Here is a 276,904-nt window from a genome sequence, read left to right on the forward strand (position 1 = left end):
ATCTCACGAACCGTGATAGCTAGACAGTTGAAATTTTCACAGATGATGTATTTCTGTTGCCGCTATAACAACAAATACTAAAAACAGAATAAAATAAAGATTTAAGTGGGGCTCCCATACAACAAACGTGATTTTTGACCGAAGTTAAGCAACGTCGGGCGGGGTCAGTACTTGGATGGGTGACCGTTTTTTTGCTTTTTTTTGCTTGCTCTATTTTTTGTTGATGGTGCGGAACCCTCCGTGCGCGAGTCCGACTCGCACTTGGTCGGTTTTTTTTAATACGAGTAACTATCCCAATCCCACTCGAAGAATTTATCTCCAAAGTTTTGCAATCATATTAATATTTTGACATCAGATAATACCTACTCAGTATAAGGTTCTACAAGAAAGAAGGGTACCTACAGGTTTTCAAAAGGTTGGCAACGCGCATGTATCACTCCTCGAGTTGCAGTTGCCGTATGCTTGTTTGCCACCGACGTGTTATAAATTCTAGATTTTGTAAATAATTTTACAGACATATTTGCTGAAATGGAAACCGCATGTTTCTTAGTCATGAAGGTTATTTGTACAGGTGATTGCTTGGCGGCTTGCCGATTATATTACGAATGCATTGCGAAAATGAGAATAATACATATTTTTCATACTTTTGTCCCCATTTCTGTTGGCTACTGACAAAAGGTAAATATTTTTGCATAGATAGGTACAACATTCGACGCTTGAGATACTTTTTACTGGACAACTCGTTATATTCAATAATTACGTTATTTGATTTTTAGGGTTCCGCACCTCAAAAGGAAAAAAACGGAATCCTTATAGGATCACTCGTGTAAAAAAAACCCTCTGTGTACAGTTCTATAAATACACCCACAGACTTATTTTTAACTCTGAATGACTTCAATAGTGCATTCGTTTAATCATTTAATCAAAGTGTCAATCACACTTATTTTTATCTTACTTTTATAATGTAATAGCTGCTAAACGTACTCATGTAAGTACAATAATCAATGCGCAACCTACGTAAACTGTACTAAGCGTTTAACGGTAGGTACTTTCTATCCCACTAAACTATGCGTAACATGTCACATACACTTTTCTACGCGTTGCGACCTTTTTACTTTTAATCGTGGTTGGCACTTAGGTGATTATCAGACAATGCTGGCAGCCTACACAGTGCATTTCTTTTAATAACAAGTTTTTTTAACTAAGTCGCGTACAATGCATTCCATGCTGTTATAACCTTGTCGCTTTTAAGCGTTTCAAAGACTTGTTTGTCTGTAGTTACTTTTTTAGAATGACAGGGTACCTACTAGAACGTTGATATGCTTTTTTGGAGTGTTAGTTTTGTAATGTAACCTCCGGGTTTTGGTGAGATAAGTTCAAAACACTTGTTACTCCTACTCGAATACTGTTTACTGACTTTAGTTATTTCGGGCTATTCATATTTCTTATCTTTTTGTTTACCAATACCACAATGGTAGAAAATAAGTGTGCAGCACGGTTCATTTTATTTCTTTTGGGGTCGCCTATGAAAGTTTTCAATTTTGTTACTATTCCTCAGTAAGATGAACCTTGATAAATTTGATTACTTATACAAAAACTCTTCATTCGAACGTAAAAAATCTGCTATTAATTTATTATATTATTATTACTTACACCGCATTGCATGAGATGCACGAGTGAGTCAAAATGCATGAGATCAAATCCTATTTGTTAGTTCGCATTGGCCAGACTTTGCATATTATCTAACTGAAAATTAACATTAGAGTTCGATATTCTGTTCATAATAGACGCTAAAAACGTCTGCATCTCGCAAGGCTGGCGATTATCATAAAAATAAGTGTAAGTCCCGATTTAATTTTTCATGATTTTTAGTCCGAAATGTCCGAGGTAAACTTGAATTATACTCACCCTTTTGCTTTCTTTTCTTAGCAAACTAGACCATTATGAAACTTATAACCAATGATTTGTATCCTCGTTAGTCCCCGCGTACTTGTACAAGTACAAATTGAATTCGAGTTTTGAAATAAAAGTAAGTATGTTCCAAATTCAAAAGCACAATAATTGCCTTTGGTCTTACGAGGGTATTGGCTGATTTAGACGGCGCGCGAACTAGCATGCGATTTTAGTTAATACATTGCGGACTGTTAACTACGTCTAATTCAACCGACCGATCAAAACCCGCAATGTAATGAAACTCGCGTGCGAGCATTGAGAATTTCAATGTTATTTCTCAAAAGTCTGGCAAAATTTGCATACTATTAATACTCTACGACTAGTTATAAAACTATAGGATGTGTAAAAATGTATCTATCTAGGTAATTCAAGTGTATTGTTGCCAACGACGAAATTACCTAATGTTACATCCCAATTTCTCACGACCTTCACACGCACGTCACTAATTTAGTGCATAGTCGAGTACGTCCGGTATTTTATAAAACGGCTTAACTTTATGTAATATATACGGCAGTTACTTCATTTTTCTCTTGTTAATATGTCTGGAGCAGCGGTCACCTATTCGACCGTTCCGCCGTGCAAGTATCGAAATAAGTATATGTGTTTATACATAGATTTTAATATTTTTCGTCACTTTGGAAGTAAAGTATGTCAACCTGGATATGTCAGTAGCAATGTAAAGCCAACTAAAGTAACTATGGTATCCCTAGGAAACGAACAAAAAGCAGCAATGTACATCGAACAACGATGACATGTAAACAAAACAGTTCCACAGATAAGATATAATTACTCGCGATTTTCGAACAATTCAAATGTAGTGTTGCTAACCCGCGATTTTTCAAATTTGCCGCCTTTTTCTAATCTAAATCTAAATCTTAATTTTTTTAACAATAGTTACAGTGACCATTAAAAAAGAAAAGTATCTGCCGTCCAGGAATACTTTTCCAAGTAGGTATAGAATATAGATAATTATAATTATCTCTGCAGTTGGCGTCCAAAAGTATTTTTTCTACATAAATATACCATATTATACTTTTATCGTTTTATCAAACTAGTAGAGAATGGAAGATACTTTTGAGGCGTATTCCGATCCGATACTTTTTATAGGTACTGATTGTACCATCACGCTCCGCGATTGTTGCACTATTTAAGGATCCTAGCTAAACTGGTTGCTTACTACTTACGCCATAGAATTCCCAATTTACTGTGTATAGAGTATAAGATGTTGTTGATTCATACAAATTGAATCAATTGAATTTACATTTCTGTTCATACAGCATGTAGAATAGATAATGAAATATTCATTTTTATATTATACGAATACGTTACTATGCTGATCAGTTGTCTATTGAATTGTAAATCGGCATTCGATTCATTCATACCTTATTGTAATTTGTATACATCCGGTCATTGGATGAAATACCTACATATAATAATAATTCAGCCTTTATACGTCCCACTGCTGGGCACAGGCCTCCTCTCATGCGCGACAGGGCTTGGGCTATAGTCCCCACGCTAGCCCAATGCGGATTGGGGACTTCACATACACCTTTGAATTTCTTCGCAGATGTATGCAGGTTTCCTCACGATGTTTTCCTTCACCGAAAAGCTAGTGGTAAATATCAAATGATATTTCGTACATAAGTTCCGAAAAACTCATTGGTACGAGCCAGGATTTGAACCCGCGACCTCCGGATTGAAAGTCGGGCGTCATATCCACTCGGCCACCACCGCATTCGGCCATCGCCTACATATAATAAGTATATATATCTACTTTATATTATTTGTGCGTACGTACTTGTGTATAATATATGTGCGACGTGTGTTAACCGAATTTTTTAGACAAACATTGTTGTAAGTAATATAGGGTAATTCGCCAGTAACTGGCCACCTGTTAGTAACTGGCCACCCTAAACTAAAAATGATTATATTCACCTATAAACAGAATTTATTTTATTATAAGCAGCCTTCAATGACTAGCCACTTTATACTAAAATGAATTCTGTTTATAGGTGAATATAATCATTTTTAGTTTAGGGTGGCCAGTTACTAACAGGTGGCCAGTTACTGGCGAATTACCTTACTTAGTGGAATCTCGATAAGGCGGATCCTTGTTAACACGAGATAAAATGCTATTCCCTTTCCTTCAAAGCCCAAAACCTCCATAACTCAAAATATTTAACCTCATTAAGACGAAGTAACCAACAATTCCCTGCACGGTTATCCAGTACAGCTTTTATCTACAGAACTCGACAAGTGAAATTTGAACTTTATAATACTCTACATTTTTAGTAGAATATTAACAAAAATCTATTTCATATGTATAAGTATCGTAGCACTTAAATCTGACATTAAAAAATCACATTTATAAAATAAAACAACATAAATCTTGTTACTTATTTTAATAAATTATGATTAACCAACTAATTAACTATTTACAAGGAAGTGGAGAGGGATCTCTTTTCACCTTAATCTTAAAACTTAACTAAGTACTAACCAAATAATAATATCAAAAATTTACAACAATCTTCTTACAATTTTCTTACTCTCACAAAAATACTTAATGTGTGTGTTAATAATTAATATCTACAAATCATAGCCATCGCAATACTAAAAACAGTAACGTACAAGGATGGGGTAGCCATCAGCGCGTGGTTTCTCAAACTGCCCAAGATGTCTTGCTTGTGGTTGTCGGCCCATTTTGTGGTTGCCCTGGCCTGGTCTAGGGCGGTTTTAGCGCCGGTCAGCGCCTGGGCGCCGCATTGGCAGCTAGACAGCCAGGATTCAAACTGAAAAAAAGATACAATTTGAATTTAGAATCAGAGGGCGTACCGCGAAAAGCGAATTTCGTAAATTGGGGGGTCTTTCTCGTGACAGATAAAGATGCCCGCAATTTTCGAAATTCGACCGACGATCAAAATTGACCTGAAAAGGACCAATTATGTGAACTTTTGGGATCAAGGTTTATTATTTAACCTTTATTGCACAAAACAAAACGCAATCGTACAAAAGGCGGATTTAATGCTATAAGACAGTCTCCATCAGTCAACCTTTGGGTAAATTATGTATAAGGTTAATGAAGGGATACATAAATTAAAATACTAAACATAAAATGAAATGATATGACGTACCAGAAAAGGGCGAAAAGACGCAAGGACATATTATTTTGCGGTAATTGGAATAATTGGTACATTTTTGTTGACAAATTAATTCATGCTCATGTCCAAGCTAATTGATAATACAAATGAGTTAATTGCCAATGATGAACTGACCTACTGTACATTCAATGTCAAAAGTAGTTTTATGTTAATATGTATGATAGTAAAAGTAGCAATTGACGTTACTCGCCAACATGTGTTAGAAGGTATTTTCATATCACTGTTATTGTGATGTCACTGTTAATGTTTACTTAAAGTTTTTTGTCAAAAATATTATTATCAATAACAACCTACAACTTTTCACTGTCTGACACTGGCTATACTTTTCTATCTACAGACAACTAATACTCATCGAGATAATTCTAACAAACCCATTCATAATTGCATTGTTTTATCACAGAGTTCCTATGGCCACTTCCTGTGTCTATCATCATCATCAGCTCCATGGTATCAATGCACTGTCAGCCAACCTACATAATTATGTACATGAAGTTGCAGCTCAATCAAATAAGGCAGTGGGTCTAATTTAGCTTGCAAGATTTTCCCGGACATACATACTATACATTGCAACGTTAATAAAAGCTAAAAAATAGGAACTCGTGAGTCATTGTTTTGTTCAAGAAAAAGAAAATATGATTTAATTTGTTATTATTTTTGTTATTGCAAAAACCGTAAATCCCAATGACATTGAAATTCTAGTTTCTGGCATGCGTCCAGTTTGCAAAACCGTTCTTGACATTGAGAAAGCCATCAATATAGCTGCAGTTTTAATTACAACACTACCGTGAGACACAGACACAGACATATTATATCAAATATAAAACGAGTCACTCACGTATTTTTAAGGCAAAGAAAAAGTGACCAAGTTCCCGCCTCGGCCACCGGTGGACTTGATCACTTTTTCTTTGGTGTATGATATCAATTTCAGTTTATAATCCTTTTCACATTCATAATTTAGAATCTTTCATTTGCCGCAAGTTTTTACACTCATTCCGTGCTGACAAAAACTTTGGATTAAAACAAAGTACTTACGTAACAAACTTGTTAAGACAGAAGTTGTCAATATCAGACAAGGTGATTAGATGGCCTGTTGATTCGGGATATACAAATAGTCGTGACCCAGTAAAAGGGTTAGAGGGTGGTTTCCGACGATTAGCGAGCGTGTAGTGCTAATGAATGTTTGCGGACGTCGTTCGAGTATTGTTTGACGACCATTTGGGACAAATTAGGAAAAGATGACACGGGAGGACAACCATGCCGCGTGGAAAGCTCATGGTTTAGCCGTGCCCGCATTACAAGGCAAGGGTTATCCTTGGCATTTGAAACGTGGCGTGAGATTGGTAGTACAATTATTATTGTTCTGGTTCTTCTCTATTTATTGTGTGTGTGTTTTTTACAACATTGGCTGAGGAGGTTACGGGAACTCTACAATTTTACGTTGAGCCCCTGATGTGTTACAGTTTGGATTTTTGAAAGAAAGCAACAGATTGTATGAGTAGAATTATACATACCTCTTTAAATTCTGCTTCTGTATGGAGGGCGGAAGGAACTGTTGCAAGAATGGTGTCCATTGAAGGATATCTGTTTAACAACAAAAAAGTTTGTGGTCAAATTGAATACTTACCGTAAAAAGAAAGTGTATCTGTAATCTGTAACTGTTTTTATGTAATTTAAGTAATCTGGCAGTGCCCCCGCGAAGTCGAGCAAAACAAAGAGGCACGGCCGTACCATCCTTTTCTCGAAGCGATTCAGGCCATTTTCGACGTCCTGTAATTTTGTGCTGGCTGAAGCTAGAACCCTGAATTTTCAGTAATATATTGGGCTTAACATGCTTAAGACTTATTCTCAAAAACATTCAATTTGAACTAGTAGTTTAAGAATTATTGTATGTCAAAGTTCCTTATTTTCGACACTGACACACTCACTCACTCACCAGTCACCTACGATCATCACCAGGCCTCGGAGTATTTTTAGCACGGTAAGACTAAGGAGAGCTATGGAGTCTTTGTTAACATTAAAATTAAATTCATACTCATACTCATCCTCATTAATTAAGTTCGTCCGAATCGTTTTATAAATACTTAGACTACTTATATGTAATTAATTCTGTTTACATATATTTAATTAAATGTTATATTATAAAAAAGTAATAATATGTATATGTGTATGTTAATATTATTATATTACCCATATTGCAGTGTCATCGCTCCAATATTTTATTTAAGTACTTAACGTACCTACATACTATAATTACTGTTAAGATAAGGAACTATACGTTGTCACTGGCCGCTTTAGATAATGCACTTAATGACATCATATGTCATGTATCAACATATTAAGACGTATGATTTGTTACTTCAATATATTCATTTAAGGCAAATTTCGGAATAAATTGCTGATTTCATTATGACGGATCCACAAATATCTGAAATTTTGCACTGGATTGAACCGTACAAAGATCTTATATACGATCACGAAAAATGTGTAGTAATGTGTGTGTCTTGTGACGTACATCTCACGCAATTAAGACACACTTTTATATTAAAGCATGTCAACAGCATTCTACACAATACAAAATCTCGCCAACGTTCTTCGTTTATACAGCGCTGGATAGAACCCTATGAAGAGTTAGAGTATAATACCGATCAAGCAGTTATATACTGCACTGTGTGTGAAAGTTCTAAATATGTGTATGAGTAAATCAGATGTCACATTATGTCATGAATATATAGTTACGTATTTCGTTATTGTGATGATCGCTGATATTTATTAGGTCTAGAGCTGTACATAATTTACTTGTACTTAATTAATGAGGATGAGTATGAGTGTGAACTTAATTTTAATGTTAACAAAGACTCCATAGCTCTCCTTAGTCTTACCGTGCTAAAAAAACTCCGAGGCCTGATCATCACAATTCTAAGTTACTTCTAGTATACCCACAAGCTTCAAATTTTAAACATAAGTAGTTTTCAGCTAATGAAGTCATATAAAACCTAAAAATATTGCAATATCAGTCACGTTTTTAAAGATCTAAGAACTGCATAAGTAAGTTTGTAATCCCATATAAATATATGCTATTACAAAGTTACTGTTGCAGTTCCTACAAATAGTAGGTAAAGTAAAGGTACACTACGATGTACGATGTGAGTATGAATGAAGATGTGTTTCTTTATGATATGTGTATACATAGTATGGGTATGAGTACCCGAAAAGAAGGACTGCCTACGAAAAGAGATGATATCCCATCAAAAACATTACATGTAAAAAGGTGCAAGTCTCGCAACGCTTCTACTACAAAAAAGTTTTGAGATGTAATGCGAAACCAAGTCGGTTATTCTAATCAGTGCCAGGGGCTACATAATGCTTTACTCGTACCGTACTCGTAAATATGTGTAATGCTCGAACTGCAATTAGCGCTAGCGTTATGTTCAATTAGAAATATTTTTAATAGGTGACGATGATCCTTATGTCATTATGCAGCCGTGCGATGGCCAAGTCATTATACGTATTACAAATTAAAGATATATATTTGATACAGTTTTAACACCCCCTGGCACTGATTAAAATAACCGACTTGGTTTTACATTACATCTCAAAACTTTTTTGTAGTAGAAGCGTTGCGAGACTCGCACTTTTTTACATGTAATGTTTTTGATGGGATTTCGCTTTTACTGAACTGTGACGCGGTGGGAAAATTTACGTTAAATGGGCAAAGTTTTATACCCTTATATTTTGTCATAAAATTCGCGTTTCTATACGGGACAACGTTCAACACTAGGCAATTACGTAGAATGCTCCTCAAGTCCATAATACTTACTAAAGTGTGGCAAAGCGGTGAAGGAATCTAAATAAAATCGTGCTGGTATTTATTTTTATACCAACCTACCTGATTGATTAAGCTATTAGCGTTTTAGTGAAGTGGTATTTCGGTCGTAAATCCAAGGCATTAAGAGTTAAACTTTTATGTTGCATAAAAGTTAATCATGATGGATCAGGAAATGGAATAACAGTTATTTTTGCCCAATTTTATTATAGACACTTTTTTGCTAGAGCTTTACGTTTTCCTTTAGATGAAGCCTAGACTAAATAAATATACATATACTTTTTTATTTATACTTACATGGTAGTCCAAAGCGTATAGTTCTGTTTTAACTCATCTAGAACAACGTGGACATGTTCGTAGTTGCTTAAAATGCTGACCAACGGCATTGTTATGTCCTGCGTTCTGATCGGACTGTTTTCTTCCAACATGGACACTAGATAGCTGTAATAATACACATTTTTCCTCAATCTAAAAAATTGTGGTATCGTTTACAGACGTATAGGTAGATCTGTTTGATAAAAACCGGCCAAGTGCGAGTCGGCCTCGCGCACGGAGGGTTCCGCACCATCAACAAAAAATAGAGCAAAACAAGCAAAAAAACGGTCACCCATCCAAGTACTGACCCCGCCCGACGTTGCTTAACTTCGGTCAAAAATCACGTTTGTTGTATGGGAGCCCCACTTAAATCTTTATTTTATTCTATTGTTAGTATTTGTTGTTTTAGCGGCAACAGAAATACATCATCTGTGAAAATTTCAACTGTCTAGCTATCACGGTTCGTGAGATACAGCCTGGTGACAGACGGACGGACGGGCGGACGGACAGCGGAGTCTTAGTAATAGGGTCCCGTTTTTACCCTTTGGGTACGGAACCCTAATAAAAAGTACATCTACTACTGGCCCCGTAGACAACATAATTATGCCAATCGCTAACGCTTCGTAGCGACGAAACGCAGCTGTCACTGTCATTTGAAAGAGGGATAGAGAGACACAAAGCGATTCGATAGCGAAACGCAAGCGATTGTCACCTTGGCTAGGCCGGCTGTATTTCAATGAGAACTCTAAAATAATAACTATAGGTGGGATTTTTAAGTCACAGCTACTGACAACTTATCATAACTTATCAGCGCTGGAAGTCGCCAGCAACATGCTGAGGTGAGACCATTTCGTGGCACTTTATGTTCCTTTTATGTTTATCTGTTATGTACTTATGTATAATTTTCCATTTTGTGTTTGTGCTCATGAATAAAATTATTTCTATTTTATTATATACCTCCTCAGCTTATTCTCATCATTGGAGCATCCTAGAGCGTCTCCAATGACCCAGGCCTCATTAGCAACGTTCGTGGTCTTCATACGTTGGTACAGGAAATCGTAGTCGTCGCCGTCGCCGTGACGGAGGCCGTTGCAGTACGTCACTGGTCGCAAGCTGGGCGGAACTCTGGTGAGGAAGGACAGTGTTGTATTAACCTCTTCTGTATGATATCCTGTGTTGTCTGACCCTATTTTTCAACTTTAGTAAGCAGTAGTTGTCTTTTTTTCTTTGACAACGATATATTTGCTCAGCTACAGCACAACACACTTTTTTGTGATATACAAAAATCGTGGATTCAAATCTCAGTTTAGATGAAACTTTAAGGTTGCCTAAAATTTAATGTAAAGAGATGAAGTGGAATGAGTTACATACATAATTCCTACGTAGTTACAAATTTTATTTGCCGGTTTCATAAAGCGATGAACCATTAAACTGCTCTTCAAAATCAACAATAATATATTTTTTGTTGTTGATTTGTTTTTGTACTACAAAATCGGCTGGGACTTCACTGAGTATTTCTACCTTATCAATATCAATTTTGTCACCTTTGGAGTTCCAAGCATCTATAGGTTAAGGTTGTATACCTATTTGTTTGCCACCGATGTAGTATAACGAAAATAGTTATTTGTACAACAAGAGATCAAAGTTTGATATTTCTTCGAGTGCTTATTTTGAGTCCCGTGCAAGCGTAGTAAGGGACTCAAAAGCGCACGAGATGTAAATAACTTTGATCTCGTGTAGTTCACAAAACTTTTCACCTCAGCAGTGAGAATATATTAGAGAACCCGAAAAATGTATTCCTTCTTCATCACTTACCTCTATTCACTCATGTTTTCTTAAGATATGCCAACAATTAAATTTTCACCTCAGCAACTCGAACAAGGGTACTTTGCTACTTAAAAACAGTGAGCAAAATCTAATTTTGCTCACTGTTTTTAAGTAGCAAAGTACCCTTGTTCGAGCTGCTGAGGTGAAAAAACTTTATTTATTTAAGTGTTGTTAGTTTACTCACTCAACGCCATTTTCCTTGAAATTCTCAAAGAGTTCCACAGTCTTATCGATGCAACCTTGGTGGCCTAACTTGCATGCGAATTCTAAGACTTGCATGCGGTTCCTAAGAGTGACGAAACTGTCTGTGGTTATGACGTCATAACCCAGCTTGTTGATGATCCCGTCTAGTAGTTTGAGCGCATATTTCTAGAAATTAAACGAAAATTAGGATGACTAGATGCAGTAGTGCAATCTTATAGATGTATATTATTGTTACTGACGTTCTCAAATAATTTGGTGCTTTGGAAATAGAAATTGAATTCCTTGACTATACTTTTACAGATGATAATACTTACGGCCTAATTTGAACAATGCTTATAAGAAGTCACAGCGGTACGATACTGATCTATTAGTGTCAAAAGTGACGTTTTTTGGTTGAAGAAATGTCATTGTTCGAATCGGGCCGTTAGTCGCGCATGTCGACAATTAAATTAATATTACTTGAATAACGCTAGGTATGTATTCGCTGTTTGTTAGCACAAATCATGCTTGAGCAGCTTGTTTGTGTAATAAATAGCTAATCAAATAATATCCTTATTTAAAAGTTTAAGTGTGTGAAATATGAAGGTCATAATTTTAAATATACAAACCTCGATATCTGCTTGAGCATCTGAACCCAAGTAAGATGTTCTCAATTTGTTCAAGCCTCGTATAGCAGCATACCAAACTGAATAGTCGGTTTCATCAAACAAAAACTCCAATACATGGAACAGCCGTTCAAACTTCACTTCGTCGGCGTACACAAAGGCGAATAAATCATTCACGATCTGAAAAATAGCGAGTTTTCTAAGCCAAGGTCAGTAAAAGGAGGAAGTATAAATAAATGGATGCAGCTCAGATGCTCGTTTAAAAATAGATGACGCTTGTTGTATTTAACGAGATCTGACAGATCCAAGATAGAGAAACATTGTTAGCCAAACTCGTATTTCACGATAATGAGTTAATTCATTTCACGGCAACTATTTATAATGAAATGTTTTAAAAATGGTGTACTGTATAGATTAAGACCACTATTTTATCATTACATAGTATAAAACAAAGTCGCTTCCCGCTGTCTGTCTGTATGTATGCTTAGATCTTTAAAACTACGCAACGGATTTTGATGCGGTTTTTTTAATCGATAGAGGAAGGTTTATGTATAATTTGTTACCCGTGCGAAGCCGGGGCGGGTCACTAGTTTAAAATATAACGGACTATTTCACGCCCTAAAAAATGTTCATACGGATAGCATTTTCTGCTACAGCTCGGAAAACGTGTATTTACATAATTAAGTATATAAACGTAAACTATGAGGAATCAAATAAAAATTCTTAGAGAAAAAATTCATTTAAAGTATAATGGCGTTATTTATAAACGGCTACGGTTTTTGTTTGACACATACCGAATTTAACAGTTTTATATCTAACTATCTATCTAGTAATTATTACTTACCTTTGCTCGATTAAGATGATGAATCTGTTCTCTTTCGTTTCCTTTTAAAGCATTTGCAATCAGTTGCCACGAATGTTCATCGTAATTGACTCTATAAAAACCTTTATGAAACAAAATTAATCCATAATTATTAACTTGTATGAAGTTTACGTCTTTTTTAAGAAGAAAGCAGAAAGAAAGCTGAATCATAGTCTGGCAAACCAATTTCGTCAGTCTAACAAAAGCGACATATTAAAAAAAAATTGGTGCAATGGGTCGATCTCCGACACGAATTTTGAACTTCGCGCCTTTTTCTACAAATTGGTTTGCCTGACTCTTTCCAAAATCTTACCAGTTTCTTGCACATTGAAGATGACCCAAGGATGGGATTCACTAATTCCGGTCAGATTTAAATCCTGCGTTTCCTCATTCATAATGAAAGCGGGTTTGGTGTTGGTGAAATCCTTCACAAGTTCTGTGGTGTATGTTATGGGGATGGGGTAGGTTTCGTTCGATTGGTGGGATGAGTCTATGTAGAAACGTTTCTGAAAAGTAGAATTTTAATAGATACCTATTTAACTTTCATTGAAGTTCATCGACATGATAAAGGTAGTTAAAGTTAACACTTAACAACCGGCATGCTTTTCGTTTTTCAATATTTTAAATGGCAGAGCCTTTTTTTGTCTGTGACATATTTTGAACAGATTAATTTTGGTACCCATTACAAAACTGTAGATTAAAATTTATTCTTAACTACGAGTATGACAGCAGACAATAAAAGATATGTCCAGCACCTCTGCCGTATATCTGAGCCCCTACCGCGAAGAATGAAGTTAGAAATGTATTTATCTGCCTTTTTATAACTCGAATATCCAAGAGCAATATTGTAGAGGCAGATATTTTTTTTTCGATATTGGCGGTAGGCCCTCTGATCCGAGGACCTTTATGTGTAAAACCATTTTGCCAGATTGATATACTATTTTCCTACCTGAGTTAACGTTGCTGTTTCATTTTCATAGTCAATGTTGACAGTCAAGATAGGGTGACCAGCCTTTGCTATCCATTGTCCCATTACATCCACAATGTTAAATCCAGAGTAATCCGTAAAAGCGCTAGCGTTGCTGACTTCTTGATGTAGAGCGGAGTAAAGGTTCTCAGGGTAGCCAACCTCAAATTGACTGAAAACAAAATAAAAGTTTTTAATTAATTGTGCAATAAGGAAAATGTGACTAAAATTCAAACTATGAAATATTAAACTGATTAAAAATATGAGTACCTATCTGAAATTGAGTTTGAAATAAATTGAGTGAAGGGTTTCAATAGCAAAAAAATATTCAATGTCAAGTCCTTTCACACAAGAGGCAACCTAATAATGCAACTGCAATAAAAAAGGAAATACACGCGCCGAACGTGTTTGGTCGTACATCGTACAGCAGTTGACAATTAGTTTTTTTTAGGTTGCCCGTGTGTGAAAGGCCTAAAAGATTTTTAATGAAATCGAAATATTAGCCAAAAATCAAAATGAACTCACTTAGCCTTTAAATAACTCTGCAGCCCCAATTTAAACACATCATCCCCAACTAAATGGTGCACCATCCTAATGATAGAGCCCGCCTTCTGATAGGTTATCTTTCCAAAATGGAGGCTGATCTCCGCGGGCGAGTTGACGTTGTTGTTGGTGATGGCGGGGGAGGTCGGGGATTCGTCGGCGGTGTAGCCGTCGTAGACTGAGCCTGTGACCAGCTGGTCGGCTGATCCTACGTCTGGTTCAATCTGAAAATGGTTTTGAACAGTCATTAGCATTTATACGTCCCGTTGGCTCACTAGGACATAGATCTCCCCTCGTTGCAGTCAATCCGTAAACAATCAAGTTCCTCAGGGTATCATGTCTGAAGATTCTGAAGGGGCGCTAAAATTTCTGAGGGATCAAAGAAATGGGGGTACTATGGTCTAGAAATGCTTAGGGCAACAAAATGTCGTGTATCTGGGCCGCAAAGTTTCTGAAGTATGTAGATGTAGCTTACAAGGGCAGTGATGTAATGCTGGAAGTAATCGGCGAAGCCCTCGTTGAGCCAAGTGTTGCTCCACCAGTGGCAGGTGACCAGGTCCCCGAACCACATGTGTGTGGTTTCGTGAGCCATGATCTGTGCCACTCGGTATTTGAAGTACGGTGTTGATTCTTCAGGCACGTATAAGAGGAGGGATTCGCTGTGAAAGAATTGTGATATTAGAATAAATAGTTATAAAGCGCAAAAAAAACACGATAATATTGAGTTCAAGCATTCACGGTTAATGGTTCTGGTTAGGAAAAAAAAATAAAAAAGAAGGTAGGTACCTATCTAAAATAGACCTATACGGAGGATTAGGGTGGAAAAATTTGCACCAACATGAGGCTAAGAATAAGCAGGTTAACGACAGATCAACGATTCTCGTCAATGCATCATCATTTTTAACTAAATATTTACTTCATCATCATATCAGCCAAATTGCGTCCACAGACTCGGAGCTTACATGGGTTTTCACAGAATGTGGTCGTGAACTAGCACTACCTTCATCCAAATTATTCATGTACCTAGTGGTTCAACTCATTGCTTACCGGTACTTAACCAACCCCCAGTTCTCCATAGCGCCAGCTCTGAAATCCGGCAAACCCACATGGTCCAACTTCAAATAAGCGTTCGTAGAATAGTAGTCAATGCCGAAGTAGTCACTCAAAGCTTTGACTACTCTCAGGCCGAAGTCAAAGGCGTAGTCAGTTTGGTTCATGGCTTCTGGTCTCACGTAGACACCAAATTGTGTGTCATTTGTTAATCTCCCCTCGAATTCTGATACCATGAATGCTACTAAGTAGGAGGACATTTTTGGTGATGGGTGGAAGATTTCTCTTGTGTAACCGTTGGCTCTGTAAATAATGATACATTATTATTATATTATCTATTTATTACGATTTATTTGATTCAATTTCTTCATCATAGGAATATATACATCTAAAGATGTATCGGTTTATATTGAATAAGTTACAGTCATGATCCCATTATGAAACATTTCTCTTTTCTGACTTAGGATAAATCAGGTGATGTCATGATGCCCTGCATGTGCGGCTACCGACATCTACCGAGATGATTGCACTTCTTAAAATGAAGAACATGTTAAAAATATTCGCTGTCAACTGGTAAGTCTCGGTGGCTCAGCTGTAAGAGCGGCGGGCTGGTATCCCGTATTCGCGAGTTTGAGTCTCGCCCGAGACTGAATTTTTCCACTTTTCCTTTATTTCTAAACATTAATATTAGAACTTACAACGGAACCGTATCTGCCAAATGTGTGTTAGCCACCGAAGGCTTGTAAGAATCAGGCCGGTCGATCACTAGTGTGAAGATGGCTTTATATTCCGGCTCGTCGAAACAAGGGAACACCTTCCTTGCGTGTGTAGGCTCCATTTGTGTTGCTCCCAGCCATCTGGAATATGGTGGATTGTTTGTTTACTTATTAGAGTTATTAGTTAGGTGCATATAGTCACAGATATGTGATGATGGCTTTTTATAAGATACTATAGATAGCCAAAAAGTTTTAGGCCGCTTAGTTGAAACAATAACTTATAAACTAACAATGTTATGAAGTTCTATTAGTAAATATATGATTAAAATTTTAACTTTTTAAATTATACTTATATTATTGTCCTCGTCACTAGGTGATTACAGTGTTTTGGATTTTTAGCAACGTTACTGCCTACCCGAAACCGGGTTCTATGGACCCCTTGAACCACTTTTGTAGCCTTAGCCTGCTTTTTGTATAGTTAACAAATTTTAACTGCCGAAAACCGACCAAAATGTAGGCTAGTATGATCCAAAGTATCCAAACTGTGATATGTGGTTAAGGTTGTAAGTAGGATCTTAAGCACGGTGCCTAGTTTACACGGACTTAATATCGAGCCGAAAATAAAGTAACCTTATTTATAATACTGGCACCAGTGATAAATAATTAACAGCAATGTTATCAAAAGCTGAGTTGAGAGATCGCGAGCCAGTAAATCGTAAGGGCATAGGAATCTATAATTATGAAAATGAGTGAGAAGATTAGTGACTTTTTATAGATATTAGACTGTCTTACTGTGGTTTTTTAAATTTTGAACGGAACTCTGATACGCGTTATGTCAGTCAGTCAGTCGCTCTTGGGCTATCATGTTTTTGTTTGTTCCTTCATAATTAAGGTTTTCAGTGCAAAAATAATGTATTGCGTTTTGCGTTGAACTTAATTTCCTAGAAAAGCCACGTACAGTCAAGTGTAAAAATATTGGTGATGCACGAAAATCTCAAAAATAATTTGTCCCATAGCTCTAATACCAGCGAATTAAGTATTATTTTTGAGTAAGTTGTCTACACCTATATTTTTACACTTGAATGTACAAGTACCTACGTAAATGTAGAAAACTCATGGGAGGAGCTCGGAATTTAAAATTATGGTCGTTCGGTTTTAAGTGGCACGCTTCGCCGTATATGCCTTACCACTTGTCTACCAGTACTACAAGCAAGTACTAGATTCGTGTAAACTCGGCATAATACGGATTGTTACGCGAAAGAAATTAACGATATCGTCTCATGTGATGTGATAGATACGATTCGAGAAGAATGACCTAACATTGAATGCTAGGCTGATAAATAGGTACCGTTATGTCCGTTATTTTCGTATATGCGTAGTCGTGCGACAACGCACGTTTTTGCAAATAAAATATTTTATTATTTACAAGTTACCTAAGTTAGTAAGATTACGAATAGGTAGTTTAAGTCTTTAGACGAGCATTTGAAATTTAATCACGTAACAGCATTGCAAACCGCAAAAGTTAAATGTCAGAAAAGATACAAAACATTACACCTGGGTTTCATAACGTATAAACATCTGAAAATAACTAATAAAAGCGGTCAGGCAAATTGCAATTAAGTAAGAAGCAAATACAACTACTCCAAAAAAAAAAAGTAAGCTAGTAAAGTGTTCCATGACTACAAGTGGCTCTAGCTCTGGACTCATTTGTATTTGTAGAGTAGTTGCTTTTACCCTGTACATAGTTGTAAATGTTCTGGTTGACTTTATCAAAAACTTACGGACAAAAGAGTTTTCGCAAGAAAAGATACTCTTCGAATTATTTATCTCAAGAGATTGTGTTGTTCTCTGTGAGTTATCTGGTCATCAAAACATCTACTTGTTTATCAAAATTTGGTGTCAAGTGCACGTTTTGCAACATGATCTTTTGCAATCATATTTTCGATAAGTTAGTTCTTTTATAGAGTTTTGGTGTTATTCATAGACGCATTACAAGCATAAATTAGCTATGAAAGAAAATTAGAATGAATGTCTTTTACTGAAATTTTAACTTATGTATTTGTAAGAAAGGGATAAAACGTAATTTAACTAATTCTGTCTCGTAAAGTTTAATTAATAATGGTGTAAGTATTTTCTTTTCATTACGTTACAGATTTGAATTTTTTGTTATAATAATTATTAGTTAGGACAACAAAACCATACTTTGTTCCACAATGTCAATATTAAAGTTATAGAGGTAAAAAGTCACATAAAAGTTAAGAATTGGAAATTATTTACTAATTTCGAAAGGATAAAATACCTGTTACATATATAATAATAAAGTAAACAGAATACTTACTTTTTAACTCCATTTTCGATGTAATAGTTTCTGTAAAACCCATTCAGATCTGTTCTTATTGGCCCCGTGTATACAATCTTCAGCTTGTAATCTACTGCCGCTTGCAGCTCATTTTGCATGTTTATATATGCAAAAGTGTAGTTAGTATCAAACTCTAAAGGGTTAGCTTCATCTAATGGCAAAACAAATTGTCCACTAGTAACTGTAATGTTATTAGCAGTAAAGATAAGATCTTCTGAATGTAGTTTGATTTGTTTAGTATTGGTGTCTGTTGATACCATTATGCTAATTTCAGCGTCAAATGTGAAGGCTCTTTCATCATTGGTATCGAAGTAGGGGGTGATGGCTATAATGTATGAGGAAGGCTTGACGGGTGAGTTGAGTCTGTAGTTCGTATCGCTAACTGCTGTGACAGTTAGGACAGCTAGGAATGATAAGTAGCAACGGAGCATGGCTAAAAAGATGGAAGACTTTTACAATTACGTATTGATGATATTAAAATAACAACAATGTAATTAAGGCTAAGGCAACCTAAATGCGTAAATAGTGTAAATATAATGTACCATTTAAAATGGTTCTTATAAGGTGAATAACGACAACGGGACAATTTTGAAAATCGCTAATATTATAGTTAGCATTTAAAAAAAAAATTGGCGCTAAGAGTCGGTTTGCCATAGGAAATTCAAATTTATCGCCCTTTTGTACTGACAAAACTAGTATAATAATATATCTACTAAACTAGAAGCACTTCATACTCTTAATTTGGCAACACTCACGTTACTGCAACGCTTATCATGGCATCTTTTTGACTATATTCCAACAGTAGACAGTGCTTCATTTTCAAAATTACCCAGCTTTCGAAGTTTGTCCAAAGCGCCTTATTATTTATCTTATTATCTCAAAATGTCAAAAAAATCATACAATATTGAAAACCTAACGTGGAATTTTGAATGCAAAAGGTAAATAAATTAGGAGTTTTCTTAGCTTCATAGGGCCTGGTTCAGATTTTTTTTTTATTGTTTGTTATTTGAGTACTGTTTTAGTGTCAGTAATGCATTATTCACTATTTTAATAGTTTAATCACACTTACCTGCCTTCAGCACTTCAGCCAAATAGAAACTGTAACGCCGATGTCTGTTTTAAGCATTTCGTCGAATGATAAGACATCTCGAGTGTTGTTATCACTATCTGAATAGAAGATAAACTAATACATCCAGACTAAAGTATTAACTCTAGTCATTATTGACTTTGTCTGTCACGTTATCTATTTAAAAGGAGTTTGAAACTGTTAGAAAACTTTAATTGCTAAAGTGTGACGTTTGATATCTTCAAACAAAATTACTATAGGTATGTTTACATATAAGTGCATAAACTCATCAGTGTATATTTGACTAGCGACGCGCTCCGACTTTCCTCAAGAAACCATCAGTCATAAATAAAACAATTATTATTTATCTAATATTTTATTGCACAGCAAATTAAATACTTTTATTAATTTTCAAAAAGTTTGTAGTGCAATCGTATAAATATTACAAAAATACAAAAGTCAAGTAAAGTACCTAAAAGTGATTTAATTTGAATTATCCTGTGCATGTCCAATAGTCTTCATAACATTGAAATCTTGACATGTGAAAGATATTCTATTAATCAACGAGTAACAAATTATGAATCTAATAACCTGAATTCCTCATCAAAGTCACTAGAGAAGCAACCCCATAAATTATGAACCTAAAGGCACATTTAGACGGTGCGGTTACTAACGTGCAACAAACTCAATCGATCGATCAAATTTAATGATGTAATTTATCGAAAGTCGCATGCGGTTACACCGTATATGCTAACCTCTTAAGCCTAATAGCGGTATCTCAATAACAAATGATTTTGTAAATTTAATTTTCAGATAAATAATTTAAGGTAGGTTGCTGCCTAATTTTCATTTCAGATACCGCTATTGAATCGGTAGAATTGACTTAGCAGGTATCTACAGGGAGCTTAATAGCTTCAATTTCTCAATATAGTTAACAGAGAAGCGACCATCAACAAGAAGCTGGGGACAGCGATGGCTGCGGAGCCCCTGACGGCACTTATGATGTTGTCGGCGCGGTCACTGCCCCACTGCATGCTGGCGCGGGCCGAGGCGATGGAGCTGATACCTACGCTGTATTCAGGGATGGATGCCTCTTGAGAGTGTAGCCATTCTTCCATCTGAAAAAAGTGTAACATTGGCTATGTGTGAAGTTGGTGGTGGGGAAAATACAAGCGACGCCAACGCACGTCTTGGGGAAAATATGAAGTTTTGTGAGACGATATTGGCAGCTGCCAACTGTCAAATAAGCAATATATCGCATATCCACTAGGGCGGCGCCACAATTATGCATGAAGCTATTTGTTTGCTAATTTGACTTCCTTTAATCTTAATTTCTGGCAATAAAGGTGACAATGGTGACATTGCTCTCTAGCATGAGCAGGAATTAGCTCTTCAAACTTATGAACTTTGATCTTTGTTTTCTGTCAAACCAGCAAGATTGATAGCCGTGTACTGTATACTTCACGACAAACTTTAAAGTGGTTTTTCACTTGAAAATACTTTCTTTTGATTTTCCCTATTTTATATACTCGTATAATCGGAATTCTCAGAAAATCAAAGTAAAGTACCGTACTCAAGGTGACGCTAAAGTATCTCAAGAGGGTTATTGTACTCACCTCGTTGAGGCCTTCTTCATTCAAGTAGCCAGCAAGATTGGAAAGTATGGTGTTGAACCATGCCGGGAGTATCGTTCTGTAAAATAAATAACATTTATAAAAATGTATTTTTTTCAATCAATCACCCTCTATAAAAAACCGGGCAAGTGCTAGTCGGACTCGCGTTCCAAGGGTTCCGTATTCCAATTTTAGACACAGTAGTTTTGGAGATAAAGAGGGAATGGTAATTTTTGGCTATTTTCTTAAATAACTTCTAACCTACATATTAACCTAATATTTATTTTATTTTAAAACTATAAAAAAATATTTGAAATTCTGAAAATGAGCTCTTTCATTCGATCTATAATACGATATAGTTTGAGAAACTTTATTTTTTAACTTCTTATTTGTTATGTTTAAAATTCATTTGTTTACGTTACATGTCCGTCTTTGGGTCACTAATTTACATAATAAAATGTACCAAATTTCAACTTAATTGGTCCAGTAGTTTCAGAGAAAATAGGCTGTGACAGACGTCAGACAGACAGACGCACGAGTGATACTATAAGGGTTCCGTTTTTTTCTTTTTGAGGTACGGAACCCTAAAAACGGCATATGACTACGATCCTCAACAGTGACTAAACGAGGCCTTCCTCGTTCAGTATGCCTGTTCAATTTTGCTCAACTATTGTGAGAAGGTACTTACGCTCTTCTGACGTCATCAATCCTTTCCTTGAGGAACTCCAGGGCGATATTGGCGTTCTCTCGGTTGCCCATGTACAGGAAAGTGAAGGCGTTCACTCGGTCCTGGGCCTTGACGTCGTCGGTGAGGATCTTCTCCAGCATTCTGAAAAGAAATAAGTATTATAGGCACCTAGAAATAGAAATATCGTTTATTTGCCAGAAATGTGGTACATAACTTAGGTGGTAACATTCATCTTAAACCGAACATCACATCTATTGACACTTATTTATGAAATATTTCATCAGCCTTTCAACTTTTGATAAATATGTATTATTTTTTATTATGATTTATTTTATGCACAACAACTAGAACGATCGTCTATTTTTAAATAGGCAATTTCTTTCTCGAGAAACGTGTATTTGAGGTGCTGCTGGCTTTCAATCCTCTACTAGAGGGAGACATTCTTTGCTAGTGTTAAATCTTACTCCTTGCATCATAATTATTAATAATATAGGTATCAGACAAAATACCTCCATCGCTAGATGCAGGCACCTCTATCAGTTCCCTGTGATATTAACCCGAACGTCGGCCTGTACGGATATGATGGTCGTTCTTGTCTACGTGACAGCGTGATAAAACGGTGTCCGTCACTTTCTTTCCCACGGTGTTAAACAGTGACAGTTATTTTATCACGTGGATAAAGATGGATAAAGCTATCCATAATAGGCTGGCTGGTCTTCTCTTCCTGTGCCTCATACTTACTTGATAGAAAGATAGATCCGCTTACACTTTAATAGCCCTCTCATCCTTAGTTCATCCGAGAGCGTTTGTCGCCCTGATTATTGGATTCGAGGCGTCGCTGGTACAAGAACTCCCAGTCATTACGACCCCCTATGGTATTAAGTCCTTACTCTTTAACAGCCGTCTCGTCCTTAGTGCACCCAAGAGCTCGCAGCATGGCGACACTGTCGCCCTGGTTGTTAGAGCTGAGACGTCGCTGGTACAGGAAGTTCCAGTCCTGGTAGTCACCAGCGCGGAGACCCTCGCAGAACACGTGACGACGCAGGTTCGGGTTCACGCTGTAAGGGAAAGTAGGTTGTGTAATTGTTTGGGTAACTGGCCGAAGATTATCACCATAATGAAAGAAAGAGAGAAATCGTTTATTCCTTAAAGCACACATACACAGGAAAAGAAGATGAATGAAACATTATCGGCTATAAAGTGTTTATCCTCCTCCTAGCCCTGATTGTTATCAGGAGAATCCGTAGCTAACAAGCCACGAATTTCAGACTCATTAACCGACTTCACAAATAATAAAGAAGAGGTTTTAGATTGTTTTTATACATTTTTTTACCATAGACCCATATTGTATGGTTTTTTTTTTCAGATTCGTCCCAATTTTGACTAAAACTCAGTTGTGCTAATGGTGTTTGTGAAAGTGAAATTATTTACAGTATCGTCTATACCTACTCTATTTATTATGGACTAGCTGAGGTAGGTAGGCTTCGCTCAGAGAGTTGACATGTGATTGTGTGGTAGTTGTAAAAAAATCAAATGGCCCCCAACATTCCAGCATGTTCCACAACATTCGAGTTCCATAATGATCTGGGATCCTGGATTCTAGAATATTCGACAACATTCTAGAATATTCTGGGTCGTTCTCGAATATTTCAACCAGCACGGCGGATCTTGCTTTATAGACGGAATGCCCTCGAATCCTCCCGAATGTTCTAGACTGTTCTAGAAATGCCTAGCCTCCGAGACCCGAGACACCACACCAGGTACACATTTTTGTAGGTACTTAAATATTTCACAATCTATTCTGAACTTTCGTGTATTAATTAAGTTAGGGTTCAATATTCAATAACAATACGACTGCTTCTGGGTCGGGGTTTGGGCGAAACTTTCAGCCCTTATATCTTCAAAAGCACACGCTTCAGGTAAAAACTGGAAAATTCTTCATGGACGGGGGATAGAGGGCTACCTCACCATATAACTTCCTTGTTCGTATCGGGGCTCATTTCTGAGTTTTAGCGGCACGCACATTGTACACTTCCTTTTATTATATATATTGATTAGCTACATTAATTTATCATTTTTACCAGTCAAATTAGACCCCCTTGACACCGTTGACTTTTCCTGAACTCTTTAAATTACCAATACTAGTACAAATTCATCATGACTAAATTGTGGAATCGTTAATTGATATGATATCATCGTTTTATTGAATAATAGGTGCTATTATTACGGCGGTATTTTACCTGCACTAAAAGACTACAAAAATTACAAATGTAACCCTTCTGTCTATAAAAATAAGGATGATAAATGGTAGTTACGCTCTTATGAAACGGTGAATATTTTTGTTTCAAGTGGGCTGAGTTGAGTGTTACTTACACAAGTCGGGTTTTCAATTAGTTAAAATAATACAATTATTGAGTGTTTAAAAGCGTGGCTACAATGATTCAGATCCAATTATCATGGGATGGTATACTTAATACATAAAGTTATTAGCAATGAAAACTTTTCCTTTTATTTTAATATAGAAAGCTTATATTTAAGTATGACGTATATACGTGTTACTTTTACATACTTACTCACTTCTTAGGTCTTTAAGATTAACGTAACCTACCTAACTTCTACTTCTACTGCAATGCTAAGAAATAATAAGGATTTTTATGAACGTTTTTAAATGCATAATTAGCGAATAATCATAAATTTTAGGTTAGTTTAATGTGTAGTTAAATCCCTTCACCTAGATTAATGTTCCTCATCCTTTTCACTCAATTTCCCGGCCGATATTGAGTCATTACCCCTGATTGGTATTACTGCCGCCATTTTGTAAATAGCCCGCGGTCACGCGAACCGACCGCTTGAATTTATTAGGGGTAATGTGTGAATATATTTATTTATTGATCGTGAGTAAGCCTAACTGCAATAATTATTATTACGCCTAGTTTGAACCTTTATGACAATGGTTTTATAATAGTGGCCTAAGAATCAAATTGGTTGACTGTACAAACTAGATGTTAACAAATGTAAATTATGATCAGCTTCTAGGGCTTAAGGTATGTAGTTTCTAGGAAAGAGGTTTTCACACAATTACATATTCTATTTGTGTAGTATAAAATGCCAAACCATTTACAAGTGCCAAATTGGCACTTGTAAATGCCAATGTCTTGGTTTTTGAACGCCTGTGATATTTGTACGAGCAATGTCTCAGTGTGGTATAGTACAAACAAAGAAAATGTTATACTGTTATATTAGGCGCATCGGCATACTATTTGCACATTCGAATACCTATCCGTGTTGTTGTAAGTGTTGTAACCTTATTTAACAATTTAACATAAATAAGGTAATGCACATTGTATACATTTATTTTTAAATAAATAGGTAAATAAAAATATTCTTTAATTATGTGTCACAGTTACACAAAATAAATGATTTGATTTGTAGCTTTCAAATATGGTCAAGTTCTTAAAATTTCCTTGGATGTCTTTCCAAAATAAAAATAAAAAGTACATATTTTATTATTGTAAAATCTTTACTATCTTCACTATATTACTCACGTGACACCGTTATTTCTGAACGCGTTCCACTTCTCCTGAGCGTTGCTGACGCAGCCCTCGTGTCCAATGGAGCAGGCAAAGGATAAGACGAAGAACCGGTTGAGGGTTCTGGTGAGGGACTCGTTGGCCAGCACATCGTAGCCCAGGTCGGTGATCACGGAGTCCAGGAAGATGTACATGAGTTGCTATTGGTGGGAATGATTTTGGTATAAATTATTACGGCCTAATTCGAAAAATGCTTACAAGTTGCGATACCGATCTGTCTGTGTCAAAAGTAACGTTTTTGGCTGAAGAAATGTCAGTTTTGACACTGACAGATCGGTATCGTATCGCTGTGAGATCTTATAAGCATTGTTAGAATTGGGCGTTAATTTGACGTGGAGGGAGACGTGGTAAAATTTTTACATACATATAATAATATGCATTTATGACCGTTTTACAAGGTTTAATTAAATTTGCAATGTTTGTATGTATGTATAAAACAACGCAATCTAATTGTCTCGATGAGTATTAGTTGCCTGTTAAAAAAACATTCAAAGAAGCCGGTGCTGGCCATAAGTAATAGTTTGTCTCCTTCTTCATTAACTCCAATATTTGAAACCAAACCGCGTAATAATAAGTGGTAGAAAGGGGAAGAACTGGTAGAATACGTATATAGGTAGCAGGCAGATGCAACAGTCTATTCCTCAGCCAACGGAAGCCAGTAATGGCCGGGTACCACACGTAGTAGTTAGTCTCTTCCTTCAAGAAGTCTAGCACTTGCAAGCCGAGGGCATAGTTTATAGTACTTAACTAAGGGAGTGAGCTGTTAGAATACGTACGTCATAGGTCTCCCTTATAGCAGGCAGATACAACAGTCTGTTCCTCAGCCAACTGAAGCCAGTGATGGCGGGGTACTACACGTAGTAGTTGGTCTCTTCCTTCAAGAAGTCCAGCACTTGCAAGGCGAGGGCATAGTTTATAGTAATAAGGGAGGAACGGGTAGAGATACGTACGTCATAGGTCTCCCTCATAGCAGGCAGATGCAACAGTCTGTTCCTCAGCCAACTAAAGCCAGTGATGGCCGGGTACCACACGTAGTAGTTGGTCTCTTCCTTCAAGAAGTCCAGCACTTGCAAGCCGAGAGCGTAGGTCATGCGCTCGGAGCGCATCAGACTGAACACGTCGTCGACAATCTAAAATAAATAACGATTGTTTTAAAGATATATTTGAGATATGTGAAATCGTTTAACAAAGTAACTTTTAAAATTCTGAACTGTTCACATAGCTAAATAGTAAAGCATTCCATCCAATATGTCGCTTAGTTAGAAAATAGATTTTGTAATCAATACCTTAAAAGAAGACATTTAATATTGCGAACTAAGTGGTTATGAGCGGAAAAAATATAATCATACAAGCAAAGGTAAACGCAAACATATACATTACAAATTACTATTAAATAACAATGTTCTCATAACATGTATTTCTTGCTTTGTTTACACAGTCATTATTCATTACGACCTGTTTCGAGCTTTATGATATGTCAAAAATTTGGATATGGATCGGATATATGCCAGTGTCAAAAGTATCATTAGCAAATTTTTGACGTATCTTTTAAAATACGAATCATGCCGTAAGTAAACAATGATACTTAGGGTAGCTTATTAATTTAAGGAACCTACTTGTGCTCTATTCAGATAGTGGATGGAGTTGATATCAGCCTTCAAAGCGGCTGCCAGCAACTGCCAGTTGTTCGTGTCATAGTTCACTCTGTAGAGCCCAGCTGAAAACATAGGTATTCATCACACATAAGTTACAGAAAAATCTATGCAGCAGTAAAAATGATTTGCCAACGTACGTACTTTTGGGCCAGCCTGTACGATAAGTACCAACATGTGAAACAGAAGATAATATACCTATCTTTCGCAGTAGAAAGAAATCTTTAGCACTTCGCGAGCACCAAAGTCATTAAAAATTACTCGACGAACCTTTCTGCTGAACATTGAATATGACCCATTCTTCAACCCCGGCTGTTTTCTGGACGGTGTCGGTTTTGCCCGACATGATGCGCGAGGGTCGTAAGTTCTCGAAGTCAGGATTGCTTTCGGTGGTCCACGTCAAAGGCAGGGGCCAGACTTGCTCGGTTTGGGTGGCTGTGGCGCTGACGAAGAAGCGTTCCTGTAATAGATGAAAATTTGGAAATTATTGACTTGTTTATAGAAGGGAGGCCTATGCTCAGCAGTGAGCGATAAAGGGCTGATAATATATGATGATAATGATTATTGATTTAAGTGTTTTGAAATATCTGGAAAATCTGACACAATAAAATAAAAGGTCACTTGGCCGAGACTAGTTTGTGTATATTGACGTCAATGTCGAGCACTGGGTACTCCGACTTTGCACACAATGTTATTAGTATGATGAATGTTATTACAAGAAACATACCTGGCTTAAACTGATGACGCCGGTGTTAGTATTGACTTCAACGTCAAGCACGGGGTATCCTGGCTCGTTGACCCAATACTTCATGAAATCCTCAACGTTCACGCTGCTCACGCTGGTGTTATCTTCTTGAACGGCGCGAGTGAAGGCTTCATAGAGGTGTTCGGGGAAGGCGTGTTCGTAAGACCTGAACAAATTCAAATTACTTAACATTGATTGGTCCTTTTTACTTCCAAATAAAGTTGTAGTTTGTAGTTAAAAGATTTTTGTTACAAGATCTTTTGTTTTATGAACTTATTCCCCATATTCCCCTTTAAAGGTATCCAATCTTGGCAAACTTTAAGATCCCCGTCTAACCTTTCATGTAGACAAACAAGACAGATTTTTTTTGTAATAAATGTCACTAAAAATTCTCACCGATCTTCCAAGTAATAGTTCAATCCCTTCTTGAAAGTCTCCTCAGTGAACAAATACTTCAGCATCAACAGGAACGTGGCACCCTTAGAGTAGCTGATGCCAGAGAAGTGGCCGGTCACTTCAGCGGGGCTGTTAACGGTGTGCTGCAGGGCAGGAGTGGCAGCAGAAGCGTCAGCAGCCAGGGCTGACTGCACGTACATGATTTGGAACTGGTCAGCGAGCTCCATGGACGGGTCAACCTGAACAAATTTGGATTGGAAGTTAGTCAGTCGACTCTCCAAAAAATACTTTGATTTATTTAATAACCCATATGACAGTAAACAGCCAAAAAAGATGGGAATGTTGGTTGGAATACATCTTATTTTAATTTTATATTGTTCAATCAAAGCCAAGATGTTTCAACTTACACCATCCATAGCAAAATACTCGAAGTAACTGGCGAAACCTTCGTTGATCCACACGTTGTCCCACCACCTGCAGGTGACCAGGTTGCCGAACCATTTGTGAGCCAGCTCGTGCGCTGTGATCGTTCCAATATACATCTTATCCAAAGCGTTGGTCTCACCCTCTTCATACAAAAGACGCAGCTCCCTAGAAAATACAAAAGGAGTATTTACAAGGGTGGCTTTTTTATTTTTGTTAATGGATATTAAGAATACTTTCACCCGTCGTGAACGCTGCTCGCACTGTTAGTGCTTGAGAAAGGAGACCTAGGCTCTCCGAAACATGTCGCACGAGTGACTAAAAACCTCTAAGTCTAAACCTTAAAATTATTCAAGAATACTTTATTACCTTTGTTATTAAATACCCAACGATTCTTACATTCAATAATTTAAAAATGTTTGCGGCCACATCGTGCCACATTCTGCATTTAGCACATTTTACTAGAAACCATAGGTTTCAGTGTTCATGGGTAAGGTTGATTAAACTATGATATAACTTTCGAAACTTTAAAAATAAGCGCAGCTTAGGATATATTCCGAACCTGTAACTCACGAATCCCCAATTTTCAGTAGCACCAGAAGCCCAGTCAGGTACAGCAATCTGGTCATTCTTCATGTCTTCTCCCATTCCATAGTACTCGATTCCCAAATAATCTTCCAGCCATTTAGTTATCGGCGGTCCGACTTCTAACGCATACTCTCCTTGGCCGACGGCGTTTGGTCTGCCGAGGATTCGGTACGGTCTTTCCCTATCGTTGTTGTCAGCCAGGACGGTGAATTCTTCGCTCACGTGGAAGGAGACTAGGTAAGCTGGCATTCTGGGAGTTACGTGGAACACTTCTCTGATACGGTTTCCGAGACTGCAAGATAAATAAAAGTGAGAAGGTGGTCAAATGCACATCATGCACGTATTGCGGTGGTTCTAGGCTGAAGCAAAACCGTTTACTAAATTTACTTAGACGCAGCTCATTTTGATAGAGTCCGTTTGACCTAACTTTGACGTGCCATAATGTGAAACTGCCACAATTTTCATAGAAAGTTGACGTTGATGGTGATACGTTAGTTAGGTCCGACTCTATAATCTCCACTTCTCTTCTTCTTCTTCAACCCTAATAAAAAAAAATATTCTTAAAAACCGCCCTGCCAATATATAACAAAAGTATCCACTTACACCACGGTGGAAGCAATCCTCATGTTGGAGTAGGTTTCACCGAAGTGCATAGGCCTTGTGATCGCCATCCGGAAAGTAGACTTGAAGCCAGGCTCGTCGAAGGATGGGAACACCTGCCTTGAGTTCACAGGCTGCAAGTGAGTAGCAGCATACCAGCTGTAATGGAGAATGATTGGTGTGAACAAATCATTGTCTAACTAATTGAGAGTTGTCTTACAAATTTCACAATATTCATTTGGTGTTACATCTCTCGATATCTGTCTTTGAATTTGATTCATTTAGCAGTACTTTGACAGTAATCAATGTTTTAATATTGCAGAATTAAAACAAAAGACTTATTTAGTTATGTTCAAAACTCACTGAAGTCTTCCATCGCTGCCTGTGTAACTGCCTCTAAAAACGCCTCGAGACAGAGGAGTTTCGTTAATATTACCCACGTAAACGATTTTGACAACATAGGTATCTCCATTGACCAAGGTCGCATTATCTCTGAGATTAATCTTCAGGAAGTGGTATTCCCTGATTCTCTCAAAAGGGAGTACTTGGTCCAACTCTACAGGGGATCCGGTACTGTCGAAGAGGTCTACTGAAATAATCGACCGTACATTTTCTTGCAGAGTGATGGAATTCAGTCCATCTCGGATTGGCTGTAAAAAAGTAACGGCTACAGAATCATGATGACTCGTCAAAGTTCTTTTCTGGAGTCTAAAGACATTGAATTGATTAATCGTACATAACCTAATCACTTTGTTCGCAAATTTTGAATTTGGTAATAACTATTATTATCTTATTTAGTATCACATCATACCCTAAGCTCCAGGCTCATTTCTCCATCAAAACTAAACGCTTCTTTATCTCCTTCATCTTCAAAGTAAGGAATAATTTCCACGTCGTAATGCACAGGGTCAAAATCCTCTGGAATACGGTAAATAGTTGGATCCACGTCATCATTCCTGTAGAGGGTTTCTTGAAGCTCGAGCACGTCAATAGGCAGCTCCGCGATGGCGAACGCGAAGAGCGCTGGCAGGATAACCAGTTTGAGGGCCGACATGATGCTGGAGTGGATGTTGTAAATCACGATATAGAACAATGAAAATAGATGACTTCGAGATGCAAAGTCAATTCTTTAGCATCAATTGATCTTTTAAGTACTTAATATATATGTATGAGTAAGAAATAGGCTAAAGGTGGAATTTGATATTGAGGCAGTTCAGGACCATCGATTATACCAACGCATGAATTCTGATTATTGCAGCTTTTCCTTCGATATCTTCTTCATTAGATCTTTACTAATTGGTCTGTGGTGGTCTACACCTCACAACATTTAATTCAGAAGCAGATTTTGTTGACATGAAACTACTTATTTAAAAAAAAGGAGACTTACACGTTTCACCATTCGCCCGACAAATAATGGAATCAATTCAGCAAAACGTACTTAATGACTTGAATATGATAAAAGTTATTATCATTATCGGATTACGTAGATAGTCGGTTTACCTACCTATATACCTACCTAAATATTGATAGTGCTTTGTTATCTAGATAAATTGAGGTTTTTTTATTAGTTATATTACAGGACAGATAAATAGCAGGTACTAACAACGTAGTGGTTATATTCTCTTTGGTACTATAGTAAACTGACTCTACCTGCATAGGAATTGGTTTCAGGGGGGGCAACTCTCCCTGCAGCTGACTGTACACACAGTGCTTCCACTGCCTATAAAACCAGTTTTTAACAAAGGAAGATAATTTTCGTTGCTTTTCCCACGTGTTTAGTCTGACTTTGTATTTTTTGTTTATTTATTACCTATTTGGCACAAATACCACGTCACACACTTGATTTGCTTCTTCTATTTTCTTATAGGTAGCAGTCTGTCTACTAGCAGATGTGTTATGGTTAGGTGTTCGGATATCGATTAAAATCATATTATATGTATGTAAAGTAGAATTTATTAAAAAAATATTTAACATTCCAAACATACCAATTGTTTCAAGTTCACTCAAATTCTATTAAATTAAATAAATGTCTTTATGCGACAACGGCTATAAGAGCCATAGCACCAAGCATGAAAACTGAAGTGACGACCCTAGTGGCATCGTCTCTGACGGCGCCTAGAATGTTGTCGACATTGTTGGTACCCCACGCCATGTTGTTCCTTGCTGATGTGATTGCAGATAAAGCGGTGTTGTATTGAAGAGTTCCAATTTGGCTGGATCGCAGCCATTCTTCATACTGCAAAGGAAATTATAAACATTTTTATTATTTTATTTATTTCATTATTTACTTTTAACCTTTCGTTTGTGTGTAGTGGTTATAAGTGGGTTCAAACCTCGGTGGTGCCGTATAGAGCAGTGACAAATTGTTTAGGAAAAAAACTAAAAAGTTATCTTGTAATTCGGTCACCATGATCCTTTTTATTACACAGATGAGAGGTTAAACAAACAAAAAAATATATTGCAGTCAGAATCCTTGCAAAACTGTTTTAACAGTGTGTCTGAAGGAAACATTACAACTAAATAAACTAATAATTTGAAGAATTAGATGGTACCTTGATTAAAAACTGATGACAGACACTTAAATCTAGGACTTGCTTCCGTGTCGATATCATAGTTACATATTTATCTGTTTATCCGGCTTTGTGAAGCGATAGGCTAGATAGGCTAGACTCCAGCGCAGTAAAACTTCATCCACACACGTAGTAATTATTATGCATAATGACAAATTTGTAACAGAAGTTACTTTGCCCTTCCTAGTTTAGATAGTGTTACTTAGATGTATTGGAACAAGCTTCGTGATAATCTGGAAGTACATAATAATATACTGATTATTGTACCTCAACTAGCTCAGGTTCTTCCAGATAAGCAGCCAAGTTGGAGAGGCATGTGTGTACCGGGTTGGGTGGGGCATCCTCTACGTAGCTGTGAAATATAAAATAGATTATATTAGCTAGTTAATGGCTTGAATATTGTCTACAGTATTTTAACACAAATCAAAATACTGAGTAAGAAAAATTGCAGTTTAAATCTGTCCAAATATGTCAAATTTAAATAGAAGGTGTACAAGTAGCACCTATCATTTAAATACCTATGTGTATTAACAAATTTTGATACCTTCTCCGTGCAAAGCCGATGCATGAGATGCAATACAATATATGGGTATAAAAGATATTATACGAGGAAAAAGAAGTAGTCGTCTATATATCAGCAGAAAAAAATATTTACATATGTTAAAAATTAGACAATTACTAGAATTCCATATCATATACTTGTAAATACAAATACAAATGTTTTATTTCGGAAATAAAGTAAACAGTATTACATTTATGCTGGCCCCCACACTAGGCATAGCCTGTCCTGTGGTGGACATAAAGCGGTTTACAAATAAAAACAATACTATTGTACAATGATATTTGAATAAATGAAACAATTATTTAAAGTGAAACGGTCAAGAATAAAATTTACAGTGATACATGTAGTTTACAGAGATGTCAAAGAATTAAAAGAAAAGACAAGATGGAGAAACGTAATATTAAAACAAACATAACTTAGGTGGCGTCTTTAACCTACTCTTCCCCAGTTGAGTGTTAGGAGTATGGCTTATTCTCTCTCTTCAATTCAGCATTTGTCTAACAGTGAGTTAATGACTAAAACTTGTAGTTACTAGACAATTGTGTTGACACTTACGCGATCCTCATAGCATCGATGTTGTTCTTCACAAATTCTAGTATTACGGGTGCGTTATCCTTGTTGCCTAGAAGAGCGTAGCTGAAGGAAGTTGCCTTGTCGTGAGACCTCACTTCATCGGTCAACGTCAGCTCCAAGTATCTGTGGTCGATTTTTATTTTTAAATCATTTACATTTCTGCAGAATTTTTTTTATTTATTTGTTTGCACCCTCAATTATGGATTAATTAATTATCTTAACATATAATATGGAGACTTCTGGTTAACCCATGTAACGTCAATTGGGTAAGTAACTGGGGACTGAAGGGGTACGTATCTATAAATATTTTTTTACTAGGTATACTATAATCTAACTATTTATAAAATTGACTGGGTAAATCCAGATTCAAAAATTGTTAAAAGTACTCTGCTGTCAACCACGTTCATATATAAATATTGGTGTACGGTCTATATGCCACATTAGTGCATATGGCACTAGCAGCCCATACAATTAGTCTTCCGCCAGCTGTTATCCCACCGGTAATCTATTAGATTGTGATGCTGATACCATAAATTGGCAAGCTCAATCAACATAATAATCATTACCTAGTTAATAATGCTGGATTCTTAGCAGCACCCATAGCCCTCAGCATCTCGAGCTGGTCATGGGCAAGATTTGACGAGCGGAAGCGAGAGAGCATGAAGTTGAAGTCTTGTTCGTCTCCCTCTCGCACACCAACTACGTACACGTTACGACGGATTCCTCCATGCACCCTAAAACAAAATATAAGGAGCTATTAACATTTATTAGAAGATTGATTTGTATGGGAAGAATACCTACGATCAATGTCAACCAAAATAACAGAAGAATCTTAATTGCGTTTTTAGGGGTTAGGGGAAATTCTTGGGCTTTCCAAGCATTCAATATTTCTTTGGCTTGTATGATCATGACGGTTACCAAAAAAATTGGAACGCTAAAGATTCGCAATGAAACATTGCTGTAGTGATTCTTTATCTTCCACGCGTTATTCCGTCATTTATACACCACTCATGGGAGCCTGGAGCCCGCTTGACAACTAATCCCAAGAATTGACGTAGGCACTTGTTTTTACGAAAGCGACTCCCATCTGACCTCCCAACACGGAGGGAAAACTAGGTCTTATATTGGGATTAGTCCGGTTTCCTCACGATGTTTTCTTTGGATGGATGGATGCTGCAGTTAATCGGAAAGATTCGAAGCCTTTGCCCAGCAGTGGGACTCTTTATAGGCTCGTTAAAAAAAACTTTATTTTGAACTCACCAAACATTATGGTCTTTTAACCTAACAAAACGTTCCCTGGATTCCTCCACACATCGCTCATGCCCGAGCAAGCAAGCAAAGTGCAGAGCGGCTTGTCGGTTCATGATGTCCGTGGGGGTGTCGGTGCTGAGGACGTTGAAGCCGACGTGCTCGATGAGGCGCGACATGGTGTCTAGTACGAACTCCTGTACATTGAAAAGGCTTGGTATTTAGACTTTCTTATGTTACAATTTATCACCTTAATTGCCCTATTCCAATGTTAAATTAGTTTTCATATTACAGGATACAGGAGCAACCTAAAAACATTTCTGAGGCTGCATGGAGGAGCTGGGGTGGTTATAGAGTAGCGCTACCTCGTTTCACGCAAAAATAACTAGGCACAACGGTTGTCGATTTGCGGAAAATGCCCAGAAGCACTACATAACTAACTAGTTTTCATATAATTTATGTGTATTGTTTTTCTTGTCTCCTTATATTTTCTTTCATTTTGTAGTTACTTATTTGATCTATTTGATCAATTTCAAATTGCATTAATATTAAAATTATTAGTCCGTATAGCCCTCATCTTAGACTTCCGGTAAGAGTTGGCACTATGTGAAGAAACTGTCATTTTTAGGGTTCCGTAGCCAAATGGCAAAAAACGGAACCCTTATAGATTCGTCATGTCTGTCTGTCTGTCTGTCTGTCCGTCTGTCTGTCCGTCTGTCTGTCCGTCTGTCTGTCCGTCCGTATGTCACAGCCACTTTTCTCCGAAACTATAATAACTATACTGTTGAAACTTGGTAAGTAGATGTATTCTGTGAACCGCATTAAGATTTTCACACAAAAATAGAAAAAAAACAATAAATTTTTGGGGTTCCCCATACTTCGAACTGAAACTCAAAAATTTTTTTTTCATCAAACCCATACGTGTGGGGTATCTATGGATAGGTCTTCAAAAATGATATTGAGGTTTCTAATATCATTTTTTTCTAAACTGAATAGTTTGCGCGAGAGACACTTCCAAAGTGGTAAAATGTGTGTGTCCCCCCCTGTAACTTCTAAAATAAGAGAATGATAAAACTAAAAAAAATATATGATGTACATTACCATGTAAACTTCCACCGAAAATTGGTTTGAACGAGATCTAGTAAGTAGTTTTTTTTATACGTCATAAATCGCCTAAATACGGAACCCTTCATGGGCGAGTCCGACTCGCACTTGGCCGCTTTTATTACATTTTTTTAGCAAATTCCATAGAGAGTTACCTTGGACTCTGTACATACTTTGCATTGATAGAGTGCGAAAGTGCTACCATTCACTGCTTCAGATTCCTATGAAAATGTGATGTCGATAGTGACATTTACTCATTCGTCTTCGTTCCACTTCAAAGTGTGTATAATGTATGTATGTAAGATTTAACTTAGACGGACGGGATGGATCGGACGGATCTTAATCAGCATTTAAAAACAATAATACCTACATTCTTTTGATAAACATAATTATTTTACAACGATAAGAAATCTGTTTGATAATAGTTTAATCAAACTTAGAAAGAAGCATCCTGAATCCTGAATATCCTGATCCAGTGACTCAAGTAAAGTTGACTCATAGAAAAAACATTTGACTCATGTCCAACCATACAAAATACATAATTATACTAGTATTGTAATAAAATGTAGAGCTAAAATTCAGTTTTGATAATATAAGAAACCGGACTCAATGATAACATATTATTAATTATCAAATGCAAACAAACACAGATCAAGTAACTACCTACTTTTAAGATTTCCAAGAAGGATGGACCTCCTTCTTGGAAATTTTAAATTTAATTTTGTATTAAGCAGAAACGATGCTATTAAGCTTCGAAATAAATTAAAAGTGGAAAAATTTACTGTCTTGGGTGGGACTTGAACCCACGACCACTGGATCACTAGTACAGTGCTCTTCCATCTGAGCTACCAAGACCGTACCCAATTCAGCGAATATTTCCACCATATCGACATCTACCGCAAGAGTAATACACTTCTTAAACGGCTACCAGAGTATAACACTTTAAACTCTCGCGTTTTGTAAACATATTTAATTACACAAACGGGTCTAACGCTGTTGCTGACAACAGGAATGAACAATGATCGGAATAGGTAGTGCCATTTGGGGTCAATGACCTCAAACATTGTACTTAACATGGATAAGACACGGGATTCCTAGACTCTTATTTTTTCACGAAAATATTTCTTGGCGTGTCTTTAATAGGCTACATGACAAATTTGTATTTATGGTATCAAACGATCGGGGTTGTTTTCAGGATCAAATGTCTATATATTATGGGACCCATTGCATTAAAGCAATACAAAAGTCAGAAATTATAGTCAAAGTTCGACAGTCGCAAAACAAGGAAATTGCGATTTTGTCCGTGAAATATTGCGTTTATGTATATAGTTGCTATACAATATTTTTTTGGATAAAATGTAAGGAATCGAACGGTACCCTTACTTTTATCGTTTTTGGAAGTTAAAAAAAAAACTTAAATTTTGAAACTTTCAGGTCCTGTATTTTTGTAACATTTCCGTATTTTATTTTAATATCCACATTATTATGATAAATTGCTCATTTGCTATCTATTTTACTAGATTTTATTATAAAATTCCACACGTGTCATCATCCCTATTGAAGTAGGTAATATGAAAACCCGGAGTGAAAAGGTATATCCATACTAAGCTTACGCACCGAAGTCCCGTGAAATGGCACTACCAATTCCGATCACTGGGAATGAATCACTGGATTGAGCTACATAAACCCAAAGTCCTCTCCAACGAGCGACACTATTATCCGCGGATCGTGAGAGAGGCGATTGAAATTAAAAAACACCCTAAAAATTTCAATCGAGAGGACGGGTACAAATTATCGTCTACTTGGGGACCAGTGATTCAAATGTTGAAATCAGCGGATTTATCTTCGGACCATTGTGCGGATACTGTGAGTGTTGTGTGTCGTGCCGTGGACAATAAACATTAAACTTTGACGGTTAGCTGCAATTTCTTTGTCTACCCCGAACATTTTTATTAACTAATTTCGGGTAGTTTAGTGGTGTTTTATTAATATCTCCGTTGACATTTGTTGAGACGTCAGTCTATCCGTGACCACAGCTGGTGCAACTCAGCTGAAACGTCGGAATTAAAGGTAAAAACAATGAAATTATATCGCGTTAGACCCGTTTGTGTAATTAAATATGGCTACCAGAGTTCCAAATCATATTGGAAATTCACCAGTAATGATGCGCTATCCCATACTAAATTAATTTTGTATTAAGCAGAAACGTCTGCGAACGATGATATTAAGCTTCAAAATAAATTAAATGTGTTTTTTTTTTAATTTATCTAAAATCTCAGATTTAACCGTATGATGAACATGAACACCATAAAAATGGTGGAATAAATTGAAATATTTGTGATGTGAGCTGATGTCAGTTGTTTTTATGGTACTTACATCGAATTCTTCCTGGCTCTCAGGCAAATGCCTTAGCCTGTTCCTGAGCCAGTTAAAGCCGGTGATGGCGGCATCCCAAACATGCATGTTGTGCTCGTTGCGAAGGAACCTCAGAATGTTGAAACCGAAACTGTAGGTCATTCTTGTTGACCTCATCAGAGCAAAGACGTCATCGACCACCTGGACGCCAAAGTGGATATCAAAATATAACAATATTTATAAATGAATAAAATGTAAATATTTGTTATTGCTATTTGGTACAACCCAAACTAAAACTAATTAAAAAAGTTTTTGATCTGGGGCATAGTGTCAAAGATACTGGCAGCATTTCCTCGCTGAATAGTTGTTATTGATGTAGAAAATTAAATTGTTGACACGGAAAAATTATAGAACTATAATCTTCATGTAATACTTACTTGGGCTCGGTTCAAATAGTGAATGCTTTCAGGTTCATTCAGCAATGCTTCGGCGATCAAACTCCATGATTTCTCATCGTAGTCTACTCTGTAGTGTCCTAAAATATTACAACATTAAAAATTCATTTCGTAAATAGTTCAGAACTTGATAACGGAGGAAGGTTCTCAATTCATCGTCATCTATGTTTTATTCATTTATAAATCACGTCAAGATTGAATGCTAGAGGAATCGAGGGAACTCTTCAAATATGGACACATCAGATTCGAGCACCTATTATTTTCATAAAGTCATTCTTTCGGAAAATCACATTCGACAACAGAATATTTATGTTATGAAGAACATTAAAACTGATTAGTCATTGTCAACTCGTCGAAAGTGAAAAACTTATACCCAATAGGTACTCACCATGTTGGAAGTTATTGAAAATAACCCATTCTTCACCAGCTGCCTTATTCAATTCCAAAGTCGCGCCTGACATCATTTGAATGGGCTTAATACTTTCAAATCCTGGATTACTCTTGGTGGAGTAGGTTATAGGAATCGGATAAATTTGACCAGTAGGCGTTGCGGTGGCACTTAAAAAGAATCGCTCCTAAAAAAAGTATTACGTTACATGAACTCAAAATGCATCAACACAAATATAATAAATATGTTTACATTTTGTGTTAAAAATATTTAAAATTCTTACTTGTTTCAAAGAAATAGCTCCAGTCTCATGATTAATCTCAACCAACAGAATAGGCGTACCAGGTTCATTGACCCAGATACGGTAGAATTCTTCAAAATTAAAACCTTGATATTCACTTAAAGTACCGTCTTCTTGAATAGCTTCTTCAAAAGCTCTATATAAGTCGTACTGGTCGGTTGCTTCAAAAGAACTAAAAAAAGTAGATTTCAATTCATGCAAAACTTATACCATAGTTATTTTTATCGTTAGCATAAATGTAGTTTATATTTAACTTTGGCCCTAAAATTAAAATAAACGAAACATAAGTCAATAGTAATTTCTTAAGCGACTTACTTGCTAGTCAAGAAGATACGACAAGCCTTCCTAAAGGTCTCAGGAGTGATCATGTCATGGATCATTCGGAGAAAAGCAGCGCCTTTGGAGTAACTGACGGTTCCAAAGTGGCCAGTGACTTGGGCGGGCGTGTTGACCTCGTGGTTGAGGGCGACAGTGGACCCGGAATCGAAAGCGAGGGAGTTTTGGAGATAGCGGGAGTTGAAGTGGTCCTCGTATTCGTATTCTGGGAACATCTAAAAAGGGTACATGTTGACTTAGAGACATACTGTTAGAGTCTAATGACACTAGGCGGATCATATCTGCGACATGACACTGCGGCAGGTTTGCTTAATAGGAAGAAGATATCGCAAGATAGGCAGGCCCAGATGATCATAGTGAGACAATTTAAACAATAACTCCTTTTTGCAAAGGCCAGAAAAGTACAAAATCGGAAGATGTAGATACATATCAAAGGGAAAATCGTTTACCCTACATTAAAGCACTAAATAAAAAGTAATGCTGGAATATTATGCTTACCATCGATCGACCTTAAAAATCTTATTAATGAAATTTTCAAATTGAGTTAAAAATTGAAAAGCTCTGATACACATTGTAAACTAAACTTGCCTGATTAGTAGCAATATAGCCGAAATAGCTGGCGAAGCCCTCGTTGATCCAAGTGTTGCTCCACCAGAAGCAGGTGATCAGGTTTCCAAACCACTTGTGAGCCAGCTCATGAGAGACCAGAGTGCCTGCGTAGTGCTCGTTACTCATGATTGATTCACTGGAGTTCAGGGTAAGGTACAACTCTCTGGAAAATCGTAATAGTTGAAATAGTTTCCTATCTTTAAAATTATATAATCTAGGTTACCTGCATGATCAATTTGTGTTATAATATCTTATAACGTTTATTTAATTATGTCCGAGGCACAAAATGTTTTAGCCAAATTATTTACAAAGTAATTTCGACTCAATTTCAATATCAAATTTTCTAAACATAAATTCGTTAAATATTTACCTATAGCTAACCATTCCCCAATTTTCAGTGCCAGCAGAAGCCCAATCAGGAGACGAAATATGATCGTTAAGCAAATTGGGATGCATAGTCTCGTACGGGATTTCAAAGTAGTCATTAAAGAATGTGGTCATCTTGACAGCCAGATCCAAGGCATGATCACCAAGGCCGACGGTGTTGGATCTGCCGATGATTCTGATAGAGGGAGTGAAGGAGGTGTCCTCAGCGATGACTGTGAAAGTCTCACTGACGAGGAAAGTCGCGAGGTACGACGACATTTTAGGGGTCTCTAAGAAGTTTGTACGAATCCGGTTATCGGAAAGGCTGAAAAGAAAAAAATATGATTTATTTATCTTGAACTACAACAATATACGTTCAAAGTTGTGTTTACAGGTACAACTACTAAACTGTGAATAAATACTTACGATTCAGTGCTTCCAATTCTGGTATTGGAGAAAACAGAATTATAATTAGCTGGACTGGATAGATGAACTTTGAAAGTAGCCTTAAAAAGAGGCTCGTCCCAGCAGGGAAAGGCTTGCCGTGCGTTGTACGGTTGAAAGTGAGTGGTGGCATAAATTCTGAAACATATTTATGAACAATTTTATTTTATGCTTTTGTCGCATACAGAGTAGGTAAGTATATCGACTATATAATATTACAATTCTAACAAACTTCTACAGCTTCCTTCATCAGATCAACTTGGCGACGGCCTTAACTATGATGATGGTAAATTAGCTGTATCGCAAAACCAACCTTTCAACGCCATCGTCATCGGTATAGTATCCTCTCCAGATACCTCTTTTCATCGGCCCTTCATTCATGGTGTTTGAATACGCAATATTGAGAGTATATCTGCTTCCGTTGACCAGAGTCTCATCTAAGTTAATGATGAGGAAGTGGTATTGTGGTTGGATAGTAAAGGGTTCCGATGGGTTTAAAAAAACTGGAACGCCATTTGAATTTAAAACACTGATTTCGTTTATTCGCTCAACGTTGGCATGTAACACAATGTTGGAAACGTTGTCTTCAACTGCCTGTAAAATAAAATCATTATCACTGGCCGTCAAGTCTATACCAGACTATACTTACAAGTTACAAACAGTGTCAGGTGGGGCGACAACCTTTTTCATGGCTGTGACAGCTAATACGAGAGCGGCAAACACGACCACAAGTCAAGCAGGTGTAGTGTTCCCGTGGCGACCAGATGTTGCGATAATGATGCTTAATATAAATGATATAGATGGTAATAGGGTGTCACAGTGTATGTTTTTGTAATTAACTAAATTTGACTAATTTTGATTAAGATATGAGAGTTCATTGGTAACTTAATTGACCGGTGAATTGCAAAACATGATTGGAATCATTTCGTTTTGAGTTTTATTAAATTTTATTTACAAGCAATATTTAAAAATAAGCACACGTACCTGAATAATAATATTTTCTCTGCCATCAAAACTGAATGGTCTATCCGTGCGTTCAGCAAAATACAGATCTATGAATATTTCATACTCCAATGGAATAACGCTCTCAGGTAACCGGTATACTTGTTCATCATTTCTGTTTACGTCTGATGTGAGATCTATAGAGTCAAGTTCCCTTTGCAAGGAGACAGGATGATCACCCTTGACTAATGTAATTAGCGCCAAAATCAGGCCGATAAAAGAAAAGGACATTTCTGTAAAAGAAATCCGATATTATGTAACTATATTAAATTGCTTGGTAAAAAACACGACTCTTGTTTTTGCTAACTAATACAAAACTCTTCGAATCTAAACTAACCTGATAACATAAATGTCCCTCGCGGAGGAATCGACACAGAAGAAATGGCAATTAAGGTTATAATTTGATTATTGTCATAAAACTTTACGATATCACCGATATCAGATAAAAAAATCGTTTATCATAACTTAAGTCGCATTTATCATAAATTATTGCTTATGACTAAAGTTAGGTATGTATGCACTTAATTTATGATAAGATTTTTAATCATAATATGTATTAAATTCTATCATCTAGAATAGGTATTATTCTGTATTGTAATTTTTTTCCCGAATTGCATTATTATTATGGTTAATATTATATTGCAAATTACTCTTAATGGTGATACTTTTTTGTTCTTCTTACTTTCCAACTGTTTCGGTTTTAATAATTCATTATTAACTTTATGTTGTGAGTGGGAATTAACTTTAACCATTAACAAGAAAAACTATTATAAATCACTAAATAATGTTGATATTTTTGCTCTACAATGTTTGATTACTACTTAAGCCAAGATTGGTCATCATTCCATTTTCAACGACACGAAAAATAAAACAGAAAACTTGTAAAAATATATAAATATAATTTATTTATAATAACATCAGTAATTGTTCTTACATCCATAAAGTTTCAAGCTATTGGAATATTGTCAGTTACAAATTGTTCAACAATTACATTTTCAGTTAACTTCACAAAGTAGATGAGGCTAACTAGCGTCATTTTTATTGTAAGATTCAGAATAGTTAAGCAATATAATATTTTATGCTATTAAACTTAAAGTATTCTTAAACTTATTTTAAATTATCGGACTAAGTGAGCCATGATGGCTGCCAACAACAAGGCAACAAAGGTCGGGGCAGTGACGGCGCCGGCCGCATTTCTCCCCCGAAGGAAAGAGTAGATATCTCTGACGACGCTGTTGCCCCACTGGATGTTGGTGATGGCTGATTCAACCACCCACTTGGCGTTGGCGAAGGAATCTTCAAGTTCCAATTGGTTTTCGTACGCCCAGGCTTGGAACTGTAATGTAAATCACGGATAAATTTTTACGGTATTTGTTTTTATTTTAAACGTTTGATGTTTCAGCTTCACATAACAGGTCTGCTATGAATTGTAAAGATTTTTATTTTCTAACGATATCGTTCGTAACGGATTCACGGACAAAAATTAGTAAATTAAAGATGGCTTTTTGAAAATAATTTTGCTTTAGCTTTTTGGAAAGAATTAATAATGTATTGTGTTGTTTATATTCATAGCCCAATGTTGATGTTATACTTACGTTAGTAATATCTTCAAAGTCGGTCAAGTAAGTAGCAAGTGCGTTTATGGCCGCATTCAATCTGGCCACACCACCATACCTAAAAGCAAATGAAATAGTATGGTTAAGGACTACACAAATAATTATTAGTTTAAACAACAAACACAGTTTTTGTTACACTAAATAAAAACCAGTAGCTAAATAATATGACTTCAATGAATACAAAAAACTCACAACATGTTAAGGTTGCTGTAAGTCACTATCGATTTTTTATATACTCACCATGACATAGATTAAGTACATATAAGTACAGCGTAAACTCTATAAAGCGACACTCAAGGGACTGGACGTTTTTGACGCTATAGAAAGTTTTCGAGACATAAATTAATATGAAAGGAAAGCAACTATAGCCAACAATTGTCGACGTTATAGGGAGTGAATCGCTATACATAATAACATCGAGTGACGTTTTATGGAGGGTTACACTGAATGTATAAAACGTGATATCATAAAATTATAAATCCAAAGGATTTGCAACTTACTGCTCTCTGATAGCAGCTAAATTATTCTGCAAAAATGTGATGACAGTGTTCAAGTTTTCCTTGTTTCCTATAAGAGCGTAGGAGAAGGCATTGGTCCTGTCGTGGTAGCGGATCTTGTCGTTGGTCAAGGACTGCTGCAAGTAGCTGCAAAAGACATCAGAATTAGGGAAGAATTTAAGAATCAACAGAAATTGGCGGGACCATTACTAAGACAAAATTTGTTGCACACACTTAAGTGTGTTACACAAAGATAGAACATAATAAATACAATAGAACATTGCATAGTATAAGTGCAATTTGAATATGCTCATTACAAATATTACCAGTAAAGTTTTTAACTAAAATTACTAATTACATCCAGCCCATCCTAACATCATGATGCGACGAGAAAAAACAAAGATAAAAGAATCGACACTATACTCTTTAGAATATAGGTGATGTAAGATATTATTGCTGTAATTTGTTTTGCATTAGCCAGCGTGAAATTCAAAGTTAATACATATAGGAAGGTGCAAGATGACGTAATTAATATTATAAATGTCTTACTGCTGAAGCCTGTCCTCATCCTTGGTGCAGCCGAGAGCTCTGAGGATGACGATCATGTCGGCGGCGTTCTCGGAGGTCTCGTACAGGTTGAAGAGGAAGTTGTAGTCAGTAGCGTCGCCGTGCCTGAGCCCGACGCAGTAGACGTAGCGGCGAGCGTTCACGGGGACTCTGTAAGATGTTTATTTTGTAAATTGAAAAATGTATTTTTTTCCGCAATGTACGAAAATATTTAAGACTAGCTGTGCCCGCGGCTCCGCCCGCGTGGAATTCGGTCTGTGTCAGTAAGCTAATTCATCCCTAATTTCTCTTTCTCTCCCCTGGAGGCGGAACTTGAAGTAAAGTTGACAGATGGATACGATTAGCGGACTGAAGTCCAGATAAAATATTTTACAATTAGGTAGGTACTTACCACTAAACAAAACTACACTCCAAAACCAATAGTTTTTTTCGCCCTTATTCCAATATTAGACGTGATTTAAACGACACAGAGTTATAGTAGGTGTATAACGGACCCCTGCGTGGGCGGGCGCGATGTGTAGCCAACGCGCCCAATGAGGTGAAGGGGTGATTTCCCCAAGAGTCGGGTCCGAGTCCGGACGGCCGCTGGTGAGGTTGCGGAAGAGTACTTCGGCGTTCCTGGGACCTCGCCTTATAGCAGCGAGGCGGCAACAGAGGGGTTTTAGTGGGTAAACCTGGGGTCTCATTAGCTCACAACAGGGAGTCCCACATAACCATCCCGGCCCGTCCCCGCGCCGGGTGGTATGCTTAAAGCATTTCCCCTCTTAAAAAAAAAAAAAAAAGGTGTATAACGGACAATACAGTACTACTTTTGTATTTTTACGTTCTTGAGTGTACCTATCCAAAACATGTCCATAGCAAATATCATCCAATTCTGTCCTCCAGTCAAATCATTCTGAGCATGAAAAATTAAGATTTATACACATAGAAATCCATACTTCCTAACAAACTTTCGAATTTAGGTCTAATATTATATTAGTTAGAAGTAAGATTACAGGAAAGGAGAATATTATAAATATCAAAAACTTGAGGCCGAGTATTTACACTTTATTTACAGTTATGTTTATGTATGCACAACTAAATATCTACATATATGTATGTACCGGGGATTACTTTTAACAGTGTAAAAAAATGTAATTATAAATTGGCCTAAGTCGTAGTCGCTTGGTAGGGTGCCCAGAATGCCATCTTTATTAAAGTAGGGCTTAACCCTTAAAATCGTATTAAAAACGCGAGCGCAGCGAGCGCGAATTTTTTTTTATAGAAAAAAAATTGAGAGATGGGAGTAATGTTGTCAGGGACACAGCCGCAATGGTTTACGTGAAACGTTGGTGTGGATATCTAATGCGAAAGCCGAAGGCCGAGCTCCATGTAGGGCCGAAGGCCCGAAGCGTCCAGGCTGTCAGTACTTAAGCACAGAACAATAGTATCAGTGTCTAAATGCGAAGGCCGAAGGCCGAGCTCCACGTAGGGCCAAAGGCCCGAAGCGTCCAGGATGTAAGTGTTTAAGTCGTAGTAGTAGTCGCTCGATAGGGTGCCCAGAATGCCACCTTTATCAAATTAGGCTTAACCTTTAAAATCGTATTAAAAACGCGAGCGTAGCGAGCGCGAATTTTTTTTGATAGAAAAAAAATTAGAGAGGCTATGTCAGGGACATAGCCGCAGTGGTTTACGTGAAATTTTGGTGTGGATATCTAATGCGAAAGCCGAAGGCCGAGCTCCGCGTAGGGCCAAAGGCCCGAAGCGTCCAGGATGTCAGTGCTTAAGTCGTAGTAGTAGTCGCTCGGTAGGGTGCCCAGAATGCCATCTTTATCAGATTAGGCTTAACCTTTAAAATTGTATTAAAAACGCGAGCGAAGCGAGCGCGAATTTTTTTTGATAGAAAAAAAATTAGAGAGGCTATGTCAGGGACATAGTCGCAGTGGTTTACGTGAAATTTTGGTGTGGATATCTAATGCGAAAGCCGAAGGCCGAGCTCCATGTAGGGCCGAAGGCCCGAAGCGTCCAGGATGTCAGTGCTTAATCACAGAACAATGGTATCAGTGTCTAAATGCGAAAGCCGAAGGCCGAGCTCCGCTTAGAGCCGAAGGCCCGAAGTGTCCGTCGTAGTAGTAGTCGCTCGGTAGGATGCCCAGAATGCCACCTTTATCAAAGTAGGCTTAACCTTAAAAGTTAAAAACGCGAGCGTAGCGAGCGCGAATTTTTTTGATGGAAAAAATTGAGAGAGGCTATGTCAGGGACACCGCCGCAATGGTTGAATTTTGGTGTGGATATCTAATGCGAAAGCCGAAGGCCGAGCTCCGCGTAGGGCCGAAGGCCCGAAGCGTCCTGGATGTCAGTGCTTAATCACAGAACAATAGTATAACTGTCTAAGTGCGAAGGCCGAAGGCCGAGCTCCGCGTAGGGAGGAAGGCCCGAAGCGTCCAGGCTGTCAGTGCTTAAACACAGAACAATAGTATTAATGTAGGTTAATGTGTGTGCTGGACTCTCCAGTACCCGCTGATGCACCGCAGTACTTACCGTCGAGCGCGTCTGTCGTGCGAATCCGCTGAGCGGTCAACCGTTCTTCGCACTGCGTGAACGTCTCCGATTCTTCCTCAGATTCCTGAGACCGTGCTACCTTGTAACCTCAATACGTTGCGAGAATTTCGCGAAAAATTCGTTTTTTTCGGATAGGTATGGTAACGCGTTTAAAATGCAAGTCCCAAATTGTTTGACATTTACAATTACTTAATACCTATTTAAAAACTTTCGCGTTTCGAACACATATTAACTCACATTTATAGACGGGCCTATCTCGAAATTTATTTTATTACCTTTATTTACCGACGTTTCGACACAGGTTTCACTGGTCATGGTCGCGGCTAACTGATGTCCCAACAAAATTTCAAAACAGAGATTTGTGCAACTACCCGACGAAAAGTGTATGAAAAAGTTTGGGGTAGACATCATATTTTCAAACCACCCACTTCACATAATGTTAATTATTGTCAATAAACCCGCGATAGACCCGTCTATAAATGTGATTTAATATGTATTTGCAAAGACGTCTGACATTGACTAAGAAAAATGTTGTTTTTTTTACAAAGTACATTCACAAAAAAAAAGTGTGCACCACTTTCTTAAGTTAGCGCCATAAGATTCAGGTGCAAACATAACTTAATTGAGTGTAGTGGCCACCCCCCCTTTTAGGGGTTGAATTTTTCTAGCCTAAAATAGGGCCAGGCAGTTTCTTGACAGATTAGTAAAGTTTGCATCAAAATCCGTTCAGCCGTTTTCACGTGATGCGCGGTCAAATAAACAGACAAACAGATAAACAGATAAACAGACAAACAGACAAACAGACAAAAATTCTAAAAACTGTTAGAACGTGTTCTGTTATCGATTCTAAGTATCCCCAACCAACTTTTTTTCGAATATCTTCCATGTACAGACTTTCGACCCTCTTCAGCTTTATTATATGTATAGATATGGCTGTCCATATCTGTACAAATTAGCAATAAATTATGTTCACATTATTCTGAACTTACAGACTGCTGGTGGGGTTAGCCTTGAAAGCGTTCCACTTTTCCAAGCTGTCTGCAACGCAGCCCTCATGGCCAAGGTTGCAGACGTAGTTCAGGATCATCATGCGGTTCAGGATTCTGGTGGTGGAGTCGGAAGCCGCTTCTTCGTAGCCCAGGGACTCGATGGCGTGCTCCATCAGCTCAAGGAGGTATTCCTAAATGAAGAATATAATTTTATTGTTTGATGGCAGAAAATTTAAAAACATTGTACTTACTATTTTCAAGCCAAAATAAGGCAAACTTCAATTGTAACTATACAGACTTGGCAACCTAATAAACATGCAGTGAAATTTATTGACCGAAGCGTAGCGAAGGTCTACGTTTTGACTCGGGCATTTTGCTTTTGTATGTCCGGATGTTCTCCTCTACAGGTCACAATTCTCAACCGATTCTTGTGAAATTTTGTGACCAGATTCTATGAGTAAATATTTTTTTTTTGTCGATCCCGTTTTTGGAAATTTTAAAAAATGGAGGAGTTGTGATACCTCGCGCTTAAACAAATAGTCGTATCGATATCATAAGAGTATTTTCTTTTTGAGACATATTTACATAGTAAATGGCAAAACATGCAGAAAAATTGTATTGCTGGTTTAGGCGATATTTAGTTTGTACTCGAGAATGAGTAGCCGAATTTCGTTTCGTTTAAGAACTATCATGGCGCATTTTGTAAACAATCGCTTTTTTGTTTGCACACAGAAAGTCTGGGGTCGATCCCCAGTAAGACATAATTTTTGTATATTTTTTTTCACTTAGACTTCGTATTTTTTTCAATAATTTAAAATCTTTGTATTGTTGATTGATCAAACCGCTGTGTGGCGCTGTCATCGTGCACGGTCCCAATAAGCTATGCTCGCGAGGTCTACAGCTCACAGAGCCACTAGTTTTTATTCTAGTAGGTAGTACATTCTGAACTGAATTGAAGGTAAAAAGGTACGTAAGCCACGTCAATACGTGGCCTACGTACCTTTTTACCTTCAATTCAGTTCAGAATGTACTTACGTACAATTACTTAAGTACAATTACTTACTTAATTTATAATATTTATATCGTATCGTCCGAAGACATCGTGTCTTTGGCTAAAAAAAATGTGTGAACTAGACACCGGGAAGGAATGAAAGTGATTAAAGAGTACAATACAATACAAATACTCTTTATTGCACACCTCAATATAAGAAGACAATACAAATAAAACAGAAATACAAACAGAGGTAAACAACAGGCGGCAGACAACATGGTTTAAGCGAAATAAGCTAACAAAGTACTAAGGTGATTTTGCTGAAACATTACGTCGATGATACTCACATCGAACTGCTCATGAGCAGCAGGAATATGCTCCAAACGACGCCTGATCAGGTCTAGCTGACCTAGAGCTCCGGCCCACACGAGGTAATCATCTTCATTCTCCAAGAAGGAGAGAACGTCGAAGGCGCGTGAGATGCTGATGTACGATTCACCAGCGCGCACGAAGTGAAGGACATCGTTGACGAACTAGAAACGAATAAGAATAATATTAAACTGGAGTTTATTTACTATATCTACAATAAAATTGATGTTACTAATTAAAATAAAAAAAAGCTTGCGTTTAGTTCATGCACACAAAATAAAAAATAAAGGTGGATAAAGTGAAGAGTTTGATTATTAAATAGTTACCTGAGCTCTATTTTGTCTGGGGAATTGGTCTTTGTTATTGCGAAGTGCCGCAGCAAGCATCTCCCAGTTGTGGTCATCGTAGTTGACACGGTATAATCCTGTTAAAAAAGATAGAAAGCTACTTAAATTAAAACCTTTTATGCTTGTGACGGAAAATACATGTAGGTAGGTATAATATCTGATGTTTTTTTTTTCTTCATATAAAACTATTTGAATTTGATAGACAAGAACACGCTTCATCACACTAAACATAGTCTGTAAATAGGCGATAGTCTCAATGGGGTTGGCCGGTCGAAGTATTTAGCAGATGGCACCATCAGAGCTTGCCCTGTTTATCCCTAGAATTGTGTAAAATTTTTGTTTTTATAATGCCCTGGATGCCAGGCCTTTAAGCCAAATATCATAGAAAAAGGGACAAGCTATGATGGCGCCATCTATGCAAACCTTTGACAGTTGCCAACCCCATTGAAGTTTTACTTACCAGACTGTTGGATGTTAAACACCACCCAGTTATGTCCAGCTGGCATGTTTTCAGTGGTAGATGCCGTGGTCAAGACCTTCTCTGGTTTAGTGGTGGTGAAATCGGGGTCAGCACTGTGGGTCCAGGTGTAAGGGACTAGCCATTGGTGATTGTAAACAGCGTCTCCAATGACGAAACGGCTCTGTAAGATAAACATGGAGGTATTGTAAAAAACATTGCAGATAACTAAATGCTAAATTCATATAATAAGTACTCATGTGAGAAGAAAGTTGATTCTGATACAATTTTTATGATTCTAATGGCCATATATGTTACTAACCGATTTAAAAAACTTTAAATATGTACAAAATAACCTCATAATAATACATCATAATACCTCAATTAAACAATAACTGAATGCTGTTGTTCAATTTAGAATGAGAATGTTACTTAAAATATCTACGATTTGATTATAGTATTTATCTACACACATGTCATTATTCCTCTATAATGCGTTCAGAAACCGTAGGAAATGACCAGCTTTATTACAGCCAATTTTACTATGAGAACTTTCTTATCTGTGGTAGTAGGAAAATTTGTACTGTAATGTTATAACGTTACAATTTTTTTGTATCGTTATGAGTTTAAATTTGGAACAGCAGTCAAAACTCAAGTGGGTCTCTATTCTAGTATCCATAGATATTAAAACAGTTATCGATACGAAACGTCAATTTAGTATGTTTTTTAATATATACCTCACGATATTTTATCTCAAGTGACATGTGAATAGGGACTTCATTCTTTTGTCTAGGAATTTAAAAAACTATGGATGCGTGACACGCGTGAAAAAAGTTTTCATTCACCGCCATTTGACGTACAGTTTAGCTTTTAATTAGTTTTAAGTATGTGTTTAGATAAAGTAGTGTATGTAACTGTACATGATTAGGCATTAAAACACTCGTGTGATCCTATTCGTAATTCGTAGTGTGATCGTAAACCCACACTCGTTTTTTAATGCCTCTCATTATGTAGCAGTCACATAAACTACTATTACCTATTTTCAAAATCGTCATTACGTTTACGGACAATCTCAACATTTGTATATATACAAAAAATTTAATTCTCTTTAAGAAATATAGTTTTAAAATAATTTATTAATCGTCAGTAAGTGGCGCCTCGAGTCAGTACCTGAGTAACAGTGATTTCTCCGCTGTTCATGTTAACGTCTACGTGCAAAACGGGAGAGCCAGGGTTCTGAACCCAACTGTCGAAGACCTCGCCCACATCCAGGGTTCCGTATGTTGCTGCGTAGGTTGGGTCCGCGGCCACCGCAGACCTGAACGCGTCGTACATGTCCTCAGGTGTGCCTAGGCCGTACGCGCTGAAAATTAAAGAGTTAAGTATTCAGACAAGACAAACTCAAACAAGGTAGGTACTTAAGGCCATCGAAATAAGAAAAAATAAATACTGGGATTAAACAGTTGGCGTCGGATAGTCGCTGCAGAAGTTTAGGGTAAAGTTAACAGTATCACTTACTTATCGGCGAGATAAGTCCTCAAGGCATTACGGAAAATGGTCGGTCCTACAAAGTGCTCCATCATTCTCAAGACCGAGGCCCCCTTAGCGTAGCTGGTGGTCGAGAAGTGGGCGCTGATGGAGGCGTTATGCGTGACGGTGCTTAAGTTCATGGGAGTGGCGCTTGCGAAAGCGTCCCAGTTCAGAGCACTGTGGACGTAGTCGACGACGAACTGGTCGGCTAGCTCGAGAGACGGGTCGGCCTGGAATATATCGTTAATAATGTAGTTTAGAAATGCTGAACAAAAGGAAACTGCTAATGTTATTGCATCATGGCCAAGGACCATCGTTCACATTGTTAACCAACATTTTGTTAACCTTATTGCATGGTCCAAACAACAATTAACAGTGTTTTGCTATAGTGCCATAATCAAAAACAAATAATACTTAATGTAGTTATATAAAAAATCTGTGGTACTAACTTAAGTAGCTGCCTAATAAAATTATCAACTATTCTACATAAAAATATTTAAATGAACGGTAAACCTAATACTGTATAGGTACATATTTGTAAGGTACAGGTAAGGTCCATATGTGCGAATATTGATTTTTAGCAATAACGTTTAATTGCGGATACATACATTAATAGACGCAGCGTGTGTTATGTTTATGTAGGTATATGTGTGTACACACAGAGACTACAGAGAGAGACAGAGATACATTACAGGTTTATTTGTGACTTACAGCGTGAGCAGCGAAGTATTCAAAGAAGCTAGCGTAAGACTCGTTGAGCCACAAGTTGCTCCACCAGAAGCAAGTGACTAGGTTTCCGAACCACTTGTGGGCCAGCTCATGGGCCATGATAGTGGAGATGAAGATCTTGTTGATGAGGTTAGTTTGAGCCGGGTCGTACAGAAGGTAAGCTTCTCTGAAATAAATCATATAATACTCACATGGTTATTATAAATACAGCTTACAATAATTAAAATTACTTAGTAAAAAATATTATGATGTACCGTATATTCGCTAAGAAAAAGTGACTAAGGCATCTAGTGCAGTGCAGAATGCTCAAGACAGAGGTTTGATTCCTGCCTTGGGTACTGGGCACTTTTAGTTTCGTATATTCCATCTATTTTAGTTTAATTTCTATAGTAATGTTTCTACTTATAAACAAAACAAATCAGAATATTAATTTTTAATTTGAAAAAAAAAAAATAATACTTTTTTTATAGTTAAAAAACAAAACTATGAAGTTTTAAGCGTTTTTTTATAGTAAATTACCTGTAGTTAACCATTCCCCAGTTCTCCATAGCACCAGCTGGGAAATCAGGTATAGCAATGTGATCGTTCTTCATTAGTTCTCCTTCGCCCATGCTATAGTAATCATAATTGAAGTATTCGTTCATCTCATTGGTGATTTTAACTCCGATCTCATGAGCATAATCATGCTGAGCCTCAACTCCTGGGCGAGATACGATGCCGAAAGGCCTATCGGGCTGGCTACCGTCAGTAGTCTCGACGAAGTCACTGACGTGGAATGCAATCAGGTAGACAGAGATGGTGGGTGTAGGCAAGAAAGTTTCTTTAATACGGCCTTCGGAAACACTGCAAAGTGAAAAGGTGAGTAAGATTTCTGTTGTTTGATATTGAAGCCAGTTAGGGGTCTAAAATTCTTATACAAAAACGATTTTAAGGTTTTAAATTTAGAACTGAATTCTAATTATTAATACCTGTATGTTAATACTTACGTCTCGGTTTGATTAATAGCCATATTGGAATAAGAAGGGCTGAGAGTAGCATCACGCGTGATAGAGATGACGAATCTTGATTTGAACTGAGGCTCGTCGAAGCAAGGGAAAGCTTTCCTGGCGTAGTAGGGCTGGAACTGCGTCGTAGCATATTCACTGGAACAAGAAATTTTGGAATCTAATAACATTCTGAAACTGCATTTTCTTGTGAGCTATATCAATTATAATCAACATTACTCTTACAAGAAGTTACAGTAATTTTTGCAGATATTTCGGCAACTCACCGCTTTTCACCATTGAGGAAGTAATAGCCCTTGTAGAATCCTCTTTCGTACTGATTATCATTGATAATTCCTCGGAATCTAATGACGATAGTGTACTCGCCGGCGACGACAGGGGAGGCAGGGTTAATAATCAAGAGTTCGTGAATATTGTCGATCTCGAAGGGCCTCTCAATATTCAAAGCGACAGCGTTGTTGTTGCTGTCCAGGAGGTTGACTGCTGTGATAGCGACGACGTTTTGATGGAGCACGATTTCCTCATGGGGATCTCCTGAAACCTAAAAGAACGACGTTTTGAAGGCTATATTAGCTACCGCTAGTACTTTTAACCTTTTTTTATCGCTTTGAGGATTATCAGGATCGCCTTTTCTAATAAACTGTCTAATATATATTATAATTTTATAAAAGAGAAAAATTAAAGAGTCAATAAAAATGTCTATGTCTACATATATAATCATTAGAACAGTCAGGTCTGGTTAATTCTTGCAAAAGACAAATTATTACTTAATGCACTTCAGATAACTCTCAAAATACATGAGCTTAATATAATATACATAGTCCTTTTCTAAAATATACTACGAGTAGTAAGCCGGTACCGAAGGATACTAACTTAATCATACAAATTTATCTTCCTTATGTCTGAATGGTTTTTGATCAACGCGATAATGATAAAAATGTAATCATTTTTAATAATGATGACTGAAGCAATTTACTTATCATATGTGTGATTAGATGTGTGGTCACACCAATACTCAAACTTTACCCAAATTATCAGTGCAAGTTATTTCAATGCTATGAAAATTTGGCTGTAATCCTAATTTAATTAATGACAGATTTCAAAATTAAGCCGGTGGTTTTCTTTGAATGATAAAAGAACAAAACTTCTAAATAGAAGTACATCTTTTAGCTACTTTCTCTCTTCTTGCACTAAAGACAGTAGACAAATTATCTTTGGCCAGTTCTTTACTACTTCACTTTCACCGATACTCATCATTCGGACCTAGCCTAATGGTATTCTTAGCATGTATCGCGTCGTGTCTTCTATTTTGTGTCGAGCTCTTCGAATAACTACCTACCTCATGTAAAGTCTAATGTTAATCTTATTTTACGTTTAACTGCATAAACCTACCGTGACTTCATGCGTCACAATCCCATCGAACCAGCCCTCAGACAAATAGACGTCGAAGTCAACGTTCACCACACTAGGTTGCACGCTGTCTGTCAGTCTGTAGGAGGTGTCACTGTCCACGTTGCTGTTGTAGATCTCCGTGAAGTCCAGCTCGGACCTGAACTCCATGGATGGAGTGTGCTGGGCGTTGATCAGCCCCACTAGGGCAAGCAGTACCACTATCATCGTGGAACCTGTGGAAATGGTGAAATGATGTCTAGTTTGGGCTGATGTTAAAATTGTGAAATTAATAAATTGATGCCAACAATTTTAAATTGTCGTTTAAAAAAATAGTAATTTGACATTGTCTTATTTCTCCGTAGATCAGTACTATAGGTAGGTACTATTTTTTTAATATTGTTATAAAAATCTTTGTCAATATTTGGGTGTTTTGCAAATTCACAAGGAAGTAAATTAATTATTCAATTTTTATTTTACTTGAAGCAGCCAATTCAGAAAATGTATTGTATAAGGTTGCATTTTATAGTAATACCACGTACTTTACTGGTTTCGTAACAATTAGACAAATTAAAGAAAATCAAAAATGAAAAAAAAAATGCCAACACTTGCATAATAGAACCGCCTGACAAATAGAACTAAGTCAAATCTTAATCATTTTCATAAAACGTGTTTTAACGGAATGTCTTGATTTGGTTATAAAATATAATATGACCTTGATAGGTCATAAAATCTTAGTAAAGTGCCAAAATAATGACGTCACACTGTAGGCACTCATTAAGTACCTGCATTAATGACAATAAAATTAATGATAAAGACTCACCCATTGTGACCACGATGAAACCTCCTCACCGACTAGATGGATTATTAACATTTTCCATATTTATCATAATCACCGACATAATTACAAAGATTAAGGCTGTTAAGCAAGCAAAAGCATTCGAGTATTCAGACCATTATCTAAAATCGCTGATAATATTATTTATCGCTGTGGTTGATTAGATTTATTGATGATGAATGTAAAGCTAGCAAGTACTGTAAATGTGGAAAAGTATTATTACAAGTTTAGTACACTAGTACCCTTGATATAGAATAGTACATACAACTTCCGCCTAGCATATAAGCTTTTGTCTAACTTTTATCATTTTCAAAGCATTTTTTTACGTATATTTAGGTATCATGAGCAGAATATTATGTAAAAACTAGACTAGTTGACGTCATAAAATAGACTATGATATGTAAAAACAGAGCCCGATGTTATAAAGTACATCCGAAAACAATAAGAAATGGGTCACTTTGTAATAATACTTCCAATGATATTCCCCACTATTTGCTTTACTAATATTTGACTGAGCGAGCTTGCTTGAGCTTTACGAGATACGAATAAAGGATGACTCACGTTAGACCGGCCTGACCGGGCCGTGTCCGGGCCGGAGCTTCCGGCTCTTACTTTTCTATGACAGATGATCACGTGATGCTTTCCATAGAAACCGAAGCTCCGGAAGCTCCGGTCCGGTCACGGCCCAGTCTAACGTGAGTCATCCTTTATGCATTCGTGGTCTGGCTTTCTGCCTTTTCTTCTCTACCGTTCGCACAATGTCAACCAATTTTCGGGAACTGTTCATACCTAATTAGGTCATATCAGGATCTAGTTTTTGGAAAATTTTCTAGCTGACGAGGTCTGCAGCTCACAGAGACATCGGTTATTGTTTAGTTATCTAAGTTGTCTGCTTAAAATATTTATTAGAATAGAATAGAATAGAATAGAATAGAATAGATTAGAACAGAACAGAACAGAAACAGAACAGAACAGAACAGAACAGAACAGAACAGAACAGAACAGAATAGAATAGAATAGAAATAATTTATTGTTTACCGTGTACAATAAGGTGGAATACAATGTTATGCACATACAGTCACAACGGCAACCCATATCGGGTATACAATATTATATTTGCTAGGTACTTAACTAATAATTTAACTAAAACTGCATACTTATTTGTTAACATGCTAATTGGTTTCATACATAAAGTATTCATGCAAATCATAAAAAACACGATCAATTAACCATCCCTTTAGCTGTAGCTTGAATTTTTTCCCGCTTAACATTTTTATGCTTGAGGGTAGGTGATTGAAAACTTTAATTGCTGTTATAAATGTGCTCCTACAATAAGCTGCATTTCTGACTGCCGGGAGCAATATGTTGTGTTTGTATTGCGACCTCACATTATCACGTTGTGCTGAGTAAAATGAAAAGTCGCATTTATTATTTGCACACAAATAAGCAAAGCTCGTAGATATACAGCCCAGATAATGTAAGAAATTTGTGTTCTTGAAAGACGTGTCTTAGGGACTCATTGTTATAGAAGCGGTATATAATTCGGATGCATTTCTTTTACAGAATAAAGGTTGTTTCTACATTAACTGAATTGCCCCAATAAATTAAACCATAGCTTAAGGTGACGGTAGAGGTGGGTAAATTTTCAGATTCTGTCAATTTACCCCATTTCACACACAAGCGCACTTCACGCACACTACCTCACTTTACTGGGACAGGTCACTGACCCATCAAGTTTTTTTTTAAGATTGCGTTTTGAGTTTAGTGGCCTCCTTTTAGGAAAAGCGTTCCATTGAAAGAAGAAAGAGAAACAATACATTTAATCTTGCTTTCCTTGTCTGTTCATGTCACACGTGACGTATTTAAATTCTAATAATTCATTTGGTTGTTGACAATTTTCTACATTATGGCTTTGTCGAGATACGCGTTTTCTAAAGTTAAACCGAATAAAACCAGATGTCATTAAGTCAGATGTAAAATTTTATTTACTACTCTATACGACTTTTCATAAGGCTCAAAATCAATTAAATGAGAATTTAAATAAATAAAGTTCCGGCAGGGTGCAAAATTTAATTAAGGCGGACAAAATAAAATTTGAAAATATATGGAAACAGTGTTGGCTAATGTACCCCTAATATCTTTACCGATTTACTTTTATGTGGTATATTCGCCTTTTGTTTCACTATTAAATTAATACAATTAAAATAAAAAATATTATACCGGTATTCCACCGGTATTATTTCAGTGCTGAAGCGATTATCTTCGATCGTAGCCTTGATAATGTAGGTGTTGATAGTTACTTACGGCGGTAGGAGCGGCAATGAACCCCGTGCAGAGTAGAACGTGAGGTGCGTTGGGATAAGTGCATATATCTACTTATAATTCTTTGGCTGGTTGGTAACCCTCTATATTTTATTTTTTGTTTTACTGTTATTAGGTTAAGGGAGTTTTAGTGAGTGAAAAAGAAATGATTTTCGTTTTATGCGCTCGCGTGATTGCCGATGGATTATAATTAGACAAAAGAACTTGTTTTCCACGCATCGAATGTAGATCCGTATGACACTTCCTCCAAGTCTTCTCCAATAATGTTTATACCGTATTTTAATTACCTACCTTAAATGTTACATTTCTAAATATTTTTTTTGTGCTATACATACTTCAAAAAAATCGCTGGAGGCCTAGCGGTAAGAGCGTGCGAATTGCAATTCCGGCTCGTACCAATGAGTTTTACGGAACTTATGTACGAAATATCATTTGATATTTACCAGTCGCTTTTCGGTGAAGGAAAACATCGTGAGAAAACCGGACTAATCCCAATAAGAGCCTAGTTTACCCCCTATGGGTTGGAAGGTCAGATGGCAGTCGCTTTCATAAAAATTTGTGCCCACGCCAATTTATGGGATTAATTGCCAAGCGGACCCCAGGCTCCCATGAGCCGTGTCAAAATGCCGGGACAACGCGAGGAAGATGATGATGATGTGACACATACTTCCAAAAAAATCTACAAATATTTTACGTGACAACTGCTTATAAGTAAATATTATGTAGGTACACTTATAAAGTATAAAGTAGAAAATATCTTATAGGTACATAATATAAAAACCGAGCATGTACGAGTAGGATTCACTATGGGTTCCACAGTTACACATTTTTATTGCATATTTTTTGTTTAAGACCAACTCACCTATTATAGGACATAGGTCTTCCATTAATCTTTTGGCGTTGAACTATTTTTTGTATATGTATTTATGTAATACAATTCTGAGTTAGGTTATGGTACATTTTTGCTCACCTACTTATAATTATGTCTGATATGTCACATGATACCAAAAATCGCCGCAAAGTTAAAAGTTCATTTATTTACGTTACTCATCTTCGGATCACCGACTTACTACTTCCTTACTTGACATATGTGTACTAAATTTCAATTGAACTAGTCCAGTAGTTACGGTGAAAATTGGCTTTAACAAAATGGCAGACACACGAGTGATCTTATAAGGGAGATTATTTTCCTTGAGTGAATGGTATGCATTTACCCCAATGCACCTCACGTTCCATGCGGCGCGGCGTAATCTGGCCCCTATTTCACCACGGTGACAGGTACGTCAAAAACATCACTGTTATTGACGCCATAGGCATCCATGGACTACAGTTACCGCTAACACTGATTTAAACTTTCACGATTTTTACACATTATTAAATTGTACAACGGAACCGCAAAACGTTCAAGCGGATAAACAAGACCAAGTTCGAAAAACTCGCGCGGTTAGAAGATGCTGATGTCAACTTAAGCCAGTCTTCTCCGAGACCACGGGGACAACGCCGTCCTCGAAACGTCGGAGGTAAATCTTAAAACTTAGATACGCGATTAAGTCCCGTTGTACAATTTAATAATACAGTTACCGCTTACCATCGGGCGGGCCGTATTCGTGTTTGCCACCGTCATTGTACCTATTATTAAAAAAAAACTTTATTATATCGGATAAAACAGACATTTCTCTCGCGAAAAAATCTTGTCAATTGTCACAAGATTTTTCAAAGAATTTTCGGTAAGTCTTGACAGGAAATGAGTTCTGTGTCGCAATTTCGATACAGTTGCCGTGTTTCTTGTGACAATTGTCATTAGCTTCGCAAAATAAGAATTTTTTAGTGGCAATATAATGGAGTTTATTTATTTATTAAAATGTTGGTGGCAAACAAGCACATCGCCCGTCCGATGGTAAGCGGTTACCGTAGCCTATGGAGGCCTGTGACGTCAGCAACAGTGATGTCGACAACTGTCGCACCTGTCACCGTGGTCGTGGTGAAATAGGGGCCAGTAAGTACCTAATAATCGCAGTGGTCTTAAGTGTCACAGACCCTACTGGCGCTTAAGTCCTTTATGACAATTTCTGCCTATTTTAAATTGTTAAAAAAAAAAAGAAACCGAATAATTATATCGGACTACCGAATTTTCACGAGAATCAGTTGAGAAATGTGATATGCAAAGGAGAAGAATTCGGACATACGAAAGCATTTTTGCCCAAGTTGAAACGGAGACCTTCGCCAACGCTCGGTCAATGATGGTTTAGGTACAGCTAGCTGCAGAGAAAAGGTACCACCCCTGCATACAATTATCTATCTGGTCGTACCTTTTCTCTGCAGCTGACTGTACACCTATAAATATACACCTACACCTATAAATATAATGCTGTAATTTTATACCGGTACCGTACTTTGTATTTCAACCGGTATAGTTTTACCTTCAAAACGAACAGGTATTGATAAATAATAACGGTACCATACCGCTTATACCGTAAAGAAAGCATGATGCAGTCTCTGCTTTGCACAATTATTGTGTGGAAAAAATTCTTATAATCACCGAAACATACATACCTACGCACATAATGTCATTGAAATAAAACATTGTTATTTTATAGTAAATTTATATAATACTCGATATATACACATAACAATAACCAGACCGCAGCGGTATTAGCCTGTAAGCTTCATCTCTTGTCTCCAAATCTGCAAAAACTAGTTAGTACTAAATGCTGGTCTTGCTGTTATTTTATTCTTGAAGATTATGGCTTGTTTCTTGATTATTGAGAACAGCACGTAATCGCACACATATAGACGGAACGAACGGCAACAAAGTAGGTGTAGACACTAAGACTTTCAGGTATTAAACGAATTACGCTTCGTATTAATAGGTAAGTAATATTTAAATGAATATATAATATTCTCTAACGTAAATACAAGATTACAATTGACATCAAATGTCATTGACGTACAGAAGTCATATACTTTTTTTTAATGACGCAAAATTGATACCAGCATAATGAAAATCAATCCCAATCAGTAAAACGAGTCTTTAAACTTTTTTCATTTTAAGCGGGTTTTGAAGGAACAAGTTACTTAAATTCAATTGTAATCGTATTGTTTTAGGATAGTTTACTGCTGTTTTCGATTGTTACGACCTGTAAATAACAACAAATCAAATTTTAAATAAATTTATTTACCCTATTTTTTGAAATACAATTTATCTACTGGTATACATTTTCGTATGCGTATATGATGAAATGTCTAAATAATGCCAAAAACGAGCTACGACGACGTACACGTCTGCTTCGATCCAAGGCCAGCGGCCATCTGACTCGAAGAAGAATTTTGAGTGATGTCGTCAATGTATGGAAATTGTACGAAAGTTTACATTTGGGATTGAATTTCTGTGTTGTATTTGTGAGTAAAAATATAAGTAGATAATAATTTGCTAGTTTAGTTATCTAGCTTTCAAAATCACACAACAACTCAATTACTGTTAAAGGCAAAACTGTAATGCGTGTTGCTCAAACGGAACTCCATATTTTGATTTTTGGATACTTTTAGTGTCGATTTGTAGAGAATTACAGCAAATAAAAAATATTATGCCGTGAAGAGCCGGTACACGGCTTCTTCGTGAACAAATTTACGTATAATTTAATGCAGTTATTAAACATTTCTTGAACAAATTGATTGTACGTAGTGAGCTCTAAATCGAAAACGTCATATACCGTCCCCTTTTCCATAGTAAGCGTTTTTAACTGTATCTTGTGAACATGTATTTGATAATATATATTCTATATAATTAATTGCTCGCTAGCTCTTTCTTGCTTTTGTCGTCACTGTCGTCAGTACAACAGCATGAGATTTTTCCCAGATTACACAATTCCGAAGAACATTTGTTAAGTTCTTGGACGGAATTGAGATTAAAACAACAATTTCTAATATTTTATTAATTTTATTTTCTCCATAAGTATAGTGAAAATTTATTAAATAACTGCCATGTCTAGACAGACACCAGGTTGGTTAATTAAATTAAAACACATTTCTGTAATATCAATAACTTTATACATATATTTATTTATCTGTCTACATAATTATTATATACAATAAATACAAATTTATGCAACCATATTAACAGCCAAAGTCACAATGAGCGTAACAGCGCTCAACGCAGCAATGTTAGCGGAATCCGGTTCACCTTCTTCTGTTTCTGGAGTTTCTGGTTCCGTTTCCGGTTCTGGTTCTGGTTCAGGATCAACGATGTCATCGATGTTGTCTTCGAGGTAACCAGTTTCGAAAAAAGTTGCGAGCTCTACAGTTCTGGAATTGGACCAAGCGTGGAAGGTTCTAGTGGAAGCGATGCCGCTGATGCCGGTGTTGTAAGCGCCGTCGCCGATGACCGCCCGCTGGGCGTCCAGCCAAGTTTGAACCTGGGAATGTGGTAGGTTTGTTAATAACCATAAATGTGAGCTTCTTCTTCCCTTCCTTCCTTCTGTATTAGAAGTTCCTGGGAGGTCATTTGATATTTACTAGTTTAGAATCTCAATACGGAAATCATCCTAATAATTAATTTAATGACAATAATTCGATAAACCCTGATTTTTCATAGGACAAAACAAAGAATGCGTAAGATGAAGAGAGTGTGCGGGAGCGAAAAACATTCTCACGTTGTCACAAAATAAGTTCAGTTGAAAATGTGAGTCATAATTATATATCGGACCTGATACTTAAGAAATGTTCAGGATTATGTGCATGATTAAAATTCTATCGATGGTTATCTTGGAAAGTTCTGTATTAGTCATTATGTTTTTGTGCATTTACATCCTATTAGTTCCTTTGGTAATATAAATTATATATAGGTACGGCACGGAAAATAACAATCTTTGTATTTACACAAATTAATATTGTAATATTTAACAAATATGAGATTTTACATGTACCATCAGTGTATCATCAATATTACTTAATATAAAAAAATTGGTGTCGAGTTTGTTGACCAGATTTTGAAACTATGGTCAAGTGATTATTTTAATATCTTACCTCAGCAATTTGTTCCTCGTTTAGAAGACGGGCAGCAATGTAGCTAAGTGGTGTAGCAATGCTGCCAAGTCTGCAAAGTAAACGTAACGTCAAGCCAAATCTAGTAATTATTATAACTCTTTATTACGTTACAGCAGTACAACGAAAACCAATGATGATGTATCCTTTAAAGATGATGATGATTAATAAAAACTACCCTATGTTTTTCCGGGGGCCTCAAACTATCTCCAAATAACAAATTTCATCTTCATCGGTTTATATGCGAAAAGGTTGCCATTCAATACAGGATTACATTCGCATTAATAATAGCTATTGGTAGATAAGTAAATTATATAATTATTCTTGAAATATTTAATCTGTCAGCTCCCAGCGGCTCATATTTGAGCCAGAACGCTTATGGGTGACGTCATATCGTGGGAAACGACAGGTTAAATCAGAGTACCTAAGCTGTACAGCATTGATGTTCAAAAAGAGTCAATATTTATATATTAAAATCTATACTCACGCAGCGGTAACTTGAGGCACATTGCTTGTCAGCCACCTGAAAGCCCTCATAGTGTTAACCTCATTGCCGGTAACAGCAGCGTTCAAAGCGATAGTGTAGTCCTGAGGTCGGACCGAGTCATCCATAGCCACAATAGCCGAAAGGTATTTCTGCAAGCTGGCTTCGTCCAAGGTGCATCCAGCTGTTTCCAGCATGACAATCTTGTCGTTGGACAAGTCGTTGGCTAGGTATCTGTCCCAGAAGATGTCGAAGTCAGCAGCGGTTCCTTGGCGGAGACCTTCGCAGAAGACCCATGGGCGCATGTTGGGGGGTATGCTGAAACGAAGTTGTTTTTTGGTAACATTGCAATAAAAGTGATTTCAGTTGACGGAGTATGAGGCATCGCATTGTATGGGACAACATTCAATTATGATTGTGGTAGCTGAGATTCTAAGTAAAAAATATCTTACAAACAGTTAAGAACTTGGAGGATGTAATCAAACGGAGACGCCATGTCTGTAATTTTCTGTACAAAACAGTCTGCCGATTTTTGCGGGGGAGGGGAACGTCAAATGTATGCGTAACGTAAAAATAGCCATGTCAGATAAACGTCAGTCCATACATTGTGTATGACCGTTGGCCGCCTATTTTCGACAGAGGGGAAAGCCTGTTAATGGCTACTCCGTTTAGTTGTATCCTCCAAGGTTAAGAAAGATGAACGCCTGAACGAACACAATGATCGCAAAACTGAAAAAAACATATGGAAGCATTTATTCGGTCAACGGAAGTTCTGTGTTATAATTACATTAATAGTAAGGTAGAATCATATTATGTTTCTTTAATAAGTAATTGATAACGACGACAGGATTGACTCAAGAAAACTCGAGAAGCCCAGCAACACTACGTTCGTCTAATAAGAAATAAAAAGAGAATGTGTATTAGGCTGTTTAAAACACCATGTTACACATTTAAGTTGAACTTACTATCCACCATTCAGCCAGTTATTGAAGTTGGTGACGGCGGCGGCAGAACACCCTTCATGCCCGTTGTTGCAAAGGAAGCTGCCCAAGTACATCCTCATGAGGCCGTCCATGTAGTCCTCATCCTCGATATCGACCCATCCGAGACGGGCAGTAGCAGCCACACTGAGTCCGAGAATTTGCTCCTATAAAACAAGGCCAGTTTGTATCAACTCAAAAACTCGCCTTTGTGAAGTGTCCGGACTATACTTATCTAGGTATAAATTTAATTCTAATACTTAATTGCTTACTCAACACCTCATTACCTGGTCATGCAAACGGGCTCTATTTTCATTTCTAATGTATAATCTTTAAATAGGTAGGTGTAGGTACGTAATATTTTATATTTGTTTTTATTTAATTAATTTTATCGCACGGATTGGATACTATGGGCGAGGAATATATGCGGGACAGGTTTATACAGAACTGCGTTTCTTCTTCGCAAATGAAATAAAGAGCAAAAGCTAGTGTGCAGAAGTCTTTCTAATTTTCCATGCACCAGATGGATACTTACTCTCAGCTTGGCAACGTTTTCCTCGTCATGGGCTAGCCTCCTGATGACCCAGTTGAAGCTAGTGATAGCCGCGAGCCAAGGGGCATATTGATCCTCGAACTCCAGGAACGAGAGGATGTTGAAGGCCCTTTCGTAGCGGAGCACCCCGGCCCTGGCCAGTTGGAAGACGTCGTCGACAATCTGGAATACAGTCAATATCGTTTGAGAATCTGATGTTCAAGATCGTAAAAAAATCTTTGTTATACAGAAGCTTTACGTGGCACGATTCTTCGTTTTTGCGATCATTCGAGACTTAGCAGAATACCATAATGTACATATGCAATTGGTAATAAAACATAAAATTAATAAGGTACATACTACATAACAATATTGTTACCAAAACTTAATTATTATTTTGAAACATGTGTGTGATCGCCACTTAATTATGTGAAAATCTACTTATTTCATAAACTGGGACTAGGATTAGGTACCTACTGAAACTCTCTTACTTATTTTCATTGTGGCTTATGAAAGCAGATCAAGAATCATGAAAAAAATAGCAAAAATATTGTTAAAGAAAACTGACTTAATATTGTCACTGAATTTGACGATACTAACAATCGTTAAATTAAATATTTTAGTACCGACCTGTGCTCTGTTGCGTTCGTGAATGTCAGTTCTCTGGTTACTTCTCAATGCCAGAGTGATAAGAGCCCAATTTGTGGCGTCGTAGTTTACTCTATAGAAACCTGTAAATTAGCTTACTTTATTTATTTATACTGTGAATTTTTGCATGGGCTTCATTAAAACATAAAAAATATTACTATAGGTACAAGCCAATGTTCCAAAAATATATTTACACGCCTCAGGACACTAACAATAATGTCGTGATAATATATTCTTGGAACTTAAGATGTTTGTCGATTTGTAAACTTGACTATTTGTCTGAAGAGTCAAACAAGTCTTACCAGTTTCCTGTTTGTTAAAGATGACCCATTCATTGCCAGTGGTTCCTCTGTCGATCACCGTTGTTTGAGCAGTAAGGACCTGAGATGGCTTGAGGTCTTCGAAGTCAGATTCTCCGGCTCGAGTCCATGTAATTGGCACAATATATAGACTGGGAATTGTGGAAGCGCCAGTGTTACGCTCCCAACGGTGCTAGAAATATAAAAACTCATAACATAGTATAAATCATAAATAAACAATGAAAGTTGGCTTTATTTTGTCATCGATGGGGTTTCTTAAACAAATCTAGTAAAGATCAAAAATTATGTGTTGATGTCGTCTTGTGAATGTTCTCATGGTAAATAACTTTTGCCGAAGACTGTTTAGTGAAGAACATTTCGAATTGGGTGCCTAAAGTCCAAAGCAGTACTTAGTCGAGTATAACAAAGTAAAAGTTACCTGAGTAACAATCATTTGGCCAGTTCTTTGGTTGACAGTGACAGTCAGTAGAGGATGTCCAGCCTGCTCTGACCAAGTTTTGAAGTACTCCTCAATGGTAACGCCGTTGTAATCAGACAATGAACCATCTTCTGCCGCTGCTTCATCCAATGCAGTGAAAAGATGGAGTGGCTCTGCTACATTAAAAGCTCTGCGACATAAAATTACAAAATAATATATTGTAACCAGCGTTATAATCTACATTAAATATGGGCTTTTGAATTCTAGGTGGCTACAGGACAAAGAGAAGAATAAAAGTGAAACTTCGTTTAAAAGTAATGGATAATATATGAAATTTGCAGTTTGTTACAGAATACTTTACAGAATACTTGAGAAACAACTAAATATCAACACTCCCATATATTTTAGAATAAAAAATAAACATACCTCTCTTTAAGATAGTTTTGCATTCCTTTAACAAACGTAGAGTTTCCAAGGAAGTGCTCCGTCATTCTAATCACAGAAGCTCCTCTGGCGTACGTTATAGTAGAGAAATGGGCACTGACACTGACGGGATCGATCACAGTAGGGTCAGTCAAGGGATGTGCGCTATCGATCGAGTCAGAGATCATAGAAGCATGCACTTGCTCGATGACGAAACGGGTCTCAAAACCAAGGTCGGGTCTCACCTGTTAAAATTTAAATTTAATAAATAAAGACATATTTTAACACACTCATGCCTGTGCCAAAAGTGAAGCAGAAATTACGAACCAAGTTAGCTAAGAAGTATGTATAGAATCTGGCGAATCCCTCGTTAAGCCACAACACGTCCCACCAGGCACAAGTGACGAGGTTTCCGATCCACATGTGGGTGATCTCATGAGCAACGATGTTCATCACTCGCTGTTTGTAGAAGTGGTTGGAGTTCAGTGGATCGTATAGGACTAAGGCTTCCCTAAAACGAAACAAAAATAAATAAAGCTGAAAATAAAATAAAATAAAAACTTGAGAGGTGATACTTTTTTTATAGAAGAGACAGAATCTGAAGTTGAGAGATTTGAGACCGTACTTATGGAAGCCAGAGTCAATAATGTGAGGACACTTAGTTTTCTCCTCATTTGCTTTTTACAGAGCTCTAACGGCATTGATACCGCCTTCAATGCTGTCTTCAATCTTCTAAATCTCCGCTAGTTTCGTAAAAAATTGTTATCTCACAATATTACCTGTAAGTCAAAAGTCCCCAATTTTCCATAGCGCCAGCAGAAAAGTCAGGAATCGCGGCTTGTTTCATGTTAATGTTCTGGGCCATTGTATAGTAAGGAATGTCAGTATATATTTCCATCCTTTCTAAAAGCTGTATTCCAGTTTCCTGAGCCCAAGCGCCGGCAGTACCGACATTGTCGCGAGCGTAGAGGGCGAACGGCCTCTCGTTGTCATTGTTATTTTCCACTTGGACGTAATGGGAGACGATGAATGCGAGTAAATAAGTCGAAGTATATGCCGTAGTGTAAAATGATTCAGAGATCCTTCCATTTTCCAAACTGAGGACAAAGTTTTAATGAAACATTTTACTATTAAGGTAAATTCAAAACACCATTATAAACATAAACAATAATGTACTTAATTACTTATACACTTTATTGATGTTTAAAACCAATCACAACATAAAAATTATTTAATATTTGTAAATTGTAGTTTGAGCAAGTTTTGGCATTTAGATATTTTAAAGCTTTGTAAATCAAGAAAGAAAATAATCAGCTTGGTGCTTTCAATAAATTCTTATCACTACCTACATAGTATAAAACAAAGTCACTTTCCGCTGTCTGTCTGTATGTATTCTTAGATCTTTAAAAGTACGCAACGGATTTTGATGCGGTTTTTTAATAGATAGAGTGATTCAAGAGGAAAGTTTATGTATAATTTGGTAACCCGTGCGAAGCCGGGGCGGGTCGCTAATAAAGTATATATTTCTATCTCATGGATCTTAAACTACTTTATACTTACGTCGTAGTCGATCTAATTGGCATATTTCCGATGGTCGGACTAAAGTCTGCTTCTCTATTGATGGTGATGTCGAAGGTGGCCTTGAAGCCAGGTTCATCGTAGCACGGGAATGCCTGGCGTGCGTGGCCAGGCTGGAACTGAGTCGTTCCCATCCATCTATCAACCGAACAATTATTGACTGTAGTTAGTATCTAATATGGCCGGACGATGCTGCTTCCATCATGACTCAACCGGTGACCGCCGGGTGAACGGAGTGTTTGTGTTTTGACAGTGGCAGATTTGCCCTAAGGCCGAGTAGGCCCGGGCAGACCGTATCATGAGCAAATACTTCATTACATTTTCACACTTCAACGAAAAAACTTAATTTGAAATTGGTTCCTGAAGCAGCAGAAAAGCGACATTTCGATGAATAAAATCTGCTTTATATGATATCGGTATGCAATTGCGATGCAGAAAAAGTAGTTTACATACATATATTTTATAATAAAAATTACATCGGAAACCTCAGAATAAATAAGTTATTTATCTCTATTATCTCTTGTATTATACAGTTCTCAAAAGCGGTAATAGATGGCGCTATAGTATTAGTAGTATTTTGTACCGTCTGCGTGAATTGTGAATTACCAAATTCTAAGCGGGCGAAAGCGAAGTCACGGACAAAAGCTAATAAAATAATAAATTACCTCTTATTACCAGTAGAGTCGATGTACCAGCTTCTGTAGAAGCCTCTCATATCGTCATTAATGTTTCCTCTAAACGTAGCAGAGATAACATATTCTTGACCCACCAACAATGTTGTGGAAGTTTGTATATACAGGAAACTGTATGGTGCAACGCATGTGAATTCTTGATTAGGCGCAGTGATGTCCTGAACTGCTCCATTCGCATCGGTATACGACACTGTCAGAGTCTGAATGGTCATGTCATTGCAATGAAGCACGATTTGGCTCACAAAGTTGGCCTGTGGGCTGATGTTAATTGTGACTGTACCGTCGAACGTGAATGGTTCAACTCCCGTCGGAACGGTCTCAAAGTAGGGTGTGAGTGTGACTGCATAGTGCCGTGGGCGAGTGGTCGTGGGCAGACGGTAAGCGGGGTCGTTCAGCGGTATAGCGACGGAGTCCCATTCGCCATCTTCTAGCGGGATGGGACTAGCGGTGAATATGCCCTGGATTAGGGCGATACCCAGGAAAAGTGTCACCCAGCGACTAGTCTAAAATATAAATTATCATTTAAAAAAAAACTTTGGCCCTTGGTATTTGAAGATTTACTTAATTTATTATATTAATTATAATTTATCAAACTTACCATTATGTCGCCAGACTGTCATGCAGTACTGATTGGGTTTCACTGAAATTACCTTCGATTTGCTGATAATTCCTTAATCTCTTTATCTTATCCGATTTACATAAGTAATTATGAGATATACGTATATTTGTTAATGATAAAATACAGTCATATAGATAAAATGTTTTATAGAAATCTACAATCATGTTTTATATCCTTCAGTTATTTTTTTTTGTCCAATAAATCTTGATAATAATCTATTACCTTAATTTTTTTTATAACAGCAACAGTAGGTACACTACAGCAGATGATTATGATTACTGAATTCTGGAATGTTTCAGAATTTTGGGTTTATAATGTATATCCAGTCGTTTTCTTATCAACCCTTTTCAATATGGTTGCCTAATTATGATCTATAATTCTACATTCTCAACTACATCAACAGTAGGTATATACCTAATGTTACTTTGTGGAAGGTTAAACTATATAACGTATTGTTGTTTTTAGTACCAAGGTGTCATAAAATACTTCGTCAGTTAAATAAAGTGTAGTTTTAATCAAATGCTTAAGGTATAATAAGAAACGAAATAGTACCTATCACTATAATTGTTTGAATGAATCAATTATAAAATATTTACAATCATCATAATCTTAATCATAAGGCACTAATTATTGATGTAGGTCAAAATAACCCCCACCGACGTACAGGCTATGGGTAACTTCTTTTTTAACACTTCAGAAAAAAGTCTGTACTTACAAATTACTATTATTAAGCTTGGTAGATTAAATTAAAGAATGTAATTGAAGATGACAACAATAAAAATGACAGACATGGATAAAAATGTGGTGACAGCAGAATCGGGGAGTTCAGGAGTTTCTGGCTCAGTGAGTTCTGGTCTGGGCTCAAGATCCGGCGTAGGAGGTTCCGTGGGCGGTGTCTGGGTGGTGGTGACCACAGGCTGGTAGCCTGTGTTGAGGAAGTTGTTGACGTCAGCGACAATGCCGGCGGTCCATTGGATGGACAGTCTGGCGGACTCGGCTCCGTTCATCACGCTCTGGTACGATGTGCCCAGGAGAGCCTGGTTTTGGGTCGCCCATTGTTGGAACTGATGAAAAACATGATTGGTTAGTGAGGATTGCAGTGCATGTTCCATTTTGACGAATATAAACAGTTTTTGACCAAAAAGTACTCTTCAGATAGCTAGGTTAGGTATCTATTAACTTCAAGTCTGGAATCTTAGTCCATTTATTAGGTGTATAAGTAATTATGTTGATGTAAGAGTAGGTATTAATAATCGATAAAGAAGGTACATTTCATTTTATTTTAAATGAATAACTTCCACGATTAAGGATAAAAGTTACCTATATATTAATAAATGAAATGGCTTAATCAAAGTAAAAGTACCAACCGCAACAATTTCAGCTTCAGATCTCAATCTACTTGACACGTAAGACAAAGGAGTAGCAATATCGGCGAATCTAAAAAAAACATTTAAATACATATTAATAATTAGTTAGTGTTAAAAAAAAACACTTGAAATAAATGAAAGCGAAAAATATAAACAAATTTACGCATTGGCCACTAAATCGTAGTAGTTTTGGATAAAGGTAAACAATATTTGTGTATTGGCTTCGTTTCCGGTAGCAGCGGAGTTCAACGCGGTGGTGTAGTCTTGAAGACGAATCATATAGTTATCAGTGAAGATGTCATTAAGGAACCTGCAAAAAAAAACATTTATTGCAAACTTCCTCCTAATTAAAAGTGGGGTAACAGGGTAAACCAAAACACAAACCAGAATATTTGACAAAATAATTAAATTACATTAATTTTGTTCAAAAGTTGATGCTGAATATTATTAAATATTAATAAATACATGTCCTTATTTAAAGTATACCTATGAATTTTGTATCAACTTATAAACGGTACAATGGAAAAACAAAATACTCACTGGTTAAGAGAATCAGCGTTAGTAGTACAGCCAAGAGTTTGTATAATGAGAATTTTCTCAGTGTACACGTTGTGCTGGATAAAACGATCGCGCAGGAAGTTAAAATGTTCCTCGGTGCCTTCACGAAGAGCGTTACAGTATACATAATCTCGATTGTCGGGATAAACTCTGTAAATATAAGGAACTGTTATTCACTAACTAAACTAAAAACAATCAATTTGTGAAAACCTGGTGACTTAAAATTTAACCAAGCTGTTCAAATTTAGAATCTTATATTATTTTTTCTGTTATAGATATTTTAGACAGACTCAACGACTTACTCAACACCAGACATTAATGCGTTGAACTGTGCGACAGCAGCGGTACGGCAGGCGGGATCCCTGTTGATCTGGCACATGATAGGAGCCAGTTGCCAGCGAAGGTAAGATCTCATAAAGTCTTCGTTGTCTGAAGTTGGGTAGTAGGTAAGGTCTGCCATGACTGTAGTAGTCCATTGAGCGATCAGAGTCTGTAGACAAGATGCATTTAAGACAAATCATACAACTCGACTCTGAGACAAACGTATCTACCTATATACCGGTATATAGTTTAAGTTATGCTTAATCTGTATATCATGTTCTTTGTGATATTGGTGAGCAATAAAGAATATTTGTATTGTATTGTATATACTTAAACAGAGGTTGAGAGCAAGTTGTTACATATACATACGCGCCATTGCCCGATTTCCACCTAAAAAAGGATAATGAGTGAAAACGAAGGCAACGGACTGATTGGACCGGAGTAAAACGGAGGTGCACTTCCACCAAGAGAGAGTTTCAGTTTTTGCCCTCTACTGCCAGCAGACTTTGCGGAGCAAACGAGATCGAGATGGGAAATCTGAGCTGAGGGGCTACCGCAAAAGCCGAATTTCGTAAATTGCGGCGATCTTTCTCTTTTACTCCAATGAAGGCGTAATTAGAGTGACAGAGAAAAATGCCCACAATTTGCGAAATTCGGTTTTCGCGGTAACCCCTCTGAGTCCGTTCCAAATTATGGTGCGTAGCCTGAAAAGTTCAATTCCTTCTATGTAATTACCTCAAGTGGGTCCAGGTAGATGGTGCCAGTTAGCCTGGTCCTGAGCCAGGTGAAGCCAGTCATGGCAGCCACCCAGGGAGCGTAGTCGGTCTCGAATTCCAAGAATGAGAGGATGTTCAGAGCCTTGGTGTAGCTCATGATGCCAGAACGTGCGTATTGGAAGACATCGTTGACGATCTGTGGAAAATAATAAAATAAAATATCTTTGTTATTGTATCGTTTTGTGTCAATTTACCCTTAATATCAGGAGGCCATATGATTTGAATAGTTTTTAATTAGAAAAGAGCCTTTATACGCATAATGCCAAAAACGCAAAACGCCATTTTGTCGTTTCGCGTAATTAAAAAAAAATACGCATAACGCCAAATACGCTTTATGACATAAACGCAGAATGCCAAAAACGCATAATGCCAAAAACGCAGAAAGACAAAAACGCTTACATATAATTATATGTTAACAGGAACTATATATAGTAATTAGGGCAGTATTCGCAATGGGCTTGCATGTTGCGGTAGGTATATGAAAAACATTCGTTATTTATTTTTTAATCGAGGAAGGTGTTATGACCCTGATAATGTGAAAATAATAGAATAACAAAAGTACAAAGTCCTGTATTCGCCTTAGGTAGGTAACTATATGTATTTGTCGAAGGACTGTCTCATTTCAAACATAGACAGAGAGAATCATACTATCTTGTACTAGCACCCAAAAGAAAAGGATGAGTATAGTTTTTAGGTTTCCGTAGCCAAATGGCAAAAAACGGAACCCTCATAGATTCGTCATGTCTGTCTGTCTGTCTGTCTGTCCGTCCGTATGTCACAGCCACTTTTCTCCGAAACTATAAGAACTATACTGTTGAAACTTGGTAAGTAGATGTATTCTGTGAACCGCATTTAGATTTTCATACAAAAATAGAAAAAAAAAAAATTTGGGGGTTCCCCATACTTAGAACTGAAACTCAAAAAAATTTTTTTCATCACACCCATACGTGTCGGATAGGTCTTCAAAATGATATTGAGGTTTCTCATATCATTTTTTTCTAAACTGAATAGTTTGCGCGAGAGACACTTCCAAAGTGGTAAAATGCGTGTCCCCCCCCCCCCCCCCCCTGTAACTTCTAAAATAAGATAATGATAAAACTAAAAAAAATATATGATATACATTACCATGTAAACTTCCACCGAAAATTGGTTTGAACGAGATCTAGTAAGTAGTTTTTTTTATACGTCATAAATCGCCTAAATACGGTCCGACTCGCACTTGGCCGCTTTTTTTGTTCTTAATTACTGACAAGGTTATGGATGATATCAAATAATTTGTTGGGTGTCATTAGATTTTGGCATTATGCGTATTTGGTTTTGTTAAATTTTTGGCATTATGCGTCTAAAGGGAAAAGAGCACTTTTAAGTACCTGAGCCTTGTTGTATTGGTGAATCTGTGTTCTAGCCTCTCCTCTTAAAGCAATAGTAATAAGATCCCAAGTGTAGTCATCATAATTTACGCGGTAGAAACCTGAAATAAAATAAGATGTCAAGGAAAATATATCCTGTATAAATATTACAGATAATTAATGGCATTTCTGTCTGGCATTAATTCTGGATGATTAATTTATTGTCATTTATATTTTAGAGGCCAGTAAAGGCATCTCTAAGTTTTTGCATTTATCACTCTTGTGTCCTATGACTGGTAAGTATTTTCTAGGTGTCCAGTTTTGCGTTATTGCGAGCAATTTTCTCGCATATCCTATATAAACTTTCAAACTTTCGCTGTCTTGATTATGCCAGTATACAATAATATTGTCAACACTATTTTTATACATACCAGTCTGTTGTTTGTTAAACAGAACCCACTCGTCGCCGACGGAGCCGCGGTTGATGACAGTGACCGCCTTGCGGATAATGTGCGTGGGTTTGGTGTTGCTGAAGTCGGGATTGCTGGCGCTGGAGAAACTGATTGGGATGATCCATTCTGAGTTAATGTCGGAATAGCCGGTGTTGAGGTCGAATCGGCGCTAAAACAATGCCAGCAATGATGTATGGAATACACTGTTTTTTTCTTGTGTTAAACACTAACAGATACGTCACGTCAGATAACGCTTGAAGATTAAAGCCTAATAAGACCTATCAGCCGGTGGTGCAAGTCCAGTATACAGATTTATGAAGAAAAAAAAGACACTCACAAAAAATAAATTATCATAGAGCTTTGAAATGGTATTGTAAATATAAATCAACTTATAAACCCACACCCATAGATAAAATTGAATTGGACTCGCAAGAATTCTAAACATGCATAATGTAATGAAGCTAATAATGAAAGAATGAATAAATTCTTACCTGATGAATGGTCATATCGCCAGTTTGATGGTCGACCTGCACGTAAAGTATTGGGTGTCCGGCTTGGTAGGTGAAGGAACGGTAATATTCAACCAAAGAAAAGTCGGGTCCGTACTCTGCAAGAGCACCAGTGGCACGGGCAGCCTCTTCCAAAGCAGTGAAGAGGTCTACCGGGACAGCAGTGTTAAATTGCCTGTGTGGAGAAACACAGTAACAGTAGTACAATGAGACTAAAGTCAAAACTTATTAGTACCTAAGTATTTTTCTCTTATGTCTTTAAATATTTTCCAAATCCAAAACAATCCATAGTAAAAAAAGGTTCGCTTTCATATAAATTATGTACTTACCTATTTATCAGGTAATTTCTCAGGCCGGCTCTATGAACATCATGACCAAGAAGATGCTCAGTCATCCTGATGACTGCGGCACCCTTGTTGTACGACAGAACTGAGAACATGGTCCTGATCTGCACCGGGTCGCCGATGCCAGTTTCGGACAAACGATGAGCGCTGGCCACAGAGTCGCTGAGTAACGCGGTGTGGACTTGCTCTGTTATAAATCTGGTTTCGAAACCCATGTAATCTTCGACCTGGAAAAATGCAGACTTATATAGTCGATATAACGCATCTCTTTTAGTATACCTTTCTTTAAATATTTTAATGCGCAACTTTACTTTTTGAACGCGACGCTGTTCTAGGTTGTAGGTATTATAATCATTTCTAACGAATGTTTCTGCCGTTCAGATAGTAAGGACATGTTTTAATAAGTAGAAGTTTTTATTTAAACTCCCTGACCTATGAACGTCAGGTGGTCTCATAAATTCAGGACATAAAAATGACGCATTTTGAAGGCTCACAGCACAGTGCTCTCAATTCCAAAATTCTTTAGATATGGACTTACCCAGTCAGCTAGAAAATATTGGTAGTATCTGGCAAAGCCCTCGTTCAGCCAAAAATCACCCCACCAGTTGCAAGTGACCAAATTGCCGAACCACATATGAGCGATTTCATGAGATAAGATGTAGGCGATTAGCTGCTTGTAATTGCTGGTGGTGTGTGCAGGATCGTACATAAGGTAGGCCTCCCTGGGAAATATTTTTTTTTTAATCCCGATCTAAGATTATAACCTCCTCTCGTAAAAATATGCGTGAAAATACGACACGAAAATCATATTATTGGCCCTTACCTGTAAACAAGGAGCCCCCAGTTCTCCATAGCTCCAGCGGAGAAGTCAGGGATCGCAGCCTGGGTCATCTTCATATTTTCATTCATGGTGTAGAAGTTATAGTTAGTGTGATTATTCATCTCAGCCAACAACTCCTGTCCCACTTCTAAAGCGTACTGTCCCTGGTCGGTGGAAAGAGCGTTTGGACGGGCAATCACTTCATAGATGAGTTCGCCGTTGTCATTGGTAACAGTTAGGCTGTCATATTCAGCGACAATCATGGCCAGAAGATAGGTAGACATTATAGGTGTTCTGTGGTAGATATCATCTTGGTAGCCGCTGTAGATAAGTCACAATGAAAATAAAAAAATATACCAACTAATTTAATAAAGCGGTCATGACAAGTCACCTTACACAGACCAAATCAGCACTTGTTTACTTTACGGAAGAAAGTACTTACGGAGTCCCAGTGACATCAGAGGTTGAAGCACGACGCATTAACGACCAGCTACCGTACGTGGTTGGCCGTCTAATAGTAATGTCGAATGTAGCCTTCAAGTTGGGCTCATCGTAACAAGGGAATGCTCTGCGAGCTGCCGTCGCCTGGAAATGTGTACTTGCCATCCAGCTGAAACAAAAACAATCATGATTACATGAGAAATAAGATTTGCCGAATTACAGAAATAGTGGCAGTCTTACCTAACTTCATCGTTATAGTTGTTTCTAAACCAACTCTTGTAAATACCGGTCATGTCTTCCCGCATCGCAGCCGTAAAAGTGATGGTCAAAGTGTAAGTGACGGGATTGGTGGCATCATAAGCAAGAGTACCGGTGCTGAGGTTGATCCTAAGGAAATGGAAGGCGGGTTCCTCCTCAAACGTTACAGGGACAGACGTAGTGCCTTGTACTAGAGTTACAAAGCCGATATCCAGGCCATCAGAGTGGATAACGAGCTGGTTAACTCCGGCTTCAGTTGCCTGTAATTGAATGTCAACTATGCCACTGAAAGATTGTGGATCAGCCGCGAAGTTCATGATCCAAAGAAGATTGTAGTGGTTAGGCCTAGTGGTGGTGGGAAGTCTGTATGCCGCCGCTGCTTCATCGTCAAATGCGACTACACCATAATTTTCAAAGATTCCTCCTTGTAGTTGCTCGTCTCCAAAGATTGTGTTTCTTGACTTCGGAGGTTCTTGCGGGAATCCGTTGACGCAGTAACATGCCACAACAAGGATTAGGAGCTTCATGGCCACCAGCTAAGCATAAAATTGAAATAATCAATAATGAGTTTGTTGCTAAGCCACATGTTTTTACTTTTGTTAAAATATATTAATAATAATACGTAGGTACTAGGTACATTCATCAAAGTCGTGTCGAGCACTCATGCACAAATGTAAGACTTGGCGAATACTATAACCAGCGGCTATGCTTCTTATTGCTGATAATTTTTAATTTGAAAGAGTACATGCTCAACTTTTTATTTTTACTAATTAAAAACGCAAAACTTACCATTTTACCGCCGAGCTGTCATGAAACTGATTAGGACCAACGATTGGCATTATCAACGATTTTGCTGATAATTTTATAAACTCGTATACGATTTACATAGGTAATGATTAACATTTATTTGATAATGATTACACAAAATGCATATCAGTATATTTATTTTATTTTTATTGTCGTAATTTTTTCCTTCGCTCACTGGTTCATACTGGTTCATGCAATAAAATCAAGAAAGGTACTAAAGGTATGAAGAAAATCCTAAAACTGAATTATTGATTAAATTTAATATATACGTTCCTTACTTGTACTTGTTTTTGTAATCATATTATGGATTTCAAAATGTACCTATACTGAAACTGTCTGAAACAATAAATAAATCAGTGAACCCATCAGTAGGACACTCAACATATTGTTATCGGTAGTAATTCGATAGGTGTGTTATGTAACCCTAAGTTAAGTTGGGTTCAACCAAAAAAATCCGATACAAATATTTTTTTAGTTTTAAGTAACGCCAGAGACACTATACCTACTTTTGACGTTCCATATGTGAAAGTAACATATGGTGGTTGGCGCTTACACTATGCTTCAATACTATTATTGTGGTGCTACGCGACGTAAGCGCCGATTGCCATTAGGTACCTCCGGTGAAACGACACATTTATTTATTACTATCGTTTGATGACAGACCTATAAAATTAAATATCAATAATGACGGAGACTTCAAAGAGCTTCGTAGATTTGACCCCCTGCATAGGAGTTTCTATGAAGGAAGGGTATGATTTTTATGGAACCGAAAGAACAAAAATAAAGTAATAACTACTTTAGTTATTTAAGTAAAAGTTTTATTCAATAAATTAAATAATATTTACAATCTTAATCATAAGGCACAAGACATAAGTCAGGTAACGCCTGACGTACCTAATTTAACGCTTACAAAGGATTCTGAATGACATAGAATCTTATTTGAAAGTTTTTAAGCAGGGGTTTCATTATACAACATAATGGAATACAGCAGCCATGGCAAGCACGGTCATGGATAAGATTGAGGTGACAGCAGAGTCAGCGAGGTCAGGTGTTTCAGGCTGGGTGAGCTCTGGCCTGGGTTCAAGCTCCGTTGCGGGTGCTTCCGTGGGCGGCTCGGTGGTGGTGACCACAGGCTGGTAGCCTGCGTTGAGGAAATTGTTGACGTCGTTGACAATGCCGGCGGTCCATTGGATGGCCAGTCTGGCGGACTCGGCTCCGTTCATGACGGCCTGGTACGATGTGCCCAGGAGAGCCTGGTTTGCGGTCGCCCATTGTTGGAACTAGTGAAAGAAATATTGACCGTTAGGATTTAAAAAAAATAACATTACCGATGATCGTCTTTGAAAATTGAAACAATTTTTTAACTAAGTTTAACATTTTAATATAAGTAATGAAAATTAAAAGATTTTGTTCGTATTTTGTAAGAAAATTTCAAAGTTGATAAAAATCCTAAGGGATATATATATATACGAAATATATAAGAATTTAAATCATAAATTGCTGAGCAATTTAAATCATAATATATTAAATCATAATATCATCTAACTACAAAATACCATCACATACTAAATTTTCGGATAAGAGTTAGTTTCGATTAAGAGCCTTTGCTTATTATTAATGAGATATTTTAGTCATCAATTGTCACACTATTACACTAGAAATACCAACCGCGTCAATTTCAGCTTCAGTTCTCAGCCTACTCGACACGTAAGACAATGGAGAAGCAATATTGGGGTACCTGAAAATAAAAAGGAACATTTTAATGCAAAATACACACAAAACAATCACATAAAATAAATAAAAAGAGAAGATGAAAGAAACTTACGCCGCGAGGACTAATTGGTAGTTGTTTTGAATAAAGTTAAAGAAAATCTGTGTGTTTTCTTCATTGCCGGCAGCGGCGGAGTTCAAAGCGGTGGCGTAATCCTGATGACGGATCAGTTCGTTTTCGGTGAAGATGTCGGTCAGGAACCTAGAAAGACAATATCAATTAGTTCGTCCTTGATGAAGAATCAGATAAAAAGCTCCACGATGAAGTTACATTTCAGTGTCAGGTATATAGGTATAAAATAAATAAATATTTGGGGGATAATCTTATACAGATCGACCTAGCCCCCAACTTAGCAAAGCTTGTACTATGGGTACTAGGCGACGATATACATATATACGTATATAGATAAATACATACTTATATACATTGAAAACACCCATGACTCAGGAACAAATATCTGTGTTCATCACACATATAAACGGTAGCCTAACAGTTTAGATTATTTTCATAATTTAAAAGTAAATTATAAGATGGTACTGGTCTGGTCCCTTCAATATGGTTTTACAAGCTTTATTTAACTTGCAATGTACCTATGTACTTATGTAAATATGTAGTTAACTATGTTTGTACGGGTCAAATCTTGCAAGCGAAATTTTTCTTTATCAACATGATTTTTAATAGAGTTAATGGGAACAATATAAAAATGTACTCACACGGCGAGAGCATCAGCGGATCGGGTACAACCAAGAGTTTGAAGTAGAAGAATCTTCTCGGTGTAAACGTTGTGCTGGACAAAGCGCGTGCGCAGAACGTAGAAGTCTTCCTCAGTACCTTCGCGAAGAGCGTTGCAGTACACGTATGCGCGATTATCAGGGTACACCCTGTAAATTAGGAAATATGATATAAATAAAAATGTCAGTTAACATTAAAATATACAAAACTTAGGTACCTGGGTTAAAGAACCTAACGAAACTGAAGAGTTTAAAGCTTATCGAATTGTTTGGAGAAATTCGTGGTACTATTTAGAACACGACTACGGTAAAGGACCAATTCAAATGAGTAAAAGTAATGCAATAATGACAGTTGTTATAATGTAGCTTAATCATGTCGATTAATTTACCAAAAAATCGGACTGCTTGGAGAATCATTGTATATGTCTCTAAGCCAAGCCATCATCTCTACTGCCAAGATCTTTAGACCGAGGAGCTACCGCGAAAACCGAAACTCTCTGTCACTCTAATTCCGCTTTCATTGGAGTAAAAGAGAAAGATCCCCGCAATTTGCGAAACTCGGTTTTCGCGGTAGCCCCTCTGTATTAACTTAAGAGATACATAGAAGCACCACGTTAAGAAAATTGTGTGCATATGAGAGTAAAGAAAAAAACCGGCCAAGTGCGAGTCGGACTCGCGCACGGAGGGTTCCGTACCATCAACAAAAAATAGAGCAAAACAAGCAAAAAAACGGTCACCCATCCAAGTACTGACCCCGCCCGACGTTGCTTAACTTCGGTCAAAAATCACGTTTGTTGTATGGGAGCCCCACTTAAATCTTTATTTTATTCTGTTTTTAACAACAGAAATACATCATCTGTGAAAATTTCAACTGTCTAGCTATCACGGTTCGTGAGATACAGCCTGGTGACAGACGGACGGACGGATGGACGAACGGACGGACGGACGGACGGACGGACAGCGGAGTCTTAGTAATAGGGTCCCGTTTTTACCCTTTGGGTACGGAACCCTAAAAAGGGGTTAAATTTTAATAGCTACGGATAATTACACTTACTCAATATTTGAGGTCTTTAAAGCGTTGAACTGATTGACAGCAGCGGTACGGCAGGCGGGATCCCTGTTGAGCTGGCACATGATGGGGGCCAGTTGCCAGCGGAGGTAGGATCTCATGAACTCTTCGGAGTCTGAACTCGGGTAGTAGGTGAGATCGGCCATGACGGTGGTAGACCATTGAGCGATCAAATCCTAAACACAATATATAACTTAACACAAAGAATAACAAAACAGTAGCTGTGACTAAACCCATTGTAATAATTGTACTGATTTACAAGCAAAAGCAGATACTCTTCTGTTCTGCTCAAGACAACTTATATAATATGTATTTGAATTCATAAATGTCAAAAACATGGAATATGTGTCTCGTAAAAAGTTATGGCTAGCAGACCAAACTTAATTTGAAGGATGTGCGCGGTATTGTAGTTTTTGTATATATGGAAAATGTGACTAAACCCATTGTAATAATTGTACTGATTTACAAGTCTTCTGTTCTGCTCAAGACAATGTATATATTTGAATTCATAAATTTAATAAGGTGTAAAAAATTTACAACATGGAATATGTGTCTCGTAACACGATTAACAGATGTAATTTAAGATAATTTATTATCTTTAAGCCAGTAAATCTTGGGTGCATTTTGCGTTGCGTATTCTACAGCCCAGATCAATGGACTATCTGGGTAAAATGGAAATTACCTCAAGAGGTTCCAAGTAGATGGTGCCAGTCAGCCTGGTCCTGAGCCAGGTGAAGCCAGTCATGGCAGCCACCCAGGGAGCGTAGTCGGTCTCAAACTCTAAGAAGGAGAGGATGTTGAGGGCCTTGGTGTAGCTCATGATGCCAGACCGTGCGTATTGGAAGACATCGTTGACGATCTGTGGAAAAATAATTAAATTAGTATAATTGTATCTAAATATTTTTTTTCTATCAACTAGGTCTTCTAAGTACCTAATGACAATATGTGTTACATAAAAATACTATGTTAATTTAGTTGTGTTGGTTACCTGCGCCTTATTGTATTCGTGAATCTGGGTTCTAGCCTCTCCTCTTAGGGCGGCAGTAATGAGATCCCAAGTGTAGTCATCATAGTTCACGCGGTAGTAACCTGAAATCAATGCGAAGCTAAGAAAACTGTTCGCTATTGTAGTCTCAATCTGCCTTAATTTAGATCATCTTGCATTATAATAATGTACAGGATGGTAAATAATATGTTTGCAAACTTACCAGTCTGTTGTTTGTTGAACAGAACCCACTCGTCGCCGACGGAGCCACGGTTGATGACAGTGACCGCCTTGCGGATAATGTGCGTGGGTTTAGTGTTGCTGAAGTCAGGATTGCTGGCGGTGGAGAAACTGATCGGGATGACCCATTGTGTGTTCACGTCCAGATACCCGTTGTTGATATCGAATCGGCGCTGAAAAGCAATAGAAAAGCGACTTTGTTGAAGAAATGTGAGAAAATGTATTACCGGGAAACTATACGTGATTAACAAATACTAAGGGCAAATGCAACGGCCGTGATTTGCTGCAAAACAGAGAGAGAGTTTTAGAGAGTATCGTTTTTGATTAAAACAATCGCCAGTTTTGGTGAACTAACATAGAAAATAATAACAATAATTAGCGTTTTCCTCAAATTTATTTATCCCAAGAGAAACATTTATATAGGTTTATGAAATGGAAAACTGAAACCAAACGAATGTTGTTATACCTACAATTACTATTTGTGTATCAAATGTATCTTAATACAACGAATATTAAATTAAAATACGACAATATTATAATAAATACAACCCAATATTATTATATTAGTATTATACCTGATGAATGGTCATATCGCCTGTTTGGTGGTTGACTTGCACGTAAAGTACAGGGTGTCCGGCTTGGTGGCTAAAAGAGCGGTAATATTCAACCAGAGAGAAGTCAGGACCGTACTCGCTAAGAGTACCAGCGGCTCGGCCAGCCTCTTCCAAAGCAGTGAACAGATCAATTGGGAAAGCAGTCTCGAATTGCCTGTTAAGAACAAAGTCAGTCAATAAACAAATATTTAGACAATACAAAGCATACTATCATAATTAAAAGAAATTAAGATCGTTGTAAACATTTCATATTTCATGACACAATTCCAAAATTTCGATACCTACTAAAATGATCATTTTGGGAAATATTTATTTCTACATGAACCTACAAAGAAACCAAAACATAAATCAGTGAGTTCAAGTAAAAATATAATAAATAACTGCTGGTCTCAAAGCATAAACTTAAATTGCTAAGACATTTATTGCATGGAAGGCGTGGAAGGATCTTGTGGAGCCCTATCCACCTCCGGGGTACCCTAGGACAGACAACAACAACAACAACATTTATTGCATACTTATTCGTCAAGTAATTCCTCAAGCCGGCTCTGTGAACTTCAAAGCCAAGAAGATGTTCAGTCATCCTGATGATTGCAGCTCCCTTGTTGTATGACAGAGTCGTAAACATGCCGCTGACGGACGCCGGGCTTCCAATACCAGTCGTGGATGATAATGGGTGAGCGTTAGCAGTGGAGTCGCTGAGCAAAGCGGTGTGGACTTGCTCGGTTATGAACCTGGTCTCTAAACCCATATAATCCTCGACCTGGAAATGATTGTGCAGATTTAGAGAGCAACTCAAATGTAGAAATTAAAAAAAATATATGTTGGAATTGAACCAACGGAAGGGGAAGAATCCTTGACAAGCGCACGTTGGCCTCACAATGCAGCTGTCGAGGCATGGCTCAATGTTGACGGCAACATTTTAACTGCTTAAAAGCTTTCAGCGAAAATTAATTTAGAATTCAATAGATTTGAACTTACCCAGTGAGTAAGGAAATATTGGTAGTATCTGGCAAAGCCTTCGTTTAGCCACAGATCATCCCACCAGTCGCAAGTGACCAAGTTTCCGAACCACATGTGAGCAATCTCGTGAGACAAGATGTAAGCGATCAGCTGCTTATAGTTGTTGGTGGTGTGAGCGGGGTCGTACATGAGGTAGGCTTCCCTGTTAAGTTATAAATTTGATGACAAGGTACCCAAACAAGTAATTATTATGATTAGTTGGGTAACATTAACTCCGAAAGATTGAATAGTTAAAACGTTCAAGGATACATCTTTATTTTAGAAATTGCTTGATGAGTCACTGATGTAGCTTTCATTATAGCCTTCTACTGGCGATGCATTTATGGTCGGTAAGTCACCCTAAAGATTTTTCTGTTATACTCTCTCGACGGACCGCTAAGTCAGAACCTAATTCAATTAAAATTCAATTCAAAATATTCAAATTTCCCTTACCTGTACGTTAGCAATCCCCAGTTCTCCATAGCACCAGCGGAGAAGTCAGGAATCGCAGCCTGAGTCATCTTAATATGATCAGCCACACTGTAGAAGTCGTAGTCAGTGTGGTTATTCATCTCAGCCAAAAGCTCCTGACCCACTTCCAAAGCGTACTGTCCCTGGCCGGTGGAAATAGCATTGGGACGGGCAATGACTTCATAGATGAGTTCGTTGTTGTCATTGGTAACCTCTAAAGTGCCATATTCAGCAACTATTATAGCCAAGAGGTAAGTTGACATGATAGGAGTTCTGTGATAAATGTCATCCTGGTAGCCACTGTAAGTAAAATTAAATATAATAATTAAATATATATTTGTCTTAAGCGAAATTAATATCGATACCAATATGTATTGACACGTTTTCCTTTATTAAAAAGAGTTAACCAAAGATATTTATAAGGCATAGTCGTAAGTACTAACAAAAAAATGATCCCTGATGGTCCTGTAATAAATGAATTTATTTATTATTTATTTAAAGATATTATGACACTAGAATTGTTATCCCTATTATTAAGATAGTGTAAGCCAAATTGGATAAATCAACCTTACCGAAGGTAAGTATATTATACACTGTCCCAGACTGATACTACCATAGAGTTTTCAATTAAAATACTTACGGATTATTGGTAGATTCTACAGTTGAAGCGATACGGGTAGCCGACCAGCTGCTGTATGCGGTCGGGCGTCTGATGGTGACATCGAAAGTAGCTTTGAAGCTTGGCTCATCGTAGCAAGGGAAAGCCTTGCGGGCCGACGTGGCCTGGAACTGGGTGCTCGCCATCCAGCTGAAATATACAACCAATCGTTATAGCATAACATTTAAGAACTCACAAACCAATTAGAAAAAGAAACCAGGGGCCTTACCATGATTTCCTTATTGCGATTCTTTTTAGGACCTAAAATGAATCGTTAAAGGACGGAGCTATGCGACTTATATAGCTCCGTCCTTTAGCGATTCAGTTTCGGTCCTAAACAGAATCGCAATAAGGACATCGTGGTAAGGCCCCAATAAGTCATACCTGACTTGATCGTTGTAGTTATTCTTAAACCAACTCCTGTAAATGCCGTACATATCATCACGCATAGGAGCCTCAAAAGTGATGGTCAAAGTGTAAATGACAGGATTTGTGGCATCATAGGCAAGAGTTTCAGTGGCGAGGTTGATCCTTAAGAACTGGTAGTCAGGTTCTTCGACGTATGTAACAGGGACGGAAGTAGTGCCTTGAACTAGTGTAACAGTGCCGATAGTTAAGTCTTCAGACTGGATAACGATTTGGTTGACTCCAGTTTGGGTGGCGTGTAAGAGAATTTCAACTGTCCCAGCGAAGGTTTGTGGATCAGTCGTGAAGTCCAAGGCCCAAAGGATGTTGTAATGAGTAGGTCTAGTGGTGGTGGGCAGTCTGTACAAAGCGGCTTCTTCATCGTTAAAGGCAACTGCTACATCATATTTTTCAAAGATTTCGCCTTCTAGTTTTTCATCTCCGAAGATGGTTGTTTTCAGCTTTGTTTGTTTTGGTGGAATGGCGTAGGCGCAGTAACACGCCACGGCGAGGACTAGAAGTTTCATAGCCGCCATCTAAAGGTAAAAAACAATATCACTATAAATAACGTCGTTTTTGTTTCTAAGTTACAGATACAATGTTTAATTAACGTTTCATAATATTATCACCGATGCAAATTTGTAACTTTTGTGCAGGGATGCTTAGTACTGCAAATCTATTTACATTACCGATTCTAGGTATACATTACTCGTAATTTGTAGAAGCTAAAATGATCATTATCATGAGGCATAAATTTCGTATGTTTTATTTATGTTTTAGGATCATCCAGGTTCACTAATTGTCAGTTAAGGGTGTTGCTGCAAGTAGTTTGGCTAGATATGACTAGGTCATTTGTCAGGACTTCCCCTGTCATGTCAGGACTCTTAGTCCTTTGTCTGGATTTTTGTTGGCTTTTCGAGTGTTAGGATTTTTAGAAACCACAACTAACAATTAGCTAGAGGAAAGCAAAGATGAAAATGAGAAGGAGAGAACAGTAAACAAAACTTGTGTGTTTTTATTTGTATTTGTGACATAAACTAACAACGAATAAAGAACTTTTCCTTTTATTTTACTTTACTTTACATATAAAAAAAAATCTAATGAAACTGGAATATCGCTTATGTCACAATTTTTCTAGGCCATTCTTTTTTTTATGCCAACCCTAGTTGTTACGTACTATTGATCGTATAAACTTAGGACATCGATCATTCTAGATGACGTTGTTGCACGTTTTTAGCCTAGCTCTAGTTTTTATGACATTGATATCTTTATTAGTATGATTAAGTGAAAAATTACTAATGATAAGACTGGCTAATCAATAGCATTGACGTTAATGCCAAGAATTATTGTAATTTTGCCTAACGAACCGATATGATCTAATTGATAGCAGTCCAATAAAGGGATTACACAATCAATTACATTTTACTAACAGATCCTGAAGTTTGACATTTCCTGCAGCAATGCAGCATTACTGCCGACAGTATTGTTGCAGTAAGTGACAAAATCGGTATTGATTACCGGGTAATTGTATTTCCTGCAGTAACGCAGTCGGCAGCAATACTCCACAGCACCGCTGCAAGCGAGACTTCACTGGAAGTCTGAATCCGAATAATCTTTAAAATTATTTAACAGCGCTTTTTGTTTCAAAAACATAACGCAAGGAAAGGATAGCTTTCTCATTCCTTAAAATCGACCATCAAAAGATAGAGAATAACCAAGTAAAGATACTTTATTCGAAGACACTTAACCAAAAGCACCCAGTAAAGACACTTCTTCGAAGTTTACGTCAGTTTTGGTGAATGGACCTACATTAGTAGCAACCATGATTGATGACAATTAAGAGACAGTTGCACCATCTACAATTAAGAAACTGATCGTCACACGGCAGAGATCTATAAAAACTTCCCATGCACTAAAAATTTGCGAACGCTTTAACGGTGATAGACGGTTTGGTGCAACCGATTTAATTGACAAATTGTAAGCTCTATTTCAAGGAAATAAAGTCTACCAATGCCTAATTAAGTATGTTGAAGCAAAGTTTAATGAAAATATCATACCTTTCCTCGTAAAGCCGGCACCTTGCAACGTGCCAAGCTAGCGACTGGATTACTTTAATCTCAATTATTAAAATATAGGTAATCATGCCCGATATAATCAGCTTCGATAGTTTATCACCACCATATTTTATCTGCCGCCGGTACAGGTAGGTATAATGGTGTGAAGTCAAAAGCTAATCACTTTGTAATGGAAGAAATCATCGTTTTGCCAATCAGGTTTTCTTTGGAAATAAATTAATAATTTCCAAAATTTGCTAGGTTCTCTTTAAACTTCGGGACTGTTCATGGTTTGCCTTTTATCTCACTTACAATACAAATAATACAATACTCTTTATTGCACACCTCAATAAAAGAAACAAGGGGTTAAATTTAGCTCAGTATTTCTGGGGGCTTAGCCAATCGATATGTCAATCGATATATTTTTTTTGAAGTGAAAACTTCTTTAGCGGCGCTGGGCACTATTTGAGGTGGGGAAAAAATGATAAACTCGAGACAGCGTAAGGCGATCACGTGACCGTAAGGGGCGTAAGGCGATCACGTGGCCGTAAGCCCCGTAAGGTGGCCACTCATAATTTAAATGGCAATTAAATCAATAAAGAAAAACTCAATGCTATTTGACATTTATGTTGCGGACTCCTTTTCAAGACTCTTTACTTACCTATGTTCAAATAATTTGACGTTGTTGTGGCAGTATGTAAATAAACATGTCAATGAAAAAGTGTGATCTTATTTGAGAATGATAATAATATATAATAAATAAATAGAACACCTCCGCTAAACGTATGTATTATGTTACCGGGCGTCGGTAATGTTACTATGTAAGTGTGTAGTGTGTGTTACTATGTAGTGAGGTGAGTTTTCACTTCTATCGGCACTCCCGGAGTGCAACCGTTGTTGCTTGTTTTTAGGGTTCCGTAGCCAAATGGCAAAAAACGGAACCCTTATAGATTCGTCATGTCTGTCTGTCTGTCTGTCTGTCCGTCTGTCCGTGTATGTCACAGTCACTTTTCTCCGAAACTATAAGAACTATACTGTTGAAACTTGGTAAGTAGATGTATTCTGTGAACCGCATTAAGATTTTCACACAAAAATAGAAAAAAAAGAATAAATTTTTGGGGTTCCCTATACTTAGAACTGAAACTCAAAATTTTTTTTTCATCAAACCTATACGTGTGGGGTATCTATGGATAGGTCTTCAAAAATGATATTGAGGTTTCTAATATCATTTTTTTCTAAACTGAATAGTTTGCGCGAGAGACACTTCCAAAGTGGTAAAATGTGTGTCCCCCCCCCCCCCTGTAACTTCTAAAATAACAGAATGATAAAACTAAAAAAAATATATGATGTACATTACCGTGTAAACTTCCACCGAAAATTGGTTTGAACGAGATCTAGTAAGTAGTTTTTTTTTAATACGTCATAAATCGCCTAAATACGGAACCCTTCATGGGCGAGTCCGACTCGCACTTGGCCGCTTTTTTCATTTAGCGTTTGTCATCTTGGTATATAGTTGGTAGGCCCCAGTTTCAGGTAGTCTGTGCGGAAAGAGAAGAGTCGTGGAATGTATGGGGCCCAATACATTCCACGACTCTTCTCTTTCCGAACTGACTCTATCGGTATTTGTTTCCCGACTCTATCGTCTCGCGACTTTTATGCATATTTTCTCTTACACACTGCTACCGTTGTCTAGGTCTAGGTTTTATCTTATGATTTTCGGCGGCCCTTGCGGATACACTTCGACCCATAGGGGTCTTTTGTGCAATTACCCCCTTAGGCTTTAGATCCATGCATCAACTACTCAAGAGCGATCATCTCCTGTGCCGGATGATGGAGCTCATGGGTACGTTTTGAAATTATGGGTTTTATATAAGTATGACGTAGTTGTTTTGGGAGAGGGGAACTGAGGAATTCGGCTTAAGTAATGGAGGATATACATATAAAAATATTTATTAGTTTAAATACTTACTTGAAATAGCACGAAACAAGACTCGTATTTTTGGAATGAATTTATGTTCCTAATCTTTTAGGTTTATTTTTGCCAATATTCTCATAGATTCTGATTTGAATGTAACTCAACTCTAATTATTGTCTATGCTCTAAAACGAAAACGTTTTTCGGGGATTTCCCGAAATACTTGCGAAATACGGGAAGTACCGTTCGTTCGTTCACTTGACATTATTTGTTTGGTGTCATAATTTAATCGCGTCCGAGTCATTAGATTTAACTTGCTTTATGTTATGAACAGGCATCGGAGTTTTTGTCGCATGGTAAGACTAATAGCAAGCTATGGAGTCGACATTTGCCATAAATGTAAACTCTTATTATAACTTATATGAAAGAAATATTTTCTCAAGTGCTATTTCAAATGAGGTTGGGATATAGTTTTAGAGCATAACTACCCAATGGGGAGCAAAGTAGGAACATTTACCCCAATTTTAATTAATTTTACATATGCATTTATTTTTCCTTGCACCCTATTCCATTTTAGAATCTAGCAAAAAACCTGACGGGATACTCAGTCTACTACACTCAACTATACGACACTCAAGGCTTTTCGTAGTCTACACACTCAATAATACGCTGGAGCACTCAATTATTTGGGTGTTGAGTTTATATTTTTACTTTTCTCTGCTATAAATATGTAAGAAATGTTTAGTCGCGCCATGATGATTCACAAATCAAAAACTAAGACCAATGCAATTCAGTTTTCTCAAAATCAAGACTCAAAATTTGATTAAATGTATGGTCTTTTTATAGGACGGCTAGAGGTTAGGTACTTCCATTACCTATAAATCATGAAATTTTAATTAAGGCACTGATGAGATTGTTCCGATAGCCAAATACTCAATCTAGATAAAATGAATGAACTATTACTCATTACGGAATGTACCTATGAACATGAAAATACTCGTGAAGATTCGTTCAACAAGTTTGTGCATATATATGTAATAAGTACATAAAGTAGGACATGCAATGGGGTCGTATCTCGTCGCATAATAATTGATTGTCCTAATTTAATGTTACGCATAAAACTCTTTTCGCATAATTTTTCTCCAGCTGAAACAGAAAGTATTTTCGAAAATATTTTGTATATTAGGTTGTGTAGAACAGCGTAGGTTAGGTTAGGTTTCTTTTATATACTTTTTCAGAAATGTTAGCACAATGACAATTATGCGAACGGGAGTGCAAGTTTTATGCGTAACATTACATTAGGACAATCAATTATTGTGTGTTGTCTATTTTTGTTTGTAGGATTTCGATAATAATTGGTAAAGTTCCGTATTCTTTACAATATAAGCGCAATTTCTCCGTATGTCCTAAAAAATCTTCCACTAAGTTACGAAAACGTATTGTATTTTCGTAACTCAACGGGATATTACCTACATAATATAGGTACCTACATGTTTTTCGGGACAAGTTGTGATTTCGTATTAATTTGGGACAGATTTAGGAGCTCTACAAACCGATCTATATCATGCAGATGTAACGAAAAAAAACAAACAAATAAAAATCGGCCCAAATAACGGTTGTGATCACACTCTCCCTGATTTCCTACCGTTCCCCATTGTTTATCGCGGATAAACCCGATAAACAAAACATTGTATCAATAGGTAGGTACCTAATTATTAAGACATTTTTAAAAGTCCAACTTAGAACACCCGTATCTCGTAATTCCTAAAATCCATTTTCTTCATCGAGTAGGCTGCCTACCAGCAGAAACGTAATTATTAATTATATAATAAAGCTATTTTTCAAACCCTTTCGTATTAAATCCGTGACTGGAGCGCCGCCCATACTTAGCGCCACTTGCACTATTCACTAACCCAGGTTTACCGATTAAACCTGAAGTTACCATGGTTATCAGTACGATTTTACACCGGGGTAGCGGTTTAACTGCTTAACCCCAGGTTAGTGAGGTAGCGCAAGTGGGCCTTAGTGGGAGAGGGACTTATTGCTTATTTGACAGTTGACAAGCCAAATCATAGAGAAATATATAGTAAGACAAGAGTGCTCACTCCATATATCAGTTCAGACTATTAATTTCAGTGTCTACATCTAGCATCGAGTAGCGGAACTATCAGTACTGCTATTTGACAATAGATGTAGCACCGACCGGAAAGTCTTATGCTGTTGAGATAAGACTTTCCGGTCGGTGCTACATCTATTGTCAAGTAGCAGTACTGATAGTTCCGCTACTCGATGCTAGATGCTAAGTCTTTTTGGTACTAAAACTGATGTATGGAGTGAGCACTCTATGTATTTTTTTCTCTATGGCCAAATAGTATGAAGATGTCGTGCCACGAAAGTTCATATTTTCACCACGTTTTTGTTCGTCTGCGTCGCTTGTACTTTTCCCACAATCTTTCGGACAAAAGAACCATCCAGATCTACACACAAAATGAAAGTCATAATTATAAACTTAAATCGTATATTTCGACTAATCCATATAAATATGCAATAGGAAATAGATTGTTACTTTAATTTACAATTCATATTTTATTTACATAGAGCCTAGTATCTAAAAATAAATATAAGGTACAAACAACTGTGAAGGTACTTAAATACGACATTAATTAAAATATTTGTAGATCAATATTTATTTAAAATGTTGCTTAAAGTTTGCTTTACTTATTAATTTTGATTGATGTGCTTAACAGTATTATAAGAATAGAATTTCCTAATTAATTTTCAGAAAGACAATGTCATTTTCAGATCCACAATTAAATAGAATCTATTAGAAAAGTATCTAATGTGACCAATAGTCGCCAGACGACTGCAAAGTGAAAGAATTAGTTTCCGTGTCATTTCGTACCTTGTCACAGTGACAATCAATATGAAAGTCGCTAGGGACTTCGTACTATTATCAATGTGACAAAGGTACGAAATGGTACTGGAATTAAATTCCTTGGCCGTGCGTTCATGCGTATTGCCAATGAAATCAAAAACTCAAAGTCATCGCTATTCAAATTTAATAGATAAGATACGAGTACCTAATAAACCTGATGATATTCTAGATTGGGATGACTAATTTAATTATTAAAAAGCCGGATTTGCAAATGAGACTAAACGTTGTTTTCATATTTTGTTATTATTTTTAATATGACTCACTATAATATTGAGGACTTTAGACTATCAGTTAAAATATTGTTATTATTTCGTTCCATCCCAGTTTTCATATGATATTATTTACTTTCATTCCAATTATTACATTGTTAATAGTTAAGTTGGTACGTAATTCATTAAAAGTACCTAATGTTACTCTTACTGACAGTTGTGATTTATGATAATACTGAGAAAAATACGTTTTGTGAGGTTAAAGATGATTAAAAAATATTATTAAAAAATACTTGGGATCACAACATGAAAGAAAAAAGAACCCAAAATGTGATGGCTTCGGTGTTAAAACTAATTCTATGTACAAAAGATTAGTGTCATTTTACTTAGGTATTTGTGATTGATTTTTGAACACAATAATAATACATATAACTACGTTTAAATTTTAATAGTACTTTACCGTACCTACCTACTATGTTCATATCAATATTTTATTTCTGATTTAAAGGGGCTCACTGATGATCAGTCCGCCGAACGATACCGGCCTGACAGTTGTTCGGAACTGTCACTTTTTAGGGTTCCGTAGCCAAAGGGGACCCTATTACTAAGACTCCGCTGTCCGTCCGTCCGTCCATCCGTCCGTCCGTCCGTCCGTCCATCCGTCCGTCCGTCCGTCCGTCCGTCCGTCTGTCACCAGGCTGTATCTCACGAACCGTGATAGCTAGACAGTTGAAATTTTCACAGATGATGTATTTCTGTTGCCGCTATAACAACAAATACTAAAAACAGAATAAAATAAAGATTTAAGTGGGGCTCCCATACAACAAACGCGATTTTTGACCGAAGTTAAGCAACGTCGGGCGGGGTCAGGACTTGGATAGGTGACCGCGTTTTTGCTTGTTTTTTGTTGATGGTGCGGAACCCTCCGTGCGCGAGTCCGACTCGCACTTGGCCGGTTTTTTGCGTTTAACCGACAGGCCGATATCGTCCGGCGGACTGCTGATCACCAGTGGGCCCCTTAACACAACTTATTTCAATTTCCTACTTGTATAGTGCTTAAATAGACCAATATTAAAATAAAAACATGCTATCATTATTAAACTTAAGTGTATTAAATGTTCGACAAATATAATTTTCACATTTCCTATTTTGCAAAAATGGCGGTTGCGATTCTGAAATTTCATTTTCACCTCAGCAGCTCGAACAAGGGTACTTTGCTACTTAAAAACAGTGAGTTAAATCGCATTTTGCTCACTGAGTGAGACAAAATGAGCAAAATATTTTGCTCACTGTTTTTAAGTAACAAAGTACCCTTGTTCGAGCTGCTGAGGTGAAAATTTAATTGTTGGTATATCTTAAGAAAACATGAGTGAATAGAGGTAAGTGATGAAGAAGGAATACATTTTTCGGGTTCTCTAATATGTTCTCACTGCTGAGGTGAAAAATGTTGTGTACTACACGAGATCAAAGTTATTTACATCTCGTGCGCTTTTGAGTCCCTTACTACGCTCAAGATTCTAAATCTATTCTATTCTATTATAGAATCTTTCGCTTGCACGGGACTCAAAATAAGCACTCGAAGAAATATCAAACTTTGATCTCTTGTTGTACAAATAACTATTTCTCACGCTAAGTAAAGTAGCCTTACTTTCCAATATACTTTATTTTATAGGAAAGTCACCACTTCTATCTAAAAATAAGGTCCTAGGTGCCCGCCGGCGCCGTGATACCATCGCCCACACTGGTAACTGACTGTTCGTAAACCTTATTACTAAAGGCATAAAGTCCACCAATGGACAGTTAAAGAGTGTTGCTGTTTGTACCGACAACATTAAACTTAGGGTATTTTACTCTAGGTTCATCCTAGCATCTTAAAATTATATTTGTCGAACCGTGTATGATTGCGTGCTTCTAAAGTTGAACATTTCGTACTTGGTCCATGAAAATTCAAAATCCATAATATTACATTTATAATGAACTTTGGTATCAATAAGAGAGTCTGTACACCGATGAAATCCTTGACTAGTACAATATTACTAAATTGTGACTGATATAAGTAGAAAATTACTTCTAATTATTTTATTCGTATATCTGACATTTCTAAGACACATTGAGAGAGGCCTTATGCCCGATCACCCATAAAAGTACAACAACAGAGCGGTAGCTGACGTCTACGAGTACCTAATCGCTTGAGATGCGATGATCGACGAAATTTCATAAGTATTATTACCACAACAAATTTAAAATTCAAAGTTTTTTAATGGCTGTTGCAGATTTTTTGAGTGGAAGGGATATTTTGAGAACTTTAATTCTCTCAAAAATGTTGGATCATCCTCCAATGGGATAGTGTGCTTCCTGATGTCATTTTTCAAATCCATCCACTTTTTAGTTCACATTGAGAGCACGTTTTTAGTGCCAAAAAGGCATTTAATTACCTAAAAAGTGGCGATCAAGCCAGAAGAATCTCGTACATTGACAGATTTTTTGTTGTTAAATTTTTTACTAGTACCTAGGTACTAGTCCGCAAATCGGTTTTTATATTACACCTGAATTACACCTGTGGTGCTATGTATTTCTAAAGACAATATAAGTCACAGGGATAGGTCAATATGCGAAATTCTTACAGCTCACCTTCTCTTAAAACTTTTGTAAGCATCAAGTCTATAAACATTTTTACAACGCACTAGAATCCGACCAATCACGCTTTAGCATTCGCTTTGTCCGCGGCTAGCAGCCAATCGACGATGGGCTGGTAGTTCCTCTGCATCCACTGAACGTTGGCCTCTGTTCGCTCTAAGACTTGCTGGACTGGGCGGCCGAGCTCAGCGCAGTATTCTGCTGCGAATCTTTTCAGCTGCAGGAATAAAAAACTATATTAAAATGTATTCGTGTGGTTTGGTATGCTTAGATATCCAATTATTTTCGTTTTAATTGAAAGGAACAAAAAAATTAAAGGAAGGCATGATAGATAGATATAAGGATAGGGCCTGCGTTCGTTTTTATTGCTCGATACTGTCGATAGGGCCCGCCTGTGGGGTTCGGGAGATTTCCATAACGCATGCCGTTATGAGTATCTCTGATCGTTACCAATGAAACTGATGAGCCTTTGGCATGTTTTATCAGATTACCAGAATTCATTATAACTAACCTCTTCGTATTCATGCGGTTGGTTCAATCGTCTAGTCACCACTTTCACGATAGAAGCGAGTGTTGCAGCGGAGCCGACACTGTAAAAGAAAAATGGACTATGAGTCTATCATTGTTATAGTTTAACGCAAAATATTGAACACAAAGTACTTTATGAGAAACCAGGATTGATTATACACTGATAGGTATTTGTTTTCTGGGCATTTTAAGTTATCTGATCTATATCTACACTTTTTTCGGGCCGAAACACTCCAACGCAAGCAACTGTTTCCCTTAACACCCAACGTCACATGGCGACCCTGCCAGGATTAGTACTTTGAATCGTTTAGTGGTGAATGAGTTTATCTGCTTAACACGACTACGTTTAATACGATTTCCGGCGTAATAGATACACCATTTTGCACTTGTCTTTGCACCTTGTTTCATGAATTTTTCAGGGTAAAAAATATGCATGGTTATGCAATGTATCCCTGCCTAAGGTGCTTTTTAAAGAATTTTCTTGAATGGATATTACTGCAGTTTTTATGTTGTACTTACAACTCCTTCAGCCTCTGCCAGTTGGCGCGAACGAAGTTGAAGGCTATGGGCTGGCCGATGGCAGAACTGGCCACGGCGGAGAACACGCGCAGAGTGTCCTGCTTACGGATGCCGCTGTCGTTGCGGAGAGACAGCTCCAGATATCTGAAAATTTTACAATTATAATTACCAGATTATCTAGCCTCTAACGATCTAGATATATGAGTTCGGTCTTAGGCGTGTATTTACCCACTCCAACTGCTCTGCAAATTTAATTTGTAACTCTGGATTCACCTAGAAGGTAACCTTCCTAGTTTAGTATGTTATTTTAATGTTTCTTTCGTATTTAGACTTCCTGGCATAAATTCTACCTAATACAGTCATGTAATTTTTTGAATAATTGTATATTTAAGGTAATCATGATAGCGAAGAGGTTTTAAACGTACCTATACAACAAAATTTGTTGTAATATTATAATATAATATTAATAATATTTAATAATATGGATCTTTTGCGTAGCGGCGGCTCTGACTGGGTCCCTCATCCAATCCTTGTCCGCACATATTACCTGTACTGCCTACTGATAAGGGCCTCTTGTACTACCTAGAACTGACAGGCAGTAGCTCACGCTCTAACTTCACTGAAAGGATCCCACGGACACACTACTAGGACAAAACTACACTCAACTTACCTGTTGGATCGTTGGGTGGACGATATTCGAAAGATTGCGGGTCACTTCTGGATTAGATTGGCTCAGGACCGGGATAACTGGCGTACTCGAAGAAAGGCCTATGTTCAGCAGTGGGCGATAAAAGGCTATGATGATGATGATGAACTTACCTGTATAACAAGTAAGGAGCTCTTGTACAGCCCAGCACTGATAGGAGTAGTTCTCGTTCAGAAGGCGCGCTGGCGGCTCTAAAGCGGTCCCACGCGAAGTCCCACTCCCGGGCGTTGCCGGTTTGTACGCCTACGCAGTACACCGTGCTGCGGATGTCTGCGTGGATGCTGGAAAAACAACATTAATCATCATCATCAGCTGGATTATTTGTGAATGCCTTGGGACATTTTACTAAGTACATACATAGTAGATTGGCTGGACATGAATCACCATCACGCCAAGGTCTTCCACTATTTTATTGTGCAGCTTTAGTAGCATAGCACTCATGATAGCTTAACATCTTGGTGGATAATGTGCACACAGTCGCACTTCTCACTCACTACATACAAAATCCAATCTGTAATAACGACACAAATACATAGAAAATGACACTCGTCAAAGACAAATCTTGCACACCTCGATCTCTTTTTGTGTAAGGATGAGTCACAACACGCACCGCGCTAGTTTTGTGCGTGCCCAAGCAGTTGAGCATGTGTTTCGGCAGAGGGGAAATAGTTCGAATGCCGACTCCCTTCCCGGTGTTGCTCGAAAATTATAACGGTTGATATTTGCCTTTATTTCCATAGATGTTTTCACTTACTCCGATGCACAAGGAGGCCCGACCCCAGATAAACTGGGATAAGAGCAGGAAGAAGATGTTTTCACTTACTCATTCAAAGCATCAGCATTCGGCGTGAGCATCCAATTGGTGTATTTGACGACAGCGGTTCTCAAACACTCGTCGTGCTCCAGATGACAAGCCGTGGACAGCAGATCCACACGCTGCTGTGCCCGGACCACGCTCTCGTTGGCCGCCACGTCCCAGCCTATGTCTTTCACTGCTCCGTCGAGAAGTCTGAGCACGTAACGCTGGAGGACAAGACAATGTTACAATGAATAACATTCTTTATTGTACACAACCATAACAAGATTCAATACAGCATAATTAACATGAAGAGTTGTTGCTTACAACAACAATGCAGCGATGTGTCTAATGCTTTGCAGCAGCGCTAGCAACAACTGATGCCAAGAAGGGAATCCAAATTTCAATGTCTTTGTGTTGGATAATGGACTTTTTGCAGCATTTAATTTAGTTAGCAGCATCGCCGCCCTGCAAGTTCAAACTTGTTACCTTTAGCCTTGTCTCGTTTTTTATAAGTAGTCAGGTTTCAAGAAGTTTACAATCAAAGTAGCTCGACTTCGCTCGCAGTACATATCTGTTAACATCGTGCGACTTGTTTCAACAGCAACGTTTTATTTATTTATGTAATTTATTTAATCGTATGGCTACAAAATCTGGTCGCTTTGATGAAGTTTCACGACTTCGTAAAACATTGAAGTATCTGACAGCTACCTATATTGTGCAACTGTTCTATATACCTAAGTGCAAATTTAAAAATCGAACTGGCTTTGAAACAGGCATCGCCATCTATCGAGAAATTTAAAAACGATTTATCTAAATTGCCTTTTATTATCTCATTAACAGTTAAGATATAAAATATATAATTTAGCTTTATCGTTCTTAACAATCGGTTGATAATAACAACCGGAACGGAGCAATTACTAACTATAGGTACCTATTTTTACTAATCGTCAAATATCGATAGTGAACTCATAATCTATGACCAATTTCCTAGGTTAACCAACTTATATATAATGTGCTTTATGTTGTAGGCCAGAAAGCCATTCTTTTACTTACCTTCCAAGGTAAATAGCTGTTCATGGTCCGTACAAGCTAATCAAACGAGACAAACATTTTAGATAACTAGAACACAATAATACAAGAGTCGGCAAATCATGGTTGGCGAGCAGCATGAGGCTCATTATTTTATTATGGTGCCTTTCCACTGAGACAGAGATGAGAGGAGAGGAGCAGCAAGTAATCAATGCTATTGGTTGTTTCCCGCACGTTTCCTCTCATCTCTTCTCACATGCGCCTCAGTGAAAAGGCAGCCTGATTGCGGCTCTTAAAGACACTTAGAGAACCTAGTCCAGCCAATTCAACTTTTGTGAACCTTTGACATTCCTAAAACTGGTGATTTCTAACTGTGGTTGGCTGTTCTCTTCAAAAATTTGCCGACCCCTGCACCAACATAAAGAAAATTAGGCGAAAACACACCTTGTACTCTAGATAATAAGCTCCTTTAGACAGCATCGTGTCGATGTAACCTAGGGCCACCAGTCCCGCTTTCCAAGGTACATAACTTCTCTCATGAACAAGGTAGCTAGTGATGTCTAAGGCGGTCTTGTAGTCTAGCCTTCCAGCTAGAGCTAGGTTCATGGCATCGTCCACGATCTGAGCCCTGTTGATGGAGTGGATCTCTTGGAATCGTTTAGGGTCGTTGAGGATCTTGATCAGCATCTGCCAGTTGCGTTGGTCGTAGTTGATGCGGTAGAAACCTGTAGGTAGATAATTATAAATTAACAGCGTTATTCATAAACGTCTGCTAAGTTAATCAGCTGATGATCATCGTTTGTCCCTCTCTATGGTATAATTATAAACGACAGATAGGAACAAACGACAATCATCAACTGATTAAGATAGCAGCCGTTTATGAATAACGCCATAAATATTTATTGATTTTAGAGCATTCCACCGGCGTCGCTTGAGAACGCTACGAGTACCGTCGGCCACACTGCTAACAGTACATCAGTGGACCTTATGCCTTTTGTAATAAGGTCCACCGATGTACAGTTAGGCGTGTTGCTTGTACGAGTACTTGTAATTTATCCGAAAATTTTTGGGTTGAATAATCCAGATGCAAAATCCTAAGCCTAAGACATCGTCAAATTATTTTCTATAAGCCTAAGGCCTAAGACATCGTAAAAAATTTGCATCCTAGTATTTTCAAAAGTAATAAATTCATTGTTTAGTCTTAGCGAATAAGTAGGCATTTAGGTATTTTTTGTATTGTAGGAGACAGATTATGAAATTTTCAAAACAACATAATTAATCTTTCTTAAGATAATCGGTGCAAGTGCAGGCTTAGGGCAATATCAGGCTAATATCACTTTACAAATTCAATAATCCCTTAAAAGCAACTCAACATAAGTATAATTAAACAGACTCGTACTTTGATTAGCATGGAACTCAATGATTTCAGCTCCAGCAATCTGAGCAATCAATCTTATTATTCTTGCCTATAAGAACGCTTCATCGCAAACTATACCTTTTAAAACTTTCTTTCTCACCTGTCTGCTGAATATTAGCAATCAGCCAGTCGTCCTTAGCGATAGATATATTCCTGACGACTTTTGACCTCTCCCCGCGCAGCCAGAGCTTCGGCCTCGTGGACTCGAAGTCGGACTCTGTAGCCGTTGTATACGATATGGGGATCCACCATACTGGAGACTCTTTGCTTTCGCCGTTGTTGATCAGGACAAAGCGCTCCTGTAAAGTTGTTACATATATGTATTACTAGCATACTAATAGCAACCAGCCTCGGCTACAGGAAACCTTAAAAAGTGATACCCCTAAACCTTCCTCAAGGATCATTCCATTGATATGTCAAAACCGGATGAAAATTCGTTCAGTCGTTTGAGTTTATAGCGAACATACAGACACACAGACGCGGCGGGGGACTTTGTTTGAAAAGATGTAGTAAAGAAGTAATTTTCTTCAAACACATATCTGACAAATAAGTAAAAGCATATACTCGTATAACTGGCGTGATGATAGTTTCAGGCTATAGAGATGTTTTTTTGTGCAATATTTAACCGTTTCAATGAAACTAATTAGGGACATGGAAAAGTTTGCAGTTCAGAAAATGCTTATCTATCAACTAGAATCTGTGATAAAAAAATATTTAAGCGCTATACGTCATGAATAAAAGTAATATTGGCAGATGATTGGCACAATTTGAGCATTCCATTGAGTATACCAGCAGTTACGGGTAAATTAAGGGGAATTTTCAAATAATAAATGTCTACGTACCTATCATAAAGATAATGTCATTATTTTATTATTATTGCCAAATTAGTTTATCGCCTTAATTATGTTTATCGTTATTATCAGTATAAAACATCAGAAACTTCCTGAGCATTTTGCATTATGCATTGCCTTAAGCCATACGAGCCTCGATGCTCGCTTTTTTAGTCATTGTTGTCAATGAAAATAAACTTGTTACATTAAATTGTGCTATAATTCATCCCTTTACGCAATTATTAAATCTACATATTAACGATCGAATACTAAAATAAAAATGTGTCAACAAGACTATCTCAGCGCAGAGCGGCATGCGTGAAATTTCGGTTGTACAGCTGAACAAATGTCGCTTTGGACTCTCAAGGTTTTACTCGTATACGCGTAGTTTATTTTGCAGCTATTATTACTAAACATCATTTTAATGAATGATATTACCTACTATTTTCATATTCCAGTGAAGGAATTTGAAACCTAAGGTGATGGATACGTCACAAATTCAGTGTAAGATTTATATTACGAAATTTTGAGAGGGTTTATTACGTATTTATGACCTGAGAGATGGAAACGAGTATGTAAAAGTTTTATCCGAACACAAAGATCGTATATTTTTGACATACCCATCGGTGCGATATATTTGAAAACAAGAATTATTGAACAAAATGAATTGACGTGGTTAGGATTCTAAATGCTGTGTGGATAATAAAGTGATAATACAACCTTTTCCCTTATAAAACCTAATTAACAATATTCATACCCAAGAAAGTGAAAAAGTTACCTGTTTAAAAGAAACAACACCACTACTATAATCCCTGGTAATGGTGAGCACTGGGAAGCCAGTCTGTAGCGTCCACGAGTCCATGACCACGGCCACGTCGGCGTCAAAGGCGCCTTTCTTCCTGGCGGCGGCGGTGAGGGCGCTCCAGAGGTCCCGCTGTTCGGCGTCGCCGTACATTTTGGCGTTCAGGTAGTCGGTGATGCCGGCGTTGAAAGCGTCGTCGGTTAGAAAGTGGTTCATCATGCGAAGGATAGCGGAGCCTTGAAGGAGAAAGTAAACACAAATCAAGCATTGCATTCAAAAAGTACCACCTGAAATGGAACTAGGTACTTAATCGTTAAACAGTGTTAATAAAATAATTATGTTAATTTTGGCTTAATCAAAATACTTAGCGGGTCCCTTGTTTTTAGTTTTAAATAACAGAATGTTACCTTTTCCCATTGATGGGTTCTTGTTTGGGTAATATCTACCTTTTCCATACGAAATCTTGTCGAAAATGGCGCCGATTTCCTCAGGGTTGCCCACCTCCACAGAGATCTGGTGGGAGGAGGTCAGGGCGTCAAGCTTGAACACGCTCTGCACTTCGTTCAGGACGAATACTTCCATCAGCTTCCAAGTTTTTTCAACCTGGGAACAATGTACTCGTATTTAACTAGAAAATATCGCTTGTGGAAAGAATGAGTGAAAGAAGATTAACAAAGAGAGTGTATAAGGGAGAAGTAGAAGAGGGAGTTGGAAGGGGCAGACCTCGGCGGGCTTTCTCTGGTCAGATCGGGGAAATCCTGAAGAAAGCTAGGCCAGGTCAAGAGCACCCTAAACCGAATGTTATGAAAGTAACAGAAGCGAGAGAGGTAAGTATGTCAGGATCGTAGCAAATGGAAATCCGTGGTCTCTGCCTGCCCCTCCGGGAAATAGGCGTGACTATATGTATGTATGTATATCGCTTGTATTCAAATTTCTAGCATTACAAACCTCTACTGCCTTCGCAGCAAGTCTAGTAAAACCATGCTGCATCGAGTCGGACTAAGCTAACTCTGCATGCTATTTGCAGTGACTACGTGTGGCAATTTTGCAATGATGAAGTGTGGCAATAATGTCTAATTTCTATGAAAATATGACGATGACGTTCATAATCACTCACTTCACTTTGTTCTATTCAAGCCGGTACAAAATTAGCTTAAACGGAATCTACCTATGCATTTGACGTGTAGTGTTTAGGTCGATCTAATTCTAGACTGCCATATTGTAAATGTAGAAAAAAATCTCAAGTTAGTCCAGCTCTCAAATATGGTGAAATAAAAATCAAAAACAATGAATATGATATATGCACTATTCAGTGTAACCGGAAAAAGAGCAAATAGGTAATAATCACACCATATGTCATGCATGCGTGTTAAATAAACGCCCTCGTACACTATAATGTATTTCGGCTCCCACGCAACTATTCCAGATAGGTCACCTTTGTCTTCCCACCTTTTCTATCCCCATTCAAAATAAAAGGGCGAGCAAATTGTGCATGCGATAAACTGTTGAACAAAAGCGCATCGTTGGGTTAATGGCCATGGCTGACAATGCGCTTTTGTTAGTCCAAAGTGCAGACAGATAAATATCATATATATATAACACTGTAACATATTTATTTCATCAGTGGAATCTTGAAGAATCCATTCCGGTTTTGATGGTTGCACTTTTGGCAGTCACGCCTATCGTGTCACGCGGCATTCTCGCATTATTGACAGCATGACAAACGATAAAAGGGTAACAATCCGTCTACAGGTTGGTTGGTCACGTGGATAACCATGACGGTAACTCGCACCTTCCCTGTCATTGGCGAATAGCGGTCCACTCCCTCAACCAATATACCTTATTTCGTTGCTGTAAGGCTCATAGTAATCAATCAACTGTATTGTCATTGTCAATGGCGAAAGTAACTCACAGCATCAACAGCGACATACTCCACGTAGGACGCGAACCCCTCATTCAGCCAGATGTCGGACCACCACGCCGGCGTCACCAGGTTCCCGAACCACTGGTGGGCGATCTCGTGAGCAACTACTGCGGCGACGCGCGCCTTCGCTGTCGTCGGCGAGTTGCTGCTGTCGTAGAGCATGGCGATTTCTCTGAAAAATAAGTATTGCCATTAGGTGCCTCTTTTATCCATTTTGAAATTAACGCCTTTTGTGCAAGACTCGGCAATTGCTGACTAACCTAACCTAGTCAAGATGACGATCATTGATAAAAAATGAAAATCGAAACTTATAAATGTATGGAAAGAGTCAACTGACTCTTCGTAAAATCTGGCATCTAATTACATGTTTATTGTTTTCTTTTAGCGTTTCGATGTTCGATTCTCAAATCTAGTCAATCGGAATTTTGAATTTTATCTATAGTTCACTACACTACACTAAAGTCTATTTTTTTATTCGGTAGACTGAAATTACAGTTCATAGTATGAACATAAAATGTCATTTCATGCTATGAAATGTCATTTTAGTCTACCGAATAAAAAAATAGACTACACACTATTAAATATTTATATTATCTGGATATAAACCTATTAAAACAAAAGAATGCTTTAGCTATCTACTAGACTTACTAGAGTAAGTCAGAATAAGTAAAAACCCAGTTACATGCTACCAACACTTGTTCAAGTCCTTCGCCCATATGTCCACAAAAAAACATATCCATATCACTCGGAAAAAATCTTCACACCAAATTAACATTAACACGACCAAAGAGACTAACAAAAGTGTTATTAACAGTTGTACACATCGTAAACCATAGATTACAGGGGGTGTGACCGAATGGCGACCGAGCAATATTTGCCGATCGAACACAATATGGGAATAGATTGTGTTGTGGTCTATATTGCATTCTGGGTTTCTTTGTGGTGCAAGCGATGAGCGGAGCTAGGCTTTATCAACCACTAAATTTATTTGCAATAGAACATAATTAAATGAATAAATAGGAACGTTGACTAGTTGTTCCTATTTAGGAATGAACTTATCACTCTACGTCGTCACTTGTCCCACAACACCCCAACAAGAGCACACATCATCGATGGCTCTTCTAATGAAGTGTCGGCCACCCTTTTAATGGCTTTAATAATACTCGCCCAGTTTAACAATCGTTACAGATATAGGGCCTATTCTGTTCGTCAGAGTCGTGGTGTGGTCACCAGCAGCGGTAGCACGGTCGCATTTTATCGCTTGTCACCATGCCTGTCATGTTCTAACAAGTATGTAAGTGCGAAAGTGACGGGCATAGTGACAGGCGATAAAAACGTAACCATGCTGCGCCCGCAGATAAATTTGACTATAAATTATTGTCATAGGTATAAGTTGTTACGCAAAATCCGCTCTATCCTCTCACTTTTAACACTTTTGGTGACTTTTACCCACGTCACCCCAATAAGAGCGGACATGATATATGGCTCTCTTATTGAAATTCGAGCTCAGCTTGACGTACGTTGTATACAGGCCCATTCGACGCGTCAGAGGCATAGTCGTGATGTGGTCACCATATATAACTTTAGCTATAAATTTTATAAAGCCCAGGCAAGCCCAAGCTCAGATGATTGGACGGCGTATACCAGGACATCAGGACCTTAGGAGTAAAAAGTTGTAGAAGGAAGGCCACAAATAGATCGGATTGGAGAGACTTGCTTGACCAGGCTAAGGCCCACCAGCGGCTGTAATGCCTCAGATGATGATGATGATAAATTGTATTGTAGTAGGTATATAAATTGTTACGCAAAATCCGCTCTATCCTCTTACTTGTAACACGTCACCCCAATAAGAGCGGACATGATAGATGGCTCTCTTAATGAAGTGTCGGCCGCCCTTGCAAGGGCTCTGACAATTGGCGCCCAGCTTGACGTTCGTTAGACAGGGGGTCTATTTGATTTGCAAGAGTGACAGTCGTGACGTGCCTACCATATGTCTAGTTTTCACTGACAGCTTCGATAGCAACATGATATTTTTTCTGATTCTGGTAAAAAATACACAGATTCAATGTTTTGATTCGTTTTTCGATTTACGTAGAAAACGTAGTTCAATTAAAAATGATAAAGAAACTTTTTATTAAGTATTTAGGTACTATCTCAGCTAATTATTATTTTTAGTGTAGTAGCTCATTAAGTGAATTGTATGTGGTCAAACAGAAAACTGTGTTCACGTCTTTCCTGTAGACATACACAAGAGTTAAGGGCTATAAAGGTTAATTTTATTATTTAACCCTTATCCGCGTGAAAAGGTTCTCCTTTTATTTAGAGAACTATGATAAAATCATTACTTACATGCCCACAAGCTGTTAACTATTGCCCACAGGAGAGAAAACTAGTGTGTTCGCGCGAACTGTACATTTTTCTCTCCTGAGGGCAAGTTAACAGCTTGTACAGGGCATGTAAGTAATGATTTTATCATAGTTCTCTAAATAAAAGGAGAACCTTTTCACGTGTATAAGAGTTAAATAAGAAAATTAACCTTTATAGCCCTTAACTCTTCTGTATGTCTACAGGAAAGACGTGAACACAGTTTTCTGTTTGACCCTATTAATATTATATCCCTGAATGACAATGTATGACTATTACTGAATAAATGATATAATATGATTGTGGGCGACAGCCGACCCGCTGACCACGACCGTACCTATTATTATTACATAGATGACCCTAAGATATAATTTCAATTCCTTACTTAAGTTGTAATAGCTAAAAATAAAGATCTTGATCAACGTAGGTAGCCTAAGACCTAGGTAGACCATGTATTATGCCTAAGTTGTAATTAGTTAAAACCTAACTGAACCGTTAGTTTTTAAAATGAGTACTAGAACCTTGTCTCTATCCCAGTCATAATAATAATGAGCCCGATTAGGCCTACATTCCATTTATATTTACGTGGTCGCCGATACCACGGCGAAAGCCAGCTTTTTCGCCCTCTAATTGGTCACCAGTAGAGCGAGAGAGTGTGTGAGCTAGACAGGTATAAAAATGGTAATTTTCTCTAATTATTTTGGAGAAACACTTTGATACTCATTCCTACTTCAGGCTTAGAACTATAGCTAGAAGTACGTATGATTATCATTGTAGAAAAAGGTAACGGTGTTGATCTAGGTAAAATCTAGACTCTCACTTCTCTCCTCGAACCGTAGGGCGAGAAAGCGTGCCTAGCATTTGTCATTCTTGGCAGATTTTGGCTCATTAATCTGAACCTTGTAGCTAGACCGTAATCATGCACTTGTTTAAACTATTGCCAGTCTATAGAGCGTAAGTAGACGCATCTAATAACATATAATAGTATAGCTGAACGATTTAGCTCGAAGTAGGAAACCTAGATTCTTACCAAATTGAAAGAGAAAATTCAAGCAAATAAGTCTGAACTTGTGCATTTTTACCGAAATCGCATAAGCCAATCACAGTCGCTAGATCGGACGCGTCCCTTGGTTTGTATGTGTGTGTAAACTATCCTGGTCTCTGTAAGTTACCATGGAGAGAGCCGCGAACTTGCGATTGTCATTGGCTAAAAGTCTACACTCGCAAACGTATAAATACGAGCGGGCCTGTAAAAATGGAGTTAGTTGTGACCAGGACCCAAACCGAACAGTTTAGTTGTTATTCAGGACCCGAACGATTAAAACGCGAATCTAAGTGACCCGATCCTAGGCTAGAACCCAAGCTTAGACCTAAGTTAGTGTTGTCGTGAACCTAAGTTACAGTGATCCTTGTAATTTCCATAAGAACCATTATTATAACAGATACAATCAGATCCCTTTTGATTTTGAACCCTTGAACCTTGAGCTATCGTAGATGTCTCTGTAGGCGACCGTCTCCTACAGTTGTGGTCCTTCGAACCGGATATAAGTTGTGATCCGTTAAATCGCCGGTTAAAATTATTTCATGAACGGTCAGTAGTGCAGTGTAATTTTAAGATCCGTAAATTCAGTGTATTACGAGTAATGTTAAAATGGGCGTAACGATCCGGTCCCCGAGCGGCGACAGACGAGCTGAAATGGAACGCCAGCAGCTAGAACGACAGCGCGAGGCCCAGGCCGCAGCCGCAGCGACACGCGCCGCGGCCGGCGGAGGTGCTCCGCGCTCCGAGCAGACCCGTCCAACCGACGATCGAGAGGACACGCCCCAATCGGTATTGCTAATGCCGAGAACACCGAGGAGGGCACCAGAAAGGTTAGCCCGAGGACAAGAACCTGGCCCGTCGGCCCCGCTCCCTGATCCCGGAGCGGCCTCACTCCCCGGTTCACCAGCGCGCGCGGATGCGATCCTGATCTTGAACCACGAACCCCGCGCAGCGCCGCCGAGTTCTGCTCCAGTGCTAAAAGAACGCCGTCGATCCTCACGAGCATCTGTAGCATCTCGTACGTCTATGGTGGAGCTACGTAGACAGATCGCACAACAAGAATCTCAACGGAAGCTAATTGAGATTTCTCGGCGCGAACTTCAAATTGAACGCGAGCTTTTAGAGCTAGATCATCAAATCGAGCTGAGTCAGCTCGAAATTGAAAAGAAAGAGACTGGATCGAGTTCGTCTAACAAATCGATGGTTAATATCACTATAAATGATTGGCTGGAAGAAAATCATACCAATGTGAACGTGAGTGATAACGACGAAACAAGTCCGGACGCGGACGGCGGGGGGCCCCGCGCGTCTGCTCCGCGCCCACCGCGCCACGCCGTGCCTACGATCGCGCATGCGCCGCGAGCCGAGGCCGAGCGCGCGCGGCCTGCGCAGCCTGCGCGGCCGCCATTCCAGTCAACCCCGGGTACCCGCCGCGTGCGCACGCCGCCCGCGCGGCCGGTAGAGGTACGCGACCGTACGTGCGAACGCCGACAGTACGAAGTATGTAATAATAAAGTGCAATGTGCCGATTACTGCAGATGTAGTTCACGGGAGCAGTCATCGGGTGCGACGGCAAGTCTAGAACAAGTTATGACACAGCTAGTGGCCCTAAACAGCAGACCGACGTCGTCGAAGCAAGTATGGGACTTGCCCATATTTACAGGACTACCCAGTGAGTGGATTACATTTTATACTGCTTATACAGAATCTAGCAGTCGCTATAAATTTACCAATTGGGAGAACCTATCCCGGCTAAGACATTGTCTTAAGGGCGAAGCTAGAGATTGCGTCCTGCATATGTTAGCGTCGTCAGCTGATCCAGAGTTAATATTAAGAGTTTTGAAGAAAAACTTTGGCAGATCCGACCTTTTAATAGATAAAGCGTTGAACGAATTACGTAAATTACCGAACCTAGGGCCCAGTGCGGTGGACCTAAATGACTTTGCCATTAAAGTAGTGAACATTGTGACGACACTTGCAAGTTTAGATCGACGTGCGTACGCAAATAATCCCTTCCTTATACGAGAAATCACGGAACGCCTGTCACCTCACGTGCGATCGCGGTGGTGTGAATATGCAGAAGATAAGCTCGAGGAGGCCGAATCCGAGCTCACGCTTATGGTTAACTTCCTGCTTGACATAAGTGATAAAGAACTACAGTACAGCCATGCGCGCGGAGGCGGCATTCGTCGCGGTGCGCCGGCGCCTTCGCGTGAAGACGCGCGCGGAGGTCGACGACCTCCGGCATCGAATCAGCTGTCAAGTGGTGGAGCGGTCCGCAAGTATAACAATAACTCAAATCGTGTGCAAACATATACAACTGACAAAACAGAACCTTGTCTTTGTTGTGGTGCCGTACACCCGGCCACAGAGTGTAGGCGTGTGTTAAATATGAGTGTCGCGGCTCGATGGGAATGGGCGAAGAATAATAAAATTTGTTTTAAATGTCTTAACAGGAAACACAGGCGTGGCAGCTGCAAGGCAGGTGTGTGCGGAGAGCAAGGATGCCAGCACCCACATCACCGGCTGCTACATGATGAATCTACACTCCTACGAAGGGAACTACAGTCTTCACGGCATGCTGACGAAGCGGCCTCAGCGATGCCTGCCAGCGCGCCCATCGAGCCAGAGCGCGCACAGAGGGAGCACACGTTGATGATGGCGGAACGACTGGAACGAGAGAGGGCGCCACCAGCGCACCACTTCGTGCTGAGCACAGAGCACCAGGAGCAGTCAGACGTTTTACTTAAGGTAATACCTATACTTTTATCTGGACCGACAGGCGAGATCAAATGCTACGCACTTTGTGACGACGGATCGACTATTAGTCTGTGCGAGGAGTCGCTGGCCAACGCTGTGGGTGCAGTGGGTGTCGAAGCGCCACTACACATCAACGGGATTGGTCCGATGACATCAATTGAGCCCAGCCGACGCGTGACGGTACAGATACGCGGGCTGATCGAGGGACATACGCATCTCGTCCAACTTAGAACGGTAAAAGACTTAGGTATTAACTCTCAACAAGTGCCAAGAACTTTGATCGACCGCTACAAGCACCTGAGGGGCCTACGGGAGGCCACGTATGACACCGCCACGCCTCGAGTGCTCATCGGATCGGACAACTGGCACATGATATTACCGCTTGAGACCCGAGTCGGAGCAAGAAATGAACCCGCAGCAGTTAAGATAGATCTTGGCTGGGTAATATATGGACGCGCGCCGCAGACCCCGCGACGAGCTGAACGAGTGCTACACCTCTCACAAGCGAGCGAACGAGACGGTGAGTTGAACAAACAATTGCAGCGATATTTTGAAATTGACTCACTCGGTATAAAGCTGATTGATAAGGTGCGCCCGCAGGACGAGCGAGCCCAAAGGCTGTTCAACGATACTGTAAAGCAAGTGAGTACACCAGAAGGCCCAAGATACGAAGTAGGGCAACTATGGCGTGATGATGACCCTAGACTACCGCCTAGCTACAACATGGCTCTAACGAGACTGCGCGGAATAGAACGGAAGATGGATAGGGACCCGAGCTTCGCCGCGAAATACACCGCCCAAGTGGATAATTTACTGAACAAGGGGTACGCCGAGAGAGTAAGTGAACCAGGCCCAGATCCAGGGTCATACTATCTCCCTCACTTTTCTGTCACTAATCCGAACAAACCAAAGAAGATCCGTCTGGTCTTTGATGCCGCAGCATTAAATCAAGGACAGAGCCTGAACGACTTCATTCTTGAAGGACCGGATATGTTACAATCACTTATCGGTATAATGTTACGCTTCAGGGAAGGTGCATTTGCTGTGACTGCAGATGTAGAAGAGATGTTCCTGAGAGTCCAGATCCGTGAAGAAGACAGAAGCTCGCAGATGTTCCTGTGGCGAGCGGCGCGCCGAAGCGGCGCCCCTGATGTGTACAGAATGAAGTCAATGGTGTTTGGAATCGCGAGCTCACCATTCCTCGCACATTCGGTAAGAAATTACAATGCTTACGCTCAGGAGAACCGCTACCCGAGGGCCCTAGAAGACATAGTAAGGAACCACTATATGGACGATTACGTTTCTAGTTATGAAAACGAAGCAGATGCTATTGCATGCGCCGAAGAGGTCTCCGCTTGCCACCAGCAGGCTGGATTTCATCTCCGTGGGTGGTCTAGTAACTCGGCACTTCTCATAGAACGGATCCCAGAGGAGCTACGAGCCGACACACACACACCCGCGCCGATCGGCGACAAGGAACAGAAGGTATTGGGTCTAACCTGGGATGCAAGAACGGACCATCTCGGCTTCAACACGACCATGATCAGAGTCCCAAGCGAGGTGAAGGAGCTTAAAAGGGCTCCAACGAAAAGAGAGACTCTAAGCGCAGTAATGAGTATTTATGATCCGTTGGGAATAATCTCATATTTCTCAATTACAGTAAAGATCCAACTACAGCGACTCTGGAGCCTGGGTTTGGATTGGAACGCTCCGCTGCCACCAGACGAGTGCGAGGAGTTCCAGACATGGCTGCGAGCGCTGGAACACGTCGGTGGACTGCGCATCCCCCGCCACTACGGACCTATGGAAATGGTGAGACGAACCCTCCATATTTTTGTTGACGCGTCCTCACAAGCATACGCAGCGGTCGCTTATTGGCGTATCGAAAGACGAGGGGAGGTCTACGTCACCCTGATCGCGGCAAAGGCTAAAGTGGGGCCAACACGATCCATTTCGATACCACGAGCGGAGCTACAGTCGGCCTTGATCGGAGCTCGACTGAAGAAGACTATTCTAGAACAACACAGGTACGAGGTAGCGGAAGTCGTCATGTGGTCTGACAGCCGAACGACACTCCACTGGGTAAGAGAAAACGCTCGCCGCTACAGCGCCTATGTCTCGCACCGCCTGGGCGAGATCGCCGAGCTCACGGAACCAGAACAGTGGCGTTGGGTGCCGACACGCCAGAACGTTGCAGATGACGCCACTCGAGCGGACAGTACACGTGAGTTTGACATAACACACAGATGGTTCCAAGGACCCGCCTTCTTACGGCTACCAGCAACAGAATGGCCACAAGAACCATCTTACCAGCCAGAACCAGAGCTAGAAGTACTGGAGGTCAAACAATGCCTTGCGAGCCGCGAGGCTGCCTCGCCACCGCTGCCAGATGTGAGCCGATTTTCAAGTTACGACCGTTTACTGGGAGCCACTGCACGAATGTTGCAATTTATTGACATTCTAAAATCTAAAACTAAGATGAGCTTACAAACCAAACATATACTGGCCGCTGAACGTTTACTATTGCAGAGAGCGCAGAACGAGGACTTCGCCGACGAGCTCCGGAGCCTCCGCCGCGGCGAGCCTCTGACCAAAGGCAGCGCGCTCTTCGAGCTGGACCCCGAGCTCGCAGCCGACAACGTGCTCCGCATGCGGGGGCGCATCGATGCCGCGCCCGTGCCTATCAACAAGAGGCCGGCCATTCTACACGGACGTAACCGGTTGGCTAGACTTATTATATTTAGAATGCATAGAAGAGCGGCGCACGCTAACAATGAACGCGTTGTAAACGATGTTAGACAAGAATATTGGATATTGCGCCTAAGACCGACTGTGCGTGCGATCGCTAGCGCTTGTCAACTCTGCCGAATTAGAAGAGCGAATCCACGCGCCCCGCCTATGGGAGATTTGCCGCTGTCGCGCATAGAGCCATTTTGTAGACCCTTTACGAACACTGGTGTAGATCTATTCGGTCACATTACAGTTACCATCGGGAGGCGACACGAGAAGCGCTGGGTGGCGCTCTACACCTGCCTGACGACCCGGGCGGTGCACCTGGAGCTGGTGCACTCCCTCAGCACTGACTCCGCCATCATGTCACTTCGTCGCATGGCCGCGCGACGAGGCTGGCCCCACACGATGTGGAGCGACAACGGAACCAACTTCCGTGGCGCTACGGCGGAGCTACGGGCTGCCTATGAAGAATGGCTGCCCGCACTGCAGCAGTACGGCCTGCAGTATCGCATGGACTGGCGGTTCATTCCCCCCGGTGCCCCAAACCAAGGCGGCGCCTGGGAGCGGATGGTCCGCTCTGTGAAGACTGCTCTCATGGCCACGCTACACTCGCGAGCGCCCAAGGAAGAGGTGCTTGCGACTTTACTGGCCGAGGCCGAGGCGTGCGTCAACGCTCGGCCTCTCACACATGTCTCGGTTGATCCACGCGATCCCGAGGCGCTGACACCGAACCATTTCCTGCTCAACGGCCCCACGGGGACCCCTCTCACTGGTCCCTGTGGCGAGGTCAACCGACGGGCCTGGAAAGTCAGCCAGGCACTCGCTGACTCCTTCTGGCGTCGCTGGGTGCGCGAGATCCTACCCACCCTCGCCCCGCGACGATCCTCAGCGACGGGCGAGCGGCCACTATCGGTCGGCGACCTAGTCATCGTCGTCGACCCCTCACTACCACGCAACGTATGGCCACGCGGCGTGGTTGAACGAGTCTACCCGGGACCAGACGGCGGCGTTCGCAGCGCGGAGGTGCGGACCAAGGGCGGCGTCTTCCGAAGACCCACTACCAGGCTGGCTGTCTTGCCGGTCGATCCAGAGTCGACATAGCAAGTCGACGAGGGGAGTGTGGGCGACAGCCGACCCGCTGACCACGACCGTACCTATTATTATTACATAGATGACCCTAAGATATAATTTCAATTCCTTACTTAAGTTGTAATAGCTAAAAATAAAGATCTTGATCAACGTAGGTAGCCTAAGACCTAGGTAGACCATGTATTATGCCTAAGTTGTAATTAGTTAAAACCTAACTGAACCGTTAGTTTTTAAAATGAGTACTAGAACCTTGTCTCTATCCCAGTCATAATAATAATGAGCCCGATTAGGCCTACATTCCATTTATATTTACGTGGTCGCCGATACCACGGCGAAAGCCAGCTTTTTCGCCCTCTAATTGGTCACCAGTAGAGCGAGAGAGTGTGTGAGCTAGACAGGTATAAAAATGGTAATTTTCTCTAATTATTTTGGAGAAACACTTTGATACTCATTCCTACTTCAGGCTTAGAACTATAGCTAGAAGTACGTATGATTATCATTGTAGAAAAAGGTAACGGTGTTGATCTAGGTAAAATCTAGACTCTCACTTCTCTCCTCGAACCGTAGGGCGAGAAAGCGTGCCTAGCATTTGTCATTCTTGGCAGATTTTGGCTCATTAATCTGAACCTTGTAGCTAGACCGTAATCATGCACTTGTTTAAACTATTGCCAGTCTATAGAGCGTAAGTAGACGCATCTAATAACATATAATAGTATAGCTGAACGATTTAGCTCGAAGTAGGAAACCTAGATTCTTACCAAATTGAAAGAGAAAATTCAAGCAAATAAGTCTGAACTTGTGCATTTTTACCGAAATCGCATAAGCCAATCACAGTCGCTAGATCGGACGCGTCCCTTGGTTTGTATGTGTGTGTAAACTATCCTGGTCTCTGTAAGTTACCATGGAGAGAGCCGCGAACTTGCGATTGTCATTGGCTAAAAGTCTACACTCGCAAACGTATAAATACGAGCGGGCCTGTAAAAATGGAGTTAGTTGTGACCAGGACCCAAACCGAACAGTTTAGTTGTTATTCAGGACCCGAACGATTAAAACGCGAATCTAAGTGACCCGATCCTAGGCTAGAACCCAAGCTTAGACCTAAGTTAGTGTTGTCGTGAACCTAAGTTACAGTGATCCTTGTAATTTCCATAAGAACCATTATTATAACAGATACAATCAGATCCCTTTTGATTTTGAACCCTTGAACCTTGAGCTATCGTAGATGTCTCTGTAGGCGACCGTCTCCTACAATGATATGATATATGGCATACATAATAATACAAATATTCGAATCTACAGAGAACCAACGTAAAGTAGAAGCATAGAAATACGTGTACGTTTCGTCTCGTACGATATGGTAATGAAATCACGTAAAAGATGAGAAAAGTTCAGGGCGCCGTCCTTGAACTAGATCTTGTTATACGATGGAAAAGTTTGTTTGTAAACCGACTTCAGATGGGGAGGGTTCTGTTAGCTTTACATTTTAGTAAGACCTGCATCTGTTAATCTAGAAGCACTTAGGTAGCCGTAGGGCTGAGCTGGAACGAGGCCAAGACGGTTGTTGAAGACAGGAAGGCGTGGAAGGATCTTGTGGATTTTGGAGGCCCTATGCACATCCGGGGTGCCCTAGGACAGACAACAACTTAGGTACTACTGTAGTGTTTCTACTTTTATAGATATTTGCCATCTTCGAAATTACCCCGCCATTGAAGTTTCCCAATGCAGTGTATAACAATATTTAGGAGAACCACTTTCGTAAGGTACTTTTTATAGCTAGAAATAAATAAATAGGTTCAGGTTCACTACAGAAAAAAGTAAATTCAATCGCTGGATCAAATCTACGTTAACCTGGCAGATAATATTTATCTCATAAAGTTACAAACTATTTCTTTAATTCAAATATCACAATTAGATATTATCTCGTAATTAAATAAACAAACTGTTGATTAATAATCATTAATCTTACTGTAATTCAGAAAATTTGATAATGATAAAAAAACCCCGCAACGAATTATGTCTAAGGGCTGTTTTATTAGTATATTCCTGTTTTAAGTTTAATTTTTAACTTATAGCGGCCGATTTTTATTTTATTGTTAATTTTTTTTTCATCAGATTTTGATAAAATTTACCTACTTTACATTTTTTTTCGGAACAAGGTTTGAACTCGTATTAATCCCACCTTGAACGAGGAACTCTTTAAACCAGCCATATTTTACCAAAATCAAACGAAAATAAAAATTCAACAACAAAGTAAAATTGGCCCATTATACTGACGGGCGTTTTTTTTAATCTGTATTATCAAATGACTAAGATTATGATACCTAATCGAGTATGCACCATTGATAAAGTACTTACATTAAGTACGTATAAATATCACCATAATGCCATTATCTACATAGTCTAGACCCCGGATACATTTTAATTAGTTTTTTGATTGATTCTATTGCAATTTAATTAATCACGGTTGATCAAGATTAATTACCATGCTTGAAACATGTAGGTAAGTAGGTATACCTATTTAAAATAAAAAGGTGCGTATGGAATGTCGGTAGGTATTAGTACCTAGTTACCTACATTCCATAAAAGTTATAGGTGCATTCAGATTTGGCGAACGCACAGCGAACTTGTCACAAACACACCTAAGTAGTTGCGAAAGGCTCGCTAAGGGCTGATACAGACGGACTGCAACTGGGATGCAATTTGTATGTGAACTGCATGTCAAATATACAGCAAATGTAGGTACAGTAAACGATTGATTCGTAAAAGGCAAAAAAATCAAAGTGATATCGTCATCGAATCAGCAGAAAGTCGTCCTATTATTTTCTAAAGCTCCTAATTATATATTCACAATGATCGTTGCAATTTTAACCTTATCGCCGATCGATGGCAATAACATTATTTACATACTTACAATATGTATATTTTACTGTGCATGACATGTCCCGAACGAACGACAATGTTCAAGCTTGGGATCTATTTGTATTGTTTGCAGAATCCCCAATTATAGAAAATATATATGAATTGAAGCATCTACCTTCAGTTTATCCTTTTAATCAAGGACTTACCTGAACGTCAATAGCCCCCAATTCTCCATAGCGCCGGCCTTGAAATCCGGCAACGCAATCATATCTATCTTGGGCAGCGGGAACTTAATCTTATAATAATCTTCCAAGTATCGCAGGATTTTCGGCCCAATCTCCAGGGCGTAAGAGGCAGATTGGAGCGCCTCTTTCCGGGCCCAGACGGTGAAGTTGCTGTCGCTTTTCTTGCCGAAGTCGGTGACGGCGAAGGCGACGAGGTATGTTGACATGGGAAGGGATTCGGCGTAGTGGTCCCAGATGTAATCCTTGAGGGATTCGCTGGAAATAAGACGATAGGTATTCGGTCAGTTTTGGAATGTACGAGTAAGCTAAGTAAATTGAAGAACCTTATATAGTATTATAATCTCAAATAGATGTCATACTAAAGAAAAAGTAACCAAGCCCTGCAGTGGCGGAGGTCAAACCAGCGTCTACTACACTACTACTACTACGCCACAATACTTAATAAAATAATTTTATTTGTTCTCTGAGATTAACCTTATGTACTGGTTGTAAAAGTGTAGCACAAGGATCCGTTTTAGATACCTACTTATACAATTTTGCTATGATACCTAAGTACTTAAGTTAAACGCGTTGCGAAAATGGCAAAGGTAATTTACGAATGAAATAATAATTAAGTTTTGTTACCCCATGGAATCAATGCCATTGAGATCCATTGAATTAAAGAAAAACACAATCATGCTAATTTATTTAACTATGGTAAAAGACTATAGGTAGGACCATGGGCCTTCGGAATAATAAACTATCAGACCTTAATAGAAGACCTAGTAAGGCTACTACGTCTAAATAGGTACAGTCATGAAAGTTATTAGCTTAGCTGTTAAGCTAATGGTTTTGCCGACTGTACATGAAATCAATTTTATAATATTGTTCTTCGTTGAAGAATGAATGAAACAACGAAATAAATGTTTAGTGAAGTAGATCATTTTAATACTATCACAAAACATGCTAGATTTATGTTCGACGTAGGTATGGTACAAATAGGTATTTGTAACATGCAATAAAATATTTTTATCATAAGCCCGTTCGCGGAAGATCGATAGCTCGATTGCACCGTCTGGTTCAAATCAATCAGAATAATCATAGCAAATGCATAACTTTTCCGTTTCAAACTGGAAGATATCCAGCAACTATTACAGTTACATCAAAAATACTATATTTAGAAGTTATGAAGCTAATAAAAACATCAAAGGAAGATACATAGTTTTCATTGATTTCGGTGATAATAAAATCTTAGCTATAAATAACTACGGTAAGTACTGTATATTTATAAGTATCGTTGGTTATAAATTGTTATTCAATAGAGCAAAGGTAAAAATAACTAAATCAAAAAATAAAGCTTTCATTTGGTCACATTAGTGACATCTAGTAGCAATAAGTAGAAGTTATCCTATTACGCTATCAGTACTTTGCGATGATTATTGATTGATAAAATAAATGCAATGTAATCTAATAGCTATCAAGTTTTGATTATTATTGTAGGCACTGATCATTCCATTACAATGCAATGCACGAAATACCTACCTACCTAGTCGATTATATGCATACTTTAAAGTTTACAGACGTACAATTTTCTGTCCTAAAACTTGTTTAAAGTTGGATTTTGTTGGTCCGACATAGTTACAATTTTACTTCAAATGTGGGTACCCCTGGGGACTATACCGGGACCCGTCTTGTTATACCTAAAGGCTGTCAACTCAGGTTAATAGAAGGTTAAGTAATATGTTAACTCAGGTCGACTTTAATGTTTACTTTAGTATAATAAATAGTAGATTGTTAACCAAGGGATGAAAGCCACTCATTTCTGCCGAGGTAGTTGGGCGCTCGAATGCAGTGAGAGCGCCAATAGTCCGAGGCTGAAATGATACCTTTCACCCGAGTTGAACATGAACACTCTACTTTTCATTTGGAATTTAATCAAAGGTCAAAGTGAAAACATAGTCAAGTGTTGTGTCTCTTGAAAATATCGTTATTAACTAATATAAAAAATCTTACTGTGGCTGGTAACATCAGAACAGAAGTCATGTCAAGAGACCGCGCGATGCTGATGGTTAAAGGTGACAGTCCATTTCCAACCGCAGCTGCACTACTGTTCATTTTACTATGGAAATTGACAGTAACAGCGACGCATTCAGTACCAGTAGTGCAGCTGCGGTCAGAAATGGAATGTTACCCTAAGGGTGCCTTTTATAATTAATTCTACGTGAAACTGCTGTTGATAACTCTACACCCGTAAACTGAGATCATGGAATGGAATATACTTTAGATATTGTTTAGACGACAAAGGTTTCACTCACTTGTATTTTTAGTCGGTGTTTCGGGCCCTTCGGGGGTCCTTCTTCAGGTTCGAGTGCTCGCCCCGTTGTTGTCTAAACAACAGTTTAAAATATGTCTCACGAGAGTTTAATATCGATTATACTTTAGATATTTTTATTTACTTACTGCGGCTGTGAACCAACACTGTTCATGTTGGAGACAGATGTCATGTTCCTTGGCCGAGCGATGCTGATGGTGAAGCGAGCCTTGAGGGCCGGCTCGTCCCAGCACGGGAACGCGCGGCGAGCGTCCGTCGCTTGGAACTGCGTTACGGCTATCCATCTGGGGAAAATATCATTCTGATGTCAGGGTACGTTCGAATTGACCTGAAAAATTAATACTTGATTGTGTTAGAGATGACCAAAGATACTACAGATGGTATATGACTTCAAAAACAGCTTATTTCGATTTAGCATACCAAATATAATATGTACATGTTTCCATTTTTTTATTCAGTTGTACTATTTATAGGTACTTAATATTTATTACTGCACAAGGTAATCGTTTTGTTGTAAAGGGAATTTCTTGCTTTTCTTTTCAGTTTGTCTTTACTCTGGTATACGTACATTTACTTACCCTTTCTTGCCATAAAAGGTAATTAAATTTGCTACAATTTTATTCACGCAATATATCTCATAGCATGAACGGTTGTGCCGATATTTGTCCTGAAATATAGGAAAAACTAAAAAAAATCCTCTAAGGAAAAAAATACCCTTTTTAGGGTTCCGTAGCCAAATGGCAAAAAACGGAACCCTTATAGATTCGTCATGTCTGTCTGTCTGTCTGTCTGTCCGTCTGTCTGTCCGTCCGTATGTCACAGCCACTTTTCTCCGAAACTATAAGAACTATACTGTTGAAACTTGGTAAGTAGATGTATTCTGTGAACCGCATTAAGATTTTCACACAAAAATAGAAAAAAAACAATAAATTTTTGGGGTTCCCCATACTTAGAACTGAAACTCAAATTTTTTTTTTCATCAAACCCATACGTGTGGGGTATTTATGGATAGATCTTCAAAAATGATATTGAGGTTTCTAATATCAATTTTTTCTAAACTGAATAGTTTGCGCGAGAGACACTTCCAAAGTGGTAAAATGTGTGTCCCCCCCCCCCCTGTAACTTCTAAAATAAGAGAATGATAAAACTAAAAAAAATATATGATGTACATTACCATGTAAACTTCCACCGAAAATTGGTTTGAACGAGATCTAGTAAGTAGTTTTTTTTTATACGTCATAAATCGCCTAAATACGGAACCCTTCATGGGCGAGTCCGACTCGCACTTGGCCGCTTTTTTAAAGTTCCATATCTCATGAACTATTTGACATACGGCGCTGTAAATGGGCTTAAATCGTTCCAAATTTAATGTTCTTTCAACATTACATAGCAAGCTTTGACCAAAAACCCATAGTTTTATAATAAAAGTGCAAAAACTGAAAAAAGTCCGAGATTTTTGCAGTTTTTTGCAAATTACAAAGGGAGCACAACTTTTTTTTGCTTGCAAAACATAGTTTCACATTCCTCCAAGGACTCCAAACAACATACACAAAAATATAGAACTACATCACGCAATGTTTTTTTATTGTAAGATTTGACTGTTGTACATTGTACATACTTGACTGAAATCTTCCTAAGGACTAGGTACAATAATCCTATATTCGCAAACTACATTAGTATGCACAACGTCTAAAGTTTAAAGTAGTGATTTAGTTCCGTGCATTGATCGCACAGCGTAGTTTATGCGTTCGGAGAGGAGAATACTAATGAGCTTGTAGTGACTGTTGAGATGATTCAACAGGCGTTGGAAACGTTCTCTGAAAACTGTTTTTGGGTTTATTTTTGGTCGTTAACCAAAATAAATCTGGTAGAAAATCGATTTATAAATAAGAAGTATGAAAAATTACAATAAGTTAGGTATATGTGAAGTGGCAGAAGATGTAATGTAATATTTAGTATGATGCAGGTATAAAAGAATACACACTGTAAAAGCTGGCGCGAAACTTATATAAGAATATAAAAAATTTGACAGTTCAGTACAATAATAATATTTTGTGTCTTCAAAAGAAGTTTTAAGAAATCTTAATACATTTGCTCTAAGAAGTTTGTTACCTATAGGGAATATTATAATATCTTAATCAGATAGACAATTAGGCGTACATAATGATTATCTATCTCAGATCTTCTATTGTTTCGATCAAGTCTAAGATAACAGCTGTGATTGAGACTCAATCAATGGCAAGACCAATTAAATTCTCGTCACCTCCGACCGATTAGTTTACCAGGCACTGTAACTAGTTAAGTAGATCCACAGAGATATCTTCGATGTGTGTCCAAGACATGACATGGGACACTCATACACAAATCAAATTAAGCATAAAAAAACTCCTTGTGCTAAAATTTTCAATATTAATACCCGAGCAAGTGAAAGATTCCAAAATTAAACCACGAGGCTAGCAATGGATCCGAAAAGTGAAATCTTGGGTGTTGTGAGCAGTGTTGTGAGGGTCTCAAAGCACGAGGTTTAAACAAACTTTGCTACTTACTGAATGAAACACAACAACAACATACCAACGCGAGGAAAATACTTAATAATGTTGGTAAAACAATACAACTCAAATGCAAATGAATACCATTAAATATTTATTATTCAAGATCATCACTTAAACTTCAATTTCACCAGCCAACATGAAGAAACAACTCACAATATGCGTCTAATTACTTTGCCACTCTTGTGTAAAAAATGAAACTTTCTCATCCGTTTTTGAAGTATCAAGAGGCCTATACGAACTGGTGTGGAGAAAAAATATTTTTATAGGAATACCTATTCAAAAAGGTCGAGGCTTTACACCGGAACAACAGAAAACCACCGTGTCGCCGAAATAATCTTTAGCTTGTAAGATTTTTATTATTGTATGTATGTTAGTTTGTATGGTATATAATGTTTCTATGGGCCTTATTTGCCTGACAATAAATGATATTTATTTAATTCCCAAACGTTTAATTAATCTCTAATCATGGGCATTTAATTAAACTTCGGTCCAAGGCCATTAGAATTGAAACGGAACAAGGCTGCTGCACCCGGTTGCTGAATTTTTGAAGTGACCCGCTTAGTTTTGTGACCCAGTGCGGAAGCAGGTCATGTTTAAGCACTAAATAATTAGCCGGCGTTTTGTTTACATTCCTTTGTTGTGCACTGCGCCGTGTAGTTTTGAGTTTTTTTTAAAGGCACTGGTTTACACTAATAAAAATCTATCGTCATTGTCAAAGAGTACGGTGTTCTAAAATCGGCTATCAATTTTTATCTAATTTAATTATTATTTTTATTTTATTTTTTAATTTTTATCAATTTTTTTTTATTTTTTATTTATTTTTTTATTTTTTTTTTTTATAATTAAAACTATCGATTAAGGAGACGTTCTGGTCGCGACTGGAGCTGCGTTGCTGGTGCAGCATTAGGTACAGCAGCGGGAAATATACCGCAATTAAAATGCTCAATCTGTCACTAATTGTTTCAAGGAGGCTTCAACGCTACAGCAGTAATGCTGCAAGTGCTACCAAAGTGTCTGCAGTCGTCAATAAAATGTTACCTTTATGCAGAGATGTACAAAATGGTTTTAAAAAAGCATTTAAATACAAAATGCAAAATACTTTTCAGATTTACTATTTCAAATGCAAAATACCAAATAGTTTTACGTTTTGTATTTCAAATGCTAAATGCAAAATAGGTATTTTCAAAATACTTTTTCAAAATAAAATACCTTTTGACCAAATCTCAGATATTTTTATTTATTTTAGGTATTTATCATGAGAAATAGAGACACAATGCCGAGCCGAACAAAAACGTCTAATAACAGTAATAACATGGCACCTTATGCATGACATTTTGGTCATATTTATCAGTACGCGTATCAATGGGCTCGCGGCTCGTCTCGTGGCTCGCAAACTCGTCGAGCTAATATAATTTAAACACTAACGGCACGGCATAAGGTTTATAACCGAATGACAAGCCGAACGCGAGTGTGTCGAGGCGAGCCACGAGACGCGCCGCGAGCCGAGCCGCGAGTCTAAACCGGCTATAAGGCGCGCACTCTGACCAAAGAAGAAATAAGTTTTTGTCAAAAATTTCATTTTTGGTAAAAGCTTTTATCGCTGACTGTACTTTTCTTTCGACAGACAACTAATACTCATCGAGACAATTCTAAAAACCCCTAACATAATTAGGTTGCGTTGTTTCATCACAGAGTTCATATGGCCACCTCCTGTCTCCATCATCAGATCAGCTCGATGGTACCATAATATTGCATTGTCATCCGACTTACATGTGTATGCAAAATTTCAGCTCAATCGGAAACCGGGAAGTGGGTCAAACTTAACATGCAAGATTCCATTACATAGTTACATAAAGGTCGACCTAATAAAAGCTTGTTAAAAAGGGCGCGCATGGCTAGCAGGCGCCTCTAACGGTCAAATTCGGCAATACAAGCGTCATTCGTTCATTCCATTTTGTTTGACTGGTAATGTTGGCTAACTTAATCACAAAGTATTTTGCATTTTAAAATGAATATTAAAAATGCAAAATACATCTCGAAAAGTATTTCAAATAAAATACAAAATGTTTTTTACTAAAAGGCATTTAAATGCAAAATACAAAATAGGTATTTTGCATTTTGTATTTGCATTTTAAATAGAAGTATTTCAAATAAATCGCATCTCTGCCTTTATGTTTATAGCACATCTTCAACTAATTGAACAAAACAATGTACCTAATTGAAATATATAAATATATACCAGTTTTAAGAAGTTTGATCCCTCTACACCAGCGGTCGGCAACCCGCGGCCCGCGGGCCGCATGCGGCCCGTGAACCTGTCACTTGCGGCCCGCGAGCCTCCCTGGCTATTTTTTATGTAATATTGACAAACGACAATGTCTAGTCTAGTCATAAATATTAACAAAGTGTGGCCCGCGTCAACTTCGTTAACTACTATGTGGCCCTTGGCTGCTAAAAGGTTGCCGACCGCTGCTCTAAACAGAAGAATATAAATATAACTTTCCAGGACAAAAAGAAAAGGTACTCAGTAAACTTACCTTTTAACATTCTTCTCTTCATATGAACTTCTGTAAAATCCGTGAAGATTATCGTTCAGTATCCCTGTATATGTTATATTCAACACATACTGTTTTCCTACATACAACGTATCATATAATTTCAATATATGGAACTGCCGCGGCACATCTTCTGTCCTTTGGTCAATCTTTATTCGCCTGCCAGTATCTTTCTGATACAAAACAATATCATGGAAAGTTAATTCCACTCCATGAAAAGTCAAAATCCTTGTATTGTTCTTAACATTCAAAGTTATACTAGCAAATCCGTCAAATGTGAAATTGCCTTCATAAATATAAGGAGTTAGCTTTAGGAAATATTTCTCAGGTTTCACATAAGTAGGTAATCTTACATCTTGAACAGTAGTTTCATCTTCTTCAAAAACTTCTGGTGCTGGCGTAGTTTCTAAAGGTATGACGCTTTTAGTATTTTCAGTTGTTAATGGAATTACTAGTAGTTGTTTGGACGTGTCGCAGTGACTAAGTTCGTATTTAGTGACGTTGGCGAGTTGGTCGGTTTGGGGGCAAGCGGCGAAGTTGTAGACTATGAAGGAAGTAGCGACTAGGGCTAGAGCGAAGATGACTAGGATGATGAAAGCGAGGCTCTTGGAGAGGTAGACTCCGCGCTTGGTTTTGGTTGAGAAGTCGACGTTGGGGTTGCCGTCCATGATGCCGAGGGGCTCACGGGCCTGCGTCATCACATCACTGGCTGGTTAACTGTAACAAAAGATTTACAATGTTATTCATTATTGTTACTCGTACGCCTAATCTTTCAATAAAAATATTCAGTTCGTTGGTAGGGTTTATATTAGGTCAATTTCAATTTCAATTTCAATTTCTTTATTCATAACGTAAGTTACATGTCAATTTTATTATCCGTCTTAAAGTCTTGTCGTGGAGTGTTAAAGTAAACAATGATTGTTTAAAATTATAGCCGTAATAAATATTAGATAATGCATTAAGTTGAAAAAGGATACAAAATGAATCAATACAAATATTATGAAAATAAATTGAGTTTAGATTGGTGCCTACACATAAATAAAGAGCAATAAAAAATGTCTTTAGGCAACTTTTCAATGAAACCTGAAGTAAAATATTTCGTATAAATAAAAAAACTTCGCACGCATAATGTTGTGGTTGTGATTTTGATTCATTTGTAAAAAATCTTGTTATCCGGATGAAATAGAGCAAAATATTAATAGTTACGTGTCACCTTTAATGATATGGAAGCTTAATAATAGGAATAATCCAATATTTCCAATACCAAATGACGCTAATGACGTATGATAATTGATCTTTGACTAATTCGTTGACACTTGGATTACTTCATTCCCAAGCTCAAGATCAGTTTCCTCGCAATTAAACAAAAGTCCCAACTCACTAGTAAACTAGAAGAAGTTAGAACCTTGTGCTTGTTAAGGCAAGTCGTTAAGGAAATCGTCACGTCCAATGCCCGAGCACGCGCGAATGATCCTTTGAATTATTCCCGATGTGATTGGGTTCTTGACCTTTGGCTAGTCTGAATGTCTTGTAGAATTTCGGAATGTGTAGGTCATTCTTAAAAAATGTTGCAAGATGTCAGGAAATGGTAAATTAAATTAATATTAGAAATTTAATTAGTGACACAAAGTTATCATTTCATCAACTCGAAAATTGTGTACCTATGGCATCAGAAGAGTCAATATTCCAAGACAATTATGCTGTCGTCTAACGACACAAACTCAAGAAAAGCCAGTACGCTTGGCATGTTTGTGTGCATTAGTACCTAAATATAAGATCACATTAGTTATTGGAGAGAGGGGCGAGTAAGTTAAAAATGTTTTAGGTTAAATTTAAGCAATTTTTTATCAATAATTAATTTCATTAATACCTATATTTATTTATTTTTTAAAGAATATACACATTGATTTATTAAATAAATAAATATTATATAACAATTTTCTACAGATCGCCCTAGTCCCACAGTAAGCTCAATAATTGTGTTATCCAGTACTTGTATTGTGAGTACTCTACCATTATAATTTACCTATATATAATATATAGTACCTACATAGAAAACCGCCATAACTCACGAACAAATATTTGTGATAATGATAATAAAAACTGTATGTACATAAACAATTAAAGATAAACAATTCCCTTACCAGGATTTGAATAATACGCGCGGGACCTCCTAAGGTAGGGTCACTGTCACTACCGGCTACCGACTACACGAGGAGGCACACAAATTTACATTATAATATAAAGTTATTTTTAGTACGTACTCCGTATAATCATTGGGAATACCAAAGTACCTATATGTATGATATTTCAAGTAATTTTGCTTTTCCTGTTTGTCGCTATTTAGTATTTGTGGACATTAAACAGGACTTAAATCGCTTAGTACCTAAATACCTACATCAATAACCAGATTAGGTAGGTACCTGGATAGGTTGGTAAAGTAAATATAAGGAAAAATATGCGGGAAAAGGAATGTTGGCCACAGAAGGCATGGCAGGTTGAAAAACCCGCGCGTCTGGTCCAGTTTTAGCATTCACGACAACATTCAACATAATACAAGGAGTGATACCTACCAAAAAATCTCTAATAAAGTACCTACATAAATAGATATGAAATATGTAGTTGTTAAGTCCGGGAAAGTTTTTCTTTTAATTTATTATATTACTAGCATTTTCAAAACCCGCGATTTCGTCTGCGAAGTGACAGCAGCTAAAGTATAGCGCCTGTCAAATCATTCAATTTGCATGCAATTTGCGCATTGCTAACTGCAATTATTAGACAATTCATTAACTCTTTCAATTCCACCCGCGTTTGCACTCTCTTCAGGCATGATTTCCGACATAAAAACTATTTTATGTCCTTCCCCGGGATTCAAACTACCTCTATGCCAAATTTCAACTAAATTAGTCCAGCGGTTTAAGCGTGAAGAGGTAAGAGACAGACACACTTTCGCATTTATGAATGAATGAATGAATGATGATTTATTCGAAACACACATACACAACAACACTAAAATAGGCTAAAATCTAGGTAAATTAGTAGGTAAGTAACAATGTTGCGAGGGGTTCCAGAAAAGGATAACACTTTATAATATAAGTATGGAATAATAATGTTTATCTCCAGTTTCTTCTATATTAGTAGTTATTATTGTACCTATGCAATAATCGAAAATGATAATCCTATTCTAACCTAGCCCTGAGATCCAATTGGCTAGTGTCGATTGGCGATACCACAAAGAAGCTAACTGCCATTGTGCGAAGTAATATATCCAGTTGGAGGTCACAATACGGTCTTATGTCACAACTGAATGTCACTAGTGTAAAGGAGATAAGTCAAGGTGGGTCATACTGAGTTACTATTTGATCCTAGCCCTAAAAATTGTATAAATACTTTCTAAAATAAACAAGTAATATCGAATTAAGGTCAACATATAAAGGAAGATTTTACCTTTCCTCGCTTTTAACTCTTGCTTTTGTACCGACACATATTCCACTCAGAAGGTCGGTAGAGCAGAGAAACTGAAGCTCTTCCTTTCTGACTGTGTCTGAGCGACGTTCATTACAAATACGAGAGATTGCCCTATGACGGTTTTATCAGCAGTCTTCTCCCCATTGACCTTATTATGCTAATAATTACTTAAACACATTATTAACAAAAAGCAAAAACTTATTTGCAACCGAACATCTTCAAAACACTTTTGATTAAAAATATTTAGTGAGTGTTATAAACTCCATTAGTTTTTCATCCGTTTTCAAACAGTTTTAAAATTATAGTTTTGGGCGAACATAATGTACATTTAAAAGTACTTAAGGTCTTTTATTTTACGTACTGGCTTACGCCAAAGAAGGGTCTTATTACTATTCAATATTGGAAGTAAGAATAAGTTGCATAAATAGCGTAAAAAATAAGCTTATTCCGTATGCGTATTGTTGCGAACGCAACCTTTATATTTGTATAAAATCTCAATACCTATATTCCTAATGCAGTAGCTAAACGTGGCCGTCGGGCTCGGCTAGTATTCATAAGCTTTTTCTTAAGCACCAATAGGGGCGCTCCACATACTTTGTATCGCGGCCAATTAGAGGCACCTAAATTTAAACCACCTTTTGTACTGATCAAATATTGCAAATCACTCTCTCATCATCTCATCTTCATACAATAACTACACCACTTCTACATTTAACCGTTTTGGCAAGAACCCTTTGTAACCAGTATCTTTGGAAGATTACATCAGTTTACTTTAAATCGAAGCTTTTTATTTGAGTCGTCGAGATCCTGACCTGCACGGCGGCTACACGTATCAAACACGTTGACCCTACAAAGCTTTTAAAAGTTAAAATAAAACCCATAAAAATCCTTTCATTCAATGTGTCATCAACTTTAATTTAAATGTATCATTCGAATGAATGAGTGCTTAATTCGTAAGATTGGACAAGATTTTATTTTAACCGGCTGTCACTGCCATATTGAGAATGATGGCGCCTCATCATAACTTGAGATAGGGGCGTTAAGTCACGGCATGCAAAAGTATGGGGAATTTAACAGTTTGGGGCCCGATTTAAGTATGATAGCTTATAACTTGTAGTGTCTTATAACTTTCGATTACAAGCAGTTAACTTGCTGCAAGGTGCTTTTCAGTTTATGAAAATTCTCTCTCTATCTTCCAATTTTTTTTTACATTTTATTGTACGACTTTGTCGGATTTATTGATTTATATATCCATGCCAAATTGCAGCTTTATAGCACGAAGGATCACGGAGCAAAGCCTCGGACAGACCGACAGACAGACATACGGACGGACATGGCGAAACTATAAGGGTTCCTAGTTGACTACGGAACCCTAAAAATGAACCGCCTCTTATATTCTTCCTACTTCCTTGCTTAAGAAAACCCGGGTGGTCTGATCGCGAGTACTCGAAGAACAATACGCCATGAGATACACGTGGCCGCATAATAAACAGCCCGGCAGATGGTTTGGTAAGTGTTTCGATATTCAATAACTTGTTCAATGACATACGGGAGCGGTATATGTAATCCTACGGAGCCCACTGATTAACAGTCCGCCGGACGATATCGGTCTGTCAGTTAGAACAAAAAGTTGACAGCTCCGAACAACTGACAAGCCGATACCGTCCGGCGGACTGGTAATCTGTGGGCTCCTTAAAGAGGCGGATCCTAAAGTTTCTGTGTAATATTTTGATGGTAGTCACATTAAACCAATATAGGCAGGATAGGTTTGTTAGGTTGCTTCAGATGCCCTAAGGGCAAATCGTCCAGAAATAGGAGCCTCCGTCGACTCAGCGAACGACACAATGATTTTCACGATTCACGATATGCCTAGGAATTTCACGATCTACCTGATTTTACGATCGGCCGCCGACTATATTCAAACACCTCCATTCAGACTTAATGAACTTGTTACGGTTTTGAACTGGTTTTGATACGACCTTGACGATCGTCTTGGTGATTGGCGCGCATCTCACGCACGACTTTCACTCCATTTCGCATACACCAATCAGCGTGAGCGATCATTAAGGTCGTATCAATATAAGATCAAAACCGTAACGAGTTTTGCAATCTGAATCGGGCTCTGTGGTTAAGCGGTTGTGAAAAACCGTTGACTTGATTACAATCCTGCACTAAGTACCTACAAGTTTTCTGTTTGACCCAAGGGTTGACTGGTAGAGAATGCCTTAAGACATTAAGTCCCCCATTTGTACCAGTTTTTACCGTGCAATAAAGTTTAAATAACTACATAAATAAATGAGACACAAACAGTGTATAATCTGGAAAAACAAAGGATAACTACTTTTGATACAGGAGGTAATACTGAGGTTAAACCGAGATTTGCAGTTAAAATGGAAGAGCGGTCATGTATAGCAATGTACCATATCGCTTTATGTACCTAAGTTATGCTCCTATGTAAAAGTAAGCAATATATAAAGATATATATTGATTGCTTGATTGATCAATGTGGACAATGTCACGGGTAAAAGCTAGTATTAGCTATCAATTTCATTAAAATAATAGTAGATACTCAAACCGCAATGTCAACCGGCGGGCTCTCATTCCTATAAAAATACTCCAAGCTAAATCTACATAAATCAACACAGTCGCAATCTCAAAGTTAAATGAAATCTCAACAAGCTCGATTTCATTTGCCCTGGCCATTGAGAGTTCCGTTTAAAGTTTGCCCCAGTTTGGCTGGCTGCATTCATATTTGTGGTCAAGAACTAAACACATTCGAGCTTTATAAATCTCACCGTGATTTGATAATCGATCTTAATAATTATCCTAGAAGTACAGGAGCGCTGAAACTGTAATACTTGTCCATCTCACATAACTTACTCGCAGTAAGTAAAACTTGTACTTAAAGGTCCTAAAGTGAATTTTTCGTGTACCAATAATTTTAAATATACATCTTACACAAATTGACCCAGTAAGCTCAATAAGGTAAAAAGGTAAGGTAAGCCGTTGTGGGTAGCTAAATAGATGACGATATACCTACATAAAATATAAAGATAAATATTTAAACATATAGAAAATATCCCCGACTCAGGAACAAATACATATACCTACATTGTATAATATGTGATAGACACACAAATAGGTAAATGCCCGGAACCTCCTGTCATTCACTGTGCTAGAAGACCGTTAAATCAAGTTAAGATTTTTAAAGTTGGAAAAGGCTTCCTGGCACTGAATAGGCAAGCCCGACTTCACACGACCCTGCAAACGTACAAGGCGGAATTCCAGAAAACTTTTTAATTAAACGAATTATGAACGGCGAAGAAATCTTTTTAAAATTTTGCACACTATTTTAGAATCGTAAATGGCGTTCCGGCTAAATAAACATTTGATTACAGATGTGAGTCTATGTTTAACATTGTTTACAAAAACCAACTAATTTAATTTCCCACCCATTTTGTACTTTCATACTTTGTCACAGTGACAATAGTATGAGGTCTCTACTCTCTAGCAACTTTCATATTAATTGCCACTGTGACAAGGTACGAAATGGGCCGGAAAAAAACTATACAATTAATATACTTTGAGAGTTTAGAAATCTCGAATCTATATATGTATACTATACATAGGTATATACCTAACTACTCAAAAATGATTGTTTTATTTAAAACACTTATATCAAACAAGCTCCCACAAGCGATTTCATCCTCATAGGAGTTGTTAAAAATATCAAGCACCCTCTCTAGAGGTAGGAAATCCTAACATCTACTTTACTTTATCTATCAGAGTTACGAAAGTGTTTTACATAGAAGTAGGCCATAGATCGGGCTATTCAAACACACAGTTTTATTTATATCCCTTACTGCTCCTACTAATCAAAATGATGTAACAATAACACCATTGATATATTAATTACTTTACCAGCAACGCGGTAGCTATGAGTCCCCCATTGTCCTAAACGTGGTACAAACATTACTGCCGAACGTACTACGACCACAAATAACTGACTAGGTAATCATCAACCTTAAAGCAATGGTATAAGGTGTACAATGGTTAAGAGTTTTAATACGAATTAGGTCGAAACATATGATACGTTAGATGTTCTGTTGAAATCTTTGATGAACAATATCCATTACTTTAAATACATATTTGATTAAAGACACCGATAAGTGTGAAGTTTATATCTCAGAAATCGCTCTTTGAATTACCGTTCGTTAACTAAGTTTTATAAATAAGTCTAGTTATGTTTTAACAATACCAGGCGTGGCTCACTCCACGATTTCGTCGCTTTGCTATAGGTAGGTAAAAGTACATCCGTTCCACACCAATTTTGGTGGCTACCCATAAGCCGCACGTGGCGCTGTCGCCACCTAGCGGCCATATCTGCCCTGATCGTAACAGACGCGTTTTGTTAGAGAGTGAGTCTTCTGTACCTAGTACTATTATTTATTCTGTGACAATACTAGATATAATAATTCAGTCTTTATACGGTCCACTGTTGGGCACAGGCCTTCCAATCTCTCATGTGAGTTCTTGAGCTTATAGTCCCAATCCCAACTCTGGCCCAGTACGGATTGGGGGACGGTAAGTACACCTTTTAATTTCTTCGGGAATGTAAGAATGTATGCAGGTTTCCTCACAATGTTTTCCTTCACCGAAAAGCTAGAGGTAACTTTAAATACTTAAATTAAAAATACCTATTCAGATGTTTAAGAAGAATGCAGAAGGTTTTAACTTTTATTTTAACATGCCGATTGAGTTAAAATTAGGTCAATAATCTGTTTGTTTTATGATGCCCACAGGAAAGTCGCAGCCTTAGCTAATACAAAAAAAAGTTTAGACCCTATTGCGGTATCTATTAGACGTAATCCAAAACTTGGGGGTCGTTCTCGCATTTCGTGCAAATCGGTGTTTTCGGAAATTTACCAAAAATGTGGTGGCGTTTTCAAATATCTGTTAATGCAAGGTTGTAACATAGGGCCTAAAGTATATGTCTCTCCAATGAACAATTCTAAAAAGGTATGTATTTTCTTTATATGTACAATTAACACCCAATTTTTTCATTCATCTCTACATGTAACGCGTGAAGATATAACTTTGACCTACATTTTAACCTTAAGACACTACAAATAGAAAATTCGTTGTTTGTTCAATAAATGACTTATTTAGTTATGTTTTAAATCGTATAATATTAGAAGCTAGAAATAAATAATAAAAACTATACAGCCTTATAAGTGTATGGTTCAAGTAATTTCTTCATTACCGACGCGAGAAATAGATTAGCTATATTTTGCTATATAGCGAGGGTATATAGCAACTACCGCCGATGCAACACATTGTTCGTTAATCAGTTGGCCACGTGATCTCGTAGCGGACGCCCGTATGCCGCTGTTAGCGAAAATATATACGATCTCTCCTGTCGGGAAGGAGTGTGGTTCTCGTTAGTCTTCATCGCCATCGCGTGATTTATACAGTAAGTAGCAAGTGTACATTATTATAATTATACGTAATGAAGTGTTTTAGTGTCGCCTTTCAGATGGTTTATTCTGCAAAATTAAGGTCTGATGCCAACTGATGTAGGCGACAAAAACTTCCAAAACTTCATTCATATCGGTTTCATTCACTTCTTTTCCTTCCAATTTTACTGGGGAAGGTAATGAATGACTTAAGAAGGTAATGATAATATATTAGAGGCAGTGCATTTAATGGAAAGAGGCTTAGTTATTATAAATATTACGTTGTTATAAACATTTAAAACTGTATATGATAATAGGGGAGCCCAACCGGGGAGCCTTTGTAGTCTAAGATGGTCGACCTTCACCGATATGTCTTCACCTTCACCGGATGAAACTTACATATTATGAAAGAAAATATGTTCCTGAACATAAATAAATAGGGTTGCTTAAAGAAATATGGTCAAGACTATTTTTAATTATTTAAAAAAAAAAATTTTTTTCTTCAAATTTCACCGATTTGTCTGACAAACGAAATAAGTTCCAATGGAAAGTATGCAACTTGTACAATATAAATCAACTAGGTTGCCTATCTTTTTCCGGTCACTATTATGTGGTTATAGGGTTGCTTGCGAAAATCCGGTCACAAATAAGGGTTGCCAGGCTTTTAAATAAAATAAGAAGGGAAGACTTTTAGCGATAACTCATAAACGGCTTAACTTATCAAGTTTGCTTTAATTTTGTTTGAATGAGTTTATTAAGCACTATTTTTATGATTTTTTTTTATATTTTTTGAATCGATTTTTCAAAAGTTAGAAGGAATAACCGTTTTTTGTTCTTTCTAAATTATTATTTCCGAAATGATTCACTTTATCAAAAAATGTTGTTTGCAAACTCCTATTTATTTTTAAAGACCTATCCAACGACACCCCACACTATAGGGTTAAAACGATAAAAAAAAATTTCATAGGTACAAAACGCGAATGATTTAAATATATTTTGTCTATGCTAATTTTTGAAAATTTGAAAACTATGTTTTATGTGATATGGTGCGCAGATGATCAAACCGACTTAACAAACACTTGGGGTTGACAATCTCGACTTATAATGATGATAAGTAAATGGTAAATGTACCATCTAGCTTGAACATTATAAGTTGAGATTGTCAACCCCAAGTGTATGTCAAGTCGGTTCGGTGCTTAAGACACATGTTTTTAATATTGTTGATTTTAATTGGTGTTAATTTTCTTGAAATACAGTATTTTTATGTTTGATTTCATAAAATTGTTTCATTACCGTCCACTGATAAAATTACCATCTCGGCCGAATTCATTACCAGCACGTAGTTCATTACCAGTAGCCTTATTAAATGAAAAGTAATAACGTTACAAAGGTGCCTTTAGCAGAAAAATGTTAATAAATGAATCCACAAATTGACGAAACTCAAAAGTTTACCATTTAAAAGAAAAATTACAAATCGAGAGAATCTCACCGATTTGCACGAAATGAGAGAATGACCCTTTGGGTGTTTTCCTCTGTCCAGAAGACGAGTGGGTGTTTATGTAAAAATGCTTTCAGTGTTATTGTTATTGTATAATCATAGTGGAATCGTTCAGGCTAAATTTAATTTTACGTTCAACGGATTTGATATTTGACCAATAAAATTACGTTTATAAAGTGTTTATGTTAGTTCTAAAAGTAGATAAAGTGTAAGTGAGAATAGTGAGAAAAAGGTCAAGTGCGAAGTCGATGATTTCGTATTTGGGATAGTCAAAAATATTCTCCATAATAAGGTGTTCGCTCTGAATTATAGGTAATATCAAAATGCATTTTTTTTGCTGCGATTCAAAGGAACTCGAGTATAAACAAACGTTGATATCACTTCAGATCACAAGATGGAAACGACAAGGGAAATCCTTTTGATATAGATATTTAAACGAAAATTTTAAAGAATCAGATTCTTAAGGTTATAGCTTAAGAAGAAGCCGTAGGCCGGAGTCAAAAATTAGCTAGGTAGGTACATACGCTCAATGTGGAGAGGACCGTCTATTAGGTAAGACCGTCTACAAACTTTTTCGTCGCTTTTAACTCTTTTACTCGTTTGTACACATACTCCAATTACAGATGGTCGGTAGAGCAGAAGGAGCGAAGCTTTTTCTTTCTGTGTTTGAACGAAGTACCTACCTATGCCGGTAATAGCTAGGATTTTATATGCCGGTCTTTTCCACATCGATCTAACTAAAATCTATAATAATACTCGTACATCTTCTACTCCCAATACATTTATTTCCAATTCAAGAACGTAACGTCCCTTACCAAAATATTACTAAATAAACGTATTCTTGCCTTTAATATTTATTTAACTAGAGGATAAGGGCTGCCATTTTTCGAGTTACAATAACAAGCCCGTTTCTTTCGAATTATTCTACAAATTGACATAAAAAGTTCATAACCAACACGAATTTCGATAGAGATACATTTTGAAAAAAATCTAATTTTAATGATGAAGATATGAAGATTAGATTAGATATATTTATTTCTTAAAGAAAAAGACACAGTATTTTACACATCCAAAGGCTTGCATTAAAAGATCGTCAATTTAACATTAAAAACAGAAAGAAAAAAATATAAAATGAAGTAAACATCCGTATGTTTTTCTTCGAGCTAAGACCTTTCACACGGCACTTTCGCTTCACTCGCTCGACTACAGCCTGTAATTAAATGTTTGTCTCGGTTCAAAGAGCGGCTCGAACAATTGATATTTATATTCTCACCTATACGATGGTTAATATTGCTAGATAAAATGTTGAGCAAGTTAAGAACTGCCGATACGTAGTATTGAAAATACCGTAGTGCAGTCGGCAGCAGAAGTTGCTAAGCGGGTGAGGTGTTCAAAATTACCTTGATACGCTCTTATTCTTTTAAAAATAAAGACGTGTCAAGATCATTTTGAACACCTCGCCCGCTTAGCAACTTCTGCTGCTGACTGTATATACTTATTATAAATCAAATACAAAGTGGATATAAATCGAGGGGAAACACTCGAAAACAACATTGGTATAGATACTTACGTATTGAACTTGTGGACCATTGTTGTAGTATTTAACGATATTTGTGGTTTTCGGTAAATCATTTAGACAAGATTTTATATACGAAGAGATTTTAACAATTCATTGTTAAAGTAGATACTCATGAATCTCATGATACTTATAAAGTTATAAATAGTAGTGATTCATCAGAGTACATGCAGCATATAGGTACAGTTAAGTAGGTATGTAACATGATTAACTTAAAACTTAAATCAATTTATTCTTTAACCAAGCTTATAACATTACGGTCGAAGATTTTAATTAATTTCATACCTTATCACATTGACAATCAATATGAAAGTTGCTAGAGACCTCAGACTATTGTCAGTGTGACAAAGGTACAATATGGGTCCGAAATTAAAATCTTTGACTATACATAACAGATATTTAGTAGTAATAGTAGTAAACTCTTTATTGTACAAAAAGACATATTAAAAATAACATACAAGTAGTGAGAAGTACAAAGGCGAACTTATCCCTATGAGGGATCTCTTCCAGTTAACCTTTGAGTAGATGAGAGTAGAAAGTGAAAAGAGAGTGACGAATGCAGCAAAATGTACAACAAGGTACCAAAAAGATAAAGGATATAAATACATACAAAATTTATAGGAAAAACATACATATATTACACAAAAAGGAATGGGGAAAATACACTAAAAATTGGAAAGAATTAGAAAAATATAAAGCAACTATACAATAGAAATATTTACAAATTAAACAGCAAAATATTTACTTGTTTCCTTGGCCATATATGCCGTGTTCGTACCTAATATCATGTAAAAATGTGGGCGTTGTCTTTATCGCAACCTGGTCTAGTTACAAAAACACGATATTTTGCCATAAAAAATAAAATATAGTCAACATATATGACATATATTTGCTTTAAAAATAGGCCAGTCATAATTTTGTCTGACCTGTCACGTTTTTAGAAGAATACCATGATAAACAGCCATATAATATTACGGAAATTTGTCAGGAGTGAAATGATAATGATTGTAGATATAGTATAACATAATATAAAGACTGCGTTTCAAGTATAAATTTACACGTTGGCAAGTATTTACATATTTGTAGTCTACTGGGTGATTTCAGGGTCGTGATTCCCAATGTCAAAAATGTATTGAGACGGAGATGGTTATACTGAACAAGGTTTCCCAAGGGACCGATATTAAAACCATTAAAAAAATACTCTTGGGCCTATACATTTCGTTTACTTCGGGCCCTCAAGGGACATTAGATTTCTTTTCGCGATTTGTGCTTAGAGTCTGTTCGGAAAGAGAAGAGTCGTGGAATGTATTGGACCCCATACATTCGACGATTCTTCTCTTTTCGCACAGACTCTAGTTCCATGGGGAAATTGACTATCACTACATAGTATAAAACAAATTCGCTTCCCGCTGTCTATCTGTCTGTATGTACCTATGCTTAGATCTTTAAAACTACGCAACGGATTTTGATGGGGTTTTTTTAATAGATAGAGTGATTCAAGAGGAAGGTTTATGTATAATTTGTCAACCCGTGCGAAGCCGGGGCGGGTCGCTAGTGCTTTATAAAACAAAGTCTCCTGCCGCCTCTGTCTGTTTGTGTGTTTGTATGTTCGCGATAAACTCAAAAACTACTGAACGGATTTTCATGCGGTTTTCACCTATCAATGGAGTGATTCTTGAGGAAGGTTTAGATATATAGTTTTGTTAAGGTTTTGTGTATCCCGTGCGAAACCGGGACGGGTCGCTAGTTGTTTATTATAACCATTATAATACATTTATGGCATTCGGGATCACGACCCCAAAATCATTGCTCAACATTGCTCCATCCATTCACCTCATACCTATACCTTTATTATATTTTCACTGCTCAATTTTCCCTCATAAATCGCTTGTTATTGAAATAAGCCGTCAACTCTCAATATAGGTAATAATAACAAAGGTATTATTTCGCCAAAAGGCTTTCCCAAGAATTTCCACATGATCGAAAGTAAACATGTGGAAGGGCGAGTCCTTTTGACCCTTCTGAAATATTTCAAACGTCTTAAGATTCAAGATAAGATTTCAAGTTAATTGGTTTGGTTTAATCTTTGATGTGGTTTTATTATTTTACCCCGTAATACAGGGTGGCTTTGTAAACTGACCATATTTTGGGGCCTACCGCAAAAAACTAAATTTAGCATCGCTCGAAAAAAATATGCTAATGTAACTTAACATTTTAAGGTATTTTTATGCACTGTGAAAAGTTGTGGTTTTTTTGGTAATAATTTATTACGGTCTACTTATTTCATGTCGCACGACCCTAGCCGCTGTCATAAAATCAAAGTCAAAAAAACATCTACTTTTTCCTAATCCTAATCCCAACACGATACCAAATCAATATGCCCTTAAACGGATCCCCACTATTTTTGTTACACCATGTACCTATAATGTTACGAAATTGTTCATGTAATTTTAGCATGTCTTTAAATCGAAACTACGATTGTATGGGACCGGCTTTTTGACGCCAGATTCGTGTGACTTAAGTTATGTAAGTTATGTAAAACTACTCAAAACTAGTCTATCCGGCCGTCCTTGTCCGAGTGACGTTCCCTCGCTAAATTGCTCGCTCCAGACACTCATTGACTTTCAAATTTCTTGCCTCTATGGACTAACCTGCTTTGGAACTCAATGAAGGCTCAAAGGTACACTCGAGAGAAAAGAAAATGGGTCAGTTTTTATAGAAATTTACACACAAAGTGACCTATTTAATTATCTTTGCTCATGAAATGGACTCTGGTGCTAACAGAAAGACTAAGTATATTTTATTTCTTACGATTTGTTTTTACTATCTAAAATGGAATTAAACTGCATGAACTTGTAAGTTTTTCTATCAGGAGGTAAAATATAAAAAATATATAAATACAAACTCACCGTTTTTGGTTGATTATTTGACAAAAATATCTGCGTGAACGTTTTGTTGTACATTAGTATGAGCTTTTTCGATCATTATACGCGGAAAAACTTCCAAAATGTTCATACTCTTTTTTACCGTCACATGTATGTAATGGATCCTTAATTTAAGAAATAAGAAAGGGGGATGGTTTAAGATTAAGAAACTATTTGCGTTATTTCAATAGAACAATCAAAAGAACAAATTGCAAAAATTTTAATGTAATTTTGATCGGAAACAATAATTTTGTTTTAATCACATGTTTTGTGTCATCCTGTAGTATAATGTAGGTACCGTCTACAAAAAACAACAATAAGCGTGGAACCATAATTCAGTGACATTCAGGAAATGTAACAGCGTCAAAGAAAATAATGTGTTGCACAATTAGTTCACACGAGTGTAAATAATGCTACGTATTAAGATGTCAATTCACACTGATGTATTATGTAATTAAACAAAAAAAACTGTAAAAACAGTTGAGTTCGATTCAGATTTCACAACTTGTTACGGTTTCGATCTTGTTTTGACACGACCTTGAAGATCGCTCGCGTGAGACGCTGAGAGATCTGGGAGACCGAGCTTTGCTCGGAAAACATATAAAAATTCAAAACCGGCCAAGTGTGAGTCGGACTCGCGCACGGAGGGTTCCGCACCATCAACAAAAAAACAAGCAAAAAAACGGTCACCCATCCAAGTACTGACCCCGCCCGACGTTGCTTAACTTCGGTCAAAAATCACGTTTGTTGTATGGGAGCCCCACTTAAATCTTTATTTTATTCTGTTTTAAGTATTATAGCGGCAACATAAATACATCATCTGTGAAAATTTCAACTGTCTAGCTATCACGGTTCGTGAGATACAGCCTGGTGACAGACGGACGGACGGACGGACGGACGGACAGCGGCGTCTTAGTAATAGGGTCCCGTTTTTACCCTTTGGGTACGGAACCCTAAAAATGCACGTTTTCCCAGATATAAGACCTAGCTAGATCGATTTTTTGCCCCCGAAAACCCCCATATAGCAAATTTCGTACGTTTCCGAGATCCCCGAAATATATAAATATACAAGAATTGCACGTTTAAAGGTATAAGATTAGAGTTTAGTAGAATGAAATAAATAAATAGATAAAAATGTGTGTTTTTCTAAACCGTATCTTTACTGGACTACAAAGTAACAGACACACCCACAAACGTACATGAAAAACATTACTCTCACTACTCAGTCGGGTAAAAACAGTTTTCCTCATACTTTTGTTCAGCAAACTCGTCACAGAAGTAAAACAAAGGCGCCTGGAGCGATTATCCAATTATGATAATTTGAATGTTGGTTTGACAAATTGTCCCGCCATTGTTATAATTTGCTTGAGGCTGATGTTTCCGTCTTTTTAGTTTTTAATTTATTTAAAATGTAATGAGAAAAGGAATTATTTTTTAAAGAAGCGGATCGCAAGTAAGTACGTACGTAACGTACAGTCACCTGCAAAAAAATTGTAACTCTTTAAAAACCGCAAAAATATGGGACACGCTCTTATGGCTCTACAAATAAGATCGTGTCAGATATTTATGCGGCATTCGTTGTGTAACGTATTATTGCAGGTGACTTTACGTGTACAACCCCAACATTTATTGTATCAATTTAACCATTATGATAGTATTTTATCACGCTTCAACGAGTTTTATAAATAAGTAGAGGTCTCTATAAATAAAAAATATTCTTGACTATTTAACATTTAACACGTAATTTCTATGCTATTTATTATCCTGTGCCTTTTATTACCATACCAGTTCTAAATGACCCCGTAACATAAATTATGCCTCTTCTCTACCAGTACCTTAATACTTTGTTGTATTGCAAATGTCGTTAAATCCCAACTTTTACCATCCGTCCTAATTATCACACCATATTGTCACCCCAAAAATACGTTACTCCTGATCTTGTCACTCCATGTTACCATAATGACGTAAACGCCGTGATAAAGCTGTTAAAGTTAATCCATCAGCCCTAGTAGCACGGTCGCATTTTTATCATTTGTCACCATGCCTGTCACTTTCTAACAAGTATGTAAGTGCGAAAGTGACGGGCATAGTGATAGTCGATAAAAATGGAACCGTCCTGAGCCCGCTGGTTACAAAAAGACGTTACTTCTGATTTTGTTATTACTTATTTCCATAATGACGTAAACGCCTTGATAATGCTATTAAAATAAGTCCATTTGGTTATGTTTCACGTTGTCTACGGCTACCCCTTTGTCATAGTCACGACTCCAAAGGGAAGGGCCCTTGATAACAATAGAATAGAATAGAGCCAACTAAGGGGGCAACTACGAGGGGCACAGATAGCACAGTGTAAGTATTAGTTAAAGCAGTATAGTATCTGCATGTGCAAGATAAGACCTCTTTTGGAAAGCCACGTACAAAAATCTATTTGGCCTTTTTTTAAAACAGGTTTTATTTTTTTATTTGAGTCATGCGTTATTCTCTTAGAATATCTGCGGTCGCGTCTAATTGCCACGACTCTTTTCATACTATTTGTATTGGTCGCGGCAATTGGACTTTCAGAATGGCCCTCACATAGAAGCAAAGTTAGCAACATCCACTATTTTATATGACACAGTTGTTATTACGGCACGTCTCAAAACATTTTGGTCATCACAATCATCTCAGCTTCTTTTTCAATCCCTAAAAAGTTAAATAATTAAGAAGATTGGTATATACCGTAATCATGTTGTTATTTCAATTTCGGACGAGCAAAAGTAATGAATATAAATAAGTAGTTTATTTTTATGAGTATTAGCAGCAACCTGGATACATATTTCATATTCCCAATTCTCTCAGTACCTTTACCTATTTTTTTCAAGTTAAAACCGAAGTTTTTATTCTAACGCAAAAATCGTGGTTAAAATACTGTTTAGTTATAAACTGTTGCTATTAAAAAGCATCTAAAGTTTTGTGCTTTATTGTGTGCCCTAGGGAGAGTTTGATAGAGCGGTTTTATTAGTTGGCTTTCTTATCGTTTGAACCTGATTTGGTCCTGTGGGCCTAACGATTTTTCGTGAGTCACCCGATAATCTTAATAAAATGCCTAGTTAAGATACTGTTTTAACGAATTTATAAACTGTTGCTATTAGAAACCATCTAAATAAAGTATTGTGCTTTGTAGTTTGCCTTGGGGAGACTGATAGAGGTTTTATTGGTTATCTTATTGTTTGAACCTGATTTGGTCCTGTGGGACTAATGAGGTTGCCTTCGTGAGTCACTGGGTAGTGATAGTCATGGTTAATTAACTTGTGCCTAGTTAACTCTTCAAGTGGCAGGAACCGGCTTCCGGACAATTTAAGTCATTTAAATCTGAAATTCGATTAATTGAAATAAAATCGAAATTCCAGCAACTCAAATATGACATATGCCACTTGAAAGGTTAAGATATACTGTATTTATAAACTGTTGCTATTAAAAATTATCAAATGTTTTGTGCTTGTAGTTTGCCTTTGGGAGACTGATAGTGTTTTTATTAGTGGGTTGTCTTATAACGTTTGAGCCTGTTTTGCTCCCGTGGGAGTAATGGGATTGCTTCAGTGACTCATGGATTAGCTAGCGGCTAGCCAATTAACTTAGATCAGTGGCGTATTAGATAAGTAAACAGAGTCTGTAACGAAAACAAATTATATAACAAACATATTTTATTAGTTTTATATAAACAACACACTTGGTAATTTTAACCCCCGACGCAATAAGAGGGTTAAATATTATAAGTTTAACCGCTAAGGTCCACTAGCACTAACCCGGGGTTAACCGGTTAAACCTGGAGTTACCATGGTTACACTACAATTTGACACTGGGTGAACGCTTTAACCGGTTGACCCCGGGTTAGTAGGATGGTACAAGTGCAAAGTGGCGCTAAGTGTGGTGTTTGTCTTTGACACTGCAGCTCTTAAACGGGTAAGCCGTTTGGACGCGGATTTTTTATCAGGGTTTCTAAAGCCTGTTCTTAGCTGGTTTTATTTTAATTGCGTTGTTTTTTATTTTATTTATATGAAGTTATCTAATAAGGGTTACATTTTTACTCACTCACTCACTCAAACTCTTAAGTCTCCTAAAAAACCGTAGAAGAAATGCAATCTCTTTAAAATAAAATTTAATAGCTTATCTGTGTGCCCTTTTATTGATTTTTTTTTACTTATTTGCTGTCTATCAATGTCAATTAGATAGTTTCCACAATGCAATATTATTTTATGAAATGTTTAGATGCACTTACCAGCCGGCATTTGATCGAATGGGGGACACTTTAATGGATCTATTGTGCGATATTCTATTTTATAAATACGTGGGATTACTTTATTTTTTATTAAACTTTTGTGCCTGTGGAGCTGGTTGTGCGTTCCTGTTATACGATGTTGGTAATAGATAACAGAGCTGTTATCTAAGTTTAATAAAATTGTAGCTGGTTGGAAATAATATTTTTAGATAATAAAATTTAACTTGTTTATGCGGGTGATACTCAAGGCTACTGTATATACAGCAGGTGTCCCTTATTTTAGGATTTTAATAATAACCCATAAAGAAATTTAGTCAGACATTGGATAGAATGACAGGTACAGAGTTCTCATATCGACAAACTCAATTATCTACTATTTACAGAAGTTTCCCAAAAACGATGTAGTTTAAATTATCGCCAGGTTAGAAAAAATGAAGATTAGTATAGTTTCCGAAATCATACATATTCAATTATATTTTACAAACAAAATCGGATCACTAGTATACATTTAGAGAATTAAAAATAATTGTGTACATCCATATAAGAATTCCATACCTGTGATTTAATTTTGCCTAGAATATTCCGATGTATGTATACACCGAACTGTCCCGGCTTCGCACGGGTTAACAAATTATATATAAACCTTCCTCTTGAATCACTCTATCTATTAAAAAAAACCCGTTGTGTAGTTTTAAAGATCTAAGCATACATAGGGACAGACAGACAGCGGGAAGCGACTTTGTTTTATACTATGTAGTGATGTAGGTATCAAAGACCGTTAAATCAGTTTAGCACATGAAACGTACATGATACGAGATAGTGTGTGAAATAAACACGGGTTAAAAAAAGCCGCTTCCGACGATAAACAGTGAAACAGTGCGCAAAACACATAAACATTATAAGCCGCGAATGTGGCCGTTCTAGCTAATGTGCGGTTAGTATACAGGTTGATTTTTCAAACGCGACAGTTTATATTTTACATGGCCTCTGGCCACTGATTTTTTATTTACTTATTGATAAAAAGATAGAATATGGTTTAAAAGAAGCCGCATACGACGATAAACAGTGAAGCAGTACCCAAAACACATAAACATTAGAAGCCGCGAATTAGGCGGGGGAAGAAAAAATTTTGCTTGCATTAATTCCTACAGTTTCGAAAGCTTTTTCTAATCAATATTTAGGGTTTACAGATGCCCACGATACGATTATCTCCAGTACCGTAATTGAGCTCTTCATGAAATTAATGACCTAATAATGGTCAATATCTAGAACACTATACAGACTAAGTCATACAGTCGGGATAATGTATCAATTATATGTCTTAAGTTAGTTCATGATTAATAACAAAGAAATCCCGAGAGTTTCCTGTGAGCTGTGTACAGTAAGCTCAATCTATAGTTTTTTTTTAAATAATCGATATAAATGTAACTTAAAAATTCCTACACAATTCGAAAATTTGATGATTAGGTCATAATATTAATCTCAATTGATATGGAAATTTGCACCACTGGGATACCGTGAGATCTATTTATTATGATTTTTTATTTTTTATTTTATGCTTAAAAAATATGTTTATTCATCCTACACTCGAAAATTTTATATTTCTACAATTATCTGTTTATTTAACACGTGTTATCAAAAAAATATTGGAATAATATCAAGTGCTTTGCGAGAAATCAAAATAAATAACAAATAATTTGAGACCAATACTTTTAAAATTGCTACGCTCAAAATAGCTACGTTCAAAAAGCCTAATGACAATACTTTGAAAGTCAATATTTATAAAAAAAAAAGCGGCCAAGTGCGAGTCGGACTCGCCCATGAAGGGTTCCGTATTTAGGCGATTTATGACGTATAAAAAAAAACTACTTACTAGATCTCGTTCAAACCAATTTTCGGTGGAAGTTTACATGGTAATGTACATCATATATTTTTTTTAGTTTTATCATTCTCTTATTTTAGAAGTTACAGGGGGGGGACACACATTTTACCACTTTGGAAGTGTCTCTCGCGCAAACTATTCAGTTCCATAGATACCCCACACGTATGGGTTTGATGAAAAAAAAAATTTGAGTTTCAGTTCGAAGTATGGGGAACCCCAAAAATTTATTGTTTTTTTTTTCTATTTTTGTGGGAAAATCTTAATGCGGTTCACAGAATACATCTACTTACCAAGTTTCAACAGTATAGTTCTTATAGTTTCTTATAGACAGACGGACAGACAGACGGACAGACAGACAGACATGACGAATCTATAAGGGTTCCGTTTTTTGCCATTTGGCTACGGAACCCTAAAAAGTCACCTTTCTCACTTGTTTGACCCTGACATATCCCATCCATACAAGTGTCAAGAGTGACGTTCCTTCAAAAACGTCACTTTTGTCACTTGTTTGACACTGCCATAGACCATCCATACATGTCAAAAGTGTCGTTTCTTCAAAAACGTCACTTTAGTCACTTGTTTGACACTGACATAGCCCATCCATACAAGTGTCAAGAGTGACGTTTCTAAAAAAACGTCACTTTAGTCACTTGTTTGACACTGCCATAGCCCATCCATACATGTCAATAGTGACGTTTCTTAAAAAAAAGTGACATTTCTCACTTGTTTGACCCTGACATATCCCATCCATACAAGTGTCAAGAGTGACGTTTCTTCAAAAACGTCACTCTTGTCACTTGTTTGACACTGACATAGCCCAGCCATATGTCAAAAGTGACGTTTCTTTAAAAAAAAGTCACTTTTGTCACTCTGACATATCCCATCCATACAAGTGCCAAGAGTCACGTTCCTACAAAAACGTCACTTTTGTCACTTGTTTGACACTGACATAGCCCATCCATACAAGTGTCAATAGTGACGTTTCATAAAAAACGTCACTTTTGTCACTTGTTTGACACCGACAAATCCCATCCATACAAGTGTATTAGTGACGTTTCTTAAAAAATTTCAGCTTTCTCACTTGTTTGACCCTGATATATCCCATCCATACAAGTGTCAAGAGTGACGTTTCTTAAAAACGTCACTTTTGTCACTTGTTTGACACTAACATAGCCCATCCATACATGTCAAAAGTGACGTTTCTTTAAAAAAAAAGTCACTTTTGACACTTTTTTGACACTGACATATCCCATCCATACAAGTGTCAAGAGTGACGTTTCTTAAGAAAACGTCACATTTTCACTTGTTTGACCCTGACATATCCCATCCATACAAGTGTCAATAGTGACGTTTCATAAAAAAACGTCAATTTTGTCACTTGTTTGACACCGACATATCCCATCCATACAAGTGTCAAAAGTGACGTTTCTTAAAAAAACGTCACCTTTCTCACTTCTTTGACCCTGACATATCCCATCCATACAAGTGTCAAGTGACGTTTCTTCAAAAACGTCACTTTTGTCACTTGTTTGACACTGACATAGCCCATCCATACATTTCAAAAGTGACGTTTCTTTAATAAAAAGTCACTTTTGTCACTTGTTTGACACTGACATATCCCATCCATACATGTCAAAAGTGACGTTTCTTTAAAAAAAAGTCACTTTTGTCACTTGTTTGACACCGATATATCCCATCCATACAAGTGTCAATAGTGGCGTTTCATAAAAAACGTCACTTTTGTCACTTGTTTGACACTGACATATGCCATCCATACAAGTGTCAAGAGTGACGTTTGTTCAAAAACGCCACTTTTGTCACTTGTTTGACACTGACAGCCCATCCATACAAGTCAAAAGTGACGTTTCTTTAAAAAAAAATCACTTTTGTCACTTGTTTGACACTGACATATCCCATCCATACAACTGTCAAAAGTGACGTTTTTATTTGAAGAAACGTCACTTTTGACAGTTCATGAACGACCAAAAATCGTGATGTTAAATAAAATTATCAGTTTCGTACGGTAGTCTCCACGCTAGCCCAATGCGGATTGGGGACTTCACATACACCTTTGATTTCTTCGCGGTACGGTAGACTTTTTAAACTTAGGTGAGCTAAACGTGGGACACATGTCGTTACAAGTTTCGCAATTTATACATTTTAAACTTAGGTCAACTGGACGTAGGAAAAAAGGTCGTTAGTATTTTCGTGCACTAGCTACGCGTATGCTCGTATAAAACGCTACTCTGTAACCGCCCTAAGATACCTTCATCCTATCCAATCCGTTGCTTTGCGGCCGTGCGGCCTTGAGGTATCGCCATCGCTTCCCCTCCCGCCCCGCGCCGATCATTTAAATAATTTAACGATAGCCAATTTTACAATTGTGACAAAAGCTCATTGTATTAATAGGAGATTCTTTGACGTTGTGATAACATTAATTACAGGCTGTATGGTGCATTAAAAAAATATACTGTAGAATTAATGCGTGTGGGGTAAAATACGTTATAATTGTTTAAAAAATAGTAAAAATAAAATCCCCTGGTTTTTTATTTTATTAGATTGAGTAGAATAATTGGAGTAACAATATAGTGGAAAATCACCAAGTGTTTAATTAATGTTGTATTGTAATTATTTATTTCAAACATTTTTATTGCTCGTGACGTATGCACCACTAAAAAAGTGGTGCATATTTTACTTACAGTGTAAAATATTTAGTTATGCCTTTTGAACAAAAAATCGCTACTGTAGAATTTGATGTTTACATCTTTTTAAAAACTAAATTTTTAAATTTTTTTTTTCCAAAAATCTCAATATATTTTTTAGAGATAACTTTACACATACATTCACAAAATAGTGTTCTATTATATTCCAAACACAAATATACTGTAGGATATAATGTGATGCTCTCGAACAATTTAAAGTTTAGTAACCGGCCTAAATGTGGCCGTTCTAGCTCTAATGTGCGGTTAGTATACAGGATGTTTCTTCAAACGGGGCGATAAAGGAAAAATTGTGACAAAATAAAATATTAACTGCCTACGAAACAGGAGGTCCCGGGTTCGAATCCTGTTAAGGGCATTTTTTGTATGTTTGTCACAAATATTTGTTCCTGAGTTGCTGTTTTCTACGTATACAGGGTGTCCCATAAGTGACACGTCACAGTGACACTGGAGGTAGATCAGGCCAAGAGGACCCAAACCAACTGTACACCGTGTTTTTATTGAATTCCGTTAACTTCGGGGTATGGTTAAGTACGTTTAAGAGAACTAAATGGCATGGTTAATTTTTGCTTTTTTTATAAAAAAAAATGTTTAAAAACTAATTAAATGTAGCATATAGCGTTGTTGTAACACGGGCATTACATTTAACTCAACTAAACAATTGAAATCTGTGACATATCAATGTCATTTCGAACATCGATCGGCCGACATTGTACTTAAGTTTAGTAGCAAATGTATGAATTCATTCTAAACACTCATCAATATGTAAACCGGCCCTAAGGCAAGTGTACACGCTTGTAGAGGCCTTATAGCAAAAAAATAAATTATTGATTATCTCCGAAATGGAGTTAATTAGAATATCGGTGTCTTTGAGAAAGTTACTTTATTTAAGGCAGGAATGCACCCTTGAAATTAACGGAAATAAAAAAAAAAGCGGCCAAGTGCGAGTCGGACTCGCCCATGAAGGGTTCCGTATTTAGGCGATTTATGACGTATAAAAAAAAACTACTTACTAGATCTCGTTCAAACCAATTTTCGGTGGAAGTTTACATGGTAATGTACATCATATATTTTTATTAGTTTTATCATTCTCTTATTTTAGAAGTTACAGGGGGGGGGGGGACACATTTTACCACTTTGGAAGTGTCTCTCGCGCAAACTATTCAGTTTAGAAAAAAATGATATTAGAAACCTCAATATCATTTTTGAAGACCTATCCATAGATACCCCACACGTATGGGTTTGATGAAAAAGTATGGGGAACCCCAACAATTTATTGTTTTTTTTTTCTATTTTTGTGTGAAAATCTTAATGCGGTTCACAGAATACATCTACTTACCAAGTTTCAACAGTATAGTTCTTATAGATTCGGAGAAAAGTGGCTGTGACATACGGACGGACAGACAGACGGACAGACGGATAGACGGACAGACAGACAGACAGACATGACGAATCTATAAGGGTTCCGTTTTTTGCCATTTGGCTACGGAACCCTAAAAACACGGTGTATATGTAAGTGGTAGTAGTAGTAGTAAACTCTTTATTGTACAAAAAGACATATTAAAAATAGCATACAGTTAGTAAGAAGTACAAAGGCGAACTTATCCCTTTGAGGGATCTCTTCCAGTTAACCTTTGAGTAGATGAGAGGAGAAAGTGAAAAGAGGGTGACAAATGCAAGTATTTATGTATAATGTATAAGTACCTATTAATTACATATATCATCGACTAGTATCCACCACGCAAGCCTTATTGAGCTTACTGTGTGGGTCTAGGTCGATCCGTTTTTCCTTTAATATTTATTTATTGTCACTATGACCACCTGGCCTATAACCGCGAAAATCGAAGTAGGACGCAAATTGCGGGCAATTTTCTCTGTCACTCCAATTACCTACGCCTTCATTGGAGTAAAAGAGAAAGATCCCCATGATCGCGGTAGGCCCTATCTGGTCACTGCTTGACAAGTAACAGTTTAGACGCATATTTATTTTGATAGAATAATCAATAAAAGATTAAGATAAAAAGTCAATAAAAATAATGAAGAAACAATGTTCAAAGTTAATAAAGACAGACAAAAGTCGGTCTTATAATTATCCTATCCATTTCTGGTGTGAAACGACTTCCGGTTTTTCACAAGTTTTAATTTCCGGTAGGATATGAAAGTCTTAAGAAAATCTGTTTTTCACAGGTTTTAATTTCCGGTAGGATATGAAAGTCTTAAGAAAATCTTTGTATACCTACCTACTAACACTTATTTTCATTTTAAACACAGCAAGCCATGTCTTATACTGTAGTTTCAAATTTTCCCTCTATGTCCATGGAAAGCGGTACCCGTAGCCTATGGACGCCTGAAATAGCAGGGGTGTCACATGCGGTTTGCCGGTCTTTTTGAAATCTGTACATTCGTTTTAAAATAGGTATCTTTGGGAAAAACTCGTCATTTGAAATAAACACCCTGTATGTTCTATAGGCCTACTCTGTCACGTACAATCAATATCATAAATATTTATACACTTTATATGTAGAAACTCATCGACAAAAACTGTGAATATAAATATAATGTACAAAGAAACGCGCAATAATAGATATTCATATTTTTATGGCTCTACACATAAGACAGATATTTTTGCATTGAGAAAAAAGTTGTTCAAATGTATAATTTCTTATCATGATAACCACACATAGTCTAACCAGTATTTATTTTTACCGGCATATTAGTTACTTACACATTAGACGCAATATTTTCATAATTGATAAGTCATAATATAAAGCGCAATTCCATTTCTAAAAATCACAGTCCATTTTTTCTGGCAAAAAAAAAACACTATTTTTCCATTTCTAAAATTTTCAAGGCAATTGAGCTTATTACTCGCAAATACTAAAAATCTCGCATTCCAACTCTATAGTTACGAGTAGGTATCCCGCATAAACTGAAGGCACTATTTTTCAATTTCAGAAAACGCTACTTTTTTCAAAAACCCGCTGTAAAAACGCTTCACGTTCAAATGCCGATGACATTGAAAATCTCAATCGTACTCACCTCAAGACCAATCCGTGTGTCGTGCAAAAACTACTGACGTGTAACCATTGTTTGCAGTAATTAAGGCGGGTACACGAGGGTCGGGACGGGCGGCGCGCGCGGCGGATGCGACCACACTGACGCCCAGCCTCTAGGCATGGGGGTTCGCGCGGGGAGATTTGGCCGAAAATTTTCTGGAGGAAATTAGAAAGTGTCATGGTTCTGCAAAACATGACATTGTCATTTTATGTAGCTATTCTGCAGCAATAACTAAATATGGGCCCGATTCGGATTTTGTAATAGACATCTATTAGACATCGCCAAGTTACGATAACGATATCTTTAAGATCTAACCTGTCAAATTTGACATTTCCGCGATTCTGGAGATACTCTTGAACGATTTTCACAAGATATTACTTAGAGATCTAATTCGATATCTAACACGATCTATCTTCGATCAACACGGGCTTCCGACAGGTCGGAAGGGATAGGCCCAAGCGATATCTTGACATTCAAATCATTCTGCCATTTTTCGCGGGGGGGAACATGCACACAGTCGCACTTCTCACACACTTGCATACAAAATCCAATCTGTAATGACGACACAAATACATAGAAAATGACACCCTACACAGACAAATCTTGCACACCTCGATCTGTTTTTGTGTACGGACGAGTCACAAGTGTCACAACACGCACACTAACACATTTTTGTCAAGAGATGAGAAGTCGGATTTGTTGCTCGACCGATCTGCAATTTGTACTGGGCGAAAAAAATCGATAAATCCACCAATTACATGAGACTAAAATATAATAATTGTGTTTAAATATAATTAAACGTATGACATGTAAAAAAAATATTACGTGTGAAATGTAACACCTTCTTTTTGTAAATTTGATGTCCCCGACCTCTTTTTACAACAAAAAACCGAGCAATTAGGCATTTTTTCTGCTGCTGTGTTCACTCGCGCGTCTGGACTCGGTCTAGTTAAAAATCCGAGCGCAACTAGTTTTATTACCCGCGCTAGATCAGTTGATCTTGTACCTAGGCAGAGGGGAAATAGTGCGAATGCCGCATCCCTTCCGTGTTGATCGAAGCGATCTATCGTAAAAGTGACATTGGTTGGCCGAATTGCGCTGCAAAAGAGAACTAGTTGAAATCTAAACTATAACGTGTCTAGAATGGAACTAGTCCTCGTCGTCTCTTGTGAATATCTTGAAGTTCGAATACGGCAGATTGTCATTTTATGTAGCAATTTTGCAGCAATAACTAAGTATGTGCGGTCTAAAGGATGACTCGAGCTAGACCGGGCCGGGGCCGGGCCGGAGCTTCCGACGCTTCGTTTTCTATGGAAAGCACCACGTGATCAGCCGTCATAGAAAATGACGTTGCGGACGCCTAGACCCGGTTTAGCGTGAGTCATTCTTTAATCTTAGTGTACCAAAAGCCTCTAGGCATGGAGGTTTGCAAGCGGGGAGATTTAGGCAAAAAAAATGTAAAGGAAAATAATAAGAATCAAAATCAAAATTGCATTTGTAAGATGCAAGCGGGATAAACGCTATGATGAGAGAATGGTTAACTAAAAGAGGTGGAAGTGCCCTTTTGGTCAGACGTTCAGGATTTAATGTACCTAATTTATTGCATCTCTATCACTCTGCCATATGAGTGCGATAGAGAAATAGATAGCGTTTCGTTGTTGTAGCACAAACGATTGTCATCTTGGCTAGGCCCCCAGTGCTTTACCTTAAAGAGCGAAGCGTATCTTGACTCCTATAATTATTAATAATTTAGTAATATTGTGTTTTATTGCAACAACTTATAAGCGTATTAATTCAGGCCCGGATCTAGGGTAGAGCGAGTGGTGCGGCCGCTCTAGGCGCCGGATGGCAAGGGGGGCGCCAAAATTGAAAATGAGAAAAAAAAAGTTATAAAAGACGCGAGTGTGGCGGTGGCCCAAAATACGCTTGAAAACTTCAAGGAAGGGCGCCAAAACCCGATTTCGCTCTACCCTGATCAAGGGCTCGGGCCGGCACTGCGTATTATCTATCTGTATTCTATCTAGTACACTTCAGCAACATTTCTTATTGACTACGAAGTAATGCTTTCTGAAAATATTATAGCATTGCCATCTGGATGCACGAAAATCAATCGCAAGATTTTTTTATTTTAGTAAACATACCTACGATTAAACGTATCCAGGTTTAAATAACATACTTATAAAGCCTAAAATTGCATAACACTAAGTTAAGTTTGGCTTTCAAATAAAAAGTACAATAGGGGTGTATAAAGTTGTTCAACGCACATTGTCACGGGTTTAAAAACGTTTTGTCAAATACTTTATTGAGGGATTACTGGTCGATAAAACGTAATGCTTACGACCCTATTAAAAGGTACGAAATACTATTTTTCTATGGCCTATTGTATAGTTTGAAAGGGTTTTTTGGTAGTTTTAAACTGTCAGCTGCGTACACGCATCGTACGATGACCCCTTGTGTTGATCGCTGGTACCTACGAGGGGTGTTCAAAATATTCTCGATATGAGAATGAAAACAAACAAGTACGAAAAGTTTGATATTTTTATTTTTCAATATACTCCCCCCCTATGTTCATACACTTAAAAGATCGATCAATTATTTTTTTTAATCCCTCGTAAAAATATTTTTTATCTTTCGTGTAAAAATGCTCCTCCACTGCCGCCTTCAATGCTTCATCGTCAGAAAATTTATTTCCACGCAGATCCTTTTTAAGATTGGGGAGCAAAAAGAAGTCGCTGGGGGCTAAGTCCGGACTATACGGTGGGTGAGTAACAGTTTTAAACCCACGTTCAACAATAGCTGCCTTGGCAATATGAGCAGTATGGACGGGGGCGTTGTCATGCAGAAGCAGAATACCTTTGGTTAACTTTCCTCGCCTCTTTTCTTTAATTACATCCTTTAATTGACGTAGAATGTTAGCGTAGTACTGTCCTGTGATATTTACACCTTTTTCTTTATAATCGATTAGTAATACTCCTTCACAATCCCAAAATATCGTGGCCATGACCTTGCCAGCTGAAGGGATGACCTTCAACTTCTTGGGATGAGCTGAACCCTTAATGTGCCACTGCATGGACTCTTGTTTACTCTCTGGGTCATAATGATGAACCCAGGTTTCATCTCCAGTAACTATTCTTTGCAGCACCTCATCAGGATTTTCACCGCACAGGTCAATAAAATCGGAACAACAAGCTACACGCATGTCTTTTTGAAGCCGAGTCAGCATTCGCGGAACCCATCTTGCACTTACTTTTGACATATTAAGATGGTCATGTATAATATCATGTACGGTACCAATAGAGAGATTGGTTACTTGTGCTACAGATTTTACCTTCACTCGACCATCTTCCAATATAAGTTTTTCCACTTTATCAATATTTTCTTGTGAAGTAGCTACTACAGGCCGGCCAGGTCTAGGGTCATCTTCAATACTCTCCCTTCCGCGTTTAAACTCGCTTGACCACTTTTGAATGGTAGATAAAGAAGGAGCAGACTCACGGTAAACACAATCCATTTCCTCTTTTATGGTTTTTTGATTTTTACCCTGTTTTGTCAAGAATTTTATCACGCATCGATGTTCTAATTTAGTTAACATTGTCAATTCGCACAGGATGTTCATGTTTGTTCAGCAATTGCAGAAAAACAAAAGACTATCTCGGTTCGAATTATACTTTTTTTTAATGTCAATGAATAAACCTTAGCGGCCAGTAACGAAAGAAATTTTAGAAGAGGTCGTAAGATATCAATACCGAGAATATTTTGAACGCCCCTCGTATATATTTCTTACACTTTCTCTTTATAAAAATATGACTGTTGAATATGACTGTTGTCGACATAAAATAATTAAAATATACTCTTTTTTTAAATCCCGATGGAATAAGAGGGTTGTTTTAAGTTTGGCGTCAATGTCTGTCTGTTTGTGGCATCGTAGCTCTCTAACAGATGGACCGATTTAATATGCGGTTTTTTTTTTCATCCAGCACCGAAGCTAACTTTGCACCGACTTGAATAGAACAAAGTGAGAGATTATCATAGAAATTTGATATTATTGATGACATTTCCATACTTGGTAATTGCGAATTGGCCGAAGCGCTGGTGGCCTAGCGGTAAGAGCGTGCGACTTTCAATCCGGAGGTCGCGGGTTCAAACCCCGTCTTGTACCAATGAGTTTTTCGGAACTTATGTACGAAATATCATTTGATATTTACCAGTTGCTTTTCGGTGAAGGAAAACATCGTGAGGAAACCGGATTAATCCCAATAAGGCCTAGTTTCCCCTCTGGGTTGGAAGGTCAGATGGCAGTCGCTTTCGTAAAAACTAGTGCCTACGTCACATCATGGGATTAGTTGTCAAGCGGACCCCAGGCTCCCATGAGCCGTGGCAAAAATGCCGGGATAACGCGAGGAAGATGAAGAGATTTAGTTATAAGTCATTCTCCTAATTATTGTCTCTTTTCTGCTACGAGTTGTAAAAAAGGAAAGGGGTGAAAGAAATCTTCGCCGAACTTGTTACGGGGCAACCCTAGCAGCAGATGAAGTTATCGAAACCACAGACTTAGATGGCGTAGATACCGCACGTATTCGCAAGTTGTATGAAAACGCTTCACGGTTGTAATGTGCCAAATATGCAGATTATTGCCGAGATATGACAAGTGTTTGAAACTATTTAAAGGGATAATTTCGCGTTGTAAATTGTAAGTAAGTATTAAAACATGTCCTTTGTACAATTAAGAGTTTACTACTAGGACGTAAAAATACAAAGAATCTAGTATTCGTTTACGAGTAAGATGAGGGTAAGTAGGCATTAAAAAAACTGACAAGTGCGAGTCGGAATCACCTCGGCATACAAATTTAACTTTTTTTACAAATTTATATTTTTCAGATTTTTCCTTGTATTTGTAGTGTAAGATGATATATGTAACTTGCCTTTCGCAGTTGTAGTTCAACGGGAAGTACCCTAATCATTTTGATTCCTTTGAGAGAGTCGAAATATACGTTTTTTTCTGTATAAACAGCCGTATCATGTTTTTACGTTAACTTAGAAGTTTGATTTTTTCATAGTTTTAAAGACTACAGACCTGAGTATATGGTTTTAATTTCATCTCGATACTTCCACCCGTTCTCGCGATAAAGGGTCTTGACTGACAGATAGACAGACGGACGGACGAACGGACAAAAAAGTGATCCTTATAAAGGGTTCCGCTTTTTTTCCTTTTGAGGTATCCGTACCTAAAACTTATAAAAAAAAGCCTTTTACCATGGGTTCTATCGAACAAGTAGTAGAAGTAGTAGTTACGAGGGGCGTTCAAAATATTCTCGGTATTGATATCTTACGACCTCTTCTAAAATTTCTTTCGTTACTGGCCGCTAAGGTTTATTCATTGACATTTAAAAAAAGTATAATTCGAACCGAGATAGTCTTTTGTTTTTCTGCAATTGCTGAACAAACATGAACATCATGTGCGAATTGACAATGTTAACTAAATTAGAACATCGATGCGTGATAAAATTCTTGACAAAACAGGGTAAAAATCAAAAAACCATAAAAGAGGAAATGGATTGTGTTTACCGTGAGTCTGCTCCTTCTTTATCTACCATTCAAAAGTGGTCAAGCGAGTTTAAACGCGGAAGGGAGAGTATTGAAGATGACCCTAGACCTGGCCGGCCTGTAGTAGCTACTTCACAAGAAAATATTGATAAAGTGGAAAAACTTATATTGGAAGATGGTCGAGTGAAGGTAAAATCTATAGCACAAGTAACCAATCTCTCTATTGGTACCGTACATGATATTATACATGACCATCTTAATATGTCAAAAGTAAGTGCAAGATGGGTTCCGCGAATGCTGACTCGGCTTCAAAAAGACATGCGTGTAGCTTGTTGTTCCGATTTTATTGACCTGTGCGGTGAAAATCCTGATGAGGTGCTGCAAATTATAGTTACTGGAGATGAAACCTGGGTTCATCATTATGACCCAGAGAGTAAACAAGAGTCCATGCAGTGGCACATTAAGGGTTCAGCTCATCCCAAGAAGTTCAAGGTCATCCCTTCAGCTGGCAAGGTCATGGCCACGATATTTTGGGATTGTGAAGGAGTATTACTAATCGATTATAAAGAAAAAGGTGTAAATATCACAGGACAGTACTACGCTAACATTCTACGTCAATTAAAGGATGTAATTAAAGAAAAGAGGCGAGGAAAGTTCACCAAAGGTATTCTGCTTCTGCATGACAACGCCCCCGTCCATACTGATCATATTGCCAAGGCAGCTATTGTTGAATGTGGGTTTAAAACTGTTACTCACCCACCGTATAGTCCGGACTTAGCCCCCAGCGACTTCTTTTTGCTCCCCAATCTTAAAAAGGATCTGCGTGGAAATAAATTTTCTGACGATGAAGCATTGAAGGCGGCAGTGGAGGAGCATTTTTACACGAAAGATAAAAAATATTTTTACGAGGGATTAAAAAAAATAATTGATCGATCTTTTAAGTGTATGAACATAGGGGGGGGAGTATATTGAAAAATAAAAATATCAAACTTTTCGTACTTGTTTGTTTTCATTCTCATACCGAGAATATTTTGAACACCCCTCGTACTTTCAGTTCATGTGTTCACGTCACGATTTGTTATTTGTATGAAGTTAAATAAATAATACTTATTATTACTTAATTTAGATTTTTGGTAAATAACTAGGGGAAAGTGGACTAAAACCGGGACCTTAAGAGAAATAATAAGTATATTTAAATAAAGGATAACCGAATATACTACTTGTAATAACCCGTTCACATTGCCAACTCACGTTGTCTAGTCGTCCATAAGTCTGTCAAACGAAACCGTTCGTCAATTGCGCGTTGCCTTCAATTAGCCTTCACGTGGGTTTCCCGCCACCCCTAGAGCCTTGACGGAAATGTACAAGTCGTTACGTTATCGTCACGTTGTCGTCACGTTGTCGTGCCGTTACGTGTGCAAAATTAAGCCTGAGCCCGATTCAGATTTTACAACTTGTTATGGTTTGAACTGGTTTTGATACGAGTTTGTTTTGGGAGTATTACTGCAATGTTTTGCCGCCAGAGCGCAGCACTAGCGCCCGTCGTAAACCATAGAGTAACTTATGCATACTGTGCCTTAAACTGTTTTGTGTCAAGTTTTCAAAGATAATTATAAAATATGACATTGATGCATCCGGCCTACCGGAAAAACCCGAAAATTGAAACTCAGCTATCTGCCTCTTTATCGCTCGAATATGCAAGAGTGATAGAGAGGATAGAGAACGAAATTGTGACATTATAGTTGAAAATGAAAATGAAATGAAAATGAAAATATTTTATTTACATTAATAAATGTTACATAACAAGGTAACAGGTTGGGACTCCCTATTAAGTATATTATACCTGTATCAGGAAGCCCCGCTCCTCCGTAGCAACAAGTTGTAGATTTAAGAAATATTTAACTAGCATACAGAAAGAAAACTTAAGCTAATAGTACAATTTATTCTAACTTTGTGTGTGTGTGTGTGTGTGTGTGTGTGTGTGTGTGTGTGTGTGTGTGTGTGTGTGTGTATCTAGGTATATGACTGTGTGTGAGATCGTGTGAGTGCAAGTGAATATGTTGAACTTTTCGGAACTTCCTATACAATAGGTACTGTAAAGCATAATATCGTATTTTAAGAACTGGTAAGTACTTAAGAATTTAAGTTAATTAAATAATACCAACTTAGTATATCAGAGCCTCTGTCTCGTCATAGTTAAGTATTTTAAGCCATTCAGTTAGTGTTTTTTTACATTTGTACAGTTGCAGATTATATATATTTAATACTTTGTTTATTTTATTGTACACATATGCAGATTGCGCCCCGAATTGTCTCTTAGCAAATACAGATTTTGTAGTTGAAAGGGGAGCAACATTATGTTTTCTTCTACGATTTTGCAGCTCCGGGTTAAATGGTAATGTTTTGTGTAGTCTCGTTGTTAGACTCAACACATACAGCTTCCTCATTGACAGTAAGTCACTTAGGTGGTAGAGGTCTTTCGTTGGGAATCTGTATGGCTTAGAGTACATAACCTTAAGTAGACAACGTTGTCCCCTTTCAACCTCCAGAAACTTGGTTTTTGCTGAACCACCCCACACCGATAGTTAGCGGTATAGCTTTATTTGACGTTCATAAGCGCATTGTAACATGCCTACTTGAATAAACTATCTTTTATCTTATCTTATTTCACCCTCAGATTGTGATAGATTGTGGTAGTGGCGCCCCCTACGCAGAGTTTTGCGTAATATATTCCCTATTGTCTTGATGATTAGCATGGTGTTCAAGTTCATATCGAAATAATATCAAAACCGTAACAAGTCGGAAAATCTGAATCGGAATTCTCCTACGGAATACTCGGTGGAGTAAAATTGACCGTGTCGGATGATTGGCTGTTAGAGACTACTATTTGGCATTATTTTTCACTATTTTTGTCTAAAATATTAGGCGTAAAATGCATGCTGTGTTCACCTGTAATTAGTGGCGCAATTATAATTACAGACAGACAGACGGACAGACAGTGGGTTCTTAGTAATAAGGTCTCGTTTTTACCCTTTGGGTATGGAACCCTAAAAAAGTACCAAAATCTAACCCAATTTTGCAGATAGCGCCATCTATTACAAAATTTACAAACTACTGAAGCGTGCCGCGCGCTTAGCGTAAATTGTAACCTCCGTGGAGTTTATGTTGCTGTTCTAGTTTTTGCCATAAAGTGCAGATGGCGCTGTTTTCAATATCAGTTTTAACAAAATTCGCTCTTCGCTGTTAATAATTCAATCCATTATAGGTATTTTATACCTGAAGGTTTTGGCCTATTATAAAACGTTAATAACTAGAATTTATTATGAACAAAATTGAAATTGTACAACATATTTTATTCCTGATACTTAATATCAGCTTTTAAACCAGCGCTGGTCTTGCGGAAGGAATCCGGCGGCATATATGGCGACTAGGGGAATCAGGATCGTCATAGACAGACAGACCTTATTCTCTTTGGTAGGGATTACACCTACATACAGTTCAGCTTGGTTTAGCTGTTCAACCGTTTAGACTAATGCCCCATTTAGGGGCTAATAGGCAAGATCACGCGAAGAGAGACGGCAGCATATGTCTGTCGCGCTTAGCTTATGCAGCAAATGAGATAAGTGGATCTGTGATGGCGACGGCTATGTCACGAGCAAAAACCCTAAAGGCCTTAAAGGGTGTCGAAAGGCCTAAAGGACGTATCACGATACGTTTTTGCAAGCATTTATTCGGGGCATTATCTATGAAAAGGGACCTTATTGTCGATGGCGCTTACGCCGCACAGCGTCGCGCGGTATTGTATTTATATCGGAGCATCGTTAATAATGGCGTAACCGCCATCGACAATAAGGTCCCTTTTCATAGATAACATCACAATTTTGACTTATGTTTGGCCGCCCCGGGCCGGATTTCCGCATAGGCCTACAAGGCCCGGGCCTAGGGCCCCAGGAAAGCTAGCAATGGTTTCAAGATGGAGAAGGGACCCCCCTAAATTGTAAGTGCCATACAAAGTGCCTAGGGGCCCTAGATCTCTAAATCCGGGCCTGAATATTGAATATCCCTACTAAGCTACAGTAGTTTAGTATATATGTATATACCTAATAATGATTGTTAAAAAATCCATAGGAACTTCCATTACCTCTGATCGAATCGAATTCGCGGAAGCGATTTGAGCATTCAAATTGCGGGGGAAATCAAGGCTAGTAGCCAGGGCAGGGTACATGCAAAATCGATCCTGGTAGATTCGTGCAAAGCGTGGAAGAATGGCAATGAGGTGTTTACTCTAAAGTAAGTTGTAGACCTCGCGAACCCATACCATCTTCATCTTCATCTTCCTCGCGCTGTCCCGGCATTTTGCCACGGCTCATGGGAGCCTGGGGTCCGCTTGACAACTAATCCCAGGAATTTACGTGGGCACTAGTTTTTACGAAAGCGACTGCCATCTGACCTTCCAAACCAGAGGGTAAATTAGGCCTTCTTGGGATTGCAACCCGCGACCTCCGGATTGCAAGTCGCATGCTCTTATCGCTAGGCCACCAGTTTTTTTTTTAAATGACTTCGACAAAATAAAACCTAAGTTGTTTTTCACTGCACTGCATAACTTTTTTTTTGCCGCTGAAGCTAATGCTTGAAAATACATATCATAGGTATATCATAATCAGTGATCATTAATTTTCCAGCAATTTTGGTGAAGCATAGTAAAAATAAAGGATTTTTTTTCTAGGGAGAGGATTGGTTAAGGTTAATATTACTGTTATTAACCCTAATTATCTATTCCACCTAGAGTAGGCAATACAGATGCTTTTTAACCAACAATGCTGCACCAAAATTGCTAGGAAATTAACGATCACTGATCATAATATATGGTTTCCATGTTAAGAATCCATGGCAGTAGCACATTTATCCCAGGATCAAGGATCGTAAGTAATCCAGAGACGCATATGCGGGCGTTCTGCGGCATAGTGCATTGACCCCGGTCAAAGGGTAGCACGCGAGCCTGGCGTGCCTAGCTCTAGGCTTATTATTAATAGAACTGCTAGAAAAACACTGAATAATCTAGATTCTAGACTTTGTATAGGCACTTTAGCTTTACGCTAAAGTGCCTGAAATTAAACATTTAATAGGTTTTCTCTCTTTTTATAAGCTTTTATTTAACTTTCCCTGTTAGTTAGTGTGGGCCAAATCTTGGAGACCTTTGACCCACTTCCCGATTTCCGATTGAGCTGAAATTTTGCATACATATGTAAATCGGAGGACAATGCAATACCTATTATCATGAATCATGACTAATCTTATGATGAAGAAAGGAGGTGGACACGGGAATGATAAAAGAACACAAATCATAATTTATTTTTAAGATATCTTAGACAATGAAACGTTAGTAGTCTTTCCTAGGTCTATCTCAATAGTTGTCTAGAAGAACTTTTTGAAAATAATTCACAGCAAACTAGTCATAAATCAATCAAAAGCCCAATGAACCACGCCGAATCTATTATTTTTAGGAATAGATAATGCAAATAGGATCGTTCCATATTTTTATACTGTAAGCACGACCCCACTGCCGTACAAACCGTTTCATACATTAGTGTGCGGCTGTTTTAACAATCATTAATTTACAGTCTGGCAAAAAAGAGTAGAAATTATAAAGTGGCAATACTGTAGTGTCGTCCCTTTCAAATCACACTAATAAAAACGGGACTACAGTGGTGCCACTTTTTAATTTCTACTCTTTTTTTGTCAGACTATAAGTATAGCGTGAGCCAAAAGACCCGATAAATACTAATTCATGGGACTACTTAAAGTAAAAAAAACCGGCCGAGCACGAGTCGACCTCGCGCACGAAGGGTTCCGTACCATGACGAAAAAACGGCAAACAAATCACGTTTATTGTGTGGTAGCCCCACTAAAATATTTATTATATTTTGTTTTTAGTATTTGTTGTTATAGTGGCACCCGAAATACATCATCTGTAAAAATTTCAACTGTCTAGAACTGAATTAGCTATCACGGTTCATGAGTTACAGCCTAGTGACAGACAGACAGACGGATAGACAGGCGGACAGACAGACAGACAGACAGACAGACAGACAGACTGACAGGCAGGCAGACAGACAGACCGACGGACAGCGGAGTCATAGTAATACGGTCCCGTTTTTACCCTTTGGGTACTTACGGAATCCCAAAAATTACCATTACCTAATTACTAAGTTTGAATAACTTCTGCTGTTCATTTTTTCTTCCCATACAAAAAATGAACCTTGCATGCAGTTGCAGTAGCAGATGAGTCGACCTGAATAAAAAAAAAATATTAAATTTTAGGGACAATTCACATTAAGATTCCAAATTTTGACTGTGCCAAATTTTTTTCTAAAAAAAAGACCCAACAGTTCCTTATAAAGACAGTTTTCCTTTATCTTCAATGGTTTCGGATTGCCCCATAGATAAGTACCTACTGTTCCAATAAAAAAACACTAAGTATCTGTTTTATAGTACCTACCTACCTACATGCAATCGATTTTCCTATTGAAAGCAATAAAATTGCACGTTTATGGCATCAGATCAGCACACCGTTGATTTAGCAATATATATATATCTATATATATAAATGCAAGTGTCCTGACTGACTGACTGACTGACTGACTGATTCATCAACGCAGAGCCGAAACTACAAAAGCTAGAAAGTTGAAATTTGCACACTAGGTTGAATTTATAAAGTGTACAAGAGATAAGAAGCGATTTTGAAAAATTCAACCCCTAAGGGGGTTAAAAAGGGGCTGAAAGGTTGTATGGGGTGCAAGTTTTATTTTAAGCTAGGAATTTGAAACTTTGTAAAAATGTACTATATTAAAAAACAAGAAAACAAATTTCTGCGTTTTCGAAAATTCATCCCCCAAGGTGGTGAAAAAGGGGTTGAACGTTTGTATGGAGATCAAATATTTTTGTGAGTGTTGGACTTGAAACTTTGTATATAGGGATATTATTATAAGACGGGAAAAGTAATTTCAGCGTTTTTGAAAATTCATCCCCTAACAGGGTTAAAAAGGGGTTGAAAGTTTAAATCCATTACAAATGCTTTGAAACTTCTTAGAAAGGCATAATAGCCGATGACAAAAAAAAGTAATTGAGACGTTTTAGGTAATTCAACCCCTAAGGGGGTAAAAAAGGGGATGAAACTTTGTCCTGGGGTGCAAATTTTATTTTAAGCTAGGACCTTGAAACTTCGTAAAAAGGTATTAAATTAAAAAACAAGAAAACTAATTTCAGCGTTTTTAAAAATTCATCCCCCAAGGTGGTAAAAAAGGGGTTGAAAATTTGTACGGAGATCAAATATTTTTGAGAGTGCGGGACTTGAATCTTTGTATTTGGGGATATTATTAAAATACAGGAAAAGTAATTTCAGCGTTTTGTAAAATTCATCCCCTAACAGGGTTAAACAGGGGTTGAAAGTTTGAATCCATTACAAATGCTTTGAAACTTCTTAGAAAGGTTGAATAATTTTACGGTTTAGACTCACTTGTTTTAAGTCACTCGCGCGACATGTTTCGGAGAGCCTAGGTCTCCTTTCTCAAGGAGAAAGGAGACCTAGGCTAGGAGAAGGAGAAGGTCTTTTTCTAGGTTTTCTCGGCGCGCGCGCAGCGTGCGACGCGGCGTGCCGCAGTACGCGATACACGGCCGTCGTGAACGCTGCTCGCACTGTTAGTGCTTGAGAAAGGAGACCTAGGCTCTCCGAAACATGTCGCGCGAGTGACTTAAAACAAGTGAGTCTAAACCGTAAAATTATTCAATGTTAGCATGTCTCACAACAGTTTAAATTCGATTCTTAGAAAGGCATAATAGCCGATTACAAAAAAAGTAATTACAAAAAAAAAAAATGAAAGTTCGTCATAGGGTGCAAATTTTATTTTAAGCTAGGAACTTGAAACTTTGTAAAAAGGTATTAAATTAAGATACAAGAAAACAAATTTCCACGTTTTTAAAAATTCAACCCCCAAGGTGGTAAAACATGGGGTTGAAAATTTGTACGGATATCAAATATTTTTTCGAACGCAGGACTTGAATCTTTGTATTTGGGGATATTATTAAAATACAGGAAAAGTAATTTCAGCGTTTTGTAAAATTCATCCCCTAACAGGGTTAAACAGGGGTTGAAAGTTTGAATCCATTACAAATGCTTTGAAACTTCTTAGAAAGGCATAATAGCCGATTACAAAAAAAAAGTAATTGCAACGTTTTTGGAAATTCAACCCCTAAGGGGGTTAAAAAGGGGATGAATTTTATTTTAAACTAGGAACTTGAAACTTTGCAAAACGGTATTAAATTAAGATACAAGAAAACTAATTTCAGCGTTTTTAAAAATTCATCCCCCAAGGTGGTAAAACATGGGATTGAAAATTTGTACGGATATCAAATATTTTTGAGAGTGCGGGACTTGAATCTTTGTATTTGGGGATATTATTAGAAGACAGGAAAAGTTATTTCAGCGTCTTGTAAAATTCATCCCCTAACAGGGTTAAAAAGGGGTTGAAAATTTGTATGGAGTTCAAATTTTATTTTAAGCGAGGAACTTGAAACTTCGTAAAAATATATGTTATTAAAATACAAGAAAACCAATTTCAGCGTTTTTGAATATTCATCCCCTAAAGTGGTGAAAAAGGAGTTGAAAGTTTGTATGGATATCAAACATTTTTTCCAACGCGGGACTTGAATCTTTGTATTTCGGGATATTATTAAAATACAGGAAAAGTAATATCAGCGTTTTGTAAAATTCATCCCCTAACAGGGTTAAACAGGGGTTGAAAGTTTGAATCCATTACAAATGCTTTGAAACTTTTTAGAAAGGCTTAATAGCCGATTACAAAAAAGTAATTACAACGTTTTTGGAAATTCAACCCCTAAGGGGGTTAAAAAGGGGATGAAAGTTCGTCTTAGGGTACTTCGTAAATAGGTAGTTAGGTAGTAGGTTTTATTAAATAGAGGACATGAAAATCTTATAAGGGGGTTTAGAGGGATTACATCGAGGACAATTTTATTCAGTTAGGGGCTTGAAACTTCGTAGGTTGTGAAAGAAAAGTCTCATGCGTTGTATAATATTAATAATTAAGAAATGATTAAGCGTCCTACCGCAATCTCTTGCTGCATAATGTTCTAAGCTAATGTAGAATATATAACCACCAATATACAAATCCACGCGTACGAAGTCGCGGGCAACAGCTAGTATATATATATATATATATTGTTAATTATATATAATTTTTATTTAACGATATTACCTAGATATAAAATATCGTTGCACTATAATCTCACGAGCGTACCAACCCCGGTTCACAGCGCGGCACTCCACAGTTCGCCGCGCCGCCGCGACCACGACGCCCGTGCGACGTGCGTGCCAGTTACTCGCACCGCTACTCGACTCGCGACACTTATGCCATAAGTGAGTATACAGTGACAAGTTGTCAACCCTAGTGCGAAAAAAGTTGAAAATCGAAGAGGCCGGATTCGAAACAAAAGCGCGTTCCAAATTTAAACCGTTCGATTTGAAATGATTACTCGAGTAACGTAATAGAATTTCCGATTCCAGATAATCAAAATGGAATGCATTAGCGCAAAATACTAATAGGTTCCTCTAAAGTGTTTTCGTCAATCAAGCTTTCCGATAATTGTGTATTTAAATATTATCAAACAGTATTTGGATGACGTCCAGGTACGAAAATACAATACCTAACTGTCTCGGCGCTCGTCTGGGTTAAATAGTTCATCCGGGAGACCTAAGATTAGGATCTGAACAAGCTGGATGTCCTGTTCTCGTAAATATCACTTAAACCTAGGTCATTTATCGCCCTAGTTCTGTCTCGTTCTGGCCAGGTGAGTGTGAGAGGGATAAATTGGGTATAAGTGGGCTGCCAAGTGCTCTGCGAGAAATGTGTGGTATGTGTTCTCATTCTTTCGCATAGTTGCATCCCTCTCGGTCTGAGATTTACTTGTCAAATTCGTAGGCGAACAATATTTGTATGTCTATCTGTAGGCAGGTACCAATGATTGACTGATTTAAGTAAATACAAGTAAATAGATAATAGTTATTTGTACAACAAAAGATCAAAGTTTGATATTTCTTCGAGTGCTTATTTTGAGTCCCGTGCAAGCGAAAGATTCTATTCTAATAAAATCTAATTTAGAATCTTGAGCGTAGTAAGGGACTCAAAAGCGCACGAGATGTAAATAACTTTGATCTCGTGTAGTTCACAAAACTTTTTACCTCAGCAGTGAGAACATATTAGAGAACCCGAAAAATGTATTCCTTCTTCATCACTTACCTATTCACTCATGTTTTCTTAAGATATACCAACAATTAAGTTTTCACCTCAGCGGTCGAACAAGGGTACTTTGCTACTTAAAAACAGTGAGCAAAATCGCATTTTGCTCACTGTTTTTAAGTAGCAAAGTACCCTTGTTCGAACTGCTGAGGTGAAAAAACTATTTAGAACCAGTGTGACCTGAAACAGGAAGAAAAATTTAACTTCCGGCTAATCCCTTACCATCAGGTCATTCGTCTAGTTTTGCCTCCTGCATCACAAAAAAAGTGTAACACTTTTGAGCAAATTACTACCATCTTGTAATGTTTTTAAAGTAAAATAAAAAATTTCAAAACCCAAAACGGAGAATGAACATGATACCTACTTAATCTACAAAACTGAACCTTGACATTTCAATATCGTAAGTAACTTGTTAGATATAAAGTTCACCGGGCACTGATAATTCGATTTTGTGTATTCACGTTTCAAGACGGTACTTATTAAAGTACATATTAACAAACAAGTTTTTGGCAAAAAATAAAAATGTGATAATAATGCTCTACGTGTGACAAACTCACTCGCAAATTAGTGCACTGAGCCAATGTCGGGACGGAAATAATTTACCAACTAACGTATAATAAATAATAATAAACAAAAATGTTTAAAATCCAGTGACACTCTGCCCTTAAAAATAATAACTGTTTATGTAGCTACCTTATACTCGTACATACGTCGCTTACCTACGTTAATTACAGTCTTCAATAAAAAAAATTGCATGTGGCTTGTAATAAAATATTAAAAGCCACACGCTGTATACCTGATTATTAAAGACTTGGCCCAGTTATTAGCGTGCAAATGTAAGATCAAAACACTTCAAACAGTGAGGCACCTAACTGCGGCATGGATTATTAGTAGCAATATTATCATGTATTACAACATTAATTAATATTGTTTACTTTGAGTTTATACTCGTACATACATAACTTTGAAAGTGGTGACTACTCACAATATATACCTATACAAAAATACGCAATGTGGGAGGACTAATTCTGCCAATAAATTTTTGATAGGATAAAGTCCTTCTCTATCTGTAGATCGGTGTCAAAACGTGACATATGTCGTCGTCAAATCGATAACGGGGGATAATACTTAATACGTCATAATTTCATAGCAGTTTGAAATAACACTTGCACTGCGTGTGCTATCAAAAACGTTGCAGACGTATCTTGGTCTAACTCTAATATATGTTGAAAACTTGGCTCTTATTAGTAAAACACTTCAACTATACAATGTGAAGCATCTAGTTAACTACCTACACGGAGGATTATCATTATAGTACGATTTATTACATTATATTATGACGGACAATGATTATTATTGTTTACATGAGTTTGTACATGAATTTGTAAGTGGTGACTGTACATAGGAAGACACAACGAAGACAATGGGTATAGGACAGGATGACTAATTCAACTGCTAGTGATGAAAGAAAGTATTTTCCTATATATAGCGGAGCAATTTCCCAAAATCACTTAGACTGTACTGAATTGTGAAAAAAACAAGACGGATCTGCCAGGAGTAAGAGGAGACTGCAATGTACATTCTCTGTTCCTGTGGACCACTAATGTCAAAAAGAAGTACCTACTTAGGGCGGCACGTATTGCAACACTATGAGGTACAGAACATTACGGCCCAAAGAATCTGGAATTTCCTGGATTCAACGGGCATTAGAAATGAACTTTAAGAGCCAACAGGAGCTGAGATTTAAATATTTCAGGTAAATATACCCGTCTCGCTAACGGAAGCGGCTCCTAAAACTAGTGCGATAAGGACAAGGCGAAAAATCCTGCGTAAAAATCTCAAAAATCGAGGTTTCGTACTCGACTGTTTCCTCCTCCAAAACTTAACCAATCGTAACTAAATTTGGAAATCTAAATGATTATGACATTATCTTGCTTTTTTCGCTAATTGATATCAGTTTTGAATAGCGCGCCTCTCATTGCGGCATAGTCAATTAGACCATTTTGGCCATTTATGAAGGGCTCTAGCGCCTTAAAAAACAAAAATATCAAAAAAAGCAAAACGGTCCGACACAGATATTGACAATATTAATCGGTGTTGAAAAAATCATTGCTCTAGCTTCAAAACCCACGGAGGAAACAGTCGAGTACGTTTGTATGGAGAAATGACCACTCCTGTTGGCTCTTAAAGGGCCGTCACAATAGATCGTCAGAATAGATTGGTCTATGTGGCACTCAAAAGGCCCGCAACATCACAATAATAATAAATAGATAGGTATCTATTCGGAAAACGATGGCTTCAGCATGTATTTTGCTCTCATAATTAAAATGTCAGCAAATTAAAAACCAATTTGTAATTAAAATATGACTTTAATAGAAACCCCACCGGAAGTTCTCCAGAAGCCAAGCCAATATAAACTGAAAGGTTATTCACCTATATCCGTATAATTTGGGCCGTTAATATTTTCTGGCAGCCAAGGCCTTGACTTTGACTGAGACATTGAATTATTTGAGAAGAGGAATGTTATTTCGGTGGCATTTTGATTTGTAGGACGACACGTTTGGCTGGTTTAAGAGCGTTTATGACCCGAAAGTTTTCCAACAGTTTGCCCTGCCTACGAAGCGGCAGGTCTCGGGTACGAATCCCGGTAAGGGCATTTATTTGTTCCCGATTTATGGATGCTATACCTATATATATTATTTATACAAGTACATACCTAGTCGTCTACTTTCCACTGAACAAGCTTTGCTTAGTTTGAGCTTGGTCGCTCTGTGTAAGATTGGCCCTAAATATGTATTATTTATAAACAGATTCATTTCGTCACTCTTAAGTTCTAATGAACCCAAATCACACTTGCGTTGTTTTATGACCTGAATTCCGAGTGTTCCGATGCGCCACTTTTGGTCCCCATCGTCATCGGTTTTTTATTAGGGTTCCGTAGCCAAATGGCAAAAAACGGAACCCTTATGGATTCGTCATGTCTGTCTGTTTGTTTGTCTGTCCGTCTGTCCGTCCGTATGTCACAGACACTTTTTCCGAAACTATAAGAACTATACTGTTGAAACTTGGTAAGTAGATGTATTCTCTGAACCGCATTAAGATTTTCACACAAAAATAGAAAAAAAAAAACAATAAATTTTGGGGGTTCCCCATACTTACAAACGAAATTCAAAAAAATTTTTTTCATCAAACCCATACGAGTAGGGTATCTGTGGATAGGTCTTCAAAAATGATATTGAGATTTCTAATATCATATTTTTCTAAACTGAATAGTTTGCGCGAGAGACACTTCCAAAGTGGTAAAATGTGTCCCCCCCTGTAACTTCTAAAATAAGAGAATGATAAAACTAAAAAATATATATGATGTACATTACCATGCAAACTTCCACCGAAAATTGGTTTGAACGAGATCTAGTAAGTAGTTTTTTTTTTAAATACGTCATAAATCCCCTAAAATCCTTCATGGGCGAGTCCGACTCGCACTTGGCCGCTTTTTATAAGTAAGTACCGAGTTTCAGCCCAATTTAACTTCAAGAAGTGGTTCTAACTTAGCTTCCAAGCTTTCCACGCAAACTAACACAACTACTCGTAAGAACACAGAAAGTAGTAAAAGCTTGTAAACATACTTACTATAGATAGGTAGTTAGAAATGTTTAAGATGTTTTCTAGTTGCAGGAAGAGCTCTTAAGTAACATACGAACACTTAAAAATATCCAAAAAGCACTTTCTTTATTTTACTACCCATCATTAAACACATTAACTGACGGTATCGTCTTGGCGCTGGTAACTAATTATAATGGACCACATTACTTCGGCACAAGGTCGAAATTACAACAACCCTGATTAATAGTTCTCTCAAGCCAATGTTTAATTGTTATGAGCTGACGAACTTTAACAGTTGGCGATATAAAACGTTCCGAGAAGTTAGTTCGTGCGAGTTAAGAGACTTGTTCTTGGTAATTAAACTGTTTACAATATGAACATTATTTGATGATATGACATGCATTAGTAGTACCTATAATACTTAACATTAAGTATATTAAGTAGTGATTATTATATTCTTTCGTTATTGGTATTAAGACATGATTACATAATTCCGTACAAAAAATGCTCCAGTATCGAGAACGCAATAATTATAGTTCGTATCTATCTATCTATCTATGAATCATATACGATTATTATTTTTCTGCTTTTATTAGTAGTAATAGTTCCAGATTTTTAAAAAATATTTTCAATTAAAAGACACGTCAAGATCGCGTAGTCTTTCGAACTATAGCCGAGGTAAAACGAGGTCTTTTAAAAAAAATCTTCTAGTTGAACGGATCAACCGATTGTGATAAATGTCAATATAAATTGATAATTGTTTAGTTTATACCACTCTATTCCATTACTTATTGTTTTAAAATAAATGGTTATCCGTATCCGTAGTATCCACACTACAAATATCTACATAGGTATAATCAAAATTAAGTAACATTGGATATATACAGTGAACGCATATAAACCAGTGGCGGCGCGTCAAACATATCCATAGGCAAGCCGGGGATAATTTGGCTTACATATTTCCTTTACAACTCTGCTACTACAACGTCCAAAACCAGGCAAGTCGGTGGGAATCGGCTTTTATGGACGCGCCGCCACTGATATACTATCTCAATAGATAGCATAGCAATATATGAATTCTCTAAGCTTCCTACGCCACATTCTTAAAAGAATCCGTTTCCGACATTGTTTCGTATGCCTACGCATTATTTTCGGAACTATCATCGTAATATTTCAGCGTGTTTATTTTTTTTTGTGCGGCACATACGGCCGTATTTTCCCAAGAATTCGTGCTACTTACAACTCTTTCGCAAATGAAATGGGGTTGGCCAGTTGAACTATTTTACAAATAGTGCTAACATATTTTTTAACTGACTACCCTACGAATGGTGTTTTTTATTTTATTTTATGTTCTGGGTGCTAGCCCTTTAGCCAAATCTCATAGAACTATTATATACTAGGAACATGTAAAACCTATGTCAGTTGCCAACCCCACTGGTTGACGTAGCCAGAATTAATCTTACGGTTTTAGGTCCATATGCGCGCCATGTTTCAGAGAACATTTAAGGTTAGGTACAGTCCCCATCAGATATATCGGAGCAGCCGAAATGCTCACAAATATCTGAACACGCTTCTATTGTCAAGGCGTTAGAGTGCGTGTTCAGATTTAGTGAACACCTTAGCCGCCCCGATATATCTGCGACTGTGCATATATTCGGATGACGACTGCAACAACGTGATTGCTGCAACGTTACTGCAATAGCGTTAGTCGTTGTGTTATAATGATTTACTATAGAGTGATACGATGATTCGAATTTGATTGACGTAGCCAAGACATCAGCCAAGTATGTTGCGTACGTTGAATGAAAATACTTGAACTCCATTTGTTTCTCAGGTCAATAAACCTCAGCCATGGGGGACATGTTCAGGAGCGAAGAGATGGTGCTATGCCAGCTCTTCGTACAACCCGAGGCCGCATACGTCTCCATGTACGAGCTTGGGGAGGCCGGCATCGCGCAATTTAGAGACGTAAGTACTACTAATATAACAGCTGGTTGATGGTGCTATGCCAGCTCTTCGTACAACCCGAGGCCGCATACGTCTTTGTACAAGCTATTAGGGGAGGCCGGCATCGTGCAGTTTAGAGAAGTAAGTATACCAGAAATACAACAGCTGTTGATGTTCAAGAGCGAAGAGATGGTGCTTTTCTAACTCTTCGTACGGCCCGGTTACCGTGGTTCGGTTGACCGTGCTTCCCTTTTTTTTTGACGGAGTGGTAAAATGCGTTACGCATTCCCCCTGCCTGGGCACCATTGGGGGACTCCCTGCTGCAGCCGTACTCTCCTATTGAGAGGGGGAGAGGAGGTAATATACCCACTAAAAGCCACTCCGGCGTCACCCTTCTTACCGTTTTGAAGGGGCCATGGGATGCCTGTGGGATTCTACCGTGACTCCTTCCGGTGACGCTGGCTTATCTTTCGCCAGATTACTCACACCGATAGGTACCGTGCTTCCCTAGCTCAACTGTTCGAATTTTCGAACCGGATGAATTTCTTGTGCCCTACATCCGACAATAATACTCATGACGTAAGCAACCTAATTGCCAGTTGCTCAAGAATCTTTAATTTAAACTAAACGTCTTCAATGGCTTTCTTCGTAATTTTTTATCTGTCTAAAAATACGCGGGCAGTTGAAAAGTCCACTCATTCGAATATCGACTTAAAGTGAAAGAGTTAAAGTTTATTTTTATTTGTATTGAAAGCGATAGGCCGGTCGAATGGTATCATCAGTAGTGATGACCTTTACTCCCGATAGCAGTTACTGTTTATCTGGATAAATATTAGGTTAAATAGTTATGTAGGTACATGAATTACTGATAGGCATTATACGTGGACTTTAGAAATGGGCTTTAAACACATTTGCATTTCACCTTATTTTTTTAATGAAGTTTTGGCAGTCTGTCGCTCAAAATTCTTATTAGACCGAGCGTTAGGGAAGGTCTCCGTTTCAGCTTGGGCAAAAATGTCGTAATCCTCTACACTTCTACAGGTCACAATTCTTAACCGATTCTCATGAAATTTTCTGAGCAGGTTCGATGATTAAATAGATTTCTTTCGTCGATTCAGTTTTTTTTAATTGATCAAAATGGCTGAGCCATACATTACATTTATACATTACATATGTAAGACATTTATTTAGCTATCCTCGCGGGTCTAAAGCTCACAGAGCCACTGAGTTTAATAAGTTGTATTCAAACGAAAATGGTAAAAGCCAGTTTATAATACAATTAGGCCAGATAGCTCATTAACATGAAACCTAAATGACCTTAACAGCCGTAGTTTAGTGTAAAAGGCCGCTGAAAGTGCCGCAAAGGTCAAAGTGGCATCGTTAGTGTCTTAACTAGGGTACAAAATATGATTTGTAGGTCTGCAGTTGTAGATAGCATAGGTATAGTTGTTACAGAGCTTAGTACGAGGGGCGTTCAAAATATTCTCGGTATTGATATCTTACAACCTCTTCTAAAATTTCTTTCGTTACTGGCCGCTAAGGTTTATTCATTGACATTAAAAAAAAGTATAATTCGAACCGAGATGTTCTTTTGTTTTTCTGCAATTGCTGAACAAACATGAACATCATGTGGGAATTGACAATGTTAACTAAATTAGAACATCGATGCGTGATAAAATTCTTGACAAAACAGGGTAAAAATCAAAAAACCATAAAAGAGGAAATGGATTGTGTTTACCGTGAGTCTGCTCCTTCTTTATCTACCATTCAAAAGTGGTCAAGCGAGTTTAAACGTGGAAGGGAGAGTGTTGAAGACGACCCTAGACCTGGCCGGCCTGTAGTAGCTACTTCACAAGAAAATATTGATAAAGTGGAAAAACTTATATTGGAAGATGGTCGAGTGAAGGTAAAATCTATAGCACAAGTAACCAATCTCTCTATTGGTACCGTACATGATATTATCCATGACCATCTTAATATGTCAAAAGTAAGTGCAAGATGGGTTCCGCGAATGCTGACTCGGCTTCAAAAAGACATGCGTGTAGCTTGTTGTTCCGATTTTATTGACCTGTGCGGTGAAAATCCTGATGAGGTGCTGCAAAGAATAGTTACTGGAGATGAAACCTGGGTTCATCATTATGACCCAGAGAGTAAACAAGAGTCCATGCAGTGGCACATTAAGGGTTCAGCTCATCCCAAGAAGTTCAAGGTCATCCCTTCAGCTGGCAAGGTCATGGCCACGATATTTTGGGATTGTGAAGGAGTATTACTGATCGATTATAAAGAAAAAGGTGTAAATATCACAGGACAGTACTACGCTAACATTCTACGTCAATTAAAGGATGCAATCAAAGAAAAGAGGCGAGGAAAGTTAACCAAAGGTGTTATGCTTCTGCTTGACAACGCCCCCGTCCATACTGCTCATATTGCCAAGGCAGCTATTGATGAATGTGGGTTTGAAACTGTTACTCACCCACCGTATAGTCCGGACTTAGCCCCCAGCGACTTCTTTTTGTTCCCCAATCTTAAAAAGGATCTGCGTGGAAATAAATTTTCCGATGATGAAGCATTGAAGGCGGCAGTGGAGGAGCATTTTTACACCAAAGATAAAAAATATTTTTATGCAGGATTAAAAAAAATAATTGATCGATCTTTTAAGTGTATGAACATAGGGGGGGAGTATATTGAAAAATAAAAATATCAAACTTTTCGTACTTGTTTGTTTTCATTCTCATACCGAGAATATTTTGAATACCCCTCGTAGTTAAGCTTAGAAACAAATTAAAAGTGGAAACAATCACTGTCTTGGGTGGGACTTCAACTTATATTAGGTAACGTCTTGGTAGCTCAGCGGACGCAGCATGGTTCCATTTTTATCGCCTGTCACTATGCCCGTCACTTTCGCACTTGCATACTTGTTAGAACGTGACAGCCATGGTGACAAGCGATAAAAATGCGACCGTGTGTTGGTGTGACCACCGACTAAGCTAAACCTCAGCTTCGCTTTGGTACTTCGCAAAATGTTTACCTTCTTAATTCAAAAGTTACAAGCAATGCAAAAACCACAGACTAACCACAATGAAACATATTCTCAAATCAGAGCAGCGGCCCCAAAATGCGAAATATGCGTCAATCGATATGACAGGTCACGGCATGGACGCTCCCTGCTGCACGCAACCGCGTAATGAGGTCTTGGCCCTTTAGCAGATTGAGATATGACCTGGCTAGAATCTGGCGTGACAATGGCTTTTGAGCCATTGAGGGGGCCTAGCGCGAAGACCGAAATTCGCAAATTGCTCCTGGATGTTTCTCTTTTACTCCAATGAAGGCGTAAATTAGAGTGATAGAGACAGATGCACGCAATTTATGCCCGCAGGTCAGGTTTGCTGTATGGTGATAGGTACTTACTGTTGTGGTGCAACGACCAGAAGTGGATCTTGGCCTGCGACACCAAAGACCGCCATACTACTCTGTCCAAAGCCGTTTCTGTCCAGTCGACGGCGCCGAGTTCGCGAATAAGATCTTTTTGTAAGGTGTATCAATCCCAAGGCTCCCAAAATGTATCCACACCTCCTGGGACGGAGAAAACTCGGATTAAACGCATTTAGGACCAAATAAAGGTATTAAAATGAGTAAATGATGTAGTTACTTATTGGTCACAATCTTTGTTACAAATTAAGAAAGGGTTGGGACCTCCTAGTAAGTATATCAATACTTGTGTCAGGAGGCCCCGCTGTTCCAGCAGCAAGTAAAGGGTTGTAATTTTGGAGGCTAGGTTCCTGTGACTCAAGCTTAACCGAGTCTTTATTGTTTTAGTTTTTGTATGGTAATGTATGAGTCACTCAATTATTTGGACGTTTTGACCATGGTAGCTGATTAACTAGGCAAGTATAATGACGTCACTCGGAACCCCCAATAAATACACAAATCCAATAAACAATTTACATAACGTATCAATACATAGTATAAAACAAAGTCGCTTCCCGCTGTCTGTCTGTCCCTAATGTCCCTATGTATGCTTAGATTTTTAAAACTACGTAACGGATTTTGATGCGATTTTTTTTGATAGTGTGATTCAAGGTAAAGGTTTATGACTTTATGCATAATTTGTTAACCCGCGCGAAGCCGGGGCGTGTCGCTAGTTCTAGAATAAAAGGCAAGTAAAATTAGCATTCGATTCTGCCGGGCACGCACTTGGCCCATTTTTCGTGCGACACGTGCGTGACCAGAAATAGATGGGGAAATGTCACAGCATATGGGTGTTATAGTGCGATGAACTCTGGTGTCATCGAGATTTCAAGGGTCAAAGGTTTGGGTGAAGGAGTGTATTTTTAGACGAAAGGACGACCGCTTCTGCATATATACAAACGTAGTCCCCATATGCCTCTCTGGGCTACGATTGGCTACGAGTATAACCGCGAAAATCGGAGTTCGCAAACTGCGGGCATTTTTCTCTGTCACTCTAATTATATTACGCTTTCATTGGAGTAAAAGAGAAAGATCCCGAGAAGTTGGGCGGACAGAGTGGAGGCATATCTCCGTGAGCTCGGCGTCGGCGAAAGCTGGCGTGATACCGCCTGGACCGAGCAAAGTGGCGTGCTGTTGTTTGGAGGCCAAGACTCATTTTGGGTCATCGTGCCAGCCAAGTAAGTAGTAAATATTACAATAGGTTTATAAACAATTTGAACCATTCAGCTGTGTCATCGAGCGAAGATTACCGAGCTTTTTCATAATTAACGATGCGACGGTGGCAATGCTTCAAGTGTCCTCGTTGAGACTTAGTTAACATGCTATCTTTAAGGTGCCCTTCGGATTTAGGCTACACCAGAATGAATGCTGCAGTATTGAGGCGCATAGGCTGCCGAAAATGTCAAATATCTGGGCATCGTCATCTATTTTAACTGCATTGCTGTCGTTTTCTGCAGCAATGCAGTCGGCACACCATTACTATAGCAGTAATGTCGTGCTGCACTACTGGTGCAGTCTAAAAAGGTACATACCCAAAAAGATAATTTTGGTTTCCATTACTTGTTTATAATAAGATAATAACGTAAAATTACAGTCAGTTTAAACAATTTCAAGCATTCAGCTGTGTCATGTGATGCGTGACGAGCGGAGATTAACCGAGCTTTTTCATAATTAACGACGCGACGGTGGCAATGCTTCAAGTGTCCTCGTTGAGACTTAGTGTAGTTAAAATGCTATATTTAAACATGTTTAAAAAATTTAAAAAAAAAATTAAAATCTTAAACTTAGTGATTGGAACCTCCTTTTAAGCTTTAAAGCCTGTGCCAGTGTAATTGCTCGATTAGGTATCGTTTCAAGTAAAACTCCTAGACACCCAGGGGCGTATTTACCCTAGGGCCATCCGGGCCATGGCCCGGGGCGCCAACCCTCAGGGGCGGCATGGGACGGCATATGCCGCCCCTAGCGGATTGCATTTTGTTTTTCTTCCTTGACTTCTGGGGCGGCGAAACGTATTGGCCCGGGGCGCCAAATTTCAAAATACACCCCTGTACATTTTATAGCTGCCCCAATGTTATCATAAAAAATACAAAACCCTGATTCTCAATCAAAAGTTCAGAACGAGCCCTTGGAGCCATCGATTGGCATTAAAAACCCACGTGCCCTTTCAGAGCCCATTCTGACCGAAACGGTGAATAAAAGATCACCTTGAATCACCTAGGCAGCCTTTAGTTGGTACATGATTAAAATGGAATTAGTGAAATAGGTTTGTTGACAACTTTTGTAACTAGCGTGTAGTGCAATTTTTAGACTGGGGGTAATTGCTGGGGGCAAAATCTCCTGCTAAATAATACTGAACTTATTTTCCACCCTATTTCACCCCTAAGAAAATGGTTTTTGGGGTTAAAGAAGTAGATAACTTTCATCCAGATTAATTAAGTCATTTTGCATTATTGAGTAACAGATAAATTTGTAGTTAAACCTGGAACCAGTACAATTTGAGACTTGGTTAACGGTTTAAGGGGTTAACCCCGGGTTAGTGGGATGGTGCAAGTGGCGCTTAGAAGCAGTAGATAAGTATTCATCATCATCATCAGATAAGTATTATGAAGAGGGTTAATGTATAAACCCATTTAAACCAATTCCCTACAACACGAATGCGAGGGCGCGCCTGCCCAGCCTTCCTCTAATATTATATTCGTACAAATATTTTGCCATATTCTCTGAACCCTTTTAGCGTAGTTGAGGAAGTTTCCTACCTCTCTGGTAATCTGGTGAAGTGACAATGTCATGTTAATGTGTAACATAACACATTTTGAGAATATTTTTAGGCCGGCAACCCATTTAAATAACGGGTGTTTTTCATACTACATCCATCGTTGACTAATTTCGTTTGGCCTAACATATGTAGCTTGGGCAAAGTTGCTTTTGTATTGATATTCCATTCTATCATCAATCAAGTCGCATGTATAATAATAGGTTCTCGTGAAAATTTGTATGCAGAATGGATATATAGGGTGACTGCTATAGTTATGGTTATGGCCACAGCGTAATAGTAATTGGCCACTCCTTACAAATCTGAAAGAAACAAGTGGCCAATAACAATAACAGTCACCCTACAATTTTAGTCGGTTTAGTTTTTTTAAAGTACCCAAGTACTTCGAAAGACATTAAGTCACCGCTAATATCAAAAGAAGTGAACCTACGTCAGTCAGAACATAAGCAATTAAGTTGTCAATATTACACGTTTATAAAACAGGTAACCTAGAACCAGAACAAGACTAGTGCAAACCTAGCCCACACCAGTATATATTAGTTAGTGGTGTAGTTACAGTACGGTGGCTATGGCCTGGCCCCTACATAAGGACAAATGATCACACGACCCGACGTCGTATTTTAATCAATTTAAAACGTCAAGATAATTTATGAAGTGAGCGTTTGCACGTTAGGCGGCAGTTACACTTGCATTATACATTCAGTACGGCTACCATCAGTTTGGCACTGACATAAAGTCATAAACGCCGTCTAGAACGTAATTTACTTTCTATACATCTCGCTCGTACTCGCATATTAGTGCAAACGAGATGTATAGAACGTAAATTACGTTCTCGATAGCGTAAATGTCAGTTTTGACACTGTCAGTGACTCATGGTACGGGCTCTGTTGTTTAAATTTTCAATAACATCAAATAAGTAAAATGTCTAAACCATTTATAATAACTTCGCTTAAGAGTCCCCGGCAAACTCGGGCGAATTTAACCTTTTGGACGCCAATGACCGATATATGCGCACCGTAGGTTCAACGCCAAAGACCGATTAATCGGTCACAAACCACAGAGCAACATAGACCTAATCGAATTTAAACTGTTGTGAGACATACCAACATTGAATAATTTTACGGTTTAGACTCACTTGTGCATATACAAAAACATAGACCTACGTGCATATACATAAAGTTCAACTTCAGTTTTGACACTTCAATGACGTGGCGTCTGAGTGACAGCTTTTCCGTTTGACACGGCGTCGCAAAGGTTAACCTTTACATACAAACGGAGTTTCATTCTCATTTTAAAACTACGCGTTGGATTGTAATTTGTAATGAAACTTTGCACATAAAATGACATGAGGTATATCTAAGTCTGTAATTAGTAGTTTATATAGATCCAGTTCATATTTGGGGATTCTTTATTTGAGAGACAGTTTCAATTTAAAATGTCGGGCGTTCCAAATATGTATGTCAGTCACCTAGTAAGTCAGTAGGTCTATGTCAAGTTACCACGAAGGTAAGAAGCTCCGACACCCCTGTGCCTTCTTCTTCTGCGTTTTCTGACTCGCTGTAGCCTCTCAAAAACTTTTTTGTCCCATCACTTGCTGTCTTAGGGCTCATTTAGGCGGCGCGCGAACTTGTATATGATTTAAGTTACATTGCGGACCATTGAGGTTACATCAATTCAACCGACCGATCAAATGACGCAATGTAATGAAACTCATGCGATTTCTCGCACCGTCTAAATGAGAGCCCTTAAAGAAACGAGCTTCGTATAAAACGCTTGTATCAACATCGCCTTACCGCCTGTTCTCGCCTATGAAAATATTGTTTTAATTGAAATGACAATGGACGGGCCACGTCATCCAGTCACGAGGGCACTCATACACGGGCCATAATAACCTTACTGCTCATTTAAACAGTCACCGAATTTGTTTTGTCTGGGACATGTCGGTAAACCACCCGAAATTAAACTTTAAACTGTTGAAAATAAGACCTTAGTCATCCGCATTTATAATTTGATGCTATGTTAAGTGTTATACAGCTGAGCCATTGGATTTTGGTCCTTAATATGTGTGGGATAAAGTCGTTCTCAAGCGCATTAATAATGTAAATCTAATTTGGTGTCACATATGGTCAGGCTGTTGTAATTTGATCCTTAATCCATGAGTGATAAAGTAATTATTACTGTCGTTGTAATTGTGGTATGATGGTTTAGTTCAAGTGAATGATCATGTTGGTGTAACTGATAGTCTGGAACTAATGAATGGCGAATTCGTCATGTCAAAGGTTAAAATGTTATGTTATTGTTGAGCTGAATGTAATGAGTAACCCCCTTATTTATAAACGCGCTACAAACCTCAATTAGCTAATAATCGTTCATTTTGACTTATGTATTTGTAAGAAAGGGATAAAACATAATAAATCAGGCCCGTAAAGTTTTATGAATAAGGGAGTAAATGTATTGTAAATATACAAAACTGAAGGTATCCGGGGATTCAGGGGTAAAGTAGGTACCGTATGATGTGCCGTCGGTAATCTCCTAAAATGTGATATTTTCAACATGGAAAAATTTCGGAGACTTTTCTTACTTTTGCAGGGGAATCGAAATTATCCATTATTCAGAATGAGTCTATTTTTTCTGTGAAATTTTCCTGAAATATGAGAATTTTTCCAAATTTTTAGAAACTCCGCAACCTGCACATCTGTATACTCTGTGTAGGTACCTACCTAATGCCTCGCTCAATCTGTCACCTTAACTTTGTATATTGTGTTGTATTTCTTCTACTGCTCTCTGTCAATTTAATTTTATTTTATTTATAAAACATAATATTACAGTGATTGCCAATACGGGGAATATGACCGAGCCAAACGGACCTCTCTTCCTAAGCAAGCAGTAGCAAAAAGCTGAATCAGACGACACGACCAAAATATAGCAGATTCGTGTGCTGGTTTTCTACCTACATCATAAAAAAGTGCAAGTCGGACTCGCGCACGGAGGGTTCCGCACCATCAACAAAAAATAGAGCAAAAAAAATCGTGTTTGTTGTATGGGAGCCCCCCTTAAATATTTATTTTATATTATTTTTAGTATTTGTTGTTATAGCGGCAACAGAGATACATCATTTGTGAAAATTTCAACTGTCTATCTATCGCGGTTCATGAGATACAGCCTGGTGACAGACGGACGGACGGACGGACAGCGGAGTCTTAGTACTGGTCCAGTTTTTTGCCCTTTGGGTACGGAACCCTAAAAAACTGTTTCTTAATACTATCTAGAGACTATCTGGAAGTCAGAATATCCCGGTCTTTGACAAACAAGCACTGAAATTTCGCTACCGCATGTCGGTATAGTGACACTTCCTACGAAGTAAGAGGGCCCGGTCTCCAATCCAGGTTAGGGCATGTTTATCACAGATATTTGCGCCTAAATCTATCTATCTATCTGTATATTATCGTCTTGTAACCACAACACAAGCCTTATTGAGCTTACTATGGGACTAGGTCGATTTGTGTACGATTATTCCATTTTTATATCTGATTATGACCCGAATACGACCGACAGAGGAGCAATAAAACCGGAGGAGACTCCATAACGGCGTGACCAATTGATGAGAGCTAATTTTAGACGAGGTGCGGCGTGCAATAAAACATTCCATATTTATCACTTTCCGCGCCTATCTATGGAATAACTTATGATTGTTATGACAGGAGAGTCCCACTTCTTCAAGGACGCCCCAACTAGCAACATCAGTACTTGTAGTATTCTTCAAGTCTACTTTTGTTGTACTTACAAGATACCTGCAAAGCTGGATTTGGGCGCAGACCTATGTTCTATGTTCCTGATTACCTTGATTACCTATAGGTACCTAATGTTCTTGATTTGTTCTATCGACGAAACTTAAAAAAATAGGATTCGAATCGATGAAGTCACTAGAGAAAATCCTCAAGATTGCTAATAAAAATTTTGGCAACCGTATTGTGATCTAAAAAAGCGTTACGTTTTTTTTAAAACTCCGCTCGCTGAACCTGAGGCACCTTAATGGTAAATGCATGTTGTTCGGTATTTTTAGGGTTCCGTACCCAAAGGGTAAAAACGGGACCCTATTACTAAGACTCCGCTGTCCGTCCGTCCGTCCGTCCGTCCGTCTGTCACCAGGCTGTATCTCACGAACCGTGATAGCTAGACAGTTGAAATTTTCACAGATGATGTATTTCTGTTGCCGCTATAACAACAAATACTAAAAACAGAATAAAATAAAGATTTAAGTGGGGCTCCCATACAACAAACGTGATTTTTGACCGAACTTAAGCAACGTCGGGCGGGGTCAGTACTTGGATGGGTGACCGTTTTTTTGCTTGTTTTGCTCTATTTTTTGTTGATGGTGCGGAACCCTCCGTGCGCGAGTCCGACTCGCACTTGGCCGGTTTTTTAAGTACTTACCTGCTGAATATTATTAGTATTTTTCATTTCTCATGCTCTGAAAGAGGGTCATTGTTGTTTCAAGTACAAATCCATTTAATTTTCCAAGTAAGTACTTACGATTTTTTTCATTTTTTAAGATAAACAATTGAGATTTGGTTTTAAATGCATTTGTTATACAAATTCGGATTTTTAACTGCCCATTCCATAAATAACTTACCTTTTACCTAAATTGTTACTTAATTGAAAGTACCTTCGCGAAACAGTATAAAAATGTATACTCAGTCATGTTTTATAAAATCACTTGCATTTTACTTTCCTTGTATTCGAAATGAAAAGTAGTGTTTAACTTGGGTGAAAGGCATCATTTCAGCCTCGGACTATTGGCGCTCTCACTGCGTTCGAGCATCAAACTAATACCTCGGCAGAAATGAGTGCCTATCACCCCTTGGTTAAAAATCTATGCTATAGACTCTTCATTAATCTTATTTCACTGTACCTGTGTTGACGTCGACATAAACGGCCTAGTGCTGCAAAACGGCGTTGCCTCGTCCCTGTTCGTCTCCGTTACAGATGTCAAATTAGCCGCATCCTGGATATGCTGACACGAATACACAATGACTCCAATAAACCACTGCTACACTAATAGACTACGCATGTACTTTTAGATGCCTGTCACAGACAGATAGAATACCTACTTGATATGATTAATTAGGAAGATACCTACATTAATTTGAACTTAGTGTGCCTACTTAGCTTAATTGGCTACTTGTTCTAGAAATTAGAGGCAGGTTGAAATAAGAAAGATCATAGATAACGAATTTAAACTTGGATTATGACACAACTCTTGAACTGTCTTTGTGTTAGGTTTCTTAGATTTAATCTTTATTATTTTCAAGTTGCGTTTAAAATTTGTACTTTAGTAAAATTGTTATAGCTTTAAGTAGGTACGTCTTTAATGCTTCTGCTAGAGATAGAAACCACAAATAACCAACACTCCACATGTAAAAAGTATGAAAATAATCATTCTAAACGTAAAAATAGCGCTGACCGTATTATGTCCATACAAGACGTGTTATCACATGACTGTGTCCTTTCAACACAACAATATCAAATACGCCAATTAACAGTGTTTTGTCCGCAGCTGAACCCCCACGTAAATGACTTCCAACGTCGCTACGTCACAGAAGTACGGCGCTGCAGTGAAATGGAACGCAAGCTGCGATGGGTCGGCTCCCAGCTGCCAGAACCCCCTCCACCTCCTAAACCGGGGCCTAGGAACTTGACTCCGAGGGAGATCAATATTCTTGAGGTAAACGTCCATATAGGGCCAGTTGAATTAGGTGAAAGTCTTCTGGCTACATCATAGAAGTTGGATGCTGCAGTGAAATGGAACGCAAGCTGCGATGGGTCGGCTCCCAGCTGCCAGAACCCACTCCACCACCTAAACCTGGGCCTAGGTATTTGACTCCGAGGGAGATCAACATTCTTGAGGTAAACGTCCATATCGGGCCACTTGAATTAGGTGAAATACTTCTGGCTACATCATAGAAGTTGGACGCTGCAGTGAAATGGAACGCAAGCTGCGATGGGTCGGCTCCCAGCTGCCAGAACCCCCTCCACCACCTTAACTGGGGCGTAGGAACTTGACTCCGAGGGAGTTTAACATACTTGAGGTAACCGTATGGACTGTTCACTACCAACTAGCCTTACGTGAAAGATTTCTGTTTTCGGGTACAAAACCTATTTAGGCGATAATGCCTTACAAATTTCTGAAAATCGTAAAATAAGGGACACCGTACTAAATATGATGCATCTTGACTATAAAAATGTTTCTCTTCCAGGAAAGAATCGACTACATCGAATCAGAAATCCAAGAGATCACCCGCAACGCCCAGAATCTAAAAACCGACTACCTCTCTCTCATAGAGCTGAAAATTCTCATCGAGAAAATGCAGACCTTCTTCCAAGACCACAGCGCCCAGAGGAAGATATCAGCGTCAGTCCAGATATATAATGGAGAGGGGGTGTTGGCACATCTCGGGTTTATAGCGGGGGTGGTCGCGACGCACAGAGTGCACTCGTTCGAGAGGATGCTGTGGAGGATCTCGCATGGAAACATTTTCTTTAAGCAAGCGCATATTGAGCAGCCTCTCAGGGACCAGGTGACGGTGAGTTGAGTTTGTTTTTGTAGTTTGTTTTGTATACTTGACTGTAATGGTTAACCATTTGCAATCTACCGCACATGGCAGCTGAAACGGGAAAGAGAATTAAATTGTTTACAGTTTTCTCGCATAGCTTTTATATAGGTAACTTCTTAATAGCAGTAACACAACTTGGTATTGCTTATGATGTTTATGCTTTTAAGGGTAGCATTCGCGTAACCACAAGGGACAAACACAATGCGACTAATTAAAAAAAAAACACAAATATTATAATGGCTTACGTCGACGACTTATGAAGCTTGAAGCCACAAGACTGTTTGAAAACTGTTTTGACTTGGTTGCCAACATACAAGTAACATTTCATATGACCAAAACAAAAGAAAATAACTCATTTAAAATTTGTCTCGGTTGTGAAACCTTTTAATTACATACCTAAGTGTAGGTTGTAAAGTTTTTTGAATAAAGATAATACTCTTTTTTTTACATTTACTACCATACAATTAATAAATCGTGCTCTACACAAAAAATTGGGGTGCTTCAGAGTATGACTCACTTATGACGTTACTATGAAGGGGTACCTTCTAAAAATCAATACTTTTGTTTGACATGTAATTAACACACACCTCTGCATTTTGGGCCGCGTGGCAATAATGTTGAAAGCAATATGAAATTTCTTGTTTTTTTCGACATCAATGTTCGAGATTGGTATCTGATTCGAAACTCCTGCGATTAAAACGCAATCATTGTCAGAAAACGAAAACGTGGACACGTAAAATGCGTCTAATAGGCCCCCTGATATAGCTATACTTTGGCAAGCCAACTTTGTCAGAAGGATTTGTGAGGTATGTGAGAAACGGACAGGACGTAATCGAAGTGATTTTCTTTTTTACCAGTTTCGCTATAGAACTAATAACAACCTACATACCCATGCAATCTATGGTCATGCACCAACGTTTATAATTGATGACGTAGGTAGTGTAGGTACCACGTAAAACCATCCACATTCGTAAGTAAATTCCTTATTCTATAAGTAAATTCGAACGAATTTAGTTTGTTATAAAAAGCAATTAATCAAAAGAAATGCTACTTTATTTGGTTCATGAAAGGATCAAATTAGATTGCATGATTGTAATGTACATTTAGTCTCAGGAGGATACATAGTCCAAAAGCTCCCAAACTGGAATATCTTTATTCAGGTTTGACTACTACCTATTATTTGAATGTCGCAGTTTTAAGGCACAATGTTTTCATAAATGGAAGAAATAACTCAAACAACACCAAAAAGAAGATTGGTATTGATACTTTATTACAGATTAAACTTGTAGGCTTTGTAACCATAGTTTTGTGGTTATACGGTAAGTTTTAATAACATACTCGTATATCACAAATTGCTGTTCATACACTCTCTAGAATAACCACCATCAGTTATAATGACGTAGAACTCAGGACGTTAACCTGAGCGTTTTTATTGATTTTTTGAGTTATATCGTTAGCTTTACAAGCATTAGAATCTTTTACGCCTTCAACTACTTGTAAATCGTTTCATTGTGCTATGATTCACTGGGTTGTGCTGAAATGGGTTTAAGATGATAATTTGGCGATAAAAAGGAGAGCATTGTTCACTTTGATGTTCTACGAGTAAGTACAGTACAGCTTGTTTTTAATCAGTTGTATGTATAAATGTAGATACCTATAAACAGACCATTATTTTATTGTAGGTATTATGAGTTATGACCATAAACATCAGTAAAATGCTAGGGTCATGATGATGATTGTATTATATTTCTATTAAAATAATTATGAAAGTATTAAAGACCGGGATACTATTGTCACAACAAATTATTGATTATGTACATTAAATGTTTTGTGACCATAAGTTCTTCTAAGTTAGGTACCTACTGAAAGAAAGCCGTCAGAAGTTTTACATGCTCTGCGCTGCGTATCGTTCTTATAAAGTACAAAACTAAGTGCGATAAATGAAGAATGTCGCCTATGAATTTCAAATTATTTATATCCTTTATTGATTTGAAATTCTCATCCCCAGGGTCACGAGCTCCAAAAGACAGTGTTCGTGGTGTTCTTCCACGGCGAGCAGATCAAACTCCGAGTGAAGAAAGTCTGCCACGGCTTCCAAGCTACGCTCTACCCTTGTCCTGCCACGTACAAGGAACAACTGGACATGCTGGCTGGAGTAGCCACGAGGATACAGGATCTGGACTTGGTAAGATAATGATTACTCCAGTTATAGTGAGCCGAAATAAGGAAGGCCGAAGGTCTGCCACGGGTTCCAAATCACGCTCTACCTTTGTCCTACCACGTACAAGGAACAACTGGACATGCTGGCTGGAGTAGCCACGAGGATACAGGACTTAGACTTAGTAAGAAAATGATGATTACTCCAGTAGTGAGCCGAAACAGGTCAGCTCCGAGTGAAGGTCTGTGATGGCTTCCAAGCCACGTTCTACCCTTGTCCTGCCACATACAAGGAGCAACTGGTCATGCTGGCTGGAGTAGCCACGAGGATACAGGATCTAGACTTGGTAAGATAATGATTACTCCAGTATAGTGAGCCGAAACAAGGAAGGCCGAAGGTCTGCCACGGCTTTCAAGTCACCTCTACCCTTGTCCTGCCACGTACAAGGAACAACTGGACATGCTGGCTGGAGTAGCCACGAGGATACAGGATCTGGACTTGGTAAGATAATGATTACTCCAGTTATAGTGAGCCGAAACAAGGAAGGCCGAAGGTCTGCCACGGTTTCCAAGCCACGCTCTACCCTTGTCCTACCACGTACAAGGAACAACTGGACATGCTGGCTGGAGTAGCCACGAGGATACAGGACTTAGACTTAGTAAGAAAATTATGATTACTCCAGTAGTGAGCCGAAACAGGTCAGCTCCGAGTGAAGGTCTGTGATGGCTTCCAAGCCACGTTCTACCCTTGTCCTGCCACGTACAAGGAGCAACTGGTCATGCTGGCTGGAGTAGCCACGAGGATACAGGATCTGGACTTGGTAAGATAATGATTACTCCAGTATAGTGAGCCGAAACAAGGAAGGCCGAAGGTCTGCCACGGCTTTCAAGTCACGCTCTACCCTTGTCCTGCCACGTACAAGGAGCAACTGGACATGCTGGCTGGAGTAGCTACTAGGATACAGGACTTAGACTTGGTAAGAGAACATTTGTGCGTTTCTCCAGAAACTTTCTATCTCGCACAGATAAACTGTAGAATGAACTATCGCCCGTGGTATTTCTGGACCGATATGACCTTCAAACCTTCAAGAAAAGAGGTACGCTCCTCCTTATTATAGAGTTCTTATAGTGGAGGATCACTAGAATATTGGACTTAGATTTGGTAACGTTTTAACCCATAATACTCATCTTAATGTGGGAAACATTAAGCTCGTATCCTATATCAATGCTTGTTTGATAAGATGTTCTATTCTGAACATAAGTTACTTAGAAAAGCTGAAAAGAATCGAGTTCAAAACAGTTTACGAATAGCAACATAAAACATGTTCACTGGTATAGGCTACAGAGTTTGGCAAGTGACCGAAGTAGGTACGTCATACAACTATTACCAACGTATGACTTAATTTAATAGTGCAATAGTCTCGGTCGATTTAGACAAAACAATTCATAATAGCGAATATAATATAACAATTCTGATAATCCGCACACTTATAATGTTGATAAGGAACAAAGGTAACACATGCGCATCATAATATTGCTATAAACAGTTGATTGGGTTAAAATAGTAAACTACGTAAATATTATATCATATGTAGTAGGAATAGGTTGAGGCGCTGGTGGCCTAGCGGTAAGAGCGTGCGACTTTCAATCCGGAGGTCGTGGGTTCAAACACTTCAAACCCCGGCCAACCACCACCAATGAGTTTTTCGGAACTTATGTACGAAATATCATTTGATATTTAAGTACCAGTTGCTTTTCGGTGAAGGAAAACATCGTGAGGAAACCGGACTAATCCCGAGAAGGCCTAGTTTCCCCTCTGGGTTGGAAGGTCAGATGGCAGTCGCTTTCGTAAAAACTAGTGGCTACGTTAATTCTTGGGATTAGTTGTCAAGCGGACCCCAGGATCCCATGAGCAGTGACAAAATGCCGGGATAACGTAAGGAAGAAGTAGTAGGAATAGGTAAACTCCTGGATAAGAGTATTATACGCCATATTATATGGCTATTCTTTTTTGTATAATAAATAGATGCAAGATTTCATAATCTAGAAATAGTCTCATAGTCTATAAATATAGATGCAATTCACATTCGTGAATCCCAATAGCACCCCGCACACATGATAGGCTAATACTAGCTAGTGACATTAAGTTCAACTTATAAACCATTTAATTGAAAATACCGCGAATCAGCTTGGGCATAATGTCGCCTTAATGGGCAAGACATTAATCATTGGCCTAACAACACTCAAGGCATTGTACTCGTCTTTCTCTTATCTAAATGAAGAGTCTCCAATAAGCCTTATCGGCACTTTCGTAATAATACTAATAATCCTTCCATTGCTTCTGAGGAATTGCAATGTGGTTAGTCGTTGTTATTTGAGACATTAAGGCCGATTCTGTCTTAACAATTTGATACGGTTTTCATGTCATTTTGATACGATCTTGATTCATATCATCAACACCCCTAGCACATGATTGGCGCGACAGTATCTCGCAGCGAGATGGACTACCCGTCTTTTTCTAACTATCTAATTAACCTTTTTCTAACTATCTAATTAACTAGCAATTGTTGCATATTTATTTATTTATTTATATATATTATATATTTCGGGGATCTCGGAAACGGCTCTATCTATTTCGATGAAATTTGGTATATGGGGGTTTTCGGGGGCGATAAATCGATCTAGCTAGGTTTTATCTCTGGAAAAACGCTAATTTTTGAGATTTTATGTTTTCCGAGCAAAGCTCGGTCTCCCAGATATTGTTAATATAAGAGGGACGGGTAGTCTATCTCGCCGCGAGATACTGTCGCGCCAATTCATGTGCTAGCCCGGCAGGGATTTCACGCGCACCAATAAGTGCGAGCAAAATGCTTTATGGGACAATATCTGATTGAATTTCGTCAGCAGGGTTATTCCAGACGAGTGTCTGATACGTGATGCTATTATTTAACACTTCTAATATAGATAAGAAGCCAATATTTGTCATAATAATGTTTCATAACTTAGCTTTAAATTTAACGGTACCTATAATATATATAGTGCGGCATAAAATAGTAGAAATGAAATAAAATGGAACTAAAAAAAATACTAGATTGTTGCCATCTTTAAGCATTTTACGTCAAAAATGTGACAGTTACCTACGTAGGAAGTGGCGGCCCTCAATATTTTTCTACAAATTCCTGTCGGACTATAATATAGATTTCTGCAGACTAAATAGCTGCTATACGCGTCAGGTTCCCGACAAAGTATAGACCATTTTGTCGCATGCCGCAGCACCACTCAGCGAGAGTCGCTATCGTATCAAAATAAGAAATGTATATCTTATTTGTAAAACAGAATCAGCCGGTGTGTTGAGAGTTTATCATCGAGTTATCTTGAATGCAGTGTGTCACGACATAACATTTAAATGTCTTTATGATTACCTGGAAATGTAGTGTTGAGATGACGGCATTTAGATTTCGTTTATGTCCCTACACTGTATGCATTCGGCGAATTACGTCTACGGCACCTGGCCTAGCCCAGATGTCAATATTTAGTACAGAATAGACAGACACCGCATTATGAAGCGTTTGCAAAGATCACGATGTCACATGTAGGCGCAGTTTTTTTTGTAAAATGCTATAATTCGAGCAGCATAACTTAGTTGTATAACACTATAACAGCCCAGGTCGTTCGTCATTTAATCGTTGGCGCTCCCATACTAAATTTGTACGGGAGCACTTATGTGTGATGACCTTCAATTGTCTTACCTCTATTTAGGGACAAACGCCAATCGAAAAGCCAATTCGATCTATTTGGATTAGAAATATGAACGAACCGGCACGTCATCACTTCTATACATACATTTAAGTTTCGATTAGCGTTTACCTAAACAATTGTCATTTGGCTAGGCGCCCAGGCACTTGAAAAAGCACATTCGAGCTTGAACGCTATCCATCTACTAATATTATTAGGAATGATTCTGCTTCTCAAATGAAGGATTCAATTTCCTTAGTAACATACGCGACGGATATGTCACCGTAAAATTGTAAACACTCGTCATATTATAATCTCGCTAGTTACATTATAAACTGACGGCAGGGAGATTATAATCTAACCTAACCTAACCTACGTTAGATTATAAACTAACGGGTTCACAATCTTACGGTGTCATATTATACAAACAGATGGAGACACGTGAAATTTAGACTAGTGATGATGACGATCTAGTTAATGATGGATGACCAGGGGCCTTACCATGATGTCTTATTGCGATTCTGTTTAGGTCCTTAATTGAATTGCTAAGGGACGGAGTTATGCGACTTATGTGGCTCCGTCCAACAAAGAAAACTTCTAAAATCAAGTCAACATTGTATATTCTCTAACTTTAATCTTATTTACAGTACATATGGTGCTACTTTCCCGAACTAGTGCGGGAAAGAGAACTTTCCGTGCGTATGTCGAAATTTTAAAGTGCCATATGTACTGTAAAACGTTATACGATACACGTGCGAATAGGCAATTCGCAACTCGTGTCGATTTAAAACACTCCCTTCGGTCGTGTTTTAATTTATCGCCGCTCGTTTCGAATTTCCTCTTTTCGGCACTTTTATCGTAAATAACTATTCACTTAACTTATTAACTTTGACGACCGGTCTGGCCTAGTGGGTAGTGACCCTGCCTGTGAAGCCGCGGTCCTGGGTTCGAATCCCAGTAAGGGCATTTATTTGTGTGATGAGCACAGATATTTGTTCCCGAGTCATGGTTGTTTTCTATGTATTTAAGTATTTGTATATTATATATATCGTTGTCTGAGTACCCACAACACAAGCTTTCTTGAGCTTACCGTGGGGCTTAGTCAATTTGTGTAATAATGTCCTATAATATTTATTTATTTATTTATTTATTTACTTTTTCCAGGTGCTACAACAAACAGAGAACCACCGCCGCCTCGTCCTCCAAAACATCGCGCGTGACATCAGTACATGGATGGTAGCAGTTCGCAAGGAGAAGGCCATATATCACACGCTCAATATGTTCAGTATGGACATCGTCAAGAAATGCCTCATAGCTGAGTGCTGGGTTCCAAGAACCGATCTTGGTATACTACAGAAAGCTTTGGATGATGGAGTAGTGAGTTCATTTTATTTTTGTCATCATCATAATCATCATAATTTAAGAGCATGGCTCTTGTCGGTGGAGTATGCGCTAGTTTTCGCGGTCCTCGGCCAGGTTCTTTAGGTCCCTGTAAGACACGACATTTGCCTTTGCTTTTAGTTGTTGTGTATAGCTTGGTCGTAGTCTTCCTCTTCTTCTTCTTTTTTTTTTGTTTCGACTGGAAAAGTCCTTCTATTACACAGTGCTTCAATAAACTGATACATCAATTTAAGTATTCAACCTATATTTTTTTTTCTCTTTAAAAGAACCCTGAGAGCTGAAACCCATCGTGAGACCACTATTAAAATTGTTGTATTAAATTACTCTAATTTCTTCTTCAGAGAGCCACGGGCAGCCTGATCCCCTCAATCATGCACCACGTGCCCACACTAGAGGTGCCGCCCACATACAACCGCACCAACAAGTTTACTGCCGGCTTCCAGACCCTCATTGATTCCTATGGAATTGCGAGCTACAGAGAAGTCAACCCAGGTAATTTATATTACTAGCCCTTACTTACTTCAACAACGGCCAAAATATTAATTTTGGACATAACCTTTGACCCTCTTTTTGCACATATTTTCCTAACCAAGAAGAATCAACACAATATTTGAGCGCCATTAGGTTTGTACTTACAACGCTGTTTTATTTTGTCAATTTATTAAGGGTTTAAAATTGTTTGTGTCATGACACCGAAAACTACGAAAACTCCAATTATTTGTATTGTTATATCGTACGCTTCCCCGTTGTCTTTTATGCAAATATAGACTTTATTAATGGCTCGCTTTATGGCGTATGAGCGTAGTGAAAATATCGAAAGTTAAGTCACTTTAGTCACTTATATTATATCATACTTTCTGTATAAACGCGGTACACATGCTAAGTTTGTTAAAATTGTAAACAAGTTAGGTACAACTAACTTTTTAGGAATACCAAGTTTAACAGCATCATCTCCTTAAATACGTAGGTTGCAACTCACTTTTCGTTTTCTTTTTAGCTCTATACACGATCATAACATTCCCTTTTCTCTTCGCCGTGATGTTCGGCGACTTCGGCCACGGAATCATCATGACCGCCTTTGCCGCAACCCTCGTCATCATGGAAAAACGCTTCCTCAGAGTCAAGATCGACAACGAAATCTGGAACATCTTCTTCGCTGGCCGCTACATCATCCTCCTAATGGGCATATTCTCCATGTACACTGGCTTAATATACAACGATATGTTCTCCAAGAGTTTGAATATCTTTGGGAGTAGTTGGAAAAATTTGTATGATGAAGAGCAGCTGAATTCGACTCATGCGTTTAATTTGGAGCCGGCGGAAGCGTATGTGCAAGTGCCGTATCCATTTGGGTTGGATCCAGTGTGGCAAGTGAGTTTGTAGATGTATTTGTTTTATTATTTAAGTTACGTATATGTATTATACTCTATTCGATATTAATTCATCAATAGATAGTTAGGTACATTTCATTAAAGTTGAATTGAAGGTTATGTTTTTATTAAGGAACATATTGTATTTGTGATGTTTTGAATAAAATTTAATCTGTTTTTTACTTTCCAGTTTGCAGAGAATAACATAATATTCCTGAACTCATTCAAGATGAAACTATCAATCATATTTGGAGTGATACATATGGCGTTCGGTGTAACAATGAGTGTGGTAAACTTCAAGTAATTACTGTATTCATAGAAAACTAGACCAAATATGCTCGAAATACTCTCAGAAGACCTACATCTTGATAAATTATAAGTTTTAAAGTTGGCATTGAAATTGTTGTTAAAGTTCAACTTATTGTATGTGAAAGTAAAAAATAAAACTGTTTGTATCCTTATGTTGTTTGTAAATCAATAAATGGAAGACATTGTATATTATTGAAAAGCAGATAAAACAATTAATTTGGATATAATTAATGATCTTAATAATGTGATTACTGTTAATATGAAAATGGTATTCAAAGAGCATTTTGAGTGTAGTAAAAATGTAATTAATACTTTGAACATGACAGCAGTAGTAATTGATGGTTTCGTTCAACAGCTTCCTGAGGAAGCAGCAGATGATATACTTGCAGTACATACCGCAGATACTGTTCTTGTTGCTGCTGTTTTGGTATCTTTGTATACTGATGTTTATGAAGTGGATAATGTATTCAGCAATTGCGCCGGGTATGTAAAAACATTTGAATTATAATGTTAAGTTTCGTGAGAAACAAAACGACACCTAAATTCAGAGACCGAAATAAAATAAATGGCATGATTTACGAAAAAAAGATTCATTACCACCATTTCTGTAGTTATTTAAACTACGATGTTAAATTTGGGAATATTCTGAATTTCGACAATAATGTCATGGAATTACGAGTGACTTCCTAAATTATCCGTCATTCTAAATTAACTAAAAGGTAGCATTTGGATTCAGACGGTACCAGAGTTACTGCTTTTGAGGATCTTTGCAATTGCGTCTGCATTGCTGCAGGAAATGTCGAAATCAATGTTGATTCTTCGATTTTTATTATTGGAACCCGAATGCTACCTCAGTAGCACTTTTCCAATTTTTCTAATTTCTGTAACACTGATATTTTCTAGACACCGCCTACAACACGCACTGCGCGCCCTCCGTGCTCATTCTGTTCATCAACATGATGCTCATGACTGAGACGGTGGCCAAGCCGCCGTGTAAAGCATACATATTCCCCGGGCAGGGCGCGCTGCAGTCCGCGTTCATTGCCATTGCGCTGCTATGTGTACCCGTCATGTTGTTCGGGAAGCCGATATACCATGTCATGGCCGAGAGAAAACGAAGGGTGAGTATTCTTGTATTTCTTGGTATTACAATCTCCCATAATTCTATTGTTTTAGAATACATTTTCGGAATTAAGTACTTGAAGTATTCGGAATCACCCGACACCACCACATACCTATTAGTTAGTTAGTTTTACTGGGCAATTTCCGCAAGTCGACAACCAATGTGCCTATTTTGCGTGAAAAAACGATGTAAGCAGCTCTACTGTAGCCACCCCAACTCCTCTATGAAACCTAGCAGTGTCTTCAAGTTGCTAACTGCCTCCTTCAGTGTGCACGGAGTCCCTAGGTATTGGTTCCTGTCTTCTTCTACCTGTTTACAGTGTAGGAGAATAATAATATGTTTTGCTGTTTCCTCTTCTTCCATGCACGCTCTGCACATGGGGCTGTCTGACCACTCACCTATATTTAATCATCTTCTAACTGTCGTAAACGTTTCCAGAAATACCAGCAAGGCGTGGAAAGCGGTGATGCCGCGGAAAAGGACCCCCATGACGGAGGCATGGGCGAGATGCTGATCACACAGGCCATACACACCATCGAGTACGTGCTGGGCACCGTATCCCACACGGCCTCGTATTTGCGGCTGTGGGCGCTCTCACTCGCGCATGCACGTAAGTTTCCAAAGAAGCAGATTCAAATATGTGGATAAGTTTCTCATGTGTAAAAAGTACCTACTACTACAACAGTGCAGTGCAACGACCCGAAGAACACCAGGCCACCAAGCTTCTCTATCCAACACCATTTATGTCCAGTCGATTACAGCGCACACCACCTAGGGTTTGCAAGATCCGTCAATTTTTCGGATCCGGATATTTCGGATATTAAAATTTGACGGATCCGGATATCCGGATAATTCGGATAATACGGATCTGTATCAAGAAAGGTGACGAAATTTACAACTTACATACAAGGAACAGCTAGTAAAATGTAAAATGTTCATATTTTAGTTAATTACAATTATTAATAATTATTATTATTATCTCAAAACGATATAAATAAGTATAATAAGATATTCAGTGTAGTCTTAATTAGGTATTCCTATTAATAATATTATGCATTTTTTTAGAAGGCCGTAGTCGATTTGTAACCGAAAACGCCAAAAATGAAGTAATTAAAGCAAATTTATTTCTATATATCCGCTCAGAAGAATTAATTCTAAAGGTGCCTAAAAACACCGCTTTAACTTCGGCGTTTTTACTTAAATTTGCCATTATAAGCTCACAAAATAGAAAATGGAGAAAAAGTTACATTTATGTACTTTTATTATTTTATACCGGTGTGGTGTGATATAATTTATTCTATTAAAAAACGTACTTCCTTTACCTTGTTAAAATAGCTATACCTTCAGTAGTTCGACTGAGAAAAATGGCTTAGGAAAAGTATCTAACTTATTTATTCAGTCCCCATTACAACAATCTTCCATTATAGGTATATATAGGGTTTGCAATCCGGATCCAAAATGTATTAAATTATCCGGATCTGGATCCGGATCCGCGGATCTTCCCATACATTTTAGATCCGTCGTGCAAACCCTAGGTATATATAAATCCAGTTAATTACTACAAAATAATGTAAAATTACTACAAAAGTTTCGGGAAATTAAGAAATTTGGGCTACAGCTTCTTAATAACGAGAAAAAAATATCAATATTAGTTACTCAGTTAGCAGCACATCAAGCACATGTTATTTATGTTAACAGAAGACTGGGAACCGACACGATAACACAAAAAAGTCACTGATAACAACACGCACAAGCATTAATGATGTTCCAGGTAGACGACTCAAAGGCGACTGAGCGAAAACCTGATAACAATTACTTTAAAACATACAAATATTTACCCTTATTCCAGTCAGGAGGCATGCAGGTAGCTCGTTTTAAGACTGTTACTACTGTTTAGTTTAAGCAATATTTGTATTTATTTTATGACGTTATCGCGTACCAATAACGCGACCAATGCAATATTTAACGGATCCGTGAGATCCGAAATATCCGGATCCTATGAGACGTTGGATCCGGATCTTAGATTTGACGGATATCCAGATATTTCGGATATCCGGATATCCGGATCTCAAACCCTAACACCACCGTTTGCTTAGCTCTTTTTACACTTTGACACTGCAGGCGGTTTTCACAACGAGTGTTTCATTCACCAAATGTATTAATAATATTGTAAAATATAGCAGGCATAGCAGGATGATGAGTAAATCTTTTTATTCAACTTCAAAAGTAAGACTCTTAATTAAACAAGACCCACTTGCACCATTCCACAAACCCGAGGTTAACCGGTTAAACCTGGAGTTACCATGGTTACCAGTACAATTTGACACTAGGTTAACGGTTTAACCCCTTAACCCCGGGTTAGTGGGATGGTGCAAATGGGCCTTATTAAGATAAATAATTAAGACACCAAAACTTTCTTTCGTTTTAAGCTGATGCAAAGACTCGCGATGACTCGCGAGGTGTAACAGCTAGCAGAGGCACTTCAAATATGAATTTGTTTTGCAGAGCTCTCAGCAGTGTTGTGGCAGCGAGTGCTAGTAAACGGGCTGGGAAGCTTCCCCGTGAAGGGCATCGTCATGTATTTCGTGTTCGCCATATGGGCGTTCTTCACGCTCGCGATACTGGTGCTCATGGAGGGGCTTTCGGCGTTTCTGCACACGCTCCGGTTGCATTGGTAAGTATTTATATTTTTGTTTCGACTTACTGATACTGTCACAAACCTCCATGGACATCGAGACACGGAAATAAGTAGTAACTAAAACCAAGGAGCATAATTATATTCGGCAGATATTTATGTCGGAAACTATAAAAATAAGACGGTAGGTAATTAGGTAAATCCATCTAAAGAATGACTCAAGTTAGACCGGGCCGTGTTCGGGCCGGAGGTTCCGGCCCTTCGTTTTCTATATGGAAAGCATCACGTGATCACCTGTCATCTGTCATAGAAAAGTAAGCGCCGGAAGCTCCGACCCGGACACGGCCCGGTCTAACGTGAGTCATCGTGAGTCCAAGTTGTTGCAGAATTATAATGGACACTGCGACTAGAAGTCTTTTTGGGATATTCTAATCAAGGTTGTACAAATTCTGTTCGTTCATTATCATGCTCTAAATTCCTCTTTTTCTCTTTCCAGGGTGGAGTTTATGAGTAAGTTCTACGAAGGGCAGGGCTACCCATTCATGCCGTTTTCCTTCTCCGCCATCTTGGAGAACGAAGACGACGAGATGGGCCAGGCGTCCAGCGCGCCGCCGGAGTCTCCCGTCAGCCATTAGAGGCCTGTGTTATGAGGCCTTATAAGAAATTGGAAGCTGACCGGCTAGTAAGCATATCGCTTGTAAAAGACTTTCTTATATAATAAGTTCTTCAACAACACCGCTATCACACAACGAAGTATTCGCATATTTTGGGTTACTAAAATGCTCGATATCAATTGAAGTTTTCAAAATAATATTTCAAAGAACAATTTGAATAAACGATATTCTTGCTAAAGATGAAAATACTTGAAATAATCGTTAGGATTCTAGTGATATAAGTTAAAGTTAAAATTGTCAATTAAGGTACCTGCGCCGAATAAGGCCATCGTTATGTATTTTTGTTTATTATTGTTCCTATTTTTAATATGAACTTGGTAGTAGCGGACATGGACACAAAATTTGAACCCTTATAAAAGTATGAAACTATGGAAAAACGGGCCTTATTTGGTGAAGGGCCTTTATATGCATTATTATATGAATAATCAGTGATTGAACAAAAACAAATGCTTGCGAGCATATTAGTGTGTATGACAATGTGTGACATGGTCAATAAACTCAAAGACATACAAAATAGATCCGTACACAATTCACTCAAATCCGAAGAACTATTATCATTATCTCTCTTCAGAAAAAGTAAAGGGTCATAACTGAGATCCTCTTCGATTATTCGTCTATTTGCCTCTATGTAAAGTCTATTTTTTTATTCGGTAGACTGAAATGACAGTTAATAGTATGAAATGACATTTCATGTTCATACAATTAGCTGTCATTTCAGTCTACCGAATAAAAAAATAGACTTTATATCGCACGATTAAGTAAGAGGGATAGAGAGGCAAACAGATGAGCGACCGACGAGGTTTTCGTTAGGCCCCAAACATGCAATTTAATGAGCTGTATTAAAATATAAGCAGATATGTTACGCCTGACAAAATTCTATTTGGTCTTGAGATAGTGTCGCTACATGCATGTGGCAATAAAGTGCGTACATCATTTATAGTCAAATAATTATTGGAATACTACGCAATAGTCCTTTTATCGATGTAAATGTTTTATTGTATTCAAATTATTGATAATCTTTATTATCATTGTTGTGGTAAAATCGTTTATAATTGCGAAATATTTTCTTCTTATAGTTCTTATTTACATCGTTCACATTCGATTTCCAACGTCTTTTGTCAAACAGTCTCCTTGCCAGTAAAATAAATAAGTAGGCGCAACTGAAAATCCGCAACATGGCCACAAACTTAGAGGCCACAATTCACAAAGGCCAAATAAAATCTTCTCAGGGTTTAGTACAGTCAAGTGTAAATGGGTGCACCAATCATACTCAAAAATATGTCCCATAGCTCTTATGTCTGCGAATTAACAACTATGGGACATATTTTTGAGTAAGTTGTATGCACCCATATTTTTATACTTCACTGTACAATAATTTGAAAGATTTGTTTGAACGGAAATCATGAAAGGACACCATTAGTTTTAAGCAAAGTCATTGTTGAAAAGACCTTTTTTACTTCTAGACTTAGTGTTTCAACGTTTGAACAAATATTGCGAGTTGATTATATTATATCATTAATATATTTTAGTTTTAAGCTAATCGACGATATAATTAAGAAATATACATATAAGATATATCGTAAGCTAAGAAAGTTTGTTATTTTTGTTCAAATATTTATCCTTTGAAACCAAAGATTTATTGATGATTTTATTTTAATTAAATTCTTATATATTTTAGTGCCTTTCGATAAAAAAATATATCAAATATATTATACTTGTAATGTTGGTCGATAATTCATTTGGATAAGTATTCAGGGGCCTTATATTTTGGATTTCTATGATCTATCTAAGATCAGAAATTATAACATGTTAAAAAACCTAAAGTAGGTACTACAGAGCCTTAAGTACATCAAGCTATCACATCACGTGCCGCTCTATATTTTCCGACTAGGTACAGTCGCCATCAAATATATCGGAGCGGCCGAGGTGCTCGCAAATATCTGAACACGCCTTTATTGTCAAGGCGTTAAGTAGAGTGCGTGTTCAGATATGTTTGACAATCTTGGCCGCACCGATATATTTGGTGGCGACTGTACGCCAAAATAAAAATCTAGCCTTAGTCACAGGAACCCGCCGCCAAAAACGTCCCCATACAATCAAAGTGATTGAAACTGAAATAACATGATATTTGGTATAAACAATCAAACATTAAGTTATATCATCATCAGGTGACAACTAAAACTCACTAATTACTATCACAAGTTAAAAGACATAGTGAACCGTGCTGGTACCAAAATAAGGTAAGTTTTTGTTTATTTTTATTTTTGTAATTAAAAAGTTTTGGTTGTGACCTGACCAGGTATGTATAATATTAGGTATAAGTATAACGATTATGTCTGATTCAGTACACTTGTTGCTAAAATAGTAATACAAAAATGTAATTACTAGGTACATGGCGGCGGCTAGTTTTTTTAATGACTCGTAATATCCTAAACTAGTATTTAAAATTAAAGAGGTTTAAAGAAACGACAGTTAGCAAACTCTATACGACTTTTATTTAAAGTTTACAGTTTAATAGCACATAACGTGACACATCATTACATCAAAGTACCTTTACAGACGATACTACATCACTTATACATTTCACGAATCCATCAATAAACAAAATTTATACATAATCTTCGTTTTATTTATTGACGTCACTTACCTTATAAATAAGGCTTAACTTTTCAGAAACCAGGCATTTACATACAAATAAAGTATATTGTTATAGGTAATCAACTAATCAACTTCATAACGATGCCTATGTGCACCAAATGATTAAACCCTGTTTGGTTAAATAAATAAATTTTCTTTAGCCGCTTCTTGAAACGAGTATTTCAAATGACATGTAAATCATATAATATGAATAAATAAAGAGTAATACTTAATTACATCTAAAAATAGTAGAAATTGACTTCTTGAATGGCGTTCATGGTAGGTACATTCGTGTTTTTTTAATGCACTTATCCTCACCACAGTTTCAACTTTATAAAGGACAAATTATTTTATGTTAATGATCACATCTAGGGTTTGCACGACGGATCCGAAATGTATGGGAAGATCCGCGGACCTGGATGCAGATCCGGATAATTTCATACATTCCGGATCCGGATTGCAAACCCTAATCACATCGAATCGAGTGATACATATTTTAAAAGACAAAATAATAATAATACTCACAGAGTGGTGCAATATATCGGAGGCTTAATTTTGTGAAGACATATGTAGGTGCGTCGTGCGTCTTGGTATGTCATACGGTATGGTGCCATTCAGGATCATCTCGTTTAGAAGTCATGACTCGTTTACATAATTATGCACGATTTGCGCATCTTATTATTTCCTCGCACATGCGACGGCGAATTATATTTATATTTTTCCGCAGTACTGTAAAACAAAAATGTGACTATTTATATGTGACGATTTCTATGCAATTCTGGCTCCAAACCACGTTGCTTTTAGTCTTACTCAAAATTTTCCTCACTAACTCCTAACTTATTTCCTAATTGTCCATTTACACTCAGTCTAGCCTAGGCACCATCTTCGTATATTTACTACAATAAATTATTACCTAAAACAGATTCTGCCCGTAGCCAATATATTGGACCTACGATTAATCCACGGATTATAACAACACAACATATATTACGTGTCTAGTATCAAAATTGCTATTTCTAACGCTTACAGTAAAAAACTCTAATTATCAACAAAACGCTAATCAATTTTACAAAATGTATTTATTTCAACAATTTAATAAACATAACCGATATTTTCTTACAAGATCAACTGCTATTAGTAAGGTAGGAATATTTTATAAAAAATTGACTTTTTGCAACGTTAGTTGCAACATATTTCATTTTGTAAATATTCTAACACCAACTGTATAAAAATTGGAGTCTAAGGGTCACCCCACCACCAAAATAGCGTCGCTGGTCGCTGCGCAGTTGCGCCAATGTTGCGTCGAGCAGCTATCATAAAGTTGACTAAATAGACGCGCTCGGGAGACGCTAGTGAGGGGTGGCTCTAAAACCTAACTGAAAGACAGATGGTGCCTAAGTCCTGAGTTTCAAGAGCAGCGCATGAAGCGCGCCAGCCCTATGCTAGGAGCATCCATGGCGTTGCATCCATCCAGTGTACCTCGCCACGTCGGCCTGTGAGACCGTACGGCGGGTCTTCTCAGTGGCGGCTACTAGGTCTTCTTTGGAGACGGGGGCTTCGAGTTCAGAGCGTTTGAGGTGGCGGATCTGGTCGGGGGACTTGCCGGCGATCTTGCGGCGCATTGTCATCATGGCTGCGTCTCTGGAAATTGTATTGCAGCATAAGTCCCTGTTGGACGGGTTGAGTCTGTCTCACTCTTGACTGCACATTTCTAATAGGTTTTCCTATCATCTACAGGTAAAGAACTATCCCACCAAAAACATTTTCATGTAAAATGTTGCCAAGACGAAACCATAAGGCTCGCACTGACAAAAAGTTATCAGATCTCTTGTAGAGCCAAGCTTCTAGCTCTACGAGTACAAGCCCTAACTTCACAAACTCTACACCTTAGTCAAAATATGTGGCTTGACCGTTTCGCTTTTTTTTTTTCAAAATTTTAGACCCAGTTGTTTCGGAGATAAAGGGGGGTTGGATGGTTGGACAGACAGACAGACAGCCGCACGAGTGATCCTATAAGGATTCCGTTTTTTCCTTTTGAGGTACGGAACCCTAAAAACGGTGGGTTCTCAAAAGCGGGCGTAGGCGGTAATGAGTTAGACCATACCTGCAGAGGTTGCAGATGTCGGATCCGCTGTAGCCCTCCAGCTTGGCAGCTAGTTCCGCGAGATCCACGTTAGGATCCAGCACCACTTCCCGCAAGTTCAGCTTGAGTAGTTTCACACGAGTGCTCTCTGTAACAACCAAAAACCAAAATGTAGGTATAACAGTTCCGTTATGTATTTACTGTCAGTAGAGGTGCGAGCTTGAAATAATATATTCCTCAAATATTGTAATGCCACACTAAAAAGGATTTGTCGAAATTCGATCCCAACTCCCAAGGGGGTGAAAATTGGGTTGACATTTTTAAATAACATACCTACGGTCAGTCTTCCATTTATTTATACTCTAATAAAATTGACACAGTACTTAGTACGGTTACAGTAGTTTGTTCCAGTACAGTTTGAACACAAGGTCTGACGAAGAACAATCAATGTTACCCCGCTTGCTCAGCACGCCATCTCAGGCCATGAAACCATTTTTTTTCTAAATTTCGTGTTCAACTGTACTCTATTGTATTAAATTATTAAAAGAAGTTTGAAATCCATCCATACCATCAGGCAGGCCAATGTAAATCCTCTTCTCGAACCTTCTGCGGAAAGCCTCGTCGATATCCCAGGGATGGTTCGTGGCCGCGAGCACCATGATGATCTTATCTCGGTGGCTGAAACATACCAATTCCTCGTATCCAGCCAGCTACAGGCAACATTGTATAGACCTATCTAATCTACAAACTACATTTATAATTATTTTAGTCTTGGTACTATTGGTACAAGAGTTGAGAAAAGTATGATACTTATAAATAGTAAAGTCAAGTAGGTAGTTTAGAGTTTGTGTCATCAAAGCCAAATTATTATGATGATACTTAATTGTTGTTGTTGTTTCCTTCAAGTGGGTAAAGAAAACGTGCCCCTTCCTAATTATCCAACAGACGAAATTAAATTTTCTCGTAAGTACGAAGAAAGACGTACCCTGCTCAGCTGCCTTCTAATTTAGGGAGTACTCCCAGTACTGGTTTTCTATACAAACACAGTACCAGAACCGGGAATTCCCGGTTCTCGCCATACAAACTCAGTACCGGGAGCATTCCCTATTCGAATTCAGTATGCATGATTTTTATTTGACACCCAGCAGACAGACCAATCAAAAGCTTTCTGTAAACCACACTTACAAGGCAGCAGCGAGTCCATCCATCTGTATCAGCAGTTCAGCTTTGAACCGACGCGAGGCCTCGTGTTCAGAATCAGCGCCCCGCACCGCGCACAGCGAGTCCACTTCGTCAAGGAATATCGTACTTGGGGCGTGGAAAGCAGCCTGTAAAGAATACACAATTTATCAGGTTCAGAATGTATTACAGCTTAAACATTTTCACAGCCAACTCATATTTTTTGTAACAAAGAGCTAGAATATTGTTTTGAACACAAAAAATTGCTTCGATAAACTGGAGTCGAACAGGAATCAGACCAGCTTCTCACATCTCCACGATACTTGGACGTACCTAAGTATACCTATGGCTGAAAAGATACATCGAAGAAGTTGACCTAAAGTTCGGTGCCCGATGACCACCATCCGCGGTAGCACCTTTAATCCCAATCTGAGATTGTGTACGAGTTTCGATTCTACAGTGGTTACTCATATGAGTACGTCTGAATGTCTGTCAAGTTAATCCAGTGACGAGCTCTTCACAACATCCATGCTGACAATACTTACCATATCGAAGAGTAGTCGAACCAGCTTTTCCGAATCTCCACGGTATTTTGAAGTGAGCGTTGCAGACGATACATTGAAGAAGGTAGTTCGGCATTCGGTGGCCACCGCCCTTGCGAGCAGCGTTTTGCCTGTACCCGGTGGTCCAGTCAGCAGCACTCCTTTCCATGGTCTTCGAATACCCTGAAATGATTTCCAAGCTAATGTTGTTGACATATAATAAACAAATGCGATGATCAAAATGTTGGTCTATAAGCAATTACCTTTTTCGTGTGAATGTTGCAAAAGTTAAGTAGCAAAAATGACTGGATATTATTGCAGAGATTATTGAGTTATATAAAAATATAGTTAATATCGACATATTGTACACCCTGCGCAGCAGCGAACTTATTTCCGCTCATCATAATATTGATGGGGAAATGTAGAAATTGCTACTGTCAAGGCTTCTAAAGTATTGTTTTTTTTGGACCAGCATTTTTATTAGAATAAGGCGCATGGTAATAAATATTCACATGAATTAGAGCCTTATAATCATTGTGCCAGGCTCTCTAATAGCCGGCAATTAAGTGACATTGAAAATATTATAGTCACGCAAACAAAACCTAACGGTTTAAAAATTGTATATTCTACATTCAAGTCTGCATCGTCTAACTAATACTTACGTATATAGCAAAACCTGATTTAATATGGGTAGTATTTTACCATCAATTTACTAAAATACATCAACCTTAAAGTTAGATAAAATAATGAATAGGTACCTACTTTAATATTTCCTAAACTAACTGTTTTTAATGTTATTTAGCACTGTAAATCACTTGATGTATCTTATCAGCTCTGACCAATCATGTTTTCTTATTTTCTATTAACAAATACGTCTACTGAGTAAGCGTGAATGGGTAAACCCGAGCCAACCCAGGCACGATACCATCTATCACGCAAATCTCCAATTTACCGGAAAGTAGGCTAAGATTGCTGTTTCTTTGGGTCATTACGTACAATTTCGACTGTGCCACTTTTGTACGACAAATGTGAACCACTGCATCCATCAGAAAATTCTAAATCAGAACTACATACAATATTATACAATTTATATGTATTTACGAAGGGAACGACTAAGTGGTTACCACAGTGAAAGCATATAACTGGAAACCGCCTTTGGGAACATTACCGTTCAAATTCTCGGGCCAAATTAGCACACATACACAATTACGCCTACATTTAAAAAGACGATACGTTTACAAAGCCTGTCTCTATTACACTAACGTACACAGCTAAGTGTAGATGAAATGCATATAATGTCAATAACTACCAATCAGCGACATTAATCCGCTAATAACCTTCTTGCTGTACGTACTGGCCGCTGAGAATTCGCGGTTCATATTTGATTAGAATATGACTTGGACAGGGATAGGTTTATGCCATACATTGAAGAACCAGTCAAATAATTCACGTATAATAATTTAATGCAGATTAAAAGATAACTAGTTAAAATGTTGTTATGAAATTAAATGACAGACAAACTCAACATAATTAAATATTCATTGTTGTATAAATGTATTCCGCTATAATAAGTATTTTGTATATTTTATGATCAATCTGTATGGCAGTGCGAAGTCACGTTCAGAGCCCGTACCATGAGTCACTGACAGTGTCAAAACTGACATTTACGCTCTCGAGTACGTAATTTACTTTCTATACATCTCGTTTGCACTAATATGCGAGTACGAGCGAGATGTATAGGAAGTAAATTACGTTCTCGACGGCGTTTATGTCAGTGCCAAACTGATGGTAGCCGTACTGGTATAGTCTGTCCGTTTTTTCTAAGAACAAGTACGCCATAGTAAATGTATGGCGAACTTGATCAGAAATCGGACAGGCTATACAGCCTGCAAAATTTACATGGGTACACGAATCGGGTCAAAAACATTTGAACAGGCGGAGTCACAATAAATCCCCATTTTCAGTTCCAATGGAAATATTTTATATGTATATAGCCGGTCAAGCAAGTTTGTCAGTAGAAAAAGGCGTATAATTACAATGTTGTATGGGACCATAACCGTTCGTGCGCTTACATTTTCTAAATTCGCCGCTCTTTTCTACTGACGGAAATGGCTTGAGAGAGAACCTACATATATGTGACAGTAGAGGGTGGATTCAAATGATCAACATTTTGAGATAATGTGTGTATTTGTTAAATTAATTCAGTGAAAGCGTGATAGAAAAAAATGTATCTACATATAGGAGACCGGGTATGATTATCTCACGGGTTATCTCATGAATTGTCTGTGGCGTTTAAATTGTTTTAGTTTTTACTCTCGGTGAAAGTTGATAATTGGTATAAGGTTAATAAAACTCATCTCTCACAAAATAGTTTGAGATTAATTTGGAAAAAATAAAATAAAAAGTTTATTAACTATGCTTTATATGACATCCGCTTAGTATGACATGTTTGTTACTTCCCTTCAATATCATTATAAGCGGATTCTACTGTATATAGAAAATACCTAAACCAAACATAAGTTAATAAAATAGTCTACTTCATTTGGCATAAAACCATCCCTCTTATCCTCGCAATTTAAAAAGTCGTATGTTGTTATGAAAGTCGTATGCAGTTGTTACGTTTTAGCTTAGCACGGTAGTATTGAAAAAATGTCGTCATGTTTATTCCAAATTTTACTGAAGTTATCTGTTTACTACAAGTGAAAAGTGATTCCACTGTCCTTGATATGAACTAAAACAACTTCTGCACCACTTCACGACACATGAAGACATTTTTAATTACAAAAAAACGTAGTTTTTATAAACCAATTTAGCCATCCGTCACTGACTGTCATCTCGGCCGCACTGAAGTTGCCAATCGAACAGTCTGTAAGCACCGCCTACAATCGAATACTTTACGTTGGGTCATAATTGAGCGGACAGAATACTTCCATGGTTTATATGCGTTCACTGGGTTACCACCACTAAATCTACCAGAACTTTAATTCAGCTGATAACTTGAAGAAACGTTTTAAATACATGTTACATACAACAAAAATAGAGCTTACTTTTCGTTTTATTTAATAAACGTACCTTAAAGTAATCGGGCATTACAAGTGGCAACACCATTGCCTCCTGCAGAACTGATTTCGCATCATCCAATCCAATGACATCCCTCCAACGCACGTCAGGATTCCTCTGAAGTATGTCCCTTTCCAAGGTTTCTACAAGATGCAGCTCATACCCCGTCGCGTCGAAAACTTTCTCATCCTTCTCTAGAATCGTCACATCCCCCCCTTCATTAGGTACATCGTGCTTTCGGATCATAGGCTTGATGGGTACCAGCTGTCTCACTCTTGAGGTCTTCGGCATTCTTTCAACGGATCGTGTCTTCCGCCCGCTGCTTATAGATGACGCTGTGGATGTTTTTCTAGTAGTAATTATAGATGGTAGTGTTGGTTGAAGGTCTGGGTCCCTTCGGCGTAATGTGCCGGCCCATCTCTCTGTGGTCGGGTCTACCTGTTTGGTCTGATCCATGGGCTGCTCTTGGAACGTTTTGACGTTCGTTGGTCTTACCACTGCAACAAAGTGTCAGATAAGTTGTCGTTAAAGCCAAAGCATGCAACTTATGTTATAAATAGTCAAGGAATTTTTGCATCTTATCAATGTGAGAGTGGTAAGACCGTCAGATTTTTACGAGTCGAAACTTAGGAGTCTAACATAATGAATAAATCAAAATTTTTGGCTGAAAATTTGTCGTGAGCCTCAGACATTATAAAACAATATATTTTAACGGGTCGCTTGAATTATTTAGGTTGAATTTTGCTCACTTTGCTTCAATCCGTTTCGAGGGTTCCTTACACAAGGAGCACCACCTGTAGCATAAACTAGGGGAAAGCACGACAAGAGCATTCTCATAACAGATCGAAACATGTCGAGCGAAATACTACCTATATAAATCATATTATTTATCACCTGTGTAATATTTTAAGAATGAAATTAGCTTGAGAGAAACGTACCACAATCCTCGCTGACTAAAAAAGTTAGGTATTTGAATTAAGATAAATTGTGTACTGTGAGGTAGGAAAGCGATCAGATTGCAGCGATCGAAAAGGAAAATTCAGCAGAAAATAAAAAGAAGAGACTGCGTAATTAGGCAAGCGTTCGTGTCCAATCGAGATTGAAGCGCGAACGAAATGTATCCATGTCAGTTTAGATAAAAATGTCTATCCAGCAGTCCGGCTGGTCTCCTCAACAAATGCAACAGCATTTCCAAACTGTTTCTCAGAAAATTTATGAGCCGGTTCCATATTCCATAATTATTGGTTATTCTCATCGATTCAGTTTTAGGTTTATTTTTCAAAATGGCAGAGCCATGGAACTTGAGCTTGACTTGACATGAACTTGCAAACAGCTGACAGAGCTATTAAATACCTTGTGTTGGCGGATGCCTAGTCCCAGTAGCGACGTGTGTGTCAGGCTGTCCAGCCCGCTGTCTTCGCACATCACTCCTCTCGGTCCTAAGACCGTCTCTAGGGGGTTCCTTGTCGCTCCGAGTGCTCATACGGGCGAAGCCGAAGGGCTGGAGGCTCTCGTGCATCATGCGGTCCATCATTCGGGCCATGTGGTGGAAGCTGGATGACGGACTGGAAGGAAATTACACATTTGTGGATTTGTATGTTTGAATTGGTATAATCTTGCTTGGGGTAGGTGTGGGAATGTGGTCGGTTTATATATTTTTGCGCCCCAGGCGGACAAATCTATCTAGCTCAAAAGTAAATTAACTGTTGATCTTTAGTTTATGGAAAACACAGCCGTCAGTACCTAACATCATAAATCTATTACCTATCTATATCTACTGCAGATGTTACGAACATCGTTAAGAATCCTTAAGTTCGGAGTAAGAGTATTCGGAGTATTATGCAATTTTCTTCGTGCACAGCGCAGGGCACTTAAATCTGCGCTGCAGCATAATAGCCATAAATAAGATTCTCTCTCTCTCTCTCTTAAAATAAATACATACGTGCAGGAGTCCCCCCCTTAACCCCTTACAACACGAAGATCTGTAACTCATTAAGATTGAAGAGAATCAAAATTTGATCAGTGACTCTTTTTATTTTACAAACTAATTCAAAATCCACGTAACGTAAATTTGGCAAATCAGCCTTAGAAAAATGGTTGCCTTACCTAGCTCAAACCCTGTACCCAAGCCTTGTAGTTAGCCGTGTCTAGTAGACATACAAATATAAACTACTGCTTGATTTCGAAATATCGCGACCGGCTTACCGGTTGGACTGTAGCAAAGGGGGGGCTGGGACTTGTGGGAGTGGTGTCATTATGACACTATTTTTAAATGATTGTAATGTGTATATCACGTCAAAATAAGCATCTTTTATTGGAAAAACTTTTCTCTAAAATAAAAAATGGCCGAGTTAGACGCCTCCAAAGATTGATATTTTCAAAGGGAGCTGGGACTTAGAAAATTTTCATTGAGAGTGGTGTCATTATGACATATATTTTAAATGATTTTAGTGTATCAACAACATCGAAATAAGCAACTTTTACTTGGAAAACTTTTTACTAAAACTGAAAATGGCGGAGATAGAGCTTAAGGCAGGCCAGGCTTTTAAGGCAGGTCGGAGTAGGTACGACGACGAGCGAAGCGAGGAGGAGTGTTAGGTGGAACTGCGACCATACAGCGCGCGAGCCGAGCGAGCGAAGCGAGCGTGCCGCGGCAGCGGCCGGCGAAGCGCCAGAACCGACGTTTTTATAATAATACAATTTTACAAGTCCCAGCTCCCTTTAAAAACATCAATCTTTAGTGGCGTCTAACTCGGCCATTTTTTATTTTAGAGAAAAGTTTTTCCAATAAAAGATGCTTATTTTGACGTGATCTACACATTACAATCATTTAAAAATAGTGTCATAATGATACCACTTTGTCAAAAAAAAATCTAAGTCCCAGCCCCCCCTTTCGTACAGTCTGACCGGCTTACCTGTGTGGTTCATGTTCAAAGTACTGCCTCAACCCCCTGACATTGGGGTACAAGAAGTCACCGAAACCAAAATTCATCGCCGTTTTCCAAATCCTGCGGAAACTTGCTAAAACCATCGGAGAGAAGTGAGAGCTACATTCAGTTTTATTGTCATAAAATCATTGCTTTAGTCAACTTTGGTTATTGTACGAAGCTGGGTGTGTTTGACAGTTTTGTTTGACGGCGGTTGCTATGGCAACGGTGTTGCGGAAATGTTCCTTGACGTTGACCGTTGCGTACGGCAATAATCACTTTACCGGCCTTTATGGCTTTTTTTGATGAATTTGTACTTTATTTCTATAGGCATAAGAATGGTAGAAATATTGAGAATTGAGAATGATGGTGGTTTTGTAGTAAGGAGGTCCTTGACTGGGCTAGTTACGGAAAAGTGGGTGAGCATAATTTATTAGATCATCATTAAGTATTATTTGATTTCTTGTTCAGCGTTAGACTTCTACCTGCTTCAAGTATTTTATATAATATTTTTATTAACAACTACTACAACTACCTTCTACCGACGACTTCGTCTGGGTGGGACTTCGAGCAATACCGGCTTCCGACAAAGGGGTGGGATGATTGATAAAAATGATAAAAATTATCTTATGTCCTTTCTCAGGCCGCAAACTTACCTTATACTAAATTTCATCTAAATCGGTTCAACAGTTTAAGAGTGAAGGGGTAACAGACAGACAGTTATAGGTACTTTCACGTTTATAATATTAAGTAGGGAATTATAGGGATTTAATTTAAATCTTTATTGTATTTATAATTGTTTGCAGCTAGTATGCTTGTTAACAGAATTATAAGATGAAAGAGATTAATTGTTAGGCTTTATTATTTATGTAGTGGAAGAAGAATTGTGCAGTTCGAGAACATTCTCCCGGTATGGGAAATGTTCTCGCTCGAGAATATTCTCCACAGTAAATTGAGAACGTTCTCGACAACGGCCCAACTCTAAATGGAAGTGGTAGGTAAGTATTAAGTCCATCGCAATATCACTAACACACTTATAACTAGTCCAGTAGATTCCATCAAATGAATGGTCCCATCACACAGGCAACGTTGCATTAAATGGTCGCAACGATCCATTGTCAACAAAAGCCTAAATTTAAAAAGCTATTGAACACCTAACCTTTGAATCAAATAAAGGGTAAATTCAAGGCTCGCTTCTAGGTCAACTGCCAAGGGACATTCGATCATCCTAATGACCATTCGGTCATTGGAACCCATGTGTGTCAAAGGTTGTCGAAATTTATTCGGGATTCCTTTGATTAACCTTTGCTGACACGGTTCCATAAAAGTAAAGTTTTGAGGTCTGTGAGACCTATGAGTCATTGATGATCGAAAAATTAAGGCTTGAAGTTAATGATTCTGGCTAGTTAAATTATGATAGATAGTGATTAGTACTGCTTACTATAGTTCGTTTTTTTATAGCACGATTTTTATCGCTTATAGCTTATAGCACGATCTTGACGTGTATTTTAATTGAAAAACACGTCACTAAAAAAAAAACGAACTACCTATAAGGGTCGGTTGCACTACCGTCGGAAAACTTCCAAACAATGTGCACTCTCATAAAAATGCACTGGTCACTCAAAATCCATACATCCACCAAAAACCATATGTAACCCTTCATCTCATACGTACATACGACTCTTTTCTTTACAACGTAGGTTCCCATGTCCTTCCTTGAAGCCATCGATTGTATTAGCTATGAATGAACGGTGCAATGAACTCCGTACAACGACCTTTGGCACATATATCGTGTAAACAGCCGGATGAGGTAATGGGCGATCAGTAGGTCTTTAGGGTGTCTAATGGCTATGAGCTTTGGGGGATTCAATCATCGATTCAAATTCTCATTAAGTGTTTAAGTTACTGGACATATTTTTAATCTTTTTTCATTATTCCCTGACTGACAGAGCCTGGAATGAAATTATTGAAAATAATATTTCATTTTTGTTGTGCTGTGCTACTCTTGTGCTGAATATGTATACTCTGCTTACATATTTTATAATAATATATGTTTAAATTAACCCATACATCAATTTTTCAGGAGCATAGACAGCTCTGCCTTTGAGTGTGGCGAGGGGCCATTTTGTCAGTAAGTCAGTAAGGTATAGGCTACGATTCTTAATTGGTAGTATTGCCGTAGGCAAATTGAAAATACCATTAACTATTTCTGTGGAAAATACATGTCGCCAGCCGTTGTGCACGGGCCGATTCGAACTTTGAAATACGTCAATATTAATCGATCTAGAAACGATATGGATGTTAGTGTCAAAAGCGACGTTTCTTCAAACAAAAATGTCACTTTTGACACTAGATCTATTAATTGAACGTAAGTATCTTAAAGTTCGAATCGGGCAGGCGGGCTCGCTTTGTATTTGTGATCTTTGGTCACCGTTTACCTAACGTGTTCCTCCCAGCCTCGAACTTTATCGCACCTAAAAACCTAACAACTCACTTTCAAACACCCACTTCGTCGACATTATCTACAACCTTAGTTTAATAAAACAATTGTCTATTATATTATTTAAGTATATTTATAATAATTATATGTAATCATGCGTATAAGCATATAACTGCTTTAAAAATAACACAGTTACAAAGCAGAAGTGTCAATCCACTAAAACAAGTGAATAACAAGGCAACGCAATTGCCAATGTCCATTAAACTTGACATCCATCCCACGGGACAGTTATGTATTCTTCATCAAAAAGTCGTATGTTATTATCAATACCGTTTAGATATACGACCTTTTGAGACAGCAGACCAGCTTGGCCATCAAAAGACTGAAGATTACAACGTTTTGAACGATGTTCTAATGCAAATGAGACTCAATATAAACGCCTTAAAGTTTATTTTTCTGGAGTCTGTTCCAATTGTCTCAATTATGCAGCAGTGGGCGTAGAGGACGTATGATGCTACGAATTAAAATGTGACCTAACTCCAAGGCGTAAGGCACATATTTCTTTACCAGCCATTTGAAATGTGACTCCAACAAGGAACTTTATAAGAAGCGTTTTTGCCAATTTAATTTACTCATAATATAATTTGCAGTGGAACAAAGGAAAAAAGGATGTGCACTTAACATGATTAAAGTTGATTCCGTGAAATGACGTTTCTATTTTTATTTCCCTTGAGACAACGGGAAATATGAGCATTGTGTTGTTATTTTTCTCTTGTTTATATAATGTAGGTATGTACCAAACTACGCTTTCATAATCCGGTTCGAAAGACCAAAATACTTTTCATAAATATCTCTTTCTAACAAATAGGTACATACCTATATGTCAAAATGACAGAAGAAGGGTTAATGAATAACGCCATACCCCCCTTATTCGTAAACGCGCTACAAACCTCAATTAGCTAATTAAATAATAATCGTTTGTCCTTATCTATCATTTTGACTTATGTATTCGTAAGAAAGGGATAAAACATACATTAAGTAAATCAGGCCCGTAAAGTTTTATGAATTAAGGGGGATAGAATATAAGTCACAACCAAGCAGACTTTAGAGAACTGATCATAGTAAAATTAAATGGATCTAATGATATTAAGTATTTTCGCTATAGATCCAGTGTCTAACTGTGTCAACATACATTTTGGAACTAAGAAGAAAAACTTGTCTCACTAGATCCATTTTGGATCTATCGATAGGATCTATAGAGAATGATTGACTGCTCAATACTGCTGACTGTATTTTACTTATACGGTTAAAACAGAAAAAACAATCTTCACCCGTTAGGTAAAAAATGTTATGGAAATAACCTTAATCATCGGTCATAACATCAAGGCCTTAGCTGTCAAACTCATTTTTTTACTGAACCACGAAACTACCCTCAAGGCTAAACCTTCACGCAACAACCCGTATTATACACCCTATATAATTCAGATCAGATACGATGATATATGGACACCCCTTTACGTTCCCGACATTTCACATGATTGTACTTACGTACAGTCGCCATCAGATATATCGGAGCGGGCGAGGTGATCAAAATATCTGAACATGCACTCTACCGCCTTGACAATAGAGCTGTGTACAGATATTTGTGAGAACCTTAGCCGCTCCAATATATATGATGGGGACTATACAAAAAGTTAGAACCGTTTCGTTCTAGAACAAAAGATACGGTGGTAAGTGAATCACCAATGCTAGTTTGCTATGAAAAAGTTCTAAACATTTCAGTCATTTTAAATGCGGATTATACGTACAAAAAGTTAGAACCATTTCGTTCTAAAACAAAACATTGACGCTAAGGGAATCTACATGTTAGTTTATTGTGAAAGAGTTCTAATCTTTTGTAGGGTATTTAGGTAACATCGACTGGGCGTCTAGACGGCTCACGGTACTAAACAATTTTTTATGGCCGTTGTGGATCAATTATGTATGGTCAAGGAAAACTTGATGCAATTGTGGTTCTTGTGTTTTAGGAAATAAGTTTCAAAATGAGTAAAGGTATGACATGATTGTATGTGAAAGGGTGTGTTAATTTTTTTCAATTTCTGTGAATTTTGGAATTGACTCATAGCTTTTTGTTTACTATTGTTTGTATTGTTTATTTATTAGTTTTAAATCAAAGTTTCTATCAATTTGCCATTTTCAAAATTACCCTGATTCGAATTAAGATACCCCAGTGGAACTTACTGAATTCTGAATATCACAATATCCATATCCATACAAATCTACTGAGAATCGAAAATCTTCATTCAAAAAGAGCTTTTGGTTATGAGCCTGGTGCTTTTCATGGAGATCCTAGGTATCCTAAAAAATATTTGCTCGTGGTCAAAATTAGTTTAGGCGTGGTTTAATAATTACTAGTTTACCTACCTAATTCTAAAACCTTCAGTGAAATCACAAAAATCATTCAACAATCGTTCATATTCAGTTAAAATAAAAGTGTTTTTACGGAATTATCCGCCACTATTTTTATGTTTTTTCTCGTCTGAATACCCCAAATACCTTAAAGACCTTAAAGTCCTCAACCATAGTATTGCGGACTTTATTGTGCAAGACATTAATACTTAGTTGGTGACCGTACAAACTTAACGTAAGAATAGCACAAACATATACATACTTGCATAAGTGGCACCTACAAGTAATTTAGTCCATTTCCGTTTAGAATAATTACTCACAGGGCTTTGCGAACCCTTTGTCCAGTTTTCAGTAAGTTTACAATTTGAAACTTATGCCAAGGAGAAAAGACTGCAAATCGTAAAAGAAACTTTTGTACAATACGCGCCTTACGAGTAATTGGGGAAGGCTCACGCGATGCCCGAAGGAGGTCAAATGGAGACAGGCCCCTATTTCACCACGGTGACAGGTGCGACAATTGTCGACATCACTGTTACTGACGTCACAGGCCTCCATAGACTACGGTAACCGCTTACCATCGGACGGGCGGTGTGCTTGTTTGCCACCAACATATGAATAAAAAATCCATTATATTGCCAATAAATAAGTACTTGTTTTACGAAGCTAATGACAATTGTCACAAGAAACACGACAATTGTCACGAAATTCCGGCACAGAACTCATTTCCTGTCAAGAATTACCGAAAGTTCTATTTAATCGTGTGACAATTGTCATCATCATCATCATAAACTTCGAAAGAGAAATACCTGTTTTTTGCCGATATGATAAATTATTTTTAAATAATACAATGATGGTGGCAAACAGGAATACGGCCGCGCGATGGTAAGCGGTAACCGTAGTCCATGGATGCCTGTGACGTCAGCAACAGTGACATTTGTCGAATTGTCGCACCTGTCGCCGTGGTGAAATAGGGGCCTGTAATCATTAAGTTTTATATTTTACAAGTAAAATGTTTGAAAAATTCTAACCTTGGTGTTTTTTTGGAAACATCTCGTATTTTTGTAAGGGATCACAAATGTTTCACTTTGTAAAATAGCTGTTGTGCGGTTTTGTGGTAATATATTTAAATTGGTTTATTTTATGAGTCACCATTGGTGATCCTGATCCCTATTAGAACGACATAAGGCCTACTTATATAAAAATAAGAATGTTAATGTTAGTAGTATGCTGAACAAAGGACTATTCTTTATGGACGATGTAGTTACGACAAGCCTTGGAGGCATGAGTAGAAAATTGCTTAATTCAAGTCATTCCTTATTTACCAACTCGTACGAGTATTTGGTGGTTTACTTCCAGTTAATCTGACTTATTTTGCAATAAGAAACTAAAGGATGATTGCATTACCTAAGTGTCTGTAAGTATCGCCTTTAATTTGATGACCTTGCGATTTACCAACCTAACTGCGACTTACCAGCCAATATCCCACGCTGAATGGAAGGTCGGGTGCGCCCCAATAGCTCCCAATGGTACCTACTCTATACCCGAACTCAATCTTCACATCTTTAGACTTATCAGACAATGTTCTAAACTGAACGAAACGCCGGGTGCGCTACCATAGCCCCGAGTGGGACTCCAAACTCAAACTCAATCTTAAATCTTCAGATCTCTTGCCATATCCTTGATATTTACCAGCTAATCTGGGACTTACTAGCCAATACCAATAGCCGAAGCCGAACTCAATCTTGACATCTACAGACCTTTAGCTATAACTCTGAGGCTTATCAACTAATCTGAGCCTTACCAATTAATGTCCCAAGCTGAATGGAAAGCCGGGTACGATCCCATTGCTCCCAACGGGACGCCAAATCCGTTCCGCTGTGCACTACTTTTCTAGATTAAGACCATGACCCTGAGACTTGCCATCCAGTGTCCCAAGCTGAATGAAAGGCCGGATGTGCCCCCATAGCTCCTAACAGGACTCCGAACCCGATCTCAATCTTCACATCTTCAGACCTGACCTTTAAGACAAGGCCTTCGCCCACGATCTTTGGAGATTAGACCTTCAGTGACACAATACTTACCAGCCAATGTCCCAGGCTGAATGAAAGGCCGGATGTGCCCTTCGCCCACGATCTTTGGAGATTAGACCTTCAGTGACACAATACTTACCAACCAATGTCCCAAGCTGAATGGAAAGCCGGATGTGCCCCCATAGCTCCCAACGGGACTCCGAACTCGATCTCAAACTTCACATTTTCAGACCTGACCTTTAAGACAAGGCCTTCGCCCACGATCTTTGGAGATTAGACCTTCAGTGACACAATACTTACCAGCCAATGTCCCAAGCTGAATGGAAAGCCGGATGTGCCCCCATAGCTCCCAACGGGACCCCGAATCCGAACTCAATCTTGACATCTTCAGACCTTCTCGGCCACGAGCCTCTCGACTCCTTCGCCTCCGGCCCTTTGTCGTCGTTCGTCATGATGCGCTTTTGTTTTTATGGATTTTTGAGACTAGTCGGTTTTCATTTGTTTATCTTTGTTTGAAGAAGTGCAAGTTTTCGTTTTGTTTTTTTTTATGTTAGATTCTAATGTGTCTAATCGGCACCGGATATTTTTGGAATTTATTTCAAAGTAATTTCACTTACGAATACTCCATAATAATAGAAATAGTCAATAATAGATAAAAAAAACAACTAACTACATTTCAAAACATTTAGATTTTTAAAATAGATTTTGATTTTTTTTAACCAATTTTTACGACAGCATTAGCTAGGATAGTTTTTTGTAAATTTACGTTGCACTATTAAAGCCTTCAACCCGTAGCGTAGCGTGCTACGACTCTACGAGCGTGCTACGAGCTACGCGCGCCGAAACCGACTGACGTTCAGTCAGACTTCAGACCGGACGATGACCGCTCGGCGACGCCGTTGCGGTGCAAGTTGAAATTTATGAGTTTCGCTAGTTTTCTAGACACTTTGATACTATACTCTGGCACACCCACTTTGTCAGAAGAAAAAGAAGTCAAATTTGAAAAAAATTGGGCGCGAAGAGTTGACTTCTCATAGAAAATTTTTGCGCCTTCTACTGACAATATGGGTGTCTGTGTGGGTGTCTGAGAATAACCTATATTTTTTATATTTTCGTGCAAAATTAGTGTTAACCATTTCTTTTCAAATACTGTTTGGATTTTATTTAATGTCAGATCAGTTGATAGCCAAAATGCTAATATGGATGAATAGCTACTTACACACATTTGTGAAAATTTTATGAAAAATTGCGGTTATTAGTTTCGTACAAATTATAAAAATTATGTGCATGGTGGAACTACTTTTTAAACAAATAAATTGCTTATGCTTGGAGACCCGCTGCGTAGAAAGTGCACGTTATAACTTTATTTAACGAATAATGAGAAGTAATAGCAAACAAAAATGTAACATTGTATACAGGTATTATGTATAAATCGATTTTCGTTAGCTGCTATATAGCACACAAATTGATATGGCTCGCTAATAGACCTAATAGTTTCAGAATTGTTACTAGGTACAACTCCAAATTCGAATAGAATTCTGCAAAAAAATACACAAACATTTGAAATCTAGACATTTCAATAAATGTCCCATTCCACTAATTCCAACCACAAGCCCATTACTATTTAACACTCGGCCCAATTTAGACATAACCAAGACACCGCGACAATACGGTGCTAAACCTGGTTACATATTAAATTACTCGCACTAAACATACCAGAATACGTAATTATTGTAACTTGGTTACCTTATTTAAGTGGCAATGGCGTAATTAGGCCTGTTTGAGTAAATTTGTCGTATTACTTAACATTATGTGTTTTCCACAAGACAACATAATTAATTTAAATAAAAATGGGTCACGGAAGTAAACACAATGAATTAAAGTTCGCAAATTCGTAGGTAACGCAATTTTTAGTATCAAAGACGGATTGGCAAAGCTTTGTATATACACTATAGACAGGCTTAGAGGCTGATTCAGATTTGATAACTTGTTACGGTTTTCACCTGATTTTGATACGACCTTGAACATCGCTCACGCTGATTGGTGCATGCGAAATTAAGTGAAAGTCGTACGTGAGATGTGCGTCAATCGCCAAGACGATCGTCAAGGTGGTGTCAAAACCAGTTCAGAACTATGACAAATTGTTAAATTAGAATCAACCTCATGGCAGTCCATGTGTTATTGACCGATTTTAAAATTTTATCAAAAGTTATATGAATAAAACAAATCAAATATGAACACGAGCTTTAAAAAAATATAGCAAATACAAATACAGATTATAAAATAACAAAACTTAAAATCACAATACATCACTAACAAATATAGGTTATTTTCAAGGTTATTAGGTAAGTACACAGCGATTACAGAATTAAACAATTAAAGAATTTTTAGGATTTGAAAAAGTCAACGTACTTTCTGTAAGCGTTAAATGCACCAGGAGCATTCCAGAAAACGGTCTACTTTGTCGGAGACGTGACAAGTATGGAAGGTACCTTTAACCTGCAGAAATCTGTATTATATACCGTTGAATTCAAAGCTAAGCTATCAAACAATATCAAGATGTAATGTTTTGAAAAGATGTGTCCCGGCGGGCGGCAAGTCTCTCGAGACGAGACTCCAATTGAGAGGAGATTTAAATCTTCTCGAGGCAGAGGTGTAGGGTTAGAGCCGGTGTAGCTTTATTTGACGTTCATAAGCGCATTGTAATATGCGTACTTGAATAATAAACTATCTTTATCTTTTAACATTATCGTCCCAACTTCGGCTTCTTTAGATTTGGGCTTAGCGTTATCCGAAGTGTCAAAAAATTGCGTAAGGTACCCAACACTTTTCTGGAATGCCCCTAAATCGATTTCCAGATGTTTATCTTAAACGGTAAGAAGATTGATGGACAAATTACAAACGACACAAATGGAAAGTTAATCAAATTGTAGATTAAGCAATCACATTTGATAGATGGATAGTTGCCCCATAAGGGACACATATTTCTAATTCTTTGAAATGTTGTTCAGGAATATTTTATAAGATTCCAACCTGACCAAAAGTTTTCATGCCAAGTGCTTAGTCGAGATGACCTATGAAATATCTATTTTTATTTCCTTTCGATGACACTTAGCTTCAATCATTATTGTATGTACATAATTATGTTACCGGTATCTATGTGCCTTCGTTGCCTGAAGATTAACAATATTTGATGTGATTTTTGATTTAGCGTGGTTGGGCTCTAGTTCATTTACGTTTACAAACTGTTTGAAACTAAGAACCCTAACACCAAAACTACTGAACTAAGGGTAGTATTTGATGCATCGCTTCGTCTGAAAATGTTTTCATAGCTTTTTAACAATGGTGCGTATTTTGTCAGTATATTCATGATCGGAGCTGTGTCGGGAGTACCGATTTCTTTCAGTTTTTGGGTTTGGGTTAGCTCTTTAGGAAGCTCTTTTTGTGGTCTTGGCTCCTTCTCTCTCTGCTCTGGTTCTGGTGTATCTTTCAATTCTTGGGATGGACGCAAATCCCGACGAACCTAAAATTATTAACTTAGCTAAATCCAAGTAGATTATACTTTGGTATCAATTATCATCTTCACAAACAAATAAAATAGGTGCTCCAGAATTGACAGCTTGAGTGACGGATTACAAATAGTCTAATTTATAGCGTAATGGTGCAATCCCATTGAGGATAGAGCTGGTTTACGAATGAAAACAAAGTCGGTTGCCTGGAAACCTCATACTTTTCGGCATCCGCATTAACACCAGGCCAATTTGAACGTGCACTGACATTAAACCGATATTAATTATTGGAATCATTATCAGTAAAGTTAGCTGTCATTCGTAATTCATAAATATCGTTTTATAGTTTACCTTACTGGAAACTGGCTGAGATGCGAGAGCTTTCTCCATGTTTTCCAGTGCTTCTTCCAGTTCTTTTGCCGTTTCCGCTGGAGAAAAGAAGAAACATTAAATATTTAAACAAACATCTTAGTAACAGTTACCACAGTCACATTTTACTAAAGTATAATAGCAACCACTTTTTAACTTCCAGCTACGTCCCACCAATAAGATGGACCGATCAAGTTAAAGACTCGTCATCCTTTCGCTTTCTACACGGTCGTCAAAGACGCGTTGGACAGAAACAGGTGGAGGCAGACCATCAGCTTCAGATGCAACCCTGATACCGACCACGATCCTCAGACATGAGGGACCGATAAGAGAGAGAGAGAGACATCCCACTGCTGGGCTTAATTTTTTTTGCAAGCATCAACCTTTTTAAATGATTACTTAAAAAGTTCTCCTGTACCTTTCATTAGGTACTTTATCAGCCAAATAAATAGAACTCCGTTTATATTTGCTGTAACATGATTCTTAGTCTTATTAAGGTCATTAACAACAGGCTTCATTTTTTTTACGAATTCCACATTCAAATTATTTTTACTTACGGTCTGACGGATTCTGGTCAGTTTTTTCACTTAAATCTAATAGTCTTTTAAGGATATCATTTTGAACATAGGGAGTCATTGCTTGGACGTCTGCGTCTGGGTAAACGGTGACATTATTTATTTCACTGTCATTTGAATAAGTTGCTTCCGAAATGTATGTTGAAATCATTGGGCTTCTTGATGATATTATAATTTCTGTGACGCGTTCTGTAATTGAAATTTTTGATTTCATTTAATTTGTATTTTGTCAGTTTTATAATATCTGACACTTTATTTTCACTGAAATTATGAGTAATATTAACTGTTTGTTTATCAATATTACATTGTAATATGAAAAAAACATACGGACCGATTACAACTGATGGTATTGCAGTTGTTACGCTGCTTTCAGTCATAGTCGCAATATAATCCCGTTCATTTCTCTCTACAACGGCGCCAAAATCGTAATCATTGTAAATATTATCTTCTTTGATAGGCACTGAATTTGCTGTTCCATCTGCAACAATGGATTTTTCATCAGTATTATTATATTCAATATTTTACAGATACATATGATTTCATTCAACGTGTGACTTACTTTCAGTATCCTTGTTTACTACAATGAGCTCTTCTATGTTATATGATTTCGGTCTTCCAACTGTACTAAATATTTTTTTGGATACTCGTGCTGTAGATGAATCGTTTACTATTTTTGTTGTTACATTATCGTGGTTGTAATCAGTTATTGTACTATCCTCAGTATCATTTATCATGACTTCCTTGTAGTCTGGAATTTCGGCTTCAACTGTATCAAGTTGGTATTGCTGCTCAGTTGGATTATTTATACTTGCTGCCACCATTTTTGTCAAATATATTTGGTCCAAGCTACCATGATAGTTCAAAGAATCATTTTTCTCTATTTCCAGGATTGCATCCAAAACTAACTGTTCCTTTAATACTGTTGTATTACTGGCATTATACGTAAAGGTCGCGTCGTGATCTATAAAAGTATTATTTTATTATAACTTCTACACATGCTGCTCCGCGAGATGCCGCGAGATGTCGCGTCTACATTTGACCTTCTTCAATACTGTATAATTATGTTATGAACATTATTTTGTTTCTACCTATTAAGTATTATCGATTTAGAGATTTGCCTCAGGAAAGATAATGTACATAAACCTTATTTCGCGTAAGCGGAAATTCGTGCAGAATACAGAGCCTTGGTGCACAAAATATCGACATCACGACGACATGAGGTCGCGAGACTCAGTCATGAGGAAACTAGGAAGAAAAAGGGTGGCCGCGCGGATACAAAGAGATGCAGGCGCCGGGTGCCGAGGAGACCTTCACGACTGCGACACTTTCATATTTCTAATGACTCGCGAAAAAGTCGAAAAACCAACAATCAAGGCAAACTGATGAGAGGTTCTCGGAACCATCTCACATCATATGTATAGCTGGACTGAAGGGACTCGCAATAGCACCAGTAGTCTGTACCCTCAAAATCTCGAAGCAGTTTAGTATAACCAGAACTCACGGAAGGTACAAAGTCCAGAAAACACCGGGTCAGGCCCCGAGCGAGCCGGGCAGGCGGAGGCAGGTGCTCCTGGGACCCACATCGGGCCCTCCGGTCCGCGCGGCGCGAAGTTGCACACCAGCCGCGTTACTGTACGGAGACGACCGTTTTGCTCTATCTGCCCTCACAAAAAAAATGGATTAAAATACTATTTCAAATATTGACAAATGAAATATTCATGATTATGTTCTACCTATTTCCTGTGATTTACTTCTGATGATGACATGGAAGTCTGGTAGATCGGGCTGAGGGTTGTCGGAAGACTAATGGGGCACGATCAACTAACAGTATAAAAGTTCAGGAGGTCTACCGCGATCTTCAAATCCCGTGAAATGATAAAGATCGGCTGATACAGTCGCCATCAGATATATTGGAGAGGCCAAGGTGCTCAAAAATATGTGAACAAGCACTTTAATGCCTTGACATAAGAGGCGTGTTCATGAGCGCCTTGGTTGCTCCGATATATCTGATAGCGAATGTACAAAAACACTGTCGAAGATCTCGGTACATCCTCAGTACTCTGAGCTCACTAATTTTAGTAAATCTTACCATAAATCGGCTTCTACCGCAGCCAACTAAGTACGTGTGCGCCCATAACATTTGCGCGAAGTCCATTGGATAGTTTTTGTCATCCCTAATCAAACATAGGATGGTTAGAACATTCTGTGTACCCACAATACAAGGTGTAATGCATGCTTGTATAAAGCTATGAAGGAAAAACTTTTCGCTTAAGTCGTTTTCATTGAGGTCTTTTAATTACATACGTTTGAAACTGATGAAAATCGAAGTTCGCAAATTGCGGGCATTTTTCTCTTTTACTCTAATTACGCCTTTATAGTAAAAGAGAAAGATCCCCGTAATTTGCGAATTTCGGTTTTGGCGGTAACCCCTCAGACGTATTTACGAGCCACCTATTGGGAAATCAGTGTTATCCTCCTGGGTGATTTAACCGTATACTTATTCGCTTCTTGCTGAACTGCCTATATTTAGTAGCTGGTACTCATTACCATGTCCCGTAACGCCCACTACTTCCAGCTTCCTCAGGCCCCGAATCCACAAATATCATGTGCTGTAGTTGACTTACGTAGGGATGGTATTCTGCCGGCCTTGCAAGTACCACATGTCGACCATGGACTCGGGCCGGAGGCCGGGCGCTTCGCCCACCACTGATGCCACGCACTGACCTACTGTTATTGAATCTGGAAAGATTAGAGTCATATTCACATAATATATGAATGTAAGTATGTGTTAGTGAACTATCCCCTCATACAATTTTAAAAACTTATTATCCATCCACCATCCCTGGGTTAACATGGTTACCAGACTTGCCAGTACAATATAATGCTGGGTTAACGGGTTAACCCCGGGCTAGTGCGATGGTGCAAGTAACGCTTAATGTTATTTAGATACATAATTAGTGCGACAATTTATATTTGTCTCCTTTTTTCACTGACTACATAAGGAAGCAAACTTACACAGATCCCTGCACACATCATGTCCCTCGGGATAACTGGGCGGGTTGCATTGATCTGCCCATACCTGCGCTTCTCGCGCTAACTCTTCGACCCAACGCTACAAAAGATAGAATTTAAAGATCAGGGGCCTTACCTACCGGAGCTATTATGCGACTTATATAGCTCCGTCATTTAGCGATTCAGTTTAGGTCCTAAACAGAATCGCAATAAAGACGTCATGCATGGTAAGGCCCCAGTATTGGTAAGTTTTCCCGGGCCAATTTGAAAGTCAAGGTCCATCGTGCCTAAAAATTACCCGTGGAACATTTTTTGACTAACTATAGGTACCTACAGCAAATGCTTAAAAGCAGAAAGCGACCGTGAGTGATCCACCAAGACTTTCACGTTCCAAAAAGTGACATCATATTTTATTAACCTCCACAATATCACAAGTTTACTCCCATACATAGGATTAACCCAGGACTAGACGTTAATCGTCTTGTTGTCAGTGGCGGATTTGCCCTAAGGCCCAGTAGGCCCGGGCCTAGGGCGGTAAGATATTAGGGGCGGCATATAGTGACAAAAAATTCACTGATGATAACAAGAAATAATTCAAAATGTAGCCAAAATGCTGGAAAGGAGCGGCTCCAGGGCCTGGGTCCTAGGCTGCAAATTGCAAATCCGCCACTGCTTGTTGTATTGCTAGTTTGAGCGTGCCATACCAAACCTACCAGTTTAAGCATATTGCTAGCTGCAGGCAGTTGTAATTTGCCCAGGGCTGCCTCATTACGACGACGGTTCATACGGCCAATCAAACGCGTCTTCTCTTCGCCCGAGAGACGGTCGTCTATGTAACCGGTACATTTGGGGCCTGGACCCTCCTGTAAAGGATTATTGATTACATATAATGGATGCTTATTGGTTAATTGTCATCCGGAGCAAGGTGGCTCTGTGGATGCTGGCCCATATTTAGTTACCTATTAATTCAATAATAGTAGGTAAATAATTGGCTCTCTGGTTGGCTGCGCTGGAGACTGAGAACCTACGGCGAACACCGAAGTTCACATGTTGCAGGTACTTATCTTTCTCTTTTACCTCAATTAAGGCGTAATTAGAGTAACAGAGAAAGATGCCTGCAATTTTCGAACTTCGGTGTTCGCGGCAGGCCCTCAGATACCTAATAAACTTAGGTTACTTAGGTATACAGCTATGAGAGGCACAGGAGCCAGTATCGAAGGATATAAATAATTTGTTGACTACTTATTGTAATCGTGATATTTTGATATGATTCTCAAGTCTAGTTTAGTTTAGACAAATCTTTGAAAATATACAGGACAATAGGTATAGTTGGTCAAACCAAATTGTCAGTAAATAGGAACAAAAAAAACGATAAGTACCTATTCATCTTTTTCTTTTGGGTGCTAGTACTAGTGTAAGACAAAGATAGTATGATTCTCTCTGTCTATGTTTGAAATGAGACAGTCCTTTGACACACTATAGGTATGTGGCGAGACGAGAAACGCTTGCCCTCTATAACATAAATATATTTAATACCTACTTAGCCTACACTTAAATTATATGTGTACTGTGTACTTCGTGTGCTGCACTGCAGCTGACGTACAGAAACCTACAGAAGAGAAATGCCATTTCTTTCGCTGATTGCTTAATATTTGGCTTCAGTTGGGATCTTATCACGAGCGAGCGAATACTCACAGTATACTGACAAAACGTGTGAGCATTGGACATTCCACACATTGCAGACCCGCAATAGTTGACCGACGCACCGGAGCAACAGGTGAAAAGAGCAGCCAAAACAGCCGCTAGCCCGATCGCTAACATCTCATTCTAGACATGATGTGCAGAAATTTTAATGTATGTTTGTTTGGTAAGCTGAAATTAGACAAATGTCAGATTGGGCTGGTCATCAGGCAAAGAGTAAAGCATATAGAGGAGTAAAGTAAGTTCTTAGATTGAGGCAAAGCAAAAAGTTCTACTTACAAATGTCGGAGGCAGATCGTAAAATCGGCCATATCGAGATATTCCTAGGCATACCATGAAACGCCGCCATTTCATGATCTGACTAGCGACTACCAGCCATATCGTTCAAACATCAACGTTTGACGATTTGCCTAGCCACGTTTAGGCATATCAAATAAGTAGGGTGTGATATTCCTAGGCATATCATGAAACGCCGGCATTTCATGATCTGCCTTGCGCGACCATCAGCCAAATCGTGCAAACTCAAGGGGTGATATTCCTAGGCAGATCATGAAACGCCGGCATTTCATGATCTGCCTAGCGACGACCAGCCATATCGTGCAAACCTCAAGGGGTGATATTCCTAGGCAGATCATGAAACGCCGGCATTTCATGATCTGCCTAGCGACGACCAGCCATATCGTGCAAACCTCAGGGGGTGATATTCCTAGGCAGATCATGAAACGCCGGCATTTCATGATCTGCCTAGCGCGACCACCAGCCATATCGTGCAAACCTCAATGGATGATATTCCTAGGCAGATCATGAAACGCCGGCATTTCATGATCTGCCTAGCGACCACCAGCCATATCGTGCAAACCTCAAGGGGTGATATTCCTAGGCAGATCATGAAACGCCGGCATTTCATGATCTGCCTAGCGACCACCAGCCATATCGTGCAAACCTCAAGGGGTGATATTTCTAGGCAGATCATGAAACGCCGGCATTTCATGATCTGCCTAGCGACCACCAGCCATATCGAGCAAACCTCAAGGCTCAAAAGGAACGTAAACTTGTATTAAAAGGTACGATCTGGCAACACTGGTCACTCGGACGCAGACGCAGCGCCATATAGAATGCAGCGCCACCAGTGGCAAAAAATGCAATTATTTTACGATGCGATCGGCATGAATGAAGCTAGGAATTCGACGAATACATTGCTCCCATCGATCTGCCGAATTTTTTATAAGACAGATCGTGATATGCCTGAGTTAATTTTAGTCAGATCATGAAATGGCGGCGTTTCATGATATGCCTAGGAATATCTCATCAATTATTTTATGATGCGCCCGGTATGAAGCTAGGAATATCAACGAATACATTGGTCTGACCGATCTGCCGCCTCTTTTATAAGGCAGATCGTGATACGCCTGGGTTAATCTTAGTCAGATCATCAGGGGTCGGACAAAAAGTGCGGATGACGTCAAACCACTTATAGGATGATTTCAAATAGTATTTTTGATTTTCATAAACAATTATCACTTATCATTTATCAACCTCTTTATTAAACGATATCGCCACTTGAAATGAGTAAGTACGTTTTTGACTGACACATTGTCAATCAGATGAACAATAAATTGACTTCGTTATTGTTTAGCTATTGTATCTTCACGATTATATTTAGCTAAAATTTATATTTACTAATGTATAAGAAAACGCTCTATAATGTCATCTTTACTCGAATATTGTGGCAAGTTTCGTGAAATTTATTTTATTCACTACATCACCCTACCACCTGTATTATTAATTCCATGGATTTATTTGCGATTATTTTGTTACTTCATTAATACTACTTTGTTACTACATGTCACACGGAAGTTTAAATACAAACTCAAACATCATCCTGTGTGCAAGATTACGTCATTTTTACGTCATCCGCACTTTTTGTCCGACCCCTGCAGATCATGAAATGGCGGCGTTTCATGATATGCCTAGGAATATCTCGATATGCCCGATTTTACGATTTGCCGCCGACATCAACAATCTGTCCTTCGCTGATGTATTTGATGTCTCAGGTCTCAGCCTAATAAATTGCTATAGCTGGTCATGCAAATCTTGTCAGTAAAAAAGACGCGAAATTCAAATTTTCTATGGGACAATATCCCTTCGCGCCTACATTTTTCAAATTTACCGCCTTTTTCTACTGACAAGACCTGCTTGACCAGCTATAAACGGATTATTGGGCAGAGTATTATCTTGGCTATACAATATCAGTCCTTTGCCAGCTATCATACTGTCAGTATTATCACACGTTACTCGGATATTGACGAAGTATAACATAAATATTGAAGCATAAAGTGGTATCCAGACGGGACTGATCAAATCAGTTGATTTGATCAGGAAAATTCATTCCATTGACACATCTGTATCATGGCTCCTCTACACGATGGGCCAACGCCGGCCACTCCAAGGGACGCAACCATGCGGTATAATGAGATACCAATATCACTTGCTCCCTCTAACGCATAAATGCGTCCCTTGGAGTGGCCGGCGTTGGCCCATCGTGTAGAGGAGCCATCATGAATTACTGATAGTGTGATACGGACCATAGATATTTCCGTCATTGTCAGTGAAACGTCAAAGTCGTCAAACGCGAACTGCCGACCAACGAGCCCATTGGCTCATTACGTTGACGACCAAGCTCCAAGGCCAAGCTCTGTAACGTAACGAAAGTCGAGACTAAAACTAAACAACTAACAAGTTAATCAAGCAAGTTTTGACAAAAATTAATTGAAAAGTACTAGTGCATCGTGTTGATAGTTATATGAAGACGGTTATGTGCTTGTAACAACAGTTATTTTAACATGGCGGGATCACAACGCTTGCAAATTTTGTTTTTGTTAGTGGTGATTGCTCAAGCTCACTGCGTGCCGTATGACGGTAAGGTATTATTTTACGATTCTTCACTTATATTAAAGCTCGGCTTCTGATACTTAAAGACTAGGTTAGATTTAGAGGTTATGTTTTTTATACAAGAAATTCCACATTATTGAATAACATTTTGCAACTTCAAAAAAGTGTTGGCATTTACGGCATAGCATGTTGTATCTGAACATTGTTAGACCTATTTATTCTGTACTTTTATTACAGTGCATTGGCTGAGCGGCTCGCAGACCATAGACCATGATATATCATCTACAAAACAAAATATAGACATTTATTGTTACCGGGGCACATCCAAAAATATCTTGGCCCTGTGGCAAACAGCTAAGGTAAGTTTTTAAAGTAATACAAATACAGAGACATAATGGAACTATCCAAAACAACATTGGACTAACATTTACCTGGTATCTGAATTTTGCGATTTTTTCAATACCATAATATTTGGCCAGAGTTTTTAATCATACCTATTCTGCCCTACTAAGCCAACTAGTGCTATCTCAAAAGAAAATGCATTGCTAACTTATACTTTAGTTTCTATAGCTGAGAATTCCATTTTAAAAATCATTTGTTATTGAGTTAGCGTTATTCGTCTTAGGAGGGCGGTATTAGTATCCAACTATTTTGTATATCATCAATAATTTTGTTATAGTTCCACATAAGGATAAAGAATGACGAATTCAGCCAATACCTCGGCAGCAGCCCGGCCGAGGTACACAAAGAGTATACAGAAGACAGCTACGGCTGGTCCGTGGTCAGCCCGTTCCATAAGAGGACCTACAGGACGGTGGCTATAGATCTGTTCAATACTACATGCATGGCCGTCAATACAAAACATAGACACAGCATAGAGTTGCAGATTATTAGTAAGTGTAACGTGTTTAAAATGTAGATGTTAAATCTAAACTTGTTTTACAAGACTCTTTGTGATTGTCCTTTTGATGGATTATGATAGCATTATTAAGGAACAACATTCATTAAAAATAAAATAAAATGACAGTAAACTAATCAATAAAATTAAAACTTAACTAACACACTTCTACAAACATTTTTGAGTTGTTGATACACATTGAAAGTTCTAACAAAATAAGTGCCACGAAAAACATTGAGTATTAGTCTAGATCATAGACTAGGAATCCTCTAGACTGAGTTTAGAGCAATTATTTCATGAAACCGATGCTGCCAAAAATACGGGGGTGCGGGGGGACGAGGTGAGCGAACCCCGTGCCGTGATTGGTCTGTTCAAAGACACGGACCAATCACGGCACAGGATTGACTCGAAGATGGAGTAAAATTACCGTATGAGTGGCAGAGGGGGTAGCGTTACTATGCTCAGTCTAGAGGATGTCTTGTCTGTGGTCTAGATTGAGTGTTGTGACATTATTCAAGTTCCTAAAGAATATGTAAGTAAAAAAAGCGGCCAAGTGCGAGTCGGACTCGCCCATGAAGGGTTCCGTATTTAGGCGATTTATGACGTATAAAAAAAAACTACTTACTAGATCTCGTTCAAACCAATTTTCGGTGGAAGTTTACATGGTAATGTACATCATATATTTTTTTTAGTTTTATCATTCTCTTATTTTAGAAGTTACGGGGGGGGGGACACACATTTTACCACTTTGGAAGTGTCTCTCGCGCAAACTATTCAGTTTAGAAAAAAATGATATTAGAAACCTCAATATCATTTTTGAAGACCTATCCATAGATACCCCACACGTATGGGTTTGATGAAAAAAAAAATTTGAGTTTCAGTTCGAAGTATGGGGAACCCCAAAAATTTATTGTTTTTTTTCTATTTTTGTGTGAAAATCTTAATGCGGTTCACAGAATACATCTACTTACCAAGTTTCAACAGTATAGTTCTTATAGTTTCGGAGAAAAGTGGCTGTGACATACGGACGGACAGACGGACAGACGGACAGACATGACGAATCTATAAGGGTTCCGTTTTTTGCCATTTGGCTACGGAACCCTAAAAATTGGCTTGTAACAATGTCTAAATAAATGCCTAAATATTTGCAGGGGTGGACATTTGGCGTGTGTTGCTAATGTTCCTAGGCATATGCACTGTGTTCTCATCACGCGCGCTCAGCGGGAACCCGGTGTTCTTCTACTTATGTGGGGTTCTTGTGGGCGTGTCAGCTTCGTTCATGGTGCTGGTGTATTATATCAGCAGACTTCTACCTAGGGTAAGTAACCTGTTAGTAAACAAACAGATCGCCCTATAGATGTGAATATTGGGCGCGTGCTGCTAATGTTCCTAGTAAAAAACAAATGAGAATTGATGAAAGGAACTTGGGCTTCTTTTACCTACAATATGCTACTTTCTTGTTGGCGGCTCGGCATGTCTCAGCCACATAGTCATACGTACATGGTAAAAGTATGCCGTATATTTTTTTGTACACAGCACGAAATGAAAAAATACTTATTACAAATTAAAATATTTAACACGAAACTAATCTATGGACAAGAAAAGTATTGTAGGCAGAGTTCAGTCACATTAACTTAAACTTTTCAACGCCGTGTCTAACGTAAAAGCTGTTACTCAGACGCCACGTCACCGAAGTGTCAAAATGGAAATTGAACTTCTTGCATATGCACATAGGTCTATGTTTCTCTGTGACGGATTAATCCGTCTTTGGCGTTGGACCTACGGTGTGGATATATTTTTTTTATTTTTATTGGAGAAACAACAAAAGTATGCGACAGGATAATAGCTTACATTGTTAGGTACATATATTATTGAGATGAACACTTACTTCCTTAAACGCTCTCACTAAAACATACTTAAAATAAACGGACTTAACTAAAACGAATCTTTACATACAAGTTAACCAAGCGGTCTAGCATGAGATACGTTCCTCCATATATCTTGCGCGACTTCAAGTATGGAGTCGCGCGCGAGAACGTAACTTGTGCTAGCCCGCCAAGTGTTGTAGACCATTCTTATGTGAATTATAATATTTATTATTTAGTTTCTAAAATTTAAATGAGAGAAACAAAACATATAGTAAAGTTGAAAAGCGGCCAAGTGCGAGTCGGACTCGCCCATGAAGGGTTCCGTATTTAGGCGATTTATGACGTATAAAAAAAACTACTTACTAGATCTCGTTCAAACCAATTTTCGGTGGAAGTTTACATGGTAATGTACATCATATATTTTTTTTGGTTTTATCATTCTCTTATTTTAGAAGTTACAGGGGGGGGGACACACATTTTACCACTTTGGAAGTGTCTCTCGAGCAAACTATTCAGTTTAGAAAAAAATGATATTAGAAACCTCAATATCATTTTTGAAGACCTATCCATAGATACCCCACACGTATGGGTTTGATGAAAAAATTTTTTTTGAGTTTCAGTTCGAAGTATGGGGAACCTCAAAAATTTATTGTTTTTTTTCTATTTTTGTGTGAAAATCTTAATGCGGTTTACAGAATACATCTACTTACCAAGTTTCAACGGTATAGTTCTTATAGTTTCGGAGAAAAGTGGCTGTGACATACGGACGGACAGACAGACGGACAGACGGACAGACAGACAGACAGACATGACGAATCTATAAGGGTTCCGTTTTTTGCCATTTGGCTACGGAACCCTAAAAAGGTTAATAGCTATTAGTAACAAAAGTAAACGTGATCGTGAGGCAAAATCGCCAAATATCATCAAAGCTGCCAAAATCTTCATGAACCCATAGTATTTCTTTGCAGAAAACCTTGACATACGGCGTACTGATCGGCGGTTGGACGGTCGGCGTGTACATCTTCCAGCAGATATGGGAGAACATACGTAACATACTACTATCACACCAGACATATATGTTCTGGTACACGCTGGTCGTGGGGTTCGTCAGCTTCCTGGTGTGCTACAGGGTGGGACCGCCGAGGAATCAGCGGAGCAAGAACCTGGTCATGTGGACACTGCAGGTGAAAATTAAATTGAAAATTTTATTTATTTCTTTTAGTAATACACTGTATATATCTTGTTTGTAAATAAATGATTATTCCATTTCGGATTGTAGAAAAAAAAAAATTGAGAAATTGTAGGTTGATTTTCCTACTAAAAGCTACTATACTTGGTCAAGCAGATCTTGACGGTAGAAAAAGGCGGCAAACTTGAAAAATGTAGGCGCGAAGGTATATCGTCCCATAGAAAATTTGAATTTCGCGCCTTTTTTAGGGTTCCGGAGCCAAATGGCAAAAAACGGAACCCTTATAGATTCGTCATGTCTGTCTGTCTGTCTGTCCGTCTGTCCGTCCGTATGTCACAGCCACTTTTCTCCGAAACTATAAGGACTATACTGTTGAAACTTGGTAAGTAGATGTATTCTGTGAACCGCATTAAGATTTTCACACAAAAATAGAAAAAAAAACAATAAATTTTTGGGGTTCCCCATACTTCCCATACCCCAACTGAAACTGTGTGGGGTATCTATGGATAGGTCTTCAAAAATGATATTGAGGTTTCTAATATCATTTTTTTCTAAACTGAATAGTTTGCGCGAGAGACACTTCCAAAGTGGTATAATGTGTGTCCCCCCCCTGTAACTTCTAAAATAAGAGAATGATAAAACTAAAAAAAATATATGATGTACATTACCATGTAAACTTCCACCGAAAATTGGTTTGAACGAGATCTAGTAAGTAGTTTTTTTTTATACGTCATAAATCGCCTAAATACGGAACCCTTCATGGGCGAGTCCGACTCGCACTTGGCCGCTTTTTACTGACAAGATTTGGTTGACCATCTATAAAAGGTATATACATTTTACAAAGCTGACCTGAATAAGAACACAAACTTTTGACCGTTACCGTTACGTAACAGTTACCGGATTATGTACGGAGTTACGGACAGGCGTGGCTCACTCCGCTCACTACGCGATTTCGTCGCCTCGCTACAAGTACAGTCAGCAGCAATAGTTGCTAAGCGGGCCAGGTGTTCAAAATGATCTTAACGCGAGTTATTGTTAAGAGAATAAGAGCGCGTCAAGGTAATTTTGAACACCTCGCCCGCTTAGCAACTTCTGCTAACTGTACCAACAATTACATGCGGACCCACAGACAAGACATCCTCTAGACTGAGCATAGTAACGCTACCCCCTGTGCCACTATATACGGTAGTTTTACTCCATCTTCGAGTCAAAGTGTCAGAATCCCGTGCCGTGATTGGTCCGTGTCTTTGAATGGACCAATCACGGCACGGGATTCGTTCACCTCGTCCCCCCGCACCCCCGTATTTTTGGCAGCATCGGTTTCATGAAATAATTGCTCTAAACTCCGTTTAGAGGATTCCTAGTCTATGTGCGGACCCCATTAGTTATTTACTTAGTACATAGTAGCGTTTATTTATAGCGACAAAACATGAAATAATCTGTCAGAAATAATGAAACTTCCATATTTTGTCAGGGCATTGGCGTGCTAATGATGTTCTTCAGCAGCGATTATCAAGAGGCCTCCACGGCTGTGGTGGCCGTTTGTCTCACCATAAAATACTTCCCGCAGTCCGTGCTTAATTCTATATATGGATATTGGTAAGTGCTTGTTGTATGACCGGAAAAGTTTATATGTATTTACGTATTGCCGCTATTAAAAAGTGAAAACAATCATATAAACATACATCAGACAGTAGGTAGTATTGTAATAACTAGACCCCGGACTTTTGTCGCAATGACGTCACAATAGGGTAGTCTGGGGAGTAAATGGAGCGGTGTTAATTAATACGCTTGTGTTAATCAGGCATCTACGGTATAATTATTACCTATAAGTTAATTGTCAATTCATTAATATACCGATATGGACGTTGTTCTTTCGGTAACTGACTCTCCGTAACAAATAAAAAGTTTGCGGTGAGCCTACGTCTTCTATCAGAATATTATCCTTTTCAAAAAGGAAAATCTTTCCACCTCGATAGATGTTATTGGTAGGTTGGTACATATTTGAAAAGTTTGCTTTTATCAAAGCAGGAGTTGTAACGGTTCCTTGGATTTATTTGTATTAACTTATAGATGATTTATATCGTGATTATTAAATTTTTATTAATACAGCCGTATTAATTAACACCGTTTCATTTACTCCCCAAACTACCCTATTGTGACGTCATTGCGTCAAAAGTCCGGGGTCTAGTAATAACTACTGTATCTAATTGTAAGTACTTATGATGCAGTCATACCTCCAAGTAAAATAGCAGAATCTGTAGCAGAAGTTGCTAAGCGGGCCAGGTGTTCAAAACGATCTTGACGCGACATTATTGATAAGAGAATAAGAGCGTGTCAAGGTAATTTTGAACACCTCGCCCGCTTAGCAACTGCTGTAGGTACTTGGATATTTTAATATTTATTAATTTCTTATGTCCATATTGAGCCTAGCAATTTTACAAGCTTAGTCAGCGAGAAATATGGGGCATTATCTATGAAAAGGCACCTTATTGTCGATGGTGCTTACGCCGCACGTCGCGCGGCATTGTATTTATATCGAAGCATCGTTAATAATGGCGTCCCGCATCTTGGAGGATACAACTAAACGGAGTAGCCATTAACAAGCTTTCCCCTCTGTCGAAAATAGGCGGCCACCGGTCATACACAATGTATGGACTGACGTTTATCTGACATGGCTATTTTTACGTTACGCATACATTTGACGTTCCCCTCCCCCGCAAAAATCGGCAGACTGTTTTGTACAGAAAATTACAGACATGGCGTCTCCGTTTGATTATATCCTCCAAGTCCCGCATTGACAATAAATCACATATAACTTTTCACAATCGATTATGGCCCTCAATAATCAACATTCGACTCTATTCCGTCAACTTACGGTTCATTTTCAGGCGGCGCAAGTTCCCGCCGAAACCGCGACTGCTCACGAGTGAAGAGTACTACGAGGAGGGAGCGAGAGAGACGAAACAAGCTCTCGAGAGTTTGAGGAAGTACTGTTCGAGTCCGGATTGTGCGCAGTGGAGGATCATGCTCAAAATTAACGACTCTAAAAGGTAAAACATTTTTTAGGGTTCCGTACCCAAAGGGTAAAAACGGGACCCTATTACTAAGACTCGTCCGTCCGTCCGTCCGTCTGTCACCAGGCTGTATCTCACGAACCGTGATAGCTAGACAGTTGAAATTTTCACAGATGATGTATTTCTGTTGCCGCTATAACAACAAATACTAAAAACAGAATAAAATAAAGATTTAAGTGGGGCTCCCATACAACAAACGTGATTTTTGACCAAAGTTAAGCAACGTCGGGCGGGGTCAGTACTTGGATGGGTGACCGTTTTTTTGCTTTTTTTTTGTTTTTTTTGTTGATGGTGCGGAACCCTCCGTGCGCGAGTCCGACTCGCACTTGGCCGGTTTTTTTACACCGTATCGGTGGCAAACAGGCATACAGCTCGGTTTATAGCAAGCTGTAGCCATTGCTTATGGACCCTTGGAATTCTAGGGGTAGGTATTAAAAACCACGAAAACTTATTGACTTATTGACCGAAGCGTAGCGAAGGTCTACGTTTTGACTCGGGCATTTTGCTTTTGTATGTCCGGATGTTCTCCTCTACAGGTCGCAATTCTTAACCGATTTTCGTGAAATTTTGTGACCGAATTCTATGACTAAATAATTTTTTTTTGTCGATCCGGTTTTTGGAAATTTTTCAAAATGGCGGAGTCGTGATAGCTCCCGCCTAAACAAATAGTCGTATCGGTATCATAAGAGTTTTTTTCTTTTTGAGATATGTTTATAGATTAAATGGCCAAAAATTCAGAAAATTTGTATCGCTGGTTTTGGCGGTATTTAGATATTTAGTTTTTAGTTGAGAATGAGTAGCTAAATTTCGTCAGCTTTAGTAAGAACTATAATGGCGTATTTTGCAAACGTTCGTTTTTAGGGTTCCGTAGCCAAATGGCAAAAAACGGAACCCTTATAGATTCGTCATGTCTGTCTGTCTGTCCGTCTGTCCGTCTGTCTGTCCGTCCGTATGTTACAGCCACTTTTCTCCGAAACTATAAGAACTATACTGTTGAAACTTGGTAAGTAGATGTATTCTGTGAACCGCATTAAGATTTTCACACAAAAATAGAAAAAAAACAATACATTTTTGGGGTTCCCCATACTTCGAACTGAAATTCAAAATTTTTTTTTTCATCAAACCCATACGTGTGGGGTATCTATAGGGATAGGTCTTCAAAAATGATATTGAGGTTTCTAATATCATTTTTTTCTAAACTGAATAGTTTGCGCGAGAGACACTTCCAAAGTGGTAAAATGTGTCCCCCCCCCTGTAACTTCTAAAATAAGAGAATGATAAAACTAAAAAAAATATATGATGTACATTACCGTGTAAACTTCCACCGAAAATTGGTTTGAACGAGATCTAGTAAGTAGTTTTTTTTTATACGTCATAAATCGCCTAAATACGGAACCCTTCATGGGCGAGTCCGACTCGCACTTGGCCGCTTTTTTTTGTTTGCATCGGCAGGTCCCTGGTTCCATCCCCAGTAACTGTATACTGCTACATAACTTTTTGTATTTTTTTTATACTTAAATTTCGTATAGTTGTTTTTTATTTCATTTTTTATTTTGAAAAAATGAAAACTGTCGTATTTTTTATTTATCAAGTGCGGGTTAAGCGTATTCGTTTAATTTTTGTTTGTAGCTTTATGTAGTTTTTAATTTTTTGTTTATATTACATGTACTATACCCTATACCTATATTTTAATAGATATTTTTGCCATACATTTATTCAGTTTTAAGCTCTGCTCGCGAGGTCTACAGCTCACAGAGCCACTAGTTTTACAATGGTGAATTTTAACAAAAATACATGTCAAGATCGCTTAGTTTCTTTGTAATGCTAAAAAAAGATAGAGATATACGTAATGGTTAGACATATATCTCAGGACTGGCCTTACGAGCAATAAGAATGGGGCATAAATGGGGCCAGTACAGCGGTGTGACAACGCTACAACGCGATTGGTTGATGAGTTCGCATCACGCGCGCGATTGGTCGCAACTAGTTGCGTTAGACTGCACGATTGGCTCGAATTCATGAGTGACACCGCTGAACTAGTACCATTTTTAGGGTTCCGTACCCAAAGGGTAAAAACGGGACCCTATTACTAAGTCCGTCCGTCCGTCTGTCACCAGGCTGTATCTCACTAACCGTGATAGGTAGACAGTTGAAATTTTCACCGATGATGTATTTCTGTTGCCGCTATAACAACAAATACTAAAAACAGAATAAAATAAAGATTTAAGTGGGGCTCCCATACAACAAACGTGATTTTTGACCGAAGTTAAGCAACGTCGGGCGGGGTCAGTACTTGGATGGGTGACCGTTTTTTTGCTTGTTTTGCTCTATTTTTTGTTGATGGTGCGGAACCCTCCGTGCGCGAGTCCGACTCGCACTTGGCCGGTTTTTTTAATGCACGTAAGGCCCGTCCTGAGATATACGTCAAGGAAACGAACAAAAATCTAAAATTTAGTTCTATTATTACAGATTTGCATCATTCGTCGAAGGCGACTCCCACCTAAGCGATGAGGAGATTCTAGACTACGAATCATACGCGTTCTCGACGGACCGACGGAAACCCGTAGCTAACTCCACCAGAATAGCCCCCCTGGACATCTCGGACGATGACGATATCACGGACGATGAAATGTGAACCTTACTGTGTAAGTTATAAGACTGATTGTTTGTTAGCTAGTTGAGTCTAGTCGTATTTGACTTCAGAACTGGTCAAGATTTTAATTTTAAGATAATCTTTGTTTAGGGTTCTGTGAATTGGAACTCTTATAGTTTCATTAATTGTCGGTCTGCCTGTCCGTCCGCATATCTATTTCACAGAAAAGAAACTATAGTCATGAAATTGGGGATGTATGTATTAGTTTGCCAAGGTTCATTACTTAAAAAAAACTATTTCCATTTAACCACACCAGTATATAACCTGTTTGAAAATACCTAACCTTTGATATTTGATTAAAATATTTTCATAGGTGCATATACCTAGAGTTAAAAAACAACTTTTTTTTCTTTTTTTCTGTGATTGACTATTATACTCTTGCGCTTAATGACATAAATAAATATCTTTGTCTCGTTTTTCTAAGTATTTTTGTAATTTTAGCTATGCTAACTAATCTCATAGTCCCATTATTTAAAATGGAAGAATAATACATATAGTGCTTCTGTTCTTGTTCAATTTTACATTATTTATAGTACTGTTAGTAGTGTTCCCGTTTTTATTTTGTAGCTTTGTTGTCTTTTAACACTTTTACGATGAAATCACTAAACCTGCATCAATTCTGAAATATTCGATCAATTAAATATTTTTTGTTCATAGTTAATGTCTTAAATATAATGTTACAAAAATAACCCATGTAAATGTACGACAAACGAATATCTTATCTAAAGAAAGGATGCTTATATACCACAAGTAATTTTGTATATTGGACCCTCCTGTTCCTATCTCTATTGCACGCGCATAATTATATTGCTGTCCCGCACGCACAGTGTCATTGACCCATTGATTCCTTGTACTAGTTTTACAAGTTTTTTTTTCCTTTGTATTTAATTTCATCCTTGTGTTTTGACGATTTAGGTCCATTTTTCTCTGATGGCGTATGAAATCAAACATGTGTTGAAAATAAAAACAAAACACTAGTTAGTAATAATTTAATTGTATAAAATCCTTGTTGATTTGTAAAATAATTGTGTCTTAGGCTAGCACCATTTAATTATAAGAATATTTTTAATAAATTTCTCTTAAAAATATCTCGTCAAGTGCACTTCAATTGATCCTCATTATTAATATTAATAATTATCTTGTGTGACATTGTTCAATTAGTTTTAAGACTTTGTATGTTTCATCCAGATGAAAAAAGTTATATTTATTCAAATAATATTGTTTTAATGACTTACAACACAACCAACCACATATATTTGTTAAAACAGTTAATACTTTTCAGTAATTATAATTAGTAAGATCATTTAGAGGCAGTATTTAAAAACACTTACACTTAAAGAAAACGCAAACATTCATAATTCTTTTCTTTTCTTCTTCAAAAAATCCTGTACTTTCATAGTTTGAGATGTTATGGTATGGCACACAGATTTCTATCTTTTTAATTTTATGCCATGTCCCCACAGTATACGTACAAAAAACATACGTCGAACTTGAAACTCTACTACGCACATCGCACAAGTAGGGACATAGATGTAATGTTTAGGTATTAAAAACAGTTAAGACCTATCGCGACAGCCTTGCTCTTATTCAGCCACTTTAAAAAATAGTCCAGCATATGACTTGACTAATAATTTAGGAATTTGAACCTTTTGTACATTACTTACAATCCATATTTAAGTGTCAGCGCGCCCACGTCCCTGCCATTTTAATATAGAACTTAACTATTGTACATAAAGTTCAAACTCGTGTTAGAAACGTTTTAAGAGGCCGGTATCGATTTTAGCAGCAAAAATGTAAAATTGATAGATTTAGTCGATGAAATTGTACACCTTTTGTTACGTAATAGAAATAACAAGTACTGGTATCTATTAGCACGTCTTCTTATCTTGCACTTGTACATATCATTTTTTTGAAAAGAGACTCACTAAATTAGTATTTTTTTTTTCTGATGGACGTTTAGGTAAACGCTCGCAAAGCACTGATTTAGTCGATCTTATTTGGAAATTTCGTAAAGTTTGGACTGCTAAAAATGGTAATTTTGTATTAGACATATCCTGTACTCCAACTTTCATAGACTACATTTTTGTTATATGATATTGAACAAGAGTAAATGAAAGTTAGACGAAATCAATTTTCACCAGAAATTACTTCAAAACAAGTGATTTTTTTTCGTGAAAATCGACTTAATTTCAACGTAATTTTGATACTTAAACAATCTACAACATTTCCTGAAACTGTTCTGATACATCATTTTGTATAATTTACCATTATAACTTTTTGGTGAATTTTTAAAAACTGCCCCTTCTCTTCATATATTGCCGGTGACGCACGCTCGAGACCTCATTATTAAAAGGCAAGATGAGAAGACGTGTTAATAGAAACCAATACTTGTTATTTAGATATTACGCAACAAAATGAGTACAATTTAAACAACTAAATCTATCAATTTTACATTTTGGCTCTAAAATCGTTAACGGAGCCTTAAGTGTCAGCGCGCCCTCGAGTCACGTCCCTGCCATTTTAATATAGAACTTAACTATTGTACATAGAGTTCAAACTCGTGTTAGAAACGTTTTAAGACCTAGCACGACTAGCCTTCTTGCTCTTATCCAGCGTCTGAGGCGGCGGCGGCGGGCGAGCCGACACGTGCCTGGAGTATAATACACGGTAGGTCTCAGACTTCAGGTAGTCTAGGACGTGGCTGGGACCTAACTTGAGCTGGTCCTCGATTGGTGGCACCCAGAAGTTTCCCTCTAGGCGGAGTACGGACTTGTTGCTGGCTAGGTCCATGCTTCCTGTGGAACAAGATGTTTCTAGTTAGGGTTCCGTACCCAAAGGGTAAAAACGGGACCCTATTACTAAGACTCCGCTGTCCGTCCGTCCGTCCGTCCGTCCGTCCGTCTGTCACCAGGCTGTATCTCACGAACCGTGATAGCTAGACAGTTGAAATTTTCACAGATGATGTATTTCTGTTGCCACTATAACAACAAATACTAAAAACATAATAAAATAAAGATTTAAGTGGGGCTCCCATACAACGAACGTGATTTTTGACCGAAGTTAAGCAACGTCGGGCGGGGTCAGTACTTGGATGGGTGACCGTTTTTTTGCTTGTTTTGCTCTATTTTTTGATGGTGCGGAACCCTCCGTGCGCGAGTCCGACTCGCACTTGGCCGGTTTTTTTTTGAGTTATTTTAGTCTAGTCTAGTCATTTACAGTTTAACTCGAGTCTTCGGCGGTTATCTGGCGCTGTGGTAGGTATCTAGAACCCTTCGGCCGCGTACGATACCGGAGATTCGTAACCAATTGCGACAGAAGAAAGAATCTACTTTTTACGATACTAGTTACAACTCAAGGCTTTTTTTTACTCAAACGAAACCACGTAATTCTTTCGTAACTGGTTTCGAGCGACAATTTTTATGTTTTTTCCGAAACTAGTTTCGAACGAGGGTACGCGGGTAGTAATATGTATAATTGTATATTCTATGTCTCTTAATATCTATGGCGTATTGTGCATTTAACTTGGTTGTTTTTTTTAATAAATAAAATGCCGTTAAACCCGGTAAATGTTATGTATTTGTCTTTACATGTTATTAATTAACAATTCGTCACAATGTAGAGTTCTTTCATATCAATTTATGAATAAAAAAGAAAAGATGAGGCTATACAGTTAATTTTTAGTAACGCTTGTCTCATAAGACGAACTATGTCTTGAGTATGCACTCTATTAAAATCTTCTACAACGTCTGAAGCTTCGATCAACTCCTCCCAGGCACCTGTTTCTAAATGCTCCCGGCACACACGTGTACGCTGAGGAATATAGAAATCGAAATCACATAAAAGTTTTATTCTTATCATGTTTGGTATTTCCTGCAGCGTCAGAATGTTGCATCTTTTAAAAATACATTTTTCAATGTTTTCCGCAGCTCTGATAATTGTCAACGGCTCACCGACTGGGTTCATTTCGAAATTCATAGTATCCAGTTCTCTCTACTTTTATTATCACGATAATTCAGACTTCCTTTTACGAAAATCTAAACTAAATGCTCATTCAACACAGGCAATTGACATCGATAAAGAAATAAACAAGACATTGACAGTATAACCGGCCAACAATCTAGAGAGGGTTTAATGCTATCAATATTTAAAGAGGTTCTGATATCATTTTGAAAGTTTATTTTAGTTCCGTATTAAGAATGTAAAGTACGCTTACGTAATTCATTATTTCAATAGAAATTCCTACTTCGATACTAGTAACGTGTAAGGAAAAAAACTTATTGCTTAGTAACTAGTATCGTAAAAAGTAGATTCTTTCTTCTATCGCAATTGGTTACGAATCTCCGGTATCGTACGCGGCCGAAGGGATCTAGAAGACTGCTTTATATTTTTTTATAGTTCTTTCTGAAGAAGACTCAATAAAAATGCTCATGGGTATGCATTTTCATCGTTATATCAACAAGTGTACTAATAGCAAATTAATTTAAAGTTATCATAACGCTTATAGATAAAACCTTTAAAATGTATAACGGAGCTTTTAACATATGACTGGAGTCAGAATCTAAACATCCCGATAATTAACTCAGGACTGAAAAAACTTTCAAGAGACTGAAGTCTTTTAGCTGACGCGGAGTCTCGTAAACCTAAATCTACTTTTTACGAGAAATTGTTTTAACTGCTGTGTAAAAAAAAACATGTTCGGTAGTCGCCAATCGGGTGCGAATATCTGTTAAGGTAAACTCACCTATTTCGGGCGGCAGTACGACAAGGCGGTTGCCTTGTAGATGCAACTCACGTAGGCGCGTCAGCTGTCCCAACTCGCGAGGCACCTCAATCAAGTCGTTTTCTCGCATTGATAGCTGAAATACGTTGAATACATCATCAATTAGATTAGCAATGGGAGTGCGACATGCGAGACTACTGGTAAACAATTTTTAAAATGGAGAGGCAAACAAATAAATCCTTCTTTATGTTGGTAGGTACCTACAGTTTTAAATGACTATAATTGTACCTACATAAAGAAGGAAAAAAATAGTCACCAAAGTGTCAAAACTGAAATTGAACTTTATGCATATGCACCTAGGTCTATGTTGCTCTGTGGTCTATGACCGATTAATATGTCTTTGGCGTTGGACCTGCGGTGCGTATATATCGGTCATTGGCGTCCAAAAGGTTAAAGTTACAGAAAAATAAAACAACTTACAATCTGTAGATTCTTAAGGTTCCCAATTTCAGCCGGAAGTAGCTCAAAGTCATTATCACCCAAATACAGAGCCCTAAGGCTCTCCATCATGTAGAAATTCCCCGGCAATGTCTTCTCATTCAAGTTATTGTACGTAAGATCCAATATCTCCAGCACTGGAAACGCTCCAAAGCCTCTCGGGAGTGTATACAGCCTGTTAAGCGATACATTGAGGATCCGGAGCTTGGGTAATGAAGATAGGCTGACGGGCAATTCCTCGATCTGGTTGTTGGCGAGGTTCAGGATCTCCAAGTTCATCAAGTTGGCGAGAGCGGCCGGGACGGTTGAAATCTTGTTGTGGCTTAGGGATAGACGAGTGATGTTGGCAAGTGTGACTGAAAATAATATTAATTTTCATTTACCTTGCACTAACGTCAAAAACAATTATACTAAAAATAAAGTGCTCATAGGTAATAGGTACCTAAGCATATGATTCCAGTAACCCTAAATCACAGCAGATATCTGTGCCCTAAATATAAGATGATGAGATGATGACCTAACTAGATGAATGAGAATGAATATTAAATCATGCTAATTAAGTTAAAAGATGTTTAGCATATTTTGTTTTGATTTCTGTACCTATGTAAGATTTAGATTCATTTGTTCCTAACTAATCAGTCTGTTTTAGTATTTAGGTTAGAGTGGGCGAGCTATAGGTGCTAAACACAGACACACCCAAATGTCAAAAATACAGCACAACCAAAACGAACGAAAGCAAAAGTGCCCAAACTGGTTTCATAAAAGGATATATAACTGTACTCACACAACCCAGGTATCTCCTCTAGGTTCGAAATCCCCTTATCCACTAAATCTATCTCGGGATTGTTTATCTCCCGAGCTTCTTCAATGACTTTCTTAGCTTTCGACATCTTCGTAGTGTTTGGAATACAGGAAACTGGAGGATGGTGACTCATTGTAATATTTTCCTCCTACACCATAGAACACGTTCCGGTTGAACTAATTCCACAATTTATTGGCCAACTATAGTTAAAATTTGCTAATGAAATAGAAACCGTAACATGTTGGTATAAAGTTTATTTTACTGTGCAATTTTTTCATGATATAATAGCCATCTGTTAAATTTGCGTGGGCAGATAGTAATCCATTTCACAATTTTATATTCTATCGTCTCTCATTTAAAGGCGAAATTCGATAAAGCAATCGCTTTCAATTCATTTAAGTTTATGTTACGTAGCGTAACTGTCAATGTCAGAATTTCCACATAGTAATATTATTTCTGAACGAATTAAGTTTGTGAGAATTATGAGTATAATAACATTAATAACTTACGATGAAGACAAGAGTTTTATACATTAATCCGTAAATTTAATTAAGTAACTAGAATATTGGTTACGCAACAGTCTTCTTGTAATTTTTCGGAAACTGAAAATAGATTAATTCTGTTCCTGTTTCTCGACGAAAGGAACTTGACGTTGACGTTGATGAGCTAATTTCTCATTAACCCATAGATGTATTATTTTTAAAGATGGAGCGTAAGCCACCTGTCACCGTAGCCTCACACACACAGACACATTTTATGTACGATTTACAATGAGGAACCAGAGGCATGTGGCCACGACGATAAAGTCATATCGATAAACTATACGGCCTTTTTACAATTTAAATTTTACTTGAAAGGATCTAAACTATCTAAAATGAACAGATAACTATTATAACATTAATTTAGAAGTTCTTTACTTATAAGTTGCTCTTAATTATGACCCCGTTATAATTATTTGAATTATTGTCTAAAGGAGGCATGGAACGCCACATATATGTATAAATGTTACATTAAAACCAAATAAAATATGTTTTTCGCAATAATAGAGTTTATTATTATATTATAAAATTTATAAAGTATTCATTATCCATTAGCATTTCCGGTTGTTTATTTTTAGTGAAGATATCGAAGCTTCAATTAATCGCTATTACGTTCCGCTGTGTAGAGAGTATCGATATATAACATGATTAAAATCGACAAATCTACATCCCTAGAAACGTGCAATAAACTCACACATACACATTTTAACGCACACATACACAGCTTGCCCACCACCAAAATGGCTACGGCTTGACAGATAAATTTTGTACTGAGAACCGAGAACGTTGGGGCCTTGCATTAACCAACTGTACGTCATTCGAAGCCTAATAAATGAGAGTAGCAACACTGTTATCCGTGACTATGTTGGTTGAAGTGCCGTTTTTCAGTACTGGTCACCCTACTTTCCCGCCATCTGTTTCCGTTTAAACCCCACCATGGTAGCCATGATGGATTCTCGAGTTCAGATCGAGTTTCATTGGCAATTTTGTTTTCCGACTAGAAGGTTGTTACCAGAAAGCACGCTCGATATTTCTGCGATCTGGTAAAAATAAGTGCCTAATTTTTAATTATTCATATCTATTTATGGTATATATTGAAAATATTTTAAACGGTGTAACCGTTCGTATGATAGATTTTAATTAGTTTTGTTTTTCAGTACGAACTATGGGTGACGACAAAAGTAACTCCTCATTTTCGGATAGCTCGGAAGCGAGCATGGAATCGGTGGGTCCTGTGGATCCGCCAATACCAGGGCCCTCAAAAAGGAAACGGAGAGCGCCCCACAAATCTTCAAAAGTAAAAAGGAAACGTCACGAAAATAGCAATACCATGGTTCATAACCTTGTGAAGGAGGTGAGTGATGTAAAACGCTTTTTATCCTCAATGGTGTACCCACATGCTCCACCGCCCATGCCTGTGCCCTCGTCGAATCTTAGCTCGGACGATGACGACGACGATATCAGTCTGAATGTCAGCGGTGAACTTTGCCCTGACAATGGACCACGTGGCGCGGATAAAACTGAAACGGCAGATTTAAGCATTAATTTACCGTTTAATACTACTGTAAAAGAACCGGCTGTTCCAAAGTCATGTCAAGGTCATATAGATTTTTTAAATACTGTACAGCACTTTGGCGCATCCGATTGGGCTGACGTGCGATATGCGGAGGTTCAGAAGAATTATTCCTCTACCCCAGGTTTCATCGATACCGAATGTAACGATGAATTGAAACCGTACGACAGAAATATCTCGCTTAGTGTCACTGAGAAGGGCTTTGCCGCCATTACTCAGGCTTTAATCAAACAAAAAGAATCGTTGCAATCTGGGTTAGAGTCTTTACTCACGTGGATTTCCGCATCAGATGAAGATGTTACTGTAGCTGTTTTAAGAGAAAAGCTTAATGAAATTTTTATCAATGGTTCTTTTAACAAAATTTCCGTTGATCTTCTTCAAATGGCATGTGGGCATAGAGCAGATTTAATTCAACAGAGGCGCGACGGTATTCTGAAATACGTTAAAGATAAATTCGTTCGCGCGGGTCTTCGTAAGATTCCGCCAACTTGCGAGGGGTTGTTTGATAAACAGCTGTTATCAGCTGAGCTAGAAAAGAACGGCGGGGTTGCGAAAACCCTTTGGCCGTTACCAAGTCAAACTACATCAAAGTCTAACTGGCCGGCTGCGCAAGCCGGACCATCTCGTGCTAGACAGCCCGCGCAGGGCTCAAACAATGGTCCTAATACGGGCTATTTTGGCAAACCCTTACCAACTCCACCAGCGCATGGTTTCCCATACTACCAATATCCTACGCAAGGATACTTGATGAATCCGCCTTCTCAACAGGCGCCTTATTATATGCCACAACGATTTTCGCAAAATCGAGATGGCAAACAAAATAGAAAATTCAATAAGAATCGTAACACCCCGAAAAATGACGAACAAGTGCCAAATTCTAACTATAGAGGCCGCCGAGACAACAAAAAGTTTCGAGGCAAGCGAAGATTCTGACTCTGTCGCGCAGACATTCATAGCGGGCCGCCTTCTAAAATTCATTCATGTTTGGGAGCAAATGAAGGCGCCAGACTCTTTAATAAAAATGAAGTTAGCCGTAAAATCATTAATGAAAATCGGGGCACTGGAACCGGTGTTGCCATCCCCAAGTTATATATCTCCAATGTTTTTGGCTCCCAAATCAGACGGGACAATGCGTCCGATTTTCAATCTGCGCAATTTAAACAAATACCTGATTGTGTCCAAGTTTCGTCTAATAAATATCCAACGAATACCGGATTTTATTCAACCGCACGATTGGTTAGTAAAGATCGACCTATCCAACGCGTACTTTCACCTCCCTGTCGCGGAGTCACATCGAAGATTCTTACGAATAATGTTCAAGGGCAAAGTATATCAGATGACGTCATTACCATTCGGCTTGGCCACGGCACCGAAGGTATTCGCCAGCCTGTCGAATTGGGTCACCCAAAAATTAAGGGAAAGAGGTCTCAGGGTAATAGTATACCTAGACGATTTTTTGTTAGCCCACCAAGACAAGCAGACGTTATCGGTACAAGCAATCGAGGCTGTACACCTCCTAGAAACCTTAGGATGGCAGATCAATTATGCGAAGTCCATACTGACGCCACAAAAAAGTCTGGAATTTTTAGGGATCACATGGGACCCGTGGCACGGGATAAAAAGCCTCCCAGATGCGAAATGCACGGCATTGAAAGAGAAAATACTTCAAGTTCTATGTCGACAGTCTGTTCGACTAAAAGAAATTCAAAGCCTCATAGGTCGCATAAACTTCGCAAGTTTTGTAGTACCACGTGGTCGCTTGAACCATCGCGAGCTAATCCAATTCTCCTTGAGCTTGCCGGCCAACAATTTCTCTCGCCGCTATTGGGTCCCCAAGCAGAGTCTAAAAGAGTTAAAGTGGTGGCTGAGACATCACAACTGGCCGTCTGCCCTCCACAAGCCGCCAATCGAACACTTCCTGGCGACCGATGCATCAGGCTTGGCGTGGGGAGCGCGGCTAGACAAATGGCAACTATCGGGCAGATGGTCACCGCAAGAGACTCTCCTACACTCCAACCAAAAGGAAATGCTCGCTGTGCTCCACGTCTTGCGAGAACGCGGTCCTTACCTAAAGGATTCGTCTGTGATGTTACAATGCGACAACAAGACGACAATAGCGTACTTGAGGAAGGAAGGCGGGACGAAGTCCAGCAGCTTGATGGGCATAACCAGGAAAGTGTTCAAACTGTTGGACCAGTACCACATTCACCTGACGGCTCACCACATACCAGGGAGATTCAATGGGGAAGCGGACCATATATCTCGACTCAGGACCGATCCAGAATGGCACCTTCTTCCCGAGGTAACCCAAGTCATATTTCAAAAATGGGGAGTGCCCCTTGTCGATCTGATGGCATCGAAATCAGCTCATGTGGTACCCCAGTATGTCAGTCTGGACATGTTGGATCAGAAGGCACTCTTTCACGATGCCTTCAGCAGAAATTGGGACTTCCCTCTAGCATGGGTCTTTCCTCCGCCGTTCCTAATTCCGAAAGTACTTTCTCACCTGAATTCTGCCAAAGGGACCTATCTGATTGTAGCTCCCAAATGGGAGAAAGTATTTTGGAAACCAGACATACGGAACAGATCCCTGAGCCCTCCTTTCACAATACACCGCCTGCACCGGGTCCTAGTAGATACGCTTACGGGTCTACCTCCCAAGAAAGTCCACGAAATGACTCTTCAAGTCTGGAGATGTGGGGGTGGACTTGTAAATTAACAGACTGGACTCCAGAACAGAAATTACTGTTACAATCAGGTTGGCGCGAATCATCTCTGAAAACCTATAAAAATGCATGGAATAAATGGTTAAAATGGTGCTCATTTAATAATATATCGTCTCCTTATGATCCTAGTGGGTCACAATTAGCTAGATTTCTTTCTGATTTGTACCAAAAAGATAAGCTATCGTATCGCACTATTTTAGTTTATAAATCGGCAATTGCTACTTTATGTAATCCCGATGTATCAGACAGACTAAGCTCAAATATTTTGGTAAAGAAAATTCTAAAATCAATAGCTATTCAAAAACCACGCGAAACATGTAAACCACCTATTTGGGATTCAGATATTTTGACTAATTATCTCATAAATAATAAATGCGATGAGAATAACTTATTTCAGTGCTCCAAAAGAACGGCAACACTCTTGTTGCTATGTTCAGGGCGTAGGGTTCACGACCTGACATTGCTGTCAATAAATCAAAACCGGTGTGTAATAGAAGAAGATTCTGTGTCCTTGTTTCCAATGTTTGGGTCCAAGACAGACAATGAGAGGGAAAGGCAATCTGGTTGGCGCCTACTGCGCAATAAAAACAACATCACTATTGACCCAGTTCACTGGGTGAAACGGGTCATTACATTGTCGGCAGACCGGCGAAGTGTGTGCAATAAAGACAATTTATTTCTTACTTGCTGTGGACCACCAAAACCCGCATCACGTACAGTAATTGCTGGGTGGGTGAAACGGACGTTAAACGAGGCAGGCATTAAAGCTAGTCCAGGGAGCCTTCGCCCTGCGGTGGCATCCAAAAACTGGGTGCTGCAACTACCTGTAGACGACATCTTGGCGCAAGGTAACTGGCGTAGCCGGGACACATTTACTCGCTTTTACCGCCGTGAAATCCAACCCATAAATTTGCCCCAAACACCTGCGGTGCCCTCGTTTGTGCCTATATAATAGTATAAATTTTATGCTAAAATGTCTGATTAGAAATCTAGGTAACCTCATTTACATACCTACCTATAATGAAAATATCATTAAGTTTTTCTCAACAATAAACAATTAAGCATTGTGTAGATGTATTTGATTAAAAATACCATTTAGTGTTTTAAAAACTTTTAAAATGATGTTCTTGTATGTTTCTGTTCATTTTTCATTTGTGTAAACAGACAGCGACCAAGTCTGAAATGTGTTGTAGCTTAAGATGATCTCTAGATTGCTGTATTAGTATTGTAGCAAACTTATTAAATCACAAAAGATTTAACCCCTAACAAATAGTGATTATAAATAACTGTAAGAAACTAGAATGTGATAATAAATTGATCAAAATGAGCCGAATAATAAATAAAATACATGTATAAATAAAGTACATTATTACTATATTATTTATAATCCTTCAGCTAGCATACTACCATTTTGAGATGCTAGAGTTTATCAATTTATGGTTTTGATTGATTAATTAAACTTTCATATTCCCGCCGGGACACCTGCAGGAGTTGGCCGGACAAAGGGATAATGTGATTATCCTTACAGATAGCTGATGATTACTGTTATACATATAAGGAGATTGGTTTAAGATATGTATGTCTAATATTAGCACTATTGGCAGTGATTGATTTATTTCAGTTAAGTTTTTCTCATAATAATAAAAAGGATGTGATATTATGTGATGTGCTAGCTAAAACTTGATGTTTTATTTAATTTTTGCAAAACTGCATTTTATGGTGTTATGTATGACAATAAATACCATTATTGTACTTGATGTCTGCATTTAATTTCTCACAAGTTGTGCTTTTCCCAGCTTTCCCTAATTAGAAGCCAAGCTAAGAAGCGGTTTTTGCTAAGCTTCAGAGCTCATGATTTTCCCTAGCTTGGTTTCTTTTGTACAAATCATAATAGGGAGTAAGTGTATAGTTATGTATATATAACTATACACTTGTTTATTCAGTTCAATATCAGTCAGTGATACTTCCAGTTATTTTCCTAGTGAAACATAATGATTCTGAAGAATAACATAATGAATCTTGCTTTTCATACATGCAATTGATACCAATAGGCCCAAGGAATAACTTGGGATGTTACCTTCAGAATCATTTTCATCACATTGGCTAGAAATCATAAACAAACCCCACCAGGCGATAACAGACACGTCTCATTTATTAGGCTTCGAATGACGTACAGTTGGTTAATACCAGCGTTTTACCTACCAATAAAACGCTTATTAAACAACTTACTCATTCGAAGCCTATTTCTATCTCTGCCTGGCGTAAATAAGACGCAATGAAACTCGATCTGAACTCGAGAATCCATCATGGCTACCATGGTGGGGTTTAAACGGAAACAGATGGCGGGAAAGTAGGGTGACCAGTACTGAAAAACGGCACTTCAACCAACATAGTCACGGATAACAGTGTTGCTACTCTCATTTATTAGGCTTCGAATGAGTAAGTTGTTTAATAAGCGTTTTATTGGTAGGTAAAACGCTGGTATTAATTTGTACAAACATTGGCTAAGGTAAAAGAAACCGTAACTATTTCAGTTTAGGTCGTAAATATATTTACAACAGCAATTATACAAGGCAAGTAAACAATCTAGCATCTTGCGCACTTCACAAAATTATCATTCGTTTTCCGTTTGTTTATTAATCGACCTTTGTTTCAATTAAAAATACTTCACGTACCTATCTTTGTGTACTTTGCAGTCGTATATATCGTGCTAAGCAAATAGTGATTATCTGAATTATCCGTAATATCATGTAGACGTAGATAAGCAGTTGACAAGAGAACTGATTGAGAGATAGCTGCCCGCCGGGATAATTAGTGATAAGAAATAATTTAAATTAATACAGGTAAGTACGATGAGCCTAGTTGATAATAATTGACATCATAGTCTTAAATGATTTATGTTATAAGAAGGATATAATATTATAATCGGCTTCGCTGGTGGCCACTTAAAAAACACAACTTATAGTTTTACTATTGAGTCTTGAGTTTAAAATAACAGTGTATTAAAGATTCTACATCTACATACATTTAGAAACCTTTTTAGTCAGGTAATCATGTCTTAAAGCAAAAGTATTAAAAGACAAAACATTTTTGAATATAACAAGGCTCGGAGTAATTAGTATTATTCCGAGTAACAAGGTACCTTTCCAACCAAAGTCCAATAACAATTTCATTGTTTTATGCTAGTAGTAACTGTCAGTTCTCATATTTATGACAAGTAGGTATTCATAGTGTCATTAGTCTGCTTTTCTTTCTTGATTTGTTTAATGGTACAAGCCAATACATTATTGTGTTTAATTGTTCTCATTTAAAAAATGATTAGGACAATATTATAAATTGTCATACATCATTTGTAACAAAACTATTTTCTGCTGTGTTACCATACAAAATGTAACTTTTATCTGATCAAGTTGTTAATTTCCATGGTTTAATTGAATACATATGGATCTAATAATGCCAGTGAAAACAAAATGTAAAAAAATCAACATGGTTTTTGAAAAATCGATTTTCTTTGCGTTTGAGTCTAGAGACATGAAATCCTGAAGTTTCTTGATATTACAATTTATGATTTTTTTTCGTGATAGTGTCCCACTGCTGGGCAAAGGCCTACCATACTTTTCTACACCAACCTATTGGTTAACATTTTGGACCAATAGAAAGAAGAATAAAAATGTTTTTTTTAGACATGAGCGAGCGACCGCAGCCACTGAAGGCCATAAACAGGCTGTTTGAGGGCCGGGAGCCATGGCAGATTGTCACCATGACAGCCTCCTCGGTGCTCGCTATAGTGTGGGCACACAGTCTCTACAACGCACAAGAATGTGAGTAATGGAAGCATGTTCTATCTATTAAGCCCTTTTATTCTGAGCAAGAGTATGTTTCTTAACTCAGTGTGCCGCTTGGCAAAGGCCTCCTCCCATTGGGGTCTGTCGTGGGCCACTCTTCTCCAGTTTGGGCCTGCGGTGAGTTTTGAGTTCATCCTCCCCATCTTGTTCGAGGTTTCCTCTGACCCCGTGTGCAATTTTATTATTTATAGGGTATTTTTGTTATTTCAGGCCATACTGAACTTTTACTATGGATCCAACACCAAAACCGCGATAAAAAAGTTTGCTGTTCCATAGAACATTAATACCCTAAAATCCCTAAATACACAAAACAGATCTTTACCTATAGATGACAGCAAAACCTATTAGAAATGTGCAGTCAAACGTGAGCCGGACTTAAGGTCCGTGCCTTAGAATGCGAGTCCGACTCGCACTTGGCTTGTTTTTGTTCATAGGCCACATTCTGATGTATATTAGTAGTCTTACTTCTTCCTATAACCTACCAACTTTAACTTCCAGCGGTCACAAGCAGACTTCGCAAGGAGTTTTTCAGATGGCTGCGCACAGTGCCGTTCGTGCGGCGCAAGATAGACGAGAAGATGGCAGAGATCAACAGGGACTTTCGCGCCGACGTTACCAAGAGGCTGGCAGGTACAGTCACCTGCAATTATATGTTACACAATGAAGGTTGCCAAACACACATGTTTCAAATCGGAAAGAAACAAGATGCGACATGCAGGTTCTGCCAGGAGTCAGAGGAGACTGCTATGCACACACACACACACACACTAATGTCAAAAAGAAGTACCCACCTAGGGCGACACGTGCAACCCTATGAGGTACAAAGCATTACGGCCCAAGAATCTGGAATTTCCTGGATTCAACAGGCATTAGTAGTGAACTTTAAAGGGCCGTCACAATAGATCACTACTTACTACGACATGGCATTCAAAGGCCCAGAACACCCCAATAATAATAAAGGTTGCCAAAATATCTGACACAATCTTATTTATAGAGCCATAAGAGCTTGTCACATATTTTTGCGGCCTTCAAAGAGCAACATATTATTGCAAGTGACTGTACTAACATCATACACTAAAATTCCTAAATATTATCGGAAATGAGGTCCATTGTTGGTCAGCTGTTAGTAAAGGATAAACTTTTAGGGGACCCGAGCGACATCTACCGTAAGAGCCTTACACTTCTTAAACGGTACGGTACGGTAGATCGCTCGGTACGTACGGTTTGACCCATATGGTGGAAAGGTTTGCTGGCTATGGATGAGGTCTTGGTGGCTCAGATGGCAGAGCGCTGGAGTATCGATCCAGAGACTGAGTTCAAGTCTCACCCAAGACAGTAATTTTTCCACTTTTAAATTTATTCTAAACCTAGTTGTATTTGAAGAGTAAATACTTGTTTGTATTTTGCAGGGATGACCATCAGAAGACAACTGCCAGAGAAAGGCCTAACTGCAGAGGAGGTGGCAGAAGAAGTCAGGGACCATCTAACACTGGGTAAGTAAATTTTTTTTCCTACTACTCTAAAATACACAATTTTACCCTTTATAAGGCACTAGCGACCCGCCCCAGCTTCGCACGGGTTAACAAATTATACATAAGTAGTAGTAGTAGTAAAACACTTTATTGTACAAAAATCAGAACAAAACAGGAAAAATAACATTCGTCATTAGTACAAAGGCGAACTTATCCCTTTAAGGGATCTCTTCCAGTTAACCTTTGAGCAATTGAAGGAGAATTGGTGACGGTAGGTAGACATCCGTACTGTACCAACGGCGGCGCAAAAAAGGAATAAGAAAATGAATTAAATAATAAAAAACGAAAAGTTTCTACTTTACTTAAAGTATTATAATATTAGTAGCTTACCTACAACAAATATATATCTACAGTAGAGTCCGGTTATAACGACGCTCAAGGGACCGCTGATATTACGTCGTACTAACCGGACGTCGCACTAAACAAACTGCCAATTTTAATATATTTTTTTAATCAAAATAATGACATCATTTTGTATTTATTAATACTTATGCGACAATCAACGAAAAAAAACCATTATAATTAAAATATTCATTTACGTTAGTATTACAACACTTTGTCTTAAATGCAGAGACTTGTGTGTTTAGAAGAAGGCACTTTTGTAGGTTCGCGTAGGTACTCACTCATCATCCGCAAATTACTCGAATCCCATAAAATAAAAAGTCATAATTTTTAGGGATCTAATCAAGGTGACAATCGTACATCGACAATCAAAAAATTTATAAGTATTTTGTCAAACATTTCAATTTTGACTCAAGCCTTTATCGCGGACTGTTTACTTTTGTTTCAACAAGCAACCTATACTCAATTGAGACAATTCTTACAAACCCAAACTCAATTAGGATGCGTTGTTTTATCAAACAGTTCCTATGGCCACCTCCAGCTCGAAGGTACCAAAATATTGCATTGTCACCCAACTTACATAATTATGTATGTGAAGTTTAAGCTCAATTGAATAATGCGAATTGGGTTTTATTCAGTTTGCAAGATTACGAAAAGTCACAGTTTTTCATCTGGCTGCGTATAGGCAAAGGGGGGAGGGGAGTTGGGTGCGCGGGACGGAGTAAGCTTCCACCAACAATTTATTTGTAAAAATTACGTCGCTCGTCGTTGTAACCGGACTTGACGGACGGATTTTGTGTCAATTTCCGTCGTTAAAAGCGGTTGGTCGTTATAAGCGGAGTCGTAATAAACGGTTGTACTTTCATAGTAGCTCATACTAAAACCAAACAAGTGTTTATACTTACGTCGCTATAAGCGGTTGGTTGTTATATGCGAAGTCGTACTAATCGGACTCTACTGTATATATATACAACTAAATACATATATATTCCATAATACATACCTATATTATATACAAAACTTTCCTCTTGAATCACTCTATCTATCTATCTATTAAAAAAAACCGCATCATAATCCGTTGCGTAGTTTTAAAGATCTAAGCATACAAAGGGACAGACAGTGGGAAGCGACTTTGTTTTATACTACGTAGTGATAGGGTGACAAGAATTGGTGGCGAAATTGAACCCTATCACTATGAAATAAAGTTCTGATTGTATGATGTAGGTATTTTTATCTAATATAATCATACTTGGCATGAACTTTAAAGTAACTTTACATCTTTGTCTGGTATTCGTTTTCTTTGTTAATAATTGTAAAATACTTATACAAAGAAAATATAGTGAGCAGAATTTTGCGTGTATCATTTTGCTCTGATTTCTTTGTATTTATGATGCGTGACTATGTTATTACATAGAACCTTTGACTTTTTTTTTAGATAGGGCTGGCCTATTATTTAATAAATAATTCCTTTTTTATTTGTTGTAGGTGCTTATGTCTGGTATTCGTTTTCTTTGTTAATAATTGTAAAATACTTATACATAGAAAATATAGTGAGCAGAATTTTGCGTGTATCATTTTACTCTGATTTCTTTGTATTTATGATGCGTGACTATGTTATTACATAGAACCTTTGACTTTTTTTTTAGATAGGGCTGGTCTATTATTTAATAAATAATTCCTTTTTTATTTGTTGTAGGTGCTTATGACTGGAAGAGTGGTACAGTCTCTGGTGCTGTATACCACTTAAGTCAAGAAATTGCCAAGGTAAGTCAAGCTAGAGCTCACTTATTGCTACTATATAACTTATATCGTCAGGTGACAAGCAAAAGTCACTAATTACTATAAAATATTTAATCAAAAATTAATCTTCTTTTCTTACTAATATGGTTCACTATGGCTTTGAACTTGTAATGGTACTTAGTGACTTGCTTGTCACCTGACGATATCTAGACAGTAGTAGTAGTAGCTGCTAAGGTGCTAAGCTATTAGTTTTCTTGACAGTACACACATTCAGTGCCGAAAACCCGACTATCGGGTATTTTATGATTTCGTTCCCAGGCCGGACGACCCGATAGTCGGGATCGTGGTACTACAGCTTTATATGACGACATTTTGGTGACCTGGCGCGGATGTCTTGTTCGGCTACTGGCAATGAATGTGTTAAGTTAATTTTTAGGGTTCCGTACCCAAAGGGTAAAAACGGGACCCTATTACTAAGACTCCGCTGTCCGTCCGTCCGTCCGTCCGTCCGTCCGTCCGTCTGTCACCAGGCTGTATCTCACGAACCGTGATAGCTAGACAGTTGAAATTTTCACAGATGATGTATTTCTGTTGCCGCTATAACAACAAATACTAAAAATAGAATAAAATAAAGATTTCAGTAGGGCTCCCATACAACAAACGTGATTTTTGACCGAAGTTAAGCAACGTCGGGCGCGGTCAGTACTTGGATGGGTGACCGGTTTTTTGCTTGTTTTTTTTTGCTTGGGTTGCTCTATTTTTTGTTGATGGTGCGGAACCCTCCGTGCGCGAGTCCGACTCGCACTTGGCCGGTTTTTTTTTAATTGTAGGTGGCAACCGACGCGTACTCCCTAACAGCATACACCAACCCTCTTCACGCCGACGTGTTCCCCGGCATCAACAAGATGGAAGCGGAGGTCGTGCGCATGGCCGCCAACTTGTTCCACGGGGACGATGAATGCTGCGGTACCGTAAGTTAATAAAACGTAAAATTTTTGAAGTGAAAACTTCTTTAGCGGCGCTGTGCACTTTTTGAGGTGGGGAAAAAATGTTAAACTCGTAACAGGTGTCACGTGACCGTAAGACGTAAGACGGACACGTGACCTGATCGAAAAACTGTTACATGTAATGTCATTGAGTTTTTCTTTATTGATTTAAATGCCATCTAGTGAGTTTCGCTCTAACTGGTATTAATATAACTCGAGTACTAACAGTGATGTGCTTAGGGGTTTCAAGTAATTAACGCTAACGCTAGATGGCGTTAACCTCAATTATACATAGTGCATTTTGGACTAGTCATTGAGTTTTTACTTCTGCCGGCACTCCCTGAGTGCAACCCGTTGTTTTTTTATTGTTTTTACACTCACTACGCTCGGTATTTATTAGTATTACATCCCTCGCGTCACTCATTAACATCTAACACTCGTTCATTCTTCATTCAGCAATTCATACATTCATTCAGTATTTCACTTATCCTTCACTCTTTCATTCATCGTTCATTCACTTCTTTCATCCATTCACTCATTCATACTTGTTCCTCCATTCATTCATTTACTCATTCATTACCAATGCATTTAATCACTCATTTATTCGTACATCCACCCGTTAATAAATTCATTAATTTGTCCATTCACTCATTTCTAACGGCCACCTAGTCTAGGCGGTAGTGACCCTGTCTATGAAGCAGGAAGTCCCGGGTTCGAATCCTGGTAAGGGCATTTATTTGTTCCCGAGTTATGGATGTTGTGTGTATTTAACTATTTAAGTATTTATTAAAACTATAGTTGGTCAAACCAATTTGTCAGTAAATAAGAACAAAAAACTTTACTCATCCTTTTCTTTTGGGTGCTAGTGTAAGACAAAGATAGTATGATTATCTCTGTCTATGTTTGAATTGAGACAGTCCTCGTGGCGAGGCGTGTTCAGATATTTGTGAGCGCCTTAGCCGCTCCGATATATCTGATGGCGACAGTACCCACAACACTACCCTTATTGAGCTTACTGTGAAACTAGGTCGAAATTGTTTTATAATCAGAGATCGGACAAATTTGCGATATTGCTCGCAATAATGTGGACATGACTCCAAAATTGATTAAATAATTAATCATTTAATTAATTTCTTACCTGAGGTTTAATTTTGATTCCTAATCAATAAATAACACAAAGAGTTCTTATAATATAAATTTACTTAAAAAAATAATCAGTATGTTTTCCAAATTTTCTGTAGGTACTTATTTTTTTATATCAAAAATATATTTAAGTGCTATTATATTGATTAGGAATCAAAATTAAACCTAAGGTAAGACATTAATTAAATGATTAATTATTTAATCAATTTTGGGGTCATGTCCACATTATTGCGAGCAGTGTCGCAAATTTGTCCGATCTCTGTTTATAATATATATTTTCAGGTAACCACAGGCGGCACAGAATCCATAATAATGGCCTGCAAAGCTTTCCGCGACCTCGCCTATAGTAAAGGCATAACCAACCCTCAAATAGTCGTCCCTTCCACGGCACACTCTGCGTTCGACAAGGCCGCCCAGTACCTGGGCCTGGGCGTGGTGACGGTTAAAGTCGACCAGAAGACTATGACGGTCAATGTGGAGGATGTTAGGAAGGCGATTGGACGACGGACTTGTATGGTAATTATTTAGATTAAACTAATATTTCAAGCCCTCGATTGAGGAGACAGTAAGAGTTACATAAAAAATATAATTATAAATATATTTTGAGGGATCTTCACTCTGCAGTACAGGATTCCTGCTCTGTCTTCGCATTGAAACGCTTTGATACGTCGTCTCGTACTCTTATGGAGATAGCTTATTAGCCCTCGATTTATTTTATTTTAGTATGGAAACAAATACATAAAAAGACACAATGGATGGACTACAGAGAAGACAAACAGTGCAGAAAAATTTACAAGGGATATTGTAAAAACATTATAGGAGTTGATACTGAGTGGTAGAGAGAGATTCATAAGGTTGATTGTTAGAAAATGCTTTACGGCATTAAGTCCGCCTTTTGTTGTCTTATGGCCAAAGGGAGGGGCATGCATTTTGTTAGAAATTTTATTCTGACCCTTAACCCCTCGTATGCTGCCTATCAAATATGATCATTGAAAAAGTGACCTTGACATTTACAACAATAGATTAAAATTCCCACGCACGGATCCGTGTCTAAGCATACGAGGGGTTAACCTTGCATTTCCCGGCATCTTACCAAAGTTTGCTGAAATGAAATGTGGTGCTGGCGAAGGATGGAAGGAATAAAGTGGACGGAAAGAGTGACCAATGAAGCCGTCCTGAACAGAGTGAATGTAAAGAGAAGTTTAATGGACATTATTAAAAATAGAAGAGGAAAAATGATCGGCCACCTGCTACGACACGACCACTTCATCAGAAACATCATAGAAGGGAAAATAAATGGAAGGAGAAGGAGGGGAAGACCAAGAAAAAGTTATATGAGCCAAGTGAAGGAGCATATAGGGGCCGTGTCGTACCAGGACGCTAAAGGGCTGGCTTCGGATCGACCAAGGTGGAGACAACTTCATCACGCTGCACCGACAAGAGCCCAGCTCTTAAATTGAATGATGATGATACCAAAGTTACCACAAAATGCAAACCACATATTGTTCTCGTCGACAGATAGTAGGCTCAGCGCCCAACTTCCCCTACGGCACTATGGACGACATAAACGCCCTCTCCGACCTGGCTCTGGAGCGCGAGCTCCCGCTCCACGTGGACGCGTGCCTGGGGGGCTTCGTGGCCGCCTTCATGCCGGACGCCGGACATCCGGTGCCCGTGTTCGACTTCCGGCTGCCGGGGGTCGCTAGCATGTCCGCTGACACGCACAAAGTAAGTCAGTCAACCGATTGAAATGAAATGAAACGAAAATATTTATTTTCAGGCAAAACTATAGTTCGTTTTTTTAAGCATTAGAAAGAACTTGAAAGAAGATAAGCGATCTTGACACGTCTTTTAATTGAAAAACGCTTTTTAAAAATCAGTAACTATTACTTATGAAAGCAGAAGAATATAAATGATCGTATTAGATTCATAATTGTTACATATTTGCCGTGACTTATTTTTAAAATGTGTTTTTCAATTAAAAGACAATCAAGATTGTTTACCTTATTTCTAATGCAAAAAAAAAACGAACTATAGCATACATATTTTACAACATAGGTATCTATCTTAAAAACTAAAACACACTACGGCTGTAATTGGTCATTCTTTCGTTCATTCACTCGTTCAATTCACTCAGTAATTTATTTACTCATATAATTAATTCATACAATTACTCACTCATGCCCTTATTATTCAATTACTCATTTATTTATTTAACCATTCTTTCATTCCGAGTCATTTCATTTCCGAGTACATGGCATGTGGCACGAACCCCGACCCCATAAAGGTAGGTGATAAGATTGTCGTAGACTTTTAGAATTTTGATACGGGAAATTCCGGGAGCTGGAGCCGATACTGCGAGGCGGTTCTGAAAGGAAATTTATTCTCACAGATGACTTACCCCGTTCGTCCGTAGTCCTTGTCCACTAAATCTTGGCGGTTTCTTGTTACGATTATCAATATGCGGCGGGAGCGATAATTAGCGGGTTATAATTATATTTGTATGCGAAAAGCCATGGACGACATAAACGCCCTCTCCGACCTGGCTCTGGAGCACGAGCTCCCCCTCCACGTGGACGCGTGCCTGGGGGGCTTCGTGGCTGCCTTCATGCCGGACGCCGGACATCCGGTGCCCGTGTTCGACTTCCGGCTGCCGGGGGTCGCTAGCATGTCCGCTGACACGCACAAAGTAAGTCAGTCAACCGGTTGAAATGAAATGAAACGAAAATATTTATTTTCAGGCAAAACTATAGTTCGTTTTTTTAAGCATTAGAAAGAACTTGAAAGAAGATAAGCGATCTTGACACGTCTTTTAATTGAAAAACGCTTTTTAAAAATCAGTAACTATTACTTATGAAAGCAGAAGAATATAAATGATCGTATTAGATTCATAATTGTTACATATTTGCCGTGACTTATTTTTAAAATGTGTTTTTCAATTAAAAGACAATCAAGATTGTTTCTAATGCAAAAAAAAAAACGAACTATAGCATACATATTTTACAACATAGGTATCTATCTTAAAAACTAAAACACACTACGGCTGTAATTGGTCATTCTTTCATTCATTCACTCGTTCAATTCACTCAGTAATTTATTTACTCATATAATTAATTCATACAATTACTCACTCATGCCCTTATTATTCAATTACTCATTTATTTATTTAACCATTCTTTCATTCCGAGTCATTTCATTTCCGAGTACATGGCATGCGGCGGCACGGACCCCGACCCCATAAAGGTACGAGGGGTGTTCAAAATATTCTCGGTATGAGAATGAAAACAAACAAGTACGAAAAGTTTGATATTTTTATTTTTCAATATACTCCCCCCCTATGTTCATACACTTAAAAGATCGATCAATTATTTTTTTTAATCCCTCGTAAAAATATTTTTTATCTTTCGTGTAAAAATGCTCCTCCACTGCCGCCTTCAATGCTTCATCGTCAGAAAATTTATTTCCACGCAGATCCTTTTTAAGATTGGGGAGCAAAAAGAAGTCGCTGGGGGCTAAGTCCGGACTATACGGTGGGTGAGTAACAGTTTTAAACCCACATTCAACAATAGCTGCCTTGGCAATATGAGCAGTATGGACGGGGGCGTTGTCATGCAGAAGCAGAATACCTTTGGTTAACTTTCCTCGCCTCTTTTCTTTAATTACATCCTTTAATTGACGTAGAATGTTAGCGTAGTACTGTCCTGTGATATTTACACCTTTTTCTTTATAATCGATTAGTAATACTCCTTCACAATCCCAAAATATCGTGGCCATGACCTTGCCAGCTGAAGGGATGACCTTGAACTTCTTGGGATGAGCTGAACCCTTAATGTGCCACTGCATGGACTCTTGTTTACTCTCTGGGTCATAATGATTAACCCAGGTTTCATCTCCAGTAACTATTCTTTGCAGCACCTCATCAGGATTTTCACCGCACAGGTCAATAAAATCGGAACAACAAACTACACGCATGTCTTTTTGAAGCCGAGTCAGCATTCGCGGAACCCATCTTGCACTTACTTTTGACATATTAAGATGGTCATGTATAATATCATGTACGGTACCAATAGAGAGATTGGTTACTTGTGCTATAGATTTTACCTTCACTCGACCATCTTCCAATATAAGTTTTTCCACTTTATCAATATTTTCTTGTGAAGTAGCTACTACAGGCCGGCCAGGTCTAGGGTCATCTTCAATACTCTCCCTTCCGCGTTTAAACTCGCTTGACCACTTTTGAATGGTAGATAAAGAAGGAGCAGACTCACGGTAAACACAATCCATTTCCTCTTTTATGGTTTTTTGATTTTTACCCTGTTTTGTCAAGAATTTTATCACGCATCGATGTTCTAATTTAGTTAACATTGTCAATTCGCACATGATGTTCATGTTTGTTCAGCAATTGCAGAAAAACAAAAGACTATCTCGGTTCGAATTATACTTTTTTTTAATGTCAATGAATAAACCTTAGCGGCCAGTAACGAAAGAAATTTTAGAAGAGGTCGTAAGATATCAATACCGAGAATATTTTGAACGCCCCTCGTAGGTGATAAGATTGTCGTAGACTTTTAGAATTTTGATACGGGAAATGCCGGGAGCTGGCGCCGATACTGCGAGGCGGTTCTAAAAGGAAATTTATACTCGCAGATGACTTACCCCGTTCGTCCGTAGTCCTTGTCCACTAAATCTTGGCGGTTTCTTGTTACGATTATCAATATGCGGCGGGAGCGATAATTAGCGGGTTATAATTATATTTATATGCGGAAAGCCATGGACGACATAAACGCCCTCTCCGACCTGGCTCTGCCGGACGCCGGACATCCGGTGCCCGTGTTCGACTTCCGGCTGCCGGGGGTCGCTAGCATGTCCGCTGACACGCACAAAGTAAGTCAGGGCCCGATTCGGATTTTGTAATAGATATCTATTAGACATCGCCAAAATACGATAACGATATGTTTAAGATCTAACCTGTCAAATTTGACATTTCCGCGATTCTGGAGATACTTTTGAACGATTTCCACAAGATATTACTTAGAGATCTAATTCACATCTAATAGATATCTAACACGATCTATCGTAAAAGTGACATTGGTTGCCCGAATTGCGCTGCAAAAGAGAACTAGTTGAAATCTAAACTATAACGTATCTAGAATGGATCTAGTACGTGTCATCTCTTGTGAATATCTTGAAGTTCGAATACGGCAGTCAGTCAACCGATTGAAATTAAATTAAAAGAAAATATTTATTTTCAGACAAAACTAGCATACATATTTTACAACATAGGTATCTTAAAAACTAAAACACACACTATGGCTGTGACTGGTCATTCTTTCATTCATTTACTTATGTATTTCATTAGTTCATTCACTCGTTCAATTCACTCAGTAATTTATTTACTCATATAATAAGTTATACAATCACTCACTTAATCCCTCATTATTCAATCACTCATCTATTTATTTAATCATTCATTCATTCACTTTTCATTCACTCATTCATTCAACCATTCATTAATTGAAGCTTCAAAGCAAGTTGCCCTATACATTCAGTCAAAATTCAGTGAAGATGAAATGTGATTTTTTCGCAAAGCCGAATCAATCATATCGATAAACTTCCTGTCTCGCACAGCTAAACTGTGGAATGAAGTGTCGCCTGCGGTATTATATTAAAGTAGAACTAGATACTGATTTTTTTTCTAAATGTATGGGGCAAAGTGCTTCAATTATTGAATGAGTGAATGAATGAATGAATGAGCGAATGAATGAAGAAAATAACGTTTTGATATTTTAAAACTCGTGCGTTATTTGTTATTTGTTTCAGTACGGGTTCGCGCCGAAAGGAACCTCAGTGGTGTTATACCGTAAACCTGAATACAGGCATTGCCAATACACCGTCACCACAGAATGGCCGGGAGGAGTCTATGGCTCGCCTACTGTCAACGGTAAGTTATACGTGATAATACAGTGAAACCTGGTTAAATGGGACCAGCAAAAAAAAACTTTACTAATGGCAACTGGCCAGTCCCGGTCCCATTGCAGTTTTAATAGGGAATATTACGCGAAACTCTGCGTAGGGGGCGCTACTACTACAATTACTCAATCTGAGGGTTTACCGCAAACGAGAGAGTCGAAAATCTCTTGCGTATTCGAGGCAGATAGCTGAGTTTCGATTTTCGCATTTCTCGGTAGGCTCCTTGTAAACAAACCGCCTCGATGCATCTATGTCATATTTTATAGTCTGTGAAAACTTGTCAAAAAACTGGTTTACGAAGGATGATAGTGCTGCACTCTGGCGGCAGAACATTGCAGTAATACCCCCTATTGTACGTCTATAAGAATCTCATTCTTACAAACTGATGCTAAATATGTACAGGGTGGCCAACTTAGAGGTATACAACTTTTTTTTGCCGCCATTTTATTTTGACGGTAAATATGACAGTTATTGCATGAAAATTAGTTTGTGTAGATACGGCAAATTTATTATGGAGCGTTTTACGACGGAACAACGTGTTTTAATCATTAAAAACAATAGAAACATTAAAAATAACGTTTCCCGGGCGATTAATTTCGAGAAACGGTGACATTGACTGGCCCCCAAGATCGCCTGATTTAACAGCTCCTGACTTTTTTCTGTGGGGCTATCTAAAGGGACGTGTCTATGCTAATAGGCCAACGAACCTTCAGCAATTAAAACAAAATATTCGAAACACTGTCGCTGAGATAACGCCAGAAATGTGTGAAAAAGTGATGAAAAACGCGATGAAAAGGGTTCGCATCTGCCATGCTGCTAGAGGTGGACATTTGTCTGACATTATTTTCCATGTGTAATTGCTGACCCTACATATTATATTTAACAAGGAATACTTAATATTTTTTATGTTTTATAGAATAAAATTTCAAAAATAAAGTGTATACCTCTTATTTGGCCACCCTGTATAATGTATATCTCTTTCTTTTTATAGGCAGTAGAGCAGGAGGGCTGATCGCAGCGTGCTGGGCCACCATGATGTTCGTGGGCCGCGTCCGATACGTCACAATGACGGACGAGATCCTGCGAGTCACTAAATACATCGAGGCTGAGTGAGTAATTTTTGTAAATGTACATACTTAATAGTCATTTTGGCAACTGCTAAATTGAAATTGGTAATTTATCCTGATAGTAAGTACTATAACTATAACTATTTAATTAACTATATCTATATTCATATTTTGACCATTATGAATACCAGAATCTATTAGTAACTTAAAAATCAATATCTAGTCAAAACAATTATGTTGTCAAAGATTAGAACCGATTAGATTCCAAATTGATTAGTTCTAGAAGGTTTGGAAATAATTATAAATCCGCCATCAAGATCACGAAGATCAGGAATATCACGAGCAAATTGCACCTGACTCACAATCTATGCGTAAAGCAATTGTGAGTACTTCCTGCAGGCGCACAAAGTGATTGTGTATTTTCATCACCTGGCACTACTTTTCCCCCAAATAAAATGCCTGGCATTGTTATATTTGAATTAAATACATAATTAGCTATTATATCACACCAAACACAGAGCTCTATAAATTGCACACCTTCAATTGATTTTACAACCACTTTGTTGCCCGTCCACTCCCACACCCACCGCTAGACAGCTGCCAGGCGCCCGGATTAATTAATAATAATAGTATGGCATACTAACTAGTGGGATTTCGTTGCTCTATAAATTGCATACCTATTTCCGTGGCTAGCTCTTAGACCATTATTTCCCTTGGTTTTTTCACGGATACTTAGTTACTTACGATCGTGTCTTGTTATTTCAGTCAAAAAGTACTGACGTTGACTGAAGTAGCATGCCAAATACGAAAGTTTCCGAGAAAATACGATGGAAAACAAGTATGCACTACATCTGTAAATACTTTTTCGTCCAGATTACGCACAGTAGAAGGCATATTCATCTTCGGCAAGCCCGCGACAACGGTGATCGCGTTCGGTTCCGACAAGTTCGACATTTTCAAGATGGCGGAGCTGCTGCACAAAAAGGGGTGGAGTCTCAACGCCCTGCAGTTTCCTTCCGGGTGAGAGTTTAATGAAAAATCCTACTTATTCTATAAAGTATAAGGTATACTTATGTTCGGCTAGCCGGTGACAGTGTTGGTCGCGTTCGGTTCGGACAAGTTCGACATTTTCAAGATGGCGGAGCTGCTGCACAAGAAGGGGTGGAGTCTCAACGCCCTGCAGTTTCCTTCCGGGTGAGAATTTAATGAAAAATCCTACTTATTCTATAAAGTATAAGGTATATTTATGTTCGGCAAGCCGGCAACGACGGTGATCGCGTTCGGCTCGGACAAGTTCGACATTTTCAAGATGGCGGAACTGATGCACAAGAAGGGGTGGGGTCTCAACGCCCTGCAGTTTCCTTCCGGGTGAGAGTTTAATGAAAAATCCTACTTATTCTATAAAGTATAAGGTATACTTATGTTCGGCTAGCCGGTGACAGTGTTGGTCGCGTTCGGTTCGGACAAGTTCGACATTTTCAAGATGGCGGAGCTGCTGCACAAGAAGGGGTGGAGTCTCAACGCCCTGCAGTTTCCTTCCGGGTGAGAATTTAATGAAAAATCCTACTTATTCTATAAAGTATAAGGTATATTTATGTTCGGCTAGCCGGTGACAGCGTTGGTCGCGTTCGGTTCGGACAAGTTCGACATTTTCAAGATGGCGGAGCTGATGCACAAGAAGGGGTGGAGTCTCAACGCCCTGCAGTTTCCTTCCGGGTGAGAGTTTAATGGAAAATCCTACTTATTCTATAAAGTATAAGGTATATTTATGTTCGGCTAGCCGGTGACAGTGTTGGTCGCGTTCGGTTCGGACAAGTTCGACATTTGAAGGGGTGGAGTCTCAACGCCCTGCAGTTTCCTTCCGGGTAAGCCCAATTTAAAGTTACATTTTAATTGCGATAGCATTGCATGCTTTTTAATAAAAACCGGCCAAGTGCGAGTCGGACTCGCGCACGGAGGGTTCCGCACCATCAACAAAAAATAGAGCAAAACAAGCAAAAAACGGTCACCCATCCAAGTACTGACCCCGCCCGACGTTGCTTAACTTCGGTCAAAAATCACGTTTGTTGTATGGGAGCCCCACTTAAATCTTTATTTTATTCTGTTTTTAGTATTTGTTGTTATAGCGGCAACAAAAATACATCATCTGTGAAAATTTCAACTGTCTAGCTATCACGGTTCGTGAGGTACAGCCTGGTGACAGACGGACGGACGGACGGACGGACGGACGGACAGCGGAGTCTTAGTAATAGGGCCCCGTTTTTACCCTTTGGGTACGGAACCCTAAAAACCGGACAAGTGCGAGTCGGACTCGCCCACCGAGGATTTCGTACTTTTTAGTATTTGTTGTTATAGCGGCACAAATATACATCATCTGTGAAAATTTCAACTGTCTAGGTCTAGGCTATCACGGTTCATGAAATATAGCCTGGTGACAGACAGACAGACAGGCGGACGGTGGAGTCTTAGTAATAGGGTCCCATTTTTACCCTTCGGGTACGGAACCCTAAAAATTACGTATAAGACAATTTTACAAGTCTAAAGTGACAACATTGGCCAAAACGCCTTTTATATAGTTGGTCAAACTAATCTGTCAGTCAGTAAGAACCAGGAAAACTATACTCATCCTTTTCTTTTGGGTGCTAGGACTAGTGTAAGACAAAGACAGTATGATTCTCTCTGTCTATGTTTGAAATGACACAGTCCTACTAAATTAGTAGGACAACAGAACCTGTGTGTGTTGCCGCAAATTTCTGTGATTTAACTTAACCCCTCATTTCCCAGGACCTCTCAAATCCATACAATTCCGACTCATATTGGAGCCACTGGGAACTGAGAGGTTAATATAAATCTCCCAACTTAAACTTTAACCTTACGAAATGGAACCTTATCCGTTTACGCTCAGGATCCACATTTGCGTGACGCACGCGCACACGCAGGCCGGGGTGGCGGAGCGTTTCGTAAGCGACGTGCGAGAGACCGCGAACACTTGTCTTCAGACCTCAACCGGCCCCGTCGAAGGAAAGGTAAGACCGACTCTAGGTATTTCTGTCACGTTTCCACGAGACTAACGACCGAGATCTATTAGGTATCTAAGATTTTTTTTTATTTAAATATAAAGCATTTTATTTTCGCGAAAACGCGAGCGTCTTAGTTGCAACCTTATTAAAAAGGATAAAACGACTTCAAACGTCAATATTAAAAAAAAATTTTTAAATAAAGATAAATTACTGACTCTTTTTACAAGGTTTCTTTTTTAACTCTCAATGCATGTATGTGTTTTTGGGTCAAATCTTACAAGCTAAATTAGACCCACTTCCAATTATTCTATTGAGATTAAACTTCATATACATGTAAGTAAGTTGGGTGACAATGCAATATTATGGTACCATCTAGCTGATCTGTCGATGGACACAGGAGGTGGTCATAGGAACTCTGTGATAAAACAACGCAACCTAATTGTGTTTGGGTTTGTTAGAATTGTCTCGATGAGAATTAGTTGCCTGTTGAAAAAAAGTACAGTCAGCGATAAAATCTTCTATACAAAAATGACATTTACAGTACAATTCAGTACATATGGGTCTACTTTTCCGAACTAGTGCGTAAACTTCGTGCGTATGTCGAAACTTTAAAGTGCCATATGTACTGTAAAACGTTGTTCGATACACGTGCGAATAGGTAATTCGCAACTCGTGTCCGTTTAAAACACTCCGGTAGTGTTTTAATTTATCGCCACTCGTTTCGAATTTCCTCTTTTTCGCACTTGTATCGAAAATAACTATTTTAACGAAATACTTATTTGTAAACAGATGGCGATCTACGGCGTGGCGCAGGAAATATCCGATCGCAGCCTCGTCTCCGATATTACAAAGTACTTCATCGACTCCATGTACTATCTACCCAAGCCGGAGGACAAACTGTAACTCGTTTAAACACCAATATCTGGGTGACCGAGCTTCGCTCGGAAAACATATAAAAACTCGAAAATGCGCGTTTTCCCAGAGATAAGACCTAGCTAGATCGATTTTTCGCCCCCGAAAACCCCCGTATAGCAAATTTCATCGAAATCGTTAGAGCCGTTTCCGAGATCCCAGAAATATATATATATATAAATAAATAAATAAACAAGAATTGCTCGTTTAAAGGTATTTTAAACACCATTTTAAAACTGTGGAGTTGCCAATACTAACTTCAAACATTGGGTTATGCGTTGTTTAACCTTTTGACCGCTGGAGACCGACCTGGCGACCTAGCCAAGGTGACAATCGCTTGCGCTTCGCCATCGAATCGCTTTGTGTCTCTCTATCACTCTTCCATATTAGTGTGACAGTGACAGTTGCGTTCCGTTCGCTACGGAGCGTTAGCGATTGGCATGTTATCTACGCGGCCTGGCCCCTATTTCACCACGGTGACAGGTGCGACAATTGTAAAATATCACTGTTGCTGACGTCACAGGCATCCATGGGCTACGGTTACCGCTTACCATTGCGCGGGCCGTATTCCTGTTTGCCACCATCATTGTATTATTTAAAAAAACTTTATTATATCGAAAATAAACAGATATTTCTCTTGCGATGTTTATGACAATTGTCACAAGATTTCTAAGAATTTCGTGTAATTCTTGACAGGAAATGAGTTCTGTGTCGGAATTTCGGGACAATTGTCGTGTTTCTTGTGACAATTGTCATTAGCTTCGCAAAATAAGTACTTATTTATTGGCGATATAATGGAGTTTTATTAAAAATAAAATGTTGGTGGCAAACAAGCACACCGCCCGTCCGATGGTAAGCGGTTACCGTAGCATATGGAGGCCTGTGATGTCAGTAACAGTGATGTCGACAATTGTCGCACCTGTCACCATGGTGAAATAGGGGCCTGGTCTCCGACATTACGAAGTACTTCATAGATTCCATGTTACCATTATACTGACTTCCAAGATTCGAGAGTTCGCTGTATTTATAATCAAACAGATTCCAAACTAAAGTTGGTAGGGCATTTGACTAACGAGTCAAACCAGCTTCGTTCCACCACCACCATTCAAAAGTAAATGCAATTATTTCTTACGGGCGGCATATATTTAAATCTAATACTTTTACGTAGATATCTGATTTTTTTCACAAATATTTTCGCGCAAAAATGCCTTACGGACCTATATTTTATTAAACTGCTGTCGATTGGGGTCTAATGCTGTGTTGCCATATAAAAAGAAAAGACTAAATATTTCGTACTTTACAAGTTGCCTAGAGATAAATTATAAATTCTACTTATAATACGGTTTTTATATAATTGTATTGACTTTTTGTAACATTCTAAATTTTTTGTCAGAGACTATTGAGACCAAGACGCATATAATTTAGTTGGATAAGGCATGATGACTTCTGTTATACATAGATATCACTAATTATTACCTATATGTAGCTTGTACTTAAGTTAATTTTCATTACAAGGTCAATGTCGACCTTTAAACCACTTAATTTTTAACTAAGTTTATTAACCATTTTGATTATAATTCAGACTATGTTATATATATACCTAGATATCATTGTCTATAACAACACCATTAAATCTTGTAATGACATGTCCAGTTAATAGTTAGTACAGCAGCAGTTTAGTACAGTCGCCATCAGATATATCGGAGCGGCCAAGGTGTTCACAATATCTGAACACGCACTCTAACGCCCTGACAATAGAGGCGTGTTCAGATATTTGTGAGCACCTCGGCCGCTCCGATATATCTGACGGCGACTGTACCTTCGTAGGTATACCTTTAAGTGTGACAAGTCAAGGATTGTGCCAAGAATGTCTATGACAATGTGACAAATCACTTAAGTTAGGGAAATCAAATTATATTTTATTTTTTATGAACCTTCGACAGTAAAGGTTTTATATCATTTGATAGATTTATATCACAAACGTGATAAATAATCTCGGTGTCGAACTACGACGTCTAAAGATATGACTTTATTAAGACACTTACTCAATAGGGAATATCACGCGAAACTCTGCGTAGGGGGGCGCCACTTCCACAATCCGTCACAATCTAAGGGTCTACCGCAAACGAGAGAGTCGAAATTTACCTAACCTCTCAGATAGCAGTTTCCATGTTTGCCTCTTTATCGCTCGAATACGCAAGAGTGACAGAGATAACAAGATTTCGACTCTCTCGTTTACGGTAGACCCTTAGATTGTGACGGATTGTGGAAGTGGCACCCCCTGAGCAGAGTTTTGTGTAACATTCCCTACTAGCTGTTGCCCGCGACTTCGTACCCGTGGATTAGTATATTTTCCCCATACAAACTTTGGACCCCCATTTCACCCCTTTAGGGGATGAATTTTGAAAAATCCTTTCTTAGTGGACCCCTAGACCTTATAAGGAACCTACTTGCCAAATTTGGACTTTCTAGTCCCAGCGGTTTGGGCTGTGCGTTGATTTAAGTCAGTCAGGTCTTTCACGTTTATATATATAGATTAATTGGCCATGTACCTAAGGGTTAAACCCTTTAACTCATAATCACAACGAATAACCTATGCGTGTTTTTGTAATCACAATTTTTTGTAACATAATGTAGGTACCTAATTTTTCTTTTATGGCTGTTGTTAGTTGTTATACCTACTTGTATTTATTAAGTATGTGATAAAAATATAGAGAAATGTTGTGTAACAATTGTTTCATTTTATATCATACTACCGACCCGCCCCGGTTTCGCACGGGTTAACAAATTATAGGTACATAAACCTTCCTCTTGAATCACTCTATCTATTAAAACTGCATCAAAATCCGTTGCGTAGTTTTAAAGATCTACATACAGACAAGACAGACAGACAGTTGGGAGGTTTTACGGTACCTATCTATATAGCCTTCTAATTACTAGTGGCTCTGTGAGCTGTAGACCTCGCGAGCATAGCTTATTGGGACCGTGCACGATGACAGCGCCACACAGTGGTTTGATCAATCAACAATACAAAGATTTTAATTTATAAAAAAAAAAATATGAAGTTTAAGTGAAAAAAAAATACAAAAAGTTATGCCTTACTGGGGATCGAACCCAGACTTTCTGTGTGCAAACAAAAAAAGCGATTGTTTACAAAATGCGCCATGACAGTTCTTAGCTAAGCTGACGAAATTCGGCTACTCATTCTCGAGTACAAACTAAATATCTAAATACCGCCTAAACTAGCAATACAATTTTTCTACATTTTTTGCCATTTACTGTGTAAATATGTCTCAAAAAGAAAATACTCTTATGATATCGATACGACTATTTGTTTAAGCGCGAGGTATCACAACTCCTCCATTTTAGAAATTTCCAAAAACGGGATCGACAAAAAAAATTATTTACTCATAGAATCCGGTCACAAAATTTCACAAGAATCGGTTGAGAATTGTGGACCTGTAGAGGAGAACATCCGGACATACAAAAGCAAAATGCCCGAGTCAAAACGTAGACCTTCGCTACGCTTTCGGCCAATAATAATTATTTCCGCCATTATCAGACTCTTAGAACAATGAAATGGTGATGTAATTACTACTTTCCTTCAGTATGTTATTGCTGTTGAAAGTTTTTTGCTGGATGTTCCAGAAACATTCGACGTAAGTAAGTATCTACCATATCTACTAAAATACTGGATACCATAAATATGATTAGATAAACGAGTGATGGAAAGTAAATATGGCTCGGTTAATGAGAAGCGAGTGTTGCCGAGCGTGTAAACGAGACCGGGTAATTGCGAACGGGGTAAAAGGGTGCGGCGAGGTGACCATGATGTTGGAATTGTCAAGACTGCGTTCATCTAAACTAGAAAGTACGATCGAGCGAAAACTTGTAACTCTTAACGCATAGGTACTAAAATTAGTTGCCTAGATATCACGAAAAAATTAAACATCACGCATTTAACCTTTTCGACGCCGTGTCAAACACAAAAGCTGTCACGCTGACGTCACGTCACCGAAGTGTCAAAACTGAAATTGAACTTTATGCATATGCACGTAGGTCTATGTTGCTCTGTAGTCTGTGACCGATTAATCGGTCTTTGGCGTTGAACCTACGGTGCGGATATATCGGTCATTGGCGTCCAAAAGGTTAAAAACAGGTTTACCTAAGTAAAACATTTAGGTACTAAACGCCGAAAGGAGTGTATTGTTTTGTATGAAACCTTTTGCAGCAATAATATTTTGTTATGGCACCCCGTATCTTATCATCGCGCAGAATAATTCATTAAGTATTTCGTAGTTTTATTCTCGGAATAATTGTAATTAAAATCCAAGTAAAATATAAGATAAATTAAGCTTAGAAAAAAAAATCGCTGATTATGACTTAATTGGAATTCTGGTAGTCGTTTAAGAAGTGTAAGACTCATATTATAGGTATTATGTCGCTAGAGCCTCCTTAGGGGCGGCCCCCATGCCCCATATATGGTGGAAATATTCTCTGTATTGGGTACTCGGTAGCTCAGATTTATTTCTAAGCTAAATAGCATCGTTTGCAGACGTGACTGCATGATACAAAATTAATTTAAGATAAATTCTTACCGTGTGGTCACTGCACGATCTAACCACTGAAAGTAAGCATTTTTGCTCAATAAAGAGCAGAGATCGCGGCGTCAGCACTCTGATAAAAACCGGCCAAGTGCGAGTCGGACTCGCGCACGGAGCGTTCCGCACCATCAACAAAAAATAGAGCAAAACAAGCAAAAAAACGGTCACCCATCCAAGTACTGACCCCGCCCGACGTTGCTTAACTTCGGTCAAAAATCACGTTTGTTGTATGGGAGCCCCACTTAAATCTTCACTTTTATTCTGTTTTTAGTATTTGTTGTTATAGCGGCAACAGAAATACATCATCTGTGAAAATTTCAACTGTCCAGCTAGATTATCACGGTTCGTGAGATACAGCCTGGTGACAGACGGACGGACGGACGGACGGACGGACAGCGGAGTCTTAGTAATAGGGTCCCGTTTTTACCCTTTGGGTACGGAACCCTAAAAATCGCTATAAATGCTCAAACACCCTCCAATGGGAAGGGCGGGACTTATTATTTGCATTGCGGCCATTCGGGCAGTTTGAGCGGATTATCGTTGGGTTTGTTTATGATTATAGCGGTTTTTATGAAAAATAACTGTAGATTATACTG

The 276,904-nt window shown here is 38.2% G+C and overlaps 12 protein-coding genes and 2 non-coding genes across 16 annotated transcripts; 5 read left to right on the top strand and 9 right to left on the bottom strand.

Annotated features, from left to right (window-relative positions):
• Positions 1–4,532: 4,532 nt before the first annotated feature.
• Positions 4,533–56,019, bottom strand: LOC134649788 (uncharacterized). Its single transcript, XM_063504615.1, has 60 exons — positions 55,906–56,019; positions 55,086–55,318; positions 53,960–54,234; positions 53,676–53,831; positions 53,209–53,532; positions 52,672–52,855; positions 51,949–52,190; positions 51,601–51,793; positions 50,434–50,614; positions 49,953–50,050; positions 49,605–49,790; positions 48,267–48,457; positions 44,719–44,886; positions 44,173–44,316; positions 43,652–43,730; positions 43,208–43,392; positions 42,039–42,210; positions 41,368–41,648; positions 40,711–40,935; positions 40,224–40,407; positions 39,615–39,850; positions 39,282–39,471; positions 38,999–39,185; positions 38,593–38,690; positions 38,177–38,356; positions 34,709–34,893; positions 34,015–34,182; positions 33,431–33,571; positions 32,581–32,665; positions 31,854–31,979; positions 31,389–31,459; positions 30,555–30,801; positions 30,107–30,393; positions 29,747–29,902; positions 29,118–29,435; positions 28,540–28,723; positions 28,133–28,371; positions 27,719–27,902; positions 27,262–27,451; positions 26,956–27,056; positions 26,290–26,469; positions 25,295–25,479; positions 22,640–22,807; positions 21,750–21,890; positions 21,065–21,140; positions 20,365–20,566; positions 18,362–18,815; positions 16,006–16,164; positions 15,305–15,610; positions 14,733–14,916; positions 14,240–14,481; positions 13,697–13,886; positions 13,061–13,253; positions 12,730–12,830; positions 11,889–12,065; positions 11,261–11,445; positions 10,207–10,374; positions 9,232–9,375; positions 6,623–6,692; positions 4,533–4,742 (listed from the first exon to the last, which is right to left on the bottom strand). Exons 1-60 carry the CDS (start codon positions 55,907–55,909, stop codon positions 4,533–4,535), a joined length of 11,013 nt encoding a protein of 3,670 aa, XP_063360685.1. The 5' UTR covers positions 55,910–56,019.
• Positions 15,885–15,956, top strand: Trnat-ggu (transfer RNA threonine (anticodon GGU)). Its single transcript has one exon. It is a non-coding gene; the product is annotated as a tRNA-Thr (tRNA).
• Trnat-agu (transfer RNA threonine (anticodon AGU)) lies at positions 36,583–36,655 on the bottom strand. Its single transcript has one exon. It is a non-coding gene; the product is annotated as a tRNA-Thr (tRNA).
• A 6,281-nt stretch (positions 56,020–62,300) lies between the features above and the next one.
• Positions 62,301–70,015, bottom strand: LOC134649533 (membrane alanyl aminopeptidase-like). The gene is made up of 14 exons (XM_063504298.1): positions 69,956–70,015; positions 69,331–69,860; positions 68,648–68,803; positions 67,867–68,184; positions 67,415–67,598; positions 67,091–67,332; positions 66,665–66,854; positions 66,229–66,418; positions 65,909–66,009; positions 65,282–65,461; positions 64,732–64,913; positions 63,770–64,084; positions 63,265–63,334; positions 62,301–62,654 (listed from the first exon to the last, which is right to left on the bottom strand). Exons 1-14 carry the CDS (start codon positions 69,956–69,958, stop codon positions 62,343–62,345), a joined length of 2,973 nt encoding a protein of 990 aa, XP_063360368.1. The 5' UTR covers positions 69,959–70,015; the 3' UTR covers positions 62,301–62,342.
• Positions 70,016–70,722: 707 nt separating this feature from the next.
• Positions 70,723–77,989, bottom strand: LOC134649657 (membrane alanyl aminopeptidase-like). The gene is made up of 15 exons (XM_063504496.1): positions 77,961–77,989; positions 77,154–77,707; positions 76,915–77,082; positions 76,476–76,793; positions 76,191–76,374; positions 75,638–75,879; positions 75,291–75,483; positions 74,779–74,968; positions 74,369–74,469; positions 72,958–73,134; positions 72,204–72,391; positions 71,884–72,051; positions 71,507–71,653; positions 71,344–71,413; positions 70,723–71,040 (listed from the first exon to the last, which is right to left on the bottom strand). The coding sequence occupies exons 1-15, from the start codon at positions 77,961–77,963 to the stop codon at positions 70,723–70,725; spliced, it is 3,021 nt and encodes a 1,006-aa protein (XP_063360566.1). The 5' UTR covers positions 77,964–77,989.
• Positions 77,990–78,815: 826 nt separating this feature from the next.
• On the bottom strand, positions 78,816–88,113 carry LOC134649531 (membrane alanyl aminopeptidase-like). The gene is made up of 15 exons (XM_063504296.1): positions 87,979–88,113; positions 85,901–86,457; positions 85,499–85,666; positions 84,841–85,158; positions 84,367–84,550; positions 83,904–84,148; positions 83,350–83,542; positions 82,758–82,947; positions 82,538–82,638; positions 82,232–82,408; positions 81,535–81,725; positions 80,463–80,630; positions 79,804–79,950; positions 79,647–79,716; positions 78,816–79,258 (listed from the first exon to the last, which is right to left on the bottom strand). Exons 2-15 carry the CDS (start codon positions 86,455–86,457, stop codon positions 78,944–78,946), a joined length of 3,024 nt encoding a protein of 1,007 aa, XP_063360366.1. The 5' UTR covers positions 87,979–88,113; the 3' UTR covers positions 78,816–78,943.
• A 7,584-nt stretch (positions 88,114–95,697) lies between these two features.
• LOC134649532 (aminopeptidase N) lies at positions 95,698–151,739 on the bottom strand. Its single transcript, XM_063504297.1, has 14 exons — positions 151,556–151,739; positions 124,717–125,451; positions 119,756–119,911; positions 117,278–117,571; positions 104,213–104,396; positions 102,747–102,903; positions 102,277–102,536; positions 100,769–100,967; positions 99,696–99,976; positions 98,247–98,446; positions 97,537–97,704; positions 96,718–96,861; positions 96,182–96,260; positions 95,698–95,887 (listed from the first exon to the last, which is right to left on the bottom strand). Exons 2-14 carry the CDS (start codon positions 125,430–125,432, stop codon positions 95,732–95,734), a joined length of 2,994 nt encoding a protein of 997 aa, XP_063360367.1. The 5' UTR covers positions 125,433–125,451; positions 151,556–151,739; the 3' UTR covers positions 95,698–95,731.
• A 14,693-nt stretch (positions 151,740–166,432) lies between these two features.
• Positions 166,433–199,200, top strand: LOC134649546 (V-type proton ATPase 116 kDa subunit a 1-like). Its single transcript, XM_063504315.1, has 15 exons — positions 166,433–166,550; positions 172,868–173,001; positions 184,779–184,946; positions 185,479–185,805; positions 187,844–187,915; positions 188,865–188,969; positions 192,892–193,104; positions 193,470–193,620; positions 194,126–194,499; positions 194,689–194,798; positions 195,163–195,290; positions 195,711–195,928; positions 196,369–196,540; positions 198,436–198,604; positions 199,062–199,200. The coding sequence occupies exons 2-15, from the start codon at positions 172,885–172,887 to the stop codon at positions 199,198–199,200; spliced, it is 2,463 nt and encodes an 820-aa protein (XP_063360385.1). The 5' UTR covers positions 166,433–166,550; positions 172,868–172,884.
• Positions 199,201–203,198: 3,998 nt separating this feature from the next.
• Positions 203,199–218,998, bottom strand: LOC134649565 (katanin p60 ATPase-containing subunit A-like 1). Of its 3 annotated transcripts, none has more exons than XM_063504360.1 (8): positions 211,656–212,039; positions 210,094–210,305; positions 208,753–209,075; positions 205,684–205,863; positions 205,145–205,287; positions 204,528–204,637; positions 203,981–204,107; positions 203,199–203,517 (listed from the first exon to the last, which is right to left on the bottom strand). In XM_063504360.1, the coding sequence occupies exons 1-8, from the start codon at positions 211,769–211,771 to the stop codon at positions 203,319–203,321; spliced, it is 1,410 nt and encodes a 469-aa protein (XP_063360430.1). In that variant the 5' UTR covers positions 211,772–212,039; the 3' UTR covers positions 203,199–203,318. The 3 variants fall into 3 exon arrangements, with proteins under 3 accessions (XP_063360430.1, XP_063360428.1, XP_063360429.1); XM_063504358.1 differs by lacking the exon at positions 211,656–212,039 and adding an exon at positions 218,847–218,998 and having other exon boundaries at positions 203,201–203,517; positions 208,753–209,237; XM_063504359.1 differs by having other exon boundaries at positions 203,202–203,517; positions 208,753–209,237; positions 211,656–212,019.
• Positions 218,999–219,402: 404 nt separating this feature from the next.
• On the bottom strand, positions 219,403–227,912 carry LOC134649789 (uncharacterized). The gene is made up of 11 exons (XM_063504616.1): positions 227,707–227,912; positions 226,725–226,874; positions 226,015–226,111; positions 225,624–225,738; positions 225,089–225,173; positions 224,501–224,657; positions 223,559–223,960; positions 223,331–223,477; positions 222,407–222,483; positions 221,940–222,069; positions 219,403–219,506 (listed from the first exon to the last, which is right to left on the bottom strand). The coding sequence occupies exons 1-11, from the start codon at positions 227,830–227,832 to the stop codon at positions 219,403–219,405; spliced, it is 1,590 nt and encodes a 529-aa protein (XP_063360686.1). The 5' UTR covers positions 227,833–227,912.
• Positions 227,913–230,431: 2,519 nt separating this feature from the next.
• Positions 230,432–240,324, top strand: LOC134649520 (nuclear envelope integral membrane protein). Its single transcript, XM_063504280.1, has 8 exons — positions 230,432–230,631; positions 230,842–230,963; positions 231,284–231,497; positions 232,654–232,820; positions 234,339–234,554; positions 236,034–236,158; positions 237,451–237,612; positions 240,106–240,324. Exons 1-8 carry the CDS (start codon positions 230,556–230,558, stop codon positions 240,269–240,271), a joined length of 1,248 nt encoding a protein of 415 aa, XP_063360350.1. The 5' UTR covers positions 230,432–230,555; the 3' UTR covers positions 240,272–240,324.
• A 2,524-nt stretch (positions 240,325–242,848) lies between these two features.
• LOC134649897 (ras suppressor protein 1) lies at positions 242,849–246,471 on the bottom strand. Its single transcript, XM_063504730.1, has 4 exons — positions 246,292–246,471; positions 245,490–245,863; positions 245,031–245,145; positions 242,849–243,084 (listed from the first exon to the last, which is right to left on the bottom strand). The coding sequence occupies exons 1-4, from the start codon at positions 246,440–246,442 to the stop codon at positions 242,864–242,866; spliced, it is 861 nt and encodes a 286-aa protein (XP_063360800.1). The 5' UTR covers positions 246,443–246,471; the 3' UTR covers positions 242,849–242,863.
• A 3,262-nt stretch (positions 246,472–249,733) lies between these two features.
• LOC134649790 (uncharacterized) lies at positions 249,734–251,140 on the top strand. The gene has a single exon (XM_063504618.1). It carries the CDS (start codon positions 249,734–249,736, stop codon positions 251,138–251,140), a length of 1,407 nt encoding a protein of 468 aa, XP_063360688.1.
• A 2,601-nt stretch (positions 251,141–253,741) lies between these two features.
• LOC134649666 (sphingosine-1-phosphate lyase) lies at positions 253,742–271,706 on the top strand. Its single transcript, XM_063504505.1, has 13 exons — positions 253,742–253,990; positions 254,831–254,968; positions 255,491–255,622; positions 256,402–256,485; positions 258,563–258,630; positions 259,437–259,577; positions 261,018–261,251; positions 262,254–262,463; positions 266,556–266,676; positions 267,697–267,814; positions 268,646–268,792; positions 270,678–270,798; positions 271,582–271,706. The coding sequence occupies exons 2-13, from the start codon at positions 254,833–254,835 to the stop codon at positions 271,693–271,695; spliced, it is 1,626 nt and encodes a 541-aa protein (XP_063360575.1). The 5' UTR covers positions 253,742–253,990; positions 254,831–254,832; the 3' UTR covers positions 271,696–271,706.
• Positions 271,707–276,904: the final 5,198 nt, after the last annotated feature.

The sequence above is a fragment of the Cydia amplana genome, chromosome 7 (genome assembly GCF_948474715.1).
Source record: "Cydia amplana chromosome 7, ilCydAmpl1.1, whole genome shotgun sequence".
NCBI lineage: Eukaryota > Metazoa > Arthropoda > Insecta > Lepidoptera > Tortricidae > Cydia > Cydia amplana.

Bases quoted from the DNA above. Each gene is read 5' to 3' on its own strand.
- LOC134649533 (XM_063504298.1), bottom strand. The intron at 68,185-68,647 runs GTAAGTATAAAG...CTTTGTCCTCAG, and splicing joins CCAATTAGATCGACTACGAC to TTTGGAAAATGGAAGGATCT. The intron at 66,010-66,228 runs GTAAGACTTGTT...GCTAATTTACAG, and splicing joins CTTTAACAAACAGGAAACTG to GTTTCTATAGAGTAAACTAC.
- LOC134649788 (XM_063504615.1), bottom strand. The intron at 38,691-38,998 runs GTGAGTACCTAT...GTAATATTTTAG, and splicing joins TTTCAATAACTTCCAACATG to GACACTACAGAGTAGACTAC. The intron at 15,611-16,005 runs GTAAGTTCTAAT...CATTATTTACAG, and splicing joins TTGGCAGATACGGTTCCGTT to AGCCAACGGTTACACAAGAG.
- LOC134649790 (XM_063504618.1), top strand. From the start codon at position 249,734: ATGTTCAAGGGCAAAGTATATCAGATGACGTCATTACCATTCGGCTTG.
- LOC134649531 (XM_063504296.1), bottom strand. From the start codon at position 86,457: ATGGCGGCTATGAAACTTCTAGTCCTCGCCGTGGCGTGTTACTGCGCC. The intron at 85,159-85,498 runs GTAAGTATTTTA...TTTTACTTACAG, and splicing joins GTAGAATCTACCAATAATCC to TGGCTACCAGGATGACATTT. The intron at 83,543-83,903 runs GTATGCAATAAA...TGTTCTTAACAG, and splicing joins AGGAATTACTTGACGAATAA to GCAATTCGAGACTGCTTTCC.
- LOC134649532 (XM_063504297.1), bottom strand. From the start codon at position 125,432: ATGACGCAGGCCCGTGAGCCCCTCGGCATCATGGACGGCAACCCCAAC. The intron at 117,572-119,755 runs GTAAGTAAATAA...TCTTATTTCCAG, and splicing joins AGTGTTGGTTCACAGCCGCA to CGAATCCCTCAAGGATTACA. The intron at 99,977-100,768 runs GTGAGAAAGAAA...ATCTACCTACAG, and splicing joins TGCTAATATTCAGCAGACAG to GTTTCTACCGCATCAACTAC.
- LOC134649897 (XM_063504730.1), bottom strand. From the start codon at position 246,442: ATGAGTCACCATCCTCCAGTTTCCTGTATTCCAAACACTACGAAGATG. The intron at 245,146-245,489 runs GTAAGTTGTTTT...AACGTATTTCAG, and splicing joins ACCTTAAGAATCTACAGATT to CTATCAATGCGAGAAAACGA. The intron at 243,085-245,030 runs GTGAGTTTACCT...CTTGTTCCACAG, and splicing joins CGTACTGCCGCCCGAAATAG to GAAGCATGGACCTAGCCAGC.
- LOC134649565 (XM_063504358.1), bottom strand. From the start codon at position 218,998: ATGACGAACGACGACAAAGGGCCGGAGGCGAAGGAGTCGAGAGGCTCG. The intron at 209,238-210,093 runs GTATTTAATAGC...ACTTTGTTGCAG, and splicing joins TAGGCATCCGCCAACACAAG to TGGTAAGACCAACGAACGTC. The intron at 204,108-204,527 runs GTATGGATGGAT...TGGTTGTTACAG, and splicing joins TTACATTGGCCTGCCTGATG to AGAGCACTCGTGTGAAACTA.
- LOC134649657 (XM_063504496.1), bottom strand. The intron at 72,052-72,203 runs GTAAGTCGTTGA...TTATATTTACAG, and splicing joins GCATTAATGTCTGGTGTTGA to AGTTTATCCCGACAATCGAG. The intron at 71,041-71,343 runs GTTGGTACTTTT...GTTTTTCATCAG, and splicing joins CTGAAGCTGAAATTGTTGCG to TTCCAACAATGGGCGACCCA.
- LOC134649546 (XM_063504315.1), top strand. From the start codon at position 172,885: ATGGGGGACATGTTCAGGAGCGAAGAGATGGTGCTATGCCAGCTCTTC. The intron at 193,105-193,469 runs GTGAGTTCATTT...TTTCTTCTTCAG, and splicing joins AAGCTTTGGATGATGGAGTA to AGAGCCACGGGCAGCCTGAT. The intron at 195,291-195,710 runs GTATGTAAAAAC...GATATTTTCTAG, and splicing joins GTATTCAGCAATTGCGCCGG to ACACCGCCTACAACACGCAC.
- LOC134649789 (XM_063504616.1), bottom strand. From the start codon at position 227,832: ATGTTAGCGATCGGGCTAGCGGCTGTTTTGGCTGCTCTTTTCACCTGT. The intron at 225,739-226,014 runs GTAAGTTTGCTT...TAATCTTTCCAG, and splicing joins TGATGTGTGCAGGGATCTGT to ATTCAATAACAGTAGGTCAG. The intron at 223,961-224,500 runs GTGAGTTCTGGT...ATACTTTTATAG, and splicing joins TTCTGGACTTTGTACCTTCC to ATCACGACGCGACCTTTACG.
- LOC134649666 (XM_063504505.1), top strand. From the start codon at position 254,833: ATGAGCGAGCGACCGCAGCCACTGAAGGCCATAAACAGGCTGTTTGAG. The intron at 258,631-259,436 runs GTAAGTCAAGCT...TTTTAATTGTAG, and splicing joins TAAGTCAAGAAATTGCCAAG to GTGGCAACCGACGCGTACTC. The intron at 268,793-270,677 runs GTGAGAGTTTAA...GTTTACGCTCAG, and splicing joins GCCCTGCAGTTTCCTTCCGG to GATCCACATTTGCGTGACGC.
- LOC134649520 (XM_063504280.1), top strand. From the start codon at position 230,556: ATGGCGGGATCACAACGCTTGCAAATTTTGTTTTTGTTAGTGGTGATT. The intron at 234,555-236,033 runs GTGAAAATTAAA...ATATTTTGTCAG, and splicing joins TGGTCATGTGGACACTGCAG to GGCATTGGCGTGCTAATGAT. The intron at 237,613-240,105 runs GTAAAACATTTT...CTATTATTACAG, and splicing joins AAAATTAACGACTCTAAAAG to ATTTGCATCATTCGTCGAAG.